General features: G+C 39.7%; 1 protein-coding gene and 2 non-coding genes across 3 annotated transcripts; 2 read left to right on the top strand and 1 right to left on the bottom strand.

Moving 5' to 3' along the window:
- The first annotated feature begins 30,037 nt into the window (after window positions 1–30,037).
- Window positions 30,038–141,606, top strand: MIB1 (MIB E3 ubiquitin protein ligase 1). Its single transcript, XM_069468192.1, has 21 exons — window positions 30,038–30,273; window positions 53,725–53,896; window positions 56,063–56,192; window positions 60,357–60,461; window positions 63,250–63,316; window positions 64,593–64,797; window positions 69,628–69,811; window positions 72,524–72,668; window positions 74,597–74,730; window positions 81,137–81,244; window positions 90,430–90,627; window positions 94,073–94,224; window positions 116,649–116,781; window positions 120,781–120,867; window positions 122,295–122,456; window positions 124,115–124,296; window positions 126,375–126,567; window positions 130,246–130,324; window positions 133,692–133,805; window positions 135,416–135,516; window positions 140,742–141,606. The coding sequence occupies exons 1-21, from the start codon at window positions 30,045–30,047 to the stop codon at window positions 140,880–140,882; spliced, it is 3,021 nt and encodes a 1,006-aa protein (XP_069324293.1). The 5' UTR covers window positions 30,038–30,044; the 3' UTR covers window positions 140,883–141,606.
- A 53,645-nt stretch (window positions 141,607–195,251) lies between these two features.
- LOC138383576 (U4 spliceosomal RNA) lies at window positions 195,252–195,392 on the bottom strand. Its single transcript, XR_011233632.1, has one exon. It is a non-coding gene; the product is annotated as a U4 spliceosomal RNA (small nuclear RNA).
- Window positions 195,393–253,677: 58,285 nt separating this feature from the next.
- Window positions 253,678–253,784, top strand: LOC138383595 (U6 spliceosomal RNA). Its single transcript, XR_011233650.1, has one exon. It is a non-coding gene; the product is annotated as a U6 spliceosomal RNA (small nuclear RNA).
- The last annotated feature ends 288 nt before the right edge of the window (window positions 253,785–254,072 follow it).

Genomic DNA, 254,072 nt, shown 5'->3' with positions numbered 1-254,072 from the left:
GGCACTGTTTGGTGAAAGAATCCTACATCCTCCAGGAGTTTGTGTTGTCCCCGAAGACTATCAAAAGGAAAAACATATTTTCATTCAACAGTGAGGACGTTTATACTTGACTTTAAATCGCTCTGTGAATCTTTTTAGTAGCTAAGTGTGATTTAGAAGGTCAAGAATAGGAACCGGGATTCAATAACCTTAAGTCTATTTGCGGTTCATTAATGCTTTGAATTTATAGACTTAAGGAAATTCACACCAATTACCTAAGGCATAGACAAGAAACCATTTATGAAATAGGTTCTCCCAGGCTTATTTATGGCAATCTGACAAAAGTCAGAAGATACTTATAAGCATCTGAAAGGGTTAGAAGATTTAACAATCTGTCATTATGAACTCCTCCCCCCTCCCCAGAGGTACCAAGAGTGGCAAGACTTAAACAGGCAAAAGAAAGAAAGGGCCTGCCTGAACTATGAAAAATTCCACAGGATTGCAAATTAATGATTTAATTTAGTGATGGGGAAATGGGATGGGTTGAAAGTGAGCAATTTATTTGGCTTTAATTTGGTCATTGCTACTTGATGTTTGCCAGTGCCCAGAATAATTCAATTACCTTCACTGAGCCTATTTTTTAGTCCTTTAAAGAAAGATCTGTAGAATCAGCATGGTGGCTCATACCTGCAATCACAGCACTGTAGGAGGCTTAGGCAGGAGGATTGCTTGATGTCAGGAGTTTGAGACCAGCCTGGGCAACACAGGGAGACCCCCCCTCTCTCCAAAAAATAAATAAAAACAACAACAAAAACTTGTAGAATAATAATTTGTACTTTATAGAGTTTCTGAGAGTACTAAATGAAATAATATATGTACTAGAGTTCTCCTGGGCATAAGTAATTCTCACTCTTTCACACCTGAGCACACACAGCAAACACAATGCACATGCTGTTTGCCATACTGGACACCTTACATGTGATGTTCTTTATAATGCTGGCACCTGCCTTCTGCTCTGCCTACAAATGAATGCATGTATATTCATTTTGCTTAAGTTTAAAGTAAAAATGTTATAAAATAAAATATTTGCCTTAGCTCAGGCTGCTGTAACACAATACCATAGACTGGGTAGCTTAAACAGACATTTATTAGCCAGGTGTGGTGGAGCATGCCTATAGTCACAGCTACTCGGAAGGGTGAGGTGAGAGGATTGCTGGGACCAGGGGTTTGAGGTTATAGTGTGCTATCATGGTGCCTGTGAATAGCCATGGCACTCCAGCATGGGCAACATAGTGAGACCCTGACTCTAAAAACAAAAACAAAAAAGCAGACATTTATTTCTCACAGTTCTGGAGACTGAAAGTCCAAGATCAAGGTGCCAACATGGCTAGGTTTTGGTAAGGGCCCTCTTCTGGCCTTGCAGATGGCTTTCTTCTTGCTGTATCCTCCTGTGGTGGAGAGAGGAGGCGCTGGTGCCTCTTACTCTTCTTATTCAGTTACTAATGCCATCATAGGGCCACCACCTCCTGATCTCACCTAAACCTAATCATGAGGGCTCCACCTCCTAGTACCTAACCCCCAATTAGGTGACTTTTCAATAAATATCCTTTTTTTTAGTAGAGACGGGGTCTTGCTCTTGCTCAGGCTGGTCTCAAACTCCTGAGCTCAAGTGATCCACCTGTCTCGGCTTCCCAGAGTGCTAGGATTACAGGCATGAGCCACCACACCATGCCCGGCCTTTGATTTTAGAAAGGAGGTCTCACTATGTCTCTCAGGCTAGCCTTGAACTCCTGGGCTCAAGTGATTCTCCCACGTCAGCTTCTCAAGTAGATGGAACTACCCAGCTAAGGTGTTGTTTTAAGCTGCTGCATTTGTGGTAATTTGTTATGCAGCAACAGAAAACTAATAGAGAGTATAAAAACATCTTACAAAACCATTCAAAGAGTAGTAAATATTAATGACTCATTTTTGCCTATCAATGTATTTATTATAGGAACTTTTTTTATATTATTTTATTTCAGAGGCATGGTCTCACTCTGAACCCAGGCTAGAGTGCAGTGGTGTTATTATATCTCACTGCAGCCTCAAACTCCTGGGCTCAAGCTATCCTCCTGCCTCAGCCTCCTGAGTAGCTGGGACTACAGGCAAGTGCCACCACACTTGGCTAATTTTTAAATTTTTTGTAGAGATGAGGTCTTAAAAGAATTACATGAGACAACAAGGGAAATGAGGGAAATTTGAATACATACTGGATATTTGGAGAAATTAAAGAGTTACTGCTATGATACTATATAATAGTGTGGTTACTTTTTTTTTAAAGAATACCTATCTTTTAAAGATACTACTAAAAGTATTTACTGATAAAATGATTTCTGAGATATGCTTCAAAATAATCTAGTGAAAAGTGGGTGTAAATTGAGATGAATGAAGATTGTTGAGGAGCTGGGTGCACCTGTAGTCCCAGTTACTTGGGAGGCTGAGGCATGAGGATCGTTTGAGCCCAGGAGTTCAAGAACAGCCTGAGCAAGAGAGTGAGACTCTGTCTCAAAAAAAAAAAGAAAAAAAGAAAAGACTGTTGTACCTGAGTGATGGGTACATGGATATTCATTGTACTAGGCTCTCTACATTTGTATATGTTAGAAATTTTATGTAATAAAAAGCTTAAAAATGGGTGCGGTGCGCACGGTTTGGGGGATGGACATTGCGTGTAGCTCTGACTCTGGAGGGGCAAAGGCAATATATGTAACCTAAATATTTGTATCCCTGTAATATTCTGAAAAACAAACAAACAAAAACAACAAAAAAAACTTAAAAATGATTTTAGGCCAGGCGCAGTGGCTCACACCTGTAATCCTAGCACTCTGGGAGGCCGAGGCGGGTGGATCGCTCAAGGTCAGGAGTTCGAGACCAGCCTGAGCAAGAGCGAGACCCCGTCTCTACTAAAAATAGAAAGAAATGATCTGGACAGCTAAAAGTATATATAGAAAAAATTAGCCAGGCATGGTGGCGCATGCCTATAGTCCCAGCTACTCGGGAGGCTGAGGCAGGAGGATCGCTTAAGCCCAGGAGTTTGAGGTTGCTGTGAGCTAGGCTGACACCACGGCACTCACTCTAGCCTGGGCAACAGAGCAAGACTCTGTCTCAAAAAAAATGATTTTAGCTTAATACTTTCTTTGTGACTGTGATAGTAACTGATAGAATTTTGGGGGAAGGAGGAGAGATGTCTGCTAAGGAAATTTCCTGGGGGAAAATATCCCATTGTGAGGGGAGAAATTCAGGAATCTGTGAGAAACAATTATGTATGTATGGCATTATTCATTGTTAAGAGGACTTTGTAATGAAACTATAGGTTGGGGGTAGGGTGGAAAATGCTCTTTCAGAGTATTTTTTTTTTTTTTTTTGAGACAGAGTCTCACTTTGTTGCCCAGGCTAGAGTGAGTGCCGTGGAGTCAGCCTAGCTCACAGCAACCTCAAACTCCTGGGCTCAAGCGATCCTCCTGCCTCAGCCTCCCGAGTAGCTGGGACTACAGGCATGCGCCACTATGCCCGGCTAATTTTTCTATATATATATTTTTAGTTGTCCATATAATTTCTTTCTATTTTTAGTAGAGATGGGGTCTCGTTCTTGCTCAGGCTGGTCTCGAACTCCTGACCTTGAGCGATCCGCCCACCTCGGCCTCCCAGAGTGCTAGGATTACAGGCGTGAGCCACCGCGCCCGGCCCAGAGTATTTTTTTAAAAATATATTTTAAATACATTTTTATCTTGAAATAATTTCACATTTACACAAAAGTTGCTAAAACAGTACAGAGAGTTCCCATATACCTCTCACCTAGTTATCTCCACTGTTAACATCTTATATTACTGTGGTACATTTGTCAAAACTAAGAAACTAACATTGGCACATTACTGTTAACCACACTGCAGACTCATTTGGATTTCACTAATTTTTTCATTAATGTTCTAAGATGTAATCCAGTGTCTATCATTGTGCTTCGTTGTCTCCTCTGGTCTGTGATAGTTTCTCAGTTTTTTTCTTGTTTGTGTGACCTTGACACTCCTGAAGAAAACTGGTCAGGTATCCTACAGAAACTCCTGGGCTCAAGCAATCCTCCTTCCTTGGCCTCCCAAAGTGCTGGGATTACAGGTGTGAGCCACCACGCCTGGCCTGTCTGATGTTTTTTCTTATGATTAGAGTGGTTATGGATTTTTGGAAGGAATACCTCAAAGGTGAAGTTATCTTGTTATTGCATCCTATCAGGGGTACATAAAGGCCACATGACATCATTGGGGATATTCACCTTCACTTGGCTAAAGCAGTGTTTGCTGGATTTCTCCACTGTATAGTTACTACTTAGTCTAGCCCACTCTGAAAAGGGCTCTATCTACCTCCTGGAGGAGAGAGTGCCTAAATACATTATTTGGGATTCTTCTGTGAGGAATATTTGTCTCTTTTTCCCATTTATTTATTTATTCAATCTTTTATTTATATCAGTATAGGCTTTTAAATATTTATTTTATACTTGGATTATGATCCAAAACTATGTTATTTTGTTTTTCAAATTCTTCCAGCCTGGGCCATTAGATGCTCTTTTATGTTGGTCCCTATGTCCCTTGTCCCTTTGGCATGCCCCTATCCTTTTGGTGAGGTTTTGTTTTTTGGTTTTTTTTTTTTTGAGCAATTCTTTACTTTCTGGAACTACAAGATGCTCCAGGCTCATTTTGTATTTTCCCTGTGTCAGGCCTAGAATCAGCCATGTCTCCAAGGAGCCCTGGTTCCTTTTACTGAGGAATGGTATTTAGAAAACAAGTTGTGGGCCGGGCGCGGTGGCTCACGCCTGTAATCCTAGCACTCTGGGAGGCTGAGGCAGACGGATTGAGCTCAGGAGTTTGAGCCCAGCCTGAGCAAGAGTGAGACCCCGTCTCTACTAAAAATACAAAGAAATTAGCTAGACAACTAAAAATATATATAGAAAAAATTAGCCAGGCTTGGTGGCACATGCCTCTAGTCCCAGCTACTTGGGAGGCTGAGGCAGGAAGACTGCCGGAGCCCAGGAGTTTGAGGTTGCTGTGAGCTAGGCTGACGCCATGGCACTCTAGCCTGGGCAACAGAGTGAGACTCTGTCTCATAAAAAAAAAACAAAAAACAAAAAAAACAAGTTGTGGGTACTGGATATGCTCATTGCTACTATGTATCTCTGCTTTTAGGTCCTTTCAGTCAATAGAGGTAGGTAATATATGTATGTATAGTAACCCACACATATATATACATATCTGTAATTGTTTCTGTATTCATCCATCTCTGTATAGATAGAAGCTAAACATGAATTCAGAGTATAAATCTTTTATATCAACTCCCTCAGAGGTTTTAGTAGGAATTAAACCTCTAGCAATGTTTCTGGGTGTTTTATTTTTCATTAATTTTTGGATGAAGCAAAATTCTATCTGTGGCTGGTCTGAGTGCAGTGGTGTTTACAACTAAGTGATCACAACTAGTGACAGATTTCCTTGTTCCTTCTTTACTCCCACTGCTTCACTTGACTAGCATTAAAAAAAAAATTCTGTATGTAATAAGATACATCCTATAATCTTACCCTCCTCAAATCTATGTCAAATCAACAACAGAAATCAGGCAGAATACAGAGTGGTTTACACTTAGAGAAAATGCCAAAACTGAAAATCATAAGATATGCACTTAATGAGAAAATATTTTAGGTTACATTCAATTAAAAAATATGTTGTAGTTCTATATGGATAGTTATAAGAAATTACAAATGTCATCAAATTATTTATTAATAAACCACTGTGACCCCAGCCTTGGTTCTAATACTTATTGCACTAATCAGATCCCTAACTTTAGCACTAACAATCTGATTTCCAATTGACTGATTTCTTTTGGAGGAACTGAGGCTGGAGACTTCAAGATGAGAGGAGTTAAAATATGGAAGGCAAAAAGGCATGTTGGAAAGGAAGAATATATTAATACATGTAGGACCCCCTGTGGAGGCTTAGAGAAGAAACAAGCTGAATTTCTTGAAGGCTTAAGAAGTGATCAAGGGAGCAGATGAGTTTGTGGTTCCCATCCCCCACTCCCAGTCTGTACTGTTTAGACTTTTCTTTTCTTTTCTTTTTTTTCTTCCTTGACACAAGTAAACAATGTTTAGACTTATCATAGGAGTCTTGAGTAAAAATCTGCCCAAAGCCTCCATGAGCATCAATTTGTGTTTATTAGATTCAGGATATGGCAGTCAAGTTGTAACCATAATAGGGAGATAAATGATCCCTGCTTCCTCCAAGGTAACTAGCTGGAGTCCTTTGAGAATATCTTCTTGTGGAGGGGATTAATTTAAAGACTAACCCAGCTGGAGGAACATAAAGTTAATGCTTCTCCTTCCTCCTTCCCTAGGGGAAAGTCAAAGACAAACTTTGTGTAAGACAGAAAGACATACAGGAATAAAGAGAGAAACAAGAAAGAAAGAAAAGAAAGAAAGAGAGAGAGAAAGGAAGGAAGGAGAGGAAGGAAGAAAAAGAAAGAAAAAAAGAAAGGAAAGAAGGAAAGGAAGGAAGGAACGGAGAAAAGAAAAGAAAGGAAGGAAGGAAATAAATATCACATAGGTTCTAACTGTAATGATTGAGATAAAAATTATCTTAATAGAACTTCAACATAATTCCCCTCCCTCTTCCTCTTCATGCAGAGATGCAGCTTTCTGATTATATGTAGTTGGAAAGAGAAATATTTTTGGCCACCTCGACAACTGTGAAAACACTCTGTCCTGTTAATTCTCAAACAGCTTGTTTACAAGTAAATGTACCCATAATAGACAAGTGTGGAATGGTCATGTGAAACACTTCAAGGATGTGCTAAAATCAGTTCTTAAGCAAGGCAACTCAAATAAGTTGAAAGAAAAAGTGGAAAAGAGAATAGTATGCTCCTGGTTGTATACCTCCAAACGTACCTGTATATACCTTGTGTGACTGATAGGATATGGTCCTTGATGAGGTAGGAGGGAATGAGACCCAAAACGCAGGTGAAGGCAATGTCCTTTCCTGCCTCTTCAAAGATCACAGCCTGTGGAAGGTAGAATTCCGAGATGCCCCCCACCCTCTGCAAGTTTCATCCCCCTGATGTACACTTTGTATAATCCTTTCCCCTTGAGTGTGGGTGGGATGTGTGAACATGACATAATATTGCTCCTATGATGATATTACATTATATGGCAAAGGTGAAGGGATTTTGGAGATGTAATTAAGGTCTCTAATCAGTTGCCTTTGAGTTAATCAAAAGGGAGATTATCCTGGTTAGACTTGATTTAAGCAGGTGAGTCCTTTAAAAAAGAGTCAAGACCAGAGCAGTGGCTCAGGGTTGTAGTCTTAGTACTCTGGGAGGCCGAAGAGGGAGGATCGCTTGAGGTCAGGAGTTGAGACCAGCCTGAGCAAGAGCCAGACCCCATCTCTACTAAAAATAGAAAAAATTAGCCAAGCGTGGTAGTGCATGCCTGTAGTTCCAGCTACTTGGGAGGCTGAGGTGGGAGGATTGCTTGAGCCCAGGAGTTTGAGGTTGAAAAAAGAGAGCCCAGATGTCAGAGATGGAAGAAATTAGAGACTCTTTTGTTTCCTGGCCTTGAAGAAGCAAGCTCCCATGAGTTCTTGAGATGAAACAGGGACCTCTCTTAGGGGCCTACCAGCCTCCCCAACCCCAAATGTGGAAATAAAGAAAAAATCTTGAGTTCTTTCAAGAGAAATTCTAGGAACATAGCCAACCTTGAGAAATAAATGAGCAACCCAATATGCAAGAAAATGGTAATAACTTAAATAGTCTCCCAGGCAAGTCAGAGTCACAAGGTGTCTTGGTTCCCTATAGAAGCTAAAAAATAACATCTTAACATATGTTCTTGAGTTACTTTTCAGAAACCCGGACCCCCACCAGATAGAAAATGCCCGCTGCTGCCATGTAGACCTCAGATAAGAGGGAACTGAGGATTGGACTCTAACGGCTGTTCTAAATTTCTGGAGACAGTCACACTCACAGGCCAAACTTTAACATTCCTTTCTGATCACCCCCGAGTTTTAGACAAAGCCTTGCTTCCTTAACCAATTGCAAAACAAAGAATCTCTGAATCAAACTGTGTCCTGTAAGACCCCACTTCAAGATATCCCACCTCAAGGATGCCTTAAGTCTAGGAATTTGAGACCAGCCTGAGAAACATAGCCAGACCCTGTCTCTACAAAAACTAGAAAAATTAGCCAGACATGGTGGGGCGCACTTGTAGTCCCAGCTACTTAGGAGGCTGAGGCAGGAGGACTGCTTGAGCCCAGGAGTTTGAGGTTGCAGTGAGCTATGACCATGTCACTGCATTCTAGCTGGGGCAGCAGAGCAAGACCTTGTCTCAAAATAAAAATAAAATAAATAAATAAAATAAAAAAGGGTAACCTCCTTTTTTGGGCCAAACCAATGTATAACCTCCATGTATTGACTTATTTACAATGTTGCCTGTAACTGGAAATGTATCCCTGCCTTTGAAAACCCTTGCTTGTAAGCCATCAGGAAGTTCAAGTCTTAAGCGTTAACTGCCCGTTCTCCTTGCTTGGTGCCATGCATTAAACACCTCTTTCCCTCACTGCAAATCCCACTGTCAGTGTTTGGCTTTTTCTGTGCACCAGGTGAGTTTTGGCTCAATTTGGTAACATTCTGCGCCTGCAGAAAATGAATCCCGCAAACAGCCACATGAGCTTGGAAGAGGACTCTGAACCTCAGAGCACAGCCATGGCCAACCCCTTAATCGCAGCCTTGTGAGACTCTGAGCAGAGACCCAGCTAAGCTGTGTTTGGAGTCCTGACCCACAAAAAAATCAAGAGATAATAAACAAGTGGAGTAATCAGCTACTAAATTTGTGGTAATTTGTTAGGCAGCAATAGAAAACTGATATGCAGGTCATTAGTCATTCCCATTCTCTGGTGCCTTAGACTTTCTTCTCTCTCTCTTGCCCTCCCCCAGCTCTTCTTTATCAGCAATTAAACAAGTTCAAGTCTTTTCCATCTCACAAAGCTATCCCTAATTCTGTGTCTTCCTGCACTAACTGGTCTCTACCTATCCTCCATATCATAGCCAAGTATTTTGAAAGAGTGATATGTCAGAAAGAAATAGTTTCCAACTATTACAAATGAACGTTTGTGTTCAAAGTTTTGTATGGACATATGAGTATATTTCCTTTCCTTTTGGGTAAACACTGAAGAGTGGAATGGCTGGATCATATGGCAGTGTATGACTGTGTGATTATAAGGAACTGCCATTCTCTTTTCTAGTGTGGTTGTATAATTTTACATTACCACCAACAGTGTATGAAGGTTTCAGTTACTCCACATCTTGACCAACACTTGGTAGGGTCAGTAGTCTTTATAACTATTCTAGTAGTTGGGTAGTGGTATCTCATTGTAATTTGATTTATGTTGGGGCTCAGCAAACACTGTCCCAAAATGAAGGCTTCAGAAGCAAAAGTCTTTTTCTGATCTTCTCCTTCCTTCCTGTCTCTCGGTTCCATTCTATCCAAAGGATAGCCATAGAAACTAGAATCCTTATTCCCCAAGGTGGGTCATAAAAACCAAAACCCCTTTTTTCGAAAGCCAGCCATAAAACCTAATAATATTCCATGTAAAATCTGGCCATAAAAAAAATTAGCTGGGTTGGGTGCAGTGGCTCATGCCTGTAATCCCAGCACTTTGGGAGGCTGAGGCAGGAGGGTCACTTGAACCCAGGAGTTTGAGACCAGCCTGGGCAATAGCCAGATCCATCTCTACAAAAAATAGAAAAATTAGCTGGCCATAGTGGCGCACACATGTAATCTCAACTACTCAGGAGGCTGAGGTAGGAGGATCACTAGAGCCCAGGCATTCGAGGCTGCAGTAGGCTATGATCACGTCACTGCACTCTACCTGGGGCAACAGAGCAAAAACCCTGTCTCAAGAAAAGAAAGAAAATTATCTGACCTACTTTGTTTGACTGTATGTAGGTCATAAGACAAGACAGCTGGCTGGGGAGAGGAACTTTGGGGAGGACTGAGCAGTTTAATGAGAAATTTTACTAACATACCTGTTGTGTTGTATAAGTGAGACTTATGTAGTAAAATCAAAAACCAACTTTGTTCATTTCCCCACTTGCAGGTTCAAATGTACCAACTATATGGACCGTTGTTTTCTTGCCTCTAGAGGAAATTTTGAGCAGACTCCATGACTTGTCTGGCTTCTCTCAAGTAATAAAATGTCTTCTGGTCACTTTTTTATTGAAATATAATTCACAACCATAAAATTAATTCTGGTCATTTTCAATCAAAAAATATTTCCAATTCAGAGTTCAATGCAAATATTTTTTTGAAAATTTCAGATTTGGTTTAAAGTTAAAATTTCTTCTCGCCCTCTAGCTTTCACTTGTGAGTTAGAAGCCCTGTAGCAGAAGAGATGGTTTATAGTTCTTGATTTCCTACTTAGTGCTTCTATTCCATGTCCACCATTCACGAGGCCACCTTTGGCTCCTCCTGGGTTGAAATGGGGGAAGAGGAGAGATAAGGGGGAGCAAGGATCTTATTGTACTGGCTCTTATCTCGCTTGATTTATTTTACCAATGGTGTGTTTAAAGCTGACTATCTTATGGGCACTTTCTAAAATTTTTCAGAGACTCCGCCTTCTACCAATATTACATTGATGCAGGCAAATGCATATCCTTTCCTGGTCACTTAAAATTTCCTCTTTGACCCCTAGTTATTTCCAGGATGTTTCTAGTGAGGAATTCTTCTTGCTCCCCTAAGCAGCTGTCTTGGGTGAGATCTAAGACAATGCCCTCCTTCTCCTCCTCTTCTTCCTCCTTCTCCTCTTCCTTCCCCCACCCATTTTGCCATCTGTTTCATAGCAACCTTGAATCATATACCTGCTTTTAGTGAAAGAAAATAAGCCACTTCCTACACCTAGTACTACTTTGTTGCCATAGGCTGCTTCAGTCAGTTTAGTGCCCTTTACATATCTTAGGTGTATGATCAATCCACTTGGTCCCCTAAATTGTGGGGGTCGATATATTTGATCTCTAAGCTCTTCTAGTGATCTCTCACTAACCCTGAGATCAGGGGAAGTCATCCGCACCTCTTCCTCCTTCCCCTTCCTCATGGGAATTTGGTGTGACTAACGGCAGATCTCTTTCCAAAGAAATCTTCTAATTTCTCTCTTGTTCTCTCAACCTCTTAGCTGTAGGTCAGCCAAGAGTCCCAAAACATATTCTTTCCCACCTCCTTTGCAAATCCTGCTATAGTAGTCTCATATTCACTTTGGACTGTGGGAGTGGTATTCTTGTCTTGGTGCCTTAGCTGGCGTAAAACAGAAATGGTGTCATTTTATCATTCTCTTATAATAAGTTTTGTGATGTGCATCTTCTTCTCCATTTTCATGAAATTTCAGTGAAATAGCCATTTTTTGCCATGGGCTTCCATCTCTTTTGAGAGATAGGATGATACACTGAGTGTGGTCTTTTTTTTTTTTTTTTTTTTTTTTGAGATAGGGTCTTTCTCTCTCACCAGAGCTAGAGTGCAGTGGCATCATCATAGCTCACTGTGATCTCAAACTCCTGGGCTCAAGAGATCTTTTTGCCTCAACCTCCCAAGTAGCTGGAACTACAGGCATGTACCAAGATACCTGGCTAATCTTTCTATTTTTTTGTAAAGATGGAGTCTTGCTATGTTGCCCAGACTGGTTTTGAACTCCTGGCCTCAAGCAATGCCTCTGCCTTAGCCTCCCAAAGTTCTAGGATTATAGGTGTAAGCCACCACACCTGGCCTTGAGTGTGGTCTTCATGTGTGGGTCAAATTATAGTTAGACTGTCCTATTTGGGTAATATTTGGTGCAGTGATGACTAGAATATTTAAACTAACATGTACTATCTGGTAATAACTTGGACCAAATACCACCTTATAAATGAGCCCAAAATGCACTCTTACAATGATGTCACACTGCAGGCTTTGTGTCATAAGGGAGTGGGCATTGAGCTGGCATGAGCTGTGATGGCTCCTAGAATATTTCTGAAGCAAACTGGAAGCTTAGTGAAGATCAGCATTAGAGTTTGGTGAGGGTGCAGTGGGCTGGGGGAAATGCATGTTCTAGAATGGATATTTCAGATGGAAATCCAGGCATGGTATATGGGAGAAAACCTTTAGAAACAACCTCTTATGAAGTTCTATCCTGGGTGAGTTTAACCCGGCCTAAAGGATGCAACTTCTTTAGAAAATATAGTCTTTCATGGCTGGGTGTGGTGGCTCTCACCTGTAATCCTAGCATTTTGGGAGACCAAGGCAGGGGGTCAGTTAAGCCCAGGAGTTCAAGGTTACAGTGAGCTATGAGTGTGCCATTGTACTCCAGCCTGGGTGACAGAACAAGATCTTGTCTCTAAAAAAAAAAAAAAAAAAAAAAAAAAACAAAGAAAAAAAAGTCCTTCCTAGGAAGGAAGAGGGGGAAGGATGTGGCAGCCCCTACCACACCTGCTGAGAGAAGATTCCCTAAAGGGTGAATGGCTGTTATGGGCCGGGCAATCAAGTTGGGGGTGTGACTACCTGTCAATGTCACATGCTGCCAGAAACCAGAGACATCTGTGGGGAGTACAGAGCCAGGGATGGTAAAGTAAGAAAGATTTTGAGCTGGGCACCATGGCGTGCACCTGTACTCCCAGCTACTGGGAAGGCTGAGAAGAGAGGATGGATTAAGTCCAGGAGTTGGAGGTTGTAGTGCACTGTGATCACACCTGTGAATAGCCACTGCACTCTTGCCTGAGCAACATAGCGAAACTCTGCCAGAAAGAAAGAAAGAGAGACAGGAAAGAAAGGAAGAAAGAAAGAAAGATTGAATTTGAGCTGTGTTAAAATATTCCAGTGAAATGTTATAAGAATGGTAGATCTCAGAGGTAGAGAAATACTAATAACAGAGACAAAGAGAAAGTTTGTGCAGTTTGGCACTAGGAATGTTAATTGCACCCACTGCCAACCCACACCTTTTCTATGAGGCAATGCCTGAGAGCACTCAAAAGGGTACATGGTAACCTGAGGACATGCTGGAACTTATGTGTTGAGTATCTGACCACATGCCAACAGGAAGGGAAAGATTGCTCTGTAGAGTCTTCCTGGGGGAAAAAAACAAGACAAAACAAATCTAAGATTTCACTAGCATTTTTGCATAACTCAAGTTCTCACTGTTGGTAAATCTGTCTAAATACTATTGGCTGGCTGGGACCTGAGGTGCTGGTACAAATTTGTGGGCATGATGCAAGAATGCCACAGCTCCCAAAGACAGATCTTGACCAGCAAGGGGTGGTGGTGGGGGAAGGGGACAGGGTGTGGTGATATTGTCTCTACTTCTCAGCAGAGTGCCTCCAAGAGCCAATCCAGCACACAGGTCGGAGGTTATCAGATGTTCCCTAATATGCTTTCATTTCTGACAAGTTTGGCCACAGACATATTTGCTGTGACTCCTCAGGCATGAACCTTGGCGCTTCTCAAGCCTAAGCATGTTAAGATAGATGCAAAAATGAACTAAGAACCATTATATGTATAAATATTATTACTATCTTTGTCTTACGTGTGAGGCATCTGGGGATTAGAGAAGTCAGGTGACTTGCTGAAGAGCTAGCAGGCCTGAACTCTGAGCTAGAATGAAAGTCTCTTGACTTCAACATTCAGCATTCATTCAACCACATTGCTTCTATTCAGATGGCTGACACCATCTAAAATATCAACTTTCCTCTAAATCTGTTTCAGAACTCAAATAATTTCAGTTTAGGCATTTCGTAATGTGTTTCAACATAAGCATTCATAATTCATCTTCTAAAACATTTTTTTCTTAAGTATTTATTCTGTTTTCTTTGGCACTGGTATCCTTGCTTCCACCCTTAGACCAAGTACTTTAGGTAGAGTTGACATCACACCTAACTTAAAAGTGGACATGAAAGCCAGGCCTATCCTGATCACAGAGTTTGGCTCAAGGATAGGTACAGGACTCATTCAAAGTCATTGTGGCACAATGAGATTTTGACTGGGATTATCAGGAAAAAGGGGTACCTTTTTTTCTGCCAGAACTTCTAGCAGTAAGGATGAATGCAACCAGGAACTTGAGGCCACTTGGTGACTACAAAGGAAGCCAAGAAAGTAGAAGGCAGAATTGAGAACTGGAGAAATACTGAATCCTAGAGATGTCTGAGCTCCTAAATCAACACAAACTTTGATCTTCTATTTTTTACAGTTATATGATCCAGTAGATTTCCCTTTTTGGTTAAGCCAATTTGGGTTTCATTTTCTGTCCTTTTTTTATTTTATTTTATTATTATTATTATTTTTTTTTTTTTTGAGACAGAGTTTCGCTCTGTTGCCCGGGCTAGAGTGCTGTGGCATTAGCCCAGCCCACAGCAACCTCAAACTCCTGGGCTCAAGCAATCCTGTCTCAGCCTCCCGAGTAGCTGGGACTACAGGCATGCGCCACCATGCCCAGCTAATTTTTTCTATGTATATTTTTAGCTGTCCAAATCATTTCTTTCAATTTTTTAGTAGAGATGGGGTCTCGCTCTTGCTCAGGCTGGTCTCAAACTCCTGACCTTGAGCGATCCTCCTGCCTCGGCCTCCCAGAGTGCTAGGATTACAGGCGTGAGCCACTGCGCCTGGCCTTTCTGTCCTTTTGAAATAAAAAATTCCAACTAATATGATATTGTTTTGATTGTTTAGATATACTAAACAATATACTTTTAGAAAGGAAGAGAATAGAAATCACTAGAGAATAAATTTGTCAAGTAATATATTAACATATCTAATTATGAGTCAATGATTTGAATTAGGATTGTTTTCAGCTTCAAGTTACAAAATACCCATCTATAAACAACTTACACAAGGATAATTATTAGCTCATATTAAAGAAGTCTAGAAGAAGGAAAGCATGGAAGTACTAGGGTTGGTTAACCCATTAGTGCAATAATATCACTGAGGACTCAGAATCTCTTCCATCTAAGAGTTGGGGCAGGCCAGGCATGGTGGCTCACAACAGTAATCCTAGCACTCTGGGAGGCCAAGGTGGGACCATTGCTTGAGGTCAGGAGTTTCAGACCAGCCTGAGAGCAAGAGTGAGACCCTGTCTCTACTAAAAATAGAAAAATTAGCCAGGCATCATGTCACACACCTGTAGTCCCAGCCACTTCATAGGCTGAGGCAGGAGGATCACTGGAGCCCAGTCGTTTGAGGCCGTAGTGAGGTATGATGATGCCACTGCACTCCAGCCTGGGCAACAGAGTGAGAGTCTGTCTCAAAAAAATAAATAAATAAATAAAAAGAAAGAAAGAAAGAAAGAAAGAAAGAAAGAAAAAAAAATGAAACTGAATTCCCCTCTTCACTGACTCCCTTCAAAAAAAATATTAAAAGTTGGGGCATTTATTGGGAAAAGGTGGGACCCTGCAACTTAGAATAAAGACATCTCGGCCGGGCGCGGTGGCTCACGCCTGTAATCCTAGCACTCTGGGAGGCCAAGGCGGGTGGATCGCTCAAGGTCAGGAGTTCGAGACCAGCCTGAGCAAGAGCGAGACTCCGTCTCTACTAAAAATAGAAAGAAATTATATGGACAACTAAAAATATATGTAGAAAAATTAGCCGGGCATAGTGGCACATGCCTGTAGTCCCAGCTACTCGGGAGGCTGAGGCAGGAGGATCGCTTAAGCCAAGGAGTCTGAGGTTGCTGTGAGCTAAGCTGACGCCACGGCACTCACTCTAGCCTGGGCAACAAAGTGAGACTCTGTCTCAAAAAAAAAAAGACATCTGACAGACTCAGACAAATCTGAGAAACTTGAATCCCCAAGTCCCCCGAGAGTATTTCTTTCTCTTCCTTTCCTTCTTCTTCATTTAACTAACTTCTTTTCTTTTTTTTTTTCCTGGAGACAGAGTCTCACTAGACTAGAGTGCCATGGTGTCAGCCTATCTCACAGCAACCTTAAACTCCTGGGCTCAAGATCCTCCTGCCTCAGCCTCCCCAGTAGCTGGGACTACAGGTGTGTACCACCATGCCCGGCTAATTTTTTTCTATTTTTAGTTGCCCAGCTAATTTTTTTTTCTTTCTATTTTTAATAGAGACAGGGTCTGGCTCTTCCTCAGGCTGGTCTCAAACTCCTGACCTCAAACGATCCGCCCGCCTTGGCCTCCCTGAGTGCTAGGATTACAGGCATGGGCCACTGCACCTAGCCCTTAACTAACTTCCTATTTTAAAATAGTTAAGACTCACAGTAAGTTGCAAAAATAGTACAGAGTTCCCTGTACTCTTTGCTTAGTTTCTTCCAATGAGGAAACACAGTACCAAAGTACCTTGTAAAAACTAAAAAACTAACCTTGGTACAATATTATTAACTCAGGTACAGACCTTATTCAGATTTTGCTAGTTTTTACATGCACACCTTTTTTTTTTTTTTTTGGTGTACAGTTCTATGAAATTGTATGATACCTGTGGATTCAAGTAACTCTTACCACAATCAAGATACAGAACTGTTCCGCCACCACAAAAAAACTTCCTTGTGTCACCCCCTAATAGTCATTCTTCTCCCAACTCTAACCCCTGGTGGCCGGGTGCAGTGGCTTATGCCTGTAATCCTAGCATTTTGGAAGGCTGAGGAGGGAGGATTGCTTGAGCTCAGGAGTTTGAGACCAGCTTGAGCAAGAGTGAGACACCGTCTCTACTAAAAATAGGAAAAAAAAAATTAGCTGGGCAACTAAAAATAGAAAAAATTAGCTGGGCATGGTGGCAAACGCCTGAAGTCCCAGCTACTTGGAAGGCTGAGGCAGAAGGATTGCTTGAGGCCAGGTGTTTGAGGTGGCTGTGAGCTAGGCTGATGCCACAGCACTGTAGCCTGGGCAAAAGAGCGAGACTCTGTCTCAAACAAACAAACAAACAAAAAAACAAACAAAAAAACCCCCAAAACAACTCTAACCCCTGGCAACCACTGATCAATTCTCTATCACTATAGATTTGTCACTTTAAGAATGTTATATAAATGGAATCATACAACATGTAACCTTTTGAGGTAATGCCCTTGAAATCTATCCAAAGTGTTTCATGTATTAATACTTTGTTCTTTTTAATTGTAGATTCCATTCCCCTGAGCTTTCTTTTCCAACCAAAAACACTCCTTTTTTCCAATGTCTGAGGAGACTGGCCTTCCTTTGTTTGAAAATCCTGTGGTGAATTCATCTGAAGCAGTTTCTTGTCTGACCTGGGAGAGAACAGATTATAAACCCCTGCCTCCCAAAATGTAGAATTTTGCAAATTTATATTGTCGGAGACCTGAGAATATGTGTGAGAATGGGTTCTAGAAGGGCTTGACAAAAAATAATAGAACTTAGCAGTGGACTGAGCTGAATTGATCAATGTAGGAGCATTCACCAAAGTTTTCAGATACAATATATAGCTCAAGTAGCAGGTTGGTTGACTGAAAACTGGACTTAAATGCTGGTTTACTTTCAGTAGGCTGAGATGCCAAAACTTCCCTGGTATAATTTCAAGGAAGGAACTCAAAAGCTTAGGGAGCAGGAAAAGTTGTCCCAGAGGACACTCTTCTAAGCTAGACACTGCGAAATACATCAATGAAGGGAGCGCCAAGTTTTCAAAAGGCTGATTGATGGCTGCCATCTGCAGGCCAGGGATGATGGTGGGTGAGCTCCCCACTGATGGGTTCCTTGATTTCAATCCAGAGTAACAGAGGCCAGGTCCCAGGGCTTAACCACCAGAGACAAGGTGAATGCAGTTCCTAAAACAGGCAAAAGGGTCAGGGTGGCAATCAGAATGTTTTACCTCAGATAGATCTTTGGTGGTGGCTATTAATTACATAGAATTAAATAGATGGGCACCTTACGTAAGTAATTTTTGATCTGTACAATTAGAAAAACTCTAGTTCTGGCAAGCAGAGACCTGACTTGAGTCACCACTGTGGAGAGTCACTTCTCATCTGGTGTATGGATGTAAGCCATTCCACAGGTCCTTGAATGGAGGGAAGGATGGTCCTCATGAGCAAGGACCCTGTGACACAGTTAAAAATTTATACTACAATTCTTTCTCCTCTTTTCTTTCACCCCAAAAAGGACCAGGAGCCGCTTTCCAGAGTGAATAAGCCCTAAAGAAAGGGAAATTTCCCTTTTTTGGAATTCCTATATACTGGTCCTGAGCATGCCAATCCCTGTGGGGCCAAGAATCCCCTGGAGTCCACTGGTCAGAGTGGTAGCTTATAGAAGTCACATGGTTAATCCAGTTTGGGCTCCAGTACATTACAGTGATTCCAGGTAACTAACTGTGGTTATTTCTCCAGTTTCTGAAAGCATACTTGGAATAGTCATATGGCACATGGAAGAATATACCTATTAGCTCCCTGACCTGTAGAGTGAGATATTATAGTAAGAGAGTTTAAACAGAAGCCTTATAATTGCCCTTTCCTTCTAAAAGAGCAAATCAAAAGCAATACCACATCCCTGGGGTTATTGCAGAGAGTGCCAACATCAGAGACTTCAAAAATTTAGGGATAGTAATTCCTATCACCTCCCTATTTAACTTGCCTGTTTAGCCTACTAAGAAAGTTGAGTCCTGTGTACCATTATAAACTTAATCATATGGTGACTCAATTGCAGCTGCTGTTCTAGATGTGGCTTATTTTTTTTTAAGTGTATAGCTCTATGAATATTTTTTTTAAATTTTTATTTCAGGATGTTATGAAGGTACAAACATTTTGGTTACATTTTATGTCTTTGTCTCACCCAAGCGAGGATTAGAGGCATGCCCTTCCCCTCTACAACGCTCACTGCGTCCATTAGTTGTGAGTTTACCCCCGCCCCAACCCCCTAATCCCTGGAGAATATTACTACCGTGTGAGCACCATAGTGTTGATCAGTCAGTGCCAATTTGATGGCGAGTACATGTGGAGTCTCTTCTTCCATTCTTGTGATACCTCACTTTGGAGAATGGGCTCAAGCCCTATCCAGGAAAATATAAGAGGTGCTGGATCACTGTCATTTCTTATAATTGAGTAATATTCCATTGTATACATACACCAAATTTTAGTAATCCACTCAAGAATCGACGGGCACTTGGGTTGTTTCCACATCCTTGCAATTGTGAATTGTGGCCGGGCGCGGTGGTGCACGCCTGTAATCCTAGCACTCTGGGAGGCCGAGGCGGGTGGATCACTCAAGGTCAGGAGTTCGAGACCAGCCTGAACAAGAGCGAGACCCCGTCTCTACTAAAAATAGAAAGAAATTATCTGGCCAACTAAAATATATATAGAAAAAATTAGCCGGGCATGGTGGCGCATGCCTGTAGTCCCAGCTACTCGGGAGGCTGAGGCAGTAGGATTGCTTGAGCCCAGGAGTTTGAGGTTGCTGTGGGCTAGGCTGACGCCACGGCACTCACTCTAGCCAGGGCAACAAAGCGACACTCTGTCTCAAAAAAAAAAAAAAAAAAAAAAAAGTGAATTGTGCTGCCTAGATGTGGCTTCTTTACTGAAGCAAATCAATATGCAGCTCCGGCTATTACAGCTGTTGATGTGGCAAATGAGTTTTTCTTAGTATCACTTGACAAGTATCATCGCAAGCATGTTGCTTTCACCTAGCAGGGGCAGCAGCATACCTTCAATGTGTTTCCTCAGGGCTATGCCAAGTCTACTGCTCTCTGTCATAATCTAATTTGCAAAGGCTCTGACTTCACCATCTCACAAGACATCATGCTGGTCCATTACAGTGAAGACATCATATTGATTTGATTTTGTGAGCAAGAGTACCAAGAACCCCACATGCTGGCTGGGCATGGTGGTTCATGCCTGTAATCCTAGCGTTCTTGGAGGCTGAGGCAGAAGGATTGATTGAGCTCAGGAGTTCGAGACCAGCCTGAGCAAGAGCGAGACCCTGTCTCAACCAAAAATAGAAAAGATTAGCCAGGAGTGATGGCACGTGCCTGTAGTCCCAGCTACTTGGGAGGCTGAGGCAGGAGGATCGCTTGAGGCCAGGACTTTGAGGCTGCAGTGAGCTACTATGATGCTACTATACTCTACCCAGGGAAACAGAGTGAGACTCAGTCTCAAAAAAAAAAAAAAAAAAAAAAAAGAACCCTAAGTGCCTTAATAAGACATATGCATGCCAGAGGATGAGAGACAAACTCCAAGCAAATTTAGGTCTTATCACTTTGGTGAAGTTCCTGAGAGTCCAGTGGTATGGGGCATATCAGAATATCCCCTCTACAATAAAAGGCAAGTTGCTGCACATTGTGCCCTTAGCTGCTGAGAAAGAGGTAAAACATTTGGGCCTCTTTGGATTTTACAAGCAAGGTACATTACCTTTGTATTGCTCTGTCCTATAAACCAGTTTTGAGTAGGTCCCAAAGCAAGAGAAGACTCTGTAGCTGGCCCAGGCTGCAGAGCATTCTTTTGTGCCATGTGAGCTGAGCCATATCATTGAGCACAGCAAATGCTGTTGAAGTATCTAGTGATAGATGGAGATACTATCTGGATCCTCTGGGAAATGCTGACAGTAGAATCCCAGCACAAACCTCTAGGGTTTTAGGGCAAAGTTATACCATTTTCTGTTAATAAATATTTTCCCTTTGAGAATTAGCTCTTGTTTACTCCTGAGTTGTAGTTGAAACTCAATACCTGACCATGGAACACCAAGTTATGTATATGCTTTGAGCAGGTGACCAATATATGATACTCTCATAGTCAGAAAAGATAGGTTCATAAATTAAGGGATTAACATGGCTCTTTTCCCTATTATGTTATTTATTTATTTATTTATTGATTGATTGATAGATAGAGACAGGGTCTCTGTCACCCAGGCTGCAGTGCAGTGGCATGATCATACTTCATTGCAGCCTCAAACTCCTGGGCTCAAGTGATCCTCCTGTCTCAGCCTCCCAAGTAGGTGCACACCACCACACCAATCTAATTGGGGTTTTTTTTTTTTTTTGTAGAGGCAGGGTCTTGCTATGTTGCCCAGGCTGATCTCAAACTGCTGCCTCAAGTGATCCTCCCACCTTGGCCTCCCAAAGTGCTGAGAATATAGGCATGAGCCACCATGCCTGACCCCTTTTACACTATTATATAACCACCTTGGGAAAATTTTGGTTGCCATTTCCATAATTTTGCTTTTACTGGTTCAAAGGACTTATTTCCTAAGTGGGGAATTTTTCTACCAAGGGATACCATAATATTTCCACTAAATTATAAGTTGGGACTGTCACTTGAACATTTTGGGTTCCTCATGCCACTGAACCAACAGGCAAAGAAGAGAGTTACTGTATTGGCTGGGTGATTGATCCAAATTATCAGGTGGAAATGTGTTTCTCGCTATAAAAAAGGTTAAGAATGTACTATGTATGGAATCTGGAGATTTTGGGGGGCACATTTTAGTACTGTTAATCTATGTTCTAATAAAAGTTAATGGTAGATGACATGTATTAGGGTTTTCCAGAGAAATAAACCAATAAGAGATATATATGTATATGTGCATATACACATATAAATATGTATATATACACATATAAATGTATACATGTGTATATGTATTTACAATGTATACATATATAAATAAATGCATATGTATAAATAAATATACATAATAAAGAGATTTATTATAAGGAATTGGCTTATATGATTGTGGAGGCTAAGAAATCCCAAGATCCACATTTGGCAAGCTGGAGACACAGTAAAGCCAAAATATAGTTCCAGTCTGAGTCCAAAAGCCTGAGAACCAGGAGAGCTGATGGTGTAATTTTTAGCTTAAAAGTAGGTTTGAGACCCAAGAAAAGCCAATGTTTTGAGTCTAAAGGCTAGAAAAGACCAATGTTCCAGCTCAAGCAGTCAGGCAGGAGAAATTCCTCTTACTCAGCCGTTTTATTCTATTCATGTCTTCAACTGGTTAGATGAGGCCCACCCACCTTGGGGAGGGCAATCTGCTTTACTCAGTCTACATATTCCAATGTTAATCTCATGCAAAAACCACGCTCACACACACACCCTTAATTATGACCAGTTGCATGGGCACCCCATGGCTCAGTCAAGTTGGCACATAAAATTAACCCCCACACTACAACAACCCACTAAGGACTGAGAATGAAGTACTTCTGGAATAAAGATTCAGATCCCCTGCCAGCTATGGGACTCTGATAAGTTGATGTGCTATCTGAGGGAAAAGGGGGTATGGTCTGGATAATGGAAGGAGGGCAGTAGAAATATCAGCTATGGCTCTGTAAGCGGTAACAGAAAGGAGGACAGTAATAGCTATGTTTATCTCTTCCTTTCTTTTTGTTGAGATAGAGTCTTGCTCTGTTACCCGGGCTAAAGTGCTGTGATGTCAGCCTAGCTTACAGCAACCTCAAACTCCCGGGCTCAGGCAATCCTTCTGCCTCAGCCTCCCAAGTAGCTGGGACTACAGGCATGTGCCACCATGCCAGGCTAATTTTTTCTATGTATATTTTTAGTTGTCCAGATAATTTCTTTCTATTTTTAGTAGAGACAGGGTCTCGCTGTTGCTCAGGTTGGTCTCAAACTCCTGACCTCAAATGATCCTCCAGCCTCGGCCTCCCAGAGTGCTAGGATTACAGGTGTGAGCCACCTTGTCCAGCCTCTTCCTTTCTTGTATTAGTTTCCTAGGACACTAGGAACAACAAATTGCCACCAACATATAATGCTCCCATAGTCAGAAAAGACAGGTTCAGGAATTAAGGGGTTGATGGTAGATTAAAACAACAGAAATTTATTTTATTTTATTTTATTTTTTTGAGACAGAGTCTCACTCTGTTGCCTGGGCTCGAGTGCCATGGCGTCAGCCTAGCTCACAGCAACCTCAAACTCCTGGGCTTAAGCAATCCTTTTGCCTCAGCCTCCCGAGTAGCTGGGACTACAGGCATGCGCCACCATGCCTGGCTAATTTTTTCTATATATTTTTAGTTGTCTGGCTAATTTTTTTCTATTTTTAGTAGAGACAGGGTCTTGCTCTTGCTCAGGCTGGTCTTAAACTCCTGAGCTCAAATGATCCTCCTGCCTCGGCCTCCCAGAGTGCTAGGATTACAGGTGTGAGCCACTGCACCTGGCCAACAGAAATTTATTCTTTCACGGTTCTGGAGGCTAGAAACCTGAAGTCATGGTGTCAGCAGGGCCATGCTCTTTTTTTGATGGCTCTAGGAAAGAATCTTCCCTTGCCTCTTCCTGGCTTCTGCTGTTTGCTGGCAATCCTTGGCACTTCTTGTCTTAAAGTTGCATTACTCCAGTCTCTGCCTGTGTCATCACATGGACTTCTTGGTGTGTCTGTGTGTCCAAATCTCCTTCTTCCTTATCTTATAAGGACACCAGACATTGGATTTAGGGTCCACTCTACTCCAGTATGACCTCATCTTAATTTGATTACATCTGCAAAAGCCCTCTTTCTAAATAAGGTCACATTCACAGGTACTGGGACTTCAGCACATCTTTTTGGGGTACATGATTTAACCCAAAACACTTGTTATGTATATAAAAACAATTATTTTCCTCCTTTCTCTTTCCTCTTATTTTAGATAAGGAATGTTGGTGGTTGAGACTTCTCTTTTTTCTTGGTCAGTCTAGCAAAAGGTCTATCAGTTTTATTGGTAGTTTTTAATTTTATAATGTAGGCTACAGAATATCCAGGTGGGATTGTGGCTGAACTAGAAGTGGAATTTTTTCAAAGGGGAAGGTGGGAAAAAAAGACAAAAAAAAAAAAAAAGGTGGAATTAGTATGTCCCAGATATGAATATGGTAATGGATATGACTTTATGCCTTCTCTTTTTTGGGGAGAGAGAAGGTGAAGGCATCTTCATTTTAAGTGGAATATTTGCATCTTGTTAGGCAGATACATGGTGTTGTTATTAGTATTCCCTTTTTATATGGAAGTTTAAGTATGGCAGAATGGTAAAAATGGTGAATACCTGAAAGGTGAGAAATGAAAAATAGCTCAGAGCTGTCTGAGCTGTGTGAGGTATGCAAAATTTATCAGGCCCAGACAGGAGTATGGGACTTCAGTCATGCCCCACACCCACGCCTGGGGGCAATTGTTTAAAGGCATTTTGTTCCTGACTTGCTGCCTCACCCTTTATCTTCTTGTTCCTAGAATTTGTGATACAAAGCCAATTAATTGTGATAGCCATTGTGATATATTATTTTGATGTAAATTCTTAGTAAACAACTTAGGAACTGCCTCTTCTTTTTTTGGTTAAGAATCCACTTGTAACTGCTGTGAATCGGGGTGTATATTCAGGGCAACTCTTGAATCTAGGCTCCCAGGTGGCCATCCACAACCTTTGCACTTGAATAAACTCTCTTTAAACTAAACTCTGATCTTTTTGATTATTTCAGGTTGACAAAGGGCAGGCTATTCTAGTTACTTGTGGGAGACTGATGGGAAACCTACTGAAGAGAGGAGAAACCATTTTTTCTTTACTGCTTCTAATGAGGCTTCTGGCAGCTTCTGGGTTCCTACACAGGTAGGACAGTTCAAGAAGGTGCAGGATCAGGGTATGCCCTGCACTCATGGAGCTCTGACTTTGGCATCGGTAGTGACAGTGGTAGGCAACTTTGGCCTCCTAGTGTCCAGTAACTTCAGTGTGAGTGTGTAGGCTCCTTCCTTACTGCAAAATAGCAGCAGTTCAACATCAGTAGAAGTTGCTCCCACCACCTCAACGGCACAGTGGTCATGGGTCCTAGGTAACGCCATTTTCTCTTTTGTGCCTCTGGTCCTGGGTAGTAGTGTTTTCCAGTAGTCACTGATCTCTGTAGCCCTTCCAACACTTTTGCAAACAATGTGTTGTATTAAGTTTCTTCTGTTTGAATACTTAGAGTGATTTATGTTCTCCTAAGTGGACACTAACTGATATACTTTTCTTCATGGGCACTCAGTTAGACTACATCTCTCCTCTCTTTCAAATAGATGTGGCTGAATTCTAGGTGATAAAATGTGATGGAATGATATATGCCATTTTGGGGCCAGGACTTTTGAGGAATTTAGCCCCCTCTACATTGCCCCAACCCCTATTTATTTCAGCTAGACACAGACAACCCCTGGGATGGTGAAACAACAGCACAAGTCCCTGAATCACCATGTGGAGGAAAGTGTTAGGTTATTTTATAATTGGGAAATAAAACTCAGTTGTATCTGAACCCTTATATGTTCTGGGGTCTGTTTGTTATAGTAGATAGTGTTACTCTAACTAGTAAAGTTTCTGTCCAAATATTATACATTTTTGTAGCATATAAGGCAGCCAGAAATTCATTCACAGTAGAAGAGTAGGTGAATAGCAAAACGACTTTGTTTCTGGGGCAAGCATTTATTTTGTCTTACCTATGATTGTAATAAAATTTTATAAGTTTTGTGTAACCCTAAATGATTCTGAACAAATAAACAAACAAATCTGTGCACAATCACTGGGTTCTAAACATGACAGACACATGTATGACACAGTGGTCTCCAAAGTGGGGTTTGTTGATTTTGAAGAATACCAATTTAAACATTGAGGGACACAAGAGATGATCTATGGGAGTAAGGGGAGAAAGTATGGAAACTTTTCTATAAATTTTGTATTTTATAGCCAGGCGCAATGGCTCATGCCTATAATCCCATCAACTATGGAGGCTGAGGTAGGTGGATTGCTTGAGGCCAGGAGTTTGAGACTAGCCTGGGTAACATAGTGAGACCCTGTCTCTAAAAACATTATGAAAAAACTAGCTGGGCATGGTGGCATGTGCCTGTGGTCTTAGTGACTGGGGAGGCCGAGGCAGGAGGATCACTTGAGCCTAGGAGTTGGAGGCTGCAGTGGGTTATGATTTATGCTGGTGCACTCCAGCCTAGGCAACAAACAGAATGAGACCCTGTCTCCTAAAAAAAAGTATCTTATCCTCTTATAATGTCTACTTTTGAATTTGTTTTATAACATGTATAACATGATAGTATATATAAAGTTTATAAATAAGTACATGTCAAAAATTTTGTACTGAAAGGAAGTATGATCAAAACCATTTGGAGACCAATGGCAAACTATTCATTTAAAGGTCTTGAAATAGTCTTAGCAATATGGTAGTGTGACATATTCATAATGTATTTAACAGGGGGATGGATGGATAAGAGAGTGTTTATATACAGACAAACACACCCAATATTAGATGGGCTATAGTCTTAGCACTATCTCTTACCTTCTTCTGTAATCCTGGACAAGTTACTTAATCAGTCCTGGCCTGATTTTCTTCATGTCAAATATGGAGATTGGGCTAATTTGAGGTTTTCATACTTGTGCTAAGTTGTACTCCAGAGTTTCCCTTGAGTCCCTGCAAAGGTAGGAGGAAGGGGAGACTACGGGTGGGCTCCAGCCTTACTATATTTGCTTCTCGACTTATAACAGGGTTACATCCTAATAAACTCATTGTAAGCTGAAAATATTATAAGTTGAAAATGCATTTTATATGCCTAACCTACAAACATCATAGCTTAGTCTAGCTTACTGTAAACGTGCTCAGAACACTTAGATTAACCTATAGTTCATCAAAATCATCTAACACAAAACCTATTTTATAATAAAATGAATATCTTATGTAATTTATTGAATATAGTACACTGTACAGTATTATCTTCCTGATTGCTGCCACTGCCCAGCATCACTAGAAAAGTATTGTTCCACATACCTCTAGCTCTAGAAAAGACTAAAATTCAAAATTTGGCCAGGTTTGGTAGCTCAAGCCTATAATCCTAGTACTTTGGGAAGCCAAAGTAGGAGGATCACTTGAGGCCAGGTGTTAGAGAACAGTCTGGGCAATATAGTAAGATCGTTTCCCTACAAAAGAAATTTAAAAATTAGCCAGGGCTGGTGACATCCACCTGTAGTCTCAGCTACTCAGGAGGCTGAGGTAGGAGGATCACTTGAGTCCAGGAATTAAGGTTACAGTTAGCTATGATTGCACCACTGTACTCCAGCGTGGGCAATAGAATGAGACTCTGTCTCTAAAAAAATTTTTTAAAACATTCAATTCAAAATTCAAAGTATAGTTTCTACTGAAGGCATATGACTTTTGCATCATCATAAGTTGTAAGTCAAATCATCATAAATTAGGGACCTTCTGTATATTGCTTCATCTATAGTACCTAGTTGCTGGTATAGATCAAACATATAAGGTAGGAACTAAGAGGTTTAGGGGGCCGGGCGCGGTGGCTCACGCCTGTAATCCTAGCTCTCTGGGAGGCCGAGGTGGGCGGATCGTTTGAGCTCAGGAGTTCGAGACCAGCCTGAGCAAGAGCGAGACCCCACCTCTACTAAAAATAGAAAGAAATTATATGGACAGCTAAAAATATATATAGAAAAAATTAGCCGGGCATGGTGGTGCATGCCTGTAGTCCCAGCTACTCGGGAGGCTGAGACAGGAGGATCGCTTAAGCCCAGGAGTTTGAGGTTGCTGTGAGCTAGGCTGACGCCACGGCACTCACTCTAGCCTGGGCAACAGAGCGAGACTCTGTCTCAAAAAAAAAAAAAAAAAAAAGAGGTTTAGGGGGAGGGAAGGGCCATAGAAGAAAAAAGAAAAGAAAAGAAAAAAAGAAAAGTAAAGAAAGCCACTGGGTTAGATCACCTTTTAAGATCCCTTTCCAGTTTAAGGAAGTGTTAAGTCTTCATTTAAAGAGAAAATAAAATTCTGGCATTAAAAATCTCTGGTATCAAAAACAACAGCTTTTTTTTTTTTTTTTTTTTTTTAGACAGGGTCTCACTCTGTTGCCCAGGCTGGAGTGCACTGGCACCATCATAGCTCACTGAAGCCTGGAAGCCTGGAACTCCTGGGCTCTGGGGATCCTCCTGCCTCAGCCTCCCAAGTAGCTGGCGAGATCCACTGCACCCAGCTCAACAGCCTATTTTAATAAGACTATGTAAATATAAATATAGTCAATATAAAATTCCTGGGTGAGCCAAACATGTGAAAAGATGTTATTGATATATCTGATATAAAATGTAAGGCTACACTATTAAGGATCTGACATCTCAGCTGGCTGTTACTTGAGTTAACTTTTGTCAATCACAGGTATAACTCTTAATAGTGACTATTTTATTCGAAATTTTTTTTTTTATCCATTTACTAATTCGTGTGATCAGTTTAACTAACTAGTTAACAGAAGGAAACCAGAAGGAAGAATTGGTAGAACTGTAAAACTTCACAGTGCCCCTAACTGAATGGTTGCAGTTGAGCAGCTCTGGTAGTAACACATTTAAAATTTCCAGTGTGAAATATTTTGAAATACAAATTAGAAATTGGGCTGCCCTATTCTGAGCAAATACTGAAATTCTGTTTAGTCTCTAAAATTAGCTGTATTCGGCCTTTGGGATTCTGTAATTGGTATTTTCTTGTTAGTTGTATTTACATAAAAAATTAAGAACATCTTATTTATTTCACTACATAATAATTCATTGGGTACACTTTACACCCCCTTTCTTGTTTTTCCACTTTATTATTCACTCTGCTGGATTTTCCCTCCTCCCTCGACTCTCCTCAGGAAAAGCAACAGCTTATGCTAACAACGCATGCATGCATGCATGCTGGGCTGTGGAAACAATGGTTTTAAACTCTATACACCATAATGGCATTTAAGTAATGGTAACCAGAAACCACTCTTACAGCCCTCTTACCTTCTCCAAGGCTGTATTTTGCAATTAGGTTCTGAATTATGTCGTGGATGGAGACAGTTATTCATGAGTAAAGTTTGGAGCCTAGCTACCTCCCTGACTCTGCATAAAGGAAAGACACACCTTCCAAAAGGCCTTACCGTCGCTCGCAACACTCAATACCATTCTGATCAGCTTAAAAACCCATCCCCTCATCACCCACTTTGGCTTGAAATGTTTTCAATTTACACATACAAAGATTCAGGTCATCCTTAATCTGTTTTATTCCTGCCTCCATTAAAAAAGAAGACTAAGTTAACAATATGGAATCCCAAATTCACCTTAGTACACCTAGGAACACTAGAATTGAACGAAGACCTCCTCACCGTTGCACAGTTTCAGCATCCCGGGTCGCATCCCCATTTTCACTTCCTCCAGCCCCACCTGCAGACAGTCTCCGCCCCTTCCTCACAGCCAATGAGGCGCGCCACACCACCGGGAGACCACTCCAGGGACCCGCCCCTTCATCTCTCAAGGCTGGGGCGGGCCTTCCTCTTCTCTCTCTTTTTTTTTTTTTTTTTTTTGGGGGGGGCGCGCGCATGCGCACTCTCATTGGGCCCTAGAGAGACGCTTAGGGATCGGTTTTCTCTTCTTTCTTTCCGCGATGGTGCGACTCTCCGAAACCCTTCCCACCCTATTATTGCTGAGGACCCCCGCTCCTAGTCACTGAGAAGGTGCTGCTCCGGCCTTGGGTGCGGCAGTACCCGGATGTGGAGCCGCTCTCGCCCGGCTGGGACTCTGTGGCGGGGCGGAGCGCGGCGGCGTGCGCGGGGGCAGAGAGAAGGGGGCCTGTGGGCCCGGGCGCTCGCCGGACGCCGGGAGGTACCACCGCTGCCCACGGGGGAGGAGGCGGCGCCGGCACTTGGGCGCCCACCCCGGAGCGAGGGGCCAGGGGAGAATAAAGGCCGGCACTTAAGCTTGCTCCCCGCCGCCCTCGCCGTCCCCCCCGGGCTGGCCTCCCCCGGCCCCCTGCGCTCCTCGCGCTCCCGGCCGGGGGAGAGCGTGGTTTCCTGGCGGCCGACGCTGTAGCCTGGCCGAGGAGCCCGGAGGAAGCGGGGCAGTCCCCGCCCACGGCCCCCTCCGCTCTGCTCGCTCGACGCCGCCACCTTCCAGCCGCCGCGGGCCGGTCTCCAGTCCGAGCGGGGGGCGCGGCGGCGACGGCTGGGCAGTGGCTGTGGGCTCCGCGCGGACCGTGCAGCCGCCCCCGTGAGTTATTCCCACGTCCCCCGGGGCTCGCTGCCGCCCCCGCCGGCGCCGAGAGTCCGGCCCGGGCCCAACTCCCTGACGGGCCCCCCGGCGGCGGCGGCGGCGGCAGCAGCGGAGCCCACCGCCCGGGGCCCAATGAGTAACTCTCGGAATAACCGGGTGATGGTGGAGGGGGTCGGAGCCCGGGTAGTGCGTGGCCCGGACTGGAAGTGGGGGAAGCAGGACGGCGGCGAGGGCCATGTGGGCACAGTCCGGAGCTTCGAGAGTCCGGAGGAGGTGGTGGTGGTGTGGGACAACGGCACTGCTGCAAACTACCGCTGCTCCGGGGCCTACGACCTGCGTATCCTGGACAGCGCGCCCACGGGTAAGCTGTGGCCCCCTGGTCCGGGGCCTGCGCGCGTGCGGGGCAGGGGCGAGACTGCGGTGGGCTTCGGGGCCGGCTGGCTGAGAGGCCCTCGGTGGGACACCTCGCCCGCTGCGCCCGCCTGCAGGGAGCGGAGAAGGGTAAGGGCCAAAGAGAATTTTAGGTTCAGTACGGGTAAACAAAAACTTTGAGAAAAGACCCCCTGCCCTCAAGGGAAACGATGGCTGTACCTTGAATAGGATGCTTTCAAGCCTGGAAGACACAAAGCACCGAGCATACAACAGACTCTGTTCCCCTCCTCCTTCTCCTCTAGGGAAGGGGTTGGAGAGGCCTGTCTAATAAACCATTGACATTAATCAGCCACCAAGTGATAACTGTCTGAAGGGAGGCTTGCCTTGCCATATGGTGCCTAGTTGACCGGTTACAATTGCTGAGGGGCCGTTGGTACCTCGGATCTGAAATACCTTTTTTTTCTTGCTGCCTGTAACACAGGATGACTTGGAGCTCAGTAGTGGAATACTACTTGGGACCCTGTGGAATGATTATTCATCTAAATTGTTTAATTTTATGTCTTAATATGAATAGAGCGAAAACAGCCTGAGCTCTTGAAGCATTTCTTTGTGCTAAATACTTTTTCCAAGTGGCAGATAGGCATTTTCTTTTTTTGTTAACATCCCGTCTCAGTAAGGTGATGTCAGAGTCTTACCCATTCACCCAGCAATGAGTCAGTGTCCTCCTTGTTTCACTAAATTTTAGGGGTCCGTTTGTTATTGACTCTAGAGTTTTTAAATATGATTAACTGAAGGCTTGCTTTCACAAAATAAATATCTATTTTAATTCATTTTTGCATAGATGTATCATTGATATTATTTATCCTTGATATTTTTCCTTGATTCAGTAGAAAATAGTTCAAACTTAAAACTGGATGCTTTCCAGAATTCCTAAATGAACAACTTCTAAGACATTATGGTTTGAGTTTGTCAGAGCCTAACAAATCTTGAAATGGGCGTATAGTTGTTAGCAATAAAAAAGAAAGTAACTCAAGCCAGCTCAGTTTTTGAACAGATACTTGATAAAATTGTGTCCCTTAGCTAGCTTTTTAAACATTGAAAAGGATGTATGTGCGTGCAAAAGAAAATAAAAAGATTCAACAGTACAGAAAGGGGCAACTGTTATCAGTTTCTTGTGTATTCTTAAAGAATATTCTCTGCATTGCAAGCATATGTGTGAATATACTGTAAATCTCCCCTTTTAAAGTACAAATGATGATAAACTATATTCACTTTTGTGCATTTTTGTTTCTTTCGCTTAATAATTCATATTGATGATTGTTCCATTCTTTCATGGCTGCATAGTAGTCCAGTGACTGGATGCAGCAATTTTGTTTAACCATTACTTTATTGACAGACATTTGTATTGTTTTAGGTCTTCTTATTTACAATGATGCAGTGAATAAATCCTTGTACATATATCTTTGTGCATATGTGTTGAGTACTTCTGAAAAAGTGGAATTGCATTAAAGTGTGCACATTTTTAACATTTTGATAAATGTCGACTAATTGCTCTTTTATAATAAAAATAATTAAAAAAAATTTTAAGAGACAAGGTCTTGCTGTCACTTAGGCACTGGTCCAGCTGCAGCTCACTGTTACCTTAAATTCCTGGGCTCAAGGGATCCTCCTGCCTCAGCCTCCTGAGTAGCTGGGAATATGGGCGCACACCACCACACCTGGCTAACTTTTCTATTTTTTGTAGAGATGGGGGTCTCCCTATGTTGCTCAGGATAGTCTTGAACTCCGGGCTTCAAGCAGTCCTTCTGCCTGGGCCTCCCAAAGTGCTGGGATTACCGGCAGGAGCCACTGTGCCCAGCAGACTAATTGCACTCTGAAGACATTTTACCAATTGACACTCCCTGCAACACTGTATGAGGCCTATGCCTGTTTCTGCATACTCTGTTAAAGTTTTGTTGCCATGCTTGCTCAAGCTAAAGTCTGACCACAACTCTTGGAGGAGTTCTTGGGATCAGTAATTGTAGGTTTACGGGGAAATTTAGATACCTTTCTAGGCTAGGGTAAAGTGTAACAAGTCCTGCACTATAGTGATAATTTTTTTTTTTTTTTTATTTTTGAGACAGAGTCTCACTCTGTTGTACGGACTAGAGTGCCATGGTGTCAGCCTAGCTCACGGCAACCTCAAACTCCTGGGCTCAAGCCATCCTCCTGCCTCAGCCTCCCGAGTAGCTGGGACTACAGGCATGCGCCACCATGCCTGGCTAATTTTTTTTTTCTATATATATTTTTAGTTGTCCGGTTAATTTCTTTCTATTTTTTAGTAGAGACAGGGGTCTCGCTCTTGCTGAGGCTGGTCTCGAACTCCTGACCTTGAGCGATCCTCCCGCCTCGGCCTCCCAGAGTGCTAGGATTACAGGTGTGAGCCACCGCGCCCGGCCCATTATGGTGATTTTTGAAGGGCTTTTAATGTCTATATGTTTTGTAGTATGGAGTGTATCCTTCATATTAATAGTTTTATTATCTTAATACAAAAACAGGGTTTTTTTTTCCAGAGAACTGTTTTAGCATCTTAGTTTAATTTAGAAGATAATTTTATGCAGTATTATGTGTAATGGTTCATCTTGTTCATCTGATTCTTTTAGTAAACATTTAAATGCAAGATAGATGCAGGATAGCCAGCCTTTGTGTGGAATGCTTATTGAAATGTATTTTAATTTCTGTGGTTTAATTTCTTTAGATATTTTTTAAAAAAAGGATTGCATAGACCATGAGCATAGATCTTGTTTTGCCCCAAGACTATACTACTACTTTCAGTGTTTTCTTTTGTCTTAAAATATTTAATAATTGGTATCCATTAACATTTTGTTATATTCTGACAGATTTATTCAGTATTTATTATATTCAGTACTTTACATAATAGTTAAAATTGAAAAATTTAAGTTTTCATTTTGAAATAACTTCAGGCTTATAAAAAAAACTACAAAACTAGTAAGAGTTTCCATTTACCCTTTACCTGTCTTCTTCAGGTGTTAACAACCTACCAAGTACAGTTATTGAAACCAGAAAATTAGCACTAATACAATAGTACTGTATTAACTAATCTGTAGGCCTTATTCAGATTTTACCAGTTGTCCTGCAAATGTTCTTTTTTTTAATCTAACATCACAGTGCTTTTAATAGTGTCTCCCAATCTGGGCTAATTCCTGGGTCTTTGTCTTTCGTGACCTTGTCACTGACCAGTAGTCTTGTGCACTGGCCTCCAAATTGAATTTGTCTGATACCTCCTCATGATTAAAATCAGATTATATATTTTGGGCATGAAAACCATAGAAATGATGTTTTGACCCACATATCAGGAGGTTTGTGATATCCATATGTCTCAATGATGGTGTTAATGTGGCTAAGTCACCAGCAGTTCTACCCACTGTTGCTTTTGCACCATCAGTGCGATGCCAGCATGAAAAAGGTAAATAATATGTTACTTACTATTATGAAAATACTTTTGATCTCATGAATCCCCTAGAGGGGTCTTGAGGATTTCCATAGGGGTTTGAGAACGACACTTTGAAAATCACTGCCTTAGACAGAATCTCTCATTGAGCACATAGAGGATTGTATAAGAGTGTTCACAGCAATGTTGTATGTAAAAGCAAAAAATTTGGAAAAAACTTAAATGTGCATCATCAGGAGAATGGATAAATGAACTGTGTGAATTTGTACAGTATAATACTGTATAGAAAAGAAAATGTTAAGCAAATACATTTGCGAAAGAAAACCTATGGTATGTTGAAGTGCAAAACAACACTGTTTTTTAGGTAGAGTTTCTCAGCCTCGGCATTACTGATATTTTGAACAGGATAGGACAATTCTTTGTTGTAGGGGTGCCTATGCATTGTAGGACAGCATCCCCGGTCTCTACCCATTAGATGCAGGCCTCCTACTGGAGGGGATTGCCTCCTTTGAGACTCATTAATTTAGGGATATGTACGTGTCGATTAAATGTATGCCAAAAAGGTAATGATAAATACTGAATTCAAGGGAGTGGATATCTTTATGGTGAAGGGAATGGAGTGCAGTTGGTGGAAGTATACCAGGGGCTTTCTAACTATTTTGGTAATGTTTAAAACTGGGTGGTTGGTGCATAGATATTTGTTATTTTAATTTTTTTTTGTGTTTGACAGATTTCATAGTTAATTGAAAAAAAGACAGTCTATGATATCTACGAGAACTGAGGGTTGCCTTTTATTGTTCATTCTTTGTTTCCTACTTATAACCACATTGTATGAATAGAAAATTTATTGCAGTGTGTTTGGGAATTAAAAAATGGGTAACCTTCAACATAAAATTCTTTGAAACTTTTCAGAGATTTAAGGATTCAGTAGTGGTTGGGTCAGTGTGAATCTTTCTAATATCCCCTCACCACATGTTGGAGATTATGTCTGGGAGTTGTATGTGGGTCTGTATGCCATATAAGCTTTATTTTTTTCTTTCAGGAGACACATGGTATGTTTGAATTTATGGTGTAGGATAGTTAAGCCTTGCAAAGAGGAGCATTTAGTATATATTTGAATGATATAACTCCTATCTTGTGTCCACATATTTGGCTAATTTGTATTAAGCAAGAAGATTGTGGAAATATATGGGTTATTACTTAATTCATTTGTAGTTAATTTTATGAAGTCTGTAATCAAGTAGGTATAGTTGACTTTTTATTGTTTAAGCATTGATTTTATAGGATTTAGGGAGAAATGTATTTTTAATTATACTTGTTTTGTGGTCACTTGACTATGGTGTTGTACTGTTATCAGAGAGAATGGAGAAAATGAATTTGGATTTCCTGTTTAGGTTCTTTCTATCATGCTTGGTATGGATCAAAAAAATTAAGAGGTATAGAAAATCAGCTTTATTCAAAACTGGCTTCTGTCATAGTTCAAGCTGTTTTAGGGGTAGTTCAGGCAGTTCTTTGCCCTTTTCTTCCACCCCTAGCAAAGGATGCTTCTTGGGTCACGGGGAAAAACACCTCAGATATTTTGTATTCAGTTGAAGGTTTAAAAGTGCTGACTCTGGATTAAAAAACTGAAATGGATTAATAATCCTCAGGTTTTCCTTTTCTGAGGTCCCCTATTCTCTTCTGATCTGTTTCTAGAACTACAGTAGAAAAGGTTATTGTCAGGGGACAGAGCCTTGGGAAAAAAGTAGGACTTGGGGGAACAGGGTTTTGGGAGTAGGATGCCAGACTTGGAAAGCATGAAATATTATTGCATTATGTTTTTTACTGATGTTATCTGCAAGGAAAACTTTATTTTCTTATAGATCCTACCTAAAGACTTCTGTAAAATGTCTTTCTTACTTTATCTCCATCTGGTAAAAGATGTTTTAAATAATGAAAGTGCGTCCAGTTCTTAGTACTCCCTGTGGACTGCAGCTTAGTAGAATTGAGGACTTCAAATCAGCTAATAGACCCCTGTGTCAGTACTTCTCAACTTTAAGCAGACAGATCATCTGGGGACCTTTAAAAATACAGATTCTGGGCTGGTCCGAAGGTAGTGAGTTATCTCAGTTGTTCACAGTCAGTTACAGATTGAACTCCTTGTTCTACTCATTCCCCCTTCTCACTATTGCATTTCACTAGTCTTAAAAAAATGCAAATTCTGATTCAGTAGGTCTGGGATTCTGTGAGTATTTTATTAGAAATGAAAGCTCCTAGGTGTTGCAGATGTTGCTGGCTCATGGATGCACTTTGAATAACAGGTTACTAAGTGACTGTTTGTCTACCTGAGATGCCCAGGCTCTGTTTTCTCCTCTTCCCCTCAGCAGATTCCAAGCCTTGGTTGGTTGTTAGTCATACTGTTACCCAAAGTGCGGTACTTTGTCCCCGAGGCAGAATCAGTGAGAAAGAAGAATGAGGACAGGTGATTTGAGGAAAAGGAAAGAGAAGTTTATTAATTTGCCAGCAAATCAGGAGGGTGGCAGATTAGCATCTCGAAAAAACCATTGTCTTGCTTTTAAGCAGAAATACAGGGCTTTTTAAATTGGGGTTTACAGAGGTTGGACTCAGGTCTGTGTGACCAGTGTCACATGTGGTGGCCTTGAGCTATTGTTTAACTCTAGTTAGTGGTTTTGGTTGACCTTATCTCAGTGAAGATGATCCCATGAGCTCTGGACAGTTCTGTTGAGCCATCTCTCGTGGTTTAAGATATTAGAAAACAAAGAACATTTTTTTTGCCCCTTTGATTACTGGCCTCAGGCAGGAAGGAAGGTTTTAATTCCCAAAAAGGGTGGGGGGTTTTAAAGAGACAAATTGTAAAACATTTTGCCCTTTTTCAGACTTTTACCTTTATTATAATACATGTCTTTAAAACAACATTGGTATTATTAGTTGGGGAAAAGGGAAGTGTGTATATAACTTAAATAAAGGAACATGTAACACCTTTGAGGCTAGGCATGGTGGCTCATGTCTGTAATCCTGGTAATTTGGGAGGTCGAGGAGGGAGGCTCTCTTGAGGCCAGGGGTTCAAGCCCAGCCTGAGCACATAGTGAGACCCTGCCTCTATGGGAGGCAGGGTGGGGGGAAAGAAAAATTAGCTGGGCATAGTGGTGTGTGCCTGTAGTCCCAGCTACTCAGGAGGCTGAGGCAGAAGGATCACTTGAGCCCAGGAGTTTGAGGTTGCAGTGAATGACTTATGACAATGCTGCTGCATTGTAGCCCAGGTGACACAGCAGAGAGACCCTGGCTTCAAAAAATAAATAAATAAATCCTTTTCTGATTTTTGTTTTCTTTTAATGATTTTAGCTGATTGAACCATTTTTTTTTTTTTTTTTTTTTTTTTTTTTTGAGACAGAGTCTCGCCCTGTTGCCTGGGCTAGAGTGCTGTGGCATCTGCCTAGCTCACAACAACCTCAAACTCCTGGGCCCAAGCAATCCTTCTGCCTCAGTCTCCTGAGTAGCTGGGACTACAGGCATGCACCATCATACCCGGCTAATTTTTGCTGTATATTTTTAGTTGTCCAGCTAATTTCTTTCAATTTTTAATAGAGATGGGGGTCTCAATCTTGCTTAGGCTGGTCTTGAACTCCTGAGCTCAAACCATCCTCCTGCCTCAGTCTCCCAGAGTGCTGGGATTACAGGTGTGAGCCACCATGCCTGGCCTGATTGAACTGTTTTGAAATGTGTTTCTATAATACATATGTTCATGCTTATTTTAAAAAATTTGGAGGGTGTTTGGGAAAGGGGAGAAATTTGGAAGTAACTAAAGAACAAAAAAAGTTTCCTGTAATTATGCTGCCCAGAGACAACTATTTTGATGTATTTTTTTCAGTTTCTTTCCAAAGCATTTTTGCACAGCAGAGGTTTTACTACTATATATAGTTTTGTTTTCATGCTTTTTTCTACTTGACATATATCTTTGTTGTCATTATAAATAATCTAGTATGTACTCCTTACATGGTAAAATAAGGTAACATATTTTTATGTCTTAAACTTACTCATAGAGAAGTGTATATGTATTCCCATCTCTCCCTTGCCAAAAGTATACCATATGCACTGTTACTCAACTTTCTTTTTTCATGTATTTTGTCATGGACATCTTGCAGTGTCAACACATAAGAATCTGTCTTACTCTTTTTATTAATAGCAGGTATATAGTATTTAATCTGTCTTACTCTTTTTGTTAATAGCAGGTACATAGTATTTAATAGTTAAAAATATTTTACTTAACTATTTCTTGATAGACATTTATAGTGTTTCCTTTTTTTTTTGTCATTTGAAACAGTGCCACAAGCAAACTTGTATCTGTGTATCTTTGTGTACTAATTTTTAGCTTTTATGCTAATTTGTTATAGGAATTTCTCTTGTAAATGACATGGGTAAATGTCGTCTTCACTGACTTTGAGAATCTCTTTTTTAATAGAGGAATTTGACTTGTTCATATTTATTGTGATAGCTGATATATTTTCTGTGATCACTATTACCATTTTTTATTTTTATGTTTTCTTGTGTATTTTTTTCCCTCATGAGCTAGAAATTTTATCGCCTTTTTTCCTTTTTTTATTTTTCAGCTCATTATGGAGGTACAAAAGTTCAGGTTATATATATTGCCCATGCCTCCCCATCCCCCCGAGTCTGAGCTTCAATTGTGTCCATTCCCTAGACAGTGCACATCACACTCATCATGTAGGTATGCACCCATCCCCTCCCCCCACCCCAGCCCCCCCCAGTCAGAACTTCAAGCCAAGCCTGGCCTGGCCTGGGCCTGGCCTGGCTTGGCTTTTCTTTTCTTGCTTTTCTTTATTTATTTTTCTTTCTTCTTCTTCTTCTTCTTTTTTTTTTTTGAGTCAGTCTCTCTCTGTCTCCCTGGCTAGAGTGCAGTGGTGCCATCATAGCTCACTGCAACCTCAAACTCCTGGGCTCAAGCGATCCTCCTGCCTCAGCCTCCTGAGTAGCTGGGACTGTAGGCGTGCCCTACCACACCAAGCTATGTTTTCTGTTTTTTTTATAGAGGTGGGTCTCACTCTTGCTTGGGCTGGTCTCGAACTCCTGACCTCAAGTGATCCTCCTGCCTCGGGCCTCCCAGAGTGCTAGGAATACAGGCGTGAGCCACTGCTCCCGGCCCTATCACCTTTTTTTCTATTCTGCTAGTGGTTACCCTTTAATATTTAAAAAACTGATTGAAAAATTAGTTTTCTATATGTGTAGAAAATTAAACAATCTCTTTAATTTCCCCTTCCTCACACTTCTTACCCTTTCTGTTGTCCTGGTTTTATGGAAATTATCAGGAAAATTAGTCCTAAATTGTTGTTCACATTGTTCTTGTTCCCTCCACTCTGCTGTACTCTTGTAAATATATAAATGTATCATCCTTTTTATGTTTTAGGATTTGCTTTTTTTTTTTTTTTTTTGAGACAGAGTCTCGCACTTTTGCCCTGGCTAGAGTGCTGTGGCATCAGCCTAGCTCACACCAACCTCAAACTCTTGGGCTTCAGCAATCCTCCTGCCTCAGCCTCCCGAGTAGCTGGGACTACAGGCTTGTGCCACCATGCCCGGCTAATTTTTTCCATATATTTTTAGTTGTCCAGATAATTTCTTTCTATTTTTTAGTAGAGACGGGGTCTCGCTGTTGCTCAGGCTAGTCTCGAACTCCTGACCTCAAGCGATCCTCCTGCCTCGGCCTCCCAGAGTGCTAGGATTACAGGCATGAGCCACTGCGCCCGGCCAAGGATTTGCTCTTAAAATTGCATTAAGCCAAGTGTGGGAGCATGACCCTGTAATCCCAGCCACTCAGGAGGTGGAAGTGGGAGGATCTCTTGAGCCCAGGAGTTTGAGGCCAGCCTGGGCAACATAGCAAGACCTAGTCTCTTAAAAAAATTTGCATTAAGCTTCACAGTTATATTATTAACAGTTAATTGGGTTTGAAATTTTAGTGCTTTATTATACTGTATCTCATGTCTTTGTCTTTCTTCACTTCTAATTTTTTTGGAAAAAATCCTTTTTTTTTTTTTTCTTTTTGACATAGGGTTTCGCTCTGTTGCCTAGGCTAGAGTGCAGTGCAACCTCACTCACAGGTAGTTTCTTGTAATTATATAAATTTAATTACATAGTTATATTTAGCTTCCAGTAAGAAACACATCCATCTTGTAAAAGAGTTTTTGCTGTTAAAGCAAGTAATTGAGCTGCATATGAAGCTGTCAGATTCTCTAGCTTGAGCTGATTAGCCTTTACTGTTATGATAGTACAGGGTCCTTAATCTTTTACATTTTCTTTGTTTGAAACACATCAGCTCAAAGCGGCAGTCATCCTATACTCTTGAAGCCAGTCTCTGTCCTTGGCAGATGTGAAATTGTCATAATAGTATTCAGTGGTATTCAAAGTACTGAAACCTCACCACTGTTATAAAGTTTAGTGGGTTTTTTTTTTTTTTTTTTTGCTTTATGAGGAAAATTGGCCTGTTAATATTTATGTTTGTATGTTTGTGGTCGGGGCAACATAGATAATTACATTATCTGGAATGGGAAAAAGTTTTCAGTTAGCAGTTAGAATTGGGCCAGCTGGTTGATTTTTTTCCTTTAGCTGTGAAATAAATAGATTAGATAAATTTAAGTATAAATTTTCTCCTAGCCTTGAAAATTTCATTTGCTGTTAATAATAAAGAGCTAATAAACTATTCACACAGTTAACTCACAGCTAACCCCCAAAATACAAATTAAACAGAAGATATCTTTTCCTCCCAATAAGACTGACAGAAATTAAAAGTTAACCATGAAAGTCAACCCTACCTTGTTCAGAGTGCTTGGGACCAAATTTATAAACTTTTAGATTTTAAAACCGTTATATAGAATATTTACCACATAATATGAAGCATGTACTTTGAGGTCCACAACAGTGTTCTGTAATCAAATACGTTAATATTTTTGCAGCAAAGCATGTGAATAATTCTTAAGGGGATAAATGAAGACTATATATTGTATGTATACGGCCTCTTGTTCAGATGAGGGTTTACCCCTAGGTGAGTTTGCTGCTAAATTACAAAAAAATCTTTTTTGGATTTGAGTTTTGGCATTTTTTGAAGTTTGCAATTACAGATAAAGAGTTGTGGGCCAGGCGCGGTGGCTCACGCCTGTAATCCTAGCACTCTGGGAGGCCGAGGCGGGTGGATCGCTCGAGGTCAAGAGTTCGAGACCGAGTTCGAGCAAGAGTGAGACCCCGTCTCTACTAAAAATAGAAAGAAATTATATGGACAACTAAAATATATATATACAAAAAATTAGCCGGGCATGGTGGCGCATGCCTGTAGTCCCAGCTACTCGGGAGGCTGAGGCAGGAGGATCGCTTAAGCCCAGGAGTCTGAGGTTGCTGTGAGCTAGGCTGACGCCACGGCACTCACTCTAGCCCGGGCAACAGAGTGAGACTCTGTCTCAAAAAAAAAAAAAAAGAGTTGTGGACAGATGAGAGATTTTCCCTTACTCCTTAAAGGATCATCTATATCTCCTGGGTCATACATCTCACTTTGGAAACCATTGTTCTAAGTCACCAAGCAGGAGCTTATACATTTTAAGTATACCTGTAGAAAAATGGCTTTTTTACTTTTTTTTTTTTTTTTTTGAGACAGGATCTCACTCTGTTGCCCAGGCTAGAGTGAGTGCCGTGGCGTCAGCCTAGCTCACAGCAACCTCAAACTCCTGGGCTCAAGCGATCCTCCTACCTCAGCCTCCCAAGTAGCTGGGACTACAGGCATGTGCCACCATGCCTGGCTAATTTCTTCTATATATATTTTTAGCTGTCTATATAATTTCCTTCTATTTTTAGTAGAGATGGGGTCTCGCTCTTGCTCAGGCTGGTCTCGAACTCCTGAGCTCAAACGATCCGCCCACCTCGGCCTCCCAGAGTGCTAGGATTACAGGCGTGAGCCACCACGCCCGGCCGAAAAATGGCTTTTTTAGAGCATTCCTCCTCATTCTCCTAAACTCATTTTTCCACTCATGTACTTTTATATGTCCTCACAGCACTCAGCTTGCCTTATTATGTCTGAGAATGTGGTGACAGCAGTTGAACTGTTTCCTGAGATGGAACTAGAAACATAGCAACAATTTTTATCTTTGTACACCCGTAGATTAGCTCTATGTAGTATAAACAGGTTCTTGGGAAATAGTCTGGTACCTAAGTTATCTTTAAAATTTTTTTTATGATGGAAAATGGGTTCTAAATTCTCAATAGCTGGCTTATAAATGAACTTGTGGGACACAGTTAAGATAAGTGGGATTTAAATTAGTGGATGAGATAATGTCGTAAATAATGGAAAACAGCAGATTGTCCAAACATTCATTTTTGGCTTTGGAATGCTTCTTTATTCTCACACACACACACACACACACACTTTAAGTAGATTTACCTTTGTAGATTTTTGTTTTGGGTAGAATTAGTTTATATTCTTAGAAGCATACTTACGAGTATTTGGTTTTCTTGAGGAGTGGACTTACCTTTTATTTTTTGTTTTTAAACATTTTTATTTTTTTAAGAGACAAGGTCTTCTTGCTTTGTCTCCCAGGCTGGAGTACGGTGGTTCACTGCATTTTTGAACTTCTGGATTCACTGCAGCTTTGAACTTCTGGGTTTAAGAGATCTTCCAACGTTAGCCTGCTGAGGAGTTAGGACTATAGGCATGGGCCACCATACCTTGATAATTTTTATTTTTTGTAGAGATAGGGTCTCACTATGTTGCCCAGGCTGGTCTCAAACTTCAGGCCTCAAGTGATCCTACAGCCTCGGCCTCCCAAAGCACTGGGATTATAGGCGGAAGAGTGGATTTATCTTCTTGATGATAATTCTGTTCCTAAAAAAAAGCAGGAAATGGGGTGGAAACTTTTAATAGCAAAAGAAATCATTATTTGATTTCTGTGAGTTTTGCAGGGCTAGTGATTGATAATAAATCATGAGAGCTTGAAATCATAATATTTTACATTATGAATCCTTGCTCATCCCTTTTCCTCCAGTCTCTGTTCGGGTTGTAGTGGAAAATGCAATAGCTTAGGAATCAAGTAATCAAGGTATTTATTCATTCTCCATTTTACCAAGTGAGCCTGTTAACTAGGGGAATGGATTACCATTTACTGGGCTCCAGTCACGTGTCAGACATTGCTAAGTGTTTCACATATTTTATCTCATTTAATCCTAATAATAATATTGTTTGGTAGGCTTCATTTTACTGATGAGAAAATAGGCCATGAGAAATGAACTAACTAGCCCAAGACTTCACAAGTAGTAAGTTGATGGTGGAGATACAAATCCGGGTCTGTTCTTCCTTTTTTCCACTTTGCCCTTAATTCAACATTTGTAAAATGAAATTGGAGTAGGTCAAGGTACACAGGTGTTTTGCTCCTAAAATCAAATAATGAGTTTTTACCAATTAGTACATTACTTAAAGGGAATAAAATTCTTAATTTTATGTTTCACCTCATTAATTTTCTACCCCTATGTAACATGCTGAAAGTATTAAATACAAGCAAATACATTACTGAAATTGCCAATTGTATGCCTAGTTTGACAACTTGTTTCTTTCTTTCGGACAGTGTGTGGCATGGCTGTAATTTTATTATGCATGCTTGTAACAATTGTGAGTAGCAGAAGCTGCAAAAATAGAGGAGAGAATCATTTGTCCAACAGAGTAGATATGAAGGAGTGGTAGATTTTGGGTGAGACACCTTCAAAGACATTTCTTAACACATAATAAGAGTTGGAAGTAGATGGTATGTCATTCTACTGCACTATTGAAATTAACTTGAAAAAAATAATCTTTTTAATTTTTAAAATGTATCTTTTTGAGATTTATTTGAATATTAGAATAGGATTTAATCACTTATATTTTAAGTCCAGCAGGTTAAATGGGGGAGCATGATGCCATAGATATGTAATTATTCTTCAGATAAGATCAGTCCTAAGTGAGGTGGGGCGGGGGAGAAAAACCCCTTTGTAGTCAGACCCACGTAGGTTTGAATTTGAGCCTGCCACTTACTAATGTTGTGTGACTGCAGACAAGTTACTTCTCTGAGACTCAGTTTCTTCATCTATAAAATGGGGGATAACAATGCTTACTTTTTAAGATTGTTGGGAAGGTTAAGTAAAGTGTGTGTAAAGAATTGAGCTTGGTACTAATAAATAGTGGCTGGTGTTGTTTATAACAACAATCCTATTTTCATTAATCTAGTATTTCTCAAGAGTGAGGAATGTGGATTACACCAACCAGCTGGTAGGTCACAAAGGTCTTGCCCTCATTAGGAATTTTAATTACAGTTGAGACAATTTCTAAACCAGTTAAGTATTTTGATGGTTCAGGGAGAATAGGATGGATACTTTAGTTGGTTAACCCTCTTTAATCTTGGTACTACTTTTTGTCACATTGATTTGGGCTTAAAGACGAGTGGATCCATAAATTGGAAGTAGAATTTCTTAGTTGGTTGAATGACATCAACAGTTATGACACAGTAAGTAATTATGTTTGAATAATGGTTACTGATATGTAAATTCTTTTTTAATGTTAGGTGAAGTCTTTTAATTTGGGCAGAAATTTAGAGTATTAGCTAGGCACCCTATCAGTCTACTAGGGTTTTTTTTTCTGTTTTAATAAAGTTTTAAAAATTATTACATAATATTTAAGATATCTATGTGGATAAATCAGTATTACAGAAGTAATTGGGTATCCAACTATTCTGGATAAAAAAGCATTACTAATATATTTGAACACCCTGTGTACTACTTCTCAGTTACATTCCCTTCTTTCCTCTCCCGAAGTAACCAACTATCAGAAATTATTTTTATCATTCCCATGAGTTTCTGTGTATTTATGATACATTTTCCTATGTCTGCAAATAATATTTAGTACTTTATTTGCAACACTTTGTTTTCTGTATTTTTTTTTTTAAAATTCAATATTGTGATTGAAGGCTATGTACATGTTGAATTATGTGGCTGTTGAACCTTCATTTTAGGCATTCCACTGTATACCTTAACATATGTATCCATTCTCTTGTTAATGAACAATTATATTGTTTACTTTTTTCTTTTGCTATTACACAAAGCGATTATTTAGATATTCTTGTTCTGTGCTGAAGTGCTTCATACATAACTAATTGCAGTGAGAACTCTAGTTCTTTGTCATCTTTTCTACCTAGAAGTTTAACATTTTTCTTAAATGGATCAGTGCTTTGTGAATTTGAGCTTTTATTCATTTTCCTAAGAACTTATGGTTATTGATCTTGAGTAGTATATTTTACTGTTTTTGTACCATTTTCCAACAAAAAGACTTCAGCTATGTAAATTCTCTAAGTTATTGAACTTAGCTGGGATGCCATTAAAACTTAGAGCAGATGGTCATTTGAGTATTAGAATGAGTCAAAAGCTATCATCATGTGGTTCATATAATGGTGGCAGATGTCTTCATAAAGCTTAGCAAAGGAAAAGAGCATTAGCTCTCTAGGGTAATATGGTATTCTGTAGGAAAGAGAAAAAGCACTTAATGGGTTTAGTTAGGGAATTAAGTTTTACGAAATAAAAATTTTAAGGAATAACTTGCCAGGGCCAGTGGTTTTAGATGAGATGAATTGGGTGGATATAATAAGGGGAAACAAAAAAGCTACCACGGTACAGTAAAAGATCAGTAAAATGTTGGCCTTGTTTGTTTAATACCCTTTCTCCTGCTTTATGTTTTCTTTAAATATCAACTTTCATTTTAAAGTCAACTAATTCTCATTAAAAATTCTGTAGTGCTCATTTTGGTAGCGGAGTGGGTTGCTTTGTTTACTTTTTCCAGTTCTTAGTGTTAGTCCGTTTGACAGCTGTTCAGTAGCTTTGTTGGCATTTGAACTGTGGGAACCAAGAAAGGATTTGGATGTGCTTTTGTGTGCATTAATGGTTTTCCTGAAATATGGGTTTTTTTTTTTTAACCAGTGGTCATTGTGTGTAATAGTTCCTTTTAAAGAAAGCCTGATACAGATTATGAGCTCATGACTGCTGTCATTATACTTTGTGGAAAATGAAAAATATGTAAATGGGGCAGTAGTTGCAAGCTGGACCTTTTTTTTTCTTGGTGGAGTGGGAAAATTGGAGTATATTTTTCCTGTCTTTCATCAACCAAATCACATTTGAAGAGCTATGTAGTTAGTTCAAGATAAACCTCTACGGGTCCAGTGGATACTGATTTGTTTAGTGCATTTTACTTTTTTGTGATGATGGAACTAAATTAGAGGCCTATTTTAGACCTTGTTCAGAAATTTAACCATTGTGTGAACATTTACTGTTACTGGTATTTGATATTATGATATTTTTGGTCAGCTTTCTTGTACTAAGACAGATACAGTTTTTAGACTCTAACTATAAGCATGTGGCCATGAGGAGTATATTTAGGTAAGTGTGTTTTCTTTTCATAATCATGATATAACACAGTATAAGGATTAAAAGAAATAAAAATGTTTAAGTGGCAATTATATACCTTATTATTATACTAAAGTAATTCCAAGACTGGTTCCTATAAATATTTGCTTAGGATCCCTCATGTTTTTGTTTTTAGTTTTAATTTTAAGTGAAATGACATGACATCCCTGATGTTTATACTTCATATTAAATGCTCCTCTTCACCCGGCTGCTTTCTAGAATTAATACACATGCAGTGTAGAAAACTCCGAAAACCACAAAGGGTAATACTATCAACACATTTTAGGAATTGTCTTTCTGTTTTTTCTATGCACATGTATTACATATGTATTATGTAATATGTTTGTCAAAATATACTTCGTTTCTTGCAAACTACTTTATATAATGATAATGTATTTTACGATGTCAGTAATATTTCTTCTATAACATGGTTTAATAACTGCATAGACTTTCCCTTTATGGATTATCATAGTTTACACACGAGTAGCCCCATATTTTCAACGTTGGTTATGTTAAATTTTTGTCTTTATCTACTATAAACAATTAAGTATGTTTGGATTTACCTTTTAAGAAATTCCAGGGCAGGATCAAAGTCTTTTAAGGGATTTGAAACATTTTGCAACACTCTATACAACACTTCTGTAGAGGTTGTGACAATTTTTCTTTCCCCCTCAGCAGTATCTGACTGGCTTTCTTGGCACATCTTAATGCAGTAGGAAAGTATTTTTAAATCTGTGCCAATTTGAGAGGATAAAATTGATATCTCTTGTTTTTTGTTTTCTTTTTAGAATTATAAAATTAATAACATGCTTAAAATAACATGTTAAACAATTTGAAGGCATATAGAACAAAATGTGAAAGTGTGTCTCCCCAACCTGTGCACCCTCAGCTATTGTTAGCAGTTTGGTGTGAGTTTTCAGATTTTTCTGTACTCCCCAACCTGTGCACCCTCAGCTATTATTAGCGGTTTGGTTTGGGTTTTCAGATTTTTCTGTAGTCACACACTTGTGTATATGTGTGGTCACATGGGTGTGACTTCTGAGGTTTGTTTCATGCTTAGCAAGACTTTCCTCAAATTTGTAAAATGTATTGTTCAACTTTTAAGTGGCACTCTTACGGTTTTCTTTTTATCACACTTAGCTCTTTATTTTATCTTGAATTTATTTTTGGGTCCATTGTACAGTAGGGAACTATAACAAAGATTATTAAATATTTTCAGCTCGTTTTGTTCTAATTACTATGGTTATACAACAGATTACGCTAAAATTGAGTGGTGTAAAGCAGTTTATATGCTCATGGCTCTTGTGGATCAGAAATTTGGAAATGGCACGGTGAGGAATGGCTTGTCTCTACTCTGCAATGTTTGGGGCCTCAGCTGGGAGAGTCAAATAGCTGGGGGCTGGGACAGCCAGAGTTCCTTAGGCACTTTTTTATACCTTCATGTGTTCTCTCCGTGTGGTCTCTCCACTGTGGTGGCTTCAGGGTAGCCGGACTTACTACACATTGGCTCAGAACTCCCAGTGCATGTAAGGTGTGAATCCTGAGGTGGAGAGAGAGTGACAGACAGACATGGACAGACAAATACCATCAGCCTTGGGTTTTATGACCTAAGCTCAGAAGTCACATAGTGTCAATTCCTCTGTACTCTATTGATCAAGGCAGTTACAAATGTCTAAAGAGGTCCCTTGGGGAGGGAAGTAGACCCCACGTCTTGATGGTGAATTGTCAGTGTCTCCTAAGAAGAGCATGTGGGATGAAAGGTGGATTGATGCGGCCATCTTTGGAAAATACCGTCGGGTACACCTCTCCTCCGTTTTAAATATACATTCAGTTTTCAAGGAATATAACTAGTATATAATGCCTATTTAAAGCAGGTATACCTCTATTTCAGTATTAAAATCTGTGAATTAAAAAAATCCTCATATTAAATGTATTGTTATTCTTGGCATTTCTCTTTAACAATGGCAGTTGTAGGAAAATTTAAAATTCAGTTTAATAGCCCAGCATCAGACAATTAAGACAGTTCTTCAAAATCTTTTTTCTGTTGATAGGTTTCAGAATTTACCTAAGAAATTTATGATTGTGTGAGCTGGAATAATATTTTACCTAACCTTGTCAACTTTTGGTATTTTTGTTGGAAGTAATATTTAAAAAAACTAGAGAGAGAGAGAGAGAGAGAACACCTGGGCATGCATGGTGCCTCACACCTGTAATCCCAGCACTTTGGGAATCTGAGGAGAGAGGCTCACTTGAGAACAGGAGTTTGAGACCAACCTGGGCAATGTAGTGAGACCCTGTCTCTAAAAAAAAAAAAAAGAAAAGAAAAAAAAAGAAATAATCACAGAATTATTTTTCCAAGATAGTCATTAATATAGAATTGACTATATATTAATTTAAAGCAAAAATAGCAAATTCTTACTAACTCCTAGGATGATTAACCAGTTTATGGATTATTTGGGTACCTTGATTTTTTTTTTTTTATGCTTTAGGATTAAAGAAAAAAAAGTACTTTTCTGTGTATTTATTATACACAGAAAGGAAGAATAGATGGCGGTTGCATTCAGCTCTTTGATGTATATTCTAAAAGACTGAAGCATATAATACTAGTGAATGTTGGTAGCTGAGTTGTGTAAGTATAATTTTGTGGTTTTTTTTTTTTTTTTTTTTTTTTTTTTTGAGACAGAGTCTCACTCTGTTGCCTAGGCTAGAGTGAGTGCTGTGGCGTCAGCCTAGCTCACAGCAACCTCAAACTCCTGAGCTCAAGCGATCCTCCTGTCTCAGCCTCCCGAGTAGCTGGGACTACAGGCATGCGCCACCATGCCCGGCTAATTTTTTCTATATATATTTTTAGCTGTCCATATAATTTCTTTCTATTTTTAGTAGAGGTGGGGTCTCGCTCTTGCTCAGGCTGGTCTCGAACTCCTGAGCTCAAACGATCCGCCCACCTCGGCCTCCCAGAGTGCTAGGATTACAGGCGTGAGCCACCACGCCCGGCCAATTTTGTGGTTTTTTAATTTTAGAATTTTAGTTTACATTCCATTTAGACTAGAGTATAATTTCTTTCTTTTCTTTTCATTTCATTTCTCTTTATCTCTCTCTCTTTTTTTTTTTTTTCCACTTTGTTGACTGGACATGAGGGCAGTGGTGTATGATCATAGCTCACTGTAGCCTCAAACTCTTGGGCTGAAGCAATCCTCCTGCCTCAGCCTCCTGAGTAGCTGGGACTGCAGATGTACACCACCATGCCTGGCTAATTTTTCTTTCTTTCTTTTTTCCCCCTGTAGTAGAGATAGGATCTCACTGTGTTGCTCAGGCTGATCTTGAACTCTTGATCTCAAGCAATCCTCCTGCCTTGGCCTCCCAAGGTGCTCAGATGACAGGCATGAGCCACCACTCCCGGCCAACTAGGCTATAATTTCTTTTGCACCTGTGGCCAGTGATAAGTTTCGTGATTGATGCAGTCAGACTTAATTAGCCATTGGATAGAAAAACATCATTATTAACTGATGAAAGTAGCAGGTCATCTACTGTCATGTAGTGCTGTCATGGTGATTGTGTCCTCTGATGGTGTTCTGGAGTGAAAATTGAAAGGAATTTGGAAGATAGGTACAACCCCTGGGAAACTATAAGTTTAGGGAAAAAACCTGAGACACAATAGCAATAAGAGAATGGCCATGGAGAAGGTGGGTGATTTGCTAAAATGGGATTAATTCACACATACAAGAATAATTGAACATTCTCTATATGTATGTAATCTGTGAAAATTGAAAACTTTATTAAGCTTTCTGATTTCTGTATAAGTATTGTAGAATTTACTTGGGATATGTGATGATTTTGATTATTAAGTTATTTAAATAGATGGCTAATGCATGTAATAAATCTATATTAAAATTAAGTGTAGTATAATTCTCTATATTCACATTTTGCTTTAAAACTTTTCAAATGTGTTCACCTATTACTTTAGCCTGACAGTGTTTCTTTCCATATGAAAGAGTTTTCTTAATTTATAGATGAGGCTATTGATCCTAGAGTAGTTTAAGTTGATTTTGAATATTAAGTAGATAGTAAGTTATAGAACTTGGTTCCTAAATCACATATCCTTGTTTTTTACTATTTAATGTAGCAATTTAAATATTGCATCCAGGTTAAAAATCATACCTGATCTTGCCACTTCCTAACTTAACTGTGTAATTTATCTTCAAGTCTCTGACTGTATTTCATGTTTCTGCTAAACAGAGCTGCTCCTGGTTCATTGAACACACACTGTGTACTTTTCTGCCATTTCTTCCTTTCTCTGAAAGGTCCCCTCATCTATGGTTTCTGTGAAACTTTTCCCAATTCTTTTTCTGAGTGAATTTTTTAGGTGAGTTTGTATCAGTGGAGACATAGGGTTGTATTTTTTAATTAGCGTGTTCTTATTTACTTTTTGTTGGTGGCTCTCCTTGTTTTTAAGCAGAGCAGTTCTTGATTTCAGTTTATTGTACTGTTTAATTGCTAAATATTTCCAATGCTGTTTTGTCCTGAATAATCTCATTTATACTTTCTTATTTATACCTCCTATATCTTTTGTCTTCTAACTCACAGCTACCAAGTCCTAAATTTTTCTTGACTCTCTCTCCACTTCTACTGTCACACCCTAATTTAAACTATCATGATGTTAACCTGGATTGCTATGAACTTCTTAAAACTTGACTTCCTTTCTCTAGCCACTTTTACATTTGTCCTATCTGTTCTCCATTCTGCAGCAAGAATGATATTTGAAAGCAGCAGAGAGCCTGTCCACAATAGAAATAAAGAAATAGTCTGAATTAATCAGTAAACATTCATGTCCACTGTCTTCTCTATTCCCACTGTCAAGCATTTGTGTGGTATGAGACTGCAGGAGGATTGCATATAAAACGTATCTGATGTTGAGGTATCATGTTCTTTTGTAGTCCACTAGGCATCTCAGCTTCTTTTAGTATTTGTTCCTTTTCTTCTCTTTCCCTGCTTCCCCCTTTCCTTCCTCCCCCCCCTTTCCGTAACCTTCTCAGCTAAAACACAGGCTTATACTCAAGCCTGGCCCTTTGTTTTAAATCTTGTTACTTTGATATAGAAAATCCATATGTTTTTCTCCCCCTTCGTATCTGGAAATAGCAATAGTGTGTTACTTCTTGTAGAATTTAGTAATATTACTACTATTGTACTCTAGTTTTTGCATATATAGCACATTCTTATTGAATTTTTAGAACATACTGTGTCACCTTTAAAGGCTATATTAGCTTCTTCAAAGGGGACTGAAGTTCTGAGAAAAAGGGCTCCTTTCTTTAATTATGGACAATTTCTAAACTTAAAATAGAGAATAATGTAATGAACCCCCATGTACCCATTACCCAACTTTGACTAATCTTGTTTTATCTAAATTTCACCTTACTTTTCCTACGTGGTGCCCCCACCCCCATTATTTTGAAATAAACACCATTATTTTATATGTAAATGCTTTAGGAAAAATGACCTTTACAAGGGCACAAAAATAGCTTTTTTTTTTTTTTTTTTTTTTTGAGGCAGAGTCTCACTTTGTAGCCCAGGCTAGAGTGAGTGCCGTGGCATCAGCCTAGCTCACAGCAACCTCAGACTCCTGGGCTTAAGTGATCCTACTGCCTCAGCCTCCCGAGTAGCTGGGACTACAGGCATGCGCCACCATGCCCGGCTAATTTTTTTTTTTTTTTTTTTTTTTTTTTTGAGACAGAGTGTCACTTTGTTGCCCTGGCTAGAGTGAGTGCCGTGGCATCAGCCTAGCTCACAGCAACCTCAAACTCCTGGGCTTAAGCGATCCTACTGCCTCAGCCTCCCAAGTAGCTGGGACTACAGGCATGCGCCACCATGCCCGGCTAATTTTTTCTATATATTTTAGTTGTCCATATAATTTGTTTCTATTTTTAGTAGAGACGGGGTCTCGCTCTTGCTCAGGCTGGTCTCGAACTCCTGACCTTGAGCGATCCACCCGCCTCGGCCTCCCAGAGTGCTAGGATTACAGGCGTGAGCCACTGCGCCCGGCCTTTTTTTTTTTAATATATATATTTTAGTTGGCCAGATAATTTCTTTCTTTTTTAGTAGAGACGGGGTCTCTCTCTTGCTCAGGCTGGTCTCGAATTCCTGACCTTGAGCGATCCACCCGCCTCGGCCTCCCAGAGTGCTAGGATTACAGGCGTGAGCCACTGCGCCCGGCCCAAAAATAGCTATTGACAGAGTCAGAACTTGAATTCAGGAGAGAGTCACTGATGTACTTATAGCCCTTGCTTGTTCAATATTGAACTGCCACACAAGCCACACATTGTTGAGAAAAAAATCCTAGTTTTAGTTTATTGAACAAGTGATAATATTATAGGATAGTAAAGGAACATTACTCCCAGTTCTATTACCCTAAAATGAAAGTAATTTTTATTACTTTATAGTGGTACCTTTTATAGTTCTAATGTCTGTCTCATCCATACCTGTGATTATTTTTAGTGGAGGTAATGTTACCAAGTGCTTATTTTTTTTTTCCTAGAGTTTATTACTTCTTGTTCCTTAAGGGGGAAGGACCCTACCACAGTGTATTATTTTCCTTTATTTTTTTATTTTATTTATTTTTTTTGAGACAGAATCTCACTCTGCTGCCCGGGCTAGAGTGTTGTGGCATCAGCCTAGCTCACAGCAACCTCAAACTCGTGGGCTTAAGCAATCCTCCTGGCTCAGCCTCCCAAGTAGCTGGGACTACAGGCATGCGCCACCATGCCAGGCTAATTTTTCTATATATATATATATATATATATATATATATTTTAGTTGGCCAGATAATTTCTTTCTATTTTTAGTAGAGACAGGGTCTCACTCTTGCTCAGGCTGGTCTCCAACTCCTGACCTTGAGTGATCCTCCTGCCTCAGCCTCCCAGAGTGCTGGGATTACAGGTGTGAGCCACCACGCCCGGCCCTTATTTTCCTTTAAATAGGGAAACTTTCTTGCAATTATTTTCTAAAGTTTATTGTTAATGGGAAAAAATTATCAATACCTAGGAGTAAATTCATAATTGATAGTTCGTTACCATGATATCAGGAGGATAAAATTGTCTTTTGTTTTGGAGTAATTGTTTAACTAGAGAATAGATTAAAATTCTTCTAAAGATTTCTGAGGTTTTGTAGTTCAGAACATCTACTTGGTGGTAAAGGATTCTTCTGTTTTTCTCTGCATTGAACCTATGTTTCAGTTTGTGGATGAAAGCAAAGAAAGAGCTACTCTGAGATGCATTCTTGCTTATGAAAAAGGGAGGAGAGAGAAAATGTTTAGTTTATAACTTGTACTGATTAAAATATTTGAGATCTATTATCTTGAAGCTGTATGTGGTATATTTGAAATGTTATTTCTTTCCCAGTTTATTAAAATAACCTATAAAAAATAAAATATTAAGATAAGTAAAATGCACTGTTCTTATTCCCCCAGAGAATAATATTTAAATAAATTATATTTGTAATTAACATAAGTATGTATCTTTATTTTAATAGGCATCAAGCATGATGGAACCATGTGTGATACCTGCCGCCAGCAACCAATCATTGGCATTCGATGGAAATGTGCAGAGTGTACAAATTATGATTTGTGCACAGTGTGTTATCATGGAGATAAACATCATTTAAGACATCGCTTTTACAGAATTACCACACCAGGAAGTGAGCGGTAAGGGAAATAATTTTTTTCTTCAGTTTTGATTCCTTGTTTGTATTTGTTTTATACTACTGAGCCTTAAAAATAGGATGAGCAAATAGCTTTTGACAATTAGTTTAGTATCAGAAGGTAGCAGATAGAAGTAGACCAAGACCAAGCCTGCCATAAAACAAGAGAGCTCTGTGAAGGTGGAACTGTCTGTATTTTTCCAGGGTGATCTTGGATATTCTTTCTCTAGCTTAGAAACTTAGCACTACTCTATGTTCTGAAATGCAAAGGCAGCCCAATTATTTTCTTCTCATTATGCTTGCTATTCTGTTAATTGCTACCAGATGAACACTAGGGCCCATTCATTGAGTTGATAGGCATTTATTAAGACTACATGGCAGCTGCTATGTTTGTGGACATTTTTTTCCCCTCCCTCCCCCCATAATGGTCTTAAGGTGTTTAAAAGTTAAGGGAAATAATGGATCAATGATTATCATGTGATGTTTTGGACTGTGATAGAGATATGTATTAAGTGTCTTAGGAGCAATGAGAGAGTATTCATTGTTAATGGGTGCAGAGTTTTAGGTGATGGAATCTTTTCATGTAGATATGGATAATGCATGGGAGCAAGAATCCAGCCAGTCTTAGGGAGACAGCTAGGAGTAGTAGTATTAATAGATAAATAGATTTTAGAGTTAGACTGTATTGGTGTAAATCATGGTCCTGCCATTTATTAGCTGAGTAGTTTTGAACAAGTTGTTTATTTTGTATTTATATTTTTTATTTTTCTGCACAGCATAGGGAAGAATATTTTGTCTTTTGCTTATACTTAAAGTTAGGGAATAATAAAGACATTCTGAAAATGCATACATGAACAATGAGATGAAATTAGAAAAACAAAACCCCCTCAACTTTTCTGATTATATGAATGAGAGGGATATAGAAGAGTAAGCGATAGATGGCCTTGGAGAACCAAACTGGCCCAGATAGTTGAGTGTGGAATATTTTTCAGGGTTCATAATCTTTGGTCAATATGCAGTACTTTGGAGACAGTTTAGTGTAGGTCAAATTCTGGCTACAGATATATTTTACTAGCATACAGATTACTCTAAATTTTTGAATAATTAACTTTTAAAATCAAGTGATTTCACATAAAAGTCTAAGTTTATAGATTTTTAAGCTCCTGCTAGAAGGCACTCAACACTGGACTTAATGTTCTTTTCTTTTCTTTTCTTTTCTTTTTTTTTTTTAGACAGGGTCTCGCTCGGTTGCCCTGGCTGGAATGCAGTGGCATCATCATAGCTCACTGCAACCTCCAACTCCTGGGCCCAAGCGATCCTCCTGCCTCAGCCTCCCCAGTAGCTGGGACTACAGGTGTAAGCCACTATATATACCCAGCTAATTTTTCTGTTTTTTGTAGAGTGGGGTCTTGCTCTTGATTAGGCTGGTCTTGAACTCCTGACCTCAAGCAATCCCCCCACCCCGGCCTCCCAACATGCTTAGGATTATAGGTGTGAGCCCCCATGCCTGGCCTACATTTGTTCTTGGCAGCAGTTGACTGAAGCAGAGGAGCAAGCACCTGCGTCCTTTAAAACAGATCATGCTCTTGAGTTGACCTAAGTTCTTGTCACCTCTTGTTGTCTTCCTAAGTGTGAGGTCAAGTGCCATCTGCCATTTGTCATTGTAGTGCTATTTTTCTTAGGCCCTCATTTATATTATTTGCCTCCAGCTTTAGGGATTTGAGTTTGCCACCTCTAAAATAGTAAAAAGTATAATGATACCCTGAAATGCTTACACTGGGTTCATGTATTGACTCTGTTACTTTTTAACTTTTGTGACTTTGGGCATATCACTTCTGTGAGACTCAGTTTCCTCATTTGTAAAATGGGTAAGATATCAGTACCTTTCTCTTAAGTGTAACACTTTACACTGATATAAGTGCTTTTACATATAGTAAAAGCTCTGTAAATGTTAGCTCTTTTATTATTAATACAACTATTACTACTATTGTCGTCATCACTTGTGGAATGTACAAGATATTTCTGTATCATGCTACTAATATTATGATAATAACCAGAACAATGAAGAATCTCTTCTACTTTCAAAATAACCTTTTTATAATTTTGTTTTAAAAAATAAATTAGTTACCCATTTTTATATAAATTTGAAAATAAATAATTTTGTTTTTAGGGTTTTGTTAGAGTCTCGTAGAAAATCTAAGAAGATTACAGCCAGAGGAATCTTTGCAGGTGCCAGAGTGGTACGAGGAGTGGACTGGCAGTGGGAAGATCAGGATGGCGGAAATGGACGTAGGGGAAAGGTACAGTGTTTTTCTTAGTTCATCATGTATTCTAGAATACTGTACATTCACAAGATTTTTATTAGTACCACAAATGAATTTCTTGGCCCATTTTTATCTATGCCAATGACAGTTTTAAAATTTTTTCTTTCTTTTTTTTTTTTTCTGGAAGAAAAAAGTGTTCCTGCTCTTTTGTAAGCATTGGTGTTCCTTGAGAGGGTTGTTAGGTAGGTTTTACCTTTCCACCATCAGGCTTTTTTTTTATATTGTCATTTTTTTGCCCAGATTGCCTTTCTGAACACCCCGTTTGGGCCATTTGTCCCTAAGCAGTATCTCACGTTCTTGACTTTCTTGCTATTAAAAGTTCATTTGAATTGACTTGTTTTATATTCCATTCCCTTAAAGGCCTATTTCTGAGGGACAATGGGGCACCTATTCTGTTGCCATTCTCAGTTAGTGTGCAGAGCTCAAGAGTTTTATAAGTAGGTCAAAGCAGAATATTTTGTAGGGTGAGCTGAGAGACCTCAGCTGATCCAGGTGGCAGGGAATGAGGGGGCGGAAGGGAGAGTGAGTGTCGTCATTACATAGTCCACATAAGCCAAGTACACTAAGGACGTGAGTCAGGCTCGCTTGGGCAGTATGTCCTCAGATCAATAAAAATGTTACAATGGCAGTGGGGATCTTAGTGGTAAGAGTCTTCAACTTGTCTGGCCCATGAATCAATGGTTGCAATCTAGATGGGTCACCCTCCATGCCTGGTGCTCAGCAGTCAGCCTGAAAGTTCCCTTTATGGCCTACGATGGATGCATTTGCCTCTTTCCTGGCTGGATCTCATGTTTTCTGTATTCTTTTTTTTTTTCTTTGAGACATAGTTTTGCTCTGTTGCCCGGGCTAGAGTACTGTGGCATCAGCCTAGCTCACAGTAACCTCAAACTCCTGGGCTCCAAGCAATCCTCCTGCCTCAGCCTCCCAAGTAGCTGGGACTATAGGTGTGCCCCACTACACCCTGCTAAATTTTTTAATTTTTTTATTTTTTAGTTGCCTGGTTAATTTCTTTCTATTTTTAGTAGAGACGGGGTCTCACTCTTGCTGAGGCTGGTGTTGAACTCCTGAGCTCAAGCGATCCTCCTACCTTGGCCTCCCAGAGTGCTAGGATACAGGCGTGAGCCACCAGGCCTGGCCATGTTTTCTGTATTCTGTTAATGTCATCTTACTTAACTTACTCTCTCTTTTGGTGGAGTACACATTCTAGTAAATTCTTTTGAAAGAGTACCCGGGAAGTAAGTTTTAAATACTTTCACTTTGAAAATGACTTTTTATTCTTCTCCACAATTAATTATATGGTCAGAGGGTTGCAAGTTATTCTTCATCAGCTTTTAGAGGCAGTTACTGTTAAAGTTTGAAGCCACTTAAATGGAACTTTCTAGGTTTTTGCTATATTGGCACTTTTGGGGGGTTAAAAGTAGGCGTTCTTGAGACTTTAAGTCATCTGTATTACATTTTTGGTTTGTTATGATTTAACACATCTTGCATTATTAAGAACAAAATGAGGAAAAATAAATGAAGCCATCTTGCACATGTGACTGTGAGTGAGGGAACTTCACATAATAAATCTTTAGGGTAACATTGTTAAGTACACGTTTAAGACCAAATGTAATTTTTATTGTCTGACTGACTTTTTTCTGTGTATGTGAATGAAGAGCATTAATATCCTCCCTTTCCATTCAATGTTGGCTGCTCTATTCTACTTTTCCACATTAATTGGGTATAGTGTATTCTTAGAGGGCTTCCTAAGTACTACTACCCATGTTAGTATTTTAAGGCTGTTTTTGTTTCACAATTACTTCTGAATACATGTGAATTGTGTGTTTCATATAGGTATGTTAGATCATATTTCTTTTTTTTTTTAAAGTTTTTCTTTATGGAATATTTCAAACATATACCAGAGTAGAAAGAATAGCATAACAAATACCTGTGTACCCATCATTCAACTTCAACAGTCATCAAGTTGTTTTTTTTTTTTTTTTTTTGAGACAGGGTCTCCCTCTGTTACCTGGGCTAGAGTGCCCTGGCGTCAGCCTAGCTCACAGCAACCTCAAACTCCTGGTCTCCAGCAATCCTCCTGCCTCAGCCTCCCAAGTAGCTGGGACTATAGGCATGCGCCACCATGCCTGGCTTATTTTTCTGTTTTTTGTAGAGACGGGGTCTTGTTCTTGCTCGGGCTGGTCTTGAACTCCTGGCCACAAGCAGTCCTCCTGCCTTTGCCTCCTAAAGTTCTAGGATTACAGGCTTAAGGCTTAAGCCACCACACCTGGCCGCATTTTACCTTTTGAGTGTTAGAAACTATTTTTTTGTAAGGTTATATGGTGGTTAATTGAGCAGAAATCATAAAGCAAAGCAAGGCAATGATGTTCTCAAATTCAGGGTGTTGGATACCTCTGTTGGAAGGCAGGAAAATGGGAGTGATGAGATGTCTACAGGGGACTTGAAAAGTATGGGTAATATTTGTTTTCCTTAGGTTGGGTAACAGTTACATGGGTGTTCTTTTCATTTTGTTATTTAATTTTTACATATGCTATATTTTTGTAATATATAGTATATTTCAAAATTTAAAAGAACAAATGGCCTCATTTACTAACAATTTAAAATATTTCTCAAATAGTTCATTAGATCTTAAATATAAAACCCTTTTATTTCCACAAAAGCACCATAATATACCTAGCTTACAAACTATTTCTTTAATACAGGATAAAAGAGAAATGTCACTATCTTTTTTTTTTTTTTTTTTTTTTAAGAAACAGGGTCTTACTGTCGCCCAGGCTGGAGTGCAGTGGCATGACCATAGCTCACTGCAGCCTTGAATTCCTGGGCTCAGGTGATCCTCCCACCTCAGTCTCCTGAGTAGCTAGGACAATAAGCACATGCCACCACACCCAGCTAATTTTTAAATTTTTTATAGAGATGGGGTCTTGCCATGTTGTCCAGGCTGGTGTCAGACTCCTGGGCTCAAGTGATCTTTTTTGCCTTGGCCTCCCAAAGTGCTGGGATTACAGGTGTGAGTCATAATGCCCGGCCTCATTTTATATTTTATTTAATGTAATAGTATGTTTTTAAGTCTGTGCCTTAAAAATTATACTTAACAACAGCCTGTCATTCTAAGTCACTAGGAAGGGTGGGTGATTTTAAGTGTCAAGATGGACAAAAGTAATCTGAATTGCATGTGTACAGTTTCCCATTCTTAGCTATAGACTGGTTTACTTGAGAATGCCGAAGTTTAGTGCTCACTGTTTGGTCATTGTTGTGTATAGGTTGAACATCTCAAATCAGAAAATCTGAAATCTGAAACTTTCTGAGCACTGACCTTACACTCAAAGGAGATGCTTGCTGAAGCCTTTTAGATTTCAGATTTTTCGATTTAGGATGCTCTAAGTATAATGCAAATATTCCAGCATCTGAAAACGTCCCAAATCCCAAACTCTGGTCCTGGGCATTTTGGATAAGGAATACTCATCCTGTACTTAATTCTCAGCCCTTAAGTAATAGCAATCCCAGTGCTTTTTTTTTTTTTCAATCCAATGACTTGAAGAATAAGTCTAGTTGGATATGGGGCCTAGAGATTGTGCTGCATTTCCATTGTATGCATGCTGTTTTAGCTTAGGTGGTGTGCTTATTTGGGGACAAATGTGGGACCTGCTGGAGGAACAAAAGCAACTCATGTCCTCTTTGAGCATTGCCACCAAGGCTCTTGAAGAACATTGTGCTTTTCAATTTTTAGGTGACTAGAGAGCAGTTTTATCTTGAATGATTTTGGATATTTGGACAAAGCTTTAAAATTTTGCATTGAGTAATGGTCTAAAAAAATATGCTGTTCTTAAACTCCTTAAGAATACAAAGATTTTAAATTTTGTATCAAATTGTTTCTGATATTTTATTAGTGTAATCCAATAACCTCCAAATTTAAAATTTCTACAACAGTTTTGGAAAGTACCTTATAATTCTGGGAAAATATGGCTCTAAATGATAATTTCATTATATGTTAAAAGTGACATATATTTGGCAAATAAGTGTTTTTCATGATCCTGTTACACAGGTTGATAGGTGAAATGATTTTTAAGATATGAAAGTAATAATTAAAAGAACCTTCCTTCTCTTTTAAAAACTTCTTTTCTTAAAAACTTCTGTCAGGTAACAGAAATCCAGGACTGGAGTGCCTCAAGCCCACACAGTGCAGCGTATGTTCTCTGGGATAATGGTGCTAAGAACCTTTACAGAGTTGGCTTTGAGGGCATGGTAAGTAGTGAAGAACCACACAGATGAAATGTTTGGATGGCTGAATAGCCCTTGTGCTTTTTTATATTTTTTACCTTTTGTTGTTTTCCTGTGTCAGAATATAGCCATCTGAATTATGAATATGCAACAGGAAGAAAATCTGTAAAGTGAGAATTTAATAAACTTGTGAGACCTTTACATTTTTACTGTGTTTGTCTAAATTATTTAATAGTAAGTATGATTTTGCCCTCATTTAATGTTTGGGCACCTTACTATATATTGATTGTGTAGAGCTGATCCATTATCAGTGTAAGTCTGGGAGATTTATTTACTAAAATTTATCAAAAAAGATTTAAAGTTGTAAGACCATTCCTGTAAGACCACGGACCTGGAGGTATTATAATGAGGTTTTATGGTATATTTGTATTCTGTGCTCCAGTAGGTGATAAAAGTATAAATTATACTAGGTATTAAAATTATTATTATTATTATTTTTTTCTTTTTTTCTTTTTTTTTTTTTTTGAGACAGACTCTCACTTTGTTGCCCAGGCTAGAGTGAGTGCCGTGGCGTCAGCCTAGCTCACAGCAACCTCAAACTCCTGAGCTCAAGGGATCCTCCTGTCTCAGCCTCCCGAGTAGTTGGGACTACAGGCATGCACCACCATGCCCGGCTAATTTTTTCGATATATATATTTTTAGCTGTCCATATAATTTCTTTCTATTTTTAGTAGAGATGGGGTCTCGCTCTTGCTCAGGCTGGTCTCGAACTCCTGAGCTCAAACGATCCGCCCACCTCGGCCTCCCAGAGTGCTAGGATTACAGGCATGAGCCACCGCGCCCGGCCTATTAAAATTATTTTTAAGGAGATATTTTTCCCCTGTAAGTTTTAAAGTGTAGTGTTGATAATTGAAAATGATTGACCTAGAGACACCTCGAGTTACTTAAGTGTTTGGAAGAATAATGGAGGCTTATTCAGTGGATTGCCCTATGATTCTGCATTTTATGCACCATTATTCAGACGGTGATCTTGATATTTATAGAGCATAATAAATGCCAAAATATTAATGCTTTTCATGTCCTTTCCATCTTTAATACATTCCCCATTCAAAGAATTGTTTCAGTTTCATTTTTTCCCAACTATCTTGTGTCCCTCATTAGGAAGGGAGAAAATATCCCACTGTCCCCTTAATTTATTCCATTTATATATAAAAGCCAACAATGTGAATTTAAACAAATACATTATGTGCCAATTTTTATCATTATATATAGCATCAGTTACCAGTTTTTCATTATTATCTTCATGCCTCTGCTTGTTTTAAACTTGAATTTTTGTAGGATTTTGAGTGATTATTAATTTCTTTCATATGAATGCTATGTGCTGTATGTAATTAGGTATTTAATGAGTAGTATATTTAGAATGATGGCTGAGTAGTACTTTCTGTGGTTACACCATTATTTATTTAATGAGATGTCTGTCAATGGATATCTGGATTGGGTTTTGTTCCCTCCACCACTGCTGTAAGCAGTGTGTCAGTAAGCATCCTTGTTCATATCTTTTTGCACATTATGGGTATATTTCCTTAGGATAGATTCTGGGTTAAAGTATTACTTTAAAACAATTCGGCCCCTGTGTCTCTGTGGCCAGGATTGAATGACAGCAAAAGAGGCTCGTAAGAGTTGGGTTCTATGTGCACCTGTGTGTATGAGTGCATTCATGCATGCATGTGCATAAAGGAGCTCCTTTCCTCAATAAAGAATTAGAAATACTGATCACCTACTATGTATGCCAGGTACTACTAAGCACTTTTTTTTTTTTTTTTTTTTTTTTTTTTGAGATAGCATCTTGCTCTGTTGCCCCAGCTAGAGTGCAGTGGTGTCATCTTAGCTTACCGCAACCTCAAACTCCCTGGCTCAAGTGATCCTCCCACCTTAGCCTCCTAAGTAGCTGGGACTACAAGCACTCATCACTACGCCTGGCTAATTTTTTTTTATTTTTTGTAGAGATGAGGGTCTCACTATTTCACTGAGACTTGTCTTGCGCTCCTGGCCTTAAGCTATCCTCCCTCCTTGGCCTAAGAAAGTGCTAGGATTATAGGTGTGAGCCACTGTGCCCAGCCATATTAGGCACTTTTACTTAAGTAAATCCACTTCTGAATTTTCACAGTAACACCCAAGGTTGTTCTAAGTCCACATTTTCTGTAGTTTTTATTATACCACAGCTACCTCCCCATTCAAAGTTCTTTATAATTTGTTTTCTTTAAAAGATAAAGGATAAGGAACTTTCGTCAACCAAGTTATGATGAAATAAGAACTAAAGTTGATGTAAATAGGAAAATTAACTGGACAAGGAATCAAAAGACTGGATTTGGTTCCATCTTTTTCCACTTTGTACTGGCTGTTTAGTCTTGGACAATTTTCAATTTTTTTCTTTTTTGGTAAAAGTATCTTTCAAATTGAATGTGCTATGCACATTTCAATTATTAGATATTTGTTGTGTTTTTTTAATGTGGTTTTAAAAATATTGTAATATTTATTATAAATATTATAATATCATCTAATAAGATTCAGGCATTTTAATTATGGTCTTTAAAAGAAAGCTAATATAAATCAAGCATGATCTATATGAAGATTAGGTTTCTAGTTTTTGACAAGTACTTTTGAAAACAACGTTTAATGTGTTTGCTAACGCAGAGCTACTCTTAACTTCTGTTGCAGGTATGTTCTGAGTGAATATTTGTTCTTATTTCAGGTATTGAGACACATTTGAAGTTTTCATGTGTGATTTTTTTCTGGTTTCTTTTCTTCTTAGTCTGATCTGAAGTGTGTCCAGGATGCCAAAGGAGGTTCTTTCTACAGAGATCACTGCCCTGTGCTAGGTGAGTTAGCAGATTAGAGGAAATTACTAAATAATGGGTCAGAGTTCATGGACTCGGTAAAATGTTTAAATTGGACTTTATAAAAATTAATTACCATTAAAGTTATTTAGAGAAATACTATTTTGGTTTTATTTTGGTTTTAAAGCATTTGTTCCTTTACTAAAATTTATTTAGACTCAAAAGAGTTGTCATGTCTGGAAAATTGGTACGCCATTTATGTCATAATATTTAAAACTTTTATCTTTTAACCATAAACTTATATCATTGAAAAATTTTGCATTAGATTACATCATTGTTGTATATCATACACTATTGAGAATAGAATTTGACAAGTTAGTACTTATAAATTCATTAGAATTTCTGTAAAATTGTCTTCTTAATACAAGAGTAGCTCTGAGATTAAGGTAATATAATAAATATGATTTCATGTATCAGTACAATAAAAAGGAGGACTAGAAACCAAAATTATCTTTATTTTATGGATTTACTATTGTAAGGATGAACACGTTACACTCTCCTGATCAAATCTTTAGTCTCTGAATGTTTTCATTTCTCATGTGAACCGTGTGTTCCTCTTTCCAAATCACTGGACTTGCCTTTTTAGCAAAAAGTGCTTTCTTGCAGCATATCTTAATTTTTTTTTAAAAGGGAGAATGTAGCAAAAATACCTATGTGTTGATGAGCTCATCCATTTCTCTTGCTTTCAGAAACTTTCTTACTTTGTATCTTGCTTTCATAAGAAAAATGCAGAGTCAACATGGATATTTTGGTTCTCTCAGCATAGTTTTTTACGATCATGAATCTTTTATCTGACAACTAGCTTTGAAAATAATTTAGGGAATAGGCTTTAAAATATTTAAAAATGCTCTTTAGGGCAAAAATCACAAGAACTATTTGTTAAAAAATAGTACTAAGCACTTCAGAGAAAAAAATAATTCCAGTTTTCTTTCATATTCTCTATTCATAAAAGTAAATATTTTCAGCACCCAGAACTTTGTGTTCTGACATAAGGTTGGATTTTGTAGATTCTACCCTTGTTTAATCTTTGTTGTAAATCATCACAGTATTTCAATTATTGAGTGTGATTTTTTTCTTTCTTAAAGCTCTCTAATTCTAGAATTTCATACTTACAGTGAATTCTCCAAGTATTTTAAGATTAGATAGCACCTAAAACTAATATATCTTGCTATTAATTCTTGTTTAAAAATAATGAAGTTGCATGTTGTTGCTGTGATTTTTTTTCCTTTTCTTTTTTCAACTGTGTCTGAATTTGCAGGTGAGCAGAATGGCAACAGGAATCCTGGTGGATTACAGATTGGTGACCTGGTAAATATAGATCTTGACCTAGAAATTGTACAGTCTTTGCAGCATGGTCATGGAGGATGGACTGATGGAATGTTTGAGACTTTAACTACAACTGGAACTGTTTGTGGCATTGATGAAGATCATGACATTGTAGTACAGTATCCAAGTGGCAATAGGTAGGTGATATTTCTCAACTTTTGATGATGGCAAATGAAATTATTATATAGAGAACTTTAAAGAAAGCAAAAGAAACCAAAGACTCATTAAAGCTAGCTCTTAGATGGTAGATAAAAATTTTGTGTGTGTATGTTGTGTGTATATGTGAATTTATATGACTGGATTTGTGATACAATGTTCTGTGCACTATTCATTTTTCCTTCTGGAGTAGAATACATTATATCGATATTAGGTCTAAGTGGCTAAAAAGTTCTGTGTTGCTGGGTCTGGCACACGCCTGTAGTCCCAGCCACTCTGGAGGTTGAGGTTGGAGAATTGCTTGAGCCCAGCAGTTTGAATCCACTTTGTCTGCCTGTCTCTCTCTCTCTCTCTCTCTCTCTCTCTTTTTGAGACAGGGTCTCACTCTGTTGCCCAAGCTAGAGTGCAGTGGTGTGATCATAGTTCATTGCAACCTCAAATTCCTGGGTTCAAGTGATCTGCCTGTCTCAGCCTCCCAAGTAGCTGGGACTACAGGCATGCGCCACCATGCCCGGCTCATTTTTTCTATATATATATTTTTAGCTGTCCAGCTAATTTCTTTCTATTTTTAGTAGAGATGGGGTCTCACTCTGGCTCAGGCTGGTTTCGAACTCCTGAGCTCAAACGATCCACCCACCTCGGCCTCCCAGAGTGCTAGGATTACAGACGTGAGCCACTGTGCCCGGCCTTAAGTTCTAACTAGTGTGTACTAATATGTTTTGTGTTAAATATTCTCTTATTTGGAAATGATAGGTTAGCACAAATTAGGATTATTACTTGCAGAATTCTTTCTTGTTCAAAATTCTTTCTTGGGCAGTAGAGTGTTAACAGTAATATGACAGAGTTTTGGAAAATAATCTTTTTTTTGGTTCTTTATTCAACAACATTTATTAAGCACTTATCTGTATTAGGCTCTAAGATCAGGAGTAGAATTTCAAAGGCAAGACATGGTCTCTTGCTTTGAATGGGTTTGTTAACCCTTTTAGTTTGCATAAACAAAATGGAAAATAACTTTAACAAAATATTATAAAAGTAATACGATAGGTAAGTATTCAGGGTTTTCTGAGGGCTCAAGAGAACAGTGGTGATTTCTACAGGGCAAATCAGAGAAAACTTCAGAGAGATATGTAATACCTGGAGTAAGTCTAAACGATTAGGTTTTACCAGGATAGGGAAGCACTCTAAGCAGAGGGAACAACTTGAGTAAATACTGCTGTGTTCAGGCTCTATTTTAAGTGTAGTAAATTTTGGGGTATTGGGAACGAGGTAAAGGGCACTGTTGTTGATAAGACTGAGAAGAAAACTTTGAGTATCTGATTTTTATCCTGCACTGTTCAGAGGCCTTTCTTTCTCTTTGAGGTTACTTTAGAAAGAAAAGTTTACTTGTGCTGGGCGTGGTGGCATGCTCCTGTAGTCCCAGCTACTTAGAAGGCTGAGGCCAGAAGATTGCTTGAGCCCAGGAGTTTGAGTCCAGCCTGGGCAACATAGTGAGACCCTTGTCTCTAAGAGGAAAAAACAAAAAAAGAAAAGTTTGCTTTCATGGTTACAGGAGCTTAGTAAATAGGTTTTTATATGACGTGACCACTTAGAATCTTTCATATGCTAATAACAATTTGAATTAAGGAGAAGAGGATATAATATGGCCATAATGTAGAAACTTATTTTATTAGGGAACTTTTTTCCTTGGAGTTCACTGCGGGATTAGGGGAATTATACATTGTGGTACATCTGTTTGATGGAATATTAAGTAGTCATTAAAATGACAGTTCTGAAGATGATAACAGCATGGGAAAATGCTAATATGTAATAAAGAAGTCAGTATCCAAATTTGTTTTGATACAATGATTACAATTATGTTAAATACCCATGCATGGCAAATTAAAACTAGATACTGTTTTTTGATCCTTGAGATTGGCAATGATAGGAGAAATGGTATACTCTTTGTAGAGCAGTTTGGCTCTATCAGAATTGTAAACAAATTTATACTTCGCTAAGGTGGGAGGATGGCTTGAGCCCAGGAGACCAGCCTGGGCAACATAGCAAGATCCTGTCTCTTAAAAAAGTGAATCTGTAGTGAAATACTGACCTCATGTGCACAAAGATGTAATTACAGGGATTTTCTTTATGGTATTATACATAATAGTGAAAATTTGGAACTATTTTAAATGATAGTCAATAGGAGAGTAGTTAAGTACATTACTGTATATTCAAGGTATGGAGTACTCTGTAGCAATTGAATTAAGTAGATCTATATCTGTGACATTGAAAAATCTTCAAAGATGTGTTCTTTGAGAAGAGAAGAAGTGACAGAATAATATATATTATATATCACGTTTATGGAAAAGAAAACAATTCTGTACATTATAAATTTTATCAGCATACATATATTAGGTCATTCAATATGAAATGTCCGATTTTGAATCAAAAGTTTCATTTATCTCAAACAAGAAACAGTACAATTTTTTTTTTTTTTTTTTTTGTTGAGACAGAGTCTCACTTTGTTGCCCAGGCTAGAGTGAGTGCCGTGGCGTCAGCTTAGCTCACAGCAACCTCAAACTCCTGGGCTCAAGCGATCCTACTGCCTCAGCCTCCCGAGTAGCTGGGACTACAGGCATGCGCCACTATGCCCGGCTAATTTTTTCTATATAGATTTTTAGGTGTCCATATAATGTCTTTCTATTTTTAGTAGAGACGGGGGTCTCGCTCAGGCTGGTCTCGAACTCCTGACCTTGAGCAATCCACCCGCCTCGGCCTCCCAGAGTGCTAGGATTACAGGCGTGAGCCACCGCGCCCGGCCTAGAAACAGTACAATTAATCAAAGTATGCGCCTAAACTATTGACACAGTTTGCCATCTTAACAGTAGCTTGTTTCTGCCAGCATTGAAGAAGCTTGGAGAGTGAGTGGCAATGAAATCGCAAAAGGTGTTTTCCACAGCTTGTTGAGAATTAAATATTTTTCCTTTCAAGAAAATGTCCAAAGCCTGGAAGAAGTGGTAGTCAGTTGGTGCAAAGTCTGGTGAATACAGTGGATGACAGAGAATTTTCTTTTATTTTTTTATTTTTTTTATTTTTTATTTTTTTTTTGAGACAGAGTCTCACTCTGTTGCCCAGGCTAGAGTGAGTGCCGTGGCGTCAGCCTAGCTCACAGCAACCTCAAACTCCTGAGCTCAAGCGATCCTCCTGTCTCAGCCTCCCAAGTAGCTGGGACTATAGGCATGTGCCACCAGGCCCGGCTAATTTTTTCTATATATATTTTTAGCTGTCCAGATCATTTCTTTCTATTTTTAGTAGAGGTGGGGTCTCGCTCTTGCTCAGGCTGGTCTCGAACTCCTGAGCTCAAACGATCCGCCCACCTCGGCCTCCTAGAGTGCTAGGATTACAGGCATGAGCCACCGCACCCGGCCGACAGAGAATTTTCAAGTGCATCCTCTTTAGTTTTAGCAATGTTGTTTGTTCAACAAGTTGTCGAGCTTTGTCTTGCAAGAGAATTGGCCTGTCGCTGTTGACCAATCTCAGCTGCTTAATCACAAGCATCCTCATCATTTTGTCCAATTGAATGTAGTAGACATCCGCTGTAATGGATTGACCAGGTTTCATGAAATTGTAGTGGATAGTACCAGCGCTGGACCACCAAACCAACACCGTTAGCTTTTCTTAATGAATATTCGGTTTTGGACTGTGTTTTGGCACTTTATCTTTATACAACCATTGTGTGGAATGCTTGCAATTATCAAAAAGAATCTATTTTTCATCACATATAACAACATGGAGTAGAAATGTTCACCTTTATGTCATGACAGCAAAGAAAGGCAAGCTTTGAGACAATTGCTCTTGTGACACTCGTTTAATTCACACAGTCCTCATCTATCCAGCTTCTTTACCTTGCCGACTTGTTTCAAATGGTCCAGTATTATTGGAATAGCAACATCAAACTTTGCTGCTAATCCGTGCATAGGTTGAGATGGATTTGCTTCCACTACAGCTTTCAGCTCGTCCCTATCCAGCTTGGTCTCAGGTCACTCACGTGACTCATTTTCAAGATTAAAATCACCAGAATGGAACTTCTCAAACCATTGACATACTGTGCATTCGTTAGCCACATCCTTCCCAAACACTTTGTTGATATTTTGAGCTGTTTGTGCTGTATTGGTTCTATGACAGAACTCGTATTCAAAAACAACATGAATTTTTGACTTAACCGTGGTTTCACAAAAATTGCTCTAAAAAAATTTGGCAGATAATCAAAGCCAAACCATGCGTTTGAAAGAATGAGGTTTTACCTTCACAATAAAAATAAAACAAGAAGTGTCAAAGTGAAATGTCAGAGATATCTTCTGTCTAAAACTTAGTACTTCAGGAAATCAGACATTTCATACTTAATAACCTATATTAATAGAAGATGTGTAAGGGTACATAATAGTGCAGTAATAGTAGTTTCTAATGTGATAGGAATGGTGAGCCGGGTGTGTTTGTGTGAAATGGAACTTTGAATTTTATTTTACATGTTTCTGAAATGCTTGAATTTTTAACAATGATTGTGTGTTCATTTTTATAAAATTTTTTAAAAAACATGAAGGAGGAAATAAATCTAGTCAAAAGTATACTAAAATGTTAATAGTTGTATTAGGGTGGTGTGATTATAGAAGACTTTTTTCTCAAATTTGTATAATAAAATTATGAAAAGGGAAATACAGATTATTCAGGATGTAATTGCAAAGGATTGCCTTGCTGTTTTGATCTGCTTTGTTTAAGAATGTTTTGTGAAAATTAAGTAAACCTACCCATTTTGAGTTTTAGCTTTGCTGTTGTAGGTGGACCTTCAATCCTGCTGTTCTCACTAAAGCAAACATTGTCCGAAGTGGGGATGCTGCTCAAGGTGCGGAAGGAGGCGCCTCCCAGTTTCAAGTGGGTGATCTTGTACAAGTTTGTTATGATCTGGAAAGAATTAAACTTCTACAAAGAGGACATGGCGAATGGGCTGAAGCGATGCTTCCAGTAAGTATATATAGAATAGTTTTAAGGCTAAGAATTATAATATGCTTATTTAGTTTTTGAAAGTAAATGAATGTTAGAAACTAAATTGGCATAAGTCTTCCTAGAACTGTAGTCTCCATTGACAGCTAGGCATGCTTGTGCCTTTTGTGTTCTGTGCCTTTTGTATTCCAGTTAAATTAGCCTGGGAAGGTGCAGAAGAGTAAGTTATGTGATTAGAATTATTGGTAATTTGGGGTGAGTTGATAATAAATATTATTGTAGCTATGTTTAAAGAAAGATATTGTTTAGAGGTACATACTGAAATAATACGGGAGGGGAGAATGGGTAGGGGAATAAATGAAACAAGATTGGCCCCAAGCTATTGACGCAGCTATATGATGGGTACATATTAAACAACTGTTTGATGGATTCTGTATACTATTGTCTACTTTTGTATGTGTTGAGAAATTCCTATAGTAAAAAATTAAAGGGGAAAAATACAGAATGTAGCCGTATAGAGTTTGAGATGATGGTGGAAAATTCCAAGTGGAAATGTCTAATGAGAAGTTAAAAATTAGAATTGGTGTGGGTGGGTGGGCGGGATGAGGGTAATTTTGACGCTTTTAGGAAAAAGGTAGTAATTGTCAAAGTAGATTGAATTTTTAAGAAATGAGTCAAAACCTAAGGAGTAACATTCTGGGAAAATGAACAGATTTAGGAATCTGAGGAAGAAAAAAGAGCTGGTCAGTGGAGAAAGGGAAGGAGCTGGTCAGCAGAGAAAGGAAAGGAACTGGCAGAAAGATTAGACTGTCATCCGGGGAATATCTTCAAGAAGTTGGGGTTAAATGCTGTAGAGAAGGGAAAAAACATTCCAGGGCTATCAATCTCTCCTCTGTGCTAGGAAGTAGTCAGGTATCATTATTCTTCACCAGTTTTCCAGTATTGTTATTTGCTATTGTATTGTGCTTAAGAGAATGAGTTTTAGACCTGGGTTTGAAATGGGGCTGATAATAGCATTTGTATATCAGGATTTTATGTATTAGGTGCGTCAATATTTATTAAGCTGTTAGAACAGTATCTTCTACATGATAAGAGCTGTTGCTGGGCCGGGCGCGGTGGCTCACGCCTATAATCCTAGCACTCTGGGAGGCCGAGGCGGGTGGATCTCTCGAGGTCAGGAGTTCGAGACCAGCCTGAGCAAGAGCAAGACCCCGTCTCTCCTAAAAATAGAAAGAAATTATCTGGCCAACTAAAATACATATATTAAAAAAAAAAAAAATTAGCCGGGCATGGTGGCGCATGCCTGTAGTCCCAGCTACTCGGGAGGCTGAGGCAGTAGGATCACTTAAGCCCAGGAGTTTGAGGTTGCTGTGAGCTAGGCTGATGCCATGGCACTCACTCTAGCCCTGGCAACAAAGCAAGACTCTGTCTCAAAAAAAAAAAAAAAAAAAAAAAAGAGCTGTTGCTGATTGTGATCTGCATCTGACTTCCTTTCTCATTCTATATATTTAAAACACTTGTTATTTCTATACCCACTTCTCCTTTGGAATCAGGGGTGATTCCAAAAAGGATTTAAACATAGATGTAAGCTTGAGCCCTTTTGGGCTCAAGTAGTACTTTTTTTTTTTTTTTAATTCAGATTTTCTTTTTTCAGGCTGTATTGGTGATGCATTTGGGGCTACTTGAGTTGTAAGTTCTCAAGATGTATCTTATGGGATTAAAAAAGGAGGCTTGAATATCACAAAATTTATATGAAACTTCTATGAATAAAATAGACTTCTTTTATATTCTTGTGGAAGTGTAATAGTTTTATTTATTAAGATGCTCTTTAAATTTTGTAACTGTAATAAATAACCCCCTTTTTTTTTTTTTTTTTTTGGAGACAGAGTCTCGCTCTGTTACTCGGGCTGGAGTGCTCTGTTGCCTGGGCTACAGTGCCGTGGCATCAGCCTTGCTCACTACAACCTCAAATTCCTGGGCCCAAGCAATCCTCCTGCCTCAGCCTCCTGAGTAGCTGGGACTACAGACATGCATCATCATGCCTGGCTAATTTTTGCTATATATTTTTAGTTGTCTGGCTAATTTCTTTCTATTTTTAGGTAGAGGTGGGGGGTCTCACTCTTGCTCAGGCTGGTCTTGAACTCCTGACCTTGAGTGATCCTCCCCCCTCAGCCTTGCAGAGTGCTAGGATTACAGGCGTGAGCCGCTGCGCCCGGTTGTAAATAACCCATTTGAAAATGGTTATTCTTTCTTTTTTTTTTTTCAGACAGAGTGTCGCTCTGTTGCCCGGTCTAGAGTGCCATGGCATCAGCCTTGCTCACTACAACTTCAAATTCCTGGGCTCAAGCAATCTTCCTGCCTCAGCTTCCTGAGTAGCTGGGACTATAGGCATGCACTACCACGCCCGGCTAATTTTTGTATTTTTAGTTGCCCAGCTAATTTTTTTTCTTTTTTTCTTTTTCTTTCTTTTTTTTTTTTTAGTATAAGTGAGGTCTTGCTCTTGCTCAGGCTGGCCTCCGACTCCTGAGCTCCAAGGATCCTCCTGCCTTGGCTTCCCAGAGTGCTAGGATTACAGGTGTGAGCCACCAAGGCTGGCCTGAAAATGGTTATCCTTTAAAAGTGTTTTCATTAGGAACAAGTAGAATTAATACTTTAAACATACTAAAAACTAGTGATTGATTTTTATGGTATATTCTTAGACTTGGAAACATGAATTTAACGTTTTTTTTCAAGACTTTAGGTAAAGTTGGTCGAGTACAACAGATATATTCAGACAGTGATTTAAAGGTGGAAGTTTGTGGAACATCTTGGACATATAATCCAGCGGCAGTTTCCAAGGTCGCATCTGCAGGATCAGCCATTAGCAATGCATCTGGTGGTATGTTTTGTACTGTGTTTCTTTAAAGGTAATATGGTTTACATTAAAACCTTTGCTAACTCCCCAGTTCTCATATACAGATAATATTGTACATGTGCTTTTTGGTTTTCTCCCAGATTACATAGCCTCACTTGAATGTTGACCATCTTTTAAACATTCACTAAAGGTTCGTATTTTTTTATGTGATGAACAGCTTTTTTCTGGCTGAGGTATCCCCTGGAAAAAGTCCCATGAATACATGTTTTTTCTTGGGTATATCAAGCAATTCTCCACATCAAATCTGAGATACCTGAAATTCAGCATTCTACTCTTTAAAACTTTTGTCTATTGCTTTCTTAGACTGCTTTGTTTTTTCTTTATTGCCAACATTGTTGCTAGCAGATGGCTTTCTTCCTGGATATTTTTATATATCAGATATATTTTTTTCTCTTACCATTTAATAAGAATTATTATAGGCCAGGCGTGGTGGCTCACGCCTGTAATCCTAGCACTCTGGGAGGCCGAGACAGGTGAATCGTTTGAGCTCAGGAGTTCAAGACCAGCCTGAGCAAGAGCGAGACCCCATCTCCACTAAAAAATAGAAAGAAATTAACTGGACAACTAAAAATATATAAAAAAAAATTAGCCGAGCATGGTGGCGCATGCCTGTAGTCCCAGCTACTCGGGAGGCTGAGGCAGAAGGATTGCTTGAGCCCAGGAGTTTGAGGTTGCTGTGAGCTAGGCTGACGCCATGGCACTCTAGCCTAGGCAACAGAGTGAGACTCTGTCTCAAAAAAAAAAAAAAAAAAAAAAAGAATTCTTATATATGTCACAATGAGTAGAAAACCATGTTAAAATGTGAATATGCTGGATGCTTATGTAGACTCATTCCCAAAGCCTTTCCTTCTTATGCACCAGCTTTACATACACAGACTCAGTTCATTCTACATGTTACACGTTACTGTATGTAAATTGTTGTCATCCAGAAAAGAAGGTGGAACTATACTGTAAATGGTAAGAAACAAAAGGAAAACATTAGGTCACCTCCAGTTTTATTTTTGTACTACTTTCTACTTCCTCTGTTTTTTTGTCTCTTCCGCTTTAATTTGCTAGTGTGTTTAAAGTTTAAGTCAGGTGTTTAGTTTTACCTCAAGGTTAGATAGCATCATAATAAGCTCACTACCTACAAAATACAAGAGTGATGAATGGTTAATATTATACTCTAAAATAATGGGGACTTGGCCCACTTTGTGATTTTTCCCTTGCCCTACTTTGTGATTTTTCTGCTTTCCAATAAGTACCCCAAGAATTAAGGAATAGAACTTGATAGCCTCTATATTATTGATTGATACTATTTAGAAAAAGATATCTTATGAAGAGCCTGTGTATGTTTATCTCTGGTTCATTCTTGTTTTTGTCAAAACCAATCAGTCGGCACGTACTGAAGGTATGTTATTGAAACTTAGATGTCCATTTTGAACTGAAAGGATATTAGTTTGTTCCTAAAATATGTCCCCAGATATTACAGAGATTAGTTACTTTTGAATCATAATCATTGATCTGTTGAATTATTCTAAGGTTTGTGGTAAGCTTAAAACTTGAAGTTTGTATCATCATGATACTCCTATAGTAGTGTGTTTATTCACAATTTCTTTGGTATGACTTCTAAATTTTGAATTATTATTAGTATGTAACTCACCATTTTTTCTAAAATTCTAACTTGACATACGTAAATTGGACAAAACTTAAAGTACTTATGGGCTTGAACTTAATGCAGCTTGATATAGTAGTGTTTATAATTTGCATGGGTAGTTATCTGTAGCATAATAGAAAAAACATGAGAGAAATAATAAAAAGGAAAAGATTATAGGAATATGGTTAATATCTGTTTCTTAGTAGTTAATGGTTGACATCCTTCTATATTAGCAGCTTTATTTGATGCTTTACAGAAAGACTCTCACAACTCCTGAAGAAATTATTTGAAACTCAAGAGTCTGGTGACCTCAATGAAGAATTAGTTAAGGCTGCTGCTAATGGAGATGTTGCTAAAGTGGAAGATTTGCTAAAAAGACCAGATGTGGATGTGAGCATTTTAAAAATTATTTTGAAGCATATGCAAAAATAAAATAGTATAATGAACTTTATACCCAACAATTATTTAAGATTTTGCTACACGTGCTTCATTTATTCCTTCTTTCTTGGTTTTCTGAGGTATTTTAAAGCAAACACCAGTTATTCCTTAGTGTGCACTTTTAAGAAATAGTGACATTTTCTTATTTAATACTATAACTTTTTTATTTTTTGATTGACAAAACTTTAAAATTTAGGTTTTTAAGTGGTTAGACTTTTTTGGGAAATTCAGTGATTTTTTTTTTTTTCTCATGTAAATGTCATTCTATGACATCTTTTAAATATATTTTATTAAATTTTATTAGCAGTTGTCTATCTTTTCAAAACATTTAATCTACACCTTTTCTCCAGCCTTCCATGAAAGTTTACCGTTTCACAGTTTATAAGGCAAATGAATTAGAGGTCATGTATTCATATTTTATAACCCTTTTTAGGTTATGCTGTAGTTTTGCCATTCACACAAGCCATATTTTAAGTGGACAGTTTTGATTCTAGCTTAGTTGTTGTATTTTGCATTTGTCATTGGTATCATGCTGGCACCAATATCATGATCAGTGCCAGCCAAGAGATGGTAGTTGGAGTGGCAATTTGAATTATCCTGTGTTGTAAGGGCTTTTGTTGCCTACCTTTGTATGTTTGTTTTTAAGTATGCTATCGGTAGACACTTTGAAGAAGATCAGATTTATAATTGTAAGGTATTAATGTCTTATTTCTCCTGTAATCTCATGTGACATTTTAGCTTCATTAGAGATATCAGTTGCAGCAACACAACACAGCACTTTGATTAGTTGTGAGATACGATACAAATAATTGTTTGATATTGAAGTTTGAAAGATAGAATCGGCCGGGCGTGGTGGCTCACGCCTGTAATCCTAGCACTCTGGGAGGCCGAGGTGGGCGGATCGTTTGAGCTCAAGAGTTCGAGACCAGCCTGAGCAAGAGCGAGACCCCATCTCTACTAAAAATGGAAAGAAATTATATGGACAGCTAAAAATATATATAGAAAAAATTAGCCGGGCATGGTGGTGCATGCCTGTAGTCCCAACTACTCGGGAGGCTGAGACAGGAGGATCCCTTGAGCTCAGGAGTTTGAGGTTGCTGTGAGCTAGGCTGACGCCATGGCACTCACTCTAGCCTGGGCAACAAAGTGAGACTCTGTCTCAAAAAAAAAAAAAAAAAAAAAAAAAAAGAAAGATAGAATCAAATTTCCTAAATCAGTCAAGCAGATTTAGATCTTATTAGATGTAATATTTTCCTTCATTTAATTACTAACTTATTTTAAAGTTATTTTTAAAGTGTCATACATACTAAAAATTTAAAGAGGAAAATAGTTTGTAAGGTTTATTATGAAAAATAATATCTCTTCCTTCTCACCCTTATTTTCCCATTCTTCAGAGGCAACTTTTCTTGGCTCTTTTAGCTGATGTTCTTCCTATTAACCTGAACACCCTCCGGTAATATACCTCTGTTGTTATGTCTCAATTTTTTTTCTATTTCTTTTTTTAAGGAGTTATCTTTTGGTACTCATTAGAAGGTGAGGATTCAGCTTTCTTTTACCACCTGCATCCCAGACACATACAGACTCTTTCCAGCTTCTTCATGTGGTTATATTACATTGTAATTTTGTTTAGATCAGAATTACTTGTGCATGTTGTATAAATGACATTCATAGCTTAGCTGTGGAGTGTACTAGATTGTATTTTACTACAGAACTTTTTATTTTCATTGGAGTTCATAATTGTCCTTTTTCAAAAATTGAGATCTATAATTTTCATACAGTGAAATAAGTGGATTAGCCAGTTTTGACAAATGAACATGCCCATATAGTCCACACCTTTGTTAAGATTTAGAACATTGCCTGGCTAAGTAAGAAGTTTACACCTTTTTATGCTAGTATTAGTATAAAATGCTGTACCATTTGCAGATTTTAAATAAGGATGAATATAGTTTTAGAAAGAACAGTAAGAGGTAGCATTGAAAGGTAATAGACTGCAAACACTAATCTTGCATAGTTGTTTATATCCATGCTTCTCTACATTTAATGTGCATACAAATCACTTTAGGAAACTTGTCAAAATTCAGGTTTATATTTAGGAGATTTTAGGTGGAGCCTGAGATTTTGAATTTCTAAAGAGTTCTCAGGTAATGATAATGCTGCTGGTCTGGGAATTACACATTGGGTAACAAAAATCAAAATCAGCACAAATAGAAATATAATGCAACCCATATATCTAATTTTATTTTTTTACAAGTCGTGTTCAAAAGAAGTAAAAAGAAACCATTGAAATTAATATTAAAAGTAGATTTTATCTAACCCAATATATTTTAAATGTTATTTCAACATGTTATCAATTAAAAGATGATTGATATGCAAAAAAAAAAAAAAGATTTAGAACATTTCTTTCATTCCTAAAAGTTGACCTGTGATCAGTTTTGGTCTTTCCTAGTCCCTGTTCACCCTATACATAACTTTTAAATTTTTTCATTTGTTAGTAATCTGTATTTTTATAATTAATTTCTTTCTTTCTACATTCCTCTCTAATTGTCTAATCTCGCAAGACATTTAGGCACACCAGGTATGTATTCATTTTATCTTCTGATAGAAACTTCTCAGGTGTCCAGTGTGCTCCATCTGGACAGGTTGCCCTCTACACTTGATGCCCATTTGGAATGTCTCCTCACCCATCATCCTGAGGGTTTCTTTCTCCTCTCTCCTGTGTTGGATTTCTTATTTCTTGTATCCCCTGTCTTTCTGTTTCCACATTCGCTCTCTCTTTGGTGAAATACAGTTTTTCATAGTTTCTGAGAAAGGATGTATGGGAAATAGGCCTTTAATGTCTGAATTTTTGTTTTTACACCTTACAATTAAGTTTTAGATGGGAATAGAATTCTAGGTTAGAAATATTTTCCTTTAGAATAATTCCATAATTGCTGTTGAGGGGACATATATTTTAATTCCTAATCCTACAAGTGAGCTGTTTTTTCCCTGAGGCATGAGGATCTCTTATTTTGGTCAATATTCTGAACTTGCACAATGATGTGCCCTGCTGTGGATCTGTTGCTTTAGATGTTTGACCTTTTCAATCTGGAAATCATGTCTTTCATATATAGAAGTTTTCTATAATTCTTTTAGCAGTAATTTCCTTTCTTCTAATGTCTCTAATTCTGGACTGTTCCTTGAATGTTCTTATTTTTTTCCTTCTATTTTTTTTCTTCTCTACCTCCTTTCTAGGATGTTTCTTTTTTTTTTTTTTTTTTTTTTTTTTGAGACAGAGTCTCACTTTGTTGCCCAGGCTAGAGTGAGTGCCTAGCTCACAGCAACCTTAGACTCCTCGGCTTAAGCGATCCTACTGCCTCAGCCTCCTGAGTAGCTGGGACTACAGGCGTGCGCCACTATGCCCGGCTAATTTTTTCTATATAGATTTTTAGTTGTCCATATAATTTCTTTCTATTTTTTTAGTAGAGACGGGGTCTCGCTCTTGCTCAGGCTGGTCTCGAACTCCTGACCTTGAGCGATCCACCCGCCTCGGCCTCCCAGAGTGCTAGGATTACAGGCGTGAGCCACCACGCACGGCCTCTAGGATGTTTCTTAACTTAATCTTCTAATCCTTTCAAGGTTTTCATTCCATCAGTTTTGAATTTCAGGTTTGTTTTTGGTTCTTTTCACATTCCTTTTTACAGTATCATATTGGTATTTAAAGAGGTTGCAATATCATCTTTTTCCTTACTGAATAAGTAGTCTTTTTTCTTATCTTTGCTTAAGTTTTTGTCTCCTCTAAGTTACACTTTTCTGTTTGTTTTGATCTCTATTTTTCATGTCAGAGGCCATTCCTCAGATGCCTGGTGCTCCTTGGTTGTCTGTTCATCTATAAGAATAGATAGTAAAAAGGCTTGCTGGGAACCTCTTGTGTCTGTGAGTGCATTTGTCAACTGTGGACTTTGTGGGGTGATCTGGTTGGATGTTTCTTTGGGTCACTCTTGGTATCAGCCATTAGGTCTTTTCTTGGGCTGGTGTGACTCCCCAGAGAGGTTTCTTGATTCTTCTGCTTATGGGGTATAAACCTGGCTGCCAGCCTTTGAATACTAAGGGAGGAGGGCTGAGTTCTCCGTATTCAGCATGTAAATGTTTACATTAAACTTTTCTTTTTGGTATTGTACCTCACCCTTAATAGTGCCTGGTTTCTATAGACTGGAGACTATACCATTTCCAGAGAATAAACTTTCAGGTTTCTGTTAATGTATGGGTGGACCAGAGATCCAGGAATCTGAATGCTTTTTAGACAGACTTTCAACGAGTGCTTTTGTGTTTAGCACCCACCATCATATTTATCTCTGTATCCAGTCATCAGTTCTGAGCCTTGTGGTGTTCATTGGCGAAAAGATTGCTTCTTGGTTTTTCTTGTGCCAGGCCAAAGTCTGCTTTCTTTGGTCTGCTAAGTCAGTTCTTGTTTGTCTGCTTTCCAGCTTCCAGTGTGCATGCATGTTTGTGTGGGTGTTCTGTTTTCCTTCTAGCTCCAATTATCTTTGTGAGTTGAGGCATAAAAGAAAAATAACTTTAGTAAGATGTGAAGAGGTAATGAAAATGGATGCAACCCATCCTTTAAAAATACTGCTATAAGAAGGATATGCCTTAAAAAGTCTCATTCTCATAATACCAAAAAACACTGGTCTCTTGACTCATATCTATCCATTTTCCACCTCTTATAATGGATAATTTTTCATCTTTAGTTTTTCTATTTTTTCTGGCATCTTCCTCTGATTTCTACTTTTTAGTCCCTTTTTTTTTTTTTTTTTTTTTTTTTGAGACAAGGTCTCACTCTGATGCCTGGGCTAGAGTGCAATGGTGTCGTAGCTCTCTCCAACATCAAACTCTTGGACTCAGGAGATCCTCCTGCCTCTATTTCCCCAGTAGCTGGTACTATAGGTACATGCCACCACACCTGGCTAATTTTTAAATTTTTTGTAGAGACAAAGTCTTGCTATGTTGTTCAGGCTGTTCTCAAACTCGTGGCCTCAAGTAATCCTCCTACCTTGGTCTCCCAAAGTGCTAGGATTACAGGCGTGAGCCTCTGTGCCCAGCCTGTTTTGTCTTTTTTTTGTGTTTGAAGCCTTCCTCAAATCTCTGATCTTTGGTTTATCATTCATATCTGAATGAGACATTAGAAGCTGATTGGTAGCTCTCTTTACCTGGACAGGACTTACTGACTAATTTTGAATCATGGTGATTGGGTGTATAGAGCTTTTGGGGATCTTGAAATGCCATCAGGTAGGAATGTGTTCTCCACAGCTGTTCAGCTGTTCAGCTGTTCAGGACGAGAAACATCCCTTTTCCTGTCCAGGGAAGAGACGCAGGCAGCTAGTGCCCTGTCCTTGAGTTTGAGGAGTGGCCTAGAGTGCGGCCATTGCACTTGCACATCAGACTTATACTTGGGGCCCTTCTTGTTAGCCCTCTGATGCGCTTGTGTTTGTAGTTTGTAGGCTTTGTGTTTGTCTGGGGTTCTCTGTGTTCTTTACACGTTGGCTTCCTGTTCCCTAATAAAGTCAATTAACACTTTTCCATGTGTTTTCTCTCTTTCACAAATATGTTATTTTTTCTTGTTTTTACGTGTTCTCCCTTTCTCTTTGTCTTTATGGATTTTTATGTTTTACATTATTTTACTATCATTTTAATGGGACTTCAGGTAGATAAGATATAAACGTGTGGCTAGGCTACCATCTTTTATGGTTTTATGGATGGGAGTGAAAGAGGTGGAAATAAAGAATTGCAGATGTCCATGGGTAAGTTATGCATGTAGACAACATCTGAAGTGAAGGAAAGGTTGGAAATTACTGCTTTATTGTATATAGCCATCTTGCTAACTCATTTATGTGTTCTTCATGGTAGTTTGCCTATTGTTGGTATCTGGTATATTTGTTGAGTTGCATTTATTTCTACTTTAACAGCCAGTATCTCTTCAAATTTTCCATTCACCTCAGTGCTTTTTTCATTGGACTGTGGGCTCCGCGATAATAATAATCCCAAAAGAAGTATATATACTCAAAACTAACTTACTTCCTTTCCTCTCTCCCTTCTTTCCCTTCCTTTCTTCTTTCGACTTTGCAGATTGGCTAAACAGTTCTTTTATAGCTCCTCAAACAATGGAACTTTTGTTTTTTAAAAAAATTCTTGCCTCTTTTCTCTAAATTAAAGAGTCTCTGGTTGTCTGTACTGATACATGGAACACCAACCTAAATTATTCTCATAGAATCATACAGTGTATTAGATTTAAACCTATACTATATGTACATATATATATATCTCCTATATGTCTAGGCTCTTTTGATTTGAAATGTTCATTCTTTTTTTTTTTTTTTTTTAGGTAAATGGGCAATGTGCTGGCCATACAGCTATGCAAGCTGCTAGTCAGAATGGACATGTTGACATTTTGAAGTTACTTTTGAAGCAAAACGTGGATGTAGAAGCAGAGGTAACTAAACTTGAGAAATATTTTAAGTGAAAATTAATGTCTTAGAAATAATTTCTATACTACAAGATGGATTTTTTCATTATTTAAATTTGATATTTACCTAAGCCTTTTCTGATTGAAAATAAAAATTTGACAGGGACAGCTTGAAGTATTTCTTGTCTTCGTGTGATCCCTCAATATTCTAGGCATAGTCCTTAGTGAAGATAGGAGTTGAGTTTCCTGCTGCTGTGGTGGAGCCACCATGTTGGGAGCCAAGTTGGGTTTACCCAGGAATCATCCTAGGGAAGTTGAGGGAAGAGGAATATAGATCTGCTAGGTCTAGGTCTTTCTTGATCTCTGTGACATTCAAGAGACCTTTTTTGTTGTTGTTTTGTAGTAACCGAATTAGCATTTTTTTTTAAGTCTTACTTTTTTCTTTTTCTTTCACTCTGAGAGACTGAGGAAAAAAAAGTCTCATAGTTTTTTGACCTTAATGTGGATCTTTGAGGAGCTTACAGTTCATGTTTATCACCATGCGTGTGTATATATGCTTAATTTAATTAAGGACTCATTCTTATAAAAGGGAAATAAACATTACTTAGTGTCTAATGGTGTCTCAGTTGGGAATTTATACATGTGATGTGAAGGATGGCTTAGTTTGTCTTAGTTAACTATAAATTCATTAGTAAAAATATATTAGAATCATGTTTGTTTTAGTTTAGTTCAAGATTGTTTAGGATAAGTAAAATTCTATCAAATTTAAATTAGGCAGAGTGTTTTAATTTTGTCTAAAAGATACTCCCATCTGTGGGTGATCAATAAGAATTTGAATTTCTGAGGGCTAAATTGATGGATCAGGATGGTCTCAATCTCCTGGGCTCAAGTGATCCTACTGCCTCAGCCTCCTGGGTAGCTATGACTTGACGCGAGCCGCTATGCCCTGCTTAATAAGTCATCTTTGATGTTGGAGTTTTCTCTTGCCTAGAAAGAACTTGAATTTTAAATTAGCATATTAAATATCTGTGAACTATATGATAGTTTTCTTACTATGATGTCTTTGTGAATGAGATTTATGTAATTTGATTTTGCTTTTGCAGTAGTAATTTTTAAGTTGCATCTTTCTTGGTTATGAATTTAGGATCCCAGTTTGTGTTTATAAAGCTTTTTTGGTAATGAAAGAAAGACTTAATTTTAGTATTTTGTAAACGGAAGGTAATTATTTTGTTATTGTAGTTTGATTTGGGATAATGGAGTAAAATTCCCTGAGTTGAATGTCTCATTTTTTATTTCATTAATCCAGTTATGACAATGGAAATGACATTGAAAAACCACAGCCCTTCTCCTTATAGCTAATAAGGCAAGAGGCTGAAAAACCGAATTCCTTTTTGCCTAATTTTAATTTTTATTATTTTTAAAAATTTCCATAGATTTAGCGAGTACAAGTGGAATTTTGTTACATGGATGTGTTGTATAGTAGTTAAGTCTGGGCTTTAGGTGTACCCATCACCTGAATAGTGTATTTTGTACCAAATAGGTAATTTTTTATCCCTGATCCTCTCCCAATCTCTCCTCTTCTGAGTCTCCAGTGTTCATTATGCCACTCTGTATGACCATGAATACCCATAGCTTTAGCTCCCACTTGTAAGTGAGAACATGTGGTATTTGGTTTTTGTTCCTAAGTTATTTCACTTAGGGTAGTGACCTCCAGTTCCATCCAAGTTGCTGTAAAGGACATTATTTCATTCTTTTGTTTGTTTGTTTGTTTGTAGAGAATGGGGTCTATCCTCTGTATCCTAGGCTGGTCTCAAGTGATCCTCCTGCCTCGGTCTCCTAGCCTCCCAAAGTGCTAGGATTACAGACATGAGCCCCAACACCCAGCCTTCTTTGTTTTCTTTTTTATGGCTGAGTAGTATTCCATGGCGTGTCTGTTGTGTATGTATATATACACATCACATTTTCTTTATCCGGTCCTTGATTGTTGGGCACTTAGGTTGACACTATATCTTTGTGATTGTGAACTGTGTTGTGATAGACAAGTTTAGGCATCTTTTTAATATAATGATTTCTCTTCCTTTGGGTAGATACCCAGTAGTGGGATTGCTGGATTGAATGGTAGGTCTACTTTTAGTTCTTTGAGAAATCTCTGTACTGGTTTCCATAGAGGTTGTACTAATTTACATTCCCACCAACAGTGTATAAGCATTCCCTTTTCACCACATCCCATGCCAACATCTATTGACTGTTTAATAATGGCCATTCTGACAGGGGTAAGGTGGTATCTCATTGTGGTTTTATTTTGCATTTGTTTGATTAGTGATTTTGAATATTTTTTCATATGTCTGTTGGCCATTTGTATATTTGCTTTTGAAAAATGTCTGTTCATGTTATTTACCCACTTTTTAATGGGGTTGTTTGTTTTTTTCTTGCTGTTTGAGTTCCTTGTAGATTCTGGATATTAGTCCTTTGTGGGATGCATAGCTTGTGAACATTTTCTCCATTTCTGTAGGCTGTCTATTCTGTTGATTATTTCTTTAGCTGTGCAGAGCTTTTAAGTTTAATTAAATCCCATTTGTTATTTTTGTTTTTGTTATATTTGCTTTTGGAGTCTTAGTCATAAATTCTGTGCCTAGGCCAATGTTCAGAAGAGTTTTTCCCAGGTTTTTCTTCTAGTATTTTTATAGTTTTAGGTCTTACATTCAAGTCTTTTATCTGTCTTGAATTAACTTTTATATGTGGTGAAAGATAGGGAATCCAGTTTCATTCTTCTGCATATGGCCCATTTCCCCAGCACCATTTATTTAGTGGAGTGTCCTTTCCCCAGTATGTAAGTTTTTTCTGCTTTGTTGAAGATCAGTTGGTTGTAGGTATGTAGTTTTATTTTTGAGTTCTTTATTTGGTTCTATTGATCTATGTGTCTGCTTTTACGCCAGTACCATGCTGTTTTGGTTACAGTAGCTTTATAGTAGAATTTGAAGTCAGGTTAGGTTAGGTGATGGCTCCATTTTTGTTCTTTTTGCTTAGAATTGCTTTGGCTATTTGGGCTCATTTTTGGTTCCATATGAATTTTAGGATTGTTTTTTCTAATTCTGTGAAAAATGATATTGGTATTTTGATAGGAATTTTACTGAATCTGTAGATTACTTTGGGCATTATGATCATTTTGACAATATTGATTTCCAATCCATGAACATGGGATGTTTTCCCATTTGTTTGTGTCATCTTTGATTTCTTTAGTGAGTGTTTTGTAGTTTTCCTGTTGGAGATCTTTCACTTCTTTGGTTAAATGTATTCCTAGAGGCCGGGCGCGGTGGCTCACGCCTGTAATCCTAGCACTCTGGGAGGCCGAGGCGGGTGGATCGCTCAAGGTCAGGAGTTCGAGACCAGCCTGAGCAAGAGCAAGACCCCGTCTCTACTAAAAATAGAAAGAAATTATATGGACAACTAAAAAAAAAAAATATATATATATATAGAAAAATTAGCCGGGCATGGTGGCGCATGCCTGTAGTCCCAGCTACTCGGGAGGCTGAGGCAGGAGGATCGCTTGAGCTCAGGAGTTTGAGGTTGCTGTGAGCTAGGCTGACGCCACGGCACTCACTCTAGCCTGGGCAACAAAGTGAGACTCTGTCTCAAAAAAAAAAAATGTATTCCTAGGTATTTTATCTTGTTTTTTGCCAATATCATAAATGGGATTGAGTTCTTGATGTGGTTCTCATCTTGGTTGTTATTGGTATACAGAAATGCTATTGATTTGTTTACATTGATTTTTGTAACTTTAGACTTTACTGAATTCATTTATCAAATCTAGGAGTCTTTTGGAGGAGTCTTTAGGGTTTCCCAGGTATAAGATCATATTGTGAGCAAACAGATAATTTGATTCCCTTTTTTCTGGTTTGGATACCCTTTGTTTCTTTCTCTTGCCTAAGTATTCTAGCTAGGTCTTCAGTACTCTGTTGACTAGAAATGGTGACAGTGGGCATCCTTGTCTTGTTCCAGTTCTTAGGGGGAATTCTTCAAACTTTTCCCTGTTCAGTATGATGTTTGCTATGGGTTTGTCATATATGGCTTTTACTATTTTGAGGTATATTCCTTCTATGCCTAGTTTTTTGAGAGTTTTTATCATGAAGGGATGCTGGATTTTATTGAATGCTTTTTCTGCATCTATTGAGGTGATCGTATGGTTTTTGTTTTTAATTCTGTTTATGTGGTGAATCACATTTATTGACTCGTAAATCTAAAGATTTTTGTTCACATGAGAGGCTCTGCAGAATGGGAGTGCAGCTGTGAACTTGGGAATGAAGTTAGCACTTTTTCAAGAGTAGATTTTCTTTTCTTTTTTCTTAATTGAACTTAAATGTAAAACAAATGGTTTGTTTATGCTATAAACATGGTAAGATTTGAGTGAGGCTCAGTAGGTTAGGTATTTACAAATAATTTATGTTTCAGTTTGCAATATACCTGGTAACTAGAGCAGAGAATTACGTAGGGGTTCTACCATAATTCTCATTTGGATTTACATTCTGTGCATTTTCTGTTTTAAAAACCATTATAGGTAGATGTATTTTGTGAAAGTATGAAAAAAGGGATATTTACACATCAGATTAAATTAATAACACAGTTTCCCAATTGGTAAAGGAAAAATTACACTTAAAAATTGGCTTAAGGCCGGGCGCAGTGGCTCACGCCTGTAATCCTAGCACTCTGGGAGGCCGAGGTGGGCGGATCGTCTGAGCTCAGGAGTTCGAGACCAGCCTGAGCAAGAGCGAGACCCCATCTCTACTAAAAATAGAAAGAAATTATATGGACAGCTAAAAAATATATATAGAAAAAATTAGCCGGGCATGGTGGTGCATGCCTGTAGTCCCAGCTACTCGGGAGGCTGAGACAGGAGGATCGCTTGAGCTCAGGAGTTTGAGGTTGCTGTGAGCTAGGCTAATGCCACGGCACTCACTCTAGCCTGGGCAACAGAGTAAGACTCTGTCTCAAAAAAAAAAAAAAAAAAAAAAAAAAATTGGCTTAAAATATAAATACAACTTATGGCCTAAGACTGAAACAAAAATTTTATAATCAAAGTCTCATTTTTCTAAGATATAGGAATTAACATTGTCTCTTAAGTAGCAATATAGTTTGTTTAAAACAGTGGTTCTCAACTGGGGGCTTTTTTGTCCCACGGGGGACATTTGGAAATGTCTGGAGACATTTTTAATTGTTATAACTGGGTGGTGGTGGGGGGTACTACTGATGTGTGTAGGGAGTAGAAGCTAAGAATGCTACTAAACTTAATCCTACAGCACTTAGGACAGTTCTCATGATAAAGAATGATCTGGCCTTAAATGTCAGTAGTGCTGAAGCTAAGAAAATAGTTACTTTTGCAAATGCACTCATATTTGTTATTCATCATTTGCCAGCTTGTTTATAAAGTGATTTGTGGTTTTTTTTTTTTTTTTGAAACAGAGTCTTGCTTTGTTGCCCGGGCTAGAGTGAGTGCTGTGGCGTCAGCCTAGCTCACAGCAACCTCAAACTCCTGGGCTTAAGCAATCTACTGCCTCAGCCTCCCAAGTAGCTAAGACTACAGGCATGCGCCACCATGCCCAGCTAATTTTTTCTATATATATTTTAGTTGGCCAGATAATTTCTTTCTATTTTTTTAGTAGAGACGGGTCTCGCTCTTGCTCAGGTTGGTCTCGAACTCCTGACCTCGAGCGATCCTCCTGCCTTGGCCTCCCAGAGTGCTAGGATTACAGGCGTGAGCCACCGCGCCCGGCCGTGATTTGTTTTTATTAATTTTTTTATTATTGGAAATTTTAAACATTTACAAAAGTAGAATAGTATGAATCCTACATACCCATCACCTCACTTCAATTATTATTCATGGCCAGTTTTGTTTTATCTGTACCTCTTACCTCCTATTCCCTCCACTGAGTTATTTTGAAGCAGATCCACATATCATATTTAATCAGCATTTTAATATGTATCCTAAAAAAAAGGACTTTTAAGAAAACTTTATCATACCTGTATGATAACAATTAATTAAATTAAAGACATTGATTTTTAGAAATCTGATTTTCTTAAAGGTTTTGAAGTTTGCTAAAGATCAAAGAGAAATGTATTTTATTCTCTAGTTATCTCATTTGGTAACCTTTTGTTTTTATCATTTGCATCAGGAAATGGACTCAAGATACTATCGATCAGGGGTCTGCAAACTATAGCACTGAGGCCAAATCCAGCCCTCCATCTGTATTGTAATGTATTATTGGAACAAAGTGCACCCATTCATTTATGTATTGTTTGTGGCTACTTATGTGTGACAGCTACAGAATTAAGTAATTGTGCAGTTTCAACAAGAGGCCATATGGGCTGCAAAAACTAAAATATTTAAATATTTACTTTTTGGCCCTTCACAGAAAAGTTTACTTGCCCCTGGGATAGATGGTTATTGCAGATTTTTTAGTTTACGCTGTTAACAAAAAAGATTTCTTGGTACATATCATACACATTTTTTTTTTCCCTATTTCTTTTTCTTAGGGAAAACTCAAAGAGCTATTTTGGAAAGTTGGTTTTCTCCATGCATGACCTACTAAATACAATAGGATTGCATTCTGTTTCCTTCTTAATGTATAGGTAAAGGCATCGAAGACTGTGTTAGATCATAGGTTTGTTTATATACATGAGCTAATTTTGGATCTGCCAGGGACTCAGTGTTTTTCTTCCCCTACTGATGAAGGTTAGGAAGAACCAAGATCGTTTTAGATTCACTTTGAGGCCCCTTCATAAATTCTTTGAGATAACCTTGTAGAAGTCACCTTGTTCCTTAAAATTCTCACTTGATACAAGTAACAGAGACAGACTAATGAGCTATGTTTTAGGTTTATTTGGAGTACTTAAGATGGATTTGGAGAAAATAAACAAAACTTGTAAGTTGAGGTGTAGGTGCAACTATCATTTTCTAATGTAGAAGAGAAACTTGAAAATGAATCTAATTGTCATTTTCTAGTGTATGTATTTTCCATAATCTTTATATTGTTCATATGTATTTCCTTTTGATGAACATATATGTCAGGGTTTTTAATTTTTTAGTGTTTGTCTTTATGTATATTGTTGACAGAACCTGCATAAAAGTGTTACAGTAGTGGTTTTCTAGCAACCATTAGTATATGATGTACTTCATAAATAGGTCTTGTTTTTATTTAGTGAGTGTTAGTGGATTGATGCCTCCTATTTTAATGGTAGGTGAACCACAAAATATGGCTAAAAATTGTAACAGAAAAAATCCAGATTGGAGGTTAGAAAGATCTTTTTAATGCGAAGATTCTGAAATATTTATGTGTGTTACTAGAGAGATTAATTTTATATATACATGCATATGTCTCTAATTTTGTTCTGTTTCTGTAAAACACATGTTTTTCTGGGATGCTTACATATAATGCTGCTAAGAGGTACAAGAGTAGTTTACTGGTTTCTTTATTCTCAAGATTGATAGGTAACAAAAACTAATCTGATTCAGCTGAAAATATTAGTAAGGTAAAAGTTTCCGGGCTGGGTGCGGTGGCTCATGCCTGTAATCCTAGCACTCTGGGAGGCCGAGGCGGGCGGATTGTTTGAGCTCAGGAGTTCGAGACCAGCCTGAGCAAGAGCCAGACCCCGTCTCTACTAAAAATAGAAAGAAATTACATGGACATCTAAAAATATATATAGAAAAAATTAGCCGGGCATGATGGCACATGCCTGTAGTCCCAGCTACTTGGGAGGCTGAGGCAGGAGGATCGCTTGAGCCTAGGAGTTTGAGGTTGCTGTGAGCTAGGCTGACTCCACGGCACTCTAGCCCAGGCAACAGAGTAAGACTCTGTCTCAAAAAAAAAAAAAAAAAAAAAAAAAAGGTAAAAGTTTCCCTGCATTGTAGTTTCCTACCTTTTCAACAATGGTTGTCAAACTGTTGTGGATTCCTACATGAATGATTTTACCTTTGATATAAGTTTAAGAAAATATGCAAAGGCCAAAAACTACTTTGAATTCTGTAACTGTTTTGAATGAACTATTTATTTTAAATATATTTAGTCACAATAGTATTTATCTGTGTTACCTTTGAAAAGTAGTTCAAATAATCCTAGGTGCCATATGGATTTTTAAACCCCTTGCAAATACCAGGGAGTCTTAGAACATGCTTACTGGTGCATGTCAAATTTTGGGATATAGTATTGGAATAAAGACAGTACACTATTAGGTAATACCCCTCTCCATCTGCATCTGGCAAAGTAATTAACTGCTTTTCATGTTTTTTGTTATGAACTATGTATATTACATTTATGATATAGTTTAGGCATTTTTTTCCCCTTTATAAAATAGTTTCTTAAGTTTAAAAAAGTTTAAGCAATTGGATCTTTCCTGTTCTCTCATCTCTTCAGAAATATGTCAATTATAGGAGGTGAGGTGAATCTATTTGATTCTTCTGAAATAGTTTTGGAATTTTTTGGTGGTTTATGCTTCATTTTTATCTTTTAATGGTGTTACTTAATTTTTTTTCTGTTCTCAAATATACAGAAAATTATATGTGCACCACTTTATCAAGATAACCAATGTTAACATGTTGATATATTTCTTCTTAAAGCTAATTGAGATCACACTGGCATGCTTTTTTTTTAAATCATGCAGTTAACGATAGTGTAATTTTTATGTCATTAAAAAGTCTGTGTAAAAAAAAATTTTTTTTTTTTTTTTTGAGACAGAGTCTCACTCTGTTGCCCAGGCTAGAGTGCTGTGGCGTCAGCCTAGCTCACAGCAACCTCAAACTCCTGGGATCAGGCAGTCCTCCTGCCTCAGCCTCCCAAGTAGCTGGGACTACAGGCATGCACCACTATACCTGGCTAATTATTTCTATATATTTTTAGTTTTCCAGCTAAATTCTTTCTGTTTTTCTTTTAGTAGAGATGGGGTCTCGCTCTTGCTCAGGCTGGTCTCAAACTCCTGAGCTCAAATGATCCACCTGCCTCGGCCTCCCAGAGTGCTAGGATTACAGGCCTGAGCCACCGTGCCTGGCCTAGGTCTATCTTTAGAGTTAATCACTGCACTAGTCAGTTTTTAGTTATTTTGTTGGCTCCACCCTGTGTTTCCTTTTCTCAAATTAATCTGGTTCTTGGTGCATTATTATAGCTTTAAGTTTTATTTTTCTTTGTAACATATTCACTAATTCAGATTTTAATGCTGTTGTTTAGGATAAAGATGGTGATAGAGCAGTTCACCATGCAGCTTTTGGAGATGAAGGTGCTGTTATAGAAGTACTACACCGAGGCAGTGCTGATTTGAATGCACGCAACAAGCGCCGACAGACACCACTTCATATTGCTGTCAATAAAGGTCATCTTCAAGTCGTGAAGACTTTATTGGACTTTGGCTGTCATCCCAGTCTCCAGGTAAAACCTTTAAAGAAATATGTTCTGCAGATATTGCTAGGATCCTATTAAAGGGAAGCATTAGGTTCTATGGTATGCATTCTTTTATCAATTCTTTTATTTATTTATTTATTTATTTAATTATTATTATTATTTTTTAGAGACACTCTGTCACTCAGGTTGGAGTGCAGTGGCATGATCATAGCTCATTTCAGCCTCGAATTTCTGGACTCAAGTGATCCTTCTACTTCAGCCTCCTGAATAGCTGGGACCATAGGTGCACACCACCATGCCCAGCCAATGTTTAAAAAAAAATATTTTTTTGTAGAGATAGGGTCTCATTATGTTGCTCAGGCTGGTGGTGTGCAACTCCTGGCCTCAAGAGATCCTACTGCCTTGGCCTCTCAAAGTGCTGGCATTGCAGGTGTGAGCCACTGCACCCAGCCTCTCAATTCTTTTTTGTACAAATGGTCATATTAAATGATACCAAAGGTATAGAATGTTATAAAATTGGCAGCTATTCCTTCTTTAAAAAGCCTTTTTTAAGAAAATGTCAATAGATTGGGTTTAGATTGAGGAGTGGGAGTGGGGACTATCTTGCTAAAATATCAGCTTATGAATTGATTTAAATTTATTAATCATGACAGCTTCAGCAGCTTAAAGAGGTATAATAGACTGTATTTCATAATTACTTCATAAATATCTAAATTATTTTAATTGTAGCTTAATTTATCTTAGAGTCTTGGAATAGTCATTAGTCTAGTCTTGAAAGATTTTCTGTTTTGGAATATATATAGGATTTTAGAGTTGATTTACAGTAGGACCTAATTTTTGAAGCAAGGTGGCCCAAGAAATGATTCTTCCCATCCACAGTTTTAGGAATCAGATGAATTAAACCATGTATGTACGGGAAATGTAGTGTGTGTCCATTACCTATTTTGTTTGGTTACTAAGTAACCTGCCTTTTGTGTACCTGTCATATTAAAGTTTGGTATGAATACTTGATAATTTCATAGCAAAATAAAATAGTACATGAACATAATTTGCTAACTTTTGGATTCCTTAACAGAATAGGCTTAAAATAGCATATTATTATTACTATTATTTTCTAACAACCTATACTGCCTTCAGAAAATAACATTATTTTTAAACAAAACTGGTCCCTAAAACACTTTGAATATGTAAAACATACTTTGTTTAAATTAAAAACTCAATAATGATTTTTAAAAAGGGGAGGGAAGGTTAGAATCTTAAGCTGCTTGTAGTTTAGATAATTCACGCATCCAGGAATTGCTTGCTGGGTTGAATAGATCTCAGAGAAGTAATAAAGAAGAACAGAAGTAGTAGGAGTGGGGGCTTGAGGTGAACTGAAAGAATAGGAGATTTTGTTCCCCTAGATGGTTATTAGAAAGTAATGTTTCTGAAGTGCAGCCATTTTGGAACTGACAGTGACTAGGATGTGGCCCTATAATAGGAGGGGCGGGATTGGAGGATGAGGGAGGAATTGGGGGTAGTGTTAATCTGTTGAAGGAGAGGACATTTTCTGGTCTGAAATGGGAGGCAAGGTCATCTGTTGAATGTGTAAGTGGGATGGGGTAGCAGGGTAGGAAAGGGTAATTGAGAAGAATAATAAAAGTTTGGAATGGCTACTGTGGGGACCAGAAGGCAGAACAGACCAGGGATCTGTAGAAGGGTATTCCAATCATGTGAAGAGCCCTTCTCAAGTTGAAGACTATGAGTTTTTAGTGCCACCAGATATAGGACGATAGAAAGTGAATGGTTGAGTTGAACTTGTGTTAAGAATTTTTCAGGTAGGTGAATATTCCAGGGATTAGCAAACATTTTCTGTAAAGGGTACAGATAATAGTGTAGGCTTGCATATGGTTTCTATTACAACTATTCAACTCTGTCATTTGCAGAATGAAAGCAGCCATAGATATTATAGTAAATAAATGAATGAGTGTGGCCATGTTCAAATAAAACTTAATTTACAAAAACAGGTGGCAAGCTGGATTTGACAACTCTAATATGTGCCATAGGGTAGGTTGTATATGACTTTACTGAGAATAGCATCTATTGGCCGGGCGCGGTGGCTCACGCCTGTAATCCTAGCACTCTGGGAGGCCGAGGTGGGCGGATCGTTTGAGCTCAGGAGTTCGAGACCAGCCTGAGCAAGAGCGAGACCCCATCTCTACTAAAAATAGAAAGAAATTATATGGACAGCTAAAAATATATATAGAAAAAATTAGCCGGGCATGGTGGTGCATGCCTGTAGTCCCAGCTACTTGGGAGGCTGAGGCAGGAGGATCCCTTAAGCCCAGGAGTTTGAGGTTGCTGTGAGCTAGGCTGACGCCACGGCACTCACTCTAGCCTGGGCAACAGAGTGAGACTCTGTCTCAAAAAAAAAAAAAAAAAAAGAAAAAGAAAAAAAATGAAAAAATGAGAATAGCATCTATGAAACTATGAAATGAATGAGGTCGAAATTACTTATGTATACAGATGATTGATAATGAATAACAACTTATTCCTAAATCAGTTGATTAATGTAAATAGTAAGTCAGCTTGAATAAAAGGTAGACTGAGATTGCTAAATTTTCATTTATAGTTGTTTTTATCTTGAGCTAACTGGCCACTTTCCTACCCTTTGAAAACACTTAGGTTAAGGGTTCTTACTTGTGACTGCACAACATATTCAGCTGGAGAGTTTGAAAAATTGCTAATGCTTGGCTGTCACCCCCAGAGATTTAGTGGGGTCACAGGTGAGCAGCCTGGGCTTCAGGTTTTTTAAGAGCTCCCCAGCAGATTCTAATGAGCAGCTAAGGTTGAAAACCTTTTTCTTTTTCTTTATAAAGCTTCAGTATGTTTATTGTGTTTTCATCTATGTTTGGGTATGACTTTATTTACTATAATGTGGCTAATGTTTCTTGCCTGCATTTCATTTCATTTTATTTTATTTTATTTATTTGAGACACAGTCTCACTCTGTTGCCCGGGCTAGAGTGCCATGGTGTCAGCTTAGCTGGCAGCAACCTCAAACTCCTGGGCTCAAGCAATCCTTCTGCCTCAGCCTCCCGAGTAGCTGGGATTGCAAGCATGTGCCACCATGCCCGGCTAATTTTTTCTACATATTTTTAGTTGTCCAGATAATTTCTTTCTATTTTTTTTTTTTTTTTTTTTAGTAGAGACGGGGGGTCTCACTCTTGCTCAGGCTGGTCTTGAACTCCTGAGCTCAAACAATCTGCCTGCCTTGGCCTCCCAGAGTGCTAGGATTACTTACAGGCGTGAGCCATCGCCCCCAGCCTTGCCTGTATTTTATATTTAACACACAGCATGCTCTTTTATTGATGTTTGTTGGATATGGCCTTTGTTTCTTTTTGTTTAGTAGTTCAGTATAAGTGTTACTATTATATGTGTTGATTGATTGAAGAAGAACTAATGAAAGTCTCTTTAAACTTTAAAAAATAAAGGATTCTGAAGGTGATACCCCTCTTCATGATGCAATAAGTAAGAAACGTGATGATATCCTGGCAGTTCTTTTGGAAGCTGGAGCAGATGTTACCATCACAAACAATAATGGATTTAATGCTCTACATCATGCTGCACTAAGGGGAAATCCCAGGTAAAGATGTCACCCTTTTACAATTTTAGGTGCAATTTAAAATATTTTCCTATTGCTGGTTCTCTTTTTCTGATACTGATGAAGAAATAATTTTGGCTTATTTTAGTATTTTAAATCATTTAAAAAATCTATGGGAAATTACATCGTCATTCAATAGATGAGTGTTATATGATTAATTTGGTTGTGAAACCAATACAAATAGTATGAAATGATTATTTAAATATATATTAAATGTGGATATAGAATATCAGGAATACTGGCTTTATGTAAAGTTTAATTAAAATAGATTCCATTTTGAGATTTATGTTTCTTCAAAATAATTCTCAGGATGTCCTCTAATCCATGTTATTTGCATGATAATTATTTTTTTAAACTTGTGGCTAAATAAAGTGTTTTTCCTGGTTAAAGTTTGAAAAGGGCTGCTTTTAGAGAGTCACATTATTCATAAAGAGTCTGCAGAGTCTCACAGAACAGGAAAATGCTTAGCTTTGTTTAACTTAGAAAGTTCTGTGAACTCATTTTTTGGAATAACTTTTCTTTGCATTTTAGAAAATTCTGCATTAGTTGTCTTCTGTTGCTTGTTGAATCAAACCTATGTATCTGGACTATGGAAAATGTTCACTTTGATGTTTATTTTGATAATTTCATCTATTCTGAACTCTTATTCTTGGTTCCTTATTGTATTTTTATATGTTTTTTTTTTGGCCAATTTTTAGCTTCTTAGTATCACCACTAGAGGGTGATCACAGAAAACACAAGAATTTTATTGTTATTGCTTTTTGGTACCCATAACAGTGGCTGTATAACACAGGTTGGAATGAAAGACTGTATTTTAGATTATGTCTTGATTTTTCCCCCAAATTGCAAATATTCAAATTGCACTGGGAAGGAGACAGAATATGTTCCCTGCCTTTCAAATAGAAGATGAGGATAGCACTTAACACATGCCAGACCTCTGCTAAGTGTTCTATGTGCATGATCTCACTTAATGCTTTTCAACATTAAGCTTTTTGAGGCAGGTGTCAATATCCTCATTTTATAGATGAAGAATATGAGGCTTACAGAGACGATACTTATTCAGGATCATGTAGCTGATGATTGAAGTAGCTGGAACTTGAGTAAGGTCTGTGTGACTTTAGAATCATGGCTCTTATACCACTTTATATTATTTTTTCTGTATTATGATTTATATATATAAAAAGGCAAGAACGAAACACATCGGCAGTGAGTGATTTAACTAAGAATGATGTTTCAACACGTTGTTCCCCATGTTACCTCATTGCTTAGGATTATCTTTGACTGTCTCACTGATTCTCAGCTTCCAATGAGTTCTGAAATTTTATTTATTCTACCAGTCTTTCCAACCCATTCCATTCTTTCTATTCTCATTATTGCTGACCTAATTAAGTACTCAATCACATTTACCTAGACTATTACAGTATCTTTCTAATTGTTCTAATTTCAGTCTTATCCCTGATTTAATTTTCATACAATTTCCACATTATCATTGTAAAAGCATAGATCTAAAAATGGCTCTCCTTTCCTATTCCCAGACTTACATTTGTTTTCTATTGTACGTAGAATAAAATGTATAACACCTCCTCTTGGCATTCAGACCCATATCTGGTGTGTCCTGAGCCTTTCAACTTTATCTCACACTAATTAAAATCCCTATGTGTGCCTTACCCTCCAACTACGTTACACTCCTCTCCTTTCCTGAAATATGCTGTCCTCTTTCTTCTTCCATTTTTTTGAGCATTTTCTTTCATCAGAATGCCCTATCCCCCTTCTTATTTATCTTAACCATCTGTCCCCCAGAGCCTCCTATTATCTCATCATTGAAATTATTTTCTGTTTGCTCTGTACTTCCTTGTTCTGTATTCTTGTTTTATTGTATTCACTATACTCTGCTTAGTGCTGTCTTTTACTATGTAAATTTTATGTTTCTTTCTGTTAAAATTGTGGGTGCTCATATTCATCTGTATGTCCTCCACAATGGTCTGACTATAATAGGCACTCAATAAATGTTGGCTTTAATTTGACAGTGAGGACATTGTTAGATATCTCAAGATATTATATGATTAATTACAGAATGAATTGTGTAGAGAAACTGTTGGGAGTTCAAACAGCAATTAACTTTAGATTAGAATAGTCGAAAGATTTTATTGAGGGAACTTACGTTACAATATTAAGTCATAAAGGTTAATATAAACTGGAAATTGAAGTGTTTAGGAAACAAGTATCTTTTAAATGTTCTGAATGGTTTCATTTTTCTTGGGAGTAGCCATAGTATATTCAATAATGATCCTATACAAGGAGGAGAAAATTTACTTTTATTTCTTCAACTCTTGCATAAATCTTGAGGATTCCTTTGAAAATTTATAGCAGCAACTTCTCCAACCAGATAATTAGTATCAGGTGATAGTTTTTAAAAGAGGGAAAAAATGCTTTTGCTCTTCACGAAAGTGTTGTTTCAGTTAAAGCTACATGACTTCTTTATTCCTACTTTCTTAAGACATTTTAGGTAATTGTGACTGTCGATTGCCAGATAGAATGTGATTTTACTTGGACACAGAAGAGTATCAGAAGATGACGTAACTTACATATCAGTTGTAATTACAAGTTGGGATGTTTTGAGTTCTTTTTTCATATTAAATTTCTTATTCTTTAAGATGATTTTTTCTTTCCTGTACTGATCAAGTGATATCAGAAGACAGAAGGAACTATTTTTAATGTACTTGGAATTAAAAAAATACAAATAAAACTCTTTGGCCTTCAAACTTACTTTAGAAAACCAGATATAACACATTATTTCCAGAACCTGATGAACTTAGCATTTTTGGATGAATTATCTATGATTAACAAATGTGCTAACATTTACCATCTTATATGAATTTTATAGTTTGTATAATGTATTATCTTGAATTGTAGCATTTCAATTTGTTCTTTGTGATCTTTGTTTTATCCTGCGATTACTTTAGTATACTTGGCTAACTGTTGGCTTTCACATACAGTCCATTTTAATTGTAATTCATTGCACTTTAGTTAGTATAATTCTTAGCTAATTTGACTTTTTTTCTTTTATTAGAATATGTGTGTATGTGGATGTACACACACACAATTAGACCTCGTCTCTATAAAAAATTTAAAAAATTAAGTGTGGTGGTATTATGATTCTAAAGTCACTTAGACCTTGCTCAAGTTCCAGCTTACTTAGGTAATCAGCTTCGTAATCCTGAATAAGTAAATTCATCTCTGTAAGCCTCATATTCTTCATCTGTATACACACACACACACACACACACAGGGTATCCCAAAAGTTGACATACATAGAGAAAATGGGAAATTGTAGCTAAATACACCTTTATTTAAAAAATACTCATTACAAAATTCTAAAATTTTGTAATGAGACTACAAAGGGTACTCTGGGTGCTCTGTCACCCAGACTGGAGTGCAGTGGTGTGATCACAGTTCACTGTAGCCTCCAGCTCCCAGGCTCATGTGATCCTCCTGGCTTAGTTTCCCAAGTAGCTAGGACTACAGGTGCACACCACCATGATTGACTAATTTAATTTTATATATATATATATATATATATATATATATATTTTTTTTTTTTTTTTTTTTTGAGACAGAGTCTCGCTCTGTTGCCCAGGGTAGAGTTCCATGTCAGCCTCGCTCACAGCAACCTCAAACTCCTGGGCTCAAGCGATCCTCCTGCCTCAGCCTCCCAAGTAGCTGGGTGGGACTACAGGCATGTGCCACCATGCCTGGCTAATTTTTCTATGTATATTTTTAGCTGTCCATATAATTTCTTTCTGTTTTTAGTAGAGACGGGGTCTCTCTCTTGCTCAGGCTGGTCTCGAACTCCTGAGCTCAAACAATCCTCCTGCCTCGGCCTCCCAGAGTGCTAGGATTACAGGCGTGAGCCACCGCGCCTGGCCTGATTGACTAATTTTTTTAAATTTTTTGTAGAGATGAGGCCTCACTATGTTGCCCAGGCTGGTCTCGAACTCCTGGCCTCAAGTAATCCTCCTGTTTTGGCCTTCCAAAGTGCTGGAATTACAGGTGTGAGCCACTGGGCCCAGCCATAGAATGTATATATATTTTTTAGAGTGAAGTATTTACGTCATTGTGAATATAATCTAATACCAACGCAAATACTTATAATTATTTCTATTATGGTTAAAAATATAGAAAAGTTCCCCAAATTTGCATGTGCGTGTGTATACAGGTGAAGTTCAAGTACCTTTCTGTTCCCTGGTTTTGCTTTTGGTTGGCAGTGATAATTTTTCAGCAATGAATCAGTAACATGATAGAGTTAATAATTATTGGATATGCTTTTCTAAAAGAAAAAATCATTTTCCAGTCTTCTAAATATGTCTAGATGTCTTATTTTTGAAGCATGTCCTTTGAAATATAGATTTCAAAGGTCTAGATCAGTGTAGATTCTAGATTTCAAAGCTGATCTTGATGTTTTCTCATAGTATGACAGTAAGTGAAATAAAGACATTAAGAGAAAAAGTTATAAAACCATTTGTGTCTTTTAGAATTGTGGAAGAGAATATAAGTTTTCACTGTGAGACACAGTACTTTGTCATGCTTTATAAAATTTGGGGTATTTTAGAATAACAGTTATAACATGTTTTAATATTTTAGTTTTTTTTAAAGAAATCTTAATTAAGAACAATGCTATTTGTGTATTCTGATATTTTATATTTATAGACATGTTTTCCCCTAGAGTTTAGCCATATCATCTTCTCTTGGTATACAGTAAAATTTCAGATTTAAATCAAGAGCAGAAATTATTTCTGCTGATAAAAATGAAAACTAAATTTCTCTGGATAAGTCATTAATCAGCACATTATTTAGGTACTTTCTGTGGGAATGCTACATTTTTAGCTGCCTTTAAGTTTTTAGATCTCTCTCACAGGCATGAAAATAAATTAGTCAGCAGTATTTATCTGTAGAGCTGGCAAAAACAGTTGATATTATTTTGGGATACTGATAACAATATAATAAAGTTACTTTTATAATGTTATTTATAAAATTTTCTTTAATTAAAAATTGAATGTGAAAAGTTACAGTAAAATATGAGTAAACCACCTGGTGTGATATACTTGTTATGTTTTCATGTTAGTACTAAGATAACTTCACAAGCAAAAAACCACATGCTAAATCTTACTGAATATGTGAGCAGCTGATCATCTTCCCTGTATAACATTATGATATTTTTATTTGACTTTTTAAATTCCAAAATATGGTCTGTAAACAAGACTATGTTGAATATAGGAAGATTTGATAGTTTGTACCATATTTTGGTATTTAATGTTTTCCTTATAATTCTGAACATGCTGAGTGCTATATACAAAAAATAGCCAAGAGTCTGTTAAATGATAATATACTTACAGTGTGTCCATTTTCTCTAATACATGCTCATGCATCTACTCTCAAACACTGTGTGCCTTGTAATACATCAGTGTATTTACTGTGACTGAGATGAGCAAGAATGTGAATGAAGTGATAAGATTTTCATATCTCTGTCTGTCTATCTGTCTATGTATCTCTTATTTTGCCCACATTCTTTTAGGGGATGACTTTCACTTTGAAGTAGAGGAGTGGTCAGGAATTGAGAATTTCATGAACGTCTGGGTTTTTGAATTACTGCTTGCCTTCAGTAACCTTCATTAATTGCTGAAATGTTTCTCTCTATTAAAGAACATTAAATTATCTATAGTTTTATTGCAGTCATTGAGGAAGTTAGGTGGATGTTGGATCACTTGGCATTCTCCCCTGTCATCAGTTTCTTCCCACGGAGAGAGACTTGTGTGTATATTTTTGTAAAGGACAAAGACAGTGAAGAGAGTCATAGAATGTTATTAGAAGAGTTCTTCCTTTTACAGCTGAGGAAACAAGTATGGAGAGGTGATATATTTCATGAGTAAAAAGTAGTGATGCTTAGCATTTCCTTTCTTTTTTGAAGATTAAAAACCTTTGGTTCAGGGTCAGAAGTGGATACTTAATGTTTTAAGTCTCTCCAAGATATCCTACACTATCATCTTTTTCACCTTACCTGCTAACATTCAGGTGAACAGTGATCAAATTAAAGACTAATAAGTCCATGGAAGATAGTGACTAAACCTTTCTAGAGTGTTATTTTATATAATGTTACAGTTTTCCTTAATTTAAAATATACACATGTCCATGTGAACCACACTGTAGCATTCCCATTATGTTTTCAGGTGGATTTTAGGTGACCTTCCTAGATATTTTCTTCCTTTGAAGGAAGTTTATTTTTTTGTTATTATGAAACATAGTCTTCATTTCATTACCATTTCTTTTCTGAAGAATAAGAAATGTAATACCGAGAGACCATAAATAAGCAAAATTATTTTATTGGAAATCCTTAAGTCATCCACACATTTTTCATAAAGCTTTTATAAACATCTTTAACCACTATAGCTCTTCCAAGTAGAATTAGCAGTAACAAATTATTTTATTTTAACCACAGTCTGAATAATTTAAATAAGTTGAAATTAGTTGACATGTGCGTGATATTCATAAGTGAAAACGTTGGCTGTCCTGTAGTAATCAATGCATAGCTACAGCTGGTTGAAGGGGACCAAATCCATTGAAGAGGCGATTTGGTTCCATTTTACCAGCTCTAGCAAAGCATTGTAGTGCTGCTAGTTGGGGATCCAAAACAGTTAAATGCTTTTCATTTATGAAATTACAGTCACAGACCTTCTACAAGTGTTAGAAATTTTCATATCAGTGTTTCAGTCACTGAGTCTAAAATTTTCTATTTTGAAGGCAATTTTCTTACTTTTTCCAACTTTGACAGTTTAGAAGTCTTTTCCTTTTGACACAATGCATTAAGGAATTATCAGTGTATACCTTTGTTTTTAACATCTTAATTCTTAAATGTAGACAATAAGCTGTTTTAAAACCAGTGCCATTTAAAGGAACAAATAGACCTTGATGTGTTTCAGAGTAGTATTTTCTATTATCTCTAGGCAGTAAACCAAATTACTTAAGTAGTTAAGCTAATAGGTTTGGGAAGAGTACTGTTAGTCACACCTTTCTATCACCATTGCTTTTTTTTTTTTTTTTTTTGTATTATAGTTGAGGACTAATAACAAATTGTTGACAAGGGGGTGGAGGAATATGAGTGGACCTAAAAAAGTACCTCTGCCCTTTGGTTTATAAATAGATCACACGTGTATTCAGTGTATTGCTTGGACTTGTGTTGAAAGGAGCTACCATGCATGCCAGCTTTTCTTTGCTTTTTGCTTATGTAGTGTTACTAATCATAGATTAGTAATTTAACCCTTTTAAAAGTCTATTTCCTTGACTAAATTTTCTGTCATTTTGAGTATAGATTGCCTAGTTACTTCTCATTATCGGCTTAATAATGCATTGACTTGTGGTGGTTAGCTGCAATCCATGAATTTGAGTATTAAAATCTACCATGCAAGTATAATAATACTTTAAAAAATGATCAATAAATTTTTGTTACGTGGTTTCACTAGTGATTTAATATCAGGGGAGGGATGTCTTCTGAAATATATACTTGCATAAAATAAAAGTTTGATAAATTACAGTTTGCCTATAAGGTATGTGCTCAGTGAAATATAGAGTTAAGACATATTCTTTATAGTTACTGTTTTAAAGTACACTGTGAGGTCAACACTAATTCAGGCAATATGCAAACAATTCTTATATTAAGTATATTCTGCATCTGTTGGTTGGTAAGGATCATGCTGCTGGTGAAATTAATGTAACTACAATTCTTTCCATAATTTATTCTAATGGAAGTGAAACAGGTGTTAAACTGCCTGAACTTAAGTGCTGAAGATAGCAATAACACTGACTTCTATTTTTACTGGTTATATGGGAGCTGTTTAGCAGATCCAGTTGCTCAAGTGTGCTTTTGGATGGCAGTTCAGTTTCATATACTGGCCATATCGGGGCAAGGAGAGGCCATGGGAGAAAAATAGTACAGCATTTGATAATGTCAGCATCTGTTATCCCTGTCAGGGAGACAGTTGAAATGTTTGAGTTACACCAGTGTCAGCAGATGCCCAGAGTTTAACGTGTACTTAGTTAAAAATGAACAGCTGATCTAAGTGATGAATGTGACATTTTATAGTGATTGAAAATACTCATAGATGTGTTAAGTTAAACTTGTAAGCACCAGAATCAGTATATAATTTTACTTTTTTAAATGACTAGCCTATCATTTTATTTTCTAAGCATTACATATTCTTAACATTATAGCAAAGAGATTCTTAGTTATTGGGATGCTTAAGAAAAAGTATTTTAAAAACTTCTACTTATAATAACCAATATAATTGTTCATTATAAAACATGAGTAGAGTAGTATCCTTTGAGTAGTTTTATAGAAGAACCTCTACTTTTGAGGTATATATTTTCAGTTTTTGATATTAAGGACATGGGCAGGTAAACTTAGCAAATGGAACATGAAGCATTGCCGTTCTGTTTTGTGGTTGATCAAAAGAGCTGTGCTTAAGTGAGTTAAGCTTTGAACTGAACTATTCTTTGAAATGTAGAATTTTAAAATCTTGTGCTCTTTATACTTTCCAGTAAACATGCAGTAACATATATGCTACCATATTAAAGTCATTCTCTCATTCTTTATAATCTACTGATAAAATGAAAATCATCTATTAACTAGTTATCTTATTAAACAGAGAAAATTAACTATAGTTAAACTTATAGTCATTTCTATTCAATTTCTGATACAAAAAATTTTAAAGTATTATACTTTCTATACATTTGTAAATATTTCAGTTGAAATAAAACTTTTAGTAAGAAATGATTAGAATATATGAATATTAGTATTTTTTCTAACTGTCATATAGTAGCTTAAAATATGTACTAATAAACTGTTGCTAAGAGCTATTATTTGTAATCTTTTATAAAAATACAAAACAAACTGCATAATATAAAAAGGCATTTTGATATCTCTAACATGCTGTAAACAGTGGATCTATCGTGTTTATAAAAATTGAATTGTAATTGCATAGTACCAGTAAAAACTGTATAGTCTATCTGTATGAATTGGTTCTTGACTATAGTGTTTTCATTTTACATACACCCTTTGGAGAAAGTAAATTCAAAGATAATACAGATAATAAATTAATTTCTTTTAAATATTTGGCAGTCTGTTACCAATATACCTTGTTGACTTACAGCTATGACCCAGAATTTTGTTACTTTTCATGCTTAAATCTTCCGTTTTAATTAAGTACTAACTTCACATGTAAAGTGGAGATTGGGACCTGGTTAACTTGAGAAGAACAAGCTCCACTTTCTTTTTACCACGAATTTCTAACTATGTCTGTAGCTGTCAGAAAAAGAAAATCTAAAACAACAAAACTTTTGGTTCAGAAATGCCTCTAATATTAATAGATTGTAAATTTACGAAAACATGAAAGTAGTTATAATGTGAATGAAGTTAGCTTTTATTTTTCTTAACAAATCAGTCAGCTCTACTAATATGATTTACTTAAGATCAATTTGTGGAGACATAAAATAGGTTATATGTATCCCTCATTCTTTTGAGCCAGTAATACTGTTTTCCCTTTTGTACTCAAATTTTCATCATGTAAGAGTATTTAATTTAAAAAGTAAGTGTAGTGTGTTTTAAACTTAAATGATTTAAAAGGAGTTGCAGGATAATTTGAAATCTCCTTCTGCAGAACTTCTTTTCCTTCACAAAATAAAAACCTTAGGGATATTTAGTTTCCATCTATAAGTAGTAGGTACATTTTTTGGGTGTTAATATTGCCAAAGGTCATCTATTTCTTACTAGGTTAATTTACCATGTGACGGTCATTCATGTAGAAAGAAGCAAGGGCTTCTTTTAGCTGCAGTTTAGTTCTTTCTTGGAGGTTTATTGCCTACCAAAAATACATACTTCTTTACATTCCATAGCATTGTATGTTCATATGGGTACATAAAGAAGTATGTACTCTGAGTAGGTATTACTAAATTATTAGCTGTAAAAACATGAAATATTTTATTTTCCCATTTGTTAGTAAAACATTCAGCTTACTAATGTAGAACAATAGTAGATCATTTGCAGAGACTATTTTGTCACTGACTACACTTTATAACAAGTTTACCTGAAACATGGCATTGATGCCATTTGTGGTTCCTTGTTCTTGGTGGACATAGATATTTCTAAACATTTGACCAGTTATCTGTTGAGCTTTGTCCAGGTTTGGTTCTTTTTGCGAGAGATTCATAGAATCAGTGAAGTTTTACAGTGTATTTCAGAAACTGGTAAAATCAGCCGAGTGTTTTATTGTCTTCAAGAGCGAATTTCTTCTTAGCTTGCTTCTAGATCCTACAAGTAGATATAGTAATTAATCAGTTCAAATTCTTTTTACAAACTAGATATATTACTGAAAACTTCACTAATTAACCGATTAGTACTTCTGATATTGACTCTAAAGTTGAGACAAGGAGAAAAACCAGGATGAGTGTGAGTGAAGTGAATCTTTAAAGATGATGAATTTTTATTAGTTTTTAATAAGGTTACAGATAAGAACTCATGATCGTTTGAGAATTTATTTGTTGTTTCTTTGTCTTTATTGGTTCCTTACTTGAATCTTGCACTTTGCTGCTTCTGTTTAGGTTGAATACAAATTCAGATAGATGTAGAAATATTTAATTTTGGTAAGTTTAGTTGTTTTGATTTATTAATCTTTTTAGTATAAAGGATAACTACCAGAAAAGTTAACTTTTTAAAAGTATCACTTACAAGGACTGAAAGGTTTTAGCCTATGAGCACCTGAGTTTTAGCTTGATCATTTACATGAAAAGAAATTATAGTTGGTGGGTAGCCTTGAATTATTATGGTATTAAAAGGTTAATTTTAAAGAAAACTACAAGAAATTTTCAGATTTGGCAAAGGAAAAAAATAGAGTAGGGATAGTAGAATTTCTGCAGTCTGTGAGAAGAAGCTAGTGCAGCTCATAGAGAGCAAATCAGAATGTAGCAGTAGATAGACCAGTACTACAGCAGTTTCAGCAATGCAGCATTAGAATTACACCATGCACATTCTGGTTTATTTTTGTGGCCAATTAATAGTAAGCATTAAAAAGTATTTAATGATCTACCAAGTTTCTTGGTTGACTAAACCTTGAAGTAGACAGTTAACCGTTTTTAAAAGGTAGCATACTTTGGGAGCAGGATGTGATTTACCAGGGGTGCAAAAATTATTTAATCTGAAACAATAACGATTAAATCTTTAATAATGTAAATCATAGTAATGTATTTTTACATTTTTGAGATCAAGAGTTATCTGCCATGTTTGAACAGCATTCCTTTTTATACTACATAAGCTCTCAACTTGAATTGTGAAATCAGGCTATGTCTAGGTAGAATTTAACAATAAGAACATATATTTAGTCAATAATAGGTAAGCATGCAGAAAGTCATAAGCATCCTTAAAAGTACAGGCCGTGTGGTGCTCTGTTACCTGTAAGGTTAGTGTTATGCAGCATTTGCAGCAGGAAGGAAGGTAATGACCTAGAGAATCACATCAGCAGCAGCCATCTCATCTTGATTGTTCGCTCATTCTATTCGCTGATTCAGCACTTCTTTCTTGAGCCGGTGAAGTAAGGGGGATGTATCAGTGAACACAGAACCTCACCTTTTAAAATAAATTTGAAAAACAAACAGAACAAACAAAAAACAAATAAGCTTACTTTTCCCTCTCCCTCCCCTTTTCCTTTAAAAAAAAAAAAAACCCTACAATAAAATTGAATCAATGTTGGCCATTTTATTTGGAATGTCATATATACCAGTATTGCACAGATATGTAGGAAAAGTTAAGCAACCAGGGAAGGTTGCTACAACAACCAAGAAAATGAACCTAGCTCATTTGCCAGATGAAATGCTTCAGAAGGGGGGGTGGGGGGAAGTTGCAGAGTAAGTTAATTTTATAATCTAAAAAAGACAAAAAAACAAAACCCAAAACACTTTACTGCCCCCCAAGTAACTGTAAACATTCAACCTGCTTTTCTTTGCCCACCAGAATACATTGGGTTCTTCTGACTTCTCAGGAAATACTCTGCATCTTTCTTGCTTTGAGATTTTTTTGGTTTTTAGTTTCCAGGATTAGATGGTGAAACTACCTTGTCATATCCAGAGGTCAAGTCTGCAAGCGAGGTCAGGACTTCCACATGGTCACTACAGAGGCTAACTTATATTCTTCCGTCAGTGACCACAGGCTAAACTGTTACAGCTTTATAGGCGGCTAAGCATTTGAAACATGCACTCCCAGGCAAACAGGCTCTCTTGTGCCTCTCTCTTCCCTGACCATATTTAGTCAACCATAGCAAAAAATAGTCTCTCAGCTGTCGATTGTCGATCCCAAAGCTGAGGAAGCCTCAATCTTGCTTTCTGCCTATTGATTGTTCATCCTGCGGTCCAAACACTGCTTTGCCATTTGTCCTGCCCTTTTTTTTTTTTTTTTTTTTTTTGTTAAGCACTGCCAAATAAAGCGCTCTCTCATGTTTCCACTTACATTTCCCAGATTTTCACTGAGCTTGCGCTGAGACTAGGAAAGCCTGATGCGCTGTCACTATACTTAGAAGCACTGCAGAGAAAAAAGGAAAGAGGAAAAAAATTACCTTGGCTAGTAGCTTTAGACAGATAAGGGAACAAGTAAATTACCTCTCCTGCCAAAGTACAATTTATAAGCTGATTTTTTTGTTGGTAAAAAATCTTATGGATGGTGCTAAAAACCTGAAGGGGTTTTGTAGGGTTATCTTTAGAGCTAGTTGTGGCTATACATGCTTTTTAAATTTATTGAGTAGTATTTGAATGGCAAATACATAGAAATGGTAAGTGTAACCTATATATTGATGGTGGAGAAAGATCATTGAGGAGGAAGAGAGTAGTATGTAAATGAAACCGTGGAAATGCTACTTAAAACTTTTAGTTCAGTGTCACTTTTAATTTTTTATAGTGTTCAGGTGATAAACAGTGTCCAGTATGCTTTTGAGTAATTATGTGCTTTTATAGTGAAACTATACATGTAGGAAGTATTAAAGTGAATTTTATTATGAATTAAATTCTACTTTATATTCAAATGCATAGTCTTTTTTCTTCCCTTCTATATTGCCCTGGCTCTGTAATGTTCTGAAATAACCTTTAGGTCTGATCATTGCACACTTTACCACAGACTGAAATAGTCATTGACATGTCTGTAATTTTGCTACAGAGGGTATGTCTCAGGAAAACACTTTTGTTCCAAATTTTAATAGCATATTCCCAATACATTTTGATATTGAAATTTATTTTTCTAACAAAGGGGGAAAAATATTAAAGCATCAAAGCCAGCAAACCTGTGGAGATACAATTTAAGATCTCAAAAACCTAAAAATGCCCAAGAGAAACCAACTATACCTTGTTCTTATTTTAACTATATCCTCTTAAGTATTGATTCAAGAAAAACCATTGTCAGTTTTGTAAGTTCGTTCTCCCACAGGGGAAATTTATCCTTGACATTCTTTTTGTCTTTAGTGTTTAATATCATAGCAGTTTAATTATTTTTAATGGCTAGATATTTGGCAATTTTAAAGGGCCAGCTTTCCTAGGTAATGAAATGATTTTACACATATTATGAGAAAATGACATGTCTCAGAGTGCAAAACAGGTTAATTTTCAGTTTTCTAAATTAGCCCATTTTTGTTAGCCATTTTGTAGCAGTGAAAGTATCTATTTATTTTTTAGCAGACCCTTATATGTATGTGCTTGGCATTCTTCTAAACCCTTTGTAAATCTTAACTCATTTAATTTTCATAACAACTCTGAAGTGGGATTTGTGATTCTTCTCCCATTTCGCAGATGGGGAAACTAAGGCATAGAAGTTAAGTAATCCGCTCAAGTCACTAGCTGTTCTGGCTAGAGCTAGAATTTGAACTCAGATAATTTGACTTCAAAGGAGCTCTTTTCCACAATGCCATGCTGCTGCTCTGGTTTGTATAATAATAATGAGATGAGTTAGAGAATTTCTACTCTTGGAGCTCAACAGTATACCAAAAATATATGTTGCTAATGCCCTTGCCTCACTAGGTTCAGAAAGATGATTGATTGTTCATTTGATTGTTTCTTCTTTCCATTCAACAAAACTTTGAGCTCCATGTACTAGGTATACAAAATATTACATGTCTTTTTGAACAAAATGTGTCCCAGTTGTGTAGTAACCTGCTTTTAGCATGCCCAAAAGAACTTCTACTTGGGATTGATCGACTTTCTTAACAAGTTCCTTTATGAATGCTGACCAATCTGCTTTACCTATTATTTGAGAGATTGTTCATTAATTTAGCAAGCATTTCTTGAATATGTAATGTGTGTTAGAGTGCTATTCTAATTTTTAGGTAATAATAATGTGTAAGGTCTCCAACAGTTTAGCTACTAGGGTTTGTTTGGGAAAATATTGCCTGCCTCTTAAGAAAGATTGCAAAGCATGGCAGGCCCTAAATATTGACCCAGTGCCATTTGAATACTACATACCAAAGTAGACAGCTGCTTGTCCCCTCTGCTTCTTAGAACTCATTTGTTCATCATTCAGCAAACGTTTGAGTACTATCATGTGCCAGGGATTATGCTAGGCACCATTATTAGTTGTTCTGGAACTTAATGCTTCTTTGGCACTATTCACAAATGCCTGCTTAACTGGTAGTAAGATCTTATCTTTAAAACATCCATGTCCTTAACCTTTTGGAAAACAACCAGATTGAGAAATAAAGAAGAGTGTTTGAGCATTAGGAAAGCTGTCTCCAAATCTCATATACTGTGCTCCATAGGTGAGACTATTGCCTTGATAAAATTATTGATTTACTGAGCCAGTAACACCCTTATCCCAGTAACTTTGTGAACCTCAGTGCCTGCAGTTGCAGCCTAACAGTCTGCTCAATTAACTAAAGTGCTGAAGGGAACAGCCTGCAGCTGGCCTTTGTGGTTGTATTTTGTGTTCCTAAGATGGCCTGCCCCATGGAAAGAAATGAGATAGGCTGCTCTGGGCTGTTGACATGAGGGTGAGGGGACTTGGGACTGTTTTGCTTAACTTTCCCTTAGCTCACCTTGCAGGTGAGGCCAATAGATGGCCTCTTTACTTGAGGCCTTGTGTTACTTGTTTTTATTTTTTTGAGGGGACTGACAATTTCTAATTAAGATGAGAGGGTTATAGGTCTCTGTTAAAACTAATCCACTCCACATCTTCAGTTAGGAGAATTCCAAATAATTTGTGTAAACACTTCCCCCTCAAGGAGGTGGAGCGTAACTGCTCACTCCTTAAATGTGGGCTATGCATAGTGACTGCCTTCCAAAGAGCATAGTTCAGAAATAGGGGAAAAAAGGATAACTTTACAGCGGAGTAAACCTGACAAAATACTCCTTCAGCGAGGTGATTAACATGTAAACTGATAAGGCATGTTGATAGGTTTATACTCTTGGTATGATGTGGTGAAATGACACTTTCATGAGAAAAACATCAGACAAATTCCAACTGAGGAGCATCCTACAAAATATCCAATTGGTATTCCTCAAAACTGTCAGTCTCATCAAAAACAAGGAAAGTCTAGGAAACTGTCACAGCCAAAGGGAGCCTAAGGAGACAGGACAACTAAAGGTAATGTGGTATTCTGGAACAGAGAAAGAACAGTAAATAAAACTAAGGAAATCTCAGTGAAGTGTGGACTTTAGTTAATAATAATGTGTCCATGTTGGTTTATCAGTTGTAACAGATATCCCATGCTAATATAAACTGTTAATAATAGGGATGTGGGGGCTGGGCGCAGTGGCTCATGCCTGTAAATTTAGCAATTTGGAAGGCCGAAGCGGGAGGATTGCTTGAGGCCAGGAGTTTGAGCCCAGCCTGGGCAACATAGTGAGACTCCATCTTTATAAAAAATACAAAAATTAGCAGGGCATGGTGGCGTGCTCCTGTATTCCCAGCTACTTGGGAGGCTGAGGCAGGAGGATTGCTTGAGCCCAGGCATCTGAGGTTGCTGTGAGCTGTGATGATGCCACAACTGAGTGAGACCCTGTCTCAAAAAAAAGAAAAGGTGGGAGTTGTGAAGTATATGGGAACTGTGTACTAGCTTTGCAATTTTCTATAAATCTAAAATTGTTCTAAAATAAGTTTATTTAAAAGCAACAACCAAAAAATTAATCTACCCACTCCTTGCTAGTCGACAGTTGACTCTTACATTAATTTTGACTTGGGACTATCTGCAGTGTTTCTCCACAACTTAAGAGTTGATTTTGCCATAATTGATTTCAACAAAATATTAATTTCAATCTTATGTTTTTTTAAAAGCATATTAAAATAGGAAAATATATTTTAGAATAATTTTTGTTGAGACCAGTCTTATATTTTAAAGATTTACTTAAAGGGAGGGCTTTTTAAGGTGAATGTTGATAATTTTGAATTTGCAAAAATTGTTTGTGTTGGGGTGGTATAGAGGATAGGTTTGGAAGAGTTGGTATTGTAAATGTTCAGAGGAAAGATAATGATGCCCTATCTGTAGAATCCTGGAGGCCCTGGGGAAGAAGAGTTGGAGTTTCAAAAGGGAGAATCAAGAGGACAAATTGAATGTGGGAGTAAGAAGGCAGGAAAGAGTCTAGAATGATTCTCGGTTTCTGAGTAGGATGGTTGATTAAATGATAATGAGGGTAACCAAGATCAAGAATATAGGAGGAGCATGGGAACGAGAAGAGGGGAAAAGGATTTGTACTATGTTGGTTATAGTACATTGTTAGAGTTGTCTTAATAGTACATTGATGAGTTTCAGACCCTGTATTAAAACATTTTTTCATTATCTCATTTAATTCTTACAGCAGCCTTATGGTATTTTTATAAGAGATATGTATAGAAATTTTGGTATTAGATATGAATCATGACCATTGTTGCAGTTAGAGATATTAGCTAGAGATGTTATGGGTGAGAATGCATAGTTAGGGTTCACAGGGTCCAGGTCGCATCAGTTTTGTAGGCGATTGGACTTGGAATGACGTTAATTAAACTTGTAAGAGATTGGTGTGTAAGTCAAAATGCTAAATTAGTGTTTACAGAAAGAAATATTGCTAAGTGAGTTACAGTACTCAAAACAGCTGATCTGTAAATTTTTTTTCCCCTACTGGGGGAGAAAACAAATCTGTGGAAAGCTAAATTACAATTGGAAATTGATTGGCGAGCAAGAATAATTGGTTGGTTTGATCTTAACCAACAGTGTCATTAACCGGTGATAATTTTCCATGTAATGATGTCCTGGTAATGATAAAAGCATTCTACTGGAGTGCAAATTAGATAACTGTGGTTGTCTCTCAGGAGACTTTCTCTGTGGGTAATTCTGAGGATACTCTGACAAATACTTTTTTTTTTTTACGGTCTTCACATAAACCATTTCTCTCTTTTTAAACTAATTACTATTTTCCAGACACAGATACATGATTTTCATCTTTTAATTGTAATTTCATACCATTGATTTAAATTTTAGCCCAGCTGGGCTTCTGGATTTCCTCTGCTACAAATCTTTTTCTCTAGATGTTTCCTGTATGTTTTATTTGCTTACTTAACTGTTGTCTGATGTATTCCCCTCATTTTCCAATTTAACACTGTTTCTATGGAAAGTCAGAAATTACCATTTTATTTAAAATACCTTGCTATTATTGTGATAATGTACTTAATCAGTTTAAAATGAGGCATTTGGATTAAATGATGCCATGCTTCTTTAAATTTTAATTTTATGGTATATTTCTTATTCTCTCAGTATTATGAGAGGAACAAAGATGGTATTTTAATTATGATTATTTTATAGTATGATTTATGACATTAAGTAGGATTAATTAAAAGAATAGATTTGTTCTGAAAGGAAAACAAGTTCCTTGAAAATCTGAACTGCATTTTAATATTAGGATTTGATTTACTTTGTAGAAGGTGATTTAGAAGGGACTACGTTTTGTCACTTTCACTCATAGCCTAGAATTACTGTCTTTCCCTTGTTTGGACAGTTCAGTTATATGTATCCCACTGAGAGAGGAAAAAGCAGAAAGACACAAAGTAAGGACAGAGCAGAGAGGCAACAGACTTTCAGTAATACCCATCTATTTCTGTTTAAGTGCCATAATAACTTTCTGAGCCATTGGCTCTTCTTTCTGAGGGACTTCAGCTTTCCCTAGCCTGTTGACTTATGAAATGCAAGACCAGAAGATCCAGTAAATGATGGCTCCATCTCAACAGACAGCTTATGCCCAGAAGAAGAATTGCTCCCTTTTCCCTTTCCTTTCTTTGAGATGTTGGCAGTGTAATGTGGGAATGTACTTCTGACACTAGAGTGGAAGACAGGGGGACAGGTGATTCCATAAACCAGCTTCTCAGAAATATCTCTTCAGTTAATCTGACTTTAAAAAATAACTTGATGGGCCAGGTGTGGTGGCTAACACTTGTAATCCCAGCACTTTGGGAGGCCGAGGCAGGGTGATTGCTTGAAGCCAAGAGTTCAAGATGGAGCCTAGAAAACATAGTGAGACCCTGTCTCTACAAAAAATTAAAAAATTAGCCTGATGTAGCCCCCACTACTCAGGAGGCTAAGGCAGGAGGATTGCTTGATCCTGGGTATTGGAGTTTACAGTTAGCTACAACTGTGCCACTGTACTCCAGTCTGAGCAACAGAGACCTTGTCTCTGAAAAAATAAAATTTAAGCCAGGCTCGGTGGCTCCCGCCTGTAATCCTAGCACTCTGGGAGGCCAAGGTGAGATTATTGCTTGAGGCCATGAGTTGGAGACCAACCTGAGCAAGAGCGAGACCCCGTCTCTACAAAAAATAGAAAAACTTAGCTGGGTGTAGTGGCATGCACCTATAGTCCCAGCTACTTGGGAGGCTGAGGCAGAAGAATTGCTTGAGCCCAGGAGTTTTAGGTTGCTGTGAGCGGTGATGATGCCACTACGTTCTAGCTGGGGTGACAGAGCGAGAGACTCTCTCTCTAAATAAATAATTTTTTTTTTTTTTTAAAAAAAGCAAGCAACTTGATAAAGTCAGCATGAGCCATACCATCTTATTTAAAACTTATTACATTGGTATATCTTGGCTAAAGGGAATAAGGTGCAAATTAAAAAGATTTTAATGTAGTAAGCCCAAATATTATTTTAGTGTTTTGATTTAAAAAATGTTTTTAATCAAACTAATATATGTAGTTAAGTCAGATACTACTAAAAAGCTTATAATGAAAGATAACTGTCTTTTGCTTCCTCCCTCCTTACACTTGTCTCCCCACCAATAACTTATAGCTTATCCTGCAATTTCTTAGTTCATCAATTATGGGACATTATCTAGTGATTTCATGTTATGGAAAGTGAAGATTTAAAACTAACATGCTCTATTACTACCAGTCAGTCCTCTCAACATAGTTATGTCACAGTTTTTGTTTAAATCAATAACAAGTATTTGCACTGTTATTTTTAAATATTACATTTTGTTTTTAATAAAACCTTTTCACATGATTTAATATTTGTATCTTTTAAACTTTCAAAAGAACTGTAAAACCCTTGTAAATTCTGTTTCTTGCATGGTCAAATGTGTAGGGTAATAAACAACATATGGCATTGGCATCATTATTATCCAGACATTCAGTAGTATAATGTGATACCAATACATTTCCCCATTAAGAATCTGAGTTACAGTCTACATAATATCTAGTATTTTATTTTAATCCACTGAATGAGGAGGATTAGAATCTTTAATAATGACTGAAAGCTAGGTGTGGTAGTGCCTGCCTGTAGTCCCAGCTACATGTAAGGCTGAGTCAGGAGGATCATTTGAGCCCAGGAGTTCAAGACCATCCTGGGCAATATAGCAAGACCTTGACTCTAAAAATAAAAAAAATAAAAAAAAAAAAAGAACTTAAAACAAACTAAAGCAGAAAACCTTAGTCTTGTGAGAGGTCCCTGGATGAGATTTAGAGGTTTGTAGACTCACCCAAAATTGTAGGTAAAGATTTTGACATGCATTTCTCCATAGTTTTCCAAAGAATTCTGTCATCCTCAAACAGTGATTGTAACTCAGTAACAACCACTCAATGGGGTCTTTAAGCTGTGATTCTCAGTATATTTGAGGTCATAAACCTGTTTAAAAGTCTGATAAAAGTAAATTTCCCAATTGGAGTACGATTTTAGAGGTTCTTGGATCCTTCAAAACCTATTCTCAGACTTCTTTTTTTTTTTTTTTTTTTTTTGTTGAGACAGAGTCTCACTTTGTTGCCCAGGCTAGAGTGAGTGCCGTGGCGTCAGCTTAGCTCACAGCAACCTCAAACTCCTGGGCTCAAGCGATCCTACTGCCTCAGCCTCCCGAGTAGCTGGGACTACAGGCATGCGCCACTATGCCCGGCTAATTTTTTCTATATAGATTTTTAGGTGTCCATATATAATGTGTTTCTATTTTTAGTAGAGACGGGGTCTCGCTCAGGCTGGTCTCGAACTCCTGACCTTGAGCAATCCACCCGCCTCGGCCTCCCAGAGTGCTAGGATTACAGGCGTGAGCCACCGCGCCCGGCCTCTCAGACTTCTTGAACTTTCTATGCAGGATTCAAATAGAACACTGCTAATAAATACATTGAGTCATGTTAGGCCTTAGGCTCATTATTTCAGAAGTTTATAGTTGCATTTATATACATTCTTTTTTTTTTTTTTTTTTTTTTTTTGAGACAGAGTCTCACTCTGTTGCCCGAGCTAGAGTGCTGTGGGATCAGCCTAGCTCACAGCAACCGCAAACTCCTGGGCTCAAGCAATCCTCCTGCCTCAACCTCCCGAGTAGCTGGGACTACAGGCATGTACCACCATGCCCGGCTAATTTTTTCTACATATTTTTAGTTGTCCAGTTAATTTCTTTTTATTTTTTAGTAGAGATGGGGTCTCGCTCTTGCTCAGGCTGGTCTTGAAATCCTGACTTCGAGTGATCCTCCCACCCAGAATGCTAGGATTATAGGCGTGAGCCACCGCGCCCGGCTTATACATTCTTATGCTACATCTTCACCCTGTTTCTCTATTTAAATTTTTATCTTTGGAGCACGTGGGGGGGAAAAAAAAAAGAAAATAAATTTTTATCTTTACACACATATATATATATATATATATATCTCCTTAGGAAAAACTATCCCAACATGTATCTTAACTATTACTTCTTACTCTTTTATACTCTACTGGCACAATTTTCAAAGTTTTTTTCTGTTGTTTTTTTTTCTTTTTTGGAATGAATGCAAATTAAAAAATATATATAACTATATATATAGCTTTTTAGTTCAGTGCTCTAATACATATATCAGTGCTGTATGTGCCAAGTTCAGTCAGTGCTCTTTTGACATGAGTAGTTATCTTAGGCCTTAGTCTTAGAAAAACCAAAACAATTATGTGCCTGTAGTCCCAGCTACTTGGGAGGCTGAGTCAGGAGGATCACTTGACCCCAGGAGTTCCCCAGGTTGCAATGAGCTATGATTGTGCCACTGCACAGGTGACAGAGCAAGACCCTTTCTCTTTAAAAAAAAAAAAAAAAAAGAAGGAAAAGGAAAAAAAAAACTGGATAAATATATTAAGGAAGTTTTACATTATGAGTTTTCCACATAAAATCTTTCTGTTAAGAAAAGTTACCAGTGTGTTGTAAGAAAAGTTGCCTCTAAATTTTGGGAGTGGACTAACGTTTTCTATGGGAAGCATTCATTTCTCGATAATTCTTCTCTTTTATGCTTGGAGTTTTAAATGTGTGATACTCTTTAGGATAACTTTGTCTTTTTTGCTTTGGAAATATTTTGTTACCAATTCTTAAATTTTAAATATTAAATTATAATTGCTATTTTGTGTGTTTTGATCTAAAATGGGTTTAGCACTACTGAATGGCATATATAAGATTTTAATTCTGCAGTTCATGATAATCTGCCAGTTGTGTATGTCTACATACATAGTGTCTTAATTATCACAATTTTAGTACTTTTTGGTGTGTGTGGTTGTGGTTACCTGGCTGTCCTTCATTAACTTTTTCATTAATAGATACTATTGAAATTGAACTTGAGAGATTCCACAAAGCCAAAATTATGTCCTCATCAGGGTATATTTCTTTTCTCTTTGGTTTCTTCCTCTTATAATGTTTCCCCTTTGTAGTGCTTCCATTCTGTTTTGATTCTATTCTAAACAGTGATAGTTATTCACCTCTCAAAATGTCAAAAAGCTGCACATTTGAGATTTAGAAAAATTGAATTTGTTTATCTCTAAGAGCATGATTTTTTAAAAAAAGGAATATCTTCATTTGATTTCAGAAGTTTCTTTTGAATATATTTTTCTAAAGAAAATATCAAATCATGTAAAGTAAAAGTAATGTGAATTTAACTTTCAGTGCAATGCGTGTTTTACTATCTAAATTACCACGACCATGGATTGTGGATGAGAAGAAAGATGATGGTTATACTGCCTTGCATCTGGCTGCCCTTAATAATCATGTAGAAGTGGCTGAACTGTTGGTACATCAGGTAGGAAAAGCAGTTCAATAATTGTTTTTAACAATTTGAGAACATTACCATTCATTTATTACTTCAGCTGCCTACTAGCTTACAGTAAAAACCCCATGATAATAAAAATTCGGTTATATGCGTATGTTGTCTTCTGCCTAACGTTCGTTCTTAAATGAAGAGGAGTGATGTGTGTTTATGAGAGTGGATCCCTCATTTCCAAGTATTTCCTCTACACTGTCTTCCTTGATTGGTCTGATGAAATAGGCATCAACTAACAGGGATTCCCTGGAATTGGAAATAGCATCAACCACAGCACCAAGAACCATCCATGTTAATGGTATAGCCAAACCAGGCATGGTGGCATGTGCCTGTAGTCCCACCTACTTTGGAGGCTGCAATAGGAGGATTGCTTTTGGCTACGAGTTCAAGACTAGCCTGGGCAACACAGTGAGACCCCCATCTCTTTAAAAACAAACAAACAAACAAACAAAAAAACTGGTGTGGCCAGTTGCCATCAGACTGCAGACTGAAGCCAGGATCAAGGGATTGATTCATAACTACTGCTGGACCCCTGGAATTTGTGGCTGGATAGCAGCACAGGCTCACCTTAGTTATTTCATTTGTCTCAGAAGTAAGATGACTCTACATTTTTATGAGATTGGATTTTGGGTGGAACCTACTTATTGCAGTTTTATGATGTTTTAGTATATTCAGCAAAATTTTAAAATGCTTCAGTAAAGCATGTGCACTGAAGTTGCCAAAGAATTATCTGTGAGTCCTGACTTCAAGGAAGTTAAGAAGATGAAACAGCAGAAAAATTTAGCAGATAGTACATTATGTGTAAATAGGTACCAGATTATAAGATATACCTCCCCAAACTACAGAAATTTAAAGAAATAGGTCAAAAGTTAAACCACATATTCATTCTTAAGTACCTTTTTTGGGATGTTATTATAAATTGTATTGTTTTTCTGTTTCCAATTGTATATTGCTAGTATATATAAATAAAATGGTTTTTTGTATATTGCCCACGTATCCTATGACCTTGATTAAACTTATTTATTAATTCTAGTAGCTTTTTTGTAGATTGGTTGGTGTTTTCTATGTATTGATCAGACAGATCAAAAGAATAGAAAATGTCTCAACCAGAAAGTCTGCGTGTGAGAAAAAGCAAAAAAAAAAAAAAAAAAAAAAAGAGGAAATAAAAAAGAATAGAAAATGTAGAAGTAGAACCACATATGTATGGTCAATTAATTTTTGATAAGAGCTACCAAAATAATTTACTGTGGGAAAGTATAGTTTCTCAAAAATAGGACTAGAGCAAATAGATATCCATACACCAAAAGAAAAAAAAAGAAACCCAAATCTCCAAAACAAAAAACCTTGACCTTTACGTCACACCTTATATAAAAATTAAATGAGTCATAGATCTGAACATAAAGCTTAAACCACAATGCTTTAGACAGAGAAAAAAAAAAAAAAAACCAAAAAAACATAGAAGTGTATCTTCTGATTTAGAGGTACACAAAGATTTTTAGCAGACAGAAACTTACAGTCATAAAAGAACAAAAACCTAGGCCGGGCGCGGTGGCTCACGCCTGTAATCCTAGCTCTCTGGGAGGCCGAGGTGGGCGGATCGTTTGAGCTCAGGAGTTCGAGACCAACCTGAGCAAGAGCGAGACCCCATCTCTACTAAAAATAGAAAGAATTATATGGACAGCTAAAAATATATATATAGAAAAAATTAGCCGGGCATGGTGGTGCATGCCTGTAGTCCCAGCTACTCGGGAGGCTGAGACAGGAGGATCGCTTGAGCCCAGGAGTTTGAGGTTGCTGTGAGCTAGGCTGACGCCACGGCACTCACTCTAGCCCGGGCAACAGAGTGAGACTCTGTCTCAAAAAAAAAAAAAAAAAAAAAAAAAAAAAAAAGAACAAAAACCTAATAAATTGGACTTCATAAAAAATTAAGCTTCTATTCATTAAAAGACATAATTAAGAAAACGAATTGGAAAGCCACAATAGGGAAAACATATATTTCACAAAGTACTAGTATCCTGGATATATGTATAAAGAACTTTTACAGCTTAATAATAAAAGGACAAAATAGCCTTTTAAAAATAGGCAAAAAATTTAAACATCCACTTTACCAAAGGAATTATATAGTTAACAATTAAGCAAATAGTCCTTAGGGAAACAGACATTACAGCTGCAATTAGATACTACCAGTCACCCATTAGAATGACTAAAACTAGACAAACAAAACCAAATATTGGTTAGGATGTAGAGCAATTAGAATTTATATACATTGCTGGTGTTTTTTAAAGCAGGCACTTTGAAAATCAATTTTGGTGGTTTCTTACAAAGTTAGACGTGTATTCACTGTATGACCCAGCTGTCCCATTTCTAGGTATGTATCTGAGAACTTCAGACCCATTTCTATGCAAATAACAGGTACTAAATGTTCATAGCAGCTTTACTTATTATAGCCTGACACTGGAAGCAAGCCAACTAGTTCATTAACTAGTGCCTGGATAAACAAATTGTGGTACACCCATACAATGAATAATACTTAGCAAATTCTAAATGATAGAAAAGAGCAGGAAACTTAAAAAGAAAATTCCCCACTGTTCATATTTATATGAGAACAGACATGATAAAAAAAAATTAGCTGAGATCAGGTACTTCATGACCACATTAAAAGAAACATAAATAATAAAAACAAACCAGAAACTCCCATCTTGCAGAATACAGCATAGCATTACTGTAGTTTTAGCTTTACCCAATACCCCAAGCAAGGGCATAGATGGGTATCAGAGTTGTAATCAGGAGGTGTGAATGGTTTTAAGAACTAAGCAAAATGATAAAAATTATCTTTCAAATCTTTAGCTTTTTTCCTAATTTCATTTTTTTTTTTTGTAATTATGCCAGACATTGTCCTAGGCAGTTTTACATGTTATTTTTCTTAATCCTAACCTTAGCCCTGTGAAATAGGTTATACTATTATCATTTTGGAGCTGGGGAAATAGGCATGTGTAATGCTTGCTTAAGTTCATGTAGGTTATAAATGAAAGAGCTTGAATGTAGGTCCTCTAACTTCAAGTGCACTTGTTTTGCTCCTCATTCCCTTTCCCCATTAGGCATCAGCTATTCTCAGAGAGTCTTTTGGCTATCCCAGGACACTGGGTAGGACTTTCTGCTTCCTTTAATAAATATTTTTATGTACTAATTAAGCATTGCCTTCTTCTGACCTCAAGCAAAGTTTCTTTTCACTGAATGAGAAAGAGCTCAAATATATAGCAAGGGGAAGTGAATTTCTCAGGTTATTAAAATAAATCTAAATCCAATATGAAGACTTGTTAATATAACTTTTTGTTTTTTTTGAGACAGAGTTTTACTTTGTTGGCCTGGGTGAAGTGCAGTGTGGTCATCGTAGCTCACTGCAACCTCAAACTCCTGGGCTCAAATAATCCTCCTGCCTCAGCCTCCTGAGTAGCTGGGACTAAAGGCATGCACCACAACGCCCGGCTAATTTTTCTATTTTTAGTAGAAGACAGGGTCTCGCTCTTGCTCGGGCTTGTCTTGAACTCCTGAGCTCAAGTGATCCTCCCACCTTGGCCTCCCAGAGGGCTAGGATTACTGTGTGAGCCACAGTGCCTGGCCATTAATACAACTTTTAGGAAATATTTACAGCTCAAAGGAGTTGATTATCTCTATTGCTATATGATGGATATTGAAAGAGAGGTGTGTTTGAACTCCATTCTGTGCTTTGTGCTTTATTCTTAGATGGAATCACCATAATAAAAATAATTTTTTAAAATGTGCTATTCTACTTCAGAAAGTTTGCTGCCCTGTCCATTTTTCTTACTTTAGCAGCAACTATGCGAATAGTGTCACAGCAGCTGAAGAAGAAAGTGGTAACAGAGTTCAGTGTTATTTATTCCTTATGAATAGTTACAGTGTTAGCATTCTTCACTGTTGTCAAATTTTAACCATTTAAAATTTGTTTTTTTTATTCAGGGTAATGCAAACCTGGATATCCAGAACGTGAACCAACAAACTGCCTTACACCTTGCTGTTGAACGACAACACACCCAAATTGTTAGGGTAAAGTAAAATTCACATAAATTTTAGCTTACAGTTATTTTAACCAGACAGATTTTTTAGAATTTCTTGCAAACTGAAGTGATACAGTGTTAGATTTCTCAAAAAGCCATAGTTAAATGTACAACTTGTGATTTTAGGCTAATGTTTTGCATGAGTTAGGTAAAGAGTTTTAATATCTAATAGCAAAAATCTTTAAATTCTGATATTCAAAGTCTTTATAATTTTGTTGCTAGATTTGTGAATTCTCAATATTAAATGAGAAAATTTCAAAGTGACATGAATTCGTTTTAAAAAGTATATTGCTTCTTAATTTATGTAATTGAGAGTAAACTACAAATTAAAAGCTTTGGCTGTACATTTGCTGCTGCAAATTCCAAAAAGCCTGAAATATATTTTTTTAGTTTACTAATCTGGTGACCCAAACAAAAATATGTGAAAGAGTATCAGTTTGCATATTTTTATAGAGCAGTGATTCTTAAAGTTTGGAGGCTGAACCAGCAGCATCAGCATCACCTGGGAACTTGGTAAAAAATTCATTCTTGGGCCCTATCTTAGACCAACCAAATCAGAACCTGTAGGGGTGGGAACCAATAATCCTTGGTTTAATGAGCCCTCCGGGTAATTCTGATGGATATCTAAATTTGAGAAATACTACCCTAGAGTGACATTTTATGTAACCTTTTTGGGACAAAGGGGGGAAAAATGCAATTTGCCAAAACAGAGAAGAGATTGAGATTGGTTTCTACGGATGGTATAAAGAGCTTTTCTAAAGTTCTTTGCTAGTATTTGTAGAAAGGATTAGGAAAATTATTAAAGCATGACAAACAAGTCTTAAACTTATTTTTACTGCTTAAGTAATCTATTGAAATATGTTTATTTTGCATTTTATCTAAGAGGTTGTAGATTAGCAAACGCCATTCACATTTATTGTTATTTGAAATTCCTCTCTTGCTCAAAATTCATTTATCCTCCATGACTTTCCTCTTAACCATACATTTGGAGAAAATTGACCAAAAGAGAACGTAATCAATAACTTTGCTTGTTTGTTTAAATAATAGAAGAATTTTGAACATTACAATTTGGTCCTGGTGGAAGTGCTTAAAATATCTCAAGTCAAGTTTCTAAAATTAAAAGGAGAAAAAAAGTACAAATTTGCCCCAGTTCCCATCATCTTAGAGTAGGTGAATTAAGCAACATACTGATTCTCATTTCTATTTTCTCTAATTCAGTATATTTGAATAACCAGAACATACCACTCTCTGTAAGGAGCCACAGGGATGGAGAATATTAGAAAGCAAAGAGATAAAAATCATTAGCTTTAATGGTATTTCCTGTTGGGCCAGGGTGCTCTCACTGTTGCTTTAGATAGGTTGTAGTTTCTTATGGATGCGGATACTTAACCAAAATAAAATGTTTTTCTCTTTTAGCTTCTGGTCCGTGCAGGTGCCAAGTTAGATATTCAGGATAAGGATGGGGATACTCCTTTGCATGAAGCTCTGAGGCATCATACTTTGTCTCAGCTGCGTCAGCTACAAGATATGCAAGATGTAGGGAAGGTGGATGCTGCTTGGGAGCCATCCAAAAACACAGTGAGTAAAGATAATCTTTCATTCAGTACTAGTGGAAGCATTTTTAAATGCAAGATCTTATATTTGCTGCTAATATAATCTATATCAGATAAAATACTTTACCAGAGCTACATACTTAGAAATTTAGTTTATGTTCTAAATACTAAGTCAGTACTAACTATATTTCCTAACATTTTTACTTAAAATTGTTCAGTTCTTTTTCAATTCAGCCATTCAAATAGGTAGTGATATCTTGTGGTTTTAATTTGCATATCCCTCATGATTACTGATACTGTCTTTTTATTTTCTTGTCACCACATATATTTGATGAAGTGTCTGCTCAAATCATTTGTTCATTATTTTGTTGAGTCTTGTTTTCTTATTGGGTTTTGAGAGTTGTTTATATAATCTGAATATAAATTCTTTATCAGACATGTGATATGTACATATTTTCTCATTGTGGCTTGTCTTCATTCTTTTAACAGTGTTTTTGGAAGAAAAATTTATTTTTTCTTTCATCATTTGTGTTTTTTGTGGTCTAAGAAATCTTTGCCAAATGCAAGGTCACTAAGGTTTTCTCTGTTACGTTTTGTACTAGAAGTTTGTAAAATTTTAGCTGTTACATTTAGGTCTATGATTCATTTTGAGTTAATTTTTATAAATAGTATGATATATGGATCCAAGTTCATTTTCTTGTGAATATCCAGTTGTTCTGGCACCAATTGTCAAAAAGACTATCTTTTTCTACTGAATTGCCTGTGTACTTTTATCCAAAATCAGTTAACCATATATGTGAAAGTCTCTTTCTGGATCCTGTATTCTGTTCTGTTGGTCTTTGTTTTTAGTGATGTGATACCAACCCCACTCTCTTACTTACTGTAGTTGTATAATAAGTGTTAAAGTCAGGTAGTGTAAGTCCTCCAATTTTCTTACTGTTTTTTCAAAGTTGTTTGTTTATTCTAAGTCCTTCACATTTCCTTATGTCTCATTTTAAAATGGGGGGAGGGGAGTATCTACCTTCATAAGGTTATTGTAAAGATTATGGAAAGTGCTTAAAGTAATACTTGGTTCTATGAGAAGGGAGAATTGCATTAAAAAAGAAGAAAAAATAACACCTGGTCCATTTTAGATGCTCAATAAATGTTAACAGTTATTGTGACTATTTTTGTATACAATGTTTGAATCAGTAGCTCAGATGGTAGTATCAGAACCTGATTTGTCTCATTCCCCATTTCTTGGCTCAATTCCTAGGTATTGGTTGTATTCTCAGTTGTCTCTCCTGTCATTATTTCAAGTTAATTGCTAGCAGCTCCAGAGCCAAATTGATTAGAAAAGACTGCTATTTCTTTAATCTCTCAATCTGAAGTCCTGCTCTTGAGTTTTCTTGGCCTAAATTGACTTGACTTGGGTTATATGTTCCTCCCTGAACTAGTCATATAGGTGAGATAGATACCTGGTTGGTTTGGGCTGTTTGGTCCACTTCTGCAACTGGAAAATGGGTCCCTCCTCAATATATATTGGAGAAAATTGAGAGTGGGGAGAAAAGGGGGAGGGGATATTAGGACTGAAACTCATAAGTATTCACTACGCGCGCACACACACACACACACACACACACGATGGAAAGAATTGATAGCAGATTCCTAAAGGGAAAATTGACTCTTTTCATTTGATTTCAGTTAATAATGGGACTTGGTACCCAGGGGGCAGAGAAGAAGAGTGCAGCATCTATTGCCTGTTTCTTGGCAGCCAATGGCGCTGACCTTAGCATTCGAAATAAGAAGGGTCAATCGCCACTTGATCTCTGTCCTGATCCAAGTCTCTGCAAAGCACTGGCAAAGTGTCATAAGGAAAAAGTCAGGTTTGTATTATTTATTATCATAAAACTTAATATTCTGTACAGAAAGCATCATGCAGTTTCATAATGGAGGACCTGACTACTTGAAAATGTCTTTGTCTTTGCTCTTTCTGTGTCTTTGTGTTGACCCTTTCTTCCTTGAAAGTTTTCCTGCAGGCAGCGTATCTCTTATTTTATGTTGTGTTCTTCACTTTATTAAGTGCAGTGCTTTATGCTTAATAAGTTCCAAGAAACTTTTCTAAACTAGTCTATTCTCCTAGTACTGCTGCGTGTTAGGAATTTATAAGAAAAAGTCTGACGGTAAAAATACTGTGATTAATGTTACATATATTTAAATTTTTATTTGTTTTTTATTTTATTTATTTAATTTTTTTAGAGACGAATCTTGCTATGTGGCCCAGGCTGGACTCAAACTCTTGGGCTTAAGCAATCCTCCCACCTCAGCCTCCCAAGTAGCTGGGACTACATGTGTGTGTGTCACTGCACTCAGCTCTGTATTTAAAATTTTAATAGAATCTTCCTAAGAGAGGCAGTTTATACTCCATGAACAGGGTATGTCTCACACAAATTCTATAATAATTCTAGCACCCTGCACAGCACCTCACATGCTCAGTAAGTATCAACGAAGGATTGACAGAACGAACAAATGAATGAACCAATTCCTGGTGGTGGTTTTTCTAAAAATGATCACTTCACATTTGTCTCTTTTTCTGATAATAAACATGTTAATGATTTAATTATTATTTAAGACATAACTGATTTCCTTATTATGTGGTATTATAGACATACCAAAAGGTACACATCTCATTACTTTTTTGTCTGAGCAGTGCTGTGCAATTATTACTGCCCTTATTACCTGGTTCTTGTCACTGAACATTTTGGTACCTCTTCCTTGACCTTTGTGTTCTCTTGCCTCTCTTATAATTTATGTGTAGTTTTGGAATTTGTGCATAGAGCTGTATTATAGATGAAATTAACATAATGAGATATGTACATTTCTTTAAGTGTATCCTTAAAGAGGATAAAATTCTATTACAGGAAACATACAAAAAAGAAAAAGACAATGCATTTATAAAGATACAGAAACAGGGCACTATGATTACTGCAGATAACTTTTAACAATTGAGTATAACAGCAGTCCTCAACCTTTTTTGGCACCAGGGACCAGTTTCATGGAAGACAGTTTTTCCACGGCGGGGGTGGGGGGGTGGGGGGGGCTCAGGCCTCCATGTGAGCAATGTGAGGGAAGTGCCTGTAAATACAGATGAAGCTTTTGCTGCTCACCTCTTGCTCTGTACCCCCCAATTTTCTTACTGATGGAGGTGGAGAGTGGGGCGGAGCTCTGTGGTCTGGTCCCTAACAGACGGTGGACTGGGGTGGGGGACTGCAGGGGTATAAGAGGGAACCTCTGTGTGTGTGTGTTTGTGTGTTCATGAGTTTCTGAGGATTGTGGTAGAAACTGTATCTGAAGCTGTAGTTTGGTCGTATATATGTATTTGTGTGCCTTACAGCTACATATTTATAGATTCATTCTCTTTTTCTATAATAGAATTTTTTATGCTTCTTAAGGATTCACTCAAAGAAATGTCAAAACAGCAGCTGAAGTGTCGTATTTTCCAAAATGCTTTACCTGTTGTGGACTCTGATGATGCCTTTGTTCTATCTTTAGTGAGGATACCTAACATGGTTGCAAGTTAGGATTTTTGTTTTATTCCTATGCCTTTCTTTGTCTACTGGCTCTATGTAGCTAGAACAGGTTCTGGGTTAAATTTTGATTATGTTAAATTTTTTTTTATGACTGTTTTTGATTTCTTTGTTAAAAGATTCACTCTTTTCCACTGGATGAGAGTTTTTTCAATTTGAAGTTTGAATCTAGCTAGAAGTACGTAAAGATGCAGAAGTGTATATAAATAGAAAAATATAGTATTACAATGTTTCACACACAGATGTTAAAGCTTAATTTTTTAACATAACTAAAATTGTTTTTTGTATACTAATGATATTCTAGATATATTTTAAAACAATGAATTTTTAGTAGAAATATTTTGATAGACTTGATTTGAAATATTTTCTTTTATTAGTGGTCAAGTGGGTTCTCGAAGTCCTTCTATGATTAGTAATGATTCTGAAACCTTAGAAGAGTGTATGGTGTGCTCAGATATGAAGAGAGATACTCTTTTTGGCCCATGTGGACATATTGCTACCTGTTCTTTATGTTCTCCACGAGTCAAGAAATGCCTCATCTGTAAAGAACAGGTTCAATCCAGGACAAAGGTAATATGCTTTTAACATAGTATTTTATTATTTTATGAAGTTTTTTGAGACTATAATGAATGATAAATAAAATTATATGACATCATAAGTCGGTTTAATTTTGTTCTTCCAACCAATGATTTAAATATAGGAATATATAATTTATACATTTATTAAGAGATCAATTCAGAATTTCTGAATTTGTTGCTGGTTTACAGTCTTATTAATGTATTTATTTGTCAAGTTCATTATTATCTGAATTCAATACTACTATTACTCGAAGGAATGTTTTTTTTCTAGCCCTTATGTGTTTCCTTCTAAAGTATAATAGCTAAAAATAAAAGTTACCTGTTGTTTTGCTTTCAAAGCCCGCCATAACCATAGGTACATTTAATTCTATTTTGTATTGTAGTTACTTGTATATCATACTTTTTTTGAGTTTTGTATTCATTTTTGTAAAAACACTAGTTTTTTTTTTTTTTGTAGAAATATCACACATTCTAGATTTGTTTGATTGTTTTATCATAGTGTTGTTCAACTTGTTTCTCTACTCTCACTGTTTCCTATAAACTGGAAGTGTGGTGTAATGGCTTGGTTAGGGTCAGCTTAACATTTTTTGGCAAGAAAACTTTACAGATGGTGCAATGGTACTTCATATTACGTGTCACCTGGAGGCAAATAAAGTTTTGTCCTCCTGTAATTAGTGATGACCAAATTCTTTATCCACTCTGAACTTCTTATCTCTTCCTGAGTCCTTTTGCTTTTTGAGAAGTATTATTCTTTTCTGGGTTTTTGGTTTTATTCTTATCCAATGTATCTTAGTGCTTTATTATAGCTGTACCATTTTACTCATTTTGGTTTACTGAAATAATTGATTTTTTTTTTTTTTTTTTTTAGTTTTTCCTTACTTGATATTGTGTGTGTGTGTATGTGTGTGTGTGTACGTATAAGTAACATGAGGTTTGAGTCTCTTACAAGTGTTTTTCTCGAGGTGAGTAGTTTAAACCGAAGAAATATGTTGAAGTATAAACTTAGGAAGTATGTACACTTTTTTCATTCCCTTTTTATTCTCTTCATTTTTCTCTTGGCATTTCATTAACCATCAATAATTAGAAAGGAGCTGGTGCTAATTCTCATAATAAATTAGCTGGCAGTGACATAAAAGGTGTTATCTTGCCAGTACTTCGTACACTTTCAACCTTCTAAGCCTGGATGGTTTTTATGATCCAGATGAATATACCTTTGGTAAAAATTTGGCATAGGAAAAAGCACAAGGAAATTATTTTTCGTAGGAGACACTGGAGTGCTAGTGTGTGTGCAGTTAGTTACTTAATTTATAAAGGTAAGGAGGGTGAGCTAACAGCACTTACTGTATGCCAGGAACTATGTTGACATTTCATATGTATTAAAATTGGTATCAGCCCTGCTTAGTAAATTAATGTGGATTAGTCTACTTGGTATTGATAATTTTCTTTAGGTACCTGCTTACAATAAAGTGACAGTTTGGGAAAGAATATGAGAGAATAAAAATTTAAATCATTCTCTTGTTTTTAGATCGGTCTGTGTTTTCTCCTGTTGTGCTCAAAACTTTTTGTTAGATTAAGCCCTATTTCAGCAAACTTTTATTGAGCACCTGTTTCCTAGTCAAGACAAAGATGTATATGATAATTAACTGCTAAAATTTATAATCTGTTGGCAAACTATGACTTAATTTAAAAGCTACTTTGCTACATAGGATGTTATAGGTGCTTTATGAAAGATGTAAACTGAGTTCAGCGCCCAGGTTGTCAAAAGCAGAGTCTCAGATATGAAATGGCTCTTATATAAGCTGAAGCTCAAAGAAGTACACTGACAGCTGGTTCTTGAACACAGGTCTCTAAATTCTTAAGCCGTTGTTCTTTTCTCACTGTGTTGCGATGCACAGATAAAATTAAGAACAATGTCTACAAGGGAGGGTTGATGGAACAGGGAGGTAGAGAGGAAAGAATATGCTGTCATTCTTTTTCAGACCTTCTGAATACAGTTATTTCAAGAATTAATTGTCTTGGAATTTGTTTTGTTAATTATGAAAATTTCAAACCTTTAGAAAAGTACAAAAATTAACATACCCACCCACCCAACAGATTTGCCAGGTTGCTTGCAGAGCTTTTGACTATAAAGAAATAGTGACCCCAAGTGGTTAAAGGATAATGAACGTCTTCATTGAAGAAAAAAAATACAGTATTTGGAGGGTGGGAGAATAAACAAACTTAGTCTCTTTAGCAATTAGAGAAATACAAATAAAAAATTACATATTAAGATGAACTATTCCTGTCAGATTAGTAAAGGTAAATTTAAAAAAAACAATGCTAGTGAGGAAATTAGGAGATGGGCTTTCCAAACACTGCTGGAAGCTAGGAGACTATCTTGACTATATATATACACATCATTACCGCAACATGACTTGATTTACTAATTCTCCTGGGAGTATCACCTGAGGAGATAATCCAGAAGGAGGAGAACAGTCATGGCCACAAAGTTTTTTTAATAATAGGGGAATGGGTAAGTAGATGATTGTTAGATCAATATGCTACATTATTTTAACTTCTTTGAAAACAATTCAGGTGCACAAACAAATGTACTGGGAATCATTTAAAAAACCAGCATAACTTTATACATAATATCTGATTTACTCTTAATCACCCTGTGAAGAATTGTTCTTAGTCATTCAGATAAAAAAACAAACCGTGTCTCAACAATGTTAGATGATTTGTTAGTTTTGGACGTATATTTTGAATCTAGAAACACTAGTCTTGACCAACCATGTTTTACCGCTTTCCACTGTTGCTACAATTATGCAAATTCTATGTACATACTGAAGTATAAGTTGAGAAAGTCCATAGAGAGAGAGCATGCAATATTTGATTGTTTCAGGTGACATTATAAGTGAGTGGTTGTTGTCATTTTTGGACAGTATAATATTACATGATACGAGAGGGCTAAATGTGACTGTGTGTTAGGAGGGGGGAGAACAGGTGAAAGACAGGGGCAAGAGCCAAGGTTAATAGTTACATGCTTAAAACTCAGATTAAGTGGAGAAGAAGAGGAGGTAAAATTGAGAGAAAATTATGCACAGGTTGTAGAAGACTTGTGGCTTTAGAGTTTAGGAAGAAAGAACAGCCCAAATCTTATGGCTTCAGGCAGCATGGGAATTGACCAGGTACTGAAAAAAGGTGCTTTTATTAATAGGTAGAGTTCTTTAAATGTGCTTAAACAGAAAAATCCCTCTTGGACTTTAGTAATCTGGCTAGATTTTTATTAATGTTAGAAATCTATCTTCTCTTGGTCATTTGAGTTTTTTTAACTTTTTTATTTGTTCATTGTCTTTTTAATTCCCTCTCAAAAGTAGTTTTTGGGAAAAAAAAACTTGAAGTCTAACCTGGTCTCCCTGACCTCAGAGGAAATTGAGTTTTTCTATACTGTTCTTTTAGGACAGGTAGGGAGATTAATGTGGAAATAGTGCCTGTTGTGCTAGGGTATGTAAAGATGTGAAAATGAGTAACCGGGAGAGCAGAGGACAAGGGAAAAGGGTGCATTAAATTTCTCTGTGCTTAAAGTGTTTCCTTATAGAGCAAATACATTGGATATAAAATCTGTTATACTGACTAGATTTATTTGTAGATGTTCACTCTGTGCTGTAACCTCTTCTACTGTGTGTAGATTGAAGAATGTGTGGTATGCTCTGACAAGAAAGCAGCTGTTCTTTTTCAACCCTGCGGACACATGTGTGCTTGTGAGAGTAAGTAGTTTATACAAACCTTCCTCAGTATTATAAAAATGGAAACAAAACAAAAGTTATTATCTTTGAGGTTTTGTGTTTGTATTTTTGCTTTTTGGATAATTTACAAACAAAAAAGTTGGTGGGCCCTCTAGTACCTTCCGTTTCTTTCTCTGTACTAGAATGTCAGCTGTTTCCCTTTATGAGCTGAGCATTACAGAAGACTGAATATGCTGTGTTCTGCCACCTTGGATTTTGACTTTAGTTACGTTAGCACAAAATGATCTCTTTTCACACACAATAGAAATTTATTTCCAAAAATGAATATTGAAACATTTAGTCTAGTCTTTTTTCATATATAAAATTAGCACATCTTCATTAGTCTTCACCTTAATATTTATTGCCTCTCTTACGTACTTTCCCCACTACTAAGAATCCATGGCAGTCATTTGAGGCTATAAATTCTGACCTTCCATTAGCCTTTATGTCAAGAGAGCTTATAGAAATCTTTTCTTTATGAGGACATTATTAAAATTTAAGAGATGTTTTAAAATTTCTCTTAAACATATTCTCTTGAAGGCGTTTGCCTTTTATATTCCTCTTACTCAAGTTCATACACTGTTTAATATTCTCTTCCCTTTGCTTTTTTTCATTTTGTTGATGAAGGATTTTAAACAAGTTTAACAACTTACACATTTTTTAAAATGGGCCCAACGTTAAAGCATGGTGTTTCCTGTTACTAGATAGTTCAGTCAGTAAATATTGACTTTTTTTTTTTTTTTTTTTTTTTTTTTTTGAGACAGAGTCTCACTCTGTCGCCCGGGCTAGAGTGCCGTGCCATTAGCCTAGCTCACAGCAGCCTCAAACTCCTGGGCTCAAGCAATTGCTTGCCTCAGCCTCCCTGGTAGCTGTGACTATAGGTGCATGCCACCAGGCCTGGCTAATTTTTTCTATTTTTAGTAGAGATGGGGTCTTGCTCTGGCTCAGGCTGGTCTCGAACTCCTGACCTCAAGCAATCCTCCTGCCTTGGCCTCCCAGAGTGCTAGGATTACAGCCACGAGCCATCGTGCCTGGCCTGGTATTAACTTTTAATATATTATCTGACTAGAATAACATACAAATGATATATGATCGTTTAATCTCATTGGCATTGATTTGCTTATAGCTGGTCAACTAAAGAAAGGGTCAAGGTTTTCTGCTGTAGCATTCTGCCCCAAGTAACTGTTTTTGTTTAGCTAAGACTGATAAAGTGGCTATTACCGACTATCAAAAGGGCACATAGAAAGAGAATTCTCTCTGTCTTAGGTAAAAGGGGTTTAGGAACCTTAAGTTTTCATAGGCCAGAGGTTGACAGACTTTCTTAAAAGGTCAAATAGTAAATCTTTTTGGTTTTGTAGGCCACATGGTTTCTGTAGTAACCACTTAACTCTTTAACTACTCAACTTGGACACTGTAGTACAAAACCAACCATGTAAAATATGTAAATGAGTGGGCATGACTCTGTTCAAATAAAACCTTATTTACGAAAACAGACTATAGGTCAGATTTGGCCCACAGATGATAGTTTGTTGACCCCTATCACTGACCAAAGTGATACCAACATGAGACTTGAAAGATGATTATATTTGCTAGTTGATAATACAGAATTTAAAGCCTTAATGTAATATTTTCCCCAGGAGCTTTCAAAGTTTTTTACATATTTTTTGCCTTAAAATGTAACAAGAGCTATGGCTGACTCTTTTTGAGCTCTTAACACTCTGTACCAGACATTTTAATCTCTTTTTTGAATATTTCCTCATTTATCTTCAGGGTAATCCTAAGAAGTAGATGGTTTTCTCCATTTTATAGACGTTTCTTAAACATTTATTTGCTGGGGAAGATGAAATTGAAATGGAAAATGTTCCTTTCCCAAGGAGTATACAGAAAGTAGTTAGTCTAGTATCCACATCACAGTAATGTCAAGCAGAATGTTGGAACCTTGAAGAGTTTAAAGTGCCTTGATAGGTCAAAGGAAAGAGAGATTATATTCCTTTTGGAAGAGCTGAAGAAATATTTTATAGAAATAATATGATAAGTGAATTTAATAGTTACAAGAATTTTAGATAATTATAGTTATATATTATGTATTTAGGCAATTAAATTAATCCTTTAAATTTAAGAAGAAATCTGTCCTCACATTGAAAACAAATTCTGAACCAGATTTCTACTAGCATTAGCTCCTACCTAGTGCATCTCACATAACCAAGCATCAGACCCATTTATGTTTATTTAGGCTTTGGCATGAGGTCGGCCTTGATAATCATTCTCTATCTAACAGTGTAGTAAGTATTAAGAGTATATGCCCCACACTGTCCATCTCAGTGGTTTTGTGCTTTGTTAAAGTTTAGCATTTTGTCATAAGTTACCCCTGATATTGTGCCATGAGTTTTCATTATTTTTCCTGTTTTTGAAATGAGCCAAAAAGTGAAAGACACTTGGTGCATAAGCTAAGGTATTAAGTATACTTTCATAATAAATGTTAATGCAAAAAGCTATGTTGAATTGTTGTGTGTTATTTTATAATTAATTAACAAGTTTATTTGTAAGGTAGTATTAACAATCCACAAATACGATTGTGCCTAGATATATATTTCTTTTTGGCATGAGAAAGCACTGTACTGAAATGTTACTGATAGTCTTTTCAAATTAACTATTAGGTAGTCCATTATGAAAAATTTTAAATGTTTTCCTGAACTGCTACATTAAAAAAGTAATCACTAAACAATTTCCTTGCATCAGTTACATTGCATCAGTTTGATAGAAGGAGAGGGAAAAGAATTGTTCACCACAGTTGGTCTGAGTGCAGTGGTGTTTACAACTAATTGATCACAACCAGTTACAGATTCCTTTGTTCCTTCTCCACTCCCACTGCTTCACTTGACCAGCCTTTTAAAAAATAAATAGTTTAAAAAAAAAAAAAAGAATTGCTCACCATATTTTAGGAATTTGAGAGATAAACCATTTACAATAGAAAATATTTTTAGAAAATTATCATGTAAGCAAGCTTATAATTCCAGTATTAGTTGAAATTTGTCAAGTGTTTCTACCTCATTTATTCTCAAGCCTTAAGATGTTGAAATATTTATTGTGTTACTTATTAAAAAAAACAAATTTCACTATTCAACTGCATTAGAAAATGTCATTGTTTTCATAATGATGTGCTCTGTGTTCTAGAGGCTACTGATGGAGAATACTCAGGTTGATGACATTTTAAGGAATTTGAATTGTATATTGATATAACTTGTTTAATGTTTATTTCTGTGTGAAGTTTAAATCATAAAATTTAGCAGAGAAAGGCAACACTCTTATGTTCTTTCTTGTAAGAAGTGTATGTGTTACTATTTTGCAGACTGTGCTAGCCTGATGAAAAAGTGTGTGCAATGTCGGGCAGTAGTTGAACGAAGAGTACCTTTCATTATGTGCTGTGGAGGGAAAAGTTCGGAAGATGCCACTGATGATATCTGTACGTGAATTTTCTTAAGCGTTTCCTTTCTTGTTGGGACTTGCATGAACATCTCTTCTTATTTGTAATACACTGTTGCCTTATAAAACTGAGTTGGATGCAGAGACGTATGTAACAGATATGGTTTTTTGGTGCTCTTTTTCCCTTACAAGCACCTGAAATAATATTTTTTCTAGTGTGTGATATGATTATAGAATTTTAAACATTAGTCTTTTGAGAAACCTTTATGTATGGTATAAAGAATATACATTCTTGGCTGGGCGCAGTGGCTCACGCCTATAATCCTAGCACTCTGGGAGGCCAAGACAGGAGGATCACTTGAGGTCAGGAGTTCGAGACCAGCCTGAGCAAGAGTGAGACCCCGTCTCTACTAAAAATAGAAAGAAATTATCTGGACAGCTAAAAATATATATAAAAAAAAATTAGCCGGGCATGGTGGCATATGCCTGTAGTCCTAGCTACTCGGGAGGCTGAGGCAGAAGGATTGCTTAAGCCCAGGAGTTTGAGGTTGCTGTGAGCTAGGCTGATGCCACGGCACTCTAGCCAGGGCAAAAAGAGCGAGACTCTATGTCTCCAAAAAAAAAAAAGAATATATGTTCTTAAAGAAAATTTGCTTTCTCTTTTTAAGATGAATTTTAGTGTATTTTGGGGGGACATCATAATACTAAATATTTTTCAGTTTACAAAAGTATTAACCTTTATGTAGCATGTTTACCTGTTTCATTCAAGTATTTTGTGGTATAGTAATTATTTGTGACAGAGTAACTGTAGGTAAACAGAAGTGTAACCCAGTAAGTAAGTGGAAAGATGAAAAATATTTACTTTAAACTTTTTCAGTAGTACAGCTATTTCAAAATTTTTTTGTCTTTGCAGTAGATATTTCTTTGCACTAGATGGTATCTTTGATTTCTTTGTTTTATGAACATTATATGAACAGATGAGAAAGAATGTTAGTGTAGCAGCTTCTGCCCAAGGCTTTTGTCTTTATCACAAATAGAGCAGAATAAAAATCCCAGGGACAGATTAACTAGAACAAAAATAAAAGACAAAGAATCTAGAGAGTAGGATAAATAAAATAAAAGGTATCCGTCCATTTTTGCATGGCCTTTCTTGAGTTCCTCATCTCAGACCAGTAACAACAAGGAAATTTGGGCATAAAGGAAGGAGGCTAGTTTTTTTGTGTGTCCTCAAAAAAATCTTAGAGGCTTTAAGATAATTATTGCTGTCCAAACTGGCCAAAACCCTGCTGTCTACATTTTGGGTATGTATGACACAGGAGCAGAGAAAACAAGCATAAAATGTATTTGTGAGCTTTCCAAAGGAAGCAAGTAGAACCTTGCAAAACCCAAAAGTCTGTGTTTGAATTATGCTCTAGCTGAGTTCAAATATAATTAGAAATTAACATGCAAACCTACTTCTTTTTGAGGATTATAGATGAAAGAGTATAACATGAATGTGACTACTGTATCTGTTGTCCAAGTGTGAAAAACTGTTTTGACAAGGATTCTGATAATAGTTTTGTGTTTTTAATAAAACAGTAATAATTTTGGAAATAAAAAGTCATTATGTCAAAACTGTAATAACTGAAAATTTTTTTTCTATTATTATAGCTAGTGGGAATATTCCAGTCTTACAAAAGGACAAGGATAATACCAATGTCAATGCAGACGTGCAGAAGTTACAGCAGCAGTTACAGGACATTAAAGAGCAGGTAATGATTTCATGTTAAACATTAATTCTAAGAATTGCACTCAGTGTTTTTCTATGAAACTATTATTTTTCTAGAAAACACTATCAGTGGGCCAGGTAAGGTGGCTCATGCCTGTAATCCCAGCACTCTGGGAGGCCGAAGCAGGTGGATTCTTTGAGCTCAGGAGTTCGAGACCAGCCTGAGCAAGAGCGAGACCCCGTCTCTACTAAAAATAGAAAGAAATTATATGGACAACTAAAAATATATATAGAAAAAATTAGCTGGGCATGGTGGCACATGCCTGTAGTCGCAGCTACTCGGGAGGCTGAGGCAGGAGGATTGCTTGAGCCCAGGAATTTGAGGTTGCTGTGAGCTAGGCTGACACCACAGCACTCTAGCCTGGGCAACAGAGTGAGATTCTGTTTCAAAAAACAAACAAACAAAACACTATTAGTGTTTTCTGTATCAAGTGTGGTTTATCTTAATGTATCACTTATATTACTTGAATATTTGCAATGAGTAATAAATATCTGATTAGAAGGTTTAATCAAGTACTTTCCAAAATAGGTAACACACATGACCAGTAAATAGGAAAAAAATGCTCAGCCATATTAGTGATCAGGAAATGAAAATTGAAACCACAGTGAAGTGCCTTTTCAAACCTACTAGATTGAGGAAAATGTTAAAGACTGTTGGTATCAAGTATTAGGCAAAATATTTAGCAGCCATAATTCATACACTGCTGATGGTAAATTAGTAAAATTAGTAAAATTAGTAAATTAGTAAAAACACTTTGGAAAATAGTTTGCTATTATCTAATAAAACTAAACAGGATATTGCTTGAGAACACAAACTTAGAAAAATAACATAGAGATGGTGTTAAAAGTCAAGGATAGAGGTATTCTTGACAGGGGGATGGCTGGAAAGAGACACAAAGAAGTTTCTAGAGTGTTAATACTCCATTTCTTGATATGAGGACCAGTTACATAAGTTTGATCAGTTTGTGCACTTTTATTAAACTGTACACTTATGATTTGTGCATATTTCTATATATGTATGACACTTTAATAGAAAGGAAAAATCTGTGCGACACCCTCCCCGGCCCCCCCCCCCCCCCCCCCCCCCCGCAATATAAAGAAAAGCAAGAGAAAGATAATGCAAAATTCACAATAGTGATTATCAGTGGGGGCTAGAGAGAAGGGCTTGGGGAGGATTTACTTAACGGGCTTCAAAACTAAGAGTAGCATTCCATACTTTAAACTGGGCATTGGTTATGTTCTTTTTACATCCTATGTCCAAAAAAGTAATCCTTTCTGTCTACTCAATATTTGATAAAAGCAGCAAGATAAATCAGGTAAAACTTGTAGGTGTAAATATATGTTAAATAAGGGCCGGGCGCGGTGGCTCACGCCTGTAATCCTAGCACTCTGGGAGGCCGAGGCGGGTGGATCGCTCAAGGTCAGGAGTTCGAGACCAGCCTGAGCGAGACCCCGTCTCTACTAAAAAAATAGAAAGACATTATATGGACAACTAAAAATCTATATAGAAAAAATTAGCCAGGCATGGTGGCACATGCCTGTAGTCCCAGCTACTCGGGAGGCTGAGGCAGTAGGATCGCTTAAGCCGAGGAGTCTGAGGTTGCTGTGAGCTAAGCTGACGCCACGGCACTCACTCTAGCCCGGGCAACAAAGTGAGACTCTGTCTCAACAACAACAAAAACAAAAAACAAAAAAATATATGTTAAATAAGAAAGCAAGTCTTGGCTGGGCGCGGTGGCTCATTCCTGTAATCCTAGCACTCTGGGAGGCTGATGGTGGAGGATGGCTTGAGGTCAGGAGTTCAAGACCACCCTGAGCAAGAGTGAGACCCTGTCTCTACTAAAAATAGAAAAACTAGCTGGGCATGGTAGTGTACGCCTGTAGTCCCAGCTACTTGGGAGGCTGAGAGAGGAGGATTGCTTGAGCCTGGGAGTTTGAGGTTGCTGTGAGGTAGGCTGATGCCATGGCACTCTACTCAGGGAAACAGAGTGAGACTCTGTCTCAAAAAACAAAAAAAAAAACACTTTTTTTTTTTTTTTTTTTTTTGGCCATACCTTACCACTTTGACCCTGTGACTAAATCTGATTCAAAGGCCTCAGCAGTAGGGCTCAAAGCCATTTCTTTAGCTTGACAATCACATCAGCATTGTCATGCAGTTATTAGAGTTATCATTCCTGTGTTTTCTATCTGAATTTATAAGAAAATAACATAGCCAATAAATAGTGACCCAGGGTAACTAATAACCCCTGTGATAACTAATTTCAAATTGAATGTCTGTGTATGTATTTATTAGGCATTTAAATACTCTGAAAAGATGGAGACTCCATGATTAGGTCAGTTTTTCTTTTGAAATCTAGCACCTAGCAATATGTGTTACAGATTGAATAAGTAAATATGAATTTAGAAAGGTTCTTAATATAGTTGGGAACATTTTGGGCTCATTCTAATATAAAATAAAATGTTTTTAAAATTTTGAAGCTCTTAGCATTTTGGTTCCTTTCCAATAAGACAATTACAGAAGGATAAATCTGATTTTTTAACACATCTTTTGTGAAAAGCATTTTATCTCCTAATTATAAATTTAAATTGTTCTTATAATAAATGATGACACTTATTGAACCCTATTATAGCTCCTAAAAGAATAATTCAGCTCTATTATAGCCAAAGTTTAGCATTCCAGAAAAGTTTATTCTTCCTTAAATAACCCTCATCACTGTATTTTATCACTAAAAAGTCATTTTCCGAGGTCTGATGGGATTTCTTGTAGGGACCTCCTTCAAGGTTACCAAGAAAACCAGAGAAAACATCTGAATAACTCTCTTTATTTAAATCTCCAATCTGTTACCACAATGTTCCTTTAACAGAAATTAATTTCACTTGCTAATAAGGATTTATTAATCTCAAAGTAATTTAACACAGAGTGCACAGATGTGTTTTACTTTTGTGTGTGTGTGTGTGTTTACTTTTTGAAATAAGAGCTATTAATTAATTACACAGACCTTGAAAATGTATTAAAAACAAAGATATTTTAATGGCACTAAAAAGCTGGTTTGGCGGTTTTTGTTTTTGTTTTTTTTTTTGAGACACAGTCTTACTCTGTTGCCCGGGTTAGAGTGCCATGGCGTCAGCCTAGCTCACAGCAACCTCAAACTCCTGGGCTCAAGCAATCCTCCTGCCTCAGCCTCCCAAGTAGCTGGGACTACGGGCATCAGCCACCATGCCCGGCTAATTTTTTCTATATATATATTTTTAGTTGTCCATATAATTTCTTTCTGTTTTTAGTAGCGATGGGGTCTCGCTCTTGCTCAGGCTGGTCTTGAACTCCTGACCTCAAGCGGTCCTCCTGCCTCGGCCTCCCAGAGTGCTAGGATTACAGGTGTGAGCCACTGCGCCGGGCCTGGTTTGGCTTTTTAAAAATCCAAAAAGGTGTGATTTTCTACAGCTTTGCTTCTCAAAACTTTAAGATACATAAATATGACAGTTTGCTTTGGAGGAGTGGGGTTAACAATTTAGAACACAGTTCCTTTTTTTTTTTTTAAATAATGATCTCTGGTATTGTCAAGGTCAGTAACTACATTGTCAAATAAGCTTCAGGCCTAGTTTATTAATCTAGACATTCCTATTTATTCCATCTTATTTGGGAAAGATATAATTCAGATGAAGTATTATGATGTATTAAGGCAAAATATGTTTTTATAAAATGTGTTTTGTGAAGAAATATGATTTCCTAGGGTGTTTCCACAGAAGTATACCTAACATATTTCTAAATTCTTCTGAGTTCGTGAAATTTACATTTATTAATGCATAACAAAAGCTAATTGGTTTTAACTCAGGGAATCTACATTGATACTGATGCAGTGCAGCACAATGTCTAAGAGAAGAGATCTGGGGCCACACAACCCAAGTTCTCAGTATGGCTTGCCTTGAGGAAGGTTTTAAACCCCACTAAGCCTCACTTTCCTCATTTTCCAAGTCGGAATGATAATAGGACTGAGACTGTATCATATCAGGCATAGTGCCTGGCATGTGTTCTTTTTTTTTTTTTTTGAGACAGAGTCTCACTCTGTTGCCCAGGCTAGCGTGAGTGCTGTGGCGTCAGCCTCGCTCACAGCAACCTCAAACTCCTGGGCTCAAGCAATCCACCTGCCTCAGCCTCCCAAGTAGCTGGGGCTACAGGCATGCGCCACCATGCCTTGCTAATTTTTTCTATATATATATTTAGCTGTCTATATAATTTCTTTCTATTTTTAGTAGAGATGGGGTCTCGCTCTTGCTCAGGCTGGTCTCGAACTCCTGAGCTCAAACGATCCGCCCACCTCGGCCTCCCAGAGTGCTAGGATTACAGGCGTGAGCCACCGTGCCCAGCCCTGGCATGTGTTCTTAACTACATCTCTGCACTGCTCCCCAACCCCCAATACGCTGGTACATCGTGTTCTTTTCATACAAGAACAGCCGTGACTGGGCGCGGTGGCTCACGCCTGTAATCCTAGCACTCTGGGAGGCTAAGGTGGGGGTGGGGCGGGGGGAGTGGATCACTCGAGCTCAGGAGTTCGAGACCAGCCTGAGCAATAGCGAGACCCCATCTCTACTAAAAATAGAGATTATATGGACAGCTAAAAATATATAGAGAAAAATTAGCTGGGCCCAGTGGCGCATGCCTGTAGTCCCAGCTACTCGGGAGGCTAAGGCAGGAGGATTACTTGAGCCCAGGAGTTGGAGATTGCTGTGAGCTTGGCTGATGCCAGGGCACTCTACCCCGGGCAGCAGAGCAAGACTCTATCTCAAAAAAAAGAACAGCCGAGTACCTAGAGTTAAAGAATCTGAATCAGACTGAATGGAGCTATTTTCATCCATTTCCTATTATGTTTTGGTGTTTTTATCTTTGGTTTTATATAGCTTTTTTTAATTTAATACCTTTTCTACTATCCTGACAGTACCAGTATTTCTATTTTATAGGGATGACATTTTACTTAAACATTTTTTAAAATTATTTTCAAAAGCATAAAAAAATGGCTTTGCATGTAGCTTATTTTCTAGATTCAAAAGGAAACTTGTTTAACTTGAATCAAATTACCAGTTTCTGATTTGTACACATCAATTGACTAAGACAACAGAAGAAAAGTAATGATATAACAGAATCGTCACGTTATGTCACTTTCAAAATATAAAGTGCCTGAGCATTTATCACTTTGTTGTCTCACATTACAGACAATGTGCCCTGTGTGTTTGGATCGTCTGAAGAATATGATTTTCCTCTGTGGCCACGGAACATGCCAGCTTTGTGGAGACCGCATGAGCGAATGTCCTATTTGTCGCAAGGCTATTGAACGAAGGATTCTTTTGTATTAACTAAGAAACACAGTGTGTTTTGTTAGCTAAAATATCTAGTCATGAGATCTTAGTAAGCTTTTCAGCTAGTTGGAAGTTCTAATGAATTAATTTCTAATATGATAGTTTCTTTACTAGAATGTAGACTGTAAATGTACTAGAACAAAAACTCTACGGAAGTGTTTGAAATTGTGTTTTTTGGGGTTTTCTTTTTTCTTTTAAATTTAGAAAATCAAATCCTTGTAATTCATACGTACTTTACTTTTAGCTTCTAAGGGAAACCATTAAGGATCTCCTGATTATTTTTGTTTTTATTGTATTTTCTCTTACAATTTATAAATTTGTAGGACCTAAAAGGAGACACACTTGCCTATGATCAGTTATCCTTTAGTTTATCATGGTCTTACACAGTGAGTTGATGCAGGTACTCTGAAAAGTCATGCATCAAATGAAAGGGGCAAGCCAAACCTTATGTCACATATGGTAAACGATAATGCTAGTACACACTCTGCATAGTTTAAGGGAATATCGAAGGGAAGATTCTCTTTTTGAGATAACAGAAAGTTATCCACATGATTGTTTCTTAATTTTTAGAGTAAATGGATGCATAAAGTAAGAGTATAATGGCTTTGCATTTAGCTTATTTTCTAGATTCAAAAGGAAACTTGATTAACTTGAATCAAATTACCAGTTTCTGATTTGTGCACATCAATTTTAAAAGAAAAATAAATTACCAGTTTCAAAATTACTGATAGACATGAAAAGGAAAAATAAGCAATCGTGGGCAACTGAAGGGAAAAAAAAAACAGTAAAAGAGTACCTGTTAACTGACCACGTAACTGTTAATGGTCAGTGATATTAATATTGATACACTGTTTTGTTCAGCCAGCATTTTAAAAAGTATCTGTGAAAAGTGTTCACTTTTCCCTGTGATTACTTACCTGGGCTTGATCTGACCAGTGAAATGACCTTACTCTATCTGGACCTCTGAGATTCTATTTAGCTTTTCTAGTGTGCTGATCTGCAAAGGATAATGCATTGTCCAGAGGCAGCGATCTTTTTTTCTCTGTATCAATCAATTCTGACAGTGTTACTGATTCTGCCTTCATTATAGGCCTTACTTCCATTCTTTCTCAGATAGTAAGTCTTACTATAAAGAAAACAGTCTCTCTTTATACCTAGAGATGAGGATATTATTTAAACTGCCAACAATACCCAAGGCATAGTAATTAACCTCATAATACTTTAGAAAGTATGACCAGGACATGTACAGAAATATGTCTGATTACCTGTAGATTTTTTTTTTTTTTTGACACCAACTTTAGAATACCTAATCATTTTCTCTCCTCTGAATGAGTGATCTTGTTGCCTCCAGGATAAATATATACATAAATAAGTGTTTTGCTGCTAGATTATAAAAATATCAGCTGTTTACAATGGTGTCTACTATATACAGTTTATAAACTTACTGCTAAGAATAGTTATCTTCTTTTGTAGTTTTTTTCTCCTTTAAATCTGGTTAGCTTTTCTTATTTCAGTTTTTCTACTATAATACAACAACTAAATTTAAAATAACAGTGTCTTCATCCCTTGTAACACTGTGGTGTTTCTGGCTGCTTAATTGCTGCTGCCTTTGGAAGTCCTGCTTAAAGCCATGGGGAGTTTTGCTGGCTGATTTTGTCATCTTGACAATTCCATATCAGTGTTTAGCTGAGTAACTCTACCATTTAGAACAGAAAATTTTTTATAAATTTCAAATTTGAAAATTTATATTAACTCTATTCAGTTATCTAATAAGAGGCCACTGAGGCTATTTTTAAAACTATTTTAAAGTTGTAAAAAGGCAGAACCATCTGATTGATGCTGTTCACATAAAGACACAAACAAGACTATCTTCTTGCAGATTTGAAAACAGCGTAAGTCAGGTTTTTCCTTTTCTTGCATGCCATAGGCCACCCATCTCTTTTCCACTAGATCCCCTGGTGAGGAGGGAGCACCTGGCTGACTCTTGCAGAATTTGGCCAATCAGAGTATTGTGTAGTCTACAGCTCTGCTTTAAACAAATGCTTTTCATTTATCTTCTGAGCTGCAGTGCTAAAACTTATAATTGGTAATATCATCTTCTAGACTAGTTTTATTATTTCCTTCATAATAGAAGTATAATAACATAAAATTCTGTTATAGAAATCATAAAGTCACTATAATTTTAGTGCTAAGTACTTGTGGATTTCCTGTATTTTTATCACTTTAAAATTTGTTTCATGAATAGAAAATACTTCTCTATTCATGTTTCCAAGTACCTAAAAGTTATTTTACATTTATTTTAGGTTTGTGAGAGAGAATAAATTAAGAACTTAATCATTTAAGTGACTTTCCTCCAGCTCTCTGAATGCTACCTCTTAATATATGTCTCTTAGCAGTACTTTTCCAATTAGGTGTGTTTCTTCCTCATTATCTAAACCTCTTTATCCTGTGCCTCAAAAGAGCTTTTACTATTCCTAGAATCATTAAAAAACTGACATGCATTCATTTAAAAAAGTATTTATTGGGCTGCAGGGGCTGTATACACAACACTGAAAAAAATAGTCAAAGCCAAGTGCTCATTCCTGTAATGCGAGCACTTTGAAAGGCTGAGGCAGGAGGAGTGCTTGAGACCAGCCTGGGCAAGATAGTGATACCCTGTCTCTGCAAAAAAGAAAAAAGAAAAAACATCTTAGCACAGTCACAATTTATTGTGCAGCAGCATGTATTTAAAGTAATCTATAGTCAAAAGGAAGGGATTCAAAGGTACAAAACATTTCCTGATGTTTCAGAAGAATTGTCATTGAGTTGCATTTGGATTCCCTCTCTGTACCCCCTCACCTTACCACATTTTTATTATTCTAAGATTGTTAGCTTTGTTATGCAAAACACACACACAACTTACCAGATGGTGCTATTCTAATAGTGTTTGTCCACATAATTTAACATTCTTACTGCTTATACCATATACATATTTAATTTTGTTGGGAGCAAGAAGGTTTTCAAGAGAAGATAATTTTGTATTAGTATAGGAATATTATATTAGACAAGTGTTGAGCTGGCCAAAATATGCTTAAAATATTTGTAACTTTAAACATTGCAAATTGACCAGCTAACTACTAAGGCATAAATTTAATTGATAAAGTTGGAAATAACTTTCTTAAATTTATATTTTTGATGGCTTTAGCCTGTAAGAGCATTTTAGCATATTGAAATGCATGCTGCTTAAGGTTTGTCCAGTTCAAATTTCAAAGTTTGCTGGGTCATTTTCACATGGTAGAAACATACTATCAAGTTATGTGTTGCCCAGTTGCTTTTCTTTGATTATTCTGAACTCTGGACCCTTTTTGGAGTAGAAAGAATTGTTAAATTTATGAACTAAGAGAATTAGGGAGGGGGTTAGATAGGGTCAGGACAGTGAGGTTGCTACAGATAGGAAAGATAAAGATCATGTAGATTCCATGAAAGCATTAGTGGAGAGAATATATTTAATTAAGTAATAAAAAGGGTCTTTCAGCCAATCAGTTCTTAGTGTAGAGTAATAATTACTTTGTAAATTAGAGAGGCTTTAATACAGCTTGCTTTTTTTTTAATCCAAAAGGAAAAGCACTTATCCTCTCTGATTGTCTGCAATGTTTTACAGTAGTAATTTGTGTAAAAATTGAATTTGGGGGTAGACATTTTTTGCATTTTTATTATGGTAAAAAACACATAACATAAAATTTACCATCTTAACTGTTTCTCAGTGTACAGTTCAGTAGTGCTAAGTACTTTCACACTGTTGGGAAACAGATCCCCAGAACGTTTTCATCTCACAAATCTGCAACTCTATACCCAACACCCCTTCCCTCCTCCCCCCAGTGGAATAGGATTTTTGACTATGTGTAAATCAGGAAACACCTGAATTATTTAGTACATTCTTTGTGTTTGCAAGATCTAAAGTCACAGTAAACATCAAGTTCTTAGAGTTTAGGGAAGGGGCAGCATTTCTCTCTCTCTTCTCCCAATTGTTAGTAATCATAATTGAGTAGGTTTAAAATGTCTATTAATTGGAAGAGTTTGTGATTTGGAACCAGAGGGGAGAGATACATTTTAAGTATTAGAATTAGGTTAGCTTTGAATTTGTACTAAATTGGGAAGGTAATAGATTTTCACAAATTATGTGTGCCTTGTTGAAAATGTCAATTGTCTTTACATCTACTTGTAAAAGTTTCAAAATATGTTTTTCTCTCCAAAAGGCAACCTAATTTCATTTGCCTGAATATTATGATAGGAATGCTTACTGATATTACTTGATAATCATATAGCCTTGGAACTTTAACATATATATATAACTATAGCAGTATTAATAATTATAGTTGTATTTCTTTATAACATTAAATTTGAGGAAATTTTAATGCTGTCTCATGTGTACATTGCTTTACTACAGTGAGGGGGCAAATCCTTTATATTGAGCTCGATTTACTGATATGTAGTAGTGAGTGAAACTACAGTATAAAAATAGGAACTAGATAGTGGAGCTGATGAATTAAAACTGTAAGTTGCTACATTGGCATTTTCTACCTCCTTTTCTGTCAGAGTATTACTTTTTCCAGCATTTATTCCTATTTGTGAGTAAAGAGGAAATGGGAACCTGAGGTTAAAATTGAGATTTTTTGTTGTTGTTGATAATTTAAGCAGTACGTACAGAAGGAATTTGTCACATTAATTTGGTGCCTAAATCCGTAACTACAAGTTATAATTGACATGTACAAATTGTCTAAGAAAAATAATATTGCTGAATATTTTACTTTTCATGTATAGTCTATTTGATTTTGTTTCATGAACATGACTTCTTCCCTCCAAAAAGCAAAATGGTCTTGTAATTTTTTTTTTTTTTTTATAAAATAAACAAACATGTGCCATTATGTCTGAGATCTATAATTTCAGGAAGCTATTGAAAGTTCTGACTCAGGGCTTTTTAACAGTCTAAGCAATTGTTAATTATATTTTGGAAACTCCATCTACATAATTCTTCAGTGCCTTGAAAGAATTATTAACTTGGCAACACTATTAAAACTTTTTAGAAAGTGGTCTTTAGTGCACGTGTATCATATACACGTTTTTAAGTCATATTGCTTAGCTTATGTAATAGCGATACTGCATGTGTGGTGGGTTTGGGTAATTCTTCAAAGGAAGTTTTCTAGATTTGCACTTGTTTGTTTTTAAGAAACTGATTATTTATGACCATGACACTGTTACCAGAAAAATAATTCCATGTTAAGTCATTATGCAAAGTCATCTATAAGTAGCATCTGAAAAGAGGAGATAGAGCTCACACAGTTTGCTATTTTAGTATGAAAGGAGGATCTGTTTGGGAAATACAGATTGTCTTCCAGTCAAATGAGGGGTGGGGGGAAGACCTTTTGTTGAAATGATTCAATTAAAAAAATTTTTTTGAAGGAAGTCACGAATTGCATGTCATTCTTAATGCTAGTCTTACAGATTAGATCCATAAAATTTTTTTTTTTTTCGTTAAATTCGGTGCTTGTGTCATTCTCATGCAATATATTCAATGATAGAAAGCAATTTAATTGACTCAGCAGTGTTTTGCTTTGTATTTTTTCTAGTTTTTTAGCTTTCAGTGTTGGTTTAAAGTCCTGTTTGTGAATATAGTTTATGGCAAATGATTCTTATTAGCTTGTGTTAAAAATGCTTAGTAAGAGTTAAGCTTTTAAAGATAAATGCAAACATTTACCATTAATAAAATATATGGTATATCATAATATGCTTTTCTCTGATCTTTTGAAAACTATTCCTTAGAGTAGTATACATGAATTTTGATTTTCAAGGCATTTGAAAACAAATCTCAGTACATCAAAAAACCTATTATTGTTGGAAAGGAAGTTACCATGTCTTTTAGAAACAAGGACTTAACATCTCCAACGCAGTATAAGAAATAAGCATCCACATCTAGAAGGCTCTCATTGCAATTGTTTACATTTAAGGTACCTCTATCTACAGGGCCAAAGAAACTTTTCGTATTTTAACACCTCATACTCTTTCAGGATTAAAATATATCGTGAAAATAGTCTGAGTAGGATATACTTGATAGAAAGTAAATCAACCAGTCAGGAAGACTAAACTTTTTCTATAAAAAGCGTATTCCTTGTCACAACTCGGATGTAGACTCCATTTTCAAGAAGTAGACTTCCCCCTTCCGCCAGCTGACACCTTGGTTTCAAGAGGTAGACATTTTGGCCGGGCGCGGTGGCTCACGCCTGTAATCCTAGCACTCTGGGAGGCCGAGGTGGGCGGATCGTTTGAGCTCAGGAGTTCGAGACCAGCCTGAGCAAGAGCGAGACCCCATCTCTACTAAAAATAGAAAGAAATTATATGGACAGCTAAAAATATATATAGAAAAAATTAGCCGGGCATAGTGGTGCATGCCTGTAGTCCCAGCTACTCGGGAGGCTGAGGCAGGAGGATCGCTTGAGCCCAGGAGTTTGAGGTTGCTGTGAGCTAGGTTGACACCACGGCACTCACTCTAGCCCGGGCAACAGAGTGAGACTCTGTCTCAAAAAAAAAAAAAAAAAAAAAAGGTAGACATTTTAAAGCAGTGATTTCTTTGGGTTCTTTACTGTTTTGTGACTAAATCAGTAATTGAATGGGGCTTATTTTATTTTTGGAAGCATTTATTTGTGACATTGAGAGGTTGTCTAGTTCCAATTCAAAAGATTATATATGTTCTGAGATGTTTCGGAGGGAAACCATTTGAAATAAAATCTTCTGTGTACTGAAAAAAGCATATGTTTTCCAATTTTAAAATTGTGAATTTATTTTGGGTAACCTCTAATCTGTATTTTTTTTGGTTTATTTCTGTTGCTATATAATTAGATATGACAATATTTTTTATTAAATTGGAACTGTATAGGTTTTAAAAATAAAGGCATTTTAGAAAGTCTGCCTTATTTTTTTTTATCATTGACAGTTATTCATCCTTCAGAGATTAAAATTATTTGATAGTCTTCTAGCACGGCATTTTCTAAATGCATTGGCAGTGAAAATGTTTAAAGGGTACATTACATTGCAGAGCAGTGATAGGACTTTATAAAATACAATGTGCATGGATTAAAACACCAAAAATCTCAGATAAATTAATTGCTGAAGAATGATCATTTGGCTAATTGTTTCTCCCTTTGTAACAAGACTCTTTTTATAAACTCATTAAGAACAAAAAAGTGACAAACATAATATGAAGGTGTAAGACTAGACCTGAAACAGAGACCCATCAGTCACCGAGTGGATCACATGTGAATCAGACTGTCAGGCAGCACTGCTTTTGCATGGTGCTCTGATTAGATGTAAAGATGAAATGCGTTCATACTGTAGGTGCCTTCGCGCCAGATCTTCGCGTTCACAGATGCGGCAACTTTCTGAAAGGCAGATTTTCAAGACAGTATATTCATTATTTTTCATCTATTTAAGAGTATTGCCCTCCCTTCCTCTCTCCTTTCTTTCCACAAAACATCAATTGATATCTTGAGCGCAACATTGACAGTTTGGGAAATGCATTTATAGGTGAGATTAACAGGGAAGTGGAGAAACAACCAGAGAGCCTTTGCCTGTTAACCACGGTCAGAGGGCAAACCACTGCTCCAAATATTACACACACATGTAGGTGGGTACAAAACATCACAGCTTACTGGAGCAGACACCCAGGAGCAGAAACTACTGCAGGAACCAGTGTCAGGGTAGGAAAACCTAAACTGTAATTGATGAATTACTAGGGCATCAGTGTGGACAAATTGAGAATTAAAAACTCAAGGTGAGAAGAGGTACACTTACTGTTGAGTTTTACCTCTAGGAGGCCTAACAAATTCTCAGAGTGAAGATCGGGAAAAAAAAAATCCCCTGTTGCTTCTGGCAGGTGGGAGAAAGTAGCCATTTTGAAATATGCTTAGAGTTCTCCATTCTCCTTAACAAGGCCTGTCCTCAAGGGAAACAATTTTACCAGAGCTTAACTGACAAAATACCTAATTCCAGCCCTTTCTAGGCTTCTATTTGAGGAAAGACAGATGCCCAACTTCAGCCCCCTGTAGCCTTGTTCACTTAACCAGGGCTGGGAGAGGACTAAGGATCATGTGTGAAGGTCACAGCTCAGGAACACAGGCTCACTGAAAGACCAAGACGTAATCATACGACCATAGAACACTTCCCCGTGCCGTCTTGCCACCACACAGATACTACCACTGCTCGTGCATAATAATGAGATTTCAACTGAAAGAACAGCATGTCTCAGGTGTTATTTAGTAAAAAGTCTCTAGGGAAACCCAAAGGCAATGTAGGAAACAAAAACAAGGATACCTGAGGAAATTTTAGTTTCTTACTCAGCCACAGCAAAGGGTATAAACAAAGCCTAACTCCTAAGAAGATAAATGAAACTTCTCAAAGGCTTACTTACATTAGTTCTTTTTACCCAGTACATTATGTCAAGCTTTCAACAAAAATTACAAGGCATACTAAAAGATTAAACAAACAACCAAAATAGCTTGAAGAGACATACAGAGCATGAGCACCAGACTCAGATATATGGCAGAGATTTTGGAATTACCAGACCTGGACATTTTTTCTACTTTTTTTTTTTTTTGGTTTGGTTTTATTTTTTATGGAAACCTGGTTTTTCTGAATCAGACCAGGAATTTAAAACAACTATGATTAATTTGCTATGGGCTCTAATGGGAAAAGTAGACAACCGTGGTGGCTCACGCCTGTAATCCTAGCACTCTGGGAGACCGAGGCAGGTGGATTGTTTGAGCTCAGGAGTTTGAGACCAGCCTGAGCAAGAGCGAGACCCCATCTCTACTAAAAATATAAAGAAATGATCTGGACAGCTAAAAATATATAGAAAAATTAGCCAGGCATGGTGGCACATGCCTGTAGTCCCAGGTACTTGGGAGGCTGAGGCAGGAGGATTGCTTTAGCCCAGGAGTTTGAGGTTGCTGTGAGCTAGGCTGATGTCACAGCACTCTAGCCTGGGCAACAGAGTGAGACTCTGTCTCAAAAAAAAAAAAAGAGGCCGGGCGTGGTGGCTCACGCCTGTAATCCTAGCACTCTGGGAGGCCGAGGCGGGTGGATCGCTGGAGGTCAGGAGTTCGAGACCAGCCTGAGCAAGAGTGAGACCCCGTCTCTACTAAAAATAGAAAGAAATTATATGGACAACTAAAATATATATATACAAAAAATTAGCCGGGCATGGTGGTGCATGCCTGTAGTCCCAGCTACTCGGGAGGCTGAGGCAGTAGGATCGCTTAAGCCCAGGAGTTTGAGGTTGCTGTGAGCTAGACTGACGCCACGGCACTCACTCTAGCCCGGGCAACAGAGTGAGACTCTGTCTCAAAAAAAAAAAAAAAAAAAAAATTATGGCAGCTTGGATGATGATGGTAGCAGTGGAGTTGGAAAGCAGTGAATGCATTCAGGGTATGTTTTGTCAGTGGAGTAGATAAGACTTGCTGATGAATTAGATGGACAGAGTATAAGGAGGAATCAATGACGACTTGAGCAACTGGGTAAACAATGGTGTCACTTACTAAAATAGTGAATGAGAGAGGAATACGTGGATTTCAGATCCTGAAATTCAGGGGAGATATCTGGACAAATATATTTAGAAGTCACTTTGGGGCCAGGCACAGTGGCTCACGGCTGTAATCCTAGCACTCTGGGAGGCAGAGGGGGGAGAATTACTTGAGGTTGGGAGTTTGAGACCAGCCTGAGCAACAGCAAGACCCTACCTCTACTAAAAATAGAAAATACTAGCCGGGCAACTAAAAATAGAAAAAAATTATCTGGGTGTGGTGGCACACGCCTGTAGTCCCGGCTACTTGGGAGGCAGACGCAGGAGGATTGCTTTAGCCCAAGAGTTTGAGGTTGCTCTGAGCTAGGCTGACGCCACAGCACTCTAGTCCGGGCAACAGAGTGAGACTCTGTCTCAAAAAAGAAAAAAGAAGTCACTTTGGTACAACCAGGAGTCGTCCAGGTTTTGAAGCATTTGAAACATACAATTTTGGGAGCCACCTTGAAAAAAATATAAATTATGAATATAAATTTAATACAAAAATAAACATTTAGAATGAGAAAACTAACCACAAAATAATTACATAAACCTTAGAAATTAAGGTTCTTTCTTCTGAAATCTGTTTAGGCAATTGACCAGAAATGCTTTCTAATTGCCACTTGGCTAACCATCCCTCCCTCCCTAGAACATTCTGCCAGCAGCTCCCACTACTCACAGGAGCCTACACAGGTGAGGATCCCTGAAGCTTAATATTCATTAATGTCATGATAATCTTGTAAATCTTCCTCTGTCTACAATTATTTTGGAAAACAACTTCACATTATATATTAAAGTTAGAGATATGACTACCCTAAGACTCAAAAATTTCATTCTTAGATATCTAACAGAAATAAGTATACATGTGTACCAGGAGGCATGTAGAAGAACATTATAGCAGCATTATTTGTAGTAGCCAAATATTTATAATAAAACAACTCAAATATCCATCAGCAATTAAATACCTTTAAATGATTGTAAACTCATATAATGAAATACTAATCAACAATGAAAATGAATGAATTACAGTGATATGTCTCAGAAGAAGAGAAAGGAGCAAAAAGAAAAAATATTTGAAGAAATATTTGATGACCATATTAATCTACACATACAATAATATCTATGTAATAATTCAAGGAGAATAAACTCAAAAGATATGCACATCTAGACACATAACTATTGAAAGCCAAAGAAAAGAGAGAATCTTGAAAACAGGAAGACAGACATTACATATCATCTGCAAGGGACTCTTACTAAGATTAATAGCTGATTTCTCATCAGAAACCATGGGGGGCCAGAAGGCAGTAGGATGATAAAGTATTGAAAGAAAGAAAAAAAAAAAAAAACTGTCAACCAAGAATTCTGTGTCCAGCAAAACTATGCTTCAAAAATTAAGGAGAGGCCGGGCATGGTGGCTCATGCCTGTAATTCTAGCACTCTGGGAGGCCAAGGCACATGGATTGCTTGAGCTCAGGAGTTTGAGACCAGCCTGGGCAAGAGTGAGACCCTGTCTCTACTAAAAAAAATAGAAATACATTAGCCGGACAACTAAAAATATATATGAAAAATTAGCTGGGCATGGTGGCGCATGCCTGTAGTCCCAGCTACTCGGGAGGCTGAGGCAGGAGGATCGCTTGAGCCCAGGAGTTTGAGGTTGCTGTGAGCTAGACTGACGCCACAGCACTCTAGCCCGGGCAACAGAGTGAGACTCTGTCTCAAGAAAAAATAAAAAATTAAGGAGATATTGAGACATTTACAGATGAATAAAAACTGAACTCCATTATATGGATATGCTACATTTTATTTATGAATCATTGGTTAATGGAAATAGGGTTGTTTCCACTGACCAGTTCTCTGACATCAGCTGAGTGTCCTACAATTCAATTCAATTCAATTCTGACACTGTCTAGCTGGAGTTAGTGTCAGATCCTACCAGTTAAGGGCTTCCACAAGACTGCCTCTACTTCAGATGCTAATCATAAATCTTGGCCTCTCAATAGCTTTGACCAACTGGCTATAAATTGGGGGTTCCCATGACACCCGCTCCTTGGGTTTGATAATTTCCCGGAATGGCTTACAGAACTCAGGGAAACACTTTACTTATATTTACCAGTTTATTATAAATGATACAGGGAAACAGCCAGATGAAGAGGTACATCAGGGAAGGCCTGGAAGCATCCTGAGCCCAGTTTCTGTCCCCGTGGAGGTGAGGTACTTCCCTCTCTCAGTACCCAGATGCATTCACCAACCTGGAAGCTGATTGAATCTCGTTGTTCAAGCATTTTCTTTCTTTTTTTTTTTTTTTGAGACAGAGTCTCACTTTGTTGCCAGGGTTAGAGTGCCATGGTGTCAGCCTAACTCACAGCAACCTCAAACTCCTGGGCTCAAGCGATCCTCCTGCCTCAGCCTTCCGAGTAGCTGGGACTACAGAAATGTGCCACCATGCCCGGCTAATTTTTTCTACATATATTTTAGTTGTCCATATAATTTCTTTCTATTTTTAGTAGAGACAGAGTCTCGCTGTTGCTCAGGCTGGTCTTGAACTCCTGAGCTCAAATGATCGACCCGCCTCAGCCTCCCAGAGTGCTAGGATTACAGGCGTGAGCCACCCTCCTCTCAAGCATTTTTATATTGCTGTTTTATGATTGTCTCACAATAAAAAAAAATACAAAAAAAAGATTTTATAGAGCTTAATCTCCAGCCCTGCCCCCCTCCTCAGAGGTTGGTGGGTGGGGCTGAAAGTTCCAACCCTCCACTCACTTGGACTTTCTAGTTACCAGCCCCATCCTGAGACTATCTAGGGGACCACTGTAAGTCATGTCATTAGCATAAATTCAGGTGTGATCAAAAGAGGCTCATTATGAATAACAAAAGATACCCTTATCACTCAGGAAATTCCAAGGGCTTTTGGAGCTCAGTGCTAGGAACTGAGGACAAAGACCAAACATATTTCTTATTGTCCTGCAGTTTCCAATACCCTAAGGCCTAGAACCAGGAGTGGAACTGTTGGGTCACACGGTAACTCTTCTACGTTTAGCCTCTTGAGAAAATGCTAGACACAAAAGGCCACATACCGTAGGACTTCATTTATATGACATGTCCAGAATAGGCAAATTCCTAGAGACAGAAAGTAGGTTTCTGTGATTGCCAGTGGCTTAGGGGAGGGGCAAATGGGTAATGACTGCTAACGGGGACAAGGTTTGTTTTGGGGGGGTCTTGAATTCCTGGCCTTAAGCAATCCTGCAAACTCAGCCTCCCAGAGTGCTAGGATTACTGGTGTGAGAGCCACCATGCCCGGCACAGAAGTTTAATTTGACTTGTAGATATTAAGAATTTTTTTTTTTTTCCCAGTCTCACTCTGTTGCCCAGGCTAGAGCGTGATGGTGTAGGAATTGTTTTATTAATTTCATTTTAAATTATGTAACATGTATACATTGTTCCAGAGTATATTCAAAAAAGTCTGTCTTCTATTCCTGTTCCTTTCAATCAGCTCCCCCTGTCAGATTTGGGATCGGTAATCTTGTCTGTTCTCGGTTCTTGGTGTGCTCTTGGCCAAAGAATCACCAGACATGCCAAAAGCAAGGCAAGCATGAAATGAAGTTTATTGCAGAAGGACAAGGCACATTTACAGAGCAAGAGCAAGTTATGTTCACCACAGAATGACAAATAGACCCCTTCGTAACAAAAGGGGCTCCGATTATGGTCTGAAGTCCTGTTTTATAGTGTCTTGAATGGACCCTCCTCGTGGTTCATACATCACCACTGGACCACTTTGATGGACAGGTAACAACATGATAATTAGCCTTAGGTTACTCTCTAGGTCACTTTCCAAATCCTACTGTGCCTGGGCTGCCTGGCCCTAGGGTTAGGGATTCCCTGCATGCTTTTGTAGATTAGCAGGGGTTCCTCCTTCCCCCAGGTGTGACAGTTGCTTGGGGCAGCATTCAGGTGGAGCAGCACCAAGGTGGGACAGCATCAAGATGGGTAGTCCTTGTCCTTCCTCTCAATTGCTCGAGGCGGCACCAAGGCAAAGCACCCACTTTTGTCCCTAGGAGAGTCTCGGAGGTCCCTTCCTATCTACCTAACACCCCCACTCTCCTATAAACAATAGTATGGCTTATTAACTCTCTATAGTTTTTATTTTAACATTAGGAAATATACACATATATATATATATATTGGTAGCCCCCTGCTTTTTTTTTTTTTTTTTTTTTGAGACAGAGTCTCACTCTGTTGCCCAGGCTAGAGTGAGTGCCGTGGCGTCAGCCTAGCTCACAGCAACCTCAAACTCCTGAGCTCAAGGGATCCTCCTGTCTCAGCCTCCCGAGTAGCTAATTTTGCCCAGCTAAAAATGCCCAGCTAATTTTTTCTGTATTTTTTTTAGCTGTCTATATAATTTCTTTCTATTTTTAGTAGAGATGGGGTCTCGCTCTTGCTCAGGCTGGTCGCCCCCTTCTTTTTAAAAACACAAAAACCATAGTATCCATGATGTCACCAACAAACTTCTCCCATTTTAATAATAATGACTTTTAATATCTTACCATATGGAAAAACATATTTTTTCCTAGTGGTCTGCAGTGGGAGACTAGGGAAGGAAAAGTAGATGTTTCCAGAGTGCGGGGACTTGGGAGGGAGGCCTAGGGGGCTGTGATCCCGGGCTGCCCTGGCTTGATGAATTGGGAGGTCAGGGAACCTTGGGAAGGTGCGAGATCCAGTCCAGGGGTCTGGCCAAGTTGTACCGAGCCGGGCAGTTTGGTTTCCTCTAACCCAGTCCCTCGGTTTAGTTCAGTGTCTGTTCTCACCCCCACCTCCCCTCCTCTGGGAAGAAGAGTGAAGAGGTGTCACCTAGTGCCGTTACCTGCTGTTGAGGGGAAACAAGTCAGGCTTGTGTGATCACCTCGCACCCTCCTCTCCGTCTTACCTGGGGTCTGGGAAGCGGAGAGCCCAGCTTCCTGGAGTGCTGAGGGCTTCTTACGCCAGGACATTTGGGGGTTGAGAAAATAGGAATTGTCTCCCTCCAGCCGCAGCAAAGACTATTTACTTCTGAGTAGGAGCCTAGGCATTTCCTATGGCGAGATAAGTGAAGACACACACCAGAGCCCGGGCTGTCCTGCGGGCTCTCTTGGGAAGGGGGTGGTGTGCTCCGTGCCCCCTTCCCCAACCCCCCTCTGGAATTCTGCTTGCACAAGGGAAACCAAGCTTCCTGGACAAGAAGCGTTTTCCATCCAAGTACATTGTCTGAGACTGCAGCAAACCTGACCTCAGCTGAGGAAATTGTTCATTTAAAAGAAACGTCTGTTTTTTCCTCTTTCTTTTAAAAGATGATATAGTGGTGTGAATTAATGAGGATATGATACTGAGTAAATATCACCACGTTTAGTGATAGCAACGTCAACACTTACGTAGCACCTCTTTGCACCACGCGCTGGCACTTTAGATACATCACCTGATTCAATCATTAACACTGAGTTTCATTTTACCTGTGAGGACAGGGAGGCTAGTAAACAGATGGCCACAGTCTTTCATTTGTCAGTAGCTAAGCGAACATCCCAACATCCCAAATTGGTGTTTTTTTTCTTATCTGTCCTCCCTCCCTGCCTACTTCCCTCCCTTCCTGCTTTCCTTCCTTTCTTCGTTTTTTTTCTCATTTTTATGTTTTTTTAACATCCAAAGTCCATATTCCTGACATCACACCCCTCCTGCTTTTGATGAGAGCTCTGAAGTGTGCCAGGAAAGAGGCTGATCTGAGAAACAACTGTAAATAAGACTTTCAAGCTGAATGGGGAAAACCCAGGCAGTTAGTAACCTACCTTACCTTTTGCTCCTTGCTTCCGGGAAAGGACGGTGGGAAAACACATCCCCCACGTGGGCTCTGGATTGGGTGCACCAACCACTTTCTCCCACAAGGGGTCAGTCAAATCCTCCCGAGTTGAAGTCCTGCTCCTGGTTCTGCTTTGGGGCAATGAGGATGGTTCCACTGGTGAAAGGACCTCTGACCGTCACCCGTTCTCTTCTCCAGCACGCCCCTTTATTCAAGCTGAATCCATCTGGCACCTGCACGCCATCCTCAGGCTACCATGTTGTGGGAAACAAACGGACACAGAGTTCCAATTCATCCTTTACTTTTATTTTAGAGCGATATTTTAGTTAAAAATTGGTGCACAGCAACATATAGCTACAAATAATTTCTCAAAATTCTACATCTTGCAACTGTTGTATCTGAGTAAGAAATTAGAACAAGGCATGACATGTCTAAGGCAATAATGTAGTGAACGCTTAAGAAGTAAGCGCCTCCTAAGTGACAGGTGCTGAGTAAGGTGGCATTGGAGCTCTGGCAGTCTGGCCCCAGGGTGGCTCCCCAGAGCACCGTCACACCCTGCCTTTCTACCAGAGAAACAAGAACACTGTTTTCCATTGTCCTGGCAAGGATGGTTGTCAGTTATAAAGCTAATATGAACATTTAGGAAGTGGATCGAGATTTTTGTAAGGCCTAGAGCTTATAATAATTTGGGTACCCTATTTAGGAAAATAATAGAAAATACAACACATACGGTACAAATGTAGATATGAAAATAATTTTTTATTTAGAATGAGATAATAAATGACAATAAATCACAATTAGAAAAAAGACTATAAACATCTCTAAATCCAGAAAAAAGCATATGTGTATTACTGAACTCCCCGACATAGCTAATGCTCCCCGCCCTTTTATCTTTAGCTTTATACTCTTTGATTGTCTTTCAATGTGTGGGCAGTTTTGTAAAGTCTTTTTTTAATAGAAAAAGTAGAAAGATAATTCAGCTCTTTTTAGTAAAGTTGCTTGATAATTATCACTGACAACTGGGATGTAGAATGCATGGGATCTCACACGTAGACATGACTTGCTATTTGTAATGCTGCTACGGTTTTATCCTATACAAATACAGGAATTCTGAAAATTATATTTTGTGACATCCTCTTCAAAAAGAAAAAAATGTGTTCATAGTTGTATATGCCGTATTATCAAGTATATTCTGGATGGGTCTGCTTCCGCTTTGACTAGGTGTTAGTGGAATCTTTGGCTTACCATTCTACATGTTTGACAGTTGGAAGAATTTTTCACAGACTAAATTCTGGTTTCATTCATTTCAAACTTCCTTTCTCCTCCACAACCTGCATGCTTCTAGTGCCCGAACCGTAGGACACAAGCATGTTGGGATGTCCCCAGCCCTTTCCGTCACAACACCAGGGAAGGAGAGAGACGAGGGTGTGCCTAGACGTCCTTTCTATACCAGCATGGCTTAGCGATAACTTAAGTATACACAGAAGTATTAACAACCGCAAGCCACATAAATGGATGTAACTAAACCTCAAATAAATGTATCCTCAACGCACACTCATCTATCTGCCTCTTCTCAGAAACGCCCGTGGCTACTCTATTGCCACGTGACACAGGGAATGCATGGAGAAAGGAAAGTGGGAGTAGAAAGAGAAAGTGGCCTTAATTGACTGCAGTTAAATATATTATTTTTGCCTATTTTACAGTGTGATTATGTGACCACACCTCTGGACCCTTCCTTGAGAGGAGTCCGTGCCAACGAAGGGCCCTGCGGCGTACGCTTTGTTAGCTGTGGGGTAAGTCCCCTATGTGGTACATGCTAAGAGAGCTAACTGCCCCCGGCCTGAGACGGACTCAATGGGACCGCCAGCCGGCAGCGAGAAATGATCACGCACTCGCTACCAACGAGGACTGCTGCCACCCTCCGGCAGGACTTCTCCCCCTGCAGGCGGGCAAGTCTCAGGATTTCCCGATATCCCCTAATGCTGCAGACTCTCCTTTGGACAAAATGCTTCGTTTTTTGCTATGAGTCACTTCACTGTGCCAGTAAGAAAGGTCAGAGGACATTTATCGCACGAGAGCGAGTGTTCAAATGGGACCTAAGAATATGCAGCTTTCTTGCATCACAAGTCTCTACTTTTTCCAGGGTTCAGGCATGATAAAAAAAACTTTGCTCTTACTTTTCTCTTGGCCTAAAATCTTCCCCATCCAGCGCACACCCCGCTTCTACCCCCGGCTGTGAAGCCTTCCCGAGGACTCCAAGGCCCACAGAGCTCTCCTCTGTCTGAGCTCCTACAAGTTTTAAAAAACAATTTCTGCAACGAATATTTGCTAAGTACTCATTCTGGGCTAGCCTGTGGTTAAACCTTACTGAATTGCTTACAAAGCATTTTATGCGAATAGATCTCTGTTTAGTCAGATTATAAACAAATTGGTGACAGGGACCAGAATTTTTTGCTGGCCTTACACAGTTCTGGGCATGTCAGCACTGAATAAATACGTATGTGATTGATGTAGTTCTGTCTCCTCTCTGAGGACCAAACCTCTTGGCAGCTTCCTCCTAAGTAGGCTGGAGACTCTCTAGGTGGGTGGAGAAGGCAGGGTTATCTCCTGCAGAGATGCGAACGCAGCCCCCATATCTTGCTAATGGGCTCTGGGACATATTCTGCAGCCTGTATTTGAAGGAACTTTTCTCCTGTAGTAAATTGGTTAGAAATTTCAATTTTTTTTTTTTTTTTGAGACAGAATCTCACTCTGTTGCCCTGGCTAGAGTGCCATGGCATCAGCCTAGCTCACAGCAACCTCAAACTCCTGGGCTCAAGCAATCCTCCTGCCTCAGCCTCCCGAGTAGCTGGGACTACAGGCATGTGCCACCATGCCCGGCTATTTTTTTTTTTTTCTATTTTTAGTTGTTTTGGCTAATTTCTTTCTATTTATAGTAGAGACAGGGTCTCGCTCTTGCTCAGACTGGTCTCAAATTCCTGAGCTCAAGCAATCCTCCCGCCTCGGCCTCCCAGAGTGCTCTGGCTGATTTTTATATTTAAAATTTTTTTGTAGAGATAGAGTCTCACTATGTTGCCCAGGCTGGTCTCAAATTCCTAACCTCAAGCCATCCTCCTGCCTCGGTCTCCCAAAGTACTAGGATTACAGGCGTGCTCTACCGCACCTGGCCAGAAATTTCAATTTTTAACAAGATGGGAGTCCAAATCTGGTTACTGACACTGTCTTCCCCTCCCCCGACTTCCTTACTGTGTGAGGCAGAAAGGTTTGGTCAAACTGAGTTTCCCATCATGCATGCAGGCAGGTGGCCTCCTGGTTCATTGACCACCCCCTGCTGTCCCAGGGGGGAAGTGCAGGGAAGGGGGAAAAGCAGACTCGAGACCCCTGACCCGGATTCACTGCTGGCTGTGCCCTCCCAGGCTGTGTGGACCTTGGCCAAGCCGTGTTATCTCTCCCAGCCTTGCTTTCCTCTGCTGGAAACAGGGCATGTTAACAGAGCCTCCCACATGAAGTGGCTGTGCGGTCCATGTGTGTAAGGATTCTGGAAGACAGGGGTGCAGTGGATGAGTTTATTCCCTGTTGGTGCAGGTTCTCTGGCTCCCAAATCTGGTAGGTGTCTCCTTCCCACCAAACCCTCGCAGCAAATGCAGACATTGCTCCTACCCCAAGCCTCAGAGCTGCTAAACTTTCTTCTCTCTCACCCTAACTCTGGGACTTCTGTAGCAGGTATGGGGATCCAGTAGCAGGTCCAGTGTTTTTAGGGTGGATCTCTGTGATTTCCTTTTCCGTGATGACTGAGTGGCCCTGCGAGGAGAAGCAGAGGTGCCGAGACTTTCGGGAAGTTACCTTCCTTCCTGGCACAGGGCTGGGCATCTAACAGCAATGAGTAGCTTCAGAAAAAAAAGTAGCATTAACTGATTTTTATAAAACTTAAAGATATTTATTTACTTTGCTAACTTAATTAAAGTCTGAGTTTGGCCTCACTACCTTGCTTTTGGGAGGCTCCCCGGGAAATTTTTGCTGGGTCCTTATCTATATCTTAAGCGAGCAAGGATCCCTCTGCCTGGGGCTAGCTGGGCAACCTCTGTGTCTCATCTTCCTCATCTGTAAAATGGGCACATTAGTGATACCTGCCCAACATGGGAGTTTTGAGTAAATGTCTCACCATCTAGGTAAATGGCAATCTACCCTTCCTGCTGCTAACCCCAAAAGCTTGGCATCATCATTATTTCTCTCCTTTTCTCCTTCTCTAAATTTAGCCCATCAGCAAATCCTGTAGACTCTACCTTGAAGATCTATCTAGAATCTGACCACTTCTTACTGTGTCTACTACAATCCTGGACTAAGTTATCCTCTTTCCTGGATTATGACGATGACATCCTAGAGTGGCGCTTTTACAGTGGAAATCAGATACAATCTCTGTGTTCAGGACCCCACAAAGGCTTTGCATCGCAGAAAGGAAAACAAAATCCTGGCATGATCCAGCCCCACAGCCTCCTCCCTCCCCAGTCTCTCACTCGTCCTTTCCCCTTCTTTAACAGGCCAAGCCCTTCCTACCTCAGGGCCTTTGCATTTGCTGGATTGCCTTTCTCGTGGGCAGCCACAGGCTCATTCTCTCAGTTGTTTCAGGCATCTGCTCAAATGTCCATCTGTCCCCCAGATCTCCACAAACAATAGCAAGTCCCCCTTCCTGCCTACCCTGATCTCCTCCTCCTACTGTATTTTCTCGTTTCTTATTTCTGTCCCCCAACTAGAACCTAAACTCTGGGAGGACAGGGGCTTGGTCTCTCTTGTTCACTGTGTTTTCTCAGTGATCAGAACAGCGTCTGGTACACACAGTAGGCATTCGTTGGTATGTGTTGAAAGATTGGATTAAGTGAAATAGCATGTGAAATTTGTGAGATTTTCTTCATCAATGAAAGGGAACATATAGAAATGAGTTGTCACCAGTGCAACAATAGCTATTAATAACCAGCATTTACTGATGGTTTACTACGGCTGATCACTGTGTAAAGGGTGTACCATACGGTATTATCTCACTGAATCCTCACAAGAGCAAGTGAGAGATATTATTACTTACTATTTTATCTACTGTTATCTGCTATTTTTAGTATTCTTAGTAACTGAAGTCCAATGAGAAAGAAGGAAAATTGAGTTAGCTGGTTAAAATATTCCAAGCCCACACCTGGAGTGACTTGTCATTTTTTTTTTTAAACATGGTATTGTGGTGTTAGCCTTGTTTCTGTTTCTCCAAACCCACTTCCATGAAAAAGGCAGGGCTGGGCACAAGGACAAGACATTGTGTAACGTGAACGGTCCCCTTGCAAATATACTGGCCTCTCGTTCACTTGTCTTTCTCTCCTCCTAATCTTCTAATAAATTTATTGTTGGGAAAAAGGCCAACTAGGGAAAGCCACACCGGAAGCCTGAGAATTCTTGATCTGAAGTGGCCTTCAAGATCATCTGGCCTTCCCCCTCCTTTGGACACGGGAGGAAATTCAGCCCTCGGGAAGGCTGTCTCCAGATGAGATGATGTTTCTTTAATGAACCAAACTCATTGTCCAAAGTCAGAGGAACCACACACTTCATCTATGTAACTTGAACTTCATAAGCTACTTGATGATTTTAAAGGACAAGGGGCCATGCTTGCTCTATTCTTGCTGACTTCTTCCTGCAAAGCTGACCCCAGGTGTTTTACTTGGATCCTTTTAAAAAATATCAGGAATCCTATTATCCTCTTGAGTGATCCATGGGCGTCTGTCCTGCGGACAGCAAAATAACAGCATACTTGGTTAAATGAAGTGCTGGAGTTTCATTGCACAGCACAGCGGCACCTCTTCCAAAAACCTACTGCCAAATTCTATCATCACAAATCAGAAATCCCAGGCTAGTGTGGAAAATATTCTTGAAAAGATTTGTAAGCAGCAGGCAAGATAACTTTGTTCAGAAGAGTGGTAAAGAATTTTCTTCTTTCTCATTTGTGAATTATATGCAAGAAAGGCAAAGAGGAAAAGAGTGAGGGGAAAGTTCTAAAATTAATTTCTTTTTCCTCCTTCATTTTTATTAGCTCAAGAAATATTGTTTCATTTCAAAATATGTGCCTGCTATTGTTTTTGCTGAATAAGTGAAAGCAATTATAGGACGTAGTCTATGTCTTTCCAGCGTTCTTTCTGATTGTCAGAAACAGGAAAATATCATAATTTCCCATGAAATGCTGGTATCAGCATAACATATTAGCACCCTGCAGTGCCACTCCGTTTTGCATTTCCTGGGCCTTTCGCTAAAAAGTGTTTTTAAAAGACATTCAGAATGCTTCTGCAGCCAAGGAGGTGCTGCCTAGATACTTCGTGACGATGATCGACTGTCTTCTAAGTGCTGCGTGTGCCGAGTTTGAGAAACACAACACCACCGCATGTAAAATCCCGTGCCAGGTCTCACACGGCCGCCCAGGCACATCGGCCCTATCTCTCTGGATGATCCTTCCCCAGAACCGAGGCCTGGCGCCTTGCCCTGAACCTCAGCCAGCCGGACATTAGCAGACCGGGATGGAGAGGGAAATCCAGTTATGTTCCCTTATAAATCTCCCCCAAAGCCAAGGCTTGCTTGTCCGTGTGTTTGTGGGCAGTGGAGGAAAGGTGCTGTAAGTGGAACTTGCAGACAAACTCAAATCTTATTTTACACAATCGGAGAAAAAAATACGTAGTTTTCAAATTCTCTGCTTTGGGACACACCGATGAAAGGGGCTAATACATAACAATGGTCGTACGCCGAGTTGTGCCAATCTTACCAGCTTACTCTCTGGGCAAGGTACCAATGGGAGGTGAAAAGGCCACAATAGGGGTACCCAACTAGAGCTGGAAAAGCAGAAAGGGCTGAGGAGTTCCCAGATGGGGAAAACGCATCCTGGAATAATTGAGAGTTAACTATTGCACTGGTTTCCTTTGTAATTACCCCAGAGTTAGCTTCTGTGCAAAGGGTGCAAGCCAACTGCAGAGGGGAAATTCTTATCTGGAGGTTCAAATTAGTATTAATATTTAAGTGCCTTAGGTTAAATACCTTAATCCTTAAGTAAGGAATTGTATATTTAAATTTTATTTATTTATTTATTTTTAGAGACAGGGACCTGTTCTGTCACCCAGGCTGGATTGCAATGGTATGATCATGGCTCACCGCAACCTTGAACTCCTGGGCTCAAGCAATCCTCCTGCCTCAGCCTCCTGAGTAGCTGGGACTACAGGCATGCACCACTGTGCCTGGCAAATTTTTCTTATTTTTTGTAGAAATAGGATCTTGCTATGTTGGCCAGGCTGGTCTTAGAACTCTTGGGCTCAAATGATCCTCCTACCTTCACCTTCCAAAGTGCTGGGATTACAGGTGTGAGCCACCACGCCCAGCCAGGAATTGGATATTTAAAAGTCAGATACTATATACAGACATGCAAGTAAATGCTCAGAACATGGCCCAGCAAGATACACACCGAACAGCTAACAGGAGTTACATCCAGGGCCCTCGGGGAATAAGAGGGTGGGGAGAGGGGTCAAAAGGGAGGGCTTTAAAAAACTTTTTTGTTTAAATTTTCAAATGAGAAACTATTCATGTAAGAAAGGTAAAATATTCATTACGAAAGTAGTAAGGTATCTTGAATTGAAACTTCTAGAGGGCAGGGGTGTCTTCTGTATCCCCACGTCCCTGGCACATCGATGTATCTTAACTGACCTATCCTGAAAGCACCCTGGGGAAGTTTCTTTTTGTAGTTATATTTGTCTAGCTGGGGTTATTTTATTTGTTGAGAAATAAATCATTTGCAGTGTCATTTGTGATTTGACATTTATGGAATTCTTATATTACGATAGTGCTTTAAGTTTACTTCCTGTTTTAGGAGTCTTGAAACTTAGGTGCCTTAGGACTTGCTCTTTTTCATAGGTGATGAATTGTGACAAAAAGATGAAAAATACCTTTTTGAGGTCTTATAACAGCAAATATTTATTAAAGGGTAGAAATTATTGTTTATGCTTTTAGCTTTTTCATGATGTATTTGTTTCTGATGTGACTCACGAACGATTGTTGCAGTGTCTGGTTGGATCTCTGGAAGTCTTTTGCTTCCTAAGTGCTCAGGAATCTTAAAGTAAAATCTCTTCACTAGTAAGGGCTGGAGGGGATGAGTAGGGAGGTGGGTCCTTCCTTTCTTCCAGTGCCTTTCGAGAGAGTTCCTCCTCCGGAGACTGACTCAGGGCCTCGCCGTGCGTACGACCGTCAGGGTGATGTTTGGGACTGAGGTGTGTGTTGGCAGTTCTGTGGGTGACGGAGGGTGACAGTATGCAGGGAAATGCCTTCTACCGTGGGAAATCTTAGCGAGAACCTGTTGAATTTTTGGAGGGGGCAAATTGGTATGTCTCATTTCTTGATAACATAAACATTGCTACTTCTCTCTCTCACCCAGCTCGAACTTCATAAATTCTGAGAAAGGCCAATAACTCTTACAAAGTTGGAGGAAATTGAGTTGCCATGTTTACCCCTCAGTTAAGCAGTCTATATGTTTTTTTGTTATGAATTAGAATTTGGAATAATATAACAGTAATCATGATATGCAGAAGAGATTATTATGTAATCAAATGAAGAAGATACATTTTTTTTTTTTTTTTTTTTTTTTTGCTGCCCCATTGGAGAAGAGGAGAAAATCTCAGTGGAGAGAGGCTTTGACAGGTACAGTATAACTTATCAGGCTTTAAAGTAACTAGCTGAGGTTAGCCTTAGTTCAGATATGTCAGAGCTGTCAGAGACCAGCCCTGAAATCTGCAAGACATTACAGACTGGAAACCCAGCAAGGACGGCTGGGGTCTCAGTGGGAATTCCAGCACACACACGAGTCTGGAGTGTCTCCACGCTTCGGCCTGACCCTTGATAATACTTGGAGTTTGCTTTTTGTCGTTGTTGCAGGATTACTAAATTCACTGGGTTTTTGTTCTTTGGCTCCTGAAGTTGGTCCATGGCACTTCTGGGACAATCCACCATTGTGCCTGGAGCTGCGAGGATCCCCGCTGCGGATGGCCCACCCCTGGGCAGCTGGAGGGTTGTTCCTTTAGCGAGTGCAGCCCACACAGTTCTCCGTATCAGCAGGAGAGAGGAGGGACGGCGTGCAAGCGGAGGTGAAGTTTTCAGGTGCTTTCAATTGTTAGTACTGATGGTAGTGATGTCGACACAAGCAAACAAATGGGAACAAAACAATCTTCGAAATGTGGCTTCTTTATCTTGCGAGCCCTAAGGTGAGTGAGAGAACGAATTACCCCCCAAAGAGGCAGAATAAAATACTTTAGTGGAAGGAAATGGGATTTAGAATTGGAACTTTGAGCAAATTTACCAGTGGGCTTCAGTAATCTGCTAAATCTCTTTGTCCCTCGGTCTTCCTACTTGGTGGTAATGGGAATGGTTCAATCCCAAGGTAGCTGTGAGGCCCCAGTGAGACCATGTGTAGACATTGTATCTATGCAGTGAAATTCCACTGTGAGTTATCAGTGGAGACTTCGGGGTGATCTATGAATTAGTACAGACTGCACAGTAAACGAGCAATTATATTGCTAGTGGCTTTCCCTGAGTACTTTAATCAAGATGAGAGGATAGAAAAAAGTTCAGACTGTGAATGAAGACATTAGAAAATGCAAATCCCTGACTGAAAGAGTGTCATCTGGCGGGGCCTATGTCAGTCCTCTCCACCCCTTGCCTTGAATAGGGTCTTACACATTGTTGGAGCCTGGAAAACAGTGGTCTAACAGATCAAGAAACGCCTACCTGTCCAATCCAGCCTTGTGTGGGGGGTGAGGAGGGAGGTTTGGGTTTCTCTGGAATACCAATTCTCCTCAATGAAGAATTTTTATCTTAAAAAAGAAAAGAAAAGAAAATCCTTTGGTGCGACATGGTGGGGTTTTTCGTGCCTGTGCAATCTTGGCTTTCGTAGTTGTTCCAGTTCTCACTAACACCCCAGTTCATGCAACTTCTCCTGGAGAGACAGCCTGCATTGCATGAAGCCATGTTTTTATTTTATTTTTTAAATTTAAAATCCAATATCTGTTTCTGTCTCGTTGTGTCTCTTTCTTTCTCTTTCTGGCTCTCTGTCTCTTTCTCTCTGATTGTTGTTCTTTTATTCTTGTTTATCCAAAAGTCAAATTTAAGATTCCAAAGTGCTGCTTCCAGGCTGGCCCCTGAGAACGCGCTGCTGGTTTTGTAGGGAACACAGCGGAGGTCAGGCGATAGGAAGGGCAGAGTGGAAGGAATTTGCTCAGAGTTACTCTGGTTTTGTTTTCCATGACGTTTCACTGTGGCTTGTGTTATGAATGTAGTCAGTTACACAAAGCCCCATGGAGTGAGAATGCAGGTTGGCTTGCTTGTTTGTGCCTAAGAAGCCATATATTTTGTAGTTTAAAATAAAAATTTTCCCCTTTTTGGATGAATATAGGCTTTCAGTAATACCTACAAGGCTACAGAGGATATGTGAACTACACATAAAATAAAAACAATTTGCTTTACTTTCAAAAGTAAATTGTTCATTCTTCTACTTGTCCTCAACCCAAAAATGGACACTCTACTTCTGGGACTGACATTTTTTCCTTCGCATCATGGAAGGCCCACTTTCTTTCTCTCTGTCTTAATCCCACCGTCCTTCACAATCCTAGCTCAAGTTCTTCTTCCATGAAGCTATCCTGGACCAAAACAGCTCGTGGAGCTCTTGGTACAATACCTGGCCCATAGTATGCACTCAAGCAAGCTCAGCTGTTGCTCTATTACTGAGTACTGCAAAGGACACACAGCTTATTCATGGACCATCCACTGGCACACGAAGCGCTTCTTTTACCAATGTTCTTGGTTATTTACCCCTAGAAACTCCCATTTAGTTGGTAAGTGGTAAGGTCCCTGTATTTTTTTTTAAGTTTCTATATTATTCGAATGTGTAGTCAGGGTTACTAAGCACTGATGTTTTAAAAACACTCATGTGGTTCTTTTCATTTCCAACTGTGAATGTCTTCCCTCCTCCCCGTTCACTGTAAAATTCCCACGGGGCAGAGAATTTACATCGTTTATGCTTCTCTGTGTCTTCCCTAGCGTCCTGCATCCGGTGGCCACTGAGTGAGCTGCATGGACGAGGTGAGTGTTCTGTGGACGGACCTACACCTGCGGGGAGAAATCACTGCACGTGAAACGGGTAAGTCGGAAAGGGCTGCTGCCGATCACGGTAACACACAGCACTTGCACGCTCCGACTCCTCTAATCCCCACGGCAATCCTATGCTGTCCTGACTGTGCGTCTCCGTTGGGCGGATCGGGAAAGCTGAAGCTCGGAGAAGCTCAGTGCTGCACTCAGGGTGAAGCCAGAATGCTGATCCTACTCTGTTGCCCGAAGCTCCTTGAGGGGACCACAGATAACACGGTGCCTGCCACATCACCACTCAATAAATATTTGCTGAAGGAAAGAATGAATAAAAATTATAATAGTCCAGACCTGGACATATTGAATTTTCATAGACAAGAGGCAAATCTGGAAAACTAATCTAGGCTGAGTTGTGTGTGTGGAACATGGCTTCTAAGGGACGGGAATGAATGTTACAGGGTCCTTCAGGTGTGTACACAGGTTGACCAGATGTTCCGATTGCCTGGGCCAGTTCCAGTTGATGCAGCAATTATGAATAGAGTCATTGTCTTCTATGCCCTGTTTGGATGATAAATTATATGGTCACCCCGAGGTCAGAAATGGTGCAGAAAGAGGCAGGTCTCTGAGTGCAAAGTGAACACAAGGAAATACTAGATTCACTGGTACTTCCCTAAGGTCACGTCTTGCCCTTCACTGCGCATGAATATTATGATGGTTCAGTGCTGTGCGAAGACATGGTCTCTGCCCTCTCAGCTCTGCAGAATGGACCCCAGGGGTTGTTTTTCTCCTGGGAGCTTCCCAGGGGCTCCGGTAGGTTTGGTGACTACATGAGACTGTCCCAGGCCATTGGGGTTCCAGCTATCTGTCTCATCACCCTCAAAAGCACACCCATGGTCGTCGTCACATCTCCTGCTGGTTTGGGGTTTGAAAATGCACACAGCATACAGACGTGTGTAACGTTGTCATGTATAAAACCAGAATCGTTGCCTGAGTACTTACTAGTTTTGGCAGCTTTCTTGCTCTGTCTGTGCATAAAATCCCTTCTTTATAAAAAAAAAATTTGCAAATAATATCAACCTTAGTGTTGCTGTAGGGATGTAGATTATGGCAAAGTGGTGGGAAACCACTTTACAAATACCGTCCCATGTAAATGTTCAAGGGAAATTGCTGGCACGGAGCGTGCGCCGAGTACAGCTCAACAGTCAGGTTATTATCCCAAAGCCTGGTTTCCCTAGAGATGACCTTGCTTCCCATGCACCTCCGGGGTCGAAAGAGCTTGAGTTCTTTTGCAAAGTCATCTGAAGAGACGAGTCCCCAAGCACCACCGAGGCCAGGTGTTTTCCACAGAACGGTGGAATTTCCCAGCTGTAAAACTTCCTTCCGCTATTGTTCTGCCAGAGCTCTGGGTGCCTGACCTTCGGGAAGACATCTTGCGGGTCTGACTTTGCCCTCATTGGCATGTCCAAGGTGGGGAGCAGGGGGAGAAGAGGGGAAATTTTATCATATCCATGTGTCAGAGGTTATTGTGAAAACCTGTAGCTTATTGATGTAGGAAATGGCGTGCTGTGTACTTCGTCTTGACCTGTAAGATAACCCATTGTGATAACATTAAATTTTGTAAAAAAATTTGGGGGACAGGGATCCTAGGGGAATATGAAAATCACTTTCACTAGAATCATTTGATTTAATTTATGATAATTAAAAAATTTTACATATTTAAGGTGTACAACATGACGTTTTGATAGCCACCGTTAAATGGCTACAATAGGCCGGGTGCGGTGGCTCACGCCTGTAATCCTAGCACTCTGGGAGGCCGAGGCGGGTGGATCGCTCAAGGTCAGGAGTTCAAGACCAGCCTGAGCAATGAGCGAGACCTCGTCTCTACTAAAAATAGAAAGAAATTATCTGGCCAACTAAAATATATATAGAAAAAAAAAAAAAAATTAGCCGGGCATGGTGGCGCATGCCTGTAGTCCCAGCTACTCAGGAGGCTGAGGCAGTAGGATTGCTTAAGCCCAGGCGTTTGAGGTTGCTGTGAGCTAGGCTGACGCCACGGCACTCACTCTAGCCTGGGCAACAAAGCGACACTCTGTCTCAAAAAAAAAAAAAAAAAAAAAAAGGTTACAATAGTCAAGACAATTTATATATCCATCCTCTCACATAGTTACCATTTTAAAAAATCATTAATTTTAGACCTGAAAGACATCTGGAAGATCCTTCACTCCAGCTGTCTCTTCTCTCAGTTGAAGAAACTGAGGTCCAGGGAGGTCCTGTGCCCAGGACTGCCATTTGGTTGGGGACGGCTGGGCTGGAGCCAGGTGCTCAGAGCCTTCTCCACCGCAGCGGGGGAAGGGGGTCTTCAGGCGGCCTCCCCTAGGAATGTCCTCCTTCCCTGGACGTGGCTGCCGAGGCCAACCTGCCACTGCTTCTTGGAATTACAGCCACCCCCATCAGTGACTCTGGCCACCGTGGCCTGCGGGGGCTGCTGTGGGCTCTGCCCTGGGGTGCGGGATGGGGTTTGGACGTAGCAAACTGCGATGGGACACATAGCACCCCGGGGCGTGCTGAGCAGAACTAGCAGAGGGCTGAGAGGAACCAGACTGAAAGCTTATTGGAAAAATCCCATCTCTCCCTTTCTCTTTCGATGTCTGTCCGTTTCACTCATTTATGATGCTGGTGAAAAGAAAAACAGAGCTGGCCGTTCCAAACCCTTTTACAACTGCCCCTCCTGAGTCCTCCCTTTGCAGATGGAAATGCTAAAGGTCTAGGGTTTGAAGCAGCCCTTTCCCTCCAGCCACTTCTCACCCCCAGGGCCCGAGCTCCTCCTGAAGACAGTGTCCTGAGAAGCCTCAGGGGAACCCGGGGAAGGGGCTGCCCCAACCTGCCCACCTCCCCAGCCTCGCCCCCAAATAAACCAGCTGCCCAGAGCTGTGGGCTGTTTGCAGCTCCCTGTGCCTAGCGGGCCTGCACTTCAGGTTTTGGGGAGGCCTCTGCTCCAGCCGGTTGCTAGGGCTGGCGCTGCCCCCAGCCTGTTATCAGGAGGACAGTTTAAACAGGCCTTATCACTGTGTATTCAATCAAGGTTTATGAGGGCTGATAAAGATGTCACCTAGTTGCTTTGTGTGTTCATTAAACCTCTATTCCCTGGTGGGGTGAAAATGCAAAGGTGTTTGTTTGCATTTTTGTAACAAAGTTTTGGGAATCAATACCTGTTGTTCTTTTGTTAGAGATGGCACTTGTGGCCAAGTCCATCTGTGTGGCCTAACGCACTTTGGCAAAAGGGGTGAGGCCGCTCTCCTGAGAACAGCGTCTTAGGCCTTCAGCTTTGCTGACAATGACACTGTCCTTAATATCACAGGTTATCATAATTGCTTATTTAATAATTCAATAAACAGCACTGCCCTTGGCTTAGGCGCAACCATAAGCCATTGTGTGCTTTTCATTTTGTGTCCTTTTATATTACTGGATCATTATAACAAAAAGATATTTGCTTTCGTCTTTTTATTTTAATAAAAGATTTTCAACTAAACGTGTGTGACCTAGTCCCTCTTTCTATGAGTTTTTCCTCTTCCTATTAGTAAGAAAGAGCACACCAGGCCATGCACCTTTATTAACAGTACGTGTGTATATATTGCATAATTGGGGCTGCAGGGAACATGACACAAGCACGGGAAACAGGCCCTGCTCCGAACAGCTTTTGTGTTCTGTGAGCCTAACCGCTGTTTATGACGAGACCTGACGTGGGCTGAGAGCTGGCACGTAGAGTTAATATATTTTCTCTTTATTATTACTAAGGTAGAATTGCAGAATAGAAGGCAGGAAATGTCTGAACTTTTCAGGGTTTCCCCCTCGCCCCCACCCCCAGCTCAAAAGGCACCATTTCTTCTTGGTGTCTGTCGCTGCACCCAAGAACGCCGCTACTTGACCAGGTGAGATCGGTTTGCTAGCAGGTCACACGCAGACCTGTCCCGCCTTCTGAGACATTCAGAACGTCTTGGATGTATGTTGGCCATTAAACATAAGTGTGTCGGGGATCAAATTACTTGTTTGTATAATATTATTTAATTAAATGTAATGTGGCTTTTTGGGAAACTTGTGGACACACCTCTTCTCCACCACAGGGGGTCAGGCTCAGTACAGAGAATTTCTGCCCATCGCCTCCCGCGGTGGGTTCTCGGGTTGGTGCAGAGTTTGCTGAGGAGGGAAGGGAAGTGGGGGTGGGGTGAGGGGAGCGGAGAAGCTGAGGAGTGATGGGGGGACTGGGGAGAACGGGGACTGTGGGGAGAGGTTGGCAGGAGTCGGCGTTCAGGCTCACACCCTGGGAAGGAGGGACCTAAGGCTGAGGGGAGGGTGCTCACGCCAAGTGCTACAAGTCCTCGTGCTCTCTTAGGTGGCGTCTCCCCGGAAGCAGACACTGGAAAAAGGATTCGAGTGCGGGTGGGCTGTCTATTTGGGAGGCGATGTCAAGAGTATCAGTAAGAGCGAGGAAGGGATACGGGGACGAGAAGGAAGCCCGTCGAGGATGTGTTTTCCAGCAGGCCACTGTCCAGGCGACTGGGCCTTAGGCCCCACTGGGAGATTCTCGGAGACAAGAGCCAGCTTTGTCCGGAGTTCCTTCCTTAAGGGTGAGGAAGCTGAGCTGTTTGTCCTCTATCTCCCTCTAATTTGTCCTTGTCACTGGCTGACAGCTACTCCCAGGGGTAGGAGCGGTCCAGACTTTTTGCCCTGGCCTGTGAGCGGGCGTCAATCGACTGTGGGACGCAGCAGGAGTGCGGGGACTGTGGGTGTGGCCCCGACACCCCTGCAACACCCACGCAAACTCCCGAGTGCTTTTGAAAACGTGTATTATAATTTATTAATGTTATTTATTATTAATATTTTACTGTATCCATCAATTCTAGGATGCCCCCTCCTTAACACTTCTAAAATTAGAATGCCCCTTATAATCCACGGGGCATCTTTCAATGGCTCTTGGCCAGCTGGTGGCTGTGACGGAGTTTTCCTTGCCTGTGTATGAATGACCTTGGGTGTCATCCTTGGTGGCATGACTGGCCAGCTGCAACCTCTTCATGTTTCCAGGCAGAAAGGTATTTAAGAGCCATTTGAAGACGTAATATCCTGGTCGTGGCCTTAAAAAAACTTTCAATTGATATCTGCCAGGGAGAACAAGGAAGCACTGGGATCAAAACGTGCAGAATGGGTATCAGCAGCTTGGAAGAAAATTCTGAAGATAACGAAAGGCCAATCATCTTTTTAGGTTGAACCATATGAAATTGCCATCCGTTGGTCAAAACCAGTCAAATGAGCAATTTCATTTGGTTCCACTTACAAGAAAAGCTGCATTGCTAACATTCTCAATGAGGACCGTATGCAGAAACACGGGCATTGATGAGTCTGAATTAAAAAGTAATCCGGAAGAGTTGGATTCTGAATATAAAAAAGTTTCAGGACTACCTTAACCAATTTATTTTACTTATATAATTTTCCTTCTTTTTATATAAGACAAAAATAATTTTTTTTCCTTTAGATACAGGGTTTCACTCTGTTGCCCAGGCTGCTGGGGTGCAGTGGTGCTATCATACATAGCTCACTGCAGTCTCCAGCTCCTGGGCTCCAGGGCTCCTCCCGGCTTAGCCTCCCAAGTAGCTAGGACTATAAGCATATGCCACCATGCCCACCTAGTGTTTATTTATGAGTGAGATGGAGTCTTGCTATGTTGCCCAGGCTGATCTTGAGCTCCTGGCCTCAAGTGATCCTCCTTTCTTGACCTCCCCAAAGTGCTGGGATTATAGGTGTGAGCCACTGTGCCTGGCAGAGAATAATATTTTTTTAAAAATCCTTCCAGATAACTCTAAAAGCACTTGCAGAGCCAGGTACGGTTTTTTTACCCCATGGCTCATGGATGCAAAAGGGTGTTAGTCATAATTCTTGGTTCATGTCACATTTTCCTCAATGGTTTGTGCTAGACCTTTCTCTTATCCGATTTTCCTTTTTCTCCCCATTCCCCACTTCTGTTATCTCACCCATATTTACAGATATGTGTCCCTTGTTGATTGTAGACGTTGCAAATATCTTCTCTCATTTTATCTTTTTTTTTTTTAACTTTGTCTATAGTATCTTTTGTTGAATGGAAATTCCTAATTTTGATGTAATTAAGTTGAGATTTTTGTTGTTGCCTGAGAACTCATGTTTTTGAAGTTTTGTTTAAGGAGCCCTCTGCCTCTTAGTAACAAAGATTTTTCTTCAACATTTTCTTCTGTTGACTTTATAGTTTTACCTTTCTTTCCTAGGTTTATAATCCATCTTGAGTCCACCTTTGTTTGTGGTGTTAGGTGGGGATTGAGTTTTGTTTTCTGCATTAGTGAGTGTTTTCCCCAGGCATCTACTAAACATCAGACTTCTACTGTTGACTTGTGGTACCGCTTTTATCATATGCTAAATTTCCACCTGTGTGGGTCTATCTCTGAAGTCTCTTTCTGTTCCATTTGTCAGTTTGTCTGTTCATGAATATATTACAACCCTGCTTTTAATTATTATAGCTTTTTTTTTTTTTTTTTTTGAGACAGAGTCTCGCTCTGTTGCCCAGGCTAGAGTGCCATGGCGTCAGCCTAGCTCACAGCAACCTCAAACTCCTGGGCTCAAGTAATTCTTCTGCCTCAGCCTCTCAAGTAGCTGGGACTACAGGCATGTGCCACAATGCCCAGCTAATGTTTTCTGTATATTTTTAGTTGTCCAGATAATTTATTTCTATTTTTAGTAGAGACAGAAGTCTCGCTCTTGCCCAGCCTGGTCTCGAACTCCTGACCTTGAGCACCTGAACACCCACCTCGCCCTTCCAGAGTGCCAGGATTACAGGTGTGAGCCACCTCGCCCGGCCCCTCTCTTTTAATTCTTACCCCTCTTACTTTTTTTTTTTTTTTTTTAAGCCAGTCAAAGTTAGCAGTAGGGGGTTGTATACCAGCTTTAGTGACACTAATGTTAATAAGTTCTGATAACCCACTACCATTGGACCAGCCTTTTCTTTTTTCTTGTAAGGTTGGCCAGGACCTCTACTGTAATGTTCAACAGACACAGGACAGTGGGCGTCCTTATCTTGTTCTTATCTTAAAGGGAATACATCTAAAGTTTTTTTCTTAACTGTAATGTTGACTGAAGGCTTCGGTGTATTACCTTTACAAAGTTAAGAAAGTTTCCTTCTATTTCTAGTTTGCTATGGATTTTCTAAAAATCATAATTAAGTGGTGAATTTTATCTGAAACCTTTTCTTCATCATTTGAGCTAATGCAGTTTACCTCTTGTAGCTTACTAATGAGGTGAATGAATTTGATAATCAAATTAATTCATAGATTTTCATATATTGAACCATCCTTGCATTTTGCTATAAATTTCATTTCATCAGAATTCGATTAGCTATTGTTTTAAGATTTTGACATCTACATTTGTAAGTGAAAGAGGCCTATAATTTTCTTTTCTTATCATGTTCTTATCTGATAATGAAATCAAGATTACATGGGTCTCATAAAATGAACTGCAAAGCTGTCAGTCTTTTTCAAATTTTCTGACACAACTTGTATAATATAAGAATTAACTGTGATTTCAAAGTTCGGTAGACTTCCTCTGTAAATTATTTAAGGTAAAGTCTTTTTTTGAGGGAAGATTTTGTTAATGACCTTTTGAAGTTCTTTCATGCTTATTGGCTTATTTACACTTTTGATTTTTTTTTTGGCACTAATTTTGTCATTTTTTTTAGGAATTTATCCATTTCATTTTGGTCATAAGATTTATTAGTGTCTAGTTGTTACTATTTCTATTATTATTTCTAATCTATTATATCTATAGCTATTGTTTTGAGTTCTGTATTTTATTCATTTGAATATTTTCTTTTTTTCTTCATCAATATTATAAGAGATTTGTTGTACCATTAGTCTTTTTTTTTTGCTTTTTTTATCATTAATAACAATTTAATTTTACAGAATTAAAGAGTCTAACAGTATATCTTGTTAGATACAGTATGTCCTCATAATGTATACATTATTTCTTGTACAATGATATGAAATAATATGGGAAATATTCATGATAAAATATTAAGTGAACAATGCAAGTTAAAAACAACAGTTTCATATTTTTTTTCCCCACCCCCCCTTTCCCGAGTCAGCACCTTCAAGTGTTACCACTCCCCAAACGGTGCGCAATGCACTCATTGTGTAGGCATACCCCCATCCCCTCCCCCACCCCCCACCTCAGTCTGATGTCCAATTGGTGTCGTTCCCAGATTTGTATTTAGGTGATGATCAGGGAAACCAATTTTCTGGTGAGTTGTACCATTAGTCTTAAAAGAAAATAGCCTTTAGTTTTGTTAAATTTCTCTTATTTTTCTCCTCTATTTCATAGATTTCTGCCCTCATCCATATTATAATTTCTTTCCCTCTTGCTTTTTTTGATCTGTCCTGTTATATTTTCCCGAAGTTTTTGAGTTGAGTTTTTATCTCACCTGCTTATACCCTTTCTTGCTTCCTGATAAATTTTTTTAAAAATATAACTTTTGCTTTAACACTGTTTTAGCTGTGTCTTCCAAAATTTTGACATGTACTTCATTATCATTTAATTCTAAATATTTATTAATTTTCTTTTAAATACATTTATTTAAAATGTTATTTAGTTGCAAATCATAGTATTGTTTAGTAATATGCTTTTTAGTTTTAATGCCTATAGTATTTTTAAGTAACTATTTTGTTTTTAATTTTTGATTTTATTACTTTATCATTGGAGATAGAATTTAGAGGCTACCTTTATGGTCTGATAAATGGTCTTGTTTTGTAAATGTTCCACATGCATATGAAAATAATGCATTTTTATGTTTGTTGAATGTAGAGTTCTATATATTTCTAATAGTTTAACTGTATTGGTCACATTGTTAATATCTCTTATTTTGTTTTTTCTTCATCTATTAGTTCCTGAGAGTGGTCTTTTAACATTTCCAAGTATAACTGTTAATTTATATACTTTTCCTTAGAGTTTGGTCAATTATTACTTTATTTATCTTGAGATTGCTGTTAGGTGCAAATATGTTCTTGATGGTTATATCTTCTTTTCATTTTTCCTTTTGTTTTTCAGTATATACTGTTCTTTTTCTCTTGTGATATTTTTTCCTTAAATTGATTTTCTCATTATTAAGATAGCTACATCAGCTTTCTCCTGGTTCATATTTACTTAGTGTTTAGCCATTCTTTATATTTCAATGTTTCTATATCTTTTTGTTTTAAGTATCTCTCTTGCAGCCAACATAGTTTTTTATTTTATTTTTCAAATCTAATCTTATAGTCTCTGTCTTTTAATTGGTAAGTTAATTAAAAAAATTCTAGGATATTTTTCTTCATAATTTGCTCACATATTCCCTTATTTTCATTAAAAAAAAAAAATCTCTCCTTCTGGGACTCTTATTCGATATTGACATGTTTTCTGCCCTTCAAATCTTTCAACTTTTAAAGACATTTTAATGTGCTTTTGTCCTTTCCTGTTGTCCATTGGAGAGTTCTTTTATCTAATTTTGCTATTTCTTTCTTCTGTTTTTTTTAATCTATTGTGTTCTTTATTTCAGTTTTTATGTATTTCATATTCAACTTTTCATCTCATGATTTTTGATTCTTATTTTTTGGTCCTAAAATATGTAACCCATTATTTCCTTATGTATGTGTATAGTATTTATTTAAAATTCTTGGTCCATCTGTTTCAAGTTTGCTTTAGACATTTTATGTTGTTTAGCTTACTGTTTGTGTACTAGAGGGAAGTTCTCAGGTATCTACTTATCTAAACTCCTGTTCACCTGGGAGTAACAGCTACTCTTTCTGGTAATGTGTTTGGGGGAAGGAATGAAGGGGCCTGGCCAAGTCCCTGTGAGTATTAGAGAGAGGGGAGTAGTAAGCCCCAGGACAGAGTGATGTAGGAACCATATAATTACGGTTGATTATTCCTTTTTCAGGAATGATCTCTACCAGGCAACACTGCTTCAGAAATTCTTTAAACTTTTGGAAATAAGCCGCCTTGGAAGAAGCCAATTTCCTCAGTAGGTAGTACCCCAGCCATGGGGGATTGGGGTGTGTGTGTGGGGTGGGGTCGTCAGTCCAGGCCTGTTTTTTTTTTTTTTTTTTTTTGAGACAGAGTCTCACTCTGTTGCCTGGGCTAGAGTGCAGTGGCATCATCATAGCTCACAGTAGCCTCAAACTCCTGGGCTCAAGGAATCTTTTGGCCTCAGCTGGGACTATAGGCGCATGCCACCATGCCCATGTCCAGCTAATTTTTTTTTTTTTTTGTAGAGATGGGATCTTGCTGTTACCAAGGCTGGCCTCAAGCAATCCTCCCACCTTGGCCTCTTAAAGTGCTAGTATTACAGGTGTGAGCCACCATGCCTGGCCAAATTTTTATTTTAATTTGGATTTCTTGATAATGAATGAGGTGGAGATGTCTATACATATGTTACATATGTGTATGAATATATATATCTATATACAATATAAATAAAATTTGTCACTAGTATTTCCTTTGTGAATTGCTAATTCATAACCTTTGCCTATTTAATCATTCATTTACTTGTATTTTCATTATTGATTTATAAGATCTTTATGTATATAGGAAATATTATTTCTTATATATCCTGCATATTCCCTCAATGATTTCTTTTCCAACTTTATTTATGATTATTTCTTTGCTAAACAGCATTGTTAATTTTTATATACCTAAATATGTCTTTTTTTTTTTTTTTTTTTTTTGAGAGATAGAGTCTCTGTTGCCCAGGTGTGGTAGCCTGTGTCTGTAGTCCCAACTACTCAGGAGGCTGAGGCAGAACAATCCCTTGAATTTAGGAGTTCGAGGTGGCATGATCATACCTCACTGCAGCCTCAAACTCCTGGGGTCAAGCGATCCTCTGGCCTCGGTCTCCCAAAGTGCTGGGATTACAGGTGTGAGCCACTGCATCTGGTCTAATATGTCTTTTATTTTTCACTTACAGCTTCTGGATTTTATGCCTCTACTTAATTTTAGTGGTGCAAATAACAAAGCCTCTGACACACAGACAAATAACATTTTTAAACAAATTTGTTAATGGATTTTTAAATTTAAAAAAGTTCACAGTTGCTTATTTCAACAAATTAAGCAATTTAGAGGCCTATAAATATTCTTCCTTTCCCCCACTATTAATCTCTGAAATAATTGATGTAACATTTTTTCTTAAAAATATGTATACTTATAGAAGTTTCTATCTCTCATATCAACTCTGTAAGCTGTTTTTGAAAAGAAAACAGAGGCAGGGCATGGTGGCTCACACTTGTAATCCCAGTATTTTGGGAGGCCGAGGCAGGAGGATGGCTTGAAGCCAGGAGTTCAAGACCCGCCTGAGCAATATAGCAAGACCCTCCTCTGCAAAAATGAAAAAAAATTTATTGGGTGTGGTAGCATGTGCTTGTAGTCCCAGCTACTCAGGAGGCTGAACCAGGAGGATCCTTTAAGTCTAGGAGTTCGAGGTTGCAGTGAGCTACAATTGTGCTAATGTACTCCAGCCTAGGTGACAGCAAGATCCTGTCTCAATAAATAAATAAGTAGAAAACAGAGTAGCTATCCATCTAGACCAATATTTATAAATTAATTCATTCTTTTTTCTAAGTAAATAATATTCTGTGGTATGGATGTTCCATAATTTATTTACCCATTCTCTTACTGATATGCTGGTTTTTTTCCAGTTCTTGTGAATATAATAATACTGCGACAAATGGATCGAATCCAGAAACAGTTCAAAGAATGTGTAGTGTTTTGATATGCCATAAAAATAATGTTTAAATTCAGTGGGAAAAAGGTGAATTGTTTAATAAATAATGCTAGCATATCTAACGATTTCTACATGGAACAAAAATTATACTTCTTTCTTACATCATGGATAGATAGATATAAGCTCCAGATATCATAAGATTTAAATGTAAAAAAGTTAAAATATTAGAAGATTTAGTAGACTATATAAATTTAGAGTTGGATTTTTTTTTTTTTTTTTAGAAATTTTGGAAACCTGGAAATCATGAAAGAAAAAAACATGAACAGATTTGAATGTATATAGAAATGTAACATTTTATGTCCCCATCTGACACAGATGGCTCTAAAAGTTTCTCTGCATGTCATTTTAAGGACAAATAAATGTTTAGATTCTGGATTTTGTCTGATGAGGACTGGGAAAATCTTATTACTACACAGTCTACATAATTCCATCTGTATATCACTATACATCGATACTTACATCTGATATAAGTATCTATACTTATATCTGATATATCTGATCGATATACATCGAACTATATCTGATTTGTTGTAATGGGATTTTGTTCTGATGATCATCCCTCTCAAATTACATCTCTAAGACCTGGAAATTTAATAAACTCAATAAAATAATTTTTATTGGGGATTATTATGAGAAAAAGAGTGACATGGTTCATACCACTCCTAGTTTGTGTGTGTATGTGTGTTGAAGTTTCTTTTAGAAAGGATTTTGGAAATTTCATTAAGTGGCAGAGTGGTATGACGGGTAACTAGAGTTCTTTTGTTTGGCTTTTAGATAGCAAAAAGTTTAGCTGTAACTGACATAGAAATATACGATTGTGGATATTTCTTTTAAAAAGGTGACTTTGTTAACAGATGCCAGCTTTCTTTTTTTTCTTTGTTCTGGATGATGAGTTGTAAATGGATCAACAAAAGTATTGATTTGCTCCGCTGGCACAATAAACGAACATTCACTCTTTTAAATCTTTAAAAAGACATTTATTGCCCTAATCACTAAAATCAGTGGTTATAAATTAGGATGTTTCCTCCTAAGTTAGGTTTATAACCAGATTCTTGTTTAACCAGGAAGCTTAAAGATGATCTACTTTTAGTCCAATCTCATCTTTCAATTGAGAACACTGGGGCCAGAGGGATTAACTTCTCAGAGTTAATGAAGAGCAAAGCCTGGACTAGAACTTCCCCACTGTGTTAAGTATTCTTGATGGGGAACCAGGGCTGCCAACAAAAGGTGGCAGAAAAAGATTAGTGCCAAAGGCACTGTCTTAAAGGCTCTTAAATTGGGAATATAATATGTTTCCCTAAAGATTTCCTACCATTACAGCATACTGTATTTTATGGGCAATATCCACTTCCGGACACTTTCTGTTGCTTTCTTGGCAAGGGCACTGAAAGCAGATGTCTGTAAGGCAGCAGCCTGGCTGTATATGCCCTGAGTCCCATGCTTGCATGCCTGTAAACCATTTCTGAGTGAGCAGAGAGGGGCAGGGAGAAGTGACTTCTAGGACCTGATTGGGCAGCATAAAAAGATGAGATTGCTTATTTCATACATTCATGTTGAATCCATCCTCAATGTATTATGATATTATCTACTTAATTTCAGTAATATGATTATCTTAGTAGAGAACGTATTTGGGCTTCTGATGCAAGGTAAATTGTGATTTTGTTCACACATAAGTTGAAAAGGCATAAAATGGAGGTGCGCGAGTGGACACGTTCAGAAAAGAGACTGAGTGTGACATCTGGTGGGGGGATAATCAGGAAGAGGTGTGGGCTTGCATGGGGGCTGGGAGGAAGCGTTTTATGGCGCACACTGGGTTCCCCACAAATTGCTCTGTTCCTTCTAGCAATGATGTGTACTGGTCAGAGGTTTTTAAGTTCACATGATGGTTGGGACAAAATGATATCCTGTTGACTCATTAAAATCTCTTTTATCAGTAACTTGCTTTCTTTTCCTGCTACTACATCTGGGTTGTAGCCATTCATCATCTCTTGCTTGGAAATTGTCACTGGCCTCCTCATTAGTCTCACTGCCAGGGTCACTCCTCTTTCTAGCCCTTTTCTATGCTACTTCCAGTATGACCTTTCAAGAAAATGCAGATTTTATTCCATTACTTCTTTGTTTGAAACTCAACTGTCTGTAGGATAAAGTTTAAAATTCTTAGCCTGGTAGTTAACGTCTAGACTCTGCCTTCTTTTCTACCTATCTATCCCACTGCACTTCTCCTGTTGCTCCTACAGTTCATTCAGTAAGTCTTTATTGAATGTCCACTATGTGACAGGGAATGTGCTAGAATGTAATGGGAGCAAGACAGTGCCTCCAAAGGAGGAGCACAACTTGCCATGACCATTTGCATTGACCAACTCTTCTGGTCTCTGTCATAAATTTAGTAGAGCAAACTCAAACCACACACCCTTGTATGATGCTATTGTTCATCCCATATCATAACTTAGTATAGTTTGAAGTAAAAAGATCCTTGTTTAACACAGCTAAGAGAATAAAAAGACAAGCCATGAATTGGGAAAAATACTTGCAAATCACATGTCTGATAAAGAACTGATAAAGATAAAGATATATCTTTATAAAGAATTGATATATTATAAGATCTATTATAAGATCTCTAATAAGATCTATTATAAAGAACTGATAAAGAATTATCCAGAATATGTAAGAGTCTCAAAACTCAATGATAAGAAAACAAACAAAGGAATTAACAAATGGGCAAAAGATTTGAAAAGACACTTTACCAAAGAAGACATATGACTGGCAAATGGACAAATGAAAAGATGTTCGTCATCATTAGACATTAGGGAAATGCCAATTGAAGCCACAGGGAGATATGACTACATGCTTACTTAGAATGGCTAAAATTAGAAAACAAAACAAAACCAAAAATCATTGTAGTACCAATTGTCGGTGAGGATGAAAATCAGCTGAACATTGCCTTTCTACATAGCTGAGGGGAATGCAAAATAGCTCAGTCCTTTGGAAAACAATTCTAAGGTTTCTTACAAAGTGAAACTTATATTTACCATACCACTATATAATCACACCTCTAGATATTTACCCAAGTGAAGTAAAAACTTATGTTCACACAGAAACATTTATGCAAATGTTTAAACAGCTTGATTCAGGACTGCCCTGTCTTAGCCCATTTGTGTTGCTATAAAGGAGTATCAGAGGCTGAGGAATTTATAAAGAAAAGAGGTTTATTTGGCTCTTGGTTCTGTAGGCTGTACAGGAAGCATGGCACCAGCATCTGCATCTGGTGAGGGCCTCAGCAAGCTTTTACTCATGGGGCAAGGCAAAGGGGCAGCAGGTGTGTCAGGTGGTGGGAGAAGCAGTAAGAGAGAGAGGAGGGGGTGCCTGGCATTTTTATTAATAAATAATCAGCTCTCATGGAAACTCACTCATTACTGCCAAGATGATGCCAACCCATTCATTAGGAATCCACCCCCATGACACAAATATGTCCAATCAGGCCCCACCGCCAACACTGGGCATCAAATTTCAACATGAGGCTTGGAGGATCAAATATTCAAACTACAGCATACCCCAAATCAGAAACAACCCAAATGTTCTTCAACTGGTTAATGGTCATACAAACTATGGTACATCCATGACACGAAATGCTACTCAGCAATAAAAAGAAGTGAACTTCTGATCCCCAGAATAACATGGATGAATCTCAAGTGCATTATGCTAAGTGGAAAACACCAGGCTTTAAAAGCCATGTACCATATGATTCCATTTTTATGACTTTCTGAAAGAGGTAAAACTATAGAAACAGAAAACAGATCAGTGGTTGCCAGGGGCTGGGTGGGGACAGAGGAGTCGTTGATTACAAAGCCTGGGGAAATATTTGGGGTTGATGGAACTGCTCTATATTTCAGTTGTGGGAATGGTTACATGACTATGTCCATTTGTCAAAAGGCACAGACTTGCACACTGGAAAGGGTAAATTTTAGTGTATGTAAATTCTATCTCAATGCAAAATAAATCCTTGTTTCGGTATAAGAACCAATGAGATATACCTGTGGAGTTTCAGCTTCTTGTAGTGCCTCTGGCTGTCATTCTGCCTGGAGCTGCGCCGTAGAGTTGGGGACATCTTTGGTTGTGGGTATGCTGTGGCTTCTAATCCTCTCCTTCCCTGGGGGACAGCACATTTTGCCAGCTGAGAGAGTCACATGGAGCCACATATTCCTATCCAACTTTTTATCCACTGACTCCTGCCTCCTTCAAGTTCAGGAGCCTCTTGAGTCATTTGATGGTTCATTTATTAAATATGAATTGTAAATTAATTGGTCATTTAAAAAAATTCCATGAAGTTAGTAACTCAGATGCATTCTAGGGATTACACTGGCTTTCACATACAAATAGATCCTCCAAGGGCAATGAGTTAGCTTCTCTGGGCCCTTAGCTTAGAACATCCTTCATTGCGATTGCTGGGCTGCCTTTCTCTACCCTGCTATTTCTGGTCGCTACTGCAGATTCCAGGGAAGAGCCCTCACTGATAGGAAAATGACGCATTTTCTCTTCTGTCCCACTGTCAGGCTATGGTTTCTGATTTTTGCTTCAGGAAACGTGACCACCCTGAATACAGCCCCCAGAAGCCATAGGCCTAGTGATGGCTCCGAGGATATCTTGATTCCAGAGCAGGCAGCTGATATGCTTCTTCCTTGACTTCCTGTTTTCTGGCAACAGGTTTGAATATACTGGGTGTCAGGAACACAGTAAGAAATGAATGAAATTATAATTACAGTTTAATGAACTGTATTGATAAAACATTAGCATTTCCCCAATTTCCCAGCCTCTTTCTTGATTACGATGAAAAGAGAAGGGGACTTGTTCTTGAATTCTAAATTATGATTATTTTTGGTTTTAATTTTCTTGCTTTAATCAAGTAGAATGTTCATCCATTTTCTCCAAGCTGAATCCCAGGAGCATCTGGATTCAGTTCTATTGGAACGAAATATTTCCAATCTTAATTCTTTCTACATTAAAATAGGACCAAGATTTCTCTGTGTGAGTAAACAAAAGTGCCCACTGTCCCCAGCAGCAGAGAAGAGAAAGCAGAGAGGTCCCCTTCCCAACCCTCTGCTTTAATGACGTGGCAGAGGGGGAGGGGTGGGGCAGAGGCCAAAACGCAGCATTTCCTGGAGCCCCAAGACCTGGTCGGAGCCTCCCGAGAGCACTTTCTCTTCCTGCAGCGAAGGCCAGCATTCTTGCTCAATTCCACACTGACCCCGCTGCACACATTAATTTATTTTTCCTGAATCCATCTTGTCAAAAAATTCCAAGGCCAGAACCCTCACTATTTCCAAGCCAACCTTTCACCCCAGTGTTTCCCATTGATGTTCTTAAGGAAGAGAGAAATTTGGTGGGTTTCTTATCAGCTGATTAAACTGACCCAGGACAGGTCACAGGTAATTCTGCAACTGCTGCCTTCGTGGGCCACAATGTGATCCAAAGTTTTTTCAACTAAGCCAGTGAGATGGCAGCTTGAAAGGAATCCCCCAAGTGCCCACCTGAACACTCTCCTTGCTCCCCTATTGTCCCGGGCTCTCAAGGCTACCTTCATCCCATCTTTGCCAAGGTTTCTCCAAGCACTAAGTTTTCATGGTTCATGGCATATTTCCTCTAAAAGGTTTAAGCTCCTAGTTCTATTTCTTTGGCGACCTCCCATGGTGCCCAATATAATACCTCGAGTGTACATTTGCTCACAATGCTTGGGACTGTTCTGCAGTCTGCCTGGGGCTTGGAGCCTGTTTCACCTTTTTTAGAGCATAGATCTAATTGTGGGCAAGTAGGTATCTTTCAGCCTTAGGGGCTCTAACCTCTTTGTGAGGCTTGGCGGCGTGTTTCTAGATGTTCACTCCCACTAATGGTGTATTTTCTTGCCTACCTGTATCTGCCTCTGCCTCCCGCAGTTTGGTACCATTAGTGGTATTGACAGTGATAATGATTATGGCCACAGGAGAACTGAGAAGCAGTGCAGCATAGTGTGCACTCTGCAGGAAGACTATCTGGGGCCACGTTCCTTTGCTGCTGCTTAGTAGTTGTGTGACCTTGGGCAAGTTGCCTGACCTCTCTGCGCCTCTGTTTCTCATCTGTAAAACAGGGATAATAGTCTCTATTTTATAAAGTTATCATGAATTAGATGTGAGTCAATGGATGTAAAGTTCTTAAAACTTCATATGTCATCTATTATTATTATTGGTGGTGGTATAGCTACCATTTTTTGCATGTTTACTAAGTGTCGGGCAATAGTAAGAGTACCTCACATAGTTATTTTGAGGTGAGTATCCTTATACCCACTTATAGGTAAGGACACTAAGGCTTAGGAACTCACTTAAATCATTCCACTAATAAGTGGTAGAACCAGGGTTCAAACCCAGGGCCGCCTGCATCTGAAGCCTTGCTCCTCACCAGTTTGCCAATACAGCTTCTCATATCAAAGTGGCTAATCAACAAATATGGTACATATGGTATATAAGTACAGTTCTTATAGCTAACTTTCTTTTTTTTTTTTTTGTTGAGACAGAGTCTCACTTTGTTGCCCAGGCTAGAGTAAGTGCCGTGGCGTCAGCTTAGCTCACAGCAACCTCAGACTCCTCGGCTTAAGCGATCCTACTGCCTCAGCCTCCCGAGTAGCTGGGACTACAGGCATGCGCCACTATGCCCGGCTAATTTTTTCTATATAGATTTTTAGTTGTCCGTATAATGTCTTTCTATTTTTAGTAGAGACGGGGGTCTCGCTCTTGCTCAGGCTGGTCTCGAACTCCTGACCTCGAGCGATCCACCCGCCTCGGCCTCCCAGAGTGCCAGGATTACAGGCGTGAGCCACCGCGCCCGGCCTAATTTTCTTTTTAATCTGGATTTGGAGAGAAATTCAGAGATCCCGTTTTCTTCTCTTCTTCCATGACCTCTTTTCCCCCATTATGGTTGGCAAAAATACCTTGCCAACATCTTGGAGTGAATGAAAGCTGAGGCAACCATGTCGATCACAGCTTTTGAGGTCTTTGGAATGGCTGGATTCCTGAGGGGGTTGGGCATTTGTGAAGGCTGAGCTACCCCGGGTTGGGAGAAACTTTGGATGGCAGGAGAGGCTTGGTGGTTACACTTTTGTCTTTATTTCCAAATTGCTTCTGTGACCAGTTGATCAAGTTGTCTCGATTTCAAGGTTGCAGCCATATCTGATGCCCACATCTATAATCTAATTAGCTTGTGGTATCTGGCATAGGTTAGATAGATCTAGGATTAAATGTTTCTTTCTGCACTTATTAGGCAAGCCTAGAAAGTCATTTAACTTCTCCGAAGTTCTCTGAAAAGAAAGAATAACACTCGATTTATCAGGCTTGGAGGGAATTAAAAAGTACATGTGAAAGCTTGAAGTAGGCATTCAAGAAGTGTTTGCTTCTCTGGTTTCCGTCCACAGCCACAAATCTCAGCAAGACTTTTACAATAAATAGCAGAAGGATTTTTTATTTATCAGACTTAGCCATTATCACCAAGTAAGAAACATTCAGACCCGCATCATGATAATCCAGTGATGGCCAACCCCTATGCTAGATGAATTAAATACTTGTTGATCTTTGTAGCTACCATGTAAGATGGGGATTTCCCCCATTTTGCATATGAGGAAACTGAGGTTCAGAGAAATAAAATTTGCCCAAGTTCACATAGCAAGTTAGTAGCAGAGTCAAGATTGAGCCATCTGACTAAAGCAGTGCCATCCTTGCATAAAAGAGATAGAACACACGTCATTCATTTGTCAAATGTGTGTTAATCATTTGATACGTGTTTGGCAGTTTAAGGTGTTATGTGTATAATGCAAAGAAATATACATGAGAACTTATACTCTAGTTGAAAAAACAGTCACCCAAATATTGCAAACTTAATAGCCCAAACTCTCCCCCTCTTTCACCACTTGACAATTCTGGATAAGATATAACAGAAATATTTTATCTTTTTTTTTTTTTTTTGAGACAGAGTCTCACTCTGTTGCCTGGACTAGAGTGCCGTGGCGTCAGCCTAGCTCACAGCAACCTCAAACTCCTGGGCTCAAGCAATCCTCCTGTCTCAGCCTCCCAGAGTGCTAGGATTTACAGGCGTGAGCCACCATGCCTGGCCCAGAAATATTTTAAATTGTATAACTGAGCTCATAAAAATGTAAAGGAAATACCCAAAGTCCCAAAGAAGAAGAGGACACTTAAGAACAAAGTGGTAAACTTTTAAGCTGATGTTGGTGGTCTCCTAACCTGGAAGGGGGTTGTAATGCCCAAGGGATGGAGAGTTCTGAGACCTGTGTAAATCTGGCACATTCTCAGTGAAAGGATGGAATTGAGGAGGGGAGATTAATCCCTTAGCAAAGTAAGACAACAAGGGAACTTGACCTAGGATCTGGGTGGAAGAAGATGTGTTTTATGAAAATCCATAACAATGAATCCCTCACACGGGTTTGGGGTTTAAACTGATGCCACCCATGTGGTCCAGGAGCCCACAAAGTCAACTCATTAATGCAAAAATAGTGTGTTGATGACATGACCCCTGGAGTACCTGGTAGAAGCAAATGCAAAACAGCTGGAGGGGTATCCTGTCAGTCCAGGCTGCACAGGAGCCATATAGATAAAGCCCACAGAGGATGAGCTCACAATGCCAATTCGGAACACACACACACAGCGTCCCGTGAGCCATCAACAGCACACATGGTGGTTGTGGAAGATGTCATGAGACTCTGGTTTGAACTTTAAAGGCTGAAGTGATCTGGAGTTGGCTGCAAGTGGACGAGTGGCATTCTTGGTGTCAACAACGACAGGGAGGTAGGTCTTTACAAGTCACGCTTAAAGATGGCCAGTGGTTAAGATGAGCGGGAGGTGAAAGTTTTGTCCAGGGGTAGCAGAGGAGTAAAACTGAAATATTAAATCGAGGCCCAGTTGTGAAGGACTTTGCATGTCTTACCAAAGCATGGGGTGGTGACATGGTGAAAGTTTGGAAAGTCTTTCCAGAAGTCTGGCAATGCTTAGACAATGCAAGGAAGGCGTTAGAAAGGAAGACCAGGATCCGATATCTGGTGGGATGTGTGGCACATAGGGAAAATGGACAGGTGAGGGAATAGCCCAGCTTGGAGCTCGAGCTGGAGGAATGCATGTAGATCCCCTTTAGTCCAGAAGTTTCCAACTGTGTCCTGCAGAACTGGAGCCCTCCTCTGAGATGCCCCGGGGTGGGCGTGGGGCAATGGAGAGAACAGTTTGCTTATTGTATTTCACACAATTTGGCTTCGAATAAGCTTCCATTAGAAAAACTAATTTTGTAGCTTTGAAAAAAAATAGAAAAGCTTTTCTTAAAGACAGACTTTATATTTTAGAGCAGTTTTAGGTTCACAGCTAAATTGGGAGGAAGGCACAGAGTTCCCGTCCACCCCCAACCCTGCACACGCACAGCCTCCCCAAGACCAACGTCCCCCACCAGAGCGGGACATGTGTAACCACTGACAAGCATACACTGAAGAGCAGAGATTTTAAAAACATTATTTCATTTTATTTTTTTGAGACAGTCTCACTCTGTTGCCTGGGCTAGAGTGCTGTGGTGTCAGCCTCGCTCACAGCAACCTCAAACTCCTGGGCTCAAGTGATCCTCCTGCCTCAGCCTCCCGAGTAGCTGGGACTACAGGCATGTGCCACCATGCCCGGCTAATTTTTTCTATATATTTTTAGTTGTTCAGCTAATTTCTTTCTATTTTTAGTAGAGATGGGGTCTCACTCTTGCTCAGGCTGGTCTCTAACTCCCGAGCTCAAACAATCCTCCTGCCTCAGCCTCCCAGAGTGCTAAGATTATAGGTGTGAGCCACCTCGCCCGGCCTCATTTTATTTTTTAAAGCAAAGGAGTAAGCTAAGGCCTTAAGCTAAAACATCCCAGGTGAGAAGGTATTGGGATGGAGTATTAGAGTTCTCCCTGCAGAGAATCATGTACAAGGTGCTTAATACATAATCTTCTTTTGATAACCAGGGCTCCACTCCTCTAGAGAACTCTGTCCAGCATATTGTCAGCTTTGTGAGGACATCTCCACCCCTCTCAGACCAGCCATAACCATGCTGACATCTACAGGAAACCCCCAGGCGTGGTGCGACCTGTCCAACCACCCGAGGACAGATTGGCATCAAAACTAGGACTCTATTTATTCCACAAATATCGAATGGGTGCAGAGTTTTGTTAGAAATGGCATGTTTACAGGTGAGAACGGGTCCCTTTGTCTGGGTGAACCATCTTTTCTCTGCTCTGCTAGGGCTATAATTTCTGTTCTGCAGCCAGGAGACAGCCGAGGAGCTTGAACCGGAACAGAATAAAAGCTGGGAGGATTTGCATGTGTTTCATGTTGGGTGTGCTTGGACCCTGCTTTGCTACGTCCTTGGCAGAGGAGGTAAAATGAGCAGCAGGGACTTGGGGGAATTGGGGCCTCCGAGCTGGGTCGAAACTGCTAGAAGATGCAAATTGATAAATAAACACTAAAACAAGGAGCCTCTGCTAATCCTCTGACAAAGGACAAATTGCTGATCTCACCTCACCGCCAGGAAGGCTGCCTCGGTTGAACAAAGGCAGCATTTATGGCTTATGTTTTATTTGTAAACTGGCAGCGCAGGTCAGTTAAATGGATTTACGCTCACCTGCCTCCAAGGGGGAGGACGGTGCCAGCTAATCCTTTCTTTCTCTAAACGTCTCAGGGAAACGGTCACCTGATCTGACCAGGAAAGGCCTTGGAGGATGTGCCAAATTTTAGCCACTTTACAGTAACTGCCACGGTGCTCGTGGACAATAGGGCCAGTGTATGGAGGGGAAGGGCTGGGGGCCGCGAGCATTTCCAACTCAGAATTTGTGACAGGCCTCGGGTTTCCCAGCCTCTCCCCAGCTCCCTCTTCCAGGGCTGGAGCCCTTCTCTGGGGAAAGGTGGTTGTCAGCGCTCCTTGGCACCAGTAGTTCTCTGACAAGGTGCCTGCCTCCCCCACTTCCTCCTGGAGGGCTGTCACCCCGGCTCAAGGTGTCAGCTCATTCATTATTGCAGCCGACCTGCAGAGGAGAGTCTGGCGCTGAGATGACATCCACATGGACAGTGTTGGCCCAAAGCTAATCGCCTGGGGGGGATCTCAGATAAGTCCCAGTCTCCAGGGGCCTCTGGCCTCCCTCCCCCTCTCCTGGGCTCTGCCTCCTGTCAGCCCATTTCCTCCACCACAAACATCGAGGTGCTCAGGCCAGGCTGACGCGCCGCTCCCCAAGGGAGAGAAGGGCTGTTTCTGGAGTCACTGGCTCTCTTTAGACACACCCTGCTGCAACGGCAGACACAGGAGCTTTGCTCATGGGTGCACAGCCTGGGTCTCTAAGGTGTTAACATTGCGACATGTCTTCACACTCCCAGGACTGAGGAACAGGGAAATGACTTTGTGGAAATCGTTTCCAGAGATTGAACAAGGCGTGGTTCCAAACAGGGACTCAGAATTAACGGAGAATGAGTGGGACTTCGCCCAGACAGGGCCTTGGGGAGGGCCCCGGGAGGAGGGCACCTGCCGCCGAAGGAGACCTCTGTGTGAGACTCGGGACGCAGACGCTTGCTTCCCCGACCATGTGACCGATGCGTCCACACTAGTGAAGACTTTTCTGTCTGTGCAGACACTGACTGCTGGGCAGTCCCGGGTGGAGGGTGGGGCGAGTGCACAGGGCTGAGCTGATGCAAATATTTCTTGGTTGGGTCTGAGGTGCAGCTCACGGAGCCTGCTGTCCTCTGTGAGGGGCAGTCCCCTTGCTCCTGCTGGCTTTGTGGAGCGTCTACACCTACTCTGAAGTATCCCCTCTACTTACAATGATAGTAACACCCGTTTTTGTCCGCGACGCCCTGAAACTGCTCTTGTCCAGGTCCTCTTTCATGTCTGTGTGGCCACATCCACTTTCCAGTCTCTGTCTCAGTGGCAGTATTTGGCAGGCTGGCCTCTGGCCCTTTGACCTCTCTCCTGGGCTCCCCCCTGCCCCCCAAGCACTCTGCTGCCTCCTGCTCCTCCCAGGCGGAGCTGCCTCAGAGAGCAGTTGCCCAAAGCCTCTTCACCCACCCTGGCCCCCAATAAGTTCCCTCTCGTCCACTCTCATTGCACCCTCTTCTTTCCCTCCATAGATCTTCAACTTGTAACAAGCTTATACTTACACAGGTTTACTGTCTGACTCCCCCTTCCAGACTAAGCTCCTTGATGAGACCGTGTCTGTGTTGTTTAGATGTTATACCAGTGCCTAGCACAGGGCTTGGCACACAATAGGTGCTCAATAGATATTTGTGAATGAGTGAACAGATGGATGAGGGCATGCTTACAATGTACTGAGTATGATGCTAAGCAGTTCTATATATTATCTCATTTAATCCTCATGTAGATTATGAAGCAAGTATTATGGTCATTTTGCAGATGAGGAAACTAAGGCTTAGAGAAGTTAAGTGAATTGCTTAGGGTTGCAGTTGATGTCAGTGCTGAGATTAGAACAAAAATCTGTCTGACTCCAGCCCTAGACTCTTTCATCTCTTAGGACTACACTGGGGCAGGTGGGATTGCTTCCTCCCACATTGTTTTCATCGTATCTGTTTCTTACCAAGAACCTTGGTGGCTCCTGATCACCCACTGTGTCTGTACCCAACTCTGCCTGGCCCTCAGGACTCGAAACTGACCGCTATTTACTCTTTAACACAGACTTTAAACTTCAGATAAGCAGATCAAGGACAGTTTATATTTTCTCTTTGTTTCTTCTTGTTTGCTTAGGCAGCTAAGCAGGCAGTTTCTAGATCAGTCAGTCTGGGTTCAAATTCTGGCTTCATCATACCTGTGATCCTCCCTCTTTTTTCTTAATTTGAATTTGACAGGCTCTGTAAAACTGTAACATTTACTTCATCCTGGGCAAAAAATGTAGCTTAAGAATGTAATGCAAATTGTAGTAGAAATGCAGGTAGATAACTGGCATTTCTTAAAGCCCCCTCTCTTAATTCTCTTTTCCAGAGGCTGATGTTACTCTTTTCAATTGCTATTTAATTATAGTTAGGTAGGATCACCAGGGAAATGCCAATCAAAACCAAAACAGATACCACTTTGCATCCATTAGATGACTATTGTATATCAAAACAACAACAACAAACAAACAAACAGAAAATAACAAGTGTTGGTGAGGATGTGAAAAATTGGAACACTTGTGCATTGCTGATAGGAAGGTAAAATGGTGCAGCCACTGTGGAAAACAGTATTTTTTGGTTCCTCAAAAAATTAAACACAGAATTAGCACATGATCCAGCAATCTGAGTATATGCCCAAAGTAATTGAAAGCGGGGACCCAAAGAGATATTTATAAATCCATGTTCCTAAGAAGCACTAGTCACAATAGCCAAAAGATAAGAGCTAGCGTGCGCAAGAATGAGACCCTGTCTCAAAAAAAAAAAAAAAAAATTAAAAATTTTAAAAGAACAATGCAAGTGTCCCTCAACAGATGAATGGCTATCACATCAAAAAATGTAATATCTACACATAATGGAATATTACTCAGCCTTAAAAAGGAATGAAATTCTGATAGATGCTATCCAGGGATGAACCTCAAAAAGATTATGCTAAGTGAAATAGCCAGTCACAAGGACAAATATTGGATGATTCCACTATTATCAAGCAAATGGGCTCACCGTCCGATGTGCACAGAAGCCAATACTGTGGCACTGGCTGTTGAGAAAAGAAAGGCTTTGCTGCAGCACGGCTTAGCTAGGAGACAGGAGGCAGGCTCAAATCTGTCTTTTTGATTTAGGGTCTGGGGCAAGTTTATGGGATCAGAGGGCAAGGGAAAGGATTTAGGAGGGCTTGGCAGGGTCTGATTGGACGGCTTTAAATTTGACCATTTACAGTAAGGTATGTGGAGCTCGATTTCAGCCTTGGTTCTTCTGGGCCAACAGTCCCCTTGCTTCTGAAAGAGTTCCAGTGTCCAGGTTTCGGTCACTTGCTGGTCTTCTTGGTTCTGAGCAGAAGAATCATCTGTCCCGGATGTTATTAGAGGTCAAAGCTTTTTCTATTGCACACGTCTGGGCTACATGACTTGCAGCTTTTGGCTCTGCTTTACCTACAAAGTAACTCGACATTTTGTATCAACAGAGTAGGCCCAGTCTGGGCTGGTCCCGTGGTTATATCACTTGTATGAGATACCTACAGTAGGCAAGTTCATAGAGACAGAAAGTAAAATAGAGGTTTCGAGGGCTGAGGGGAGGGGACACAGGCAGTTACTGTTTGATGGATAGAGAGTTTCTGTTAGAGATGATAAAAACATTCTGGAGATGGATGGCGGTGAAGGTCACACAATGGGAATGTACTTAATGCTACTGAATCGTACACTTGAAAGTGGCTAAAATGGCAAATTTGATGTTATGCATATTTTACCACAATAAAAAAGAATCAATATAAAAAAATTACTACATGCCAGACACTATTCTAAGTACTTTATTTATATTAACTCATTTAATTTTTAAAACGTTCTAGGCTAACAATAATTAGCCATAATAATTAGCATATTATTCCTGTGCATAAAATTAAACAGCTGGGTAATCATAGGATAAATGCTATTTCGATATAATAATCTATAATGTAATATACTGCTTTAATTTGATTTTCTAAGACTTCATTTAGAATTTTCTTGTCTTCAGCAGAGTGATCTTTCTAATATGTAAATGTGAGCAAATCATTTCAGGGTTCACATTTATGTTGTTTCCTGGATTTCATCTGTACCACATAAACTGGAACCTACTCTTTTAACTGTATTTAACTCTTCTTTTACCAACTATACTCTATGCTTAAACCACACTAATTTGCTGCTGGCTGTCTGAGTATGTTATCTTCTTTCATACTAACATGCTTTAGAAAAGGCGGTTTTTTTGTCTACGGCCATACCACCCTGAACGCGTCCAATCTCGTCTGATCTCGGAAGCTAAGCGGGGTCGGGCCTGGTTAGTACTTGGATGGGAGAAAAGGCTGTTTTCTTTGCCTAAAAAGCATCCTCTGTCCCCAAGTCTTGCAAGAGTCTTGCTCATTCTTTGAGCCTCACCCAGAGCTCACCACCTCTGTGTAGCCTTCCTTCTCCTCCCCAGTAGGGCTCCTCACTCCCTCTCTGTGCTCTTTCAACATCCTGTGGGCAGCACTTGTCTGTACTCAAATTATTTGCTGCCAGGTCTTTCTTATCTGCCAGTCCTATGGCTTCCAAACTGGGGCTTGAGTGTTCCAGGGGGTATGCAAGAGGATTCATTGGTGGGGTGGGGGGGCTGGATTTTATAAATTCTATTTATGTTGTGTATCTCTTCTTTTTCAATATATTTTATTTATGTCTGTATGATGTGTATAAGTATTCTTATATAAATATAAGCACATCTTATATAGATGTGTGTATATATAATAAATCACTATTATTTATGATAGATTATATGATTAATAAATAAATAAATTTACATAAAGGGGGTATATGCTCAATTTTTTTTTTTTACTTATGGGACAAATAATAAAATACAGTTGGAGACCATTGTGCTAGACAATGAGATTCTTGAAGGTAGGGTCCTGTTTTAGCCTCAATTTGTATCCTTCACCACTATTACTGTAGTTGAGACAAGATATATTCTCAATACATATTTGAAATTAGCCAGGCATGGTGGCACATGCCTGTAGTCCCAGTTACTCGGGAGGCTGAGGCAGAAGGATCCCTTGAGCGCAGGAGTTTGAGGTTGCTGTGAGCTAGGCTGACGCCATGGCACTCTAGCCTGGGCAACAGAGTGAGACTCTGTCTCAAAAACAAAAAAAAATGTTTATTATACAATATAAAAAATAAAAAAGAATACATATTTGAAAGATTGAATGAAAGGGTCTGGAAAAAGTAGGCACTTGATACATTTCATTTTTTTTTTTTATTTGGTTCTGAGCGATCAGCAGACAGAATAAATAACCTCTTCTTTTTAATAACCACATTATTCAGTCCCCGTAGGGACCGTCAAAAATTGCTAGTGCCGACTGTATTGCAAGTCGTCATGGCAGGGTATTGGGAAAAGTTTTCAATTAGCAATAATCGCGCCTCAGCTAAACCTCATTGGCTACAATACTGCCACTGTGCAAAGCTGATACATTTCATTTTTGTGCTAGAATTTCTTTAATATAAGGGTAATAAATAGTAAATTATATGCTGATCCAACTCAAGCTATGGTTTCTAAGGTTGATTTTGTTTTTACAAGAATAAGAGTCTCTGAAGGGAGAGGAAATGATCCACTGTGAATGGGCTTCTCCATACGGCTGGGTGTTCATTTTAGCAGTGGGGGCAGGTTCCGCAGCGGGTGCCCCCATGTCAGTGTCTCTGCCCAAGGTCTGTGGGTTTGTGCCACACCCCTCCTTTCTCTGTCCTCCCCGCCCTGACCTCACTGTTCACTTCCCCACTTCCCATCCCTGCTTCCATCTGGATGGTCGCACTGGCTAAACAGTAGGGTTGCCAGATAAGATACAGGATGCCCAGGGAAATGTGAATTTCAGGTTAACAGTGCATAATATTTTAGTATAAGTATGTACCAAATATTGCATGGGATATACTTTACTAAAAAGTTATTGCTTGTTATCTGAATTCAAATTTTATTTGATTTCCTGTATTTTTATTTGCTAAATCTGGCAACTCTCCTCAACAGCCTGAGGGGTGCTCTCCAAGATAGTTAATAATGGCTATCATTTGTTGAGTCTTCCTCTTTGTGCCAGGGATAGTCGCTATGCACTTTGTACACAATATCTCTTTTAAACCTTATATTAATGGCCTGAGATATTATCATCTCCATTTTTATAGTTAGGGAGGCTGGGGCTTGGAGGGGTTAAGCCACAGCCCAAGGTCACCCAGTAGGAACTGTTGGAACAATCATTTGAGCTCAGGTGTGTCCAGCTCCAAAACCTATTTCTTCTGGGGATATAGATTTGAGTTCAACATCTAGGGCACTCTGGACCAGATACAAATGCCTGAATAGGGGTTGGACATCATGAAATATGGTGAGATTTTTTAGCACTGGACATAAAGTTTGGATCAATGTCTTTTCTGTTTAGGCAGAAAAACTCACTGATTATTGTTTAAGGAATTATACATACAGTTGTGTATTTTGCAATGGAAATTTTTTCTTTATTTGCTTTCCCATTGGGAACTCTAGCTTAACAATCACAGGCAGAAGGAGCTACCTGGAAGTGGTGTCACATCATGAATGTGGTGTTATTGTACAGTCTAGCATTATGAAGACCAAGCCCTTAGCGTCTGGGTAGCTTATTTTTCTCAAAGTCTGATCCTACTCATAAACCTTTCGGAGTATGAAGTAGATTCACGTCATTACCAATTTTCAAGTGGGAAAAACCTAAAATGCCAATGAGAGTTCTTTAAATCTCTATGCAGAGCCCCTTGCAGTGAGGGATGTATTGCAATTTTTTGATAGTGATTCATCAACACTTGCAAGAAATACCCAACTGCTCAAACAGGAGGCCACATGCAGCTTGTATGACAACAGGAACTACTGTAGAATTATTGCAGAGGGTAGTGTGGGGGGATCTCCCCCAAGCACTGCGTCCACGGTACTATAGCAGGATTCCCGTGAAACAAGGCGGGATGCAGAGGCTGTGGGACTGGGCAGACCCGAGACCACATCCTGGCTCCACCACTTACCGGCAGTTTGAACTTGGACAGGACATCTGACCCCTGTCAGCCTCTCCAGTAAAAAGGGGATGATAAAGCCCCCACCTTCACTGGGCTGTGGTGAAGACTAAATGAGACAGAATGTGTGAAGACCCCTAACACAGTGCCTAATACATAGTGGTTACATCAGTTAAGATGCAGTCAGCCAGTAGAAAGCAGCAAAAAGCCCAACACACACCAGCTTAAATAACAAGGGAATTTATTGCTTCATATCATTGAAAATCCAGAGGGCAGACTTCAGGGTTGTTTTAAGCTAGCTGACTAACTACATCACCAAGGCCCTTTGAGGTGCTGGCCACAGTCCAGACTGCCTCCCCTACCTTCCTGCAAGATGAGTGACCTTGCTCTGCAGGACTACCTGCTTCCTCGTCAATGTCAGAAAGAGAGAAAGAGAGACTGTCTCTCCCTCCTCCTGGGCTTCCTTCTGAGTGAGCTCTATTTGGTCACGTGCTGTCCTCCCCTGAACCAGTGGCTGTGAAATCCCAAGTGTTGGTTGGCTCAGGTCTTGGATGAATCCTTATGGCCAGGAGTATAAAATAACTGATTGTCTTGGACCAATCAGGACTCACACCTTGATCTGAGGGGCAAGTAAATCCCTTCCAAACTTCATACCAGGAAGATGGTGGGATTCATGTTATTGAGACAGCCACAGACCTGCTGTAGCAGGTACCCAATAAATATTGTTATTGTTCTTATCAATAACAAAATTTCACATTCTGGAGAATAAATTTCATTAGGGTGATATTGAGTATTCCCCCCTGCTATAATCTCTATGTCAGTGTCCCCCACCTCCCAATTCATAAGTTGGAAACTAATACTCAGTGTGATAGTATTAAGAGGTGAGGCCTTTGGGAAGTGATTAAGTCATGGGGGCTCCACCTTCATGATCAGGCTTAGTGCCTTTATAAAAGAGGTTGAAGGGAGCTCCCTGGCCCCTTCCACGATGTGAGCACACAGCAAAAAGCTGCCATCTGTATAAAGTAGGAAGTGAGCCTTCACCAGACACTGAATCTGATGGTGTCTTGGTCTTGGATTTCCCAGCCTCCAAAACTGTCAGCAACAAATTTCTATTGTTCATAAATTACCCAGTCTAAGGTATTTTAGTATAGCAGCCCAAATGAACTAAGACACCCCCCCCTTTAAATAGTAACTAGTGTCTTTTGAATTCTAAAAAATATTCAGGCCTATCTCCTAGTCATAGATGCACATTCTTCAAGTGTTTCTTCAAATGAATTTTAAGTGACTTTTTAGGTCATAGCTGGCCTACATCCACAGTTTTTTCTTCTATGAAGGTGGTGATAGTGATGGTATCCTCGTTCAACTGAAGCCAGAGAAAGCTGGAAAAAATTTATAGGCTGTCAGCTATTTGAACCTGCCACCCAGCCTGCTATTGGGTCTTTTAGTGCGTGGAGTTATACACTGCGGACTAGCTCCGTGAAGTGAACACACTACACACATTAGATCAGAAGCGTATTTGGGGCTTTGAAAGAGGACACACTTGAAGCAAAGCCACGTGCAGACATTTCAGCTGATGAACGAGGTGCAGATGGACAGGTGCTTCTAGTTATAGCTGAGCCCTGGGAACCAGGCAGGGAGGAGGCATAGAACGGAGGGCAACTTTTAAACATCTCAGTCTTGCAGCTCTCAGCTGAAGCTGATAACACTGCCAGTGGCGATAAAAAGAAATCTATTGGCTTTGCATTCTGTGTATCTTGCTCAGTGTCTGTGAAGGGCAGTGATCTCTTACATTTTTTACCAGACTTTCGAGTCCTGTCCATCATGCACATTTATCTAACAAGAGTTAGTGCCCAGCATCCCTCCGGATGTGCATGTGACACAGATCCTGGGTCTTTCACACCTCACAGGACGACACCACTTTGCCAGTTGGTTGGAGCATTTTTATCATAGCTGCTTTAAAGTCTCTGTCAGGTGATTCCAACATCTGTGTCATCTCAGCACACAAGTGGAGATTTTCCTAGTTCTTCATGTGGTGAGGAATTTTGTATTGTATTCTGATCATTTTGAATATTATGAGTCTCTAGGTCTTGTTTAAATTTCTATGGAAAATGTTGCTTTTTTTTTTTTTTTTTAAATTTCAGTGGGGAATAGACCCAGTTGTGTTCAGGCTGCAAGTTCTGACGAGCTTCTGTGGGCTGTGGTTTCGGTGTTAGTTCTGCTTTCAAAATCCAAGCGATGCTATTCAGGTGTGTCCTGCACGTGCACCACCTGGTGGCCAGTCTGGGAGCTGGGGGATGGTTCATCTCATGGTTTATAGTTTAATCTCGAAGCTTTTGGTATGCTGCTTAGGGTCAGATTCATGAACGTGCCACTTGGGAGTGAGCCCAGGGATTCATAAACAACTTTGTCAGGTCACCTTCACAAACACCTTTCTCTCTATAATATCCCTAGCACTTTCTGGTCTCCGGGCTCTCCTTGTCAGTCCTCCAGCCAGAAGTAAAAAAAAAAAAAGAAAACAGGGGATTTCCCTCACTTGCTCTGAGCATTAGGACACTTCTGTCCTCGAGCCAGAACCAGAGAGTTTCTCTTGGACCTATCTCTGTTCATGCAGACGCTCACTTCCAGGTTTCACGCTTATATCTAGACTGGACAACACTGAAGCTAAAAATACAGTAAACTCAGGCCAGGTGTGGTGATTTATGCCTGTAATCCCAGTACTTTGGGAGGCCAAGGTGGGAGGATTACTTCAGGCAGGAGGGTCACTTGAGCCTAGCAGTTTGAGGTTGCAGTGAGCTGTGATGATACCACCGCACTCCTTACCCCATCCTCCCATCCTCCAAACCCACTCTTCCTCTTGGATGTCTCATGCTATTTCATAGCGTCACCATCCACCAGACTCCCAAGTAAGACACCTCCGAGTTGGCCTGAACTCAGCTCTTGAATCTCTTGCATGTGTGCTCCTCTCCACCCTGTCACTGCTAACTCAGAAATGTCTTCAAATGTGGCCCTCATCTCTATTCCTTTCTTTTTTTTTCCCTTCTCTTGTGATAAGGTTGGTACCAATCTATTCCTTTTCCATCAAGCCCATCTTGCATAGCAGTGCCACTGGCTTCCCTCTCACTGGTCTGTCTCGCCAAACGCTCTCACTGCCGCCAGGGGGATCTTCCTAAAAGAACTTCATCATGTCACTTCCCTTGTAAAACCTCCCTGGCACCTCGTGGCCCCCAGTATAGAGGTTAAACTAAACACAAGGCCTGCCATACCCAGCCTGGACTTCTCCTAACTCCTCTCTCATCACCTGTGTGTCTGCTCCACACACCCCACAGACACACAGACATTCCTGAAGTACTCCTGGCCCTGTCACACCTTCCTATTGTTGCTCCTACTGCAGTGCTTGCCCCTTACTTTGATGCCTGGCCATCGTCTTCTCAACCTTTAGGAACTGACAGAGGCCGGGCATGGTGGCTCACACCTGTAGTCCCAGCACTTTGAGAGGCCAAGGTGGGAGGATCACTTGAGGCCAGGAGTTTCAGAGCAGCCTGGGCAACATAGTGAGACCCTGTCTCTAAAAATAAGTAAATTTTTAAAAAAGAACCAATGAAAATGTTAACTATTCACCAGTACCTCCAGGCTGATGTCATTGCTGGAGGCCTTGTGTTTCTCCAGCATTGTCCATAAGTGTATCATCGTGGTCACAAAACTCCACTAAAATTAGCTGTTTGCGTGACTGTCTTTCCCACTAGACTGGGAGCACCTTGAGGGGGGGAACTTGTTAATATTTGTCTTTCTGACTCAGAGCAGACCCTCAATGGACTTTCAAACAAATAAATGACTGTACAGCAGGTGGAGGCCAAGGAAGCAGCTTTGTGAGACTAGAGAAGTAAAAAGAAAGAGGAGGAAATGTAGGTATTAAAAAACTGCAAGAATGTTTGCAAAATGGAATGAGATCGCCCAAGTTTCTAAGCTAAAACAAAGCAGGCATTTCTGGTTTAGGTCAAGGTATTGATATTATTTTGAAACCAGCCTGGATGTTTTCTTATCTGAAGGAAAAGGAGATGCCAGGGAAATATAATGAGCTTGTAAAACAGGTACAAGCCAAAACTCTAGGGAACTGAGGAAACGCCTCTGATCTGGGAAACAGCATCACTTGCCAAACCTAATTCAATTCCCAGCTTACCACTTGCTGCTGGGGGAACTTGGGCAAGTTAATTTACCTCTTTGCATCTTGATTTTCTCATCCGTATAATGGACACAATATTTCCTACCTCATAGGATTGTGTTGAGGATTGAATGAGTTAATTCACATTTCTGGCATATAGTTAAGGGACCAATAAATAGTAAATGTTATTTGTATTTTCTCATGATTTAGGGAATGAGTTGGCAGAAGTAGATGAAAAGAGGCATGTGTATATGTCAGTTGGGATTTTTTTTTTTTTTAATTGTCTACAGCTCCTTAGAGGAGAGAGCCTTTGGATTCTTAAGTCCTGAAGTCCAGGGATGGGCTGACAGGCCAGCCTTCCTCTTCTGGCTTTTGGCCACAGCTCTTGGTCCAGTGAGACCTGTCAGAATGCCACGGAGCTGACAAGGAGCCAGCGTCATTCCTCCACGCAGAGAAGTGCTTCATTTCTCATTGGAGTGTCCTTGACTCCTGAAATAATAGGGCACTATTTTAACATGCTATACCTGGACAGGCCTTATTTGCCAAGGACATTCTAAAAATATACTGTTGGCATTAAAAAAAAAAAAAAAAAAACCAACCCAACTCCTGCTGATTTTAAAGATCTCTGGAAGTGCTGCCTTCTAAATTTACGTCAACAGAAATAGCCAGACCTTGAGACGTCTATTCAAGGTATATGAGGGTGCGGAGGTGCCCGCCTGTAGTCCCTGCTACTCGGTAGGCTGAAGCAGGAGGATCACTTGAGCCCAGGAGTTTGAGGCCAGCCTAGGCAACATAGAGAGATCTCTGTCTCCAAAAAAGGAAAAAAGACCCCAGAAAGGCACAGAAAACTTTCAGTCACAAAAATCACCAGCGTATATTTTTGGTACACAAATTGATTATATTATTATTTTTGTTCCTTCTTCTACTTGTATTTTTTTTATTAATAGTGTCCACTGTTCACCACTTGTGGTTATTATGTTCTGTGATAACTGTCAAAGATGCTGAGTGGCTAAATAAAACAAGCAAAGCAAAGCAATCAGTGTCCCTGAAGACGGTCTCATTGTATCTGTCCGTAATCTCCCTCTTACCGGGCATGTGAAAGGAACCTCCTCTTGCCAGCATTGTGTCTGGAAAACAACTCAGTGTCAGTAGGAGAGGGAAGGCCGGCGCGGTGGCTCAAGCCTGTAATCCTAGCACTCTGGGAAGCCGAGGCGGGTGGATGGATCGCTGGAGGTCAGGAGTTCGAGATCAGCCTGAGCAAAAGCAAGACCCCATCTCTACTAAAAATATAAAGGAATTATCTGGCCAACTAAAAATATATATAGAAAAAAATTAGTCGGGCATGGTGGCGCATGCCTGTAGTCCCAGCTACTCGGGAGGCTGAGGCAGTAGGATCGCTTAAGCCCAGGAGTTTGAGGCTGCTGTGAGCTAGGCTGACGCCACGGCACTCTAGCCCAGGCAACAGAGTGAGACTCTGTCTCTAAAAGAATAATAATAATAATAATAATAGGAGAGGGAAGAGCGTTGGAAGGAAAGAAAGAAAAGCAGCATTGACTGAGACCCTACCATATGCAAGGCATTTTCTACATCTTCTTATTTAATCCTTGAAAAAATCCAACAAGAAAAGTTTCATTATCCCCATTCTTATAGGGGAGTAAGTGGAGACTCAGATAGGTTAAATGACTTGCCCAGGTTCCAACAAGCTACAAAGCTGAGATTTGCGTCTAAACCACCCCACCCTAAAACCACCATTCAGTCCAGTCCCAGGCAGCACAAGCAGGCAGCTACTTGATTTTCACATGCTTCTCATTTCCCCCTCTCCAGCCCTCCTCTACCCCCTTCTTCCCCGCCCCTGTCCCCTTCTACAAGCCTCTCCGTGACTGTCCACCGTGTGGTGATTCCCCAGCTACCAGGCAGCAGTACGTCTTTAGGAGTTAATGAAGGACAGACTCGGCAATGCATTTTGTCAAGGCCGCTTGCACGTACATGGAAGCGTGTGTGTGCCCGGAGGGGCGGAAGGGAGGCACACGTATCTATCCAATGAGCAAGTCAGTCACGAGTTAGGTCTCCGTGCCAGGGACGGTTTGAGACAGCCAGACATGCAGATAATCAAGGCACGGATTAGCTGGATCTGACTGCGCAGTAATTTAAAGCTCAGCTTCCACGGGCAGTCCGCGTGGCGGAGCATTCCTCCGGCATGCGGTCAGCTGGAGCGGAGGCCTGCAGCGAGAGGTGCGGGTCCCGTCAGACGCGCGGGGAGCATGTGGTTGACATTAGAGCGCGCACTCGACTCTGATCCACTGCACTCGGCCCGTTTTCTCTCCCTTTCCCAGCACCATTTCATGACCAGCTTCTCTGCATTGAAGAAAAACAAAATCTCAACCCATGGGTCTCTGAGAATTGTAACTATTTGATAGAATTTTCGACAAATTAAACTGTTGAATTAAACAGTAGCAAAGTGCTTTAGATGGGGAACAAGGAGGCTGGATTCTCTTCCCCCCAAGTTGCCTTGGACAAGCCGCACTGTCCCCCTCAAGAGGAGGAAATAGATATTGTTTTATCTGTTGCTTTTTATTTCTAAAAACATTTTTCTTTTTTTCAAAATTTTTATTAAGTTTTTTCAATTTTAATTTTTTATTTTTCTTTTATTTTTTTGAGACAGAGTCTCACTCTGTTGCCTGGGCTAGAGTGCTGTGGCGTCAGCCTAGCTCACAGCAACCTCAGACTCCTGGGCTCAAGCGATCCTCCTGCCTCAGCCTCCCGAGTAGCTGGGACTACAGGCGTGGGCCACCACCCCAGCTAAGTTTTTCTATTTTTAGTTGTCTGGCTAATTTCTTTCTATTTTTAGTAGGGACTGGGTCTCGCTCTTGCTCAGGCTGGTCTCGAACTCCTGATCTCAAGCAATCCTCCTGGCCTCGGCCTCCCAGAGTGCTGGGATTATAGGTGTCAGCCACTGCACCTGGCCTCAATTTTAATTTAATTTTTTTTGAAATGGATATCTTTTGAAGAATCATCACCAGCTTTGAAATGCATCGATTCTAATCATTAGGAGCAAAAAGGGGAAAGCTCCCTGGACTAGGGTTTTGAATTCCAGGCTCTTCCCCAACTTCAGCTACTGATGTTTGATCTCCCCAAAGAGACAGAGGCCACCAAGCAAACCCTCTGACTTCTTCACCTCTCCACATGCCTTTCCTATAGCCCTTCTCCCAACCTTCTTCGAAATCTCTAACAAATGTCCTCCATCCTCTCGAAAATTGCTCCAGCTCCACCCACCCAGGGACATAATTTAAATGCACATTCTGACGCAGGTGACCTGGAGTGGGGCCTGAGATGTGCATTCGTAATAAGCTCCCAGGCAGTGTTAATGCTGCAGGCCCAGGAACCACACTGGGAGCAGTGTGTTGGTCAGCTAGGGCTACCACGGCAGAATACCACAGACTGGGTGGCTTCAACAATGAAATCTTATTTTCTCGCAGTTATGAAGTCTGGAAGTCCAAGATCAAGGGGTTGGTAGTGTTGGTTTCTGGTGAGGCCTGTCTCATGTGGCCTTTCCTCTGTGCACAGGCATTCCTGGTGTCTCCTTCTTTTCTTATAAGGACAGTAGTTCTATGAGGTTAGAACCCCACCCTTATGGCCTTAATTACCTCTTTAAAGGCGCTGTCTCCACATACAGTCACACTGGGCATTAGGGCTTCAACATAGGAATTTTGGTGGGACACATTCAGTCCATAACAGGTAGCAAGGGTCTTTGAGAACTCTGGCCATGGAAAGAGCATGCAAGTTACATATATAATTAAAAAATTTCCAGTAGCCGCATTAAAAAAAGTAAGAAAGCAACAGAAAAAATTAATTTTAATACTCTATTTATTTTACCCGAGCTACCTAAAATGTTATCATTTCAGCATATAATTGATATGAAAATTACTGAGCTATTTTACATTCTTTTCTTATACTGAGCCTTTGAAATCTGGGGTGGATGTTACACACAGAGTACGTGTCAGTTTGCACTAGCCACATGTCCATGCTCCCTGGCCACATGTGGCCGGTGGCTACCATATTAGATGGCACAGTTCTAGAGCTTGTCTCTTTCCTACCTCATGATGTACATGGTGTGAGGCCTAGGAAGAGACACACAAGCCTGAGGGAGATTCTTTTTTTTGAGACAGAGTCTCACTCTGTTGCCCGGGCTAGGGTGCCGTGGCATCAGCCTAGCTCACAGCAACCTCAAACTCCTGGGTTCAAGCAATCTTCCTGCCTCAGCCTCCCGAGTTGCTGGGGCTACAGGCATGTGCCAACATGCCCGGCTAATTTTTTCTATATATATTTTTAGCTGTCCAGCTAATTTCTTTCTATTTTTAGTAGAGACGGGGGTCTCACTCTTGTTCAGGCTGGTCTTGAACTCCTGAGCTCAAACGATCCCCCCCCCCCTCGCCGGCCTCCCAGAGTGCTAGGATTACAGGCGTGAGCCACCACACCCAGCCTGTCTTTGCTGTTTCTTTCACCCAGAGTGCTCTCCCCTCAGAGACGTGCACAAGTGGCTTTCCCATTTGCTTCAGGTCTTTACTCAAACAGGAAAGAGGCCTTCTCTGGACACCCTGGCTTAAATTTCAACCACACTCTCCCACTTTCTATTTCATTCCCTGCTTTAATTTTCTTCTCAGCACTTATCAATAGCTAACGTACTATATATTTTACTAATTTATCTTGTTTATCATCTATATGTCCTGTTAGAATATACATTTTATGAGGGCAGGGATTTATGTCTGTATTGTTCATGGCTGTATCAGGTGCTCTGCCAATGCTTCTGACTGAATGGGTGAGTGTCAGAACAATGTCATGGGTCAAGGGACAGCTGGAGTTTGGGTTCTCTGCTGCGGCCCCTGCCACCACGTCTGGGGAAGTGGTGTGTTATCAGGTGAAGAGGAGGTACTGTGGTCTCAGTGCTCACGGGAGCCTGTCTTGAAGGCGATGTTTGGAGAATTAAGAAGAATAGAAGTGACATCTACAAACAAGACACTGGGAAAGGTTCTAAAAATTTTAAAAAAGAAAGTGATAGGCCGGGCGCGGTGGCTCACGCCTGTAATCCTAGCACTCTGGAAGGCCGAGGTGGGCGGATCGTTTGAGCTCAGGAGTTCAAGACCAGCCTGAGCAAGAGCGAGACCCCACCTCTACTAAAAAATAGAAAGAAATTATATGGACAGCTAAAAATATATATAGAAAAAATTAGCCGGGCATGGTGGCGCATGCCTGTAGTCCCAGCTACTCGGGAGGCTGAGACAGGAGGATCGCTTGAGCTCAGGAGTTTGAGGTTGCTGTGAGCTAGGCTGACGCCACGGCACTCACTCTAGCCTGGGCAACAGAGTGAGACTCTGTCTCAAAAAAAAAAAAAAAAAAAGAAAGTGATAAGTTGGAAAGGACTAACATATAAACCTCTAGCAAATGTAGTAAGTAAAATGCTTATTGATCTCAAGAGCCAACTTCAAAGGTGCTGCTGAAATTATCTTTCTCAACTGCTGCATTCACTTCCCAACAATTCTCTAAGTTTTCTGTCTAGAACAGTGTCATGTTAAATTTTATGTATCAACTTGCCTGGGCTCCGGTGCTCAGTTGTTTGGTCAAACACCAGTCTAGATGTTGCTGTGAAGATTTTTTTTTAGGATACGATTAACATTTAAATCAGCAGACTTTGAATAAAGCAGATTACCCTCCACCAAGTGGATGAGCTTCATTCAATCAGTTGAAGGCCTTAGAAGATTGAGTTCTTCAGAAGAAAGAATTCTGTCTCCAGACTGCGTTGGACTCAAGACTGCAACATCAACCCTTGCTGGAGTCTCCAGCCTGCTCGCTAGTCCTGCAGATTTCACACTTGCCTGCCCCCCCTCACATGAGCCAATTCCTCAAAATAGATCTCTCTGTATATGAATACACGCATCCTATCGGTTCTGTTTCTCTGGAGAACCTCGACTAATATAAAAGGTGCTTCTCAAATGTTAATGTAAACATGCATCACCTGGGGATTTTATTAAATTGCAGGTTCTGATTCAGCTGTTCTGAGGTAAGAGCTGAGATTCTGCATTTCTGGATTCCCAGTTGATGCCGATGCTGTGGGTCTGTGGGTGGCACTTTGAGTAGCAAGCGCATCTTCCCCAAGTTCTCAGAGCATTTGGGCTTCCTGAAAGGAGAAGAGCCAAGTCCTCGCAGAATCTTCTGAAATTTAGTGAATCCATAGTTCGTTCCTTCCTCTACAACAGAGGTGAGCAAACATTTTCTGTAAAGGGCTGAATAGTAAATATTTGAGGCTCATGGGTCCTATGGGTTTCTTTTGAAACTGCTCAATCCTGCCATTGTAGCATGAAAGCAAGCTCAGATATACATAAACTAATGCGCATGGCTGTGTTCCAATAAAACTTTATTTATAAAAACAAGCTGTGAGCTGGATTTGGCCTATGGGCCACAGTTTGCCAACCCTGGCTTATAGAATCACTTGACAGTGAGGTTCCTCAGGAAAGGTTCTTATGCCTCTCGGCAGCTTCAGGACCTCATGCATACAAGGCACTTAATAGATGCTTAATGAAGAAAAATGAGTATGTTGAACAAGGTCATTAAGATTTGGCTGCCCATAGTCTGCAAAGTGCAGATTCTCAGTTACCAAGTAACTATCTTTTATTGTCTTTTCAGTTTCCGGTTCAGATAGTGAAATGTGTCATAATTTTTGTGTGAACGAACTCTCTGGCACCTGCTTGCTACCTTCTGGTGCCCTGTTCTGCAGGCTAGAGAAGTATAGATAGAATTCGTAAGAAAATTTAGACTATGACATGGAAATGTGTAATAAGAATATCATGGCCTGAAAATGAAAAAACGACAATGCGAGTATAGCGAATGCGTGCATTCTCAAATTTATTGTGAAATATCTTGCACATATAAAATGCATAACTGAACATATTAATACATGGTATAAAAATTGGCACGTGCCTATAGACCCAGCTACTCCAGAGGCTGAGGTTAGGAGGATAGCTTGAGTGCAGGAGTTTAAGGTCAGCCTAGGCAACATAACAAGACCCTGTATCAAAAAAATAAAAAGTTAATATGGGCCGGGCGTGGTGGCTCACACCTGTAATCTTAGCACTCTGGGAGGCCAAGGCAGGAGGATGGCTCGAGGTCAGGAGTTCGAGACCAGCCTGAGCAAGAGTGAGACCCCCATGTCTACTAAAAATAGAAAGAAATGATCTGGACAGCTAAAAATATACATAGAAAAAAATTAGGTGGGCATGGTGGCACATGCCTGTAGTCCCAGCTACTCGGGAGGCTGAGGCAGGAGGATCGCTTAAGCCCAGGAGTTTGAGGTTGCTGTGAGCTAGGCTGACGCCATGGCACTCTGGCCTGGGCAACAGAGTGAGACTCTGTCTCAAAAAAAAAAAAAAAAAAAAGTTAATATGATGACTACTGATGGCAAGTGATTTTATATGTTAAAAATGATTTCAAATAAAATGTATTTCATTTTATATATAACACATTCTTATTTTAGAAAATGGAATTTTAAAAATCTGTATAGTCCCACATGCCAAGGATCAGTGAAAAGGCTGTGAAAGTTGAAGTTTGGAATGAGATTTGGGAGCCCCATATGTTGGCCTGATTGGATAAGAGGATGGTGGGGTGAGGTTGTTGAGGCAGGAAGCTCAGGGATTATATCACCTGAGCTCACCTGCTTGGGATCAGCTGCTACAGGCTGGGTCATGGCCCTCACTGTCCCTGTTCCTACTTTCAAGCTCTAAGCTCAAAGGAGATTTGGGGAGAACGTGAGGAGGAGTGAGAGCAGGCCCATGGCTCTCAATGCTGCCCTTTTGGACGGTGAGTTCTTAATGCCAGGGTCAGTTACAGTAGGCTACATGCCAGCCTCAGGACTAAGGCTTCACTTATAAAAGAGCAAATTTAACATTTACACTTAGCTAAATTGAAACATTGTTTCCCATAAGCAAAGTGAGTTTGGTCACTATGGTTGCACCCATATTTGCATATAAAATTGGCTCCCTCTCTATCCAAATAGTCCATTTCCACATAATTGGGTGATGGTTTCTGATGATGGCAAAGACCTGTGAGTAAATGATTATAAAGTACTTGGCTAATAAAGATGAGAGCTAAATAACCCTTTGATAAGGCCGGGCCATGGCAGGCATTGATAACCCTGGTCTCGCTGGCCCTCGAGCTCTTTGTGAGGTCTGGCCTCCGCAGGCACCACGTGGTGCTGGTTGCCTCTGTGTCCCCAGCCCTCCCTGTTGATCTGTGCGCCCTGGTGCTGAGCTCTGTGCAAACTGCAGAACCTGGAAAGTGTATGGTCCCTGCCTCCCATCTTAAGAACGATCTTACTATAATGAGGTGACCTAGCTGGTGGCCAGTTTTTATCAGCTTTTCACATATGCCCAGGGCAGTTTGTGTATTGTAGGAAAACATAATTTTAAATGTTTTAAAACACTACTAGGGCCAGGTGAGGTGGCTCATGCCTGTAATCCTAGCACTCTGGGAGGCTGAGGCGGGGGGATTGCTCGAGGTCAGGAGTTTGAGACCAGGCTGAACAAGAGCGAGACCCCATCTCTACTAAAAATAGAAAGAAATTAGCTGGACAACTAAAAATATATAGAAAAAATTAGCCGGGCATGGTGGCGCATGCCTGTAGTCCCAGCTATTTGGGAGGCTGGGGCAGAAGGATTGCTTTAGCCCAGGAGTTTGAGGTTGCTGTGAGCTAGGCTGATGCCACGGCACTCTAGCCCCAGCAACAGAGTGAGACTCTGTCTCAAAAACAAAAACAAAACAAAAAAAGCCACTACTAAATAGATAATTGCATGCCTGTATTCATAGCTGCATTATTCAAAATAGCCAAAAGGTGGAAACAACTCAAATGTCCGTCAGCAGATGAATGGATAAACAAGATGTGGTCCATACACACAGTGGAGTATTGGCCTTAGAAAGGAATGAGATTCAGATGTATGGTACAACATGGATGAATCTGGAAAACATTTTGCTAAGTGAAATAAGCCAGACACAGAGGAACAAATGCTGTATGGTTCCATTTATGTGAGGTACCTGCAGTAATCACATTCGTAGAGACAGAAGTAGAATGGTGGTTGCCAGGGCCGGGGGCAGGGAGGAATGGGAGCTAGTGTTTCGTGGGTACAGAATTCCAGTTTGGGAAGATACAAATGTTCTAAAGATGGATACTGGTGATGGTTGCACACCATGGTAACTGTACTTGTTGCCACTGAATGTATACCTAAAAAAGGTTAAAATGGTAAATTAGACTGGGTGTGCTGGCGCATGCCTGTAATCCCTGCACTTTGGGAGGGCGAGGCAGGAAGATTGCTTGAGGTCAGTTGCAGGTCTGGCCTCTGGGCAACTGCTGTCCTGGTTCGTTGGCTCCTTGCTTGGAAAACTCACAAGCAGGGCCGGTGCGACGGAGTGATCACAGACAGGAAGCAATTCCACACGAACAGATTTTATTTCGGCAAAGAAGGGAGCTATACAAAGTGAGAACACTCCCAGGTGGTTTCCTTTTACTGGCCTGGTCTAGGGGAGGGGTTATGGGAGGTGTGGGATGTTACCAGATGATTAATATACACGACTGACAGGTGTCCTTATAACAAAGTTGCAGCTCCACAGGTGTGTATGTCTCAAACCTCAAGTTCCTGCCCTTTGCGGTTGTTAGCTGTGTTTTCCTGCAGCCCCTTCCCTGGCTTCTTCACCTCTAGGAACTGCCCTCCTGGCCTGGATCTGCCACCTGCAGATTGGTTCCCTGCCCAACAGTCAGGAGTTCAAGACCATCCTGGGCAATATAGCAAGACCCTGTCTCTACAAAACATAGAAAAAATAACCAGGCATGGTGGCTCATGCCTGTAGTCCCAGCTACTTGGGAGGCTGAGGCAGGAGGATTGCTGGAGCCCAGGAGTTCAAGGCTGCAGTGAGCTATGATTGCACTACTGCACTCCAGCCTGGGCAACAGAGCGAGACCTTGTCCCTGTTTAAAAAAAACAAAAAGAAACCACTGGAAATTCAAATTCAACTTTTCCTAATAACTGGAGCTGCAGTTATTGCTTCAGTTGCCAAATGGGTAGAAATCTGAACTTGCTGTTCTGCTCTCACCGGAAGCAACACCAAACATTGAGGTGCTGAGGGCTTCTGGCAGGGTGCTGTGGAAAGTGCAGGAAAGCACCTGGCACAGGGACCCGGGGATGTGCCGCTACTGTGGATGGGGCAGGAAAGGGGCAGAAGATGACATACTGGTCTAACTTTCCAGCTTCCCACAGGCCCTTGGTGTCTCTGACCGCTTAGGATTGCATACTAGACTTCTGCTGAACTCCCTCTAGCCAAACCAACATGTTAAAATTTTGTCTGTCCCTCCGGTCCTGTCTCTTGGCAGGTAAAAGTAAATTGTGTTTAAAAATGTTTCCCTCTTCATTTGTATAGTGGTGAATAAAAAAAAAAAAAAAAAAGTTTTCCTCTCACCTGGGCATGCTGGTACACACCTGTAATTCCAGCTACTTGGGAGGCTGAGATGGGAGGATCGCTTGAGCCCAAGAGTTTGAGACCAGCCTGGGCAACATAGCAAGACCCTGTCTGTGAAAAAAAAAAAAAAAAAGTTCTCCCTGGAATTTCTATTTTAGGACCAGCAAGACTTACTTAGATCACAAACAACCCAAGAGAAGCATATACAAAAATACACAAAAATTCATAGAAAATACATGGGACCAATATATGTACAAAGAGATACCCAGTATTATCAGTAGTCATCGAAATACAAATCAAGTCCCTGGTGACAAACCAATTTGTATCTGTTTGATTGGGAAAAATAAAAAAGTCTGACAATACCAAATGTTGGGGAGGATGCAGATCTAAAGGACATTTTACATGTGCTAATGACAGTGTAATTTGGTATGACCACATCGAAAAGTTAATTGGCCTTATTTCCTAAAGTAGAATATTTACAGACTTTACAACTGAGCAGCTTCACTCCATGATATATAGCAAAGAGCAAACCTTGCATCATGACCATCATGATAACAATAAAAGGCATATATAAGAATGATCAATGGCACTGTGCAAAAAGAGCAAAAAAACTAAAAACGTCAGGACAGTGGATGAATAAATACTATACAGCTGTCAAAACATATGAACTGAGCAATATATTGCAATGTGAATAAATCTTAGCATAGATTAAGTGAAGAAATAAGTCCCAAAAGATTACGAATAGCATGATATTGCTTTTTATAATTAGAAACAACTAAGATAAAAGTATATACTTTAAAATATAAATATAGATTCAGCACAACTATTTACAAGGGAAAGCCAGGATGGGATGAATAGGAGCTTCAGGTAGGCAGGAGCGGGGCAGGATGGGGCCAGATGTTTGGATCAGAATTATTAATATCATCCAGGTCCTTGCTTTTATTTTTGGTCATGGGTTTGAGGATGCTTATTACACTATTAAAAATAACCAAAGAACAGCAGGTGCATGAGCCAATGAAGAGAGTGTCCCAAGAACCAGGATTATGATTCATTCATAATCTGAAACTACACTCTTGAGATTCCCTTGTCTCCCTCCCTGCCCCCCAAAAAACAAACCCAAGAAGTCTCACTTAGGGGTCGGCAGAACAGGGGTTCCCTCCACTGTGTGGTTTCTGCATCATAGAGGAGTGTCTGATCCCACAAAATCAAAAAATGTCTGCCTGAGGGTGTCTGCAAATTCCACTCTTCGAGATGCCTTTCTCTTTGCTTCAGGTGTCTTTGCCTTCTATGGACATGAACGTGGTGTGACTGCAGGAGTAGCAGAGTGGGATTTTCGCGTCTTGAATGCGTATTTTTAGAATAATCTCAACTATTGCTTCATGGCTCTACATAGAGATTTGTTTCCTTCCTTTTAACGACTGCATAGATTTAACTGCACCCTCATGTATTTGATGACTCTTTTATTGATGGGCATTTAGATTATTTCTAGTTTTTGCTTTTATAAAAAGATGCTATAGTAAAGAAATATTCTTCTACACTTGAGTAAGGACGCTGGTAGAATGAATTTCTAGAAGAATTGCTGAGTCCAAAGAAACATATTTACATTTGGGTAGCCATTGCCAAATTGCCTCTAAAATGGTTATATCTATTTGCAGCCCCACCAGCAGCAACATGTCATCGTAGGTGTGATGGCTATGTTAGAAAGCCACAAGCTTACGGCTTCCCTTGTTTTCCCTGAGCTGGCAGGGGTGGGCTGGGGTGGGAGGTGGTGGTAGGGGGTGGGAGGAATGGTTCTATGACCAGGGGCCAGGGGACCAGGCAGTGCTCACCTCCTGACCTTTACGCTCTCCCCTATGTCCCGGTTGCTCGTGGGCAGGGGCGTGGTGCTTCCTCTTGGCACAGGCAGGGCCACTGTGTCCTCTCTGCCTCTAGCACTTCCCTTGCAGTCAGTGCGCGGGCCGGGCCTGCCTTCATTACTGGGAACCGGTGAGAGCACTTCTCCTCACCTGCCTCAGGGGGATGCTCTTAGGATTTGTGAAAATCCCTTTGGGATGAAAGACGCAAACATATCTAAGTCCAAACTTAAAAGCACGACCCCATAAATAATGGGACTGGGGAAATGTCAAAATATAATGTTACAATGTCAACAAAGCCTTGTTGCTTAATCAGAAACTTGACATTTCTTCTTTTGGATTCAGACTTTGCAAGGTTTGGTTTCAAGCCGACTACAACCTTCCATCCAAAGCTCACGTTCATTTGTTCTGCCGTGTTTGCAGTATGTGGCAGAAAAGAAAAGAAAATGTTTTCCCTTTGCTTTACCTTTTATCAGTTTCATCAAGGAAGGTCCATTTATCATGCTTAGCACAGGGTTATGTCTGTCTTTAGGGGAATATTTTAACAAGACTTTGAGTCAAACATCCTAAATGCTGTCTAACCGCAGCCCAGTCAGTGGTCCCCACTAAACTGATGCCACACGGGCCTTGCTGAGGTCCTGAGTCCTCGTGGTCCTGGTGGACGTGAACCACAAGGGGGCTATTTTAGACACTAACTGCAGAGCCAGGGTATGAGGATCACTTCTCTAAGCCTGGAGGCCTGTGCAGCTGCTGACGTGATGTAAGGGGCTTGTCAAATTCAGTCCCTAGTAGACTCAGATCTTCAGCTTCTTTAACTGTAAAACAGTGTCTAGAATTGATCTGGCCTTAGGCACGATGAGGGCCAGATGCATGGAGACTTTGAGTGGCGCGGAAGAGCAGCGAGTATTCTTTGGTATCACCTTTCATTTGTGAGTATAAAGACCTAACATGATGCTGGAAGAATGCCCTAGAGTAGCACCAATTTAGGATAGCATTAAGAATGTCAGCTTGAAAAGATATTTATTTTTATGTTAAAAATTATAAGTGTACAACTATGACATGTCATAAAGGTTACGGCTTAGAAGATGTAAGTTACAAGCATATGCAGTCGACCCTTAAACAACATGGGTTTGAATTGTGTGGGTCCATTTCATGTGGATTTTCTTCTGCCTCTGCCACCCCTGAGACAGCAAGACAAAGCCCTCTTCCTCCTCTTCCTCCTCAGTCTACTCAAGAACTTTATGATGATCCGCTTCCACTTAATGAATAGCAAATGTATTTTCTTTTCCTTATGATTGTCTTAATAACATTTTCTTTTCTCTAGCTTATTTTATTGTAAGAATATAGCATATAATACATATACAAAATATGTGTTAATCAACTGCTTATGTCATTGGTAAGGCTTTTGGTCAACAGGAGGCTGTTAGTAGCTAAGTTTTGGGAATCAAAAGTGGGTTTTCAACTGCTCAGGGAGTTGGGGCTCCTAAAACTCCTGCATTGTTCAAGAGTCAACGGTAGTATAATACTAAATAATTTCTATGCCCTTGGTACAAAAGGGCTTAAGATATATTAATTAATTTAATCCACAAAAAATCCTATGAGACAGGCAATAAAATTTACCCACTTTTACACATTATGTACATAGTCATAAATATAAGGTCAATAAATATAAGTACATTAACAATATTATAAATTACATTTATTTAGTGATTATTATAATCAGGGAGCTAAAAGCACCTTTACATATATTATTTAATTTATTCCTCCTAATCCCATGAGGTACAGAGATTATTATCCCTGTGATGTAGATGAGGAAACTTAAGATAGAACATACCTAAGGCCACAGAACTATTAAAAGGCCGGGCTGGGATTTGAAACATGCCAATATACAGGATAAAGCAAAAGCCATATTGTAGTTAAGCAGTAGGAAGCCTAATTCTTCTGTGAAATGAAAAGAAAGATAATTTTGTTTCAATTTCCGTTGTATTCATAAATACATATGGCAAAACACCCTGCAATTGAACGTTTTATGTTCAAGGGAGCTACTCCATGTCATAAAGTGACCTGTTATAAAACAGATCATATTTTCCCATAGCAGCAGTGTTGTATAATAACGGGCCTTGTTCTTGGCTGAGAATTTCATGTCCGATAAATCAACAATATGGTGGAAAAGTAGAACCAAACAATAAAATCATACTTCAAAGTCAAAGGAGTTTAGAGCTCAAAGGAACCTCAGAGACTGTATAACAAGTAGCTTTAAAACTGATTTGTTTGTTTTCTTAAATATATAATTTGTAATTTATCAAAATGAAAACCTTTTTGCTTCAAAGAAAACCATTAACAAAGTGAAAAGACAATATAAAAAATGGAAAAGAATGTTTGAAATCACATCTGTTAAGGGACTTGTATCTAGAATATATAAGAAATCTTACAACACGATAGTAAAAATACAAGGAACACATTTTTTTAAATGAGCAAATGATCTGAATAGACATTACTCCCAGAAAGATATACAAATGGCCAAAAAATATATAAAAAGATGCTCAACATCATTAGTCTTCAGGTGAATGCAAACCCTAACCACAAAGATGTACTTCACTCACACCAGGACGGTAGAATACAAAGTGGTGAGGATGCAGAGAAATTGGATCATAAGGGTACCTTAGTTAAATTTTATGATCTCAGGTGTAATTCTTGTTTGAGCCCATATGGAGTAAGGACATGCAGGTTTCCCAATTAATGCATTTCAACAGATGTTGAAGTTAATTCAAAACCTAATTTGAAGAGATATAAAACACAATCGGCACTCATTTAAGCTTTTATTTTGTATATTATCCTAGTAATCTGGGTGTCTAATTGGGTCAAATTGTGAAGCTTTGTTTAGCAATTAACAAAGACTTTCAGCTAGGCGCCTGGTGGCTCACGCCTGTAATCCTAGCACTCTGGGAGGCCGAGGCGGGTGGATTGTTTGATCTCAGGAGTTTGAGACCAGCTTGAGCAAGAACCAGACCCTATCTCTACTAAAAATAGAAAGAAATTATATGGGCAACTAAAAATATATATATAAAAAATGAGCCAGGCATGGTGGTGCATGTGTGTAGTCTCAGCTACTCGGGAGGCTGAGGCAGGAGGATTGCTTGAGCCCAGGAGTTTGAGGTTGCTGTGAGCTAGGCTGATGCCACAGCACTCTAGCCTGAGCAACAGAGTGAGACTCTGTCTCAAAAAAACAAAACAAAATAAAACAAAGACTTTCAAATCACCAATTAATAACAGAAGAATTAAACAACTACATAAAAATTAAACTTACACATTAGAAATACATTTCAATTCACCATGGATTCAACACACTTTTAAATGGATAGAAAAAAATTTTATTAACTGACTTAAGAAAAAAGCAATATTTATTAAATTCATGTACTACTGCTTAAAACATATCTACAGAATTTCCACCTCAATGTTTCCTTGCAAAAGAAGTGAAAATCCATAATGCAGAGACTCTCTTTAATAGTAAGCCACTGATAAAGGCAATAGATTCATAACTTGTATAACATTTCATTCACGTGCATTTTTTCAAGCATTACACAATAATTTCAAAGCAGAGAAACTGCTTCTTCAGCAAGATGGTTATTAGCTCATATCACGCCTGTAATCCTAGCACTCTGGGAGGCCGAGGTGGGGTGGGGATGGGGGATCTTTTGAGCTCAGGAGTTCGAGACCAGCGTGAGCAAGAGCGCAACCCCGTCTCTACTAAAAAAAAATAGAAAGAAATTAGCTGGACAACTAAAAATATAGATAGAAAAATTAGTGGGGCATGGTGGTGCATGCCTGTAGTCCCAGCTATTCGGGAGGCTGAGGCAGTTGGATTGCTTGAGCCCAGGAGCATGAGGTTGCTGTGAGCTAGGCTGATGCCACGGCACTCTAGCCTGGGCAGCAGAGGGAGACTCTGTCTCAAAAAAAAAAAAAGAAAAGAAAAGAAAAAAAAAGAAAACAACTAAAAAAAAGAAGCCATAGCATTTGTACAAGAAGGAAGATTTTATGTAAATCTATATTGTGTTGCCTTGAATAATTCTCAGGGATTGCAGGAAAATGGGGTCCGAGAAGAAGAACTGGAGATTGTGGCCAGGGGTGAAGGGACCCTTCCACGTCACTCTAGGCCCTGCAGAGTGTTTGGATTTTTAAACACTGCCACACACAAATATATCACATGAAGTTGCCTTGCTGGGATGCACTTCCCCTTCCCCACTCCCTCTCCTACTTCGCCAGGGCTGCACTGGCCCTGGGAACCGTGGTGTGCGTGGAACCCTTGGGAGCTCCCTCTTTCCTGCCACAGCACAGTCGTTAACTTCACAAGACCTTCACTTTCCCATCTGAAAAATGAAGATACAAAACTCGTATATTTGTTGGGAAGATTAAAGGGAAACTGTCTATAACAATAGAAATAGAATGCGAGCCACAAATATGAGTTGTCTATGTAATTTAAAATTTCTTTTGTAGATGCTTTACAAAAGAAACAGATGAAATTAATTTGACGAATATATTTTATTGAACCCACAATGTCCAACATATTACCATTTCAACACGCAATCCATATAAAAATTATGACTGAGATATTCTACATTCTTTTTTTCCTACTAAGTCATCGAAACCATCTGTGTGTTTTACTGAGAATGGCACATCTCAGTTCAGACCATCCTCATTTCAAGCGTCCCATGTGGCTGGTGGCTGCAGTGCAGGTGTGCCACACGCTAGGTGTATGGCCTGCACTTAGTACACACTTAATGAACACTAGCTGTCATGAATTTTCTACCTTTGCTCCTGCTGTTACACCTACCCTTCCTCTGTTGAATTCTTGCTCATACCCTAGGACACGCTGTGCTTTCTCGACACATCCTATTCTGACTTCCACTCTTTGCTCCCTGAATGACTGTCTCCATTGTAGGTATGTTATTTGTCTATCTCCATAGAGTTCAAGTGCCAGAAGAGTTATAACCCACTTTTGGATCTTAAAACCCTGAGGCATAACTCAAAACCTGGCCCTCAGGAGGGGCTGAATACGTGTCATGTGAATGAATAAAGGGACAGAAGGAATAAAGGCTGCATATGCATTTGCTTTGGTGGGGGTGCTGCTTGTTTGTTTCTCTTTCTTTTTGTTATTTAATTTTTAAATACTAGTTGGCAGACCCAGCTCCCTCCTCCTTCTTAAACTACCTCTCAAGGTCATTTCCCCAAGCTGGGCTTTGCCTTAGAAAAGTCATGATAAGAAAAGCAAATGTCTTCTTCAAACACTGGGCCCCCAGGGAAATCACGAAATGTAAGCAGCAGCGCCCAAATACACAAGTGATAGGTTTCCTGTGCTCTCTTACTTAGATATCATAACCCTTTGTGGAGTGCAAAGAGAAACTGCTCAACCTCCATCTTTCAGGGATTCGAGCCTGGGAGTAAGGAGTCCAGGGGACGAGAGTGCTAGGAGGACAGGGAGCACATTCACTGAGAGGTTCTCTCTGGGGAGCAGGAGGGGGCATGGTGACACCAGGACAGGAGGGGCCATGGGGACACCAGGACAGGAGGGGCCATGTTTCCCAGTGGCAGCTGCTAAGGAGAAGTGTTGCTCATGTTCTCTTTAGCCCAATTCTCAGAGTGTCCATTTTTCCTCCTGGTTTGTGTCCCTTCACGTGGAGTTGGGGGTGAGGGTGGGGGACGCTGAGGCATTTTTTACCCAGGGCTCATTTTTCACCTTCCGTCAAAGCTGTGTGTCAAGTTTGGAGGAGCCCGGCCCTAGCGCATTCCCTGTCTCCTGTAACTTTAAGGAACTGCGAAGTTGCTGTGTTTGATGTGTCTTCACTTTAACACAAAGCACACCAGGGCTGGTTAATGATCATGAACTGTCATGGCAGCCACTCTGCAAAGGTGACATTGATGGATGGGGCTGCCGCTTGCAGGGAGGTGGGTGGGTGCAGGGGCAGGAGGTTTATTTAAGCCAAAGCTGATAATAGAGGGGCCTTGTGAGTCACTGGCCAGCAGGACTTTAATGGGAGAAAGAGAGGAGGAAAGTCCCCCTTTCTGCACTGCCCTCTGAAGGGGCAGCTCTCACCCTCCTCATCCTGTCTACCAAATTAAAGCATTCCTTGAAGATTCAGACCTATTTTAAATCTTCTGCTGGGATGGGGGAATAAAAGCCCACTTCTGTAATCCACCTCGCCATCTTTCTTGGTTTAGCCTCGTTTCTTTCGTAGTTCCTGTTTGCCTTGCTCAGCCATTTGAAACAGGCATCCTTGAACACATCATGTACGGATGGATCTAAGTGAGAATGACTTCAGTCTTCTGAATAGGCTTGATCCCTGTGGGATTACCACTGAAACGTGACTAGGAGTCCAAGTGGAGTTCCCTAAGTGATTGGATCTGGGAAAATAAAATCTACTTTAAAAAATAATTCAGTAAAATTCTGATTTCCATCTTGTGGGACAGTACCTGTCTCTTTAGGTAAATATCAGGATATCACTATCACTTGTAAGCCATGCTGGTGGCATTATCAGAAGAGCCACTTTCCAATATGATACACCCAGGGTCAGAAGCTAAAGCTTCTCCCTGACCTCAGATGTAGCTGTGCCACTAGAGTTTCAAAATGAGCTCTCGGGGAAATGGCCTGACCACAGACCCCCTCCTTTGGATGGAGATGTCAAATTTGCATCTTCTGGGGACCTTTAATCTCTGAGGACTGAGGCAGAGAGACGTGCTATCAGGGTCCCCTGATAATTCTGTGGGCATGAGCGCTAATGCCAGCTGGAGAGGTCTAGTTGGCTCCCTGCTTACTAAATGCAGCAGCCCATGGTCCCTATGCGTTGCTGGACAGCGTAAACATCAGGTTCTGGTAAATAAACTCAGGCTATCATGCAACTGTCCAACATGCACTTAAGCTGTGACTGACAGCTCTCTGGGGCGGACTTAGAGTCTAGGGCCGAAGCTTTTGGATGCAGAGGCTCCCAGGTTCCAAGATAAACAAATCTGTCGGTGAGAGTGACCAGAGTGTTAGGTCAGTCCAAGGGTCACTTATAGGTCATCCTGCTGGGAGCTTGGTCTCTGCTTTGTGTTTATCCTGGGGAGAAGAGCAGGAGGAGTCAGGCCAGAGGGTTGGGGCTCCCTTGGGAAAACATCCCTGGCCTGCTCAGAAGAGCCTTTGGAAGTGGGTCAGCACCCACCTTGCTCTTAGTATCTAGCAAAGGTTATGGGTGCAGGGTGATATTTTTTACACTCGCTGATGAACAAGTCCTTTTGGAAATACAGATTATAGGATTATAGGATGTGCCGGAAAAGACAGTTGAGGGAATGGGAAACTTTCCCTGTCCCTGTCCCTCTTTTGGATCTTATCAATTTTCCTTCAAAATATTTCCCCAGGTTTACATTCCTTCCTAGCTATGAGCTTTTTAGAGAGTGATCCTAAACTTGCTTTTTTGTGTGTGTGCTTGGCTCTTTAAGATTGATAGAGAGGTGAAAGTAGGGGTATGTTTTATGGTCCTTCTTATGGACCTCTCTGTGTGGCCATCTCCCAATTCTTGCTCATTTGGAAGACACTCTGGGACAGGAAGAAGATGTGACATCAAAGGAAGAGCTTATGGCACTTTTTGTTTCAAGATTGCAGATGAAAAAGACTTTTTTTTCCCCTTAGATACAGGGTCTCACTGTGTTGTCCAGGCTGGTCTCAAACTCCTGGGCTCAAGCCATCCTCCTGCCTCAGCCTCCCAAAGTGCTGAGATTACCAATGTGAACCACCTCATCTGGCCAAAAAAGACTTTTAATCCAAGATTCAATTGCTTTCTCTGAAAATATCCCTATTTAATAAATAAAAGGTCTAAAGGAGCTAGTGTCTTCAGATAAGCCAGAAGCTGGAAGTACTCACAAATAAGCCCTTGGGGATACTAGTAGCCTACTTTAAGTAAACCCAATTTAGAAAACATATGATACATTAAACATGCATTTAAAGATATGTGTAAAGATACATTTAATGACATATGTAGAGATACATATAAAGATAGCATTAAAAGAATTGAAATTATAATGAATGTCTATGACCACAATAGAATGAAACTAGGAATTAATACCAGAAGGATAACAGGGGGGACTCTCTAAACACTTGGAAATTAAACATAAAGAGGACATCTTTTTTTTTTTTAGAAGTGTCAAGGGAAACAAAAAATATCGAGCTGAATTAAAATGAAAATTTAACATATTAAGATTTGTGGGATACAGTTAAAGCAGTGCTGAGAGGCAACTTTATAGCATTAAAATGCTTACATTAGAAAAGAGGGGAAAAAACCTATGCCAATCAGAAGGCAGGAAGCAATACAGCCAAAAGCAGAAAGCAATAAAGTTGAAAACAGAAAAACAGCAGAGGAGCCTGAGCAACATAGTGAGACCCCATCTCTACAAAAAATAGAAAAATTAGCTGGATGTGATGATGGGCACCAATAGTCCCAGCTCCTTAGGAGGCTGAGGCAGGAGGATCTCTTGAGGCCAGGAGTTTAAGGCTGCAGTGAGGTATGATAACACCCACTGCACTCTAGCCTAGGCAACAGAACCAGACCCTGTCTTAAACAAAACAAAATAAAAACAAACAAAGAAAAGAAAAACAATAGAGGAAACTAAGAAAATAAACATTGATTATTTTAAAAGAGGAGTAAAAATGACAAATCTCTAGCAAAGAAAAGAAAGAAGACAAAGAAAAGAAGAGACAAAACACAAATTACCACTCTCAGAAGTGAAACAGATACCCTGAAGGCATCACAAAGGCAATAAGGGAACATTGCAAACAACTCTATACCCATAAATTTAGATCTGTGACAACTTAGATAAAATGTACCAATTCCTCAAAAAACACAGACTACCACAACTCATCTAATATGAAATAGATAATGTTACTAGCCCTATAATTATTAAGGAAATGGAACTAATAATGAATCCCTCCCACACACACAAAAAGAAATCTTTAGGCCCAGAGAGTCTCACCAGAGAATTCTATCAAATGTTTAAACAAGAACTAACACCAATTCTACACAATTTTACCCCAGAAAACAGAAGAGGGAATACTTCTCAATTCATTTTATGAAGCTAGTATTACCCTGATACCAAAACCAGACAACAAAAGAAAACTACAGAATAATATATTTGTGAATGCAATTTCAAAAATTCTAAATGAAATATTATCAAATAGAATTCAGCAATATATGAAAATAATTCATATAGCATGACCAAGTGGTATTTATTCTAGGAATGCAAGATTGGCTCAAAATTTGAAAAATCAATGAATCAATATAATCTACCACATCAATAGACTAAAGAAGAAAAATGACATTATATCAATGGATGCAGTTGACAAATTCTACATCATTCTTCTTCCTTCCTTCCTCCCTCCCCCTTCCCTTCCCTTCCCTTCCCTTCCCTTCCCTTCCCTTCCCTCACCTCCCCCTTCCCTTCTCTCACTGCAGCCTTCAACTCCTGGGCTCAAGCTATCCTCTTGCCTCGGCCTTCCAAGCAGCTGGGACTATAGGCATGTGCTACCACATCCGACTGTTATTTTGTAGAGATGGTGTCTTGCCATGTTGCCGAGGATGGTCTCAAACTTCTGGCCTCAAGAACTCCTTTTGCTTCAGCCTCCCAAAGTGTTGGGATTATATGTGTGAGCTGTCACACCTGGCCTTCAATATCCATTCTTGATAAAAACTTTCAGAAAAATAGGAATAGAGGAGAACTTTCTCAATTTGGTAAAGAACATTTATAGGCCTGGAGCTGAAGCAAGAGGATTGCTGGGGCCCAGAAGTTCAAGGCTACAGTGGGCTGTGTTGGCTGTTGGCACAAGTACACTCCAGCCTGGATGACAGAGTGAAACCCTGTCTCAACAATAACAAAAACCAAAAAAGAACATCTGTGAAATACCTACAGTTAACATCATACTTGACAATGAAAGGAGGTAAGGATGTTTGCTGTCACTACTCACATTGAACATAGTGCTGGAAGTTCTACCCAGTACAATAGGGCAAGAGAAAAAAATAGAAGACATATAAATTTAAAAGAAAAAATAAAACTGTCCTTATTTACAGACAATATGATTGTCTACATAGAAAATCCTAAGGAATCTTTAATTTTTTTTTTTTTTTTTTTTTTTGAGACAGAGTCTCACTCTGTTGCCCAGGCTAGAGTGAGTGCCGTGGCGTCAGCCTAGCTCACAGCAACCTCAAACTCCTGGGCTCAAGTGATCCTCCTGTCTCAGCCTCCCGAGTAGCTGGGACTACAGGGATGCACCACCATGCCCGGCTAATTTTTTCTATATATATTTGTAGCTGTCCATATAATTTCTTTCTATTTTTTTAGTAGAGATGGGGTCTCGCTCTTGCTCAGGCTGGTCTCGAACTCCTGAGCTCAAACGATCCGCCCACCTCGGCCTCCCAGAGTGCTAGGATTACAGGCGTGAGCCACCGCGCCCGGCCCCTAAGGAATCTTTAAAAAAAAAAAACCTTCTAGAACTAATAAGTCAGTTTAACAAGGTCACAGGATACAAGATAAACACATGAAAATCAACTGTATTACTTATATATCCTCAACAAAAATGTCTCTATATGGAAACATCAACAACAAATACTATGCCATTTATAATAGCTCAAAAAAGGAGAAATAGGTATAAGTCTGACAAAACACACATGGGACTTGTATATTGATAGCTACAAAATGCTGATGAAAGAAACCAGACAAGATCTAAATAAATTGAGAGGTATACCACACTCATGGACTGGAAGACTCATTGTAGTAAAGGTCAATTTTCTCCACACTGAAATACAGGTTTAATGCAATTCCTATCAAAATTCCAGCAAGACTTTCTAAAACTCATTTGAAGAGGCAAAGGACCTAGAATAGCTAAAACAATTTTGAAAAAGAAAACTAAAGTGGGAAGAATCAACCTACTTGATTTCAAGACTTATTATATATCTATTATATTATATATTCATAGTAATCAAGATTGTGTGGTATTATAAGCAGAGACATAGGTACATAGATCAATGGAACAGAGTAGAGAGTCCAGAAATGAACTCACATGAATATATCCAACTATTGTTAATAAATGTGAAAAAGCCATTTAATGGAGGAAAGATAGCCCTTTATAAATGGTGCTGGGAAAATTGGACATCCATAGGCAAAAAAAAAAAAAGAAAGAAAGAAAAAAAAAGAAAGAAAGAAAGAAAAAAAAAGTGAACTTGAACTTAAGTCTCACACTTCACATAAAAATTAAGTCAAAATTGATCATAGACTTAAAAAAAAATTGTAGGAAAAAAACATCAGAGAAAATCTTTAGGACCTTAGAGCTAGGTGAAGAATTTTTAGACTTGACACGAAGAGCATGATTTCTTTCTTTAAAATGTTGATAAACTATCCTTCATTAGAATTAAAACCTTTTAATCTCTAAAAGACCACGTGAAGAGCATGAAAAAACAAATTAGAAACTGGGACAAAATATTTGCAAACCACATATCGGGCAAAGAACTAGTATCTAGATTGCATAAAGAACCCTCAAAACTCAATAGTAAAAGTACCAAACAATCCAATTAGAAAATCAGCAAAGGAAGAGAAGAGACATTTCACTGAGGAGGAATATAGGTGGTAAATAAATGCATGAAAAGATGTTCAACACCATCAGCCATTAGGGAAATGCAAATGGAAACCACAACGAAATATCACTCTCCACACAAAAAGGTGTGACAACGCTCTAGTGAAGCTGTGCAGGAGACCAGCATGTGTTGCTGGTGAGAGTGTAAAATGGATCAGCCGCTCTGGAAAGCAGTTTGTCAGGTTTATTAAAAGAACTAAGTATGCAGCTATGATGTGACCCAACGATTACACTCCCGGGCATTGGTCTCAGGGAAATGAAAACTTATGTTCACACAAGAACTTGAACATGGATGTTCATAGCACCTTTATTCTTAATAGCAAAACTGGAAACAACCAAGATGTCCTTCAACAGGTGAGTGGTTAAGCAAACTGTGGCTTATCCACACCATGGAATCACACTCAGCAATAAAGAGAAACAGACGACGGATACTCACAACTTGGATGGATCTCAAGGGTATCATGCTGAGTGAAAAAAAAAAAAAAGCCAATCTCAAAATAATTCCATTTTTATAATGTTCCTGAGAAGACACAATGATAGAAATGAAGAGCAGATTAGTAATTGCCAGGCACTAAGGAGGTGGTGGGGGTGGAAGGGCAGTGGGCTCTGCAAGGACCACATGAGTTATCCTTGCGGTGCTGGAACTCTCCTGTGCCTTCTCTGTGATGCTGCCAACATCCTGGTTGGGATATTGTGCTGTAGTTTTGCAAGATGCACTGGGGGCCTATGCCATTTTGATTATTCCAAAATATACATGGACAAGACAAGGAACTCGAGTAGCCAAAACAATTTTGAAAAAAGAATAAAGTGGGAAGAATCAGTACCCAAGAAATCAGGTAGAGGGTACTCAAGGTCTCTTTGTATTATTTCTTACGCCTGCATCTGAGTTTACAGCTATCTCAACAATTTAAAAACATTTTTCAGAGATATCAGGATTTGTAGTCTAATACCTTTAAATTATGATCTTGTCTGGCAATATATATTTTAGGTAGCTAATCAAATTAATCTTTAAGACATCTATTTTATTTACACGAAAGTGTTCTGGAATGAACTATAGTATAAAGTAACCTACATTTTTACTGTCACCAAAACCCCATGTATATCTGTCCCATTTGTTCTATCATAAAACTTCTCATCCACTCTCTCAATCATTGATTTAATCATTCAAACAAGATGTGTGGTGCGCAGAGCATGAGCAAGGCTCAGGGACACACACTGTCCCACCTTTGTGGAGTGCCATTAAGTCAGACTCTCCGCCTGTGCTCAGGGCTCTCGGATATTGTAGAAGAGAAATGCTGAAGTCATTGAAGTCTCAGATCTACATCCTAATCTAAAGGATTTAGATTCCTTTGTGACAGCCATTTTCAGAGCGTCAGTTTTTTGGCTTTTGAAAAGCCTCCTTTAGAATTTATAATCTAAAGGGGGTACAAAAGATCAACCTGTCTATCAATGGATGAATGTATAAAGAAAATATGGGCTGGGCATGGTGGCTCATGCCTGTAATCCTAGCACTCTGGGAGGCTGAGGCGGGAGGATCGCTCAAGGTCAGGAGTTTGAGACCAGCCTGAGCAAGAGCGAGACCCCATCTCTACTAAAAATAGAAAGAAATTAGCCGGACAACTAAAAATATATAGAAAAAATTAGCCGGGCATGGTGGCACATGCCTGTAGTCCCAGCTACTCGGGAGGCTGAGGCAGGAGGATTGCTTGAGCCCGGGAGTTTGAGGTTGCTGTGAGCTAGGCTGATGCCACGGCACTCACTCTAGTCTGGGCAACAGAGTGAGACTCTGTCTCAAAAAAAAAAAAAAAAAAAAGAAAGGGAAAAGAAAATATGGTACATATACACAATACTATTCAGCCATTAAAAGAATGAAATCTTGTCATTTCCAACAATATAGACGGGACCAGAGGACATTATGTTAAGTGAAATAAGCCAGGCACAGAGAGATAGATTTTGTATGTTCTCACCTGGGGGAACTAAAAATGAAAACAATTGAATTCATGGAGGTAGAGAGTAGAATGATGGTCACCAGAGGGAAAGGGCAGTGGGGAGTGAGGGGGATAAAGTGGGGATGGTTAATGGGTACAAAAGTAGAATTAGAAAAAAAAAAAAAGTAGAGTTAGAAATAAATAAGATACATATATACGTATATATATATTTTTTGTTTGTTTGTTTCTTTTTTTAGGAGCCGGGTCTTGTTCTGTTGCCCTGGCTGGAGTGCAGTGGTGTGATCATAGCTCACTGCAGCTTCAAACTCCTGGGCTCAGGGAAGATCTAGTATTTGACAGCACAACAGGGTGACTGTCGTCAATAATAATTTATTATAAATTTTAAAATAACTAAAAGAGTAGAATTGGAATGTTCCTAGCACAAAGAAATGATAAATACTTGAGGTGTTGAATACCCCAATTACCCTGATTCAATCTTTAAACAGTGTACACCTGTATCAAAATATCACATGTACCCCATAAATATATATACCTATTATGTACCCATAATAATTAAAAATAAAACAATTAACAAACAAAACAAAGAAGGTACAAAAGTCTCTCTGGTTTCTCCCAAGTTTCACTCTTCAGAGGCTTTTCAAATGACACGGAAAGTGAAGAAGCCCTTTCTTTTCTTCTTTAGGGTTTCATAAACCAAATATATTATTTAATTTAAAAAATATGAATGAAGGGGGGAGAGGAGAAAAGAACATGAATAAAAATGTAAAGAATAAGTAGAGAGAAATTTTGTTTTTCTCTCGATTCTTCTATAAAATGTGGGTCTGCCAACATTTGATCCCAAGAATTCTTAACTGGAGATCTCCAGATAAGTGTGGGCAGTGGCTAAGGTCGTATGCCCTATTTTGGCATATATACATTCTTCTGGGAAGGGAGTCCACAGTTTTCAAGAGATTCTCCACATCTATGACCCAGAAAATATTAATATAAGAATATCTGTTTTAACAGCTAAAGGATCCGGAGAAGGAGAAGAACCAGATACATGGAGAAGAGCTTGTCCCTAGCCAGGTGCCGAGCTGGCTTCCTCTCCACTCACCCAGTCTCTCAGGGCCTGACTCAAACACCCCGTCCCCTGAGAAGCTTTCTCTGATCAGCACCACTCAGCCAGAAGGCATCTCTTCTCTGAACTCCCCACGCCTTTGTTTGTTCCTCTCTTAAGACACTAACCACTTTCTATCTTATGTCAGAGTCTAGACTTCACCTCTGTTCCCCACCCCTGTACCATTCTGGACTCGGTCTGCGTAGATGATCTATAAATATTTGCTAGGCAAGTGATGGTACCCATCACAGTGTCGGTGGGCCCTTAGAGGTTACAAGGCAGCCTTTGTAGAAATGGCCTGGAGAGATCCAGAGGTGGGAATGGTAGGTTCTTTCTCTTTTCAACATGGCAACAGGAAATGTAAGGTGTTGGGCATCGACTGGGATTTCAGATGAAGTGAGCCGCCCAGTGGGGAAGATATAGTCAGGCCTTCTGCAGGGACCGAACGCCTGCTCAACGAGAAACCGTGTCTCTTGCATCTCCTAGATCCAACTCAGCTGAGGAACTGAAAATTGCACTCTACCTTGTTCCAGCTGTCTTACTTGGGAAATACTTTAAAAACTCCACCAACCTTCTCATTTCACCTTTTCTTTAGGGTAAATCTATTCTTTTAAGGAGGGGTGGGGAGTGGAGAGAGGGGCTCAAGTATTCCTTTTTCTAGTGGAATTTGTCCCAACCTCCCACAGCACTGCCTCCAGCTGCTGTCTTGCATTCTTGGCTTTTGAAGAGGGGAGGCACCCCCCTCTTATCTGGGATTGCCTGCTTAAACAAACGCAGTGGTGTGGAGGTATTGTCCTTTGGAAACTTGGCCTGGGACACTTTACCAAGTGTCTGCAAACATTTAGACATGGAAAACTACCCACTGTTAACCTGGAGCCCATTGTCTCTGCTCCGGCTGCTCTCCCCTGAAAGTGGTTTGTGGTCGGGGGTGGAGGTGGTGAGAGCCTGCCCAAGGGAACCCCTCAGCTGGGGCTCGGGGCTGGGGAATTGTGCTGCTGTTTGTTTAAACAACCTGAGTGTAATTGGATTGTTTGAGATGCCCAAGATGTTTGGGAAGGCAGAGGGGGGAAGGGAGGCAGCTTGCTGGGGCAGAGAGTCACCAGCAGGGACTTTGACGGGTGGCTGGCTGGGTGGTTGTCAGCCCCCAGATTGCAAAGCCAGTGGGAAGGATGGCCCTTCTGGCTTGACCGTGGGCACACCAGGACCTAGGTCAATAGGTCGGACCCCAGAGTCTATAAAATATTAAAGCTCATACTTAGAGGAAGCATGTGAGGAATATTTAACTTAAAATCAATTATCCCTTTTTAACCATAACAACCCAAGGATGGCACAAATGAATAGATAATTGTTTGCTTCTTTTTTTAAACCATATTTTTTTAAAGTCCCACAAAAACAGTTGTCATGACCCACCCAGGTTTCCCCGGTAAGAACGCTGGGCGCTGGGCGAGGAATTGCTTAGGAGTGCTCACGTCATTTCCTCGGGACAGACGCAGCCACGGGGCATTCAGCAGGCCTACGGAAAAAGTAAGGCTGTGTTTTATTGTAGAGATCATAGCTTTCATTTGACCTGGGGAAAAGGACAAAAATGAGAAGAATTTGGGAATAGCAGAAGGAATCTTTGCAATGCTGGGCCTGGCCAGCGCCACCCTGAGCCATCAGGCCTCACGTGCACCATGCCCACGTCACCTGAGGCTCGCAGGTAACAGGGAGACTCCACAGACCAGGTGGGATTAATTATTAGGGGTGCTTACCACTTAGGAAAGGAATAGAAAAAAGTGTGGGGCTCCCGTTATGCGGCAGGCCCCAACATATGCAATTTTACCTAATCGCCACTGACACCTGTGACCTAGGTTAGTAGAAAAACAGACCCTGGCTCCGAGGGTTGAAATGAACTTGCCCTGACCACAGACTGAATTTGCATGAAGATCCTTCTGTTTTCAAAACAGTTCCTCTTTCCATGACAGCATACTCAAAATACCCGCTTCCCCCTCAAAAAAAATAAAAGAATGAAAATGTAAAATTGATCACTGCGTAGGTTAAACAACAATAACCCTCTTTTGATATGCTAATAGCACATCACACCCGTAGGCCTTCGGCTAAATAAACGATCCATTAAGAAAAGGATAGAAATGTTAATATTGGCAAAACCTACTGATCTTCTGATTGGGTATAGATTTTAGATTATGTGAGGATGGAATGCTTGTCATCTTCATTTTAAGATGGCTATCAGTTTTTGAAGCTGGTCCTTTTACTTGGTTAAAATAAAATTATAGTCAAGTATCTTGTAACTGGTTTAATAGAGCAATACCTGACTCGGTACATTTGCGCTTTCACTGTTAACATGAGCAACTCTGTAATGTTAAAAACAGTTTTGTAAAGGTTAAAAGACTCAGAACAGGTTTTTGATGAATACTTTAAACATTGCTGTCAGAGAAAAGGGCTCTCTATACTTCCTGGGCAGCTCAGTGTCCCACAGGCTTTGGGCGGCAGCTGCCTCTGTTGCTCTTGCTGGTGGGTATCATTGCATGGGCACGTGGAACCACAGAGCAAACAGTGGTGTCACAGACAGCCCAGAACAATCAGTGTTTTTGTGCCATTTGGCAACTCCATTCTGCTGGGCTCTGAGGGCTTCTTAAGGTAAGAGCCAGAGGACTTTTCAAAATCAGACCATGACCACACTTGCTTCGTGGGAGCTGGTAGCTTCTTTTAGCACTCCAGGTCTTTGGCACCGGAAGGCTGCCTGGCTCCAGACACTAAGATGAAAGGTCTCAGCTAAGTAGAGGGGATATTTACAATATGGAGAGAAGGAAACACGGCAAGGCTGGTGGTGCAGCGTTGGAGAGTCGGACACTGCCTTTTTATCCAATGCAGTTCGTAGAGGATGCGGATGGTGAGTGCTGGGGGTGGCAGAGGGCTGAGCTGCTTGGATACTGCTGGTGGATACTGCTGGCCTTGATCATTCCCAGAGATCACATGGACTCTGGGAATGCACTTCCCATTGGCCAAACTGAGGATCTCAGCTGCCTTGCGTCAATTTTAAAACAATAACTGTTTTTTTTTTTTTTTTTTTTTTTTGCATTTTGCTGTTCTCACAAGGTGTACATGAATTGTTCAAGGTTGGGAAGTTTGTTCTTCAATTATTAAACAAATGAAGGTTCCTTCCATACGCTTTTGAAGAAGGACACCTCCTTCTCCAACCCCCACCCTGACCCCCAAGTTCTAAACTCCCAACACTTGAAAGGTTTCAACCTTGTTGGTTTTAATGATGGCGGTCTACAATTAACAAATATGTTGGTCATGGGTGTTCTTTCCTGTAGGTTTGTTTAGAAGTGAAAACAATGTGGCTAGTCATAAAAGTTTCTATTTATTTTAGGCTGGCTAGCTCACGTGTTTGGGGGAGGGACAGCGCTCCTCAGAGAATTAGACTTAGAGTGAAGCGTATTAACATGTTTCATGGCTAAAGACCAAAGAGAGGCTAATGTCTCTTGCTCAGGAGGAATAATCACCATGCTAATGGATTCAAATTCTGTTGCACCGAATAATCATAGTTTAGTTGAAATAAGACTCTGGCTACTTTGTAATTATCATTACAAGGAAATGTACTGAATCAAGATGACTTAGATATTCGGTTAGAGACACTGGGTAGATGGTGATGTTAGTTCCCATGGAAAGGTCCTGGGACAAGTTTATTTGCCATGTTTATTTCCTGTCTTGATTATTTCCAAAGTGATCAAGACAGGAAATAGGGGGAACAGGTTGGGTGTGTATGGGTATTCAATTCAGTGCTTAAACCCACACGCTCTGGAATCAGAGTTCATGGGTTCAAATCTCGGTTTCACCATTTACTACTTCTGTGATCTTGGGCAAGTGAGCTTATCTTTCTGTGTTTCAGGATCCTAATATCTAAAATAGGTATAAGTATAAGGTTTAATAAGATCATATATATTTATATATATAAATAAACGCATATGCTGAACACACGGTGGATGCTCGATAAATGAAAGCCATCTGTCTTAGTAGAAGTGGTGGTAGCAGTAATATTTCCCCTTGGGAACAGCCAGGGGGCAGTCCAAAGAGGTCGTGGTGGGTGTGTAGTGACAGGCAAACACAGCAGGAAGGAACAGGTTAGCACCATTTCCCAAACTATGAAAAATAGAGGCAAGAAAGCTTCGATTTATAAAACTCCCTGAAGTCTCAAGGCAAGCCCCTGCAGGGAAGAGGCCATGGTGGCGTCCTGGGAAAAACAGTGGGCTGGGAATGAGTGAGACCAAGGGTTGAATCCTGGAGCTGGGGCTCACCAGCTCTGAAACTTGGAGCAAATTCTCTGAGCCTTAATGTCTTCATTTATAAAATGGGGATTAAAAATACATAAATGACAGGGTTGTTGTGATGATAAATAGTGTTATTATGCAGAAGTGTCCCACTTGGATGGGTATTCAGGAAATGTTTGTTTTCCAAATAGAATCCGACTTCTTAGCGAATAATGAATCCTTGAAGGCATACAGTCCTCTGAGCTAGAGGCCAAAGCAGCCTTTGAAACCCCCCTGGAAGGAGCAGGCCTGAGCAGCTGCTGGTCACTGCCAGGCGGCCACAGACCTTTCACCCACGCAGCCTTTGGTCCTTGTGCTTTAGGGGTCAGGAACCCCAGACTTACGTGCTTTCCGGGGCCAGCCCTTTCTGGGGCTCATTGTTCTGAGACCTTGTACTATTTGTTCACATAATCTATTAGCAAAAAGGCAAACTGAATATCCTTCACTTGGACCCCGGGCTCATGTCGCACAAGGAAGAGAAGTGAACTGCCTGTGGTGGCCAGTGGCTCTCCGTCCTTGTTCCTCGTTGGCCTTTCTGGAAGGCCCTGGGCAGGCAGAGGGCCTGGTGTCTCTGCCTCTTCAGGCCTGTTTGGACCTGGTTCCTGTTCTCTGATGCCAGGAACAGCCCTGGGACAAGTTTGTCACTGGAGAAGCCACCTCCAGCAAATCCCTAGCCCATTCCGCTTCCCTCTCCTCAAATTACCCCTGCCCTTTAGGAAAAGATATACTGAACATGAGGCAGCTGACGGGAACGTCCCCTTGACCAGCTCTGGGACCAGGATGTGAGTCACCAAATTACAAATGACCAGTGTGGCAGGGCCAGGCAGGCACCAGCTGCCTGTCACCCCAGCCCTCCTCTGCACCCCCAACCTCCCCTTCACCTAGTCCTTTTTATAAGTTATTATTTTAAACTAGGGCCTGTAGAAAGAGCACCATGAGAAATACTTGTCATGCCCAAGTTACAGATGGAAGTATCTGAGGTCCAAACAGGTGTGATCCTTCCCATTTTGCACCTATTGTGTGGCCAAGCCAGGGTCCAAAGCCACTTTTCCTGAGTGTAGATGGCCTGTCTTGCTACTTACTCCCCTGCTGCCATCTCCTCTAAGTCACTCCCTGACTGCGATGGCCAAACTCTCTGGCCTGGCTTGCAAAGACCCCCAGGTAATCGGCCCTCCACCTCGCAGGCCACCCACCCAGATTGCTCTGCCCTGTCTGGTAGGCAGGGATGTCCCCCGCCCCACCTCCGCCCCACCCTGAGAATACCCTGGAACACTCCCCATTCCTTGGGCCTTTGTCTGGTGGCCTGTGTCTTCTACCTGGAACTCCATTATCTCCAAATTCCATTCTTCCTTCAAGTCTGGGCTAAAGTCCTGCCACCTCGTGATACCTTCTTGCCCACCCAGCTCCTGAAGTGCCACTCTCCACTCACAGGAGTGCTGCCGGTAATCATCTTTGGTGTATTTGCTGCTCTATCGCGTGCGTTTTATGTTTAATTTATGTCTTCCTGTTCCTCCCTCCCACCCCATACACATATTCCAATGAGACTAGATTACAGGGCCCCTAAAAGGCTGCCGGGGTCGGACTAGCTTATGGCTGCTGTGGAGGAGTTTCCCCCTTAGAGAAGCAAAGGCTACCTCCTTTTTTTGCTGACTTAACAATGTCCTGTTGCTACTTTGTAAGGTGGCAGTGAGTCACTGTTAATGGCTCCTATTATCTACACCCTTACTTTCATAGCTCAAATTAATTACGACATGCATATCTGTGGGGTCCTCTATGGGACTGAATTGCTAGAGAAAAAAAAAGTGTTAGCGTCAGTAAGTTTAATCAGTAACCGAAGCGTGGAGACCCAAGGAAAAGCTTCAGGAAAGGCTTTCTCGGGGCTGCTCATGAGGAAGGAACAGGCTTCCCAAGCAACAGGTCCTGCTCACTCCTGCAGACTGAATGCTTAAGGGCTGACAACAGGCAGGACTGAAAGTTTTCTCTGGGCATTTACCAGGGTTCATGCTATAAAAATGAATAAACAATTAAATGTCCTTGATATCATTATGCATACACATCTATATGTATGTATATTTACATATATATATTTTCTTTTCTTTTTTGTTGTATGGAGTCAGAAAGATCTAGCTGGGTTCACACCCCAGCATTGCTACTCACTGGCTGTGGGACATTGGGTACAGCTCTTGCCCATTTCTTAACTATAAAACGTGAGCGATATGCCTTCCTTGCAGGGGTGTTGGCAGGTCTGATAGATAAATCGTGTTGTCTGGGATAGGCAGGATCCAGAAAGCTTGCAGAAATGCAGAGTCTCAGGCCTCACCCTAGAGCCACCTAATCAGAACGTGCATTTGACAAGGTCCCCGGGTAATCTGCATGTGTGTTGAACACTCAAGAATTCCTGTCCTCAAGGAACAAATAATCAGTGTATGGATCCATATGGAGAGGACAGCAGCTATAGCTTACATTTGTAGAGTTCTTTCTAGCCTTGTTTGGAATTGGGTCTTGATAATGTTTGGAGAAATAGCCATGAGGCCTTGGTGGCAGATGGAATGTGCCTGGGATCTGGATGTAGGGGTGGCAGGGGCTGGGGACAGGTTGTGGACACTGTTGAAAGAAGGGGGAAGTTAGAAAGGGAAGAGGGATATGAGAGGGAGATGGGGTCCCGAGATGGAGGAAGAGTTCTTTGAAGGCTTTGGGAGCATAGAGATGACAGACACAGAGAGACATGAGTCTATTTACGTAGAATTTGGTAGAGCAAAGTCTTTTATAAAAGTCACAACAGCTTTATACATTACACTCCACCCAAATATAATATATTCACATATACGGCAGATGGAAATAAAGCAAAACTATTACTAATTTAAAGTAATAGATGATGCTGCTTGAAGGGAACCTTAGAGATTGTTATTGGTCTGATCCTTTTCGTCCCTGAAGTCCACCTAGTTTAGGGACCTCTCTCATGTCCCACTTACTGTGTGATATAGGTTAAGCGACCTCCTCGCACTAAACCTTTTTTCTTGGCTGTGAAATGGGAAAATGAAACTGAGTTCATAGGTTGTGAGAATTCAGTGAGATAATGCGTGGAAAGTACCTAGCACAGGGCCTGGCCCCAATTAAGTAATAACACATACCATTATCACATTGCTAATGACCCACAGGAGGTAGAGAGGAGAAATTTTTTATCAATACTACTACTATTATTAATAAAGATTAAGAGAGTAAGTCTGAGATTCAAGGAGTTGAACAAATTTTCTATTGTGCCCAATTTGGATAATGGTGATAACATGTTACAATAGCAACAAAACCAATAATAATCACAACAATAATTATAATATAATAAATATTAACCATAGCTGGCCGGGTGTGGTGGCTCATGCCTATAATCCTAGTACTCTGGGAGGCCGAGGTGGGCGGATGGTTTGAGCTCAGGAGTTCGAGACCAGCCCGAGCAAGAGCGAGACTCCATCTCTACTAAAAATAGAAAGAAATGATTTAGACAGCTAAAAATATATATAGAAAAATTAGCTGGGCATGGTGGCGCATGCCTGTAGTCCCAGCTACTTGGGAGGCTGAGACAGGATCGCTTAAGCCCAGGAGTTTGAGGTTGCTGTGAGCTAGGCTGACACCATGGCACTCTAGCCCAGGCAACAGAGTGAGACTCTGTCTCAAAAAAAACAAAAAAAAAGAAAAAAGAAAAATTAACCATAGCTAACATTACTTGGGTGCTTAATACATGCCAAGCACTAAATAAAGCACTTCACTTGGATTATCTCATTCAGTTCTTCAAACATACATGATGTTTACAATACTACGCCCAGTTTGCAGATGTAGAAACTGAGGCCTAGAGAGATTATTAGGTAATTGGCCCAAGGCCCAGAGCTTGTCAGTGGAGAAGGAATTTGAATCCAGACTGACCGGCTCCATAAACTGCTCTCTTAACCACTGTATTAGTTCCCGTGCTCAGAAAACCAGTGAACAAAATGCTCTTTCCGTTGGTGGCTATTCACTTTCTGGCCTGACTGATATATTTTAAAGAAAATACGTGGCTGCAGGCTGAAAAAGAGAGAGTAGCTTGAAAACAGAAGAAAGGACAGGAAAATCCATTAACTCCTGGTGTGCTGTGCTAGGTGCGGTCACATGCATGAACTCAATAACGCTCTGTGGATGTGTCCTGCATATTCACGGAGGGCAAAACCAAGGCTCAGAGAGGTTGAGCCGCCTGCCCAGTGTACAAGCTAGAAAGTGAAGGGGCTGCGATTTGAGCCTGAGCCCCAAGCCCAAGCCAGCTCAGAGAAGACCTGGAGTTATATGACTTGTGTTTTTACCTGAAGGAAAATTATGCCCCTCCCAATTTCCCAAAGTCCCTAAAACCTGGTTCTACTTCTGAACTCCTCCATTACAAAGTCTTCAACCAGCTTGAAGAAACCTCCCCTAGAATTGTTTGAAATCCCATCTTGGAAAGGCATATAAATCTCCTTTCTAGAAGTATTTTACTTTTGACATATGGTTCAACTCTTTCTAATATGAATTTCAAGTAGCTTACCAATGCACAACTATGCCACAAGAAAATGGAAAAAATTCAGGCAGGAAAGGGAAGTTTAGGCTAGGAACAAGGTTAGTTGCCAAAATATATGCCAAAGGGCCCTGAATCCGGTGACGTGGCTATGTGGCATTTTTAATTGGAGTGGAATACTGTACTTATTACTCCCAGAGGGACCACAGGCGGCAAAAGCCAAGTAACTTCCAATGGGATCTCTCAGAAATCCACGTGTCATGCGAATGACTATAGAAAACGGGAGATATTTCAAGGCATGGTCTGGCCTTAAAGCTAAAATTTAGGTTGGGTGACAGCCCTTCGTTAGTCTGCAGGCCCCCTGGTGAGAAAAGGGTTTGGCGGAAGAGTCATAGGCCTTCTGTTCTGTAGCAATTCTCAAGTTCCTAGTGCCTTTTCTCTGTGGTACCAGCTGGATGTGATATTTCACAAAAACTCCTTTTCTTTGACATGCTCTCTCTCGCACGTCGTTCTGCTGGAGGGGACAGCCCAGCTCTTCCCAGGCTGCAGAAAGCCTCCCTCTCAGAGAGCTGGAACTCCCGAGCTCGGGGCCAAGGGGCTTGCAGTGCTTCCTCATTTATGGCTATCAGAGAAATAGGGCAGGAATCAGCCTGCGGCAGCAGCCCCCACCCTGTGTCAACAGCCCTCACCAGCAAGCAACGGCCCGGCCGCCTCCTTTTACACCGCCTGGTACGGTACACGGGGACGGGACGGCTCACACTCCGCACAAAGGAAAACAAGCCCCAGCCCTGTGGCGACGCCGCGATAACGCAGGCCCGGGCCGGGCGCTGTTGTTCTCCCCCCATGCTTCCCGGCAGACTTGTGTTTGGGCTGGGGCTGTCAAACCCATTACTCACGGGGGACGTGGACTTGCTTTGGGAAGGGCGAACTCTGGGTTAAGGAGTAGGTGAGAGGAACAGTGATTTATGATTGACTAAGCGACTCTGCCGTCAAGTAGGTCTCACTGCTGGAGTCACGGCCACTTTGTGTAGTTGGTGTGTGTCTCCACCCAGGTGTGAGCTGAGAGTGACCACAGAGAAAGGCAGGCAAGAAACGAACACGTCGTGGGCATCGGGGCAGCCCTGCGTGGTGCCACGTGGAGGGGGAGAGGGGACCTTGGTTTCCAGGGGCCCCTTAAACACATCTTTTTTTTTTTTTTTTTGAGACAGAGTCTCGCTCTGTTGCCCGGGCTAGAGTGCCGTGGTGTCACAGCCTAGCTCACAGCAACCTCAAACTCCTGGGCTCAAGCAATCCTCCTGCCTCAGCCTCCTGAGTAGCTGGGACTACAGGCATGCGCCACCATGCCTGGCTAATTTTTTCTATTTTTAGTTGTCTGGCTAATTTCTTCCTATTTTTAGTAGAGAGGGGATCTTGCTCTTGCTGAGGCTGGTCTCGAACTCCTGACCTCCAGCGATCCTCCTGCCTCAGCCTCCCAAAACACATCTAATACTTGAAGGGGTACAATTGGCTTAGATCCTGTGTGTGTCGTTGTTGTTGTGGGGAACCTTGTTTGTAAAAGTGTGTGAGTGAGAATAACATTCTGCTTAACCCTCTCCACAATGAAAACTTTGGGCTCCATTATGAACTTCAAGGAGTTAGTGAAGAAGAAACAAGAAATACAGTGTTTTTCCTGGTACCCGCTGGCTTTAGGCAACAAGGTCTGGGAGTGGGCAGTGGCGTGGTGGGCGGACATGGGAGTTCCCAAGTACCTGGGACCATTACTTATTTCCCTTTGTTTTGGCCTCCTGGGGGATGTTAAACTCTAAATAGTTTTTTTTTTTTTTTTTGCCTGAATTGGCAGGAGAGTAAAATGTGTGAATGCGTTTAAAAAAGTAAAGTATTATACAAAAAGAAGATGGCATTATTATTTCATTTAGTGCTCACCACGACTCCATGAGGATGACATATCAGAAGTTACCATCCTCATTTTTTTTTTTTTTAGAGTTGGGGTCTTGCTATGTTGCCCAGACTGGAGGGCAGTGGCTACTCACAGGCCTGAGCCTAGCGCACTGTAGCCTCCAACGCCTGGGCGCAAGTGATCCCCCTGCCTCAGACTCCTGAGCAGCTGCGACTACAGGCGTCTGCCACCGGGCCAGGCCCATTCCCATTTCTAATTTGAGTAAGTTAAGGACTAGGTAAGTGAGGTTGCTGGTCCAAAGTCACACAGCTGGGAAGGGGCTGAGCCAGGAGCGGGACCAGCTTGCTCTGCTGCCTTTCTGCTGGAAGGGCCGGCTGGTGTGGCAACAATGTAAGATTTAAGCCTTAGGAGGAAATGTAGTAGGAAAGGTACACATTTGACTTAACATTTCTCTTACCATTTAAAAAATTAAATAGGCTGTTGTCCAAATTAAAAATCTCTGACACGGAAACACATCCTGCACATGAGAACCACCAGCCTTATTCTCCCACTAGAGTCCCTCAGAAAAAAAATACTCCCTGAATGGGCATGTTCTGAGGCAGCACGTGTGTGCGTGTGTGTGTCTGTGTGTGTGTATGTGTATTTTGTGACTTTCTCCCAAGTTGCAAGTTCTAAGATGGAATTAAAGCACTTTTTGCCCTGAAAACACTGTAACAAGCTAATTTCCCATGGCAGCCTTTGTAATTTCATTATACTTCAAGTGTAATCCACCATCAAAACACCATAATTTGCCAAAAAATCATTTCTAATATTATATGTTTTTCATTGCAGATGTACACACGATATTTAGGAACTTTATTAAATAGGCTTTTTGAGCTAGCACAGGGGCCTAATCTCCATTTGTAACACTATTTCTATTATAAGGCATCATAGATTCCAAAAAGCCAACTTACACATTTTAAGAACAATTGTTGATAGAGGTCTGTCATTGACTGTCCTGATAACTCGTCTCTGAAGATTAATGTTCTTTATTACAAATTTCCCTGGTACGTGAAGATATTATCAGGCCAAAATTTATGCCAAAAGATGGGCAACAGGAAAACACATCAAATGTAAAAACAAATGAAAGATTCCAAACTTTCTGAAGCCTTGTTCCTGATTATTCTAACATAGCCTCTTGTTTTCTCTGCTCTTGGCACCCTCTCTTCTAACGTGCCAGCACTGTAGATAGCAACCCTGAGCCCTTTCTGGTCTGTGGTGCTGACTGCCCTGAAAGTGAAGAGAAGAAAAGGAGTTCTGAAAAGGCGTGTGTGGGTGTAGGAACCTCAGAGCGACAGGGGCCAGAAGGCATCATGCCAGGGCAGACTGGGCCACCGCCTCCCCCTCTGGGTTCACTCCCCCAGCCCTGCCCATGCTCAGCTCTCGCTCTGCAGCAAGCTGGCACTCACAAAATATTAACTCATGGAGATTTGTCTGTATTTTTGAAACCTGTCAACATTGTCATCTTCTCAGATTTTGTTGTGTAGACTGGATTACAAACGCAGGAATCAAATGTATGGGGTTGTTCCCATCTGATGTGAACAAATAAATAAAGGTTTGAGTTATTGCTCAGTCAGCTGACTTGAGACCTGGACCCATCTTCCCATCGTAATTTTCCCTTCTGCTTTCTTTGTGAGCCCCCTCCCCTGCCGAGATCCCTGTCTTCCTTTCATTGTTGCAAACATTTTTATTCTTACGTGTGGGCCAAGAGCCTATCAATTAGGAGCTGGTCTGTAGGCCCCAGTGGGAGCTTGTTTGGACGCGGCTGGCGAAGCTTTCTCGCTCGTGTTGATTCACAACGGGGCTGGAGGCCAACGGCTTGGTCTCGTTGTAGCCCCGCCGTGAAGGAGACCAGGCCTGGGACTGGGGAGCACGCCTGGCTTTTGGCTCTGCTGGACCTTCCTAATGTGTTTGTAAATCTTTTGAGCCCTGTAAGTAGCCAAGCTCGCTAGATAGCTTAAGCACAGACCTGGAAATCAGCCACTCTCAAGTTCTAATTCTAATATTTCTCATCCAGGCTTGAGTGTCCCCGTTTATACAATGGCTATTAATATTCCTTCCTTCCAAGCTCTCTAATCAGGCATTTTCACATGGAGTCACTCTTTGGGGCCCATTCTTGTGTGGAGTAACTTTACTTCTCATACATCTGGCATTTCAGGGTCTCCCTAATCTGACTCCCACCCAGAATCTGCTTTTATATTTTTCATGCTTTTATATTTTCATGCTTTTATATCTTGTTCTGGCCAAAGGAGACTTCCCACTATTTCTTGAGACTGCTCTTCTTTCTGGCTCAAAATCTTGACTCTCTGGGATCTGGACCTTCTGACATACTGTCCAGGAAGTATGTCCAGTGTCCTTCTAGAGCCACAGGCTGTTAGAGATGGTAGGAGCCTGGAGGACCAGAAAAAGGCTCCGTGACAGAGAGGTCACACTTTTCTGATTGCTCTCTGCTCTTTGAAGCTTTTCTTAGGACAGAACCACAAACTCTTTGGGGTGTTCTATTGTGAATGACTCTGTTTTCATCCTTTGGGTACATGTCTTGTTTCCCTGCCGTTATGCAAAAGAGTTAAGACATGCTATGCTTGTATTTTAAAGTAGTGGCTCTTAAAAGAAAAATATTTTCTCTCCAGAAAGGGCCATCTTTTAAAAGTATGAATGAAGTGAATGTGATATTTATAAAACCTTTTGGGATGAAGGGCCTTTAAGCAAACACTCAAGAATGGAAAAATCAATGGAAATGTTCTTAGAAAAAGCAACGGGCCAATCTGTCTTTGCGGGTGTCACATTTCTTTGCTTGAACACCTGATAGTTGCAGGGCCTACCTGGAAAATTTAACAGTAAGATGGCAGAACAATTAATCATTTTTCAGCTTTGTCAGCCACTTGTTTTATTTGTCAATAGATTTCCATGCTACTATTTTTTTTTTTTGTTTGTTTGTTTTTGAGACAGAGTCTCGCTCTATTGCCCAGGCTAGAGTGCCATGGTGTCAGCCTAGCTCACAGCAACCTCAAACTCCTGGGCTCAAGCAATCCTTCTGCCTCAGCCTCCCAAGTAGCTGGAACTACAGGCATGTGCCACCATGCCCGGCTAATTTTTGTCTCTATATATTTTTAGCTGTCTAGATGCTACTATGTTTTTGATGATTATCATTAAGTTAATTTTTACTAATGAGCATTTTAGAGAGTGATCCCATAAATATTGAATTGCTTGTTAGTTACTGTTCATTGGGAATATTATTAATACTTTACTAGGCCCCTACACAATAGTGTCAGATGTAGCTCATGAACAAGGTCAAAGACAGAAAAAAGGTGCAGGTGCATAGAAGGTGTAAAATGCACTTAAAATGTCATTAAACCAGATTGAGTGTCTGAGAGCAACTTTATTGCAACTGCAGCCTTTGTATACTGGCACCATTAATCTCTCACTCTGGCTTCAGTTTTGGCTGATATCACACCCAGTTGACAATGAACACCAACGACAAAGACATCTACTCTTGTGCAACACTATTCTTTGTAGGACTATATAAAACAGCAACTTTCAAAATAATCTAAATGTCCATCAATAAAGGTCTAGTTTACCAGATCATAGTACATCCATACAGTGGAATACTATGCAGCTGGTAAAGAAAAAAGGCAGATCTTTATTTATTCATATGGAAAAATTTCCAAGACATATTGTTTAGTTAAAAAAAAAGCAAGATGTTGAGCAGCAAGTATACTATGTGGTCTTTAATGTAAAATAAAGCAATTGCTGAATAGTTGTGTATACCTGTGTGTGCATAGACTATTTCAGGAAGAAAACACAAAACACTGGTATTGCTAATGGGCTGATTGGGGGCAGGGAAACTGAGAAACTAAGGTGGGAGGAAGACATTTTCAGTGTGAATCTTTTTGCATGGGTGGCGGGTTTACAATGTGTCAACTTGGCTAGGCTGAACTACATTTCCCAGAATTCCCTTTCCTGCATGTTTCCATTTAGAATAGGCCCACAAAAAGATAACTGTGTGAGCTTTGGAGAGTGGAATGAAGCAGAAGCTGTTTTGTAACTCACACATTTTCACTTATCTGTTGGCTGCCCTGGGTGGAGTGGCAGCAGCCAGGCCCACGACGGCTCCATCTTCCCTTGGATCTTTCTCAGCTTTTCTGACTTCTGGGCCAGCTCCTGTGTTTAGCTACAGGATAAGGACACCAGCTTCTTCTGCAGGACACCAAGGTCAGAGGTGGCAAAAACTGACACTTTTCAGTCCATGTTCCTGGCACACTTGTGGGTTCCGGCTTGTCCTTGTTCTCCCCTACTTTACCTGTATCTTCTTCTGGACTTGAAACTCCAGCATTAGATGTCAGGACAATCACCTTGCCTAGACTGCTTAACCAGCTCCTGCAGTTGCATAACTGTGTGTACCAAATCCCCTACTCTGTGTGTGTGTGTGTGTGTGTGTATGTGTGTGTGTGTAATAATCTCTTAATTGTTCTGTTTCTCTGACTGAAACCTAATATAGAATTTGTTAATTTTTTTAGCATGTTCATGCATTACCTATTCAAATATTAAATAAAAAATTAATTGATTAGTTAATTAATTTGAGACAAGGTCTTGCTTGGTTGCCCAGGCTGGAGTGCAGTGGTCTGATTATATTCATTGCAGCCTTGAACTCCTGGGCTTCAGTAATCCTCCTGCCTCAGCCTCCACACCTGGCCCTAAATAAAATTTTAAAATAGAGATTCAAAAGTCAGAGACTGGCCAGGAGTGGTGGGAGGCCTCTTGGGCTCAAGCAATCCTCCTGCCTCAGCCTCTGGAGTAGCTAGGGCATGCACCACGATGCCCAACTAATTTTTCTGTTTTTAGTAGAGACAGGGTCTCACTCTTGCTCAGGCTGGTCTCAAATTCCTTAGCTCAAGCAATCCTCCCTGCTCGGCCTCCCAGAGTGCTAGGATTACAGGTGTGAGCCACTGTGCCTGGCCTACAGGGCAGTTCTGCTGGTTTCACCTAGACTCACTTCTCAGAGGCAATCAAGATTTTCTACTATTTATGCTCTTTCTATTGGTAATTATATCATATCTCCATATTTTGTATCTATCTTATAAACAGCATACAGTTGGTCTTGCTTTTTTATCCAGTTTGTCAATTTATTTGCCTTTTATTTGGAGTGTTCAATCTATTTACATTTAATGTAATCATTAATTTGATTGGATTTAAGGCTAACATCTTGCTATTTGTTTTCAATTGTCCCATGTATTCTTTATTATTTTCCTCCTTTCATGACTTCTTCTGGAATAATCAAATATATTTTAAAACTCCATTTTGTCTCCTCCATTGGATTTGTAGCTACAAACTTTTAAGTTTTCAGCAGCTGTTATGCATCCTTAACTTATCACAATCTACCTTGAATATTGGGCCTCTTTATGTATTAACATAATGTAAGAATCTTACATAGTAGTAGATTTTCTTTGCCCTCCTCCCAACATTTGCTATTTATTATACATTTACTATACATAGTGACATATGCTTTACTTCCATATATGCTATAAACTCATAACACGTTGTTATTTTTGCACTAAATAGCAAATTGTCTTTTAAAGAAATTTTTAAATAAGGGTAAAAAGTATTTTTTGTTTACCTACATAAAAATATTACATATTCACTATTTCCAAAGCACTTCATTCCTCTGTCTACATCTGTTTCCATCTGGTATCATTTCCTTTCAAACTGAAGAAGTTTTTATATGTCTTGTAGTGTAAGTCTGCTGATCATGAATATCCTCAGATTTTGTCTGAAAATGTCTTTATTTTACCTATAATTTTAAAGGTTATTTTCACTAGATATATAAAATTCCGGGGTGTCAAATTTTGTCTTTCAGTACTTTATGCCATGCCATTGTCTTCTGGCTCACCTTATTTTTTATGACAAATTGTTCCCTTGTTACCATGTATCATTTCCCCTCCCATCCTAGCTGCTTTTAAGGTTTTCTGTTTATCTTTAGTTTTCAGCAAATTGACCATGATGTGTCTAGGTATGATTTTCTTTGTTTTTATCCTGGCTAGGTTTATAGAGATTCTTGGATATATCAGCTGACATTTTCATCAAATTTAGAAAATTTTTGGCCATTCCATATTCAATTGTTTTTCTCTTCTGATCTTTCTTCTATAGCTGAGGCTCTAATTAACTGTATGTTGGATCACTTTATATTGTCCCACAGGTCATTTCACCTTTGTTCACATTTTTTTAATCCTTTTTTCCTCTGTTTTGTATTGACAGTTTCTATTGACCTATCATCCAGTCACTAATGCTTTATTCTGTAGTTTCCAATATGTTCTTAAGCCCATCCAGTGAAATTTTTATTTCAGAATTGATATTAATTTCTTTTCAGTTCTAGAATTTGTTTGGCTATTTTTTATAGGTTTCATTTTTTATGCTACAATTCCACCCATCTGTTCACTCATTGTGTCAATCTTTTTGTTTATAATCTTTAAACATATTTATAGTAGCTGTTTTAAAAGTACTTGCCTGCCAATTCTACCATCTGTGTCATCTCTAAGTTTGTTTCTATATTTTACCCCCAGGTTATATGTCATACTTTCTTACTTTTCACATGCCTAATAATTTTTGATAATTTACTGGACATCATGGACTCTTTTTTTTTTTTTTTTTTTTGAGACAGAATCTCCCTCTTTTGCTCTGGCTAGAGTGCCGTGGCGTCAGCCTAGCTCACAGCAACCTTAAACTCCTGGGTTTAAGCAATCCTTCTGCCTCAGCCTCCCAAGTAGCTGGGACTACAGGCATGCGCCGCCATGCCCAGCTAATTTTTGCTATATATTTTTAGTTGTCCAGATGATTTTTTATTTTATTTTATTTTATTTTTGAGACAGAGTCTCACTCTGTTGCCCGGGCTAGAGTGAGTGCCGTGGCGTCAGTCTAGCTCACAGCAACCTCAAACTCCTGGGCTTAAGCGATCCTACTGCCTCAGCCTCCCGAGTAGCTGGGACTACAGGCATGCGCCACCATGCCCGGCTGATTTTTTGTATATATATATATTTTAGTTGTCCATATAATTTCTTTCTATTTTTTTTTAGTAGAGACGGGGTCTCACTCTTGCTCAGGCTGGTCTCGAACTCCTGACCTCGAGCGATCCACCCGCCTCGGCCTCCCAGAGTGCTAGGATTACAGGCGTGAGCCACCGCGCCCGGCCGTCCAGATGATTTTTTTCTATTTTTTAGTAGAGACAGAGTCTCGCTCTTGCTCAGGCTAGTCTTGAACTCCTGACCTCGAGCGATCCTCCCACCTCGGCCTCCCAGAGTGCTAGAATTACAGGTGTGAGCCACAGCACCTGGCCTCATGGACTCTATTTATTGATAGTTTGGATTTGTTGTTGGAAATTTTTTGTGGGTTGAATTTTGTTCTGGAAGAAAGTTATTTTTCTGATGAATCAATCTGGTCATATTAAGGCTTAGTAAATTTTTGTTAGGCTTTACTTTAAGGCTAGAGTAGCTATTTTTTCCAATGGCTTTCTGGAGTCTCAACTGAACACTTGGGATTTCAGTGAAATCTCTCCGGTCTGACTCATTAGAACTCCAATTCTTCCAGCACTGTTCAATCTCCAGAAATCTCTCTGTTTAGCTCCCACAACCCCAGAACTGTTCCTGCCATACCTTGCAGAATCTTGTTCTCTGCGTGTATTCAGCTGAAGATTCAGGGAGACCCCTGTGCAGATTTATGGAACTTCTCTGCATAGTTACCTCCTCTCTGTTATCCTTCGAAGCAAATTCTGGCTCCAGTCTGTTTCCTTTGCCCAGAAAGATGGTTTCTTTCTATTTGGCTCCACTTCCCTTTGCCTTGGTTTGGGAAGTATTCTTAGGCAGAAAAATGGGGTGAATGTGGATCTCACCTTGTGTATTTCCCTTCTCTCAAGGACCACATCTTGTACTATTGTCTGTATGATGCCTAAAAAGAGTCACATCATATATTTTGTTTACTTTTATAGTTACTTAAGGTGATAGAGTAAGTCCAAAACTTATTATTGAATTGTGACAGAACTGGAAGTCTTTTTTGTATGTTCATATTTCTAAATAATATGGATATTCTTGATTCATCAATTTAGATGTTAACTACTGGCTTCCTATTATGGAATAATAGCTCATTTAAACTCTTCTTTCTCTCTCTTTATTCTCATAAAATTATATCCCTATTCTGATTATATGCATTTTCAGACTTTTGTTGTTAGGGATTTGTAAATCCTATTCACTACTAAACTAAATTGTGCATGCTGATCACATTTCCTTTTCTGTTCAAATTTTGTTTTTCCTAGAGTTAATATCTGGTTTTTTTTTTATCTGCTTAATTTTTTTTAAATGTGTAAGTTTTCCCTCACCCACCAATAACTCTCTTACTTCTAAGTGAAAGTGCCTCTCAATAATGTTTTCTACTAGAGGCTTTGACTTTCTGCTCCAATTTGGAATGGCTCATGGTTTTACAGATGGTGTCATGGAACCCCCCATCACTCTCATCCTGAGCTTCCCTTCCTTCCCCTCTCTGCTGCATTCCCTGCTTGCTGGAGCCATGTCTCCCTCTCTTTTGATTTACTTCTTCATTTTTGTGGAACATATACTCCAGTACCTTCCTGAGAATGGGTGCATGGGAAGACATTTTTAAAAGTCTCTTTAAACATCTAAAATATGTCTTTACATTGCTCTCACACTTGATTAATTGTTGGCTGTATATAAATTCCAAGTAGAAAATAATTCATGCTCAGAATTTTGAGGATATTACTTATCCTCTAGCATCCAATGATGCTATTCAAAATTTTGATTCCATTTTCACACATGATCCCTTAAATATTACCTATATTTTCTCTCTAAAAGTTTTTAGAACCTTTTATTCATTTATTTGTGAAATTTGATGATGATTTGTCTTGACGTGGGTCTTTCTTCATTCTGTATGCTTGGCACTGGATTTTTCAATCCAGAGACTCCTTCAGATTTTCTTGTATTATTTCTTTGATAATTTTCTCTCACCCATTATCTTTTTTATCTATTTCTGGAATTCCTTGTATTTGGAAGTAGAACTTCCTGGACAGAGCTTCTTTTACTGAGTTTCTTCAGGAAACAAATCTCTTCTTTCATTCTGCAGAGTTACGGGGTAGAGGAAAGGCAAGGGTGAGGGGTGTTTGCCTGACTGCAGTTTAGGGGTGGGGACCTAACTGCTTCTTACACAAACTTTCAAACAATACCTCTGTTTCTATTACCACTCTCTTACACCTACCTTCTGCATTAATGGCTGCCTCCAATACTTGAGCATTTCTGGGATTCTGCATGATAAATGCATTGCTTTTATCATACCGTATATTATACCTGCAAATACTTCGGTTGATTTTCCTCCTCTGTACTGAGTCATTTATCATTTCTCCATCATCTTTTGTTCTTCCTATACTTTGAGGGAGGAAGGTTTCAGATCTTTTGGTTTCCCTGAATTTCTAATTTTGTGTTTAATTCCTTGTTTTCATTGTTTGGAATTTTATTTATTTATTTATTTTTGAGACAGAGTCTCACTCTGTTGCCCAGGCTAGAGTGCCGTGGCGTCTGCCTAGCTCACAGCAACCTCAAACTCCTGGGCTCAAGCAATCCTCCTGCCTCAGCCTCCCGAGTAGCTGGGACTACAGGTATGTGCCACCATGCCCAGCTAATTTTTTCTCTCTATATATGTTTTAGCTGTCCAAATCATTTCTTTCTATTTTTAGTAGAGACGGGGTCTTGCTCTTGCTCAGGCTGGTCTTGAACTCCTGACCTCAAGCGATCCTCCCACCTCGGCCTCCCAGAGTGCTAGGATTACAGGCGTGAGCCACCGTGCCCGGCCTATTTATTAAAATTTTGAGAAGAAAAGCAAATGGAACTGTCTTTACTCTGTCACCTTGGAGTCCAATTTTTAAAATCTGTGAATTTCTCCCTCCGCCTCCCTCCTTTCCCTTCCTTCCCTCCAGGGTTTCAAATGGTGGAGATCAAATTATTCATATTCCACAGCTCTTCAGTGTTAGTACAAAGCCTCTGTCTTCACATGGGTGAAGCAGATGGTAGAGACAAAAACAAACAAAAAAACCAAACCCCAAACCAAATTAACAAACAAATAAATATCTAATTACAGAAACTAACACAACTAAAAAAATGAACAGATGCTGTGAAAGAGAGTAAGTGGGAGGGGGGGCGGGCTAGGGAGGTATTTAGATAGGGTGGCCAGGGCAGGCCTCTCTAAAGAAATGCCATTGAGGCTCAGACTTGAAAAGGAGTTGACCCTTTGAAGAGGAAGAAGGGGTGTTTGAAGAACTGAAAGGAAGCCGGTGAGGCTGGAGTGTGGTTGACAAGGAGGAGCGTGGCTCCGGATGCGATTGTGGAGGTGGGCAGGGGCCCAGTCACACAGGTCTTTTGAGCCTGCTAAGAACTTGAGATTTTATCTGAAGTGGAGTGGGGAGCCACTGGCCCTGGTGGTGGGGGTTAAGCAGGAGAGTGACATAGTTTCTGCCATCGTAGTTTTTAAAGTGTCACTGTACGTGCTGCATGTAAGACACACTGGGCGGTGGAGGTAAGAGTCAATGTCGGAGTCGGGGACGGTCAGGGGGCTCTTTCAGCAGTTCAGGTGGGAGATGATGGTGGCTTTGACGGGGTCGGGGCACAGCAGTGGAGAGGAAGAGAAATGGATGGAGTCTGGATTTATTTCGGAGGTCATCTAGGCAGGATCTGTGCTGGACTGGATGTGAGCCGTGGGGAAGAATGCAGGGGTTTACAGACAGCAGGCAGGTTAGCCTGCAGTCACCTCCCCCGGGCCCGCAACTAACACTGGAAATACTGGTGCCTTTGCACCACACTGTGACACGGCTGTCTTAGGAGAAGTCCACCCGCCTCTGTGCTGAGGGAGTAGGAGCTCTCTCAAGTTCTTAGGAAATAGAATTTTTGAAAAGAAATCTATGCTTATTTCAGGGCATTGCTCCCAGGTTGTGGGGAAAGGTGACAGTAGTTAAAATGATAATTAATAATAATAATAGCTAGTACTTGTTGAGCCCTTATTATGAGCCAGGTGCACACAGCCACCTGATGAGAGGTCAAGCATCTTGCCCTAAGTCACACAGGAAGCCGGGGGACAAGGCAGGACAGGCCCCCAGGCAGCCTGGCCCTAGAATGTATTGTCTTTACCACTGAGCTATGGAATCAGCTCTGAAAGTAGGCAGATGAATGCTAGAAAATGCCATCAAGCACGTTTTTTGGATGTGGGACTAACAGGGTCAAGTTCAAGTACAATAAGTATTTGAGAAAGAGCTTAGAATTTTAGAACCAAAATTGAAAACAACCACCACAACTAACACCACCAACAACCAGCAACAAAAACCTGAAAATGTGAAAAAGGGCCGACTTTGGCCAGCCTAAGGAGTGAGGATCCCTGTTGGAAGCCCGAGATTGCCACTGGCTCTTCCTGAGCTGGTCCGGTAACTTACCTCATCAGGGGGACTTTGGCTCAGGCACTCCTCCTGCCTGGGGACCAGGATGAGTCAGCTCCTAAACCTACTCCCTGGGAGCTAATAATTAACTGGCCCCATTTCTGCCCCATCCTGGGCCCTACTTTCCACCCCACCTGGGACCAGGACAGATTGGGGTACCACCAACCTTGGAGATGGCAAGGCTATAGGTTTTTAATTACCAGGAGATGCCCTTATCTCTGGCTGGTCCTTTCCTCCATTAATTTACACCTCCTCTTATCTTTCCATCTACTGTGTCCCTGCCAGGAGCGTCTGTCCACGCCTGCGCCTGCGCTGTCACCGCATCTGCGAGCAGGCGCCCTGTCCCCCTGCTGACCCCTCGGGAGCCTCATTTATCTCCCTGCCGCCGTCCTCACGCCTGACCCTGTCCAGGCTCCCTTTGATCTGGCCTTGCTCCCTCTGCCTTCACCTAGCCTTCTCCTTTCTCCGTTTCAGGCGGCGTCCCTGCCCATTCCAGGAATTCTCCAGACTCCAGGAGACAGTGTTTCTGGGAGCTGGGCCCCTTTGTCCCTCCAAAAGGACAGGAAGGAGAGAAGGGGAAGTGGCCATTTGTGCAGCCAGAGGAATGGGACTTTAGAAAACAGATGGGGTGGGTCTCCTGGGTCCCTATGTTGGAGCAGGGAGGCCGGAAGTGAGGGGCTCTGGGGGACAGGCACGTATGGGGCGCCTACTGTGTGCAGGGTGCTGTGTGATGGGGCTGAGATACATTATTGGGAAGACCTGGTCTGGCTGCTGGCGCCCAGGTATCGGCCCCTCTTGGGGTGGCTGGGGCAGCAGCGGGCTGGCCTGTGAAGGGGCCCAGCGCCAGATGCCCGGCTCTGATTAGGGCAGACGTTCTCTCGGCCGGCTTTGTTTTGGCCTGAGCTGGCCCTCAATGCTCCCGTTCCCCTGCCTGCTTTCAGCCTGCTTTACAGGCCGCTGTTGAAACCGGCAGGGGTTTCATGCCTCCCTTTTTCTCTAGGTGTCTCTTCAGTCCGGAATTTCTCCCCAAAATGCCAGCACTGGGCCGGTCCTGGGCATTCTGCCACCCACAGCAAACAGAAAAAGAAAATGTGTCCTTACTGTCGCCACCAATGTTTGCTGTGGCCTTCGGGGGAGGGGCAGGCCCTGGCGGCTGGCACACCTGCTGCAGTGCAGGGAGGAGCCCAGGGCCGAGGTGGGGGCTGTGCAGGTGGCAGGGAGAGGCCAAGCGCCAGACCCCTGTGCTGGTGCGTGAGGAAAGCCAGGCACTGCCAGGGCTTCCGAGGGACGCCAGGAAGCTCTGTACAGCATCTCAGTGCTCATTTGCAGGGAAAAAGCTTGACATTAAAAAAATGAAAACAAAAACTGAACTCTGGAGAGATACATATACAACTGTCACCAGCAGGTGCCCTGGAGTGGCTGGGAAGGAGGGGGTGACGGAGTGGGTGGGGAGGGGCAGGCCTTCAGAAGGACTTCGGCTTTTGTTTTGCACGAGCTGAGGGGCCTGGGAAGGTTTTGGGCAGAGGGGTGATGCAGTCCGGCTTAACTTTTAAAGGAGCTACTCTGGCTATTGTTGGAGAATAGACTGGGGGTGGGGAGGCTGTCGGGGAAGGGGGGCATTGCCATAACGTGTGAGGGTGAGGATGGCGTGGGCTGGGTGGTGCCCATGGAGGCGATGGGGAGGGCTCGGATTCTGGGTATGTTTGTAGGGCTGACAGGCTTTTCTGACGGGTGGGTCAGATGTGGCCCATGAGAGAAAGAGAGAGAAGAGTTGGGGATGACGCCAAGGGCTTCGGCCTGAACAGCCAGAAGAATGGAGTTGCCAGTTGCTGAGAAGGCGACGATATAACATCATCCCCTTCGCCCAGCCCGTGTCCCCTTCTGACTCCACAAGAACGGACGCATGGAAGGCAAGGAAGCTGACGCTGGCGCCCGGCGTCGGGCCTCCCACATTGTCAATAAGCACTGTGGAAGGAATGGAAAAACAGTGAAAAAGAAAAGGAGATCAAATATTTGCCTAAAGATATCTGAGCAGATCGTGGGCTTCCGGGGACCAAGTGGTCCCTGCAGTTTGGGACAATGGGTAGGTCGAAGAAGTGTTGGGGTCAGCATGAGCGCCCACGATTCTTGTGAATTCTCCTTTGGCGTTTGGTTTTAAAGCTGTAAAACTGTTACAATAATGCCTATTAACAGGAGTGTGTCACAGAGACGCTGTAAAAAACATACGGGGCTTTAAATTATGTTTCTGAACAGGTTCTAGGACAGGTGCTGCACAAGGGCAAGATACTACTCTAGAGGAAGATAGGACGTTAGTGATCCAGCTTCCCTTTCTCAGCTATCGTAGCTATTCGAACTATTTTCGAGGACAAGGAAGTCAGCAAAGAAAGGACGCCCATTAAAGCTCTGAGACTTTACTAACTGGAGAGCTTCACAGATCCTCACCGGAGCACAGGAGCTCTTGTTCAGAAACGTGTAACTGAGCTTGATTGTCTGTTAACCTGGCTGGAGCAGGACCGGTACCGCACAATGGTCAATGGCATGAGCTCCGAACTTGCACGGCAGAGCTTCTCCTCCTGCCTCTAGCTGTGTGAACAAGGGCAAGTTTATCTCTCTCTCTAAGCCTCCGTGTCCTCATCTGTAAATACGGACACCTACTGCTTTATAGGGAATTTGTAAGGACTAAATGAAGAAATAGTCATGAAGTGCTTAGTACAGTGCCGAGTATGTGGTAACTGCCTAATGAATGGCTATTAATATTACTATTATCAATATCAGCAGCAAAGTAGGTGCCATAAATTAGAATATGGAAAGAAATTTTTAAATGTCGTAGCCTAACTTGAGAAAAAGAGGCAAAAAAAATTATAAAAAAGAAGCATGACATTTTTTAAAAGCCCGTAATATATTCAGTGTCAGTGTAATGAAAAATAGCTCAACGAATTTCAATAGCATTTGGAGGCAAATGTTGTGCAAAGTTGAAGTACAATCATTATTAAATTAATAAAACCCTGAATCATCAAGAAAATGTTCAGCACACTCTTTGAAAAGACAGAGAAGGGTATGATACATATTTTAGTTAAAACAAAGTTTTTGTGCAGGCATTTCTGTGGAACAGATTGTAAACCAATAATACCAAGTAAATAAAACTGTCTTACTTGAAAATTTCCAAGGATTTCTCCCAATGATGACTTGAAAATTATTTACATGGGGATATGATTGTTTTTGAAAAAATGCACGTAATGTACATAATAATCTCCTTACATATCAGCCAATGAAGTTGTCTCATGTTTTAAATATGTCAGGTACAGTGCTCGCTTCGGCAGCACATATACTGAAATTGAAATGATACAGAGGAGATTAGCATGGCCCCTGCACAAGGATGACACGCAAATTCGTGAAGCGTTCCATAAAAAAAAAAAAAATGTCAGGTACAGGACCCTCAAAACTACACATCCACAACAGGCCTCCAACTAGATGGATAGAAGTAGTGGGTGTGTGTGGTATAGAAACTTCTCAGGGCGCAAGTCAGAGGTAGAACTGATTAGAGACAGTAGATTTTCTTTTTTTTTTTGAGATAGAGTCTCACTTTGTTGCCCAGGCTAGAGTGAGTGCCGTGCCATCAGCCTAGCTCACAGCAACCTCAAACTCCTGAGCTCAAGGGATCCTCCTGCCTCAGCCTCCCGAGTAGCTGGGACTACAGGC

The sequence above is a fragment of the Eulemur rufifrons genome, chromosome 5 (genome assembly GCF_041146395.1).
Source record: "Eulemur rufifrons isolate Redbay chromosome 5, OSU_ERuf_1, whole genome shotgun sequence".
Classification (NCBI taxonomy): domain Eukaryota; kingdom Metazoa; phylum Chordata; class Mammalia; order Primates; family Lemuridae; genus Eulemur; species Eulemur rufifrons.
Note: the sequence above shows the minus strand (reverse complement) of the source record. Positions and strands in the feature narration are given on the sequence as shown.

Coding starts and splice junctions, on each gene's coding strand:
- MIB1 (XM_069468192.1), top strand. CDS start 30,045: ATGAGTAACTCTCGGAATAACCGGGTGATGGTGGAGGGGGTCGGAGCC. Junction 63,317..64,592: donor AGATCACTGCCCTGTGCTAG/GTGAGTTAGCAG, acceptor CTGAATTTGCAG/GTGAGCAGAATGGCAACAGG. Junction 135,517..140,741: donor TACAGGACATTAAAGAGCAG/GTAATGATTTCA, acceptor CTCACATTACAG/ACAATGTGCCCTGTGTGTTT.